General features: G+C 41.3%; 1 protein-coding gene, 2 long non-coding RNA genes and 1 pseudogene across 5 annotated transcripts; 1 reads left to right on the top strand and 3 right to left on the bottom strand.

Annotated features, from left to right (window-relative positions):
* Positions 1-21,014: 21,014 nt before the first annotated feature.
* Positions 21,015-114,818, bottom strand: LOC128096175 (uncharacterized). The gene is made up of 7 exons (XR_008213555.1): positions 114,707-114,818; positions 111,377-111,486; positions 68,943-69,094; positions 57,830-57,952; positions 49,477-49,629; positions 34,019-34,091; positions 21,015-26,443 (listed from the first exon to the last, which is right to left on the bottom strand). It is a non-coding gene; the product is annotated as an uncharacterized LOC128096175 (long non-coding RNA).
* Hmgn3 (high mobility group nucleosomal binding domain 3) lies at positions 114,735-153,873 on the top strand. 2 transcript variants are annotated; one of them, XM_052715363.1, is made up of 6 exons: positions 114,735-114,987; positions 143,145-143,195; positions 148,646-148,675; positions 151,529-151,579; positions 152,718-152,831; positions 152,953-153,873. In XM_052715363.1, the coding sequence occupies exons 1-6, from the start codon at positions 114,808-114,810 to the stop codon at positions 153,085-153,087; spliced, it is 561 nt and encodes a 186-aa protein (XP_052571323.1). In that variant the 5' UTR covers positions 114,735-114,807; the 3' UTR covers positions 153,088-153,873. The 2 variants fall into 2 exon arrangements, with proteins under 2 accessions (XP_052571323.1, XP_052571334.1); XM_052715374.1 differs by having other exon boundaries at positions 114,740-114,987; positions 153,388-153,873.
* Positions 153,874-172,059: 18,186 nt separating this feature from the next.
* On the bottom strand, positions 172,060-246,762 carry LOC128096150 (uncharacterized). 2 transcript variants are annotated; one of them, XR_008213544.1, is made up of 3 exons: positions 246,674-246,762; positions 195,034-195,188; positions 172,060-172,711 (listed from the first exon to the last, which is right to left on the bottom strand). It is a non-coding gene; the product is annotated as an uncharacterized LOC128096150 (long non-coding RNA). The 2 variants fall into 2 exon arrangements; XR_008213545.1 differs by lacking the exon at positions 172,060-172,711 and adding an exon at positions 175,746-176,014.
* Positions 228,167-228,703, bottom strand: LOC128096144 (placenta-specific gene 8 protein-like; annotated as a pseudogene).
* Positions 246,763-252,342: the final 5,580 nt, after the last annotated feature.

The following is a 252,342-nucleotide window of genomic DNA, read 5'->3' as shown; positions in this document are numbered from 1 at the left end:
GAGATCCTTGATCCATCTGGAGTTGAGTTTTATGTAGGGTGATGAGTATGAATCTAATTTCAGCGTTCTGTATACAGCTCTCCAGTTTGAATAGCACCATTTGTTGAAGATGCTGTATTTTATCCAGTGTGTGTTTTTGGTCTCTTTGTTTAAAATCAGATGTCTGGGGTATATGAATTATGTCTGAGTCTTCAATTCTATTCCACTAATCAATGTGTCTGTTTTTATGCCAATACTATGCTATTTTTATTACTATAGCTCTGTAACACAACTTGAAATCTCAGATTGTGCTACTGCCAAGAGTTCTTTTTTCATTCAGGTTTGTTGTAGCTATCCTGGGATTTTTTTGTGTTTTGATATGAAATTGAAGGTTAGAAAAAATTTTTTCAATTTTTGTGAAGAATTGTCTAGGAATTTTTGTGAGAATTGCATTGAATCTCTAGATTGATTTGGTAAAATGATCATTTTCACTGTATTATCCCACCAATCCATGAGCATGGGCTATCTTTTCACCTTCAATATCTTCTTCAATTTCTTTTTTGAATGTCTTGAAGTTTTATTACACAAGTATTTCACTTGCTTCACTAGAGTTACCTCAAGATATTTTTATTATTTTTGAGGCTGTTGTGAAAGGTATTATTTCCCCAATTTCTTTTTCCATATGTTTGTCATTTGTAAATAAGAAAGTTACGCATTTTTGTGTGTTAAATTTGTGTTCTGGGAGACTGGCCCCCAGCTCCCATCCTGCCCCGGACATCCCAACTGGACAAGAGGTGAGTGCCTGGGCTCAGCCTAGATCCCATCCCTGGGCACCAGCCATTCTGAGGAAGACCTGCCCAACTTGGCTCCAGGTTCTGGCCATTGGGCAGGATCTCCTCCACCCCCACCAGGAAGGCTCCCCTTCTCCAAGACCCCCGGCAGACCCTGCAATCTCCACGCCCTGTCCCCACGCCCATCCGCCCAAGACCCCAGCCACGTCCTGAGACTTAGAGACCAGCCCCCAGCTCCCATCCTGCCCCGGACCTCCCATCTGGACAAGAGCTCCCATCCCACCCCGGAGCTCCCATCTGGACAAGAGAGAGAGGCTTCCTGAATCTGTCAGCTCTGTCTGGACCAAGTGCACTAAGACCAAGAACGAATCCACAAGGAGATGGGCAGATGTCAAGGCAGAAGTACATACAACAAAATGAAGAGCAATACAGCATCACCAGAACCTAGCCCTCCTCCAACATCTAGACCTGAACATCAAAAATTGGAAGAAGCAGAAGAAACCAGCCTTATGAATAACATCATAAAGAAAGTAGAGGCTTATATAGAAGGAATCACAAATGAAATTGAGGAAAAGACAAACAAAAAATGGGAAGAATGCTATAAAAAACTAGAGGAAAGGACAAATAAAGCAGAAGAAAACAATAAATCCCTGGAAGAAAACAATAAAGCCCTGAAAGAAAATCATGAAAAAGCAATGAAACAGATGAAGGAAACAGTCCAAGACCTGAAAAGGGAACTAGAAAAAATGAAGAAGACACAAACAGAGGGAATGCTGGAAATAGAAAATCTGAGTAAATGAACAGGAACTTCAGATGCAATTATAACCAACAGAATGCAAGAGATGGAAGAAAGGATCTCTGGCGTTGAAGATACGGTAGAAGAAATAAATTCATCAGTCAAAGAAAACACTAATGCCAACAAAGTCATGACCCAAAATGTCCAAGAAATTTGGGACACCATGAAAAGACCAAACCTACGAATAATAAGGATAGAGGAAGGAGAAGAATACCAACTCAAAGGCACAGAAAATATATTCAACAAGATCATAGAAGAAAACTTTCCCAACTTAAAGAAGGAAATGCCTATGAAGATACAAGAAGCCTATAGAACACCAAACAGACTAGACCCCCCAAAAAAAGTCCCCTCGCCACATAATAATTAAACAACTAAACGTACAGAATAAAGAAAGAATATTAAGAGCAGCAAAGGAAAAAGGCCAAGTGACTTATAAAGGCAAACCCATCAGAATAACACTCAATTTCTCAATGGAGACTTTGAAAGCCATAAGGACCTGGACAGATGTAATGCAGACACTAAGAGACCATGGATGCCAGTCTAGACTAATATACCCAGCAAAACTTTCAATCATCATAGACGGAGTCAACAAGACATTCCATGACAAAGCCAGATTTAAACAATACTTATCCACAAACCCAGCCCTATAGAAAGCACTAGAAGGAAAATTCCAACCTAAGGAAGTCAGATACACCCTCAAAAACACAGGCAATAGATAATGCCATAGCAGTAAACCCCAAAGAAGAGAAGTAAACACATACTACCACCAAAAAAATAACAGGAATGAACAATCACTGGTCATTAATATCCCTTAATATCAATGGACTTAATTCACCTATAAAAAGACACAGGCTTATAGAATGGATATGAAAGCAGGACCCATCTTTTTGCTGCATACAAGAAACACACCTCAAATTCAAAGATAGACACTACCCAAGAATAAAAGGCTGGGAAAAGACTTTCCAATCAAACAGTCTTAAGAAGCAAGCAGGTATAGCCATCCTAATATCCAGCAAAATAGACTTCAAACTAAAAATCAATCAAAAGAGACCAAGAAAGGCATTACATACTCATCACAGGAATGATCCACCAAGATGAAGTTTTTTTTTTTTTTTTTTTTTTTTTTTTTTTGAGACAGGGTTTCTCTGTGCAGCTTTGCGCCTTTTCCTGGAACTCACTTGGTAGCCCAGGCTGGCCTCGAACTCACAGAGATCTGCCTGGCTCTGCCTCCCGAGTGCTGGGATTAAAGGCATGCGCCACCACCGCCCAGCAAGATGAAGTTTTAATTCTGAACATTTATGCCCCAAACACAAGGGCACCCACATATGTAAAAGAAACATTACTAAAGCTTAAACCACATATAAAACCCCACACATTAATAGTGGGAGACTTCAACACCCCACTTTCACCACTGGACAGATCTCCCAAATTGAAACTTAACAGAGAAATAAAGGACTTAACTGATGTTATGACTCAAATGAACTTAATCGATATATACAGAACATTCCATCCTAACAAAAAAGAATATACCTTCTTCTCAGTACCCCATGGAACCTTCTCTAAAATCAACCACATACTTGGCCACAAAGCAAATCTCAACAGATACAAAACAATTGAAATAATCTCATGCATTCTATCAGACCACCATGGTTTAAAGTTAGATTTCAACAACAATAAAGACTATAGAAAACCTACAATCTCATGGAAACTGAATAATGCTCAACTGAATCACCAATGGGTTAAGGAAGAAATAAAGAAATTAAAGACTTCCTAGAGATCAACGAAAATGAAGACACCATATACCCAAACTTATGGGACACTATGAAAGCAGTGCTAAGAGGGAAATTCATAGCACTAAATGCCCACATAATGAAGTTGGAGAAATCTCACACTAGTGACTTAACAGCATACCTGAAAGCTCTAGAACAAGAAGAAGCAAAGTCTCCCAGGAAGAATAGACGCCAGGAAATTATCAAAGTGAGAGCTGAAATCAATAAAATAGAAACAAAGAGAACAACACAAAAAATTAATGAAACAAAGAGTTGATTCTTTGAGAAAATCAACAAGATAGACAAGCCCTTATCCAAACTAACTAAAAGACAGAGAGAGCATCCAAATCAACAAAATCAGAAATGAAAAGGGGGACATAACAACAGACAATGAGGAAATCCAGAGAATCATCAGGTCATACCTCAAAAACCTCTACTCCACAAAACTGGAAAATCTAAAAGAAATGGATAATTTTCTGGATAGGTACCACATACCTAAGTTAAATCAAGACCAGATAAACTATTTAAATAGTCCAATAACCCCTAAGGAAATAGAAACAGTCATTAAAAGTCTCGCAACCAAAAAAGAAGCCCAGGACCAGATGGTGTCAGCTCAGAATTCTACCAGATCTTCAAAGAAGAGTTAATATCAATACTCTTTAAATTGTTCCACACAATAGAAACAGAAGGAACATTACCAAACTCCTTCTACGAGGCTACAATTACCCTGATTCCTAAACCAAACAAAGATACAACAAAGAAAGAGAACTACAGACTGATCTCCTTCATGAACATTGATGCAAAAATACTCAATAAAATACTGGCAAACAGACTCCAAGAACACATCAAAACAGTTATCCACCATGATCAAGTAGGCTTCATTCCAGGGATGCAAGGGTGGTTCAACATACGAAAGTCTGTCAATGTAATACACCATATAAACAAACTCAAAGAAAAAAAACCACATGATCATCTCACTAGATGCAGAAAAGGCATTTGACAAAATCCAACACCCCTTCATGATAAAGGTCTTGGAACGATCAGGAATACAGGGAACATACTTAAACATAATAAATGCAATTTACAGCAAGCCAACAGCCAACATCAAATTAAATGGAGAGAAACTCACAGTGATTCCACTAAAATCAGGAACGAGGCAAGGCTGTCTGCTCTCCCCATACTTATTCAATATAGTACTTGAAGTTCTAGCCAGAGCAATAAGACAACATAAGGAGGTTAAGAGGATACAAATTGGAAAGGAAGAAGTCAAGCTTTCCCTATTTGCAGATGACATGATAGTATACTTGAGTGACCCCAAAGATTCAACCAAGGAACTGATACAGCTTATAAACACCTTCAGCAACATAGCAGGATACAAGATCAACTCAAAAAAATCAGTAGCCCTCCTATATACAATTGACAAACAGGCTGAGAAGGATATCAGAGATACATCACCCTTTACAATAGCCATAAATGATATAAAATACCTTGGGGTAACACTAACCAAGTAAGTGAAGGACCTATATGACAAGAACGTTAAGTCCCTGAAAAAAAGAAATTGAAGAAGATGTCAGAAAATCGAAAGATCTCCCATGCTCATGGATAGGCAGGGTTAACATAGTAAAAATGGCAATCTTACCAAAAGCAATCTATAGATTCAATGCAATCCTCATCAAAATACCAACACAATTCTTCACAGACCTGGAAAGAATAATACTCAACTTCATATGGAAAAACAAAAAACCCAGGATAGCCAAAGAATCCTGTACAATAAAACAACCTCTGGAGGCATCACGAGCCCTGACCTCAAGCTCTACTATAGAGCTACCGTAATAAAAACAGCTTGGTACTGGCATAAAAACCGACATGTGGACCAATGGAATCAAACTGAAGACCCTGACATTAATCTGCACACCTATGAACATATAATTTTTGACAAAGAAGCCAAAACTGTACAATGGAAAAAAGAAAGCATCTTCAACAAATGGTGCTGGCATAACTGAATATCAATGTGTAGAAGGCTGCAAATAGATCCATATCTGTCACCGTGCACAAAACTTAAGTCCAAGTGGATCAAAGACCTCAACATAAATCCAGCTACTCTGAACCTGCTAGAAGAGAAAGTAGGAAGTAGTCTTGAATGCTTTGGCATAGGAGATTACTTCCTAAATATAACACCAGTAGCACAGACACTGAGAGAAACAATCAATCAGTGGGACCTCTTGAAACTGAGAAGCTTTTGTAGAGCAAAGGATATGGTCAACAAGGCAAAGTGACAGCCTATGGAATGGGAAAAGGTCTTCACCAACCCCACATCTGACAGAGGACTGATATCCAGGATATATAAAGAATTCAAGAAATTAGACATCAAAATGCCCAACAGTCCAATTAAGAAATGGGCTATAGAACTAAACAGAGAATTCTCAACAGAGGAAACTCAAATGGTTGAAAGACATATAAGGAATTGCTCAACATCCCTAATTATCAGGGAAATGCAAATCAAAACAACTCTGAGATACCACCTTATGCCTGTCAGAATGGCTAAGATCAAAAACACTGAAGACACCTTATGCTGGAGAGGATGTGGAGCTAGGGGAACTCTCCTCCACTGCTGATGGGAATGCAAGCTTGTACAACCACTTTGGAAATCAATATGGTGCTTTCTTAGAAAATTGGGAATCAATCTCCCCCAAGATCCAGCTATACCACTCTTGGGCATATACTCAAGGAATGCTCAATCATACCACAAGAGCACTTGCTCAGCTATGTTCATATCAGCATTGTTTGTAATAGCCAGAACCTGGAAACAACCTAGATGCCCTTCAACTGAAGAATGGATAAATAAAATGTGGTACATATACACAATGGAATACTACTCAGCAGAGAAAAACAATGACATCCTGAGGTTTGCAGGCAAATGGATGGATCTAGAAAAAATCATCCTGAGTGAGGTAATCCAGACTCAGAAAGAGAAACATGGTATGTACTCACTCATAGGAGGATACTAGATGTAAAACAAAGATGACTAGACTGCTACTCATAACTCCAGGGAGGCTACTTAGAAAACGGGACCCCAAAAAAGACACAGGGATTGCCAAATGACAGAGAAATGGATGAGATCTACATGAACAACATGGACGTGAGTAGGGGTAATGAAGGGCAAGTGTCAAGGGAAAGAGAGCTTAGGGGGAGTGGGAGATCCCAGCTGGATCAAGAACAGAGAGGGAGAACAAGGAATATGAGACCATGATAAATGAAGACCACATGAGAATAGGAAGAAGCAAAGTGCTAGAGAGGCCCACAGAAATCCACAAAGATACCCCCGCAATAGACTACTGGCAATGGTCGAGAGACAGCCTGAACTGACCTACTCTGGTGATAGGATGGCCAAACACCCTAATTGTCGTGCTAGAAACCCCATCCAATGACTAAGGAAACCGGATGCAGAGATCCACAGCCAGGCCCCAAGTGGCGCTCCAGGAGTCCAATTAGCGAGAAAGAGGAGGGTTTATATGAGTGAGAATTGTTGAGACCAAGGTTGGATAAAGCACAGGGACAAACAGCCAAACAAATGGAAACACATGAACTATGAACCAATAGCTGAGGAGCCCTCAACTGGGTCAAGCCCTCTGGATAAGTGAGACAGTTGATTAGCTTGATCTGTTTGGGAGGCATTCAGGCAGTGGGACCAGGACCTGTCCTCAGTGCATGAGCTGACTGTTTGGAACCTGGGGCTTATACAGGGACACTTGGCTCAGCTTGGGAGGAGGGGACTGGACCTGCCTGGACTGAATCTACCAGGTTGAACTCAATCCTCAAGGGAGTCTTTGCCCTGGAGGAGATGGGAATGGGGGGTGGGCTGGGGGGAATGTGGAGGGGCGTGGGAGGGGGGAGAACAAGGGAATCCATGGCTGATGTGTAAAATTAAATTAAATTATAAAATAAAAGAAAAGAAAAAAAAAGAAAAAAATTTATGTTCTGATACTTTGCTGAGAATGTTTATCCTCTGATGGGGTCCTTAAGGTCTTTTATGTATAAAATCATATCATTTTCAAATAAAGATACTTTGACTACTTTCTTTCCCATTTGTATCCCCTTGATTTCCTTCAGCTGTCTTACTTCTCTAGCTGAGACTTAAATTACTTTATTAAATAGGTATGGAGAGAGTGGACATGCTTGTCTTGTTCCTGATTTTAGTGGAAGTGTTTTGAATTTCTCTCCATTTTAGGTTGATGTTGGCTGTGAGCTTACTGTAAATTTCCTTTATTATATTGGGGTATATCCCTTGTATCCTTCATCTTTCCAGAGATTTTATCATGAAGGGATTTTGGGTTTCTTCAAAGGTCTTTTATGTATCTAATGTAATGTTCATGTACTTTTTGTCTTTCAGTCTATTTATGTGGTACATTACATTTGTTGACTTATGTATGTTGAAGCGTCCCTGAATCTCTGGGATGAAGTCAATTTGATCATGATGAATAATCTTTTTCTCATGTGTTCTTAGAATTGTTGAGTATTTTTAATTTATAAGCAATTATTGAGAATTTTAAAATCTATATTCATAAGGAATAATGGTCTATATTTTTTTGGTTGGATCTTTATGTGGTTTTAGATGAGGGTAGTAGGAGTTTCATAAAAAGTGTTAGAAAGTGTTCCTTCATTTTGTATTTTGAAGAATAATTTGAGGTGCATTGACATTAATTCTTCTTTGAAGGTCTGGTAAATTATGCATTGAATCCATCTGGCCCTGAACGTTTTTGGAGATTTTAAATTACTGCTTTTATTTGACCAGGGGTTACAGGTATGTTTAAATTGTTTATTTCTTCTCGATTTAACTTTGGTAAGTTATATAAGTCATCTGTTTCATTTAGATTTTTCCAGTTTGGTGGAGTACTGACTTTTAAAGTGTATCCTTATCATTCTCTAGATTTTCTTGGTGTCTGTTGTGATGTACTCCTTTTCATTCATCTTTAATTTTATTAGTTTGGATCTCTCCGTGTCTTTTTATTAATTTGGCTAAGGGTGTACCAGCCTTTCTCAGACCAACAGCCCCCAAATCATGACATGGAGACTTATTATTAATTATAAATGCTTGGCCTTATCTTAAGATTGCCGCACTAGCTCTTATAACTTAATTTAACCTGTTTCTCTTCATCTACATTTTGCCTCCAGGCTTTTTATCTTTCCTATTTCCTCTTTATCTGTCTGTCTGGCCCCCTGGCTGGCTGGCCCCTGGAGGGCTGTCCTGAGCATCTTTCTCTCTTTCTCCCTCTCTCTCTTTCTCTCTCTCTCTTTTCTCTCTCTCTCTTTCTCTCTCTCTCTTTCTCTCTCTCTTCTCTCTCTCTCTCTTTCTTCTCTCTTTCTCTCTCTCTCTCTCTTTCTCCCTCTCTTTCTCTCTCTTTCTCTCTCTCTTTCTCTCTCTCTCTTTCTCTCTTTCTTTCTCTCTTTCTCTCTCTCTTTCTCTCTCTCTTTCTCTCTCTCTTTCTCTCTCTCGCCCTCCCTCCCTCCCCCCCCCTCTCTCTCCTAGATTCCTCCTCCTACTTATTCTCTCTGCCTGCCAGCCCTGCCTATTAAGTTCTCATTAATAAAATCAAACCTGAGGCCAATTATTGGGTTGAATGCTGGAAGATCAGAGAGACAGAACAAGCCACAGCTAATCTCACCTGGCCAACTTCTCAGCTGATCTTGTTTCCTCAGACTGGAAGCCTCTGTGTCCTCATATCCGAATGGCTCTCAGCTGAACTGTGCTCCAAAGCCTGAAAGCTTAACCAGCCAAATGCTTTTAGTTTCTGGTCCTCATGCTTTATATACCTTTCTGCTTTCTACCACCACTCCCTGGGATTAAAGGCTGCTTTCTGGGATTAAAGGCATGAGTCACCATGCTTGGCTGTATCCTTGAACACGTGGATTTCTGCCTCTGGAATGCTAGGATTAAAGGTGTGAGTGCCACCATTTTCTAGCCTTTGTATCTAGTGGCTGTTCTGTCTCTGACCCCAGATAAGTTTATTGGGGTGCACAATATTTTGGGGAACACAATACCACCACATTACTTAACTCCTTTTTACTATTAATTGAAGGCTTTGGTTTTGTAAAGTTCTGTTTTCTTGTATGTCTCTGTGTTAGAAAACCAAATGACTTCCACCCTGTGGAAAAGAAGACACCAGAGATTGTGTCTGATGATATCATTCACCAATTCTGTATTCAAAGTATAATCTTATTCTGTCTTTTCTTAGGAGGTCTATGCAGCTCCTATTTCCTTAAATCTTGTTAAAGTCAAGTTATACATTTTGCTGGTTCCATCACTAATTATTGAGGAGAATAAAATCGTCAACATGTGTTTATTCTCTGTTTGTAAGAGCCGTTTTACCTTCTAAACAGTGCCAATCAAGGAAGTGGTCTGCAAATGTTTTCAGCCATCTTTAACAGAGTCATTTTACCAACTACAAATAAACTCACTTTACCAAACCCACATTTTCTTCTTTTCATTTACTCGTTTCAAGTATATTGCTGGAAAAGGACAATATAAAGTGGTGTGGAATGTTCAGGGCATGGGAGAGTGAGACTAAAATATGATACCTTTAGAGTATTTATGATTAATGAAGAAAATAAGGATATCCATAGGAAAGCACCATCTGAAAAATGACACCCAAACAGAGTGCTGGTGTGCTCATTGGTTTTATGTCAAATTGACACAAGCCAGAGTCATTTGCAATGAGGGACCCTCCACTGAAAAAATGCATCCGTGAGATTTGTCTGTAGGCATGTCTGTAGTGCATTTTCTTGAGGACTGGCATGGGAGGGCCCAGCTCACTGTGGGCAGTGCCACTCCTTGCTAGGTAATCCTGGATAACATAAGAAAACAGGATGAGCAAGCCATAAGAAACAACCCAGGAAGCAGCGTCCCTCCCTGGTCTCTGCTTCACTCCCTGCCTCTAGGTTCCTGCCTCTAGGTTCCTGCCCTGATTTCCTTCAATGACAGACTGTGATGTGGAAGTATAAAATGAAACATTTTCCTCCCCAAGTTGCTTTTGGTCATAATGTTTTATCACAGCAATGGAAACCCTAACTAAGACAGCTGGGGAGCATATGGGAAGGCTTGGCATGTGCCTCAAATGATGAGAGGACTGTGTGAGGAGGAAGGAGAAGGACGGATGGAAGGAATGGAAGCAGGAAAGGTGAGGCAAAACAAGACAGCGTGAGGATTTTACCAGTGTCTCAGTGACACTCAAATATTCAGCTCTGCTCTCTGTCCTGCCACGTGAACTCAGGGACCTGAGCAGATCCATTTCACTGTTTTCCTGAATGTTTAAAAATAGCTCATGGCAGAAAATCTCCAGCTATTATGTACCCTCATTGGAGACATGGATAAGCATTATATTCAGCCTTACCTATTGCAATGCATCTACTCCGATCTTAATGTCTATAGCCTTGAAAGACTCAAATGTTGGAACCCTAAGTCCCTGTGTGCTAGGATTAGAAGGCGAGCCCTTGAGCACTGGGTAAGTCGTGTGGTGGAGCCTTCTTGAATGGGATTTGTGTCCTTATAAAAGAAGCCCCCAAGAGTTTCTTCGGCCTCTCTACCATGTAAGGCACAGCTAGAAGGCACCGCTGATGAACTAGAAGCCCCAACCCTGTGAAAAGAGGTTCACAAGTCTGTGAACACAGCCTCAAGAACAACAACAACAAAAATCCTTTTGTTTACAAGGCACCTGGTCTCGGGCATTTTGTTACAGTAAGACTGAATGGATTATAAAAGAATCCATAAATTTTTGAGTCAAGAACTAAGAAAAGCTATAGTTACAAAACCCAATAGATATAGGTATGTGAGTATAGGGTACATTTTAATGGTAATGTGCCCTGTGCTGTTCATGCCCACTAATATGCTGGCTCAGGAAGGAGGGCTGCCTGCAGGCAGTTCAGACCCAAATACGTCTGTCTGTCTAAAAGTATCTTCCGAGGCTCTTTGTCTGGGAATGGGCCAGTCTCCCCAACTTTGTGGGAGGAGATGAGACAGCCAAACAGCCCAAGATAAAAAACATTGTGCCCTTGAAAACAGCTAGGGGATAAGCCATTTTCAATGGTTGTCACTGCTGCTTACCCCACAATACAAAAATACCTACAGTGGGTAAAAGAAGCCAGGAGTTCAGGCAGCCACCAGCAGCTCCGACATGGAGAGGAAGCTCAGGCAAAAACTATCAACATCACTAAGTCCTTGTAAAGTAAGTGATTCTTCAAAGGAAGGAAAAAAAAAAAAGAAACCAGAAAGAGAAAAGCAGAAGCTACCACTGACAGCCTCGCTCCCCGGCTGGTTCCTCCTGATGGAGCTGATGCAGTGATGCTTTCTCCATCTGCTGCCTTTTTTTATTTTTCCTTTTAACGTGGAAGCCTCCCCCAAGGGGACACTGCTCTGCACAGGACTCTCTCTAGGGGTGACGGCTGAATGTCAACAGTCTCAGTTTCTGCTGGGTGTTTATGTTACCTTTCTGCTCTTGTTTGTTTGACTTGGGAGCCACACCAGAGAGGACACTGCTCTGCCCAAGACTCAACTCTACTCTCACTCTCTCTCTTTCTCTCTCCTTTTACTTGGACTTGTTATATATTTAACAAACTAACTCACTGAAAACTAAAAGTATGGGACCTGAAGAAATAGCTCAGCAGTTAAGAGCACTTCCTATTCTTTTAAAGGTCATGAGTTTGGGTTCTGGTACCCATGTAGTGCAGATCACAATCATCTATACTCTAGCCCCAGGGGTTCTGACACCCTCCTCCAGTCTCTAAAGTAACCCGCACATATGTAGGATTACACACACACACACACACACACACACACACACACACACACACACACACACACACACTCACGCATGCACACAAGTAAGCCTTTTTTTTTTTAAAGCAAAACCAAAAATACAGGTATTGTATGTTGCTACATAGACTGTACATAACATTCCTTTTCTAAGGAGGTGGCTTTGAAAGTTGTCCAAAAAAACAAAACAAAACAAAAACAAAAAAAGAAGAAAGTTGTATCCATTATTGAGGCAAGCCCAAACCTAAAAGTCCCCCTCAAACAATGCTCCTATGCAAGTTTTGTACAAAATCTGTTGAGGCAGTACTTTTTCAAATACTCTGTGTCAACGGTTCATTTTCTTTACCTGATCATCCTCTACTCTCTCATATTCTAAAGGGCTCTTCCTTCTGTTACACACAGAGCAGAGGGACATTTAGAAAGAGTAAGCAAAGAGCCAAAAGTCCTGGAGTTGGGATTTGAACACTGAGCTTCCAATGAAAAGCGCTAGACCATCATGCTATAAAGCAGCAAGGCATTGGATACCAGTTCCTTTTGGGCTTGCCAGCTCAGTGGCAGGTCACTGTGATCACGTGCTCTCTTACATATTCAGGATTGTGGGCCACATTCCGACAGACTAAAAATAGAGCCTAGAGCCCTGTGTTTTTCATTTATTCCCTAGCCCTGGTCCAGAGGCTTTAACCCTCAGAATCTCCTACTAACTCCCGAGAAAGGCACAGCTAAAAACTGCGCTGTGAGAATGTGCGTAACTAGAACATGCCTGTAATACAAACTGCACATAGTCAGCGTCAGAAACAGCACCCCAAGTTACAGTGACCGTGTCAGAGCCTCCACGAAGACCCCTCCACAAAATGCTCCTTCTTTGCCTTTAGGGAGAACCTGGTGGTGTATCCACATAGTTCGTTTGCTTTCCACAAATAACAGACCTGTTCTGTGTACCAAGTCCTACTCTGTATCAGAGGTCACCGTGAAAGCTGAAATGTAAGAGCTACACAGGCCCCATGTACTTCCTATTTCTTTTTCTTGTGACTGCTCTCCCTCTCTCCCACCCTCCGTCTCTCCGTCCCTCCCTTCCCTCCTCTCCGCCTTCCTTTTCTGTTTTTTTTTTAATGTCCATTAGGCAAATACTTGAACCAAAATAGATGAACCAAAAATTGTTAAAGGCACAAATGAAGTGTGGGATAAGGATACCGTCAATCAAATGAAGCAAACACAACCAAGTGCAGGAGGAGGGTGCTGCTGAGCTGCACACGGTTGTGAGAAACAGACTAAGGGCCCGGCCTTATTTTGAGGGCAGCAGGAAACCTGTCAAAATTTTGTGTAGGTCGTACTATTATCAGAGCTGGCTTGGAGGATGGAAAGGAAAAAAAAAGAACATTTAAGAGATGTGGATGTAAACAGAGGAAACTCACCCGAATCAGATCAGAGTCATTTAGTTGGCACAAACAAACAAATAACAACAACCCCAAACCCAGGAAACTAGCATGTGCGGGCACACAGCCCTCTTCTTTAGGGAAAGGGGTGGGAGAGGAAAGGAGGGTGGGGCCATTGAAAGAAAAGGGAATGAATAAATTCGTGACTGTGTTGTAAAAGCCATAGGACCTTGGGGCTGTTTCTGCCAGGGTGTGCCCCTACCAACACACACGTGCACGCACACATGCACACACGCACACACACACGCACACACGCACTCACACGTGCTGCTGGTGTGTGCAACTGCTCACATTGGCTTCTCTGCGAGGGCTGTGGTTCCAGAAATCTAGAAAATAATAGAAGATTCCTGCTCATGTATTTAAGATAATATAAGACGGGGTGGGGGTGGGGAGGCCTTGCTATCCTAACAGACAGTGCTGTGTTGAGAAATGGAGAACTAGGAACAACACATTGAGGCAGGCATGGGAGGCTCCCCGGGGCTCAAGCACCAGAAGATCCCATGCCTGTGGCTGCAGCTTCCCTCCTGGCTTATTTCAGAAAGGAAAGACATCGGCCTGGTGTCCATTGAAATCCTTACTGTTTGGAGCAGGTGTGAATAACTGGAAGTTCTCTATAAGAAACCCTGGGGTCCTCTTCCTGCTTTCAGGCTCCAATGGTGGCATTTGGCCAAGCAATGTGTGTCCCACCTTGTGGTCACTCAAAGAGAGAAAGGGGAGGGACGTGCTCTCTGCTCCAGTCAGAGGCCGTTCCCACAACAGTAAACAGAGGCTTCTCCTCAAAACAGTGAAATAAACCTGAAGGATGAAAAGAAGCTTAAGCAAGTGAACTCGGGGGATGTGGGGGGTGGGGGGATGTGCCACCAGTTTTCTAGCATTCAAGTACAAAACAGGAGTGGTGTCTCGTTTCTCTGAAGACACAAGGCTTGTGTTCTGGATAGAGTTGCCAAGTGGGCAGGCAGAGGCATAAAAATAACGAGGTAGAGATTTCAGACCAACCTTAGAAACCTGCACAGCGTGTGTGTAACTGAGCGCCCCGATCGGCTCTACTCCTTTAGGCAATTCCAGAGAGGAGGCCAATGTCCAGGGTGGAAGTTCCCTGCAGCAACTGACTTAACAGTCAGCTTTTGCCTTGAGAGAGCTCCATCACTTTGCAGACCTGCCCCATCCCTCAGCTCACTAACTGATTACATGAACCATGTCAGGTGCTGTTCTGTTAGGGAGGAGGGAGAAGAAGGTGGGAGAAAGCAACCTCCATGGACTTAATCAACAAACTAGATGCTATCACGGTAAATATAGGGACAAAACGACAAGGACCGTTGGCATCATCTCAGGGACCCAGCTGGAATCCTTCACGTGTCATTCCCAGGAGTGTGGCAAATTCAGAAGAAACTGCAGTAGCCCGGTGTGGGATTGGTGCTCAGATGATGGCCTGTGCTTTGTGGTTTTGACACTCCCCGAGGGATATGTGAGTTTAATACAACTGACCTATGGATGCAGCATCATTTGTACTGAATAACCTCGTTTTTCTGAGAGCATGGAATTTTGGTATGTCTAGGCTGAAGGAACTTGAGTGGCAAGCCTCTGATTCAGACTTGGGCTCTGAGGTTCTAATGACTTCCCTGGTAGAAGACTCCTCACCTGTTACTGCTTATTGCTGGAAGAATCGAGTCCTGGGTCTGCTAGAAAGGCTCTTGGATGTCCGTGCCTCTTTCCACACTCTGTCCCCTGTGCCGTTTTCCCCATGCTGATTTTGCTTTTGTGTTTTTAGCTATACGTCACAACCATGAGTCCAACTCTGCGCTGATGTCTGTGAATTCTGCCAGCTGGGCAGTCATGAAATGCGGAGCTGATCCTTTGGACGTACCCCTTTCCCACTGTGCTCTGAACTTACAATCAAGCAGCTGATACGTACCCCTTTAATGATGTTGTCAGGAGCTTATTTAACAGGCTTCCTGAACGAAGGATACCAAGGTGACTTCTCCAGCAGAGACAAAGGGACTGCAGAGACGCCTCAGTGGTTAACAGCATGTACGGCTCATGCAGAGAACCTGAATTCAGTTCCCAGCACCCACGTCACTGTCCCTCACAACCACCTCCAACTCCAGCTTCAAGGCCTTTGTGGACACCTGCAGCCATGTGCACACATATACATCTAATTTTTTTTAAGTCTTTAAAGACAGGGTAATAAAGTTTTATTCAGACCTTACAACTCTCCTTGAGTTTAATATTTGAGGCTTTCATTATCGCTGTATTGCATTTGTTATTACTGTACACTTTGAAGTATCTTGTAGTGAAGATTTTTTTTTATATTCTGAAGATGGCAAAGACTGTGCATCTCAACAATTCAAAAATATTTGTATGTTTGAGTGATAAGGTATCCAGCTATTTGCCGTGACTTCTTTCAGCCTTAACCATGCCCTTGACAGAAGGTTTGGAGACCTCTTTGAGATGAAGGAAGTTGTGAGGTTTGTCAGGTCCCTCCCATGGCTTGTGAGACTCATCTGAGAAGATGGAGTCTTAACTGAGAAAATGTCTCCATGAGGTGGACCTATAGGCAAGTTTGTGAGGTGTTGTCTTGATTAATGATTGATGCAGGAGATCCTGGCTCACTTGACAGTGCCATCCCTGGGCAGGTCGTTCTGGGTCGTATAAGAAAGCAGGCCATAAGGAGCCAGCCAGGAAAGCAGCACCCCTCCATGGCCTCTGCTTCAGCTCCCACTTCCAGGTTCCTTCCCTGTTTGAGTTCCTGCCCCGACTTTCCTCAGTGACGGACTGTTACCTGGAAGTCTAAAAGGAAATAAACCCTTTCCACATGAAGTTGATTTTGGTCATGATCTTTATCAAACTAACTAAGACAAAATTGGTGCCAGGACATGGTACAGTATGGCTGTGACAGACTTAACCATGGGTTTCTAAGAGACTGTGGAAGGACTTTGGGATTTTGGGGAGCCATAAGGTGCTCAGAGCTTAATGACCTGTGGTGGAAACTTGGAGCTGTTATTGAGAGCAGTGCGGAGAACGGAGCCCTGGATTTGAAAGTTTTAGGGGGAAGCACACTCTCCTGGGGCTGTTTGTGTGATAGTTGGTGTTAGAAATCTGTGGTTTCTGGTGAGCTAGAGCTGAAGAATTGGCTGCGATTAACAAGAAGGCAGCACCACCGAGAAAAAAAAAAAAAAAAACCCTTTGCTTTATCGGGGCAATTGATGCTGGTTAGTGAGAGCTGAGAAATTAGCAGTGATGCTGAAAAGACCAGTATCACTGAAGCGAAATCTTCTGGGAAGTCTTTCCTCAGGGTCAGCACACAAAAGCTGTGGTCCAGAGTGGGCCAAGGCTGGACCTTGTCCTTGCAGGTGAACTTGGTAATGTGTAAGAGTTTGCAAGGTGTTGCTGGTTTTGAAGGCATGAAGGGTGAGAGACCAGGAGAGTCCACTGATGATGATACAATGTCTGTTGTAGTAGAAGCCTCAGGACTACAAGCCTCAGAGGTCATGGAGTGAAGTTGAGGCTTGGCACCATGTAGCAGCATCAGAGTCCCTAGAGAGACTGCAGGAAGCCATTAGTGAAGGTGCAGCCCAGTTGCAGCAGAGACCCTAGAGTTTTGGAGATGCTGGTACCATGGGTCCTGAGTTGTGTGAGAGGAGGGAATGTGAGCTGAGCACAAGCATGCTTGTGTTAATTCTCTCTCGACTTTGTGGGTGGACTAGCTGCTCCAAGTCCCTGCTGCCATGATTTTCCCACAATGATGGACACTACTTTGTCACCTAAAGTCAACCTTCTCTCTCCAAAGTTGCTTTTGTTAGTATACTTCATCACACCAATCACAAAGAAGCTAAGACAACAACATCTCCCTGGGAAAAATCACACAACACGAACATTGCGGTTGCAGCATTATTCTGTAACATTCCAGTTCACCAGAGTATCACTGGTATTTCATACTGGTTTTTTTTGTTTTTGTTTTTGTTTTTTGTTTTGCCTTCACTCTAAATAAACTTTCATCTGTTAATATATACATGCGTTTGTTTAGTTTTGAGGTGGGGGTCTCACTAGGTAACCCTGGCTGGCCTGGAACTTACTCTGTAGACCAGGATTGCCTCAAACTCACAGAGATCCACCTGTCTCTGCTAGGATTAAAGGTGTGTACCATCATGCTACTCTGCCTTCCTATTTTTAACAATGAGGGCATATAAAATAAAACTATAGTCTTCTTTTAGCATATGTATTCATATGTACATATAAAGATATGGAGAGGAGCTATTTGTCTTATTTTAATTTCATTTAACATAAAGATGTATCTTTCTTTCATACATCTTGCTGGTTCCTCTAAACTTCCAAATGCAAATGTGAAGCTCCTTTTGGAGGTTCTGGGGGGCGGTGTGGGGGAAAGATAAGCAAAAATGATCACTGCATTTGTTACCTCCAGATTGCTAAGCACTCTTAATGGATCTTAGGGGAAAAAAGAATTATTTTATAACTTATTAATATATGTGTGCATGTGTGTTGGGGCAGTTGTTCACAAAGGCCAGAAAATGGAATCAGACCAGCTGGAGCTGGAGTTACAGGAGGTTGAGCAATATGCAATTATTTGTCTTGTATTTTGGAGGAGAGCTTGTGGCATGACTCTGATCACTGTACCCCTAAAATGTTCCTGATACAACTGACCCCTGCATCTTTGTTAGGATTGCAAGGCAAGGCAAGGTGAAGGGGTAGGGGGCATCTCCCACCACAAATGAGGAATGGACCACTTCTGCAGGTCCAGTGGACTCAATGCAGTTTGACCTGCCAAGGACATCAGGAATGGACCAAACGTTCTCAGATGCTGGGGTCCTGATGCATCCCTGTTTAGTGTCCTGGACTTGCTAGAGCAGATTTTCTGGGGCTCGGCATTTGGCTTTCTCTGAATAATGAGGGACCTTTTAATGCAGTCCCAAGCTTGACTCTTCTGTGGGTTTGCCTTCTCACTGCAGGAGGTTAGCTTTTATTAACCATTGCCAAGAATGCTCCCAAGCTCTCATAATTTTGGTTTAAAATGCTTATTAACCACACATAACCTGCCATTAACTGGCTTTGATGGACAGAATAGCCTGCAGTAACAGTCATCCCATGCCACAGTCTTTTGGGACCCCGAGCCCCATGTTTATCCAGCTTCCTGTGGCCTCACCCATAGCCGGTTACAGAGGTACCAGGGCTGTCCAACAGCTTCAAGTGCTCTCAGTGGCTGAACTGTCTCTCTAGCTGATTAATGACTGTTGTTGGCAGTGGCTGTGACAGCTATCGATGGCTTGTTCACCTCACCATCACAGAGCCCCTTTTCCTCCTTTGTTAACAGAACCTTGATTTGGGGCAGGGGCCACATACATGGCTCTAGGATATAAATCGTGACTGGACTGGGGAAATCGTGAGAACCCTGTTGTCTTTCAAGTGGTTGATCCAGGGGTAGCCATGTGACCTGCTTCTGGCTAAAAACTCAAGGATCTTTGCTGGGAACGTCAAGAAAAGAGTTTATTTCCCTTTGAGAAACATGTCTGTGCGGAAAAGCCCTTCCTCCTTTTCTGTTTTAAGCACAGTTGGGAAAGGACTTCATTTCTGGAGGTAGAGTAGCTACCATGCGACCAGGGAGTTATGAATGTAAAGATAAAAGCGAATGTCTAGTGGGAAGAGCTTGGGCCTTTAAGGACTTAGTTGAATCACCAGACCCAGGACATTGACTGTGCAGCCCTGGTTTCTCTACAGGAGTCTGCACCTTTACCTGCAAGAAGGATGTTTGGAAACAAGTGTGTTACAGGCAAACTCATACCCTTCCCCAAATTCCTAGTGGAAACCCCCAGCCTTCTGTACTTCAGACTGTGACTATATTTGAAGGTAGATATGTAAAGAAACAATTGGCAGCCTAAGGCAGTGGCTCAGTCAGCAAAGGGTTTGCCTTGTAAGGACGAGGACCTGAGATTGAACCCCAGAACCCACGCGAGAAAAGCTGGGTGTGGTGTGTGCTTGCAATCCCAGAGCCAGCTTAGCGTGCATGGTGAGTCCTAGGCCTAAGGGAGATCCTGTCTCAAAAACCAAAAGTGGATGGTGTGTAAGGAATGGTGTCTGAAGTTGTCTTCTGGCTTCCACACACATGGGAAAACATGTGTACATACATACACACAAATTTGCATACACACCCACATGAACATGCACACAGACGCGCGCGCGCGCACACACACACACACACACACACACACACACACACGCGCGCGCACACACACACACACACACACACACACACACATGCATAGGCAAGCACACATACAAAATGAAATGAGTGGGTTTAAAAGAGGTCACTGAGGTGAGCCCGAATCTAGTATCGCCAAGGTCTACATAGATATGAAAAGGACGGTCATTTGAGGACAGACCAGGATGGAAACAACCGACAAGGTGTCGGAAGAGAGAAGGGACAAACCCTAATGACTCCTTGATCTCAGACTTCGGCCTCCAGGATCAGGAGGAAGTACACATGTTTTTAAAGCCACTCTGTCTGTAGTATTTTGCTGGGGCAGCCCCAGCGACTGACACACAGAGAAACGGAGGATGCCGGCGCAGACGCAGGAGGATGAGGATGCGGAGTCAGAGCGCCCTCCTTTATTTACGGAAGAGTGTTAAGTGTATTTGCATGCTGAGGTAAAAAACAGAGCAGCTTTTTGGTACTCAACCCGGGGTGGTTTTCACGTTTTCTCACCATGTCTGCTTCTTGGCCTGGCAGGACACGAACCATGCCGGTTTGACGGCTGCAACATGGCGAGGGGTTTCATCTGAGGAGGCGCTGGTGTGACACTAGAGGCGGCTTTGGTTGGTAGACGGGCCCCACCCCTGAACTGGCAAAGAGGGCCTAGGTGTAAAATAAATCTATTTCCTCAAAAGTTAGGTTAATTAAACATCTTGACCATTTTTGAAATTCAGTGAGTTGTATTCATGGTTCCAATTCACTTAGGCTGAGTAAGCAAAATAATTCTTGCTTTGTACTTCATAAACATTATTTCAACTTATTTTCCTTGAATTAAGTAGATTCCACACAGTAGCATATGGCTAATTTTCATAACTGGGTCACATTAGAATTCCTTAACAAAGCTCAATACGTGTCTACACACCAGAAAAGCAAATAATCCCTTTCACGCTAAGAATTAGAATACATTTAGCAATTAGGATTTAGAGGTTCAGTGCTTTTCCACCGTGGCGCCTGTGAAGTCTAAGTTTCATATGATAACACTTTGCTTCAGTTTGGCTTTGGTTTCTGTTCGTTTTGCCTTTCAGTGAACAAAGTGTCGTGATTTGAACACACTCGTCACAAGAACCTGCTCTTTCAATGACCTTCGTGTATTCTGTTCATTTGTAAACAGGGAAATTACATCTGTTCATTTACTACATAATAAAATATTTATCCCACATTGGCAGCTACTGCTCTGGGCACTTTCAGAACCGAATAAAACCAGTGTAAACTTACACAACACCAAGACCATTTCAGTTAGGCAAACCCTCCGTACCTACCAAGCCCAAGAATTAATAAAAATTAGGAAATTTTAAGCTTTCACCTTTATATATCATTTATTAAGGAAATGCAGAGAAAAGGAAAAATTAGTTGAAATGGTAAATATTTTATTAGAATTATTGTTGGTATAAATATAGTGTCACAAAATATTTTAAATGTAACTAAAAAACCTGTAGTCCATGAAGCTTTTTTTGGCTTTACAAGGAAGGTTTTCTGAGAAGGGAGCCCACAAATAAATGACTTTCAAGATTGAATTTTACAGTATCTGTTTGGAGTTCACATCCATACCTTCAGTAGTTTACCCATATTCTGATTTAAACGTGGTCTGACTGGGGGGCACGAGCTAGGAAGAATATTTTTCCAAAAGGTCTCTCATCTGAGGTAAGCTCCAACAAAACTGAATTTCTTTGCTATTGTCACAATTTACAGCTTTATTCTCAGCTCCACCCCACCCCGCTTCACCTGCCCTTTTCACTGCCTGACAGACTCTACAAACAGCATCTGACAGTTGGAGCCTTAAAACTCTAGTCTCGGGGTTGAGTTATAATGGAGGATGTGGGGCTGACAGAGCGGATGTCCCCTGCAAGAGAAAAGACCCAACCACAGTGGTCTCTGTTTCAGTCTTGTGACTCCAGGTGAGCCACTCACCTTTGAGGATCTGGGTGGCTCCACAATTTCTGCCAACGGGATAGTTCTGATGATCAAAGGACGCTGCACAGCAACTGCTCCTTCTCACATTTGTCAATGCTTAACGGATTTGTGATACTCTTTTCAAAAGCTGTCCTTTCCCTGGGCTGTGATACTCTGAGTCACAAGGACTGCGACTGATTTAGTCTGAATTATTATCTACTAGCTCACAACTGTCATATCATTGTATACTACTTCCTGGATGAGAAAATAAACAAATGAAGCAAAAGTAAATAGTATGTGTCATGGCAATGTTTTGACATTAACTACATAAAAGGCAGGTGTTGTTTTTCATTCGCTCATTAAACAATTCTGGAAGGCCTTGTTAAGCAGAGCCTGAAGGTCTTTTGCCCATAGCTGCATTTTTTTTTTTTTAAACATGAGAAGTTCATGACCAAGCACTCACAGGAGAAGTCACGGCACCTGCGCTGTCAGGCACAGTGAACAGGAAAAGATATGGTCAGCACGAAAGAACTTCGCTTTGCCTTTAGGAGCACTTTGCTGGTTAGAAGTACAAGAGACACTCAAAACTGGACACTTCATGAATACGTCGGGCTCAAATGTGCTTTCTCTCTTCTGCCTGGCTTTTCTTTCTCACTTTCCAATGAATCCACCCACGTGCTTTAATTCTTTAAGGGATGGCATTAAGACAGGAACGTTAAATAAGTGCCAGCTTAGTGTGTGGTTGGCATCACTTCTTCCAAATGCAGGAGGAGTTTAACCTTTGGAATTCCTTCGAGAATAGGAGAAAAATTGGTTCTTCTGATATAAAATAATGACTATAAACTGAATCCAATGAGTTCAGTGACTCGTTTAACCTCCCAGTATGTTAATAGCTTGCTAAATTCTGGATCAGGCTCTAAAGGGCATACCAGATAGGTTTGCTAGCATTGTTGCTCTCAGAGAGCATAACTTTACTCTCAGAGAGTAAAACAAGGTAAGACACACAAAGAAATACTTGGTAATAATTGTGGAAAACATATATCCTAAGGAAGGAGTTAATTTATGCATTGTCAAATATGCAGAGGCAAATTGCCATTATTCTAAGTGGATCATCATGACGGCCTCCAGAGGTGTTAAAATTGCCCTGAAACAATTAAGAAAATGTTTCCAATGGAAAAATCAGTCATTTCCTAGTTCTTACCCAAGCTCCTACCACTTAGATCCCACAAATGACCTCAGAGGCTTTTGTACATTGACGATGACTCATCTTATCTTCTGTGAAGTATTCTCTGGAACCACTGTTTATCACTAAACACAGTCCACATCCCCACAGCCTCTGTTCCAATCCAACATTAATGTTGCGTGGGCATGGAAATGCTCTCATTTACCTGTCTTCACCAATCTTATTCTGGCACTTGGAACGCCGTTTGTAGTTGAGTTGTTGGTTCCTCTTGTCACATGAGAAGGGCTTAAGCACAATAACCAAGTAGTTTTCATTTTAGCCTGAAGGATCATAGATCTGCTCCCCTGGGACTTATGCAGTAGTTCCAACCACGAGCTAAGCGCAATCCCTATTGTCAGACTCGCTTTACTATTCTTTCAAATGAAACTTTAATCAACTTGGCATTTACAGTAAGGGGTGTCTTGCTGACAGCACTGTATGGCAGACCGCAATCTCTATTCAGTATGTGAATGTCAGATACATATGTATATTGTATAGAGAAAGGCAGAATGAAGGAGGGAGGTTTGGGGAGGGGGGCTAATCAAGACTCTGCTCTTAAAGTCCTTTAGGGCCCAAGATAACTGAAGCTCTCTCACAAGTTAGAACTTTTTCCTTTATACTGTTCTTAGGTTTGGGGGAAAGAAAACAGGGTTCTTCAGGAAACAAAAGTTGAGAGACAGCTGGTCAACCAGGAAAAAAATAGTTTAGAACTTTAGTTTGTTGAGATGTAATATGAATGATTTTGAGAGCTTTATTAGGCAGCTTCCCAGAACTTTTAGGATGACAAGACTACTTTTTTTCCACTAAGAAATGTTTAGCAGTTATGATGTGCAAAATGGGGGCTTTGCTGTATTGCCACAAAGAAAAAAACTGCTTTCCCCTCTCTTCTGTCTCCTCACTGGAGCTTTCCAAATTTCATCAGAACTTCCCTTTGAAAAATCCCCAGTTCAAAAGTAATCAGGTGCTATCCAAGTAGATTCCCATTTCACAAACTGTATCAACATGGTTTCTGCTATATGGCTCTCAGTTTTGGCTATTATATACTTATAAGACATGATTTCTTATGCATCAAATTCCTCGTAGTTCATGGAAATCATTGAAACCACATGACTTTGTTTACATGGGATACCTTGAGTAGTCGCACATAGAAATAGAAGGGAGAACGACGGTTTCCAGGGCCTGTCTGTCCATGGAAGGAGGCGGACAATGAGAAGGAGGGACCACTTCTTAAAAGAAAGGGACATTTAGATTTGTAAGATCAGAACATTACAGAGATTGGCTGTGTAAAATGTGAACACACTTAACACTACTGACCTGTATACTTAGCCACAATTGTGCTTTCCAAGATTGACTTTTCAATATAGTTTTATGTTAAAGTTTACTAAATACAAAAAAAATTAACTGTTTAATATTCAATGGTGTTTAATTTCTTTATAGGGAGTGAAAACTGTGCTGGTAAAGGAACATATTCACCACCTGAGCAGAGCCCACTGAAGCTGTTAAAGTCTCTCAAGTTACTGGCAGTGGAGGGGAACCGTAATCAGAATATATCATATGAAAAAAAAACCTCTATTTTCAATAAATGAAAAAAGTTATTGTCCGTTCAAATATTTAGTGCAGACCTGGAGAGATGGCTTGGACATTGAAGGCTTTGGCTCACAACCAAAAAGACAAGGATTTAGTGCTGGGAAAGCAAGATTGTGTGGACTATAAAGTAAAAGATGCATAGTTTTAAAAAATATTTATTTCTATTATAAAACTAATAAATAATAAACATAGATAAGAAAATAATAAGCAATAAACTGTGTGTCTGTGAGCATGTGCTCATGTGTGCATGCCAGTGCAGGTGTCTACACAGTCCAGAAAAGGGCCTTGGGTCCCCTGGAGCTGGAGTTACCACAGTTCTGAACCAACATATGTGGGGACTTGGACCTGAACATGGGTCCTCCAAAAGAGCTATATGAGCTCCTAGTTTCTCAGCTCTCTCTCCAGCCACAGGCTACTTTTAAATGCTCAGTTATGTTATTTGCCACAAATATGTATTCGAATTCTTACTGATTATATATTAAATGTATATTCCTAAATTAACCTTCCAGTTTAGAAATTAATCACTGACTTTTAACTTTTGGTCCTCCAAACATCTACATCATTGCTATTATAATTTCCTGCATAAAGGACTTCTGGCTAGATTACTACAACACGTTTGTTGTTGTTTGGGAAGAAGGCGTGCCCTGTCATGGGGAGGCTCCATTTCTTTGTTTTCTTCCCTTAACTGAGCCCTGGCATGGCTTTTGACATTTTGCCCTGCAGCTGTGATATAATTCCCTCAGGAACTTGAGGGCATGTGTAAACAGAAAACTACACCAGTCTTGATAATCACGAGTAGTAGCACTAGAAGATGAGGCACACCCTGCCGCACACACTCCTTTCACATCCCCTGGTACGCAACTCTGGGCAGGGACTCCAGGGAAACAGGTAGGAGATTTTCAATTAAGAGATGGCAAAAGGAATATTAACAGTCCTGCCCCATGACCAATTCCATGCTATACGGACGAAGACTGTCCACACTGTACAGAGAGAAGGGTAACCGGCTGGACAAGGTGGTAATTGAAGAGGGAGTTGCAGGAACTCTAGGTGAGAACCACATGCATAGCTAACACTTGTCTTCCTTATGGTCCCACAATGGCACTTGAGAAGCTATTTGTGTGACTAAGAGCAACAATGTAAGAACAAGAGAGCACATGGAGATGGCGTGCCTGAAAGATGAGATCAGGACAATGGAAAGGCCCACTGTAAGGAACAGAAACCATCCCTGGAGAGTTACAGACAACAGTAGCAGCAACACCACCAAATGTCCACAGCACTGCCAAGGATCGGCTGTCAACATCCAGCAGGGGCCTGACTCGCCTTTTTATGTGAATCTGGAGAGAGTAGAGGAGGCGTCAGTGTCTGCTTGAGTGTTGGAAGGGTAGAGAAAATACTGGGGGGACTTTATGGGATGATGTGGTTGGAAGTCCCAAAGAACTCTGGAAAAGGTGCCCAGCCCTTTTTACAGTGCAGGGCAAACAAGTGTGAATATTGCAAGAGTTTTGCCATCCTCCTGAAGGTACCAGCATACCAGGACTAGTGTCTTCTCTGCTTTCTGCTTCCTAGAGTGTTTACGTAACAAAACCCAGAAACAAAAGGATATATTTATATACAGCTAGATATAGACCTTTAATTTGGGGTCAAAGGAAATCAGAAAAGCTAAGGAAATTACCAGACAATTACATAAACAGTCTTTAGAGTAAAGGCAGATGGAGAGCTCGAAGGCAGCCATTCCCACATCTGGGAAGCACAGGGGCCATGGCTCTAAACAGCTTCCACGTGGACCCTGTCGGTCACAGATTCAAACTCCCATGTTTATTCTTTTCCAGCGGTGTTGCTACGAAGAGTGCATAATTGAGTAATTTCCTCCAGATAGCCAGATGTAACAGTATCATTTGGTAAGCTGAGCTGTAAGATGAAAAGGGGAGGCAATTTTTAAGGCTTGCCCTATAAGACAAACACAAAGAAAAATTCTAAGTGTAGTGACCACACTATTTTCACCCGTTTGAATTGCGTGGTGCCTAGAGAAATTTTAAAAGATGTCCTATTTAAGTGTAGGAAACATTGCTAAATGTGTCATCTGAATGGATAATAACCCAGTCTGGATTCTTTTTGCCACAAACCCGTTTCCACATTAGTAGTGAGATAAGGCTAAATGTCACTGTCGTTTCCTTCTGCTTATGCAGTTAGAGTTTACTGTGCTTCACTGCTTCCTGCCAAGGCATCTTTTATATTAGTTCCCACACTGAATGATGTGAAAAGTCTGCCTCCATGGAGGGTTCCAGAACACACTGTCCTTCTTCCCACTGCAATTTTCACTGTTTTCTGGCATAATTCCCCACTCCCCGGCAGCGGCAAGCAATCTTTTCTATGCCCCCAAACCACCCACATACTATGAAATCTGCTAACCTCTGTGTTTTCTATTTTTAAACTAGTTTCCTCACTGGCTAGATTGCCACAGCAGAATCTGGGGGACACCCGAAAATTGCTGCTTTGTCTTTTCCCTTGACCCCAGGATGAAGACTTTCAGACAGGAACTGTCTGTATGGATTTCTTCTGTCAGGAGTATGGGGCTGATGTCTGATTTGAACCCAAGCAGTTGGTCTTCATGCCTTGTGTCTCTCATGGGGTGTGACCCAGTACTGGACTATACTCAGGACTCCAAGGAGGAGCCCTACATCTTACGCAACTGAACCCTGTGTAGAGCCAGCATTAACTAACATGGCCATGGACTGACTACCCAAGGTACACAGATCGACTTCCGTAGCAAAGATGGAGATAAATGGATACAAGTTCCTTGAAGATGATAGCAGAAAGCAGACCTAGAGAAGGTCAAGGCACTGGATGTCGGACGCATTGGCACAGGACAGGATTACAGCTGAGTCCCTGATGTTGATACCACAACAGATGTGGACTCCAGAGCCAGGCAGTCCCCGTTAGCAGGCTCCAGGTTTCCTTGTCATGCTAGTTGAGTAAATCTTTTCCCAAGACTTGGGCTTGCTCAAGAGGAAAGAGAAATCTTATCATGTGGCAGCTAAGATTCCTTCAGAAGGAATCCATTATTTGTATCTAGGAAAGAAATCAACTGTACCCAACACAATAATGAAAAACTTCAGGGATGTGAGATTCATACTTTGTTTTCAACTGTCATTTGAAATTATTTTCTCTCAGTGGTACAGACCTTGCCTTGTCTGTGAGTTACCCCGTATCCCAGCACAGCACTGGAAGAGAGAGAGATTGGAGTCCACATTTCTCTACTGTCTTCGATCCCTAATAATGTAGAAGCAGTGTTGTTAGGTGTCCTGTGTAATTTTCTGTGATCCGACATACAGCCCTGCCTGCTAAGGCTTTTTACCACACCGATACTCTTCTCTGCCTTCTTGTGGGGAGTTCTTTTCCTTGAAGACTTTTATATCTCGATTTTTTTTTTCTGAGATTTCCTCCTTTTTATTGTCCTGTCTTCTTTTATGCCAATATTATCTGTAAAACCCTTTCCCACTTGATTTCACAATTTATTTTTCCTTTCCATTGCTCTGTAAAATGTGCATTTTATAATGTGACCGCATTATAAAAATCCCCAGGCTCTTCCAGACTAAAAGAATGCATGTAGTTTTATTACTGAGGGTTTTTTTTCCAAGTTGATTTCTATTGTAAGTCTGGATGATATATGGGTACCATTTAAGTAGCCTTGGTTTTATCAGTGAAGAGTAACAAGTCAACAAGAATACTGCTTTTCTAACTGTTCTTATAATTTCTGCTACAAATACTTAAAGAGTTTTATCTCTTTTGTCAGATATTTTAAAAGGTTAGTATATTTAATTTAGTTTAATGCTAAGTATTACCACTTTTATGATTCAAGAAAAATTTAACAATAAAAGTTAATTTAAAAGTTAAAAGTTGGCACTGATGGTGCACGCCTTTAATCTTAGTACTCAGGAGACAAAGGCAGGCAGATCTCTGAGTCTGAAGCCAGCCTGGTCTACAGAGCGAGTTCTAGGACAACCAGGGCTACACAGAGAAACCCCATCTTGAAAAAGCAAAAACAAACAAAAGTCAAACAATAGGAACATTTTGAACTTTTTGTAAAAATTACCCTATATTTTTCTAAAATACATCAACTTAGATTGCCATTCTCAGTTTATAAATGTACTAAATGCAATCTTACCTTAAGAAGTGAGAAATTACCGAAGATTATGGTAAGCTGTATGCAACACAAAATTTACCCTTTTAACCCTTTTAAGTGTATAATTCCAAGCTCTTGTATAATGATTGTTGTTGTCCATTTCTATAAATTTGTCATCATCCCAAACAGAAACTCCATGCTCGTTAAACAATAACCTCCCCCGCTTTCAGCCTTTGGCAATGTCTGTTCCTCTGTGTCTGGCACCTATTCCAGCCACAGCACATACACGGGATCATACAGTATTTGTCTTTGTGAAATGTTTTCAAGGATCATCCATGCTGTGGCATCTGTCAGCATCTCCTTCCTTACCATGGCTAAAAAAAAATCTCCATTGTCTGTATACACGTTTCCTTCACACACTCCCTTGGCCTTGGATAGTTCCCCCACCGTATAGTCATTGTGAACCATGCTGCTACGAACAGACCCTCTACCTTCAGATCCATTGGGCAAACACCAAGAAGTGGATCATATGACAATTCTGTGCTTACTGTTTGAAAAAGAATTATGCTTCCAGTTTTTAAGTTTTTTTTTTAATGCTTCCCTTCATGTTCATTTCAATTTTGTTCTCGTTTGAGTGCTTCCAAGTCCATATTGTCTTACACTGCCTTGTCTACGCAACATCAGTTCCTGTTCTCCATTTACCGACTGCTCCTTCTTCTCAGGATATTTTCTTAAATACGAAGGGGACATGTGGTAGACCCTTGTTTATTTTGCCTGCAGAGAGTCCTTTCCCATGATGCATAGACCATCCTTCCAAAACTGTCATCTTCTTCTGAGGGCTAGCTGGACTGGAAGAGCATAGTGTACGCCTGTATTTTTTGGCCATTTAGAATTTTTGGTTTTTTGTTTGTTTGTTTGTTTTTTGTTTTTCGAGACAGGGTTTCTCTGTGTAGTTTTGGTGCCTGTCCTGGATCTTACTCTGAGTTCAAGACCAGGCTGGCCTTGAACTCATAGAGATCAGCCTGGCTCTGTCTCCCGAGTGCTGGGATTAAAGGCATGCGCCACCGCCACCTGGCTTTTCTGGTCATTTAGATACTCCTTGGAACTTGAATTTTCAGAAAAATGAAACTAGAATAAAAAATGCTCAAAGCCACATCACAATAGCTGAAGTTTTCTGAAAGTATTCCCAGAAACTAGTGTTTTCCAGACTGATATATGTCTCCTGATTTTCATTCATACCAAGACCTATTTTAAATACTATTCTTTATTTTAAATCTATATTATACAATTCCAACAAGGGTTTGTGTGTGTAAATTAGCTACAGTTGATGTCTGTTGTTTGAATCTGACTTAGTAGGATACCTATTTACATTATACAATCAATCCATAAACAAATTTTATAGTTCTCCCTAAAATTTATTTATTACTTTTTAACTTTAGTTTTGCTGCTTTTTTTTTTGCTTTTAAACATTTTTTTTTTTTTTTTTTTTTTTTTTTTGTTTTTCGAGACAGGGTTTCTCTGTGTAGCTTTGCGCCTTTCCTGGAACTCACTTGGTAGTCCAGGCTGGCCTCGAACTCACAGAGATCCGCCTGGCTCTGCCTCCCGAGTGCTGGGATTAAAGGCGTGCGCCACCACCGCCCGGCGCTTTTAAACATTTTTTAATTTGTGCAATTAAATCTTTATCAAATCCTTCAAAGCTAAAAAAATTGTTTCCCCCAGTTGTTATAATTTTTCTTCACTTTCTGTTTGGATGATAACTAAATTGTTCCAATTTATGCCCAACTTTTTATCAGTCCCAAATCTACGTTTCCCTTATGTTTGTTAGTAACAAGTGACTTCCCATTGTCTACCGTGTTTTTAAAGTCCCCACTCTCCCAGATCTCTTACTATGCTTGATTTTACAGTATAACCCATACTTTTCACCTACTGAGAAAATCTATCCCAAAGCTCCCAGGAGACCAATGCTGCATTTTAGAAAGTGGTCGAAGCATTTGAATAGTTCCTTTTATTTCTACTCCCAGGGGTTTTTTTTGTTGTTTTTTTTTTTTTTTTTTTTTTTTTTCTTGATTGTGGAGCAAGGACAAGAACTGTACTGGGGATTGGGGAGGTAATGAACTGCTGGAAAGCATGCCTATGTCGGGGTGATGGCTACATGGGAGAATGTGGAGTTACTCAGGGTAGATGGCAGAAAAGCACCCGTGGCCCACCCCGAATTCGTTCATGCTATAGGCACTATTAGCTTGAGTGCTTAGCACAGAGATGCAAAACTAATCATGATAAGGTAGAAGCTTCTCTTCACAAACAATTGTGTACGGGAAGAAACCTCCAGCAGGTCATGGCAGGGCCTCCGATTCAAAGCCAGCCCCAATGAGTTCCTTCTGCTGTCTCTGAAATACTGCCTTGGAATTTTAGGGTTCTCTGGGACAAGATCGGAAAACAACAGATTTAAAAGAAAAAGGGTATACTACATCATCATAATCTATGCCCAGGGAAAGCTAACTGACAGTAGCTTAAATAACACACCTCTCTCTGAGGGAGTTTTAGTTGGAATGATGATCAGAGGAACTGAGACCCTTCAGAGGGATTTCGTAAATCAGGGCGTGTGGAGGAAGAAACTGGTCGGAGAGGGAGGTGTTGGCGGACACAAAGCCAACTCGATTGCTCTAAAATCACGCTGTATGTCTTGTCACCTGCTGCCTGGATGAACTGATGGCCACCAACAATTTATTGCGAGGCATCTTCCCAAGACACTTGATACTTTTCAGGAGGCCACAGCACACCGGTCCCACAAATCAATCCTGCTCACACCAACTGGGGCACTTGAAAACTTTAATAATAAAGACACATTTGAAACGATTCCCGAAAGACTGGGAGAAAAGAGTACAATTTAAATACAAAGACAGACTTCAGGTTTTCTCCAAGTCAATCAAACGGGGCTCACATATTCAAAGGGAAAGTGGAGATTATTTAGTGCCTGAGAGCCTGACAGGGCGCTTTGTTTGTACTCTCAGCCAGAGAACTGAATGTTCCATAATGTCACTGAAGAATAAAATGTCATCTGGTGGAATTAATGGCTGATAAATTTAGAGCGAGTGGAAGAAACTATTACTTTGTGCTACATTTAGCCAACCTGCGAAACCCGCTGCCACGGCAGGTTAGGAAGCTGAACGCACTGCGGTTGGGTTTAAATGGAATGAATAACTTTATGACTAATAAATGCCAGTTCCAACTCTTCACGCTAAGATAAAAGGGTAATCAAAGCGTGTATTTTAGAGCCCGGGCCAGTTGCTGCAGGAATCGGAATCAGGGACCTCTCCCTTGTAAACACTGGTGTATAATTAGCCATACGGAACCCAGGACATATTTTTCACCACTCTGCCAACTAGGCACTGCCCCCTCCAGAAGCCGAGTGCGGACTGGCTGTCTGGAGGGAGAGCTCCTTTGCAGTGAAGCATGGGGGATGGTCACAGAGGTGTGTGGTAAGCCTCCACCCCTCAAGCTACTCAGAACCATCAAGGAAGCCAGCAGAAGCCAGGCTGTTTCTCTGGCCTCGCTCTCCCTACACCGGGCTCTCGTCCTGCTCGCTGGAATCAACAGACTCTCACTTTCTCCCTGAGTGAACAACCCCTTCCTGCCCCACTTCCTGCCGCTTCATTCCAGGCCTCTGACCTCAGCAAATGAAGATTCTCAGAGGGGCTGCTTCAAGTTGCCCGGCATTCTCCCACCCCAACAAAAGAGACGAGGCATAATATATGAAGAATCCCTCAACATTTGCCTTTAGTCAGATGTTCAAAAATCAAAAGCATTGAGGATACAAGTGCAAAATTGTGTGCATAACCCAAGTACAGAACATTTCACTGCCAGAAACAGAACCAGACAGCCTTTTTTTTTTTCATTTATGTGTGCATGTGTGTGTGTGCATTCCTCTCTCTCTCTCTCTCTCTCTCTCTCTCTCTCTCTCTCTCTCTCTGTGTGTGTGTGTGCATGTGTGTCTGTGTGTGTGTGTGTGTGTGTGAAGGCATCAGATCCCACAGAGCTCGAGTTACAGGTAGTTGTAAGCTGCCTACATGCATTCTGGGAAACAAACAGTACACCACTGAGCCATCTCCCTGTCTAGCCCTGAAAACATCCCTTAGTTCTGCTGATCAGAACTAAATCACAAGTGCACTGCACAATGTAAACATGTACTTTGGGCTACATATTAAATTCAAAAATGGAAAGATTAACAGAGGCGGAGCGTGGCGGCACACACCTGTAATACCAGTGTCAGGGAAGCTGAGACCAGAAGATCTCAGGCCTGGGTCACACAGTGAGACCGTCTCAACAACAATGGACAGTGACCTGAAACCTAACCTTGTAAGTTCTATTCTTCTCCTGCGAAATTAGAAAACCATTATTTTCTTCTGCACGTGTTTCCGAGCCCGTATTTCACTGTGAAATAGATGGTGCAGAATTCAGCCTTGAATCCCTTCAGTGCAGTCAATATTTAGCTTTATTCCATTTCATAATGGACAACAGATGCTCCCAAATATAAATACTTTAATCCAACTTTAGTCCAGTTCTATATTTAGAAGAACTAGTCACAAGACAGTGGAGAAATTTAATTTCCCAGTAGGCCACATTTTGTTCTCAGTATCATATCATACTGTTACATGGTTGTTTTGTTCCTGATAACATGTCCAGCCTATCAACACTGAGAAAGACAAACTGAATGATAATTTATTTCCAAAACAGAGTTTGAGGTTAGAGAACCACGGTGTTTGAATGACTGTGGCCCCATGGCCTCATGTGTTTGAATACTTGGTCCTTGGTTGGTGGAACTGTTTGGGAAGGATTGGGAAGTGTGGCCTTGTTAGAGGAGGTGTGTTCCTGGAGGTGGACTCAGAGGTATAAAAAGACTTGTGCCATTCCCAATGTCAATCACGCTCCTGGCTGTGTCTCAGGATGTAAGCTCACAGCCACATCATAGGCCGTGCCTGCCTGCCTGCTTCTGTGTTCCCTGTCACGATAGTCATGGACTCTAACCCTCTGAAATGTAAGCCCCAGATTAAATGCCTTCTTTCCTAAGTTGCCTTGGTCCTGGTGTTTTATCACAGCTATAGTAATGTAACCAAAACAAGAACCTTGTTTGGACTTGAATAACTGTTTTTGCCTCGGTGTTTGGGGACATTTTGTGACAAAGCCGGGGAGAGACACAGTTTAGGACTGAAGTTGACATAAAAGGCAAAGAACAGGGACAGAGATGCTCTGTGGCTTTGATGAGGTAATTGAAGTGTGAGGTCAAACCAAGCTAAAATAAAAGAAAATCACTGCATTTCTAGAGTTTCTAATTGTGTATTTGTTATTTATGGCAAACTTACCTGGGTATTTTATGAAGTGTCATAAACTCGGCTATTTTCCAGAAGTGTGCTAGACGATGAATGCACAGAATTCCTGTCAGAAACAAGGAAGACAGTACACTGGACTGAAGAGATTGCTCAGTGACTACAACCACTTCCTGATCTCGTAAATGACCCAAGTTTTGTTCCAAACATCAATATTAGGTGGGTCACTACTCCCTGAACTCCAGCTCCAGGGATCCAAAACCATTTTCAGGTCTCTGCAGGCATCTGCACACATGTGACTTTTGCACACATGCGCACACCCCTGCACACATACACTCCTACAAATAAAAGATATAAATCTTGAAAAGAAAATAAAGGTACCAGAGAACAAGTGATTTCAAAACACTTTTTTAAAATGTAGCTGAGCTGGACATCAAGAAGTGAGACTGGGGTTGGGGGGGGCACAATAAGAAAATGTGAGTTCTTGAAAATCAGCTGAACCCTAGAGCTGGCATTATCCTTAAGGTGCTTCCAATGGTTATGCCAGGTTTGAGTTTTAGTTGGCTGTAGATGAATTTCTAAACAGTCTTATTAAGCAAGAAACAGAGCCAAATACGGAGGCGCAAGCCGTAGAGATCAGAGCAATAGCCACCAACTAACCTTAGCTCACCACCTCGCCATAGCTTCCCAAGAGAGCCTCTTCCTGTCTAACCTGTGCCTTTATTACCTTGCTGTTCTGCCTTCTCATTGGCTCTTAACCCAGCCACATCACTTCCTCATCACTGACTGTCTATACAGACCTCAAGGTCTCTATGGTTGGTACTGGGATTAAAGGCATTTGACACCATGCTTGGCTGTGTCCTTGAACACACAGACTCTGCCTGCCATGTGATCTGATTAAAGGTGTGTGTTACCACTGCCTGACTTCTGTCTGTGGCTATGACCTCTGATCTCCAGGCAAACTTTATTTATTAACATACAAATAAAATATCACATTTCAGCACAAATAAAATCACCACAGTTGGCCTTGTGTGACCAACAGAAGCCAAAGCCAGGGATCACAGTAGAAAAGAAGGTAGGATCTGGAACATGGTGAAACAAGGTTCACTTGAAGCATGCTATCCTCAAGGGGAGAATCCATAGCAAATGTAACCCAGAAAATCAAGGTGCCCATCTCATCCTTCTCTATGGATGCAACAGAAGTCAAGAAAAATTCCCTTCAAGCTCTGTTAGCACAAACCATATGCCCATGGGTTTCCCACAGAAATGCATATTGCCTGGAAAGCCCAAATTAGAAATGGAAGTTTTGTTTTAGTTTGTTTCTTTTTATAGACTTGGGATTGTACCCAAGTCCTCGAACAAGCTTAGTGCCCTGCCACTAAGCTCCTAGAAACCAGGCCCCAGTTAGCAATAACCTCGGTCCTGTGGTTAATGAAGAGATGCACTTTAAATGCAGGCTTCAACTTTTTTCTCATAAATTTGTGAAATGATAGTTTAAAAAACTGATTAGCATATATGGAAACAAGCAATCAGGAATGCAAGTCAGCATGGATCTCTGTAGAAGTTGCCATACATTAACAACGACATGACCCTGTTAACCCTTTGGCAGATAGCCCAAAGACCTGCAGAGAAACTTAAAACTGAAAATGCTTACATGAGAAAATAAGCAAAACTCCAAGCCCATGCACTTATCTGAAAACACCAGAAAGAGAAGAGCAACACAGATCTTGAAGATACAGGAGTAAGATGATAATAAACACAAGAGCAAAAAAGAATGACGTAAAATAACAAGAACAAACAAACAAAAAACTCCACATACTTTTGGATCAGCAAAACCAACAGTGGTTCTGTGAGACCAGTGACCTTGGATTGGGGGTGAGGGGGTGAGTCTGGCTAAGAAAAGAAAGAGAATGCAAAAATAGATACACTCAGAATGGAAAAAGGTACAGCTGATAAGTAGGCAGAGATCACAAACGACAAAGGGATATATAAGTAACTTCAAAATAACTCACTTGGTAAGTTCTCTGGAATGAACAAAATACATGAAAAGTTTCCCAAATGGACTCAAAATTGGTCTTGAGACAGCAAGCACAGCACCTCATAATTCCCCTTTCAGGGACAATGGAACCAGACGGCTTCTCAGGAGAGTGCAAGACGTAGGTAAAGAAAGAGAACTCCAAACCTGAAATTTCAGTAGCAGAAGAGAGAGCCCCATCGGATCTGTTGTTTATCTAATCTCATTTGTTATCAGAGTCAAGAAGAGGGAAAGATAAGGGCAAAGCCCAGAAAATCATTAATATAAAAGCAAAAATGAATAGATGAATGAATGAATAAAGGCTGTTTAAATGCTAATTAGGAGTCTGGGCATTTGGCTCAGTTAGTAAAGTGCTTACGGACCAATCATAAGGACCGTAGTTTGCTTCCCAACACCTGTATAAAAGAGTGGGCATATAGGCACTTGCCTGAAATGTCAGTGGTGGAATGTACTATGAGTCATCCTGGGGCTTGCTGGTAAACCAGGCCAGCTACATCGGTGAGCTCCAAGTTCACGAGTAACTAAGGAAGACACCCAAAGTCAACCTCTGTCCTCCATATACATGTGTACCCTGTGTGCCTACATGTCAATCACAAACATGTACACAGCCATACCAAAACAATAGTTAATTGAGCTCCTCATATATAGAAAAGGCAAGAGACCACCACAAAGTGGGGCCTATTCTAAAAATAGAAGTTAATTTAACATTAGAAATCTGGAGCTTATTGACGTATGAAAGAAGGACACATAATTTCAGTATGTTACAGAAAAAAATAGTTGATAACATTTAGTAATCATTTTAGAGACACATTCTCAGGGAACAAGTTATTAACAAGAATTTCTTTGACCAAAATAGGTGTGAAAAGAATTTAGAGCCAACTAGTAAGGCATCGTAATAATCCCCAACATAGCTATTTATGTTCAACTCTGGAGTGATTATAGGGTAATTAGAAAGGGGGAGCTGTAGGACTGGAGAGTAAATTATTTCTATTATTATTCAGGGATAATAGTGGAAGCACTGAAGGAATTATTCCCAAGGTAGAAAAACACTGGAATTAGGCTAGGAATATTTTAGCTAAGTCACCAGCTACAAGATTAATAAGTGATAACCAGTAACATTGTCATAAAATATCAAGAAGTAACTAGAAAATTAAAACATTTAAAATATGCTATTTATCTAAATAAAAATGAAAAAAAAGTTCCCAAGAAGAGGCCTTTTGGGTTTAAGTTTATTTTGAACCTATTCCTTAAAATAAAACAAACAGAAGCCTCAGCCGTCATTTGAGTGGAATTTCAGAAGGGAATAAAAGTAAAAACAGGTCTTTTAAAAGCAAACTTTCAATTGATTATTGCTTTTGACCCATCTGGACCCCACTTCTAAATGATGAGGTCCACAATCCCTAGATCTAAGCTAATTAATGAGCATCTCCAACCTATACACACATACACATACACACACATACACACACGCACACACAATTACCAATGACTGACAGGATCTCCTGAATCACGAACACACATCCACCAGTGTCACATTCACAGGACACATTCAGAGTCCTCTATCTCCCCCGCCCTCTCCCTGTGTCCTGAAGACTTCGCCACTCCTCACCCCAGTTCCATTCTGTCCTTGGGCTTCTTCCTGGGAGAAGACAGAAGTAAGTATATGGGTTCAATTTATCATTTAAATTTTTTTAAATTTGTTTATTTATCATTAGTGGTGTGTGTGTGTGTGTGTGTGTGTGTGTGTGTGTGTGTGTGTGTGTGTGTGTGTGTGTTGCCCATGGAACATACGTGAAGGGCAGAGGACAACTTTAGGGAGTCCACTGTCCCCTTCCACCTGAGTTCTAGGGCTAGAAATCACGAGGTTTAGGATTTCTCAGCAAGCACCTTTACCCACTGAGCCTGCTCAGCAGCCCTCAGGTAGCCAGTTTTTTTTTTTTTTTTTTTTTTTTTTTGGTTTTTCGAGACAGGGTTTCTCTGTGTAGCTTTGCGCCTGTCCTGGAACTCACGTGGTAGCCCAGGCTGGCCTCGAACTCACAGAGATTCGCCTGGCTCTGCCTCCCGAGTGCTGGGATTAAAGGCGTGCGCCACCACCGCCCCGGCAGTAACCAGGTTTTATCAAAGGTCTGCTGTGACTTTCCAGAAACATACGTCTGAAGGAAATCAGGCACTCACAGGGAAATCAGGTTAATCAGGTTTTTGTTTGGTAACCATAGACATAGAGTATGCCCTTTTGACAGCAGGGCAGGTGGTTCTGAGGAACTCCAACCAGTAGACTGCAATCACATTAATTGGCTGAGCTTGGACAAGTTTACTTAACCTGCACTGAGGTATTACCAGTGAGTGAGTCACAGTCAAGGATAACAAATGGTTCCAGGCAGACATTGGTTCCAGGCAGACATGAAAATATTGTAGTGTGTGGGGAGAGCTGATTCAATGTGACCTCTCTCAGAAGTAGGGTAAGAGAGTCCAAAGTGCCCTGATGGTAGGATATTGGTGCCCTTGCACATGAATAAACTAAGTGTGACCACAGGGATGGACCCCTTTCTGTCCTGTGACTGAGAGTGAAAGCAGTGGCCTGCCCTTTAGACCACCTGTTCACAAGTGCTGTGCACTGTTGGCTACTGCTGGGCTTTACAGGTCTCCGATATTACAAATGGACCTCAAGGCGGGTCTTCACAACTGACCTAGGTGTAGAAATACTTTTTCATGATGACCTTAAAAGATAACAGTAAAATTTAAAGAAAGTCAACAGTGTAAAGAACATTACTAATTTAGGCTGTGAATCCGTGTATCTATAACAGAACAAAATTGCAATTCTAATTTCTTTCAAAACTCATAACTCAGCACAAAATCAAATTTCCTTTCATCTTCAGAACTTCTGCCCTGTTTCCAAATCCCTGGAGCTCAAGGTAAACCCTCAAAGATTTCCCTCCTTTTAACTCTTACCTTCTCAGAACCATGAATTGGGAACCTTTGCTCAAAGCCCATCTGTCAGGGTGGGGCTTGTAATCAACATTGTACATTTTCAGTCTCAAACGATTGATCTAATGACTGCGAGCCTAGGAAGTCAGCCGGGGGCTTTGTTTCTAAATCCATCACAAGGGAACCTTGTCTTCTTGGAAATGCACTAGTTCTGCTCTTCTCCCCTTTGTCAGCGAACAGTGTCTACAATCAATAAGCGTTAATCTGATCTTTATCATTCTCTTTGCAAGTAAAGGAATGTATACAGGGAGAAAAAAATAAAGAAATCAGTATGGATTATTCCAGATTATTTTATTATTATAGGGGGAGCGTGTATGCCAGGAAAAGAGAATTTTGGGTGGGGAGGGACCAGATGAACCCATCCAAAGCGCTCTGGATACAGGATTAGAAAAGGCTGGCTTAAAGGGTAGCGGCACCAGGGCAGTGTTGGAGAATACCGTCAAGTGCTGTCATTTTGCTCCTTAGCGAAAAAGATTCAAATGTAATAGCCAAAGGCTCACACTTGGCATGGAGGTGTCCAAACCAGCCAGCCAGGGAGCCTCCAATCTCTAGGCCAGAGTCTTGCTGATGGAGCGACACCGTTTGCTTTTCCCATCTTTTGATGGGAAAATGGGATTTCCAAACACAACAAAGTTAAGCGAGCAAAAACAAACAAACAAAAATTCTTATTCTTTTCACTTAGAAAATTATTTTTTGGTATGTAAGAGTCAATTGTGTCTAGAAGATCGGTATAGGTTTTTTTTTTTCCGCTCTCTCATGTTTTCTGACCACATACCTGTCAACTTTAGACAACCAGTACTGATGTGGAAGCATTCTGAGGCAAGGTGCTCGTGACTTTTCAAAGGTGCTCGTGACTTTTCGCTGGAACAATTAGCTTTGCTACAGTAACACAGTAATGAAGAATTCTGCATGTTTATAGTGAATGTCTCCAAATGCCAACCGAAAACGGGATCATTGCCATTTTCTATTAGATGCAGTGTGCAAAATGATCAGATTTTAGGAAGAGAGTACGTCTTAAGCAAATGAAAGAAATAACAAGTACACGTTTGAAAGAGTGTGGCAGGGGGCTCCCCAACTCCCATATGGCAGCTCACGACTGTCTGTAACTTCAGTTCCAGGAAATCCAGCACCCTCAAAGGCACACATGCAGGCAAAGTACCAATGCACATAAAATAAAAATTAAAAAGAGTATGACGAAACATTTTCAACTTCATAGTTAAATGTCCATTTTTAAGAAGCCAATAATTAATGGAAAACATAAAATAAAATACTCGTTTGTTCAAATCATGTTCTGCTGCATTTAGCTAAAAAATAAAATAAAAACGTAACATTGTTTTCTTTACCCCAGAGTAGCTTATTTCCTAAGGAAGAATATTACTGAAAATGCCCAGGATTAAAGCTGTATCAAACGTCATGTTTAGTCCTGTATGGCCTTCAGGGGAGAGCAATCAGGAAAGGTTTCAGAGGGGATCTGAAGCAAATGCAGGTCAGATTGTGCAAACTGCCAGCACGGACTCCACAGTATAAACACAGAAGTGTGGTGTTCCCTTCTTCTTCTGAACACTGAAAAATATCTTGTATTAAGCTTCTTTCAAACAATTATTCCCAGGAAATAAGCTCCCCACTCTCTAGTTTCTCCAGCTGAGATAATGCATTTCTTTTTTTTTTTTTTTTTATTTACTGTTTTGTCAGCTTTTCTGTTGAGAGTGTTTTGTGATTTGTGACTGTTTTTTTTTCTACATCACCAATTTGGCTAGAAGCCTCTTTACAATGTCTGTGTCTACATTTCCCTCTAAAGAATCACTTTATATTGTTACATATAATTCACATTCCCTTCCATTCTCCCCCCTTCCCTGTCTCTTTAATTTTATTCCCTTTTTGGGGTAATATTTCAGTACTTCAGTATCAGGAATTGGGATCCTCACTGGCCCCTGCCAATAAACGGGCTCAGAGGGTGAAGGCACTTACCACGCAAGCTTGAGAACTTGAGTTTCATCCCCAGGACCCACATAAAGGTGGATGGAGAAGACTGACTACACAAAGTTGTCCTCTCAAACTGTTTGGAAATCCCGCTTTCCTCAAAAGATGGATGAAAGCAAGTGATGTCACACCACCACTCCACCAGCAAAATACTGGACTATGGATTTGAGGCTCCCCGGCTGGCTGGTTTTGACACCTCCATGCTAAGTGTGAGCCTTTGGCTATTATGCTTGAAGAGCAAAATTACAGCACTTGATGACACTGTCCAGCGCTGTCCTGGTGCCACCACCATTTAAGCCTTTGCTAATCCTCTATGCAGAGCACTTTGGATGGGTTCGTCTGGTCTCTCCCCACCCAAAATTATTTTCTCCATCAAGTGCTGCTGCAGGGAAGGTCCAGTAGGCATGCACACACGTGTGCATGATCGCAAATCATGCCCGCAGGGCTGGGGATGGATTCCATCTGTTGTTACTAAGCAGCTTCGAGATGGAGGGACGTTAACATTAAAAGGATTAAAGCTTGCGTTGACAGGGGCTGACATGCAAGAATTAGATTTAAGGTTAACAGCTGGAATGCTCAAGAAAATAAATAGTAAGAGAGAGAAATTGAACCCTGTCTCGAAAAACCAAAAAAAAAAAAAAAAAAAAAGAGAGAAATTGGAGTGCCTGAGTATAAGATGCATGTTGGGATTATCTCCAACATACTTTAGAAATGTTCCATTCAGTATTTCTAAAAGGTAGAATTAGCATCAGCTCCCATCAATGATTACAGAATATAGGGGAAATGCCTTAGGTGGAGTTAATCATCGTTTAAGCTAAGTATTATGACACACTGGAAACTTTTTTTTTGAGAAATGATTGATCCTAGCACTAGAAAAGCATGCCAATATTAAAAATCAAGAAGACTTGTTAAGACTCAGGAGGCAGATTTATTTTTTTCTGAGCATGTTAGCAAGAAAAATAATTTACAAGTCTGAACAGCACAGGTTAAGTTTGATTGAAAGTTCCTCTACGGCTGGGTGGCAGTGGCGCATGCCTTTAATCCCAGCACTCAGGAGGCAGAGCCAGGAGGATCTCTGTGAGTTCGAGGCCAGCCTGGTCTACAGAGTGAGATCCAGGACAGGCACCAAAACTACAGAGAGAAACCCTGTCTCAAAAACAAACAAATAAACAAACAAACAAACAAAAATTCTACGACAGGCATGAGGTGCATCCCAACGTACACTTGGCAAGGTGCAGGTGGTTGACATAACCAAGGATGTAAATATCCACGAGTTCCATTCCACCTAAAAACCATGGACCACCTATCTCAGTATCACCAGGCTGAGGGTAGACCTCATATAAAATGAAAATTTGGTCCCTACTCCAGTGCTGCTAAGCCAGAAAGTGAGAGTGATGTTTAATAGTAAGCACTCCAACTGACACTCATGCTCGCCGGAGTTGAGAGGCACACACCTATTTCACAGTCATTCTCCACTGTCTCTAGAGCAGACTCCACTTATCTCTATTAGTGATTTACTTCCGAGCATTGTCCACACCGGGCTGGGGGGACGCTCATTACTGAAGTTCAAGGTTCTTACTGACGTCACCAGTAAATTCATCTCTGCTCTGAGAAATCAAAGGATGAGCCTGGGACGCACAAGGACAGAAGAGAATAGAAGCTTTCCTTTCTCTTAGGTAGTTCTGAGACCATAGGAAGGGCAGTTAAACATCGGCTTGGTAACATAATACTTTTAAGCGCGTTTATTCTCATTTTCTCCATTGCCTGCTGTTAAGCATAAAGATTGTTAGCTTCTTGGATAATCCTTTGATTCACATAAGCTATGTGCATGAAAAATAAAATCGTGCTTTTTAGACTTTAAAGTCTCTAATATTCAACTCAAGCCCTGCTAGTTTATAAATTCCTCTATCTCTAGGCTTTGTAGTCTGTAGTTTATATCTTATAGTATTAGTGGTCATTTACAGTTCTTTAGTAAATTGTATTTTGCTGATTCTAAGATGCACTTTTTTCATACTCACTTGGCAGAAATCAGGATTGTCATATTAATTCTTACTAATAGTAACTCTATGCAATTATAAAGGAGATTGAATAATCTGGCTAAAGTAAGCAGTGTAATATATATAATATATATATGTATATAATATATATATTATATATATATATAATCTCCAACTGACACTCACGCCTACCAAAGTTAGGAGGCACACGCCTATTTTACAATCATTTTCCATGTCCTCTAGAGCAGAATCCACTCATCTCTACTGGTGGATGTATATATGTATATATGTATATGTGTGTATGTTCAGGAAGTTTTATATATATATATATATATATATATATATATATATATATTTCACATAAAGTATTTTATTTTAAGAGGCCTAAAAAAAAGTCTTTCAACAAATTTTTGTATTTAAATCCTCCAGGGCCAATACGGAAGACACAATATCTTATTTCATGTGAAACAGGGTACACAGTTTCATGTGTGTCTTTATTTTTTCTCTTCACCCTTGAAATTATGACTCTGTAAATTATATTTCTTCAGAAATTAAAGCGTGCCTGGAAATTTGTTCTAAATCATGTACGTAGGCAACTTCTCTTTGGGCTAAAGAATGTTGTCCATGTTAGAAGTGTTGGAAAAAGATGCACATGTCCCCAAAACTAGAAAGAAAGGTCACCCTTGGTAATTCAACCAGTTAACATTAGCATGTGATGGGTGAAGGCAGCTACAGGTAAGAAATTTCCTACTCTGAGATACAATGTAATTTATTATCTGGGAAACAGCAACAGACAGTTTAAGAAAACAATGAGATTAATTGTCTTTTTTGCCATAATCAAAGTATGGTGTCCCCTGACCCCCAGGCTCATGTATCTGAACATCCAGCCCCCAGCTGATTGTGCTGTTTGAAGAGGTTTAGGAGGCGTGGCCTTGCTGGAGGGAGTATATCACTGTACATGGAATTTGAGAGTTTAAGGACTCAGCTACCTTTAGGTGGCTCTCTCTGCATCAGGCTTGCCCCTTAAGGTGTGAGCTCTCGGCTTCCTGCTCCTGCTGCCTCTGCCCTGGAATCATGGACACTAACCCTCTAGAACCGTCAGCCAAAATAAACTCTTTCTTCTAGAAGTTGCCTTAGTCACGGTGCTTTATCACAACAGAAAAATAACTAGTACACCAAAGTTCCACAACTGGGTAATTTCTTCAGAGGCAAAAAAGGGAAGGAAAGCTCTGGGACCCTTTCTTCCAGACCAGACACTGACTCTGAGGTCTCAAGTGTAGTCTAGTGCCACAGCCAAAGACAGACCTCACACAGCGGTGATCCCAGACGATTACGGAGGAGCTGAAACATCCCCACCTCTTTGTGATACTGTGGTCGTCTCACTCACAGCGCAAGGCATCACTCCTGTGTTTGTGGTAAAGAAACATTCTCTGCCATCGTTAGGAAAGAAATATTTCACCTGCTAATATGTAAAGCGCCCGATGTCTGATGATGGTGATAAACAACTATCAACTAGCATAAGTACTAACTATACTTTTTGTTGTTATTTTAGAATGTATTCCCTGTACTTATAAACGGAAAGAAAAGGTAGACTGTAAAGTAGCCTCGGGGGGCACCTGGGAGGTGCGGTAGAAGTAGAAGGCCTTGTCATAACAGGTGATGACAACCCTGTGAGTGTCAGTGATGAAGGTGGACAATGGTGACATTGAGGGTCCCGAGCCTGTGTAGGGCTAGTATAATATGCGTGTTTGTATCTCTGTTTTTAACTAAATAAGTAATAAATAATTAAAAGTATTAAAATTAGAAATATGAAAAACTTCTAGAATAAAGAAATAGCTATACAATATGTTTGTACTTTAAGCTCAGGATTAAAGGGCTTAAAGTTAAAAGAAATTTAAAAGCTTATAAAGTAAAAGAGTTACAAAGCTGGAATGTGTGTTATTTTGGCAAACTGTGGTGTGTTGTTGGGGCTCACTGGAAACCTGGCTCTGCCAGCAGAGTTGCCCCTCCCCATCTCAGACCCAATGTTTGTTTCAAAGTGTCCTCTGAGGTCCCTTGTCTAGGCATAGGCTGAGCCCCTAATTCTCTGTCGGGAAGGGAAAAGAACAGCAAAACAGCCCAAGAGTAAAGCCAGGTAGAAGGAGAACCATTTTGCAACAGATGTTACTACTGTTTGTCCCATGACATCAAACAAGCTCCAGCAGGAAGAGAAGCTAGGGCCCTGGGAAGCTCATCACTGATGACAGCAGAGAGGACCTGCCCCAAAGGGGAACTTGGGGTGACTACTTCAGTTCCTCCGAGATTGCTACTGGATGCTGTGAGTGTCAGATTGGGTGATGTTATCTCTACCTGTTGTCTGTTCCTTGTTTTACTTGGAAGCCTCCCCCAAGAGGACACTGTGTCTGGGACTCTCTCCATCTAGAACTCCAGCTACTGCTCTACGGACGCTTTCCCGGAGCTTCTGATGAACATTTATTAGCCCTTGATTTTTTGATGTTACCTTTCTGCTCTTATTTGTTCTTTTCCTTGGAGACCTCACCAAAGAGACTTCCGTTGTAGAATACTATTTTAATTATGTAACTATATTTGTTTATGCTGCAGAATACTACTTTAACTGTGTAAAGGTGTGTTACTTTTGTTTATGCTGCATTTGTTTAACGATGTAAGGATGCGTGTTTTATTATGTAAATTATTACATAAAATTAGGTTGCATCTGTTTCACTTTGCCTGACTAAGGCACCTGATTATCTAATAAAGAGCTGAACAGCCAATAGCTGGGCAGGAGAAAGGATAGGCGGGGCTGCCAGGCAGAGAGAATAAATAGGAGAAATCTAGGCTCGAGAACAATGAGAGAAGGAAGAGAGAACAAGGGAGATGCCTGAGGCAAGAAGCCAGGCAGACAGACGCCAGACAGACAGACAGACATAGGGAAGCAGTGAAAGTAAGAAATACAGAAAGAAGAAAGGTAATAAGCCCCAAGGCAAAAGGTAGACAAAGAGAAACAGGCTAATTTAAGTTAAAAGAGCTAACCAGAAACTAGCCTAAGCTAGGCCGAGCATTCATAACTAATAATAAGTCTCAGTGTTGTGATTTGGGAGCTGGTTGGTGGCCCAAAAGAAAAAGCCTGGTACAGACTTCTGTGACTGTCTCTACAAAGCTTCCCCAGCTGATTTCTGCTAGATGTGGTGAACACACTATTTGATGATGCTTTGTTACCTGTCTGTCTGTCTGTCTATGCATCTGCCTACTATCTACCTATCACTTGTTATTAATTCTTTGGCTTTGGCTTGCTATAACTTAATAAACTCGGTCATTCAAAACCAATTATATATGTATCATAGATCATTCTCCAGAACGTATAGAACATAAGCTAGGGCCAATTTATTATTGGAAGAAAAACTTTAAATAAATGTAATGTAGGTCAGGTATAAGGTGTTTACAATGTCCCCAGAAGTGGACAGTCACGTACTAGATCTTCATTTTCACTCACCTCTTTACCCACTGACTCAGGCATAGCAGTATCCACTCCTACAAGCTCACTCACGGTGAGTGCCTACATTCGGGTACCATTTAACTTTTTGTACTTTCTTTTCATCATACCTTTTCTATGTTTAGATATGTTTATATGCAGCAACGTTCACCTCTGCTGTTTCCTTCAGTATTTAGTACAGCCATATGTTTTACATGTCTGCAGCCTCAGGACAGGAGGCTATATCATGAGCCTCGGGGTCTCGAAGACTGACCCTCTAGGTTTGCATCTGCATCATCTACAGTGTTCATACAGTGGCAAAACCACCCACCAGCACATTTCTTAGAAGCCTTGTCACTAAGCAAAACATGGCTGTTTACTAGCCCTGAAGATACTATCTTTCACGGGCAAGAAGAATTCCCAAGCCTTTACCATAATTTACAAATCCCATTGTGTCATGCCTCTCACCAAGAAAAATAATTCCCATATTTTTAAATCAGTAGGCATGCTATAAACCATGAGGTTTCAGGGGAAAAAAATACTTCACAGACAACGTAAGTAGGATGGGTCTCATCTTAGAAACACTGAGATGTGATACAGACCATTTGATGATGAGAGAGAGGAGAGCAGAGATTGCCTTTCTCAGTGTCTGCTTTTATCTTTCTCCTGAGTCCAACGATTTAGTTTAGTACAACAGTATGTACAAGCATTTAAACACCAAACTGTCTAGGCTACCCGCACGAGTTACAGTCACAGATTCTTATAAGCGTGTGTGTGTGAACCCAGTGCCATTTGCCCTTCCTTCTTCACGCCCCTGGGAGTATGGAGCCAGCGGCTGGAAATTCAGCACCTTGAGCTTGGAAGCAGCTTTTTAAAGATAGAAGCGACTTGCTCAAGACGGCAGAACTGTCAGGTTGAAAGAAGGCAGACTTCTAACTGCCCCATGAGACATACCAGCACTGCCTGCACGTTCAGGCTTCTTCTAAGAGAAATGTAGGTATCTGCTTGTTTGAGCCATGGATATATACACCCCAACCTATCTTAAATGGAATACGCAGTGATTCTGTTTTCATAGTAGGAATATCTACAGACGTAGGTATTATAATCACTAGAAAGAAATAGCTCTCATAACAAGAAAGAATTTTTTCCTCTGACCTGTGCATTGTGTCTGATTAGTAACTTTCAGTCACTTACAGGCTCGGTTCATGGCCACCCCCCAAAAAAATGGATTAGGGAATTCTACAAAATCAATGGGCATCTGTACACTCCTGCTTAATTAATTAGCTGGGTCCTTCTCTCTGACTTTTGTGTTTTATCAAATTCTTTCAACAACTTCTGCAGCTGTTCTTCTTGCATTCAGATATGGAATTCAACATATGTTTAATAAATAAATTTCACACACGATGAACAGAACACATATAAGTTTTTATAATCTGAAGTCCAAAGTCTAGGAAGCATTATGATAAAAGGCCATCTAATGTCTGAAAGCAAGCCTGAACTGTAACTATTTTCTTCAGTCAGTTTTCCTGTGTAATGAAACATGTTAAACTCAAGTGCTTTTAAAAGCAAATGATAGCTGGGTGGTGGTGGTGCATGCCTTTAATCCCAGCACTTGGGAGGCAGAGCCAGGTGGATCTCTGTGAGTTTGAGGCAAGCCTGGGCTACAGAATGAGTTCCAGGAAAGGCACAAAGCTACACAGAGAAACCCTGTTTCAAAAACAAACAAAGAAAAAGAAAAAAAAGCAAATCATTCTTCCACATTCACACATTGGTGGGTTATCTGGATTTCTGCTGATTTGGCTTTAAGGTGCAGGTTGGTCCAAGTCCATACCACATGTTTCTCATTCTTATATCATATTATATCACACTATGCAGAGCACATCCTTCTCACAATAAAGTCCACACCAAGCCTTTGTCTGCATCAAATCTATTAATACCTCATTTACTAAAGTGAATACCACAGGTAAGCATGACGTCAAAAGGAAGAAAAGAATACTTTCATCCTATGGATAGTGTAGGTACTCAATATTAATATAAGAAAGCGAAGAATTGAACATGATTATTCATTGTACCACAGTTCTCAATAAAAAATCTATTAGACAAATTGGTAAATGTGGCGGTGAGTGTAGCTGACTGTGTATCGAAGCATTTCAAATGACCAGACAAAACAAATGCCAGACAATACTGAGTATACCCAATTCGAAGAACTGAAGTGTGGAGGGATTGGGGCACAGGAATGTTTGAATATTCATTAACCAGTGTGTGCAGGAGAGTAGAGGGAAGAGCCAGAGACCAGTGAAGGAGCTACATGAAAAAACTCCACTTCCATCTCAAGAGAGGAACTGAGCAACGATCGTCTGTTCAGATGAGTCTGTAGCGGCATCATCTTAACCCCTCCTTACCAAAATTCTATCATTACTGACATAGAGAGATCTCTTACTGTTCTTCCAGAGGTTCAATTCCCAGCTGACACATGGTAGCTTACAACCATACGTGACTTCAGTTTCAAGGGAGCAGTGTCCTTTTCTGGCCTTTGTGGGCATGGGGAACACATATGGTGCACAGGTATACATGCAGACAAAACACCCATACACATAATTTTGTTTAATTAATAAAAACTTATCATTACTTGTTGAGAAATATTTTCCCTTTAGACTCACACCTATGATTTTTAATGAGGCTCAATTTTGTTTCATTTGTGGAAATGTATTTTGACAAAGTACATCATCACTGCTTTGAAATAGCGTAACAATGAACTGAACAGAAAACCGAGTCTTCCTAAGGGGTTCAGTAACATCCAGAGGATGACTAAGGAAGACTAGATGTCTAAGAATAGCTCCAGCTCATGGAGTGGAATTCTGTAGATGGGGAATACCATTGACAAGGCTTCAAACTTAAACTCTCTTGGTTGTTTTGGGAAATAGCTTTCCAAAAATGAACAACATAGCATTTGGATAAGACGTAACTTAGAAAATAATTATTTGAGGGCAGGTCCTTAGTTGACTGACCTAGGAAGGTCACTACGTACCAGCTTTGAGGACCGAGCTCAGGTGCATGTCTGCCCTTGAAGAAGCACAGCATGTAGCATGTCTGCATCAGCAGAAGAGGCTTCATGTGAATAGTCTCAGGGTGACATGCAGAGCATGTGAGTTCTAATTCAGGAAAGAATCAGCAGGCGTGGCTGGAGGGAGAACAAGAAATGAAGAAAGACCTTATTCTAACGTAAGTATCACCTGAAGATGTCCAGAGCCATTTGGAATTTCAGGTCGAAGAAATAACAACAAATAATGCTGAAGATGTAAACAAAAGAGAATCTTGTAACATTGCTGGTGGGAATGTAAATTAACTGAGCCAGTATGGAAGTTTTTCTAAAAACTAGAAACGGATCTACCATATGAGTGGCTCATTCCTGGGACTCCATTCCCAAAGGACTCCCCGCGAACATCTCAGAGATCCTTGAACATCAGTATTTACTGAAGCACTATTCCCAATGGCTAAGTTTTGAAACCAATACAGGTGTCCAGCAACACACAAATAGATAAAGATGTGTTGTGCATATATGAATTCTTCTAGCCATGAAGAACTAAGTTGGTCAGCTGCAAGAAAATGGATGCAATTGGAGATAATCATATTTAGTGAATTAAGCCGGTCTCAGAATGACAAATGTTGTGTTTCCTCATGTGTGCTCCCCAGATTTAACAGATGCAGAAAATCATGCATGTATGTATGACATGAATGTAGAAGTAAAACTGTCTAAGAGAACAAAAGGGAGGAAGGAGAGGGGGTGGAGCAAGAAAAAAGGGATGGGAACACAGGGGAGATGCTCAATATTCAAAATACACTTCTACGGACACTTTAGCACTTTAAAAAGAAGTTTTTAATTCATCTCTTCCTGGCAGTTGAAAGGACAAGTCCCTGGAAGGTGGTCACGTGAGTTTAGTCATTGGGCACAGTTAGTGGAGGACATAAGCCATGCATTGGCTGACTCAGGGCTTCACCATGTGAGTAAGCTCAGGGATGTTACTGCTCTTTGCCATGCACTTGCCCCAGACAGATCTAATGCTGATGAACTTCATGCCAGGGATCTGCTTCCCCACACAAAACTAACTTGGAGTTTGGAAGATGAACGCATTGCAATCATTTTCCTTCTAAGCAAGGGACCTGCATTTTAGAACTTCTGTTAATTCATCATGGGCGATGCTGTTAAAATTATTCTCTAAACCCATGTTTTCTCTAAAAGAATGTATTGTTTCTTAAATTTCTCCTTATCATGACTCAACAAGGAAGTAACCATAATTTTTATTTTCATATATGCTAAAAATATCTTACGTGGGTCATTAATGATTAATAAAACTTCTTTGTGCCAAGGACATTATAATTAACTTGGGCTTAAGATGAGTGGCCATCACAAGCTCAAATGTAGACTTTATCCATCACATACATAAAACAGTATTTGTAACAAAATGTTTTATTGTGCCAGGGTAAGATGGAATGCTAGCATATGTACAAATAAAGAATCTTGAAGTCTGCAATATGCATTATAGAAAATTGAAATAGATTAATTCTATTTAATTTATTCTATTTATTTGCATTCTATATTGATCCTTTTTAGAATTAAGAATACAGTTCTTTAAGGATACATCTTTGTATCTTTTGATTGACTACATTAAAAACTGATGCTGATCAGATGGTATGAAAACAATGAAGTGAGGAAAAACACCAAGAACATCAGTGTTCTCTTTCATTTTCTATTGGACATCATGCTACCTCTTCCAGGAAGCCCTCTAAGAATTTTCTAAATAGAATTAACTTTGTTCTCCCTTATAAATCCCATAAAATTGGATTGTATACTAACTCTGACCTTTCTAGTATTAATTATATATGTAAAATTAATATGTATCATGCAATATATATATTCCACTAGACTGTAAATTTGGGGAAACAAGTATTTATTAAACAATAATGTCAATGAGTATTATAAGTGACATTAAAACACTTGTATAATTTACATGTGACCTCCACATACATTTTCTGCTTTGTTTCTCTCCCCCCCCCCCCCCCCCCCCCCGTCTCTCTCTCCCTGTCTCTCTCTCATAAAGGCCTTAGAAGTGGTACTGGAGTGATGGCTCAGAGTTGAGTGCTTGCTGCCCTTCTGGAGCACCTAATTTGGTTTCCCAGAACCCATGTTAGCCAGCTCACAACTTCCCATAACTCCAGCTCCAGGGGATCTGACCCCCTCTTCAAGCCTCCAAGGGTACCTTTACTCATGTACACAACATCCTCCCACATACTCTTAATGAAAAATAAAAATTAAATCTTTAATAAAAAAGAGCCCCAGAAGAGTTTTGTATTCTTTTCAGCACTACATATTACATTTTCTGAAAATTTTAGGGGGCTTAATTAAAATAACTGTGTGTAGATGTGGGGTAGAATCAAAATACTTTCAAAATATTTATCTTAATATTTAACATAAACATTTATCACCTAAATACCCATGCGTATCTGTCACGGGTATTTAGGTGCCTGCAGAGACCAGCAGACTGCATCAGATCCCACAGAGCTGGAACTATAGGAGCTGTGAACTGACCAACATGGGGGCTAGACACTGAACTTGGGTCCTCTGGAGGAGCAACAAATGCTCCTAAGCCCTTAGGCCATCTCTATAGCCTCCAAATGCTCCTTTTCTATTGTTTGCTGGAGTCCTGCTCAGTACTGTACAAGTTCCATATACAATGTGTTCATTAGAAGTAAAGACAAGACCTAAGCCAGCCTTCCTCTGTTGAGGACCCAGGACCATGCCAGGTCCCGCAAGTACAATGCCAGCTTCCCACTGTTGCACGAATCCTAAATGGTCTTATAATAAAAACCTGGAGCCAGATATCAGGGTGAAAGCTGCACAATCAGAGAAGCAGAGCAAGCCACTGCCACCACCTCTTACCTCACCAACTCCTCAGCCTGAAAGGGCTGGAGTTCCTGTCTTCTCCCGCCTTATTTACATTCCTTTCTCTGCCCAGCCATATCACGTCTTATCTCAACCTTCCTAGTGCTGGGATTAAAGGTGTGTGATCCCAAGTGCTGGAACTGAAGGTGTGTGCCACCACTGCCTGGCTCTGTTTCTCTTTTAGACTAGATTAATCTCATGTAGCCCAGTATGGCCTTGAACTCACAGAAATCCAGATGGATCTCTGCCTCTGCCTCCCCAGTGCTAGGATTAAAGGTGTGTGCCACCACTGCCTGGTCTCTATGGTTAATCTAGTGGCTGTCTTTGCCCTCTGATCTCCAGGCAAACTTTATTTGTTAAAATTATAAACAAAATATCACCACATGCCATAGCCCTGTTCTAACATTTTTCTATTGAAAGATAAACTGAAACTGTCAACTCACACAGATATCCTTCTGTCATTACAACTCAAAGGATAAGTACACCATGCTGCTGTGGATATTGCTCTGTATAAATAAAATGTTGATTGGCCAGTAGCCAGGCAAGAAGTATAGGCGGGACAAGCAGAGAAGAGAATTGTGGGAACAGGCTGAGGAGGAGATGCCAGCCTGCCATCCATGGTACAGCATGTAAAGGCAACAGGTAAAGCCATGGAACACGTGGCCACATATAGATTCACAGAAATGGGCTGAGTTTAAGTGTAAGAGCTAGTCAGTGGTAGGCCTGAGCTACTGGCTGAGCAGTTTAATTAATATAAGCTTCTGAGTGATTATTTTATAAGTGGTTGCGGGGTCCGTGGGTCTGGGCAGAACTACAGAAAACTTCAGCTACACCACACAATGGAAGTTTCCTCAACCACAACGTGCCTAGACCGCCTGGCCTTTGTGCCATCTATTTTCACACAGAATTTGAAAATCACGACTGAAAAATAGCTCACCTCTTACTTGTTCTTTAAGACAACTCTAAGCGGATGCTACTCCATGTCAAAAGCTGTCTCTCATTTTCTACACGCAAACTGCCCACAGTTCTTTGGAACATGCGGCTTATTCAAAATGAGATGGGATGGCAGATGGTTAATCTCTGATGCAAAATTTCCTTATTAAAGACAAAATTTTAGAATAGCAGTAAGAAGCTAAATATTATTATTCAAATGGGATGTGAGATTTGTAGAAAGGAATAAAATTAGAGGACCAGAAAAGGCAGCGATAAATTGAGAAGCAACTGATGGAGTTTTCTACTTACAATACGCTCAGAAAGCAGCCAAGTCAGGAGTCTTGGAGTTTCAACTATAACTCAGGTTGTGTGTGTGTGTGTGTGTGTGTGTGTGTATGTGTGTGCGTGTGCGTGTGTGTGTGTGTGTGTGTGCGTGTGCGTTTCCATGAGTATTGCGAATGCATCAGGTGATAGCAAAACCTGCCAACTCTAGTGGCTGTTTCTCCACAAACCAGATCCTAGGTTAGCAAATCAGGAAGTGACAGGACGGCTATGGTTAGATTTGAGTCTTGGAAGGACTCCCCCTGCCAGCACTGCAGAGAAACTTCTGGAAGGGAAAGACACTAGTGAAACCTCCTACAGCCACGGTAATATTCTAGGAAAGCAAAGCCAGGAGACAATGAATGGAGAACGTCTGGAGAGGTAAATTCAATCGGCATTACGACATCTGGGCTGAGGTAGGTAGAAAGATGGGCGTGAAATTAGGATGACAAATCGCTACTGTGGCAGTCTTAGTGCTTCCCGCTGTTTTCAGGTACATCGTGATCTTCCGAGGCGCTCAGACGTGAAGCTTAGTGGATAGGAGTGTCCAGCTTTCCCAACTAAGAGTAAAGGAAATAGCTAATATTCAAACAGTATGACTGAGGACCATCACTTTCTCCCCGTGATGTACTTCTAGGCAGCTGTCGTTCCTATCAGCCTTCAGTAAAAAGGAATAAACATCTTATTCATTTATATGGAACTCCCACCCCATATCTGCCACACCTGGCACTCTAGAAAGCAGCCAGTTCTGCACCCCAGGTAGTCCTCCAACAGAGGGGCCCACTGACCTGAAAGTCCTCATGCAGAAGGTTCAGGGCCCCGGTGGGCCCTTGCATGGCCATTTTCACTTACATTCACAATTCTGTATTTTTCTGATTTTAAGAAAGGAACCCAGCATTTTATATGTCAGGTCCAACACCTGAATTGTCCTCTCCCTCCGTGGCTGTGTAAGTCACTTCTTCCTACACGGGGAGAAGAAAGACGCTGTCTCCTGCCTCTCTGGTCTAGTTCACACTGTGCCACACCGGTAAGCCGGGTTTTTTCAGTCGTAACTCTCCAGTGACAGAGTGTCATTTAGGTATGGACAAAGGCAGAAATCATGCTGTGTCCATCTAAGGAAGATGCTTAGATCATTGTACACAAGTCATGACCAGATGCAGTCATTTCCAAGTCAGCCCAGACTCTGGGATGAGTGCCAGGCACCAGACTCAGTCTTCCCCTGCCAGGTTTCCTCTAAGAGTCATCTGTGGTTCTTAACACTGGTTGACCTTAGACCAGAACACTTCAGTAATCAAAAACACTGTAGTGGTACTGAAACTTGAAGCATCGGGGTCTCCTTATTCCTTGTTGTTCAAATCTAAGATGGTCTTTTAATTAAAAAAAAAAAACAAAAACAAAAACAGAAATACCCAGAGCCAGATATCAGAGTGAAAGATGAAAGATCAGAGAAGCAGAACAGCCAGCCACTAGTTCTTACCTCTATGAAATCCTCAGCCTAAAGAGAGGGAGTTCCTGTTTCCTCAGGCCTTATATACCTTTCTCTGATCTGCCATATTACTTCCTGGGATTAAAGGCATGTGTGCTTCCCAGGCAAAGGCATGAGATCTCAAGTGCTGGGATTAAAGATGTGTGCTACCACTGCCTGACCTCTACATCTAATCTAGTGGCTGACTCTGTCCTCTGATCCTCAGGCAAACTTTATTAGGGTACACAATATATCATCACCTTCCTCCCCAGCTTCTTTGGCCCCCATGAAGTCCCATTAACTTCTTTCCTAAGAAGACATCAAGTGTATTAGCCTGGAAGGGAAGACAGGCGTGCACCATCTGCCCAGAACGCAAGCTCCATTGGTTTTTTAGACACTATTTCTGCATAAAAATCAACCATTGTTTATCTTACATCAATACAAATGAAATGAGTCATTGCAGCTTTTTTCCCTTAGTACAAAGAGAGACGATTTCAATCATATGTCTCCCTAGATATGAATATGCATTTGGTTTTGGTTTTTTTGTCTGCTGTTTTTTTGTTTGTTTTGTTTTTTCTGAGACAGAGTTTCTCTGTGTAGCCCTGGCTGCCCTGGAACTCACTCTGTAGATCAAGCTGGCCTTGAACTCAAAGAGGCCTCTTGCTTTTCGAGTGCTGGGATTAAAGGTATGTCCACCACCACCCACACATGTTTGTAAGCTTCAAATAGCATGATCTCATTTTTATACTCTCTCTCTCTCTCTCTCTCTCTCTCTCTCTCTCTCTCTCTCTCTCTCTCTTTCTCTCTCCTCCACACACACACACACACACACACACACACACACACCTTCGACTCTTAAAATTACACTTCATTGAAATACCCTCAAACAAGCCCAATGTGGTGGTATTGTGTTCCCCAAAATATTGTGCACCTTAATAAACTTATCTGGGGTCAGAGAACAAAAAAGCCACAAGATACTTAGGCTAGAAAATGTTAGCACACGCCTTTAATCCTAGCATTCCAGAGACAGAAATCCCTCTGGATCTCTGTGAGTTCAAGGCCACATTGGAAACAGCCAGGCGTGGTGACTCACGCCTTTAATCCCAGAAAGCAGCCTTTAATCCCAGGGAGTGGTGGTAGAAAGCAGAAAGGTTTATAAAGCATGAGGACCAGAAACTAGAGGCATTTGGCTGGTTAAGCATTTGGCTGGTTAAGCTTTCAGGCTTCTAGCAGCAGTTCAGCTGAGATTCATTCTGGATGAGGACTCAGAGGCTTCCAGTCTGAGGAAACAGGACCAGCTGAGGAATTGGCAAGGTGAGATAGCTGTGGCTTGTTCTGTCTCTCTGACCATCCAGCATTTCACCCCAACAACTGGCCCTGGGTTTGATTTTATTAATAAGACTCTCTAAGATTCATGCTACACATGGGCATAAACAAACCTAATTAGAAGCATTACTTGAGACACACTAGAGTCCTCTGTGCTTCCGGAACTTGAGAGATTGCTTTAGAGACTCGACCTTCCAAAAATGCTACCTTGATGTCTCCAAACTCAGAGTAGAAGTCTCTGGCTGTGGATATGCCGAACCAATTGGCCTTAGCCTAAGGTACCTGAGCAATTAGAAACGTCACAGTGACAGTGACACTCAGTGCCTCGGGGTCTCCTCCAGCACTGCCATGGCTGCTCTAAGGATAGCATACAGCCCTTTGGCTGCTGTGCCCGTGCACACGTGAACGGCAGAGATCAACGTCGGATGTCTTCTTTAATTGCTTTCCATTATATTTTTTGAGACAAGATCTCTCACGAGGCTGGAACTCATCGGACCGAGGTAGGCTAGCGATCCAGTGAGCTCCAGAGATCCACCTCCCTCCCTCTCTCTCTGTCTCTGTCTCTGTCTCTCTCTCTCTCTCTCTCTCTCTCTCTCTCTCTCTCTCTCTCTCTCTCTCTCTCTCCCCTCCCCCCAACTCCTTCCAGGCCCAGCTTTTCCATGGGAGCTGGGGATCTAAACCCAGGTCCTCTCGCTTGCACAGCAAACACTTTGCCGACTGAGCCGTCTCTCCAGTCTCTGTATTTGACATTTGAGAAAACATATCCAGGGGCCTTCATCTTTGCTTCACCTTGAAAAAGCGAAGTTGGGTTGGCTTACGCACCATTTTAAAAACTCATATATAAGTGAATTCTGTCTATTTTTACGTGTGTGCCCTTCGATGAGTTTTGGGGTGGTTTTTTGTTTTTGTTTGTTTGTTTGTTGCACCAAATGTGTGCAAGAGCTGGTGGAGGCCTGAAGAGGAACTGATGTTACAGATGATTGTGAGCTACCATGTGGGTGCTGGGCAGTAAATGCTCTTAAGAGCTGAGCTATCTTTCCAGTCTCTTGATAAGTAAATTCTTAAATAAGTTAAAGTTCTGAAAGAACAAGCAGAAAAATTCTCTAAGAACTTTGTCTTCAATAATTAAGAGAAAAATTACTCTATAAACCGTTAAAACATGTCATAAAATCACTTGAAAAAGTCTAAAATGTGTTTTAACTTTTACCATATCCCAGCACTACTCTAAGATCTTGATATGTACTGGTTTATTTAGCCTACAGAATCCTATGCAGTCAATACTACTCTTCTGAATTTAGGAATTGGTAAACTGAGGCACGATGCAGTTAGGTAAACTTTCCAATGGCCATATACGGCAGAGCCTAAGTTTGATCTGATATTAGAGATCACACTTACCTGCTTAACTCGATTGTGCAGCCTGAAAAGTCACCTCCCCACACTACAGGCTCCTCCTGCCCTTCTCAACCTCCAGCATCTCTGAGAGCAGAACTTGTATTCCAGTCATGGACACTGGAAGCCCTGCTTTGGAGAAAGCACAGTCGAAACAAGAATGCTCTGTTTTCGCAACATTGATCTTAAATGTGTCACCTAGAAATGAAGATTCACCACACAGTTGAAAACAGCCAACAGCAGAGCGAGTCCAAACCTAACAGAGGTTAATTCTCCAGGAAACAGAGAAAATACAGGGATTAGTGTGCCTAATTCATATTGTCAAAGACTCAAGGGGTGGTGTTCATACTGACACACAACTTTGAGTTCTTGATTTATGCTATTATACTCCAAGTTTTTAGAGCCCATTCACGTAGATAAGGGAGAAAAATGCTGTTACTAATTTGTCCTCCATCTCCCCTCCTCCTCCTCTTCCTCCTGCTCCTCCCTCTCTTTCTCCTGCTCCTCCTTCTTCTTTTACACTTTCCTGGCAGCTGGGGTAGTGGCAGAGTTCGTCATGGGGGTGAGAGGAGGGGGTCTAACATCACCAGGTGTAGTCTTATTTACTAGGAAGCGTCACCTGAAGGCGCGGAAGAATGGATCAGGCAACAGGTCTGCAGCGCAGATGAATTAGGAAGAAGGGCTTTCCTCCCCTAGGAAGCAGCTGAGTGCTCCTGCATCCTGGGTAGCCATAGTCCTGAAATGTGGCTGCCTTTTTTTTTTCTAAAGGATACCTGTGGTACTCTCCCCCGTGAACTAGTGGTTTACTTTTCTTTGGAATTCATCTAGAGGGTCTTGGCCTCAGGTTAGTGCTGCTGCTTTTCTGATTTGATTGTCAGTATTCCTGTCCTAATGAAATTACCAGCCTCCTTATTGCTGCCTTGCTTCATCCAGTTCTTGGTATTAGTTCCCTCTGTTTCTAGAGTTTCAGTAGATCTTGTCATCTTGGTGGTTTTATCATGCACATATTTTATGTGTTCCCTAGCTCTTGTCAATCTAAGATCATTGATTTTTGTCTTCTGGGTGAGCCCTGACATTCTGGTTAGCTGTTGGTGACTTTTCTTGCTTGACAGTACCCATGTAGCTTACACACACACACACACACACACACACACACACACACACTGCAGACATAAGAGAATTGTGTATTTGCACAGACACTGAGTTTAGTCCCCCAGCTTATTTATTCTCCTTGAAGTTATTTAAACTAGTCATTTACTGAGGTAGTTTTAATCTCTTGCTTCAAGCCACAGTATTATTAGCCTGCTCTGAAAATGTTACATTGACCTTTTTCATATAACTTAAATCCTATTTACATTTCTGAATAATCAATTAAGGTTAGATTTTCTGGTAAAAGTTAAACCAATTGCAGCAATTCAATATCTCCCCCCCACCCCAGAGATGGTCATTGCCATCAGCTCTTATTGAATGCTTCCAGAGCTCTATTTACTATGCAGAATAAAAGCATATTAAAACATACATACCATCATACTATTTATTTCCTCTTTTAGAAAAGGGGGGACTGGGAGTAGAGCCCACTGACAGAGTGCTTGTCTAGCATACACAAGGTCTTGGGTTTGATCTCCAGCACCACATAATCATCATAATAATATAATACTAAATAATAATAATAAGGCAGTAGAAATTTACCTCTGATTAGAAAATAGCTTCATTCTTTCTCTTTGTTACCCAGTGTGGACTACAATGTCTGTGTGTTAGTTTTGCAATTGTGACATTGCTCAAGCAGTGCCCTTGTGAATCTCTATCTGTTAATGTTTCACTAACCAAGAAGTTGCTGGCTGTAGAGTATGTACAACGAGAACACCCCACAAAGCACGTTTACACCTCCATCAAGTTTCTCTACCTTGGGGCGGTTTAAATTTACAGTTGTAAATTCTCTCAAGAGATGGATATCATAAATTTTATATGGTATAGAATATGCAAAGTATTACATATGTTTGGGGAGAATCTATGTAATGTTATACTTAAAAAACAGAATAATGTTTATCTCCAGGGAGGAGAAGGAAAGCTGAATAAAAGAGGAGTACATGGGAGACGTTAGTAATATTTAATTTCTAAATGGAATTAGTAGGTTCAGGGGTTCTTTTACACATCTTATGGTCAAAATAAAATCAGATGTAAGCAGGTAAAAGATGAAATTTGATCTACTTAATTCCAAGTGTGGGAGCCAGAGATACCTATTTTCAGGTAAACGAGAGCATAGCTGTGCAGGAGCAGCGTCAGCCTGGGAGGGAGGCCAGTGAGGATGAAGCACTCCAGGGAAGATAAAAGCTGGACCCAAGAGCCTGTTACAGACACGTTCACAAATCATGGCAAAAGCCAGGAACTGTGATCTCCAAAGCGAGTACCAGGAAAGGCGCAAAGCTACACAGAGAAACCCTGTCTCGAAAAAAAAACCAAAAAAAAAAAAAAAAAAAAAAAGCCAGGAACTGGTTCCTACTTCCCACGCAATGACACTTTCCAGAAACATCGCCCGAAACGTTGTATTTACTTAAGTCTATTGTTCTGTGTGTACTCAAATTTAAATGAAATTAATAAGCCATTAACATCTCAGCCTATCGTGTCTAACGTGCTAAACCCTAAGAGCAAAGGTGTCTTTAATGAGACTGGGTATTTTAGCTTTCATTTTGTGGTGCTTTGGGTCATCAAAGAACTCTGAGTAAGTGAATGTTTCTGCAAAATCACAACCTACAAGCAAATAACTACAGGTACCTATTGACTACATTTTTCTTCCTCTGGACCAATCCATCCTAGCAGAAGGTCTTTTTCTTAGCAGAATTTCCCAGTGGAGCTTAATCTGTCAGATTAAAAGAGAAGCCAAACGGAACAGTAGTAACACAGATTTCCAGTAGCCCAAGGGCTCTTGCCAGACTGAAAAGGCTGACCTCATTCCTGGATCAGGCTCTAACTTAAATTTCTTAGTCATAGGACATTTCAGAGAGTTTTACATAAAATATGAGACCCACATTCTACCCACACTTGGTCTCGATAGAGACTCGTGTTGTGACATTTACTTTTTTCTATTACACGCACTGGAAATGAATAATTTCCAAATGGAAATTTGTAACTTGCCAAACTTTATCAACAAAAAAAGAAGAAAGAAAAAGGAAAAGAAAAGGAAAAAAATAAAGAAAGGAAGGGAGAAGGGAGGGAGGGAGAAAGGAAGGAAGGAAGGAAGGAAGGAAGGAAGGAAGGAAGGAAGGAAGAAAGGAAGGAAGGATAAGCACAGCTGGGTTCTGGTTGGATTCGATGGTAAAGGAATTGACTCCGAACATAACCTCAGGAGTCTCAGAAGCCAGCTGGCATCCCATGGGGGCGACCCTTCCAGAGCCAGCAAATCACCAAAAGACATGTACATTCACGCTTACCGCCTTTAGAATATATTAAGAGTGTGATTTTAAGATTAAAATGCAAGTCCACAAATATGTAGCTAAGAACACAAGCTTCTAAGATGAGCCAAAACAAAAAAATTAGTGATGTTTGTCTCCTGGCCATTCCTTCTGACAGGAGATTAGAGCTGCCCGGAGATTTCTTTGACTCGTGACTCACTTAATTCATTTAGACATTACCAGCAGAGCAAGCTATGACAACACAGATCCATCTCAACAGGCTCACTCCTGACTGTTCTAATAAGGAGGAAAAAAAAATAATTGAATTGCCGATTTTGATTTTTTTTTTACATGCACTCAAGCATTTGAGTATTTGGCTTAATATATCAAATAAATCTAAAACTCTTTATTACATTATATTCTTGCCCTTAGTAATGGGAAATAACTCACAGAATTAACTCCAGGTATCCTTTTAATTTGAAATATATTTTGTATGTTTTTTAAAATTTGATTTTTAAATTAAAACCTTACCACCTGATTGGGAGTACATACTAATCTAAGTACACAGCTTCAATATGGATAAACGAATCTCCTGGTGTTAAACATAGCTCGAGTTAACATATTTCTCAAGAGGCATCTGCTGCAGCAGGGAGGAGCCTACCTCTGTTAGAGAGGGCCCTATGCAGAGACGAAGCAGCAAGCTCCTGTCCGTAGACGTGTTTACTCAGCCCTATACTGTTGTCTAAAACATCCAATGAATAAGAACAAAGAATGGCATAACACACACACACACACACACACACGAAAATGTCATCATTGAAACCCATTACTTTGTATACTAACTTAATTTGTTTTAGTCAACCAACAGATCCTGTAATGGTGGCTCTAGCATGTGACTCCAGCCCTGGGGAAGTCAGGGGGTGCCAATTAGGAGTTCAAGGTCACGTTCAGCCATAGATTTCAAGGCTAAAGCTAGCCTGGATATTCAAAATAAATTAATCAATCAAGAGAGTCCACAGGGTTGCAACTCTCTTGAAAATTTGCAAGAATTACTGATAGGAAACCTCATTTCTAACCCATAGGATAGAGAATCTCAACCTGTGGGTTCTGACTCCACTAAGGTCAAATGACCGTCCACAGTGGTCCCCTAAGACCCTCAGAAAACACATTACAATTCATGACAGTAGCAAAACTATAGTTATGACATAGCAACAAAAATAATTTATGGTTGGGGGGGGTCACTCCAACAAGAGGAACTGTATTAAAGGATCAGGGCCTTAGGAACTGAGAACCACTGCCCTAGGAGATGAGTAGCATTCATCTGCTCCTAAAGCTTATAGTGATGTGGGTGGTGTTCCCACACTGCCTTCATTTGGATTCCCTGCCTGCCCCTTTTAACAGGTTTGGGACTTCTGGGGCAGAGAATAACACACACCACTTAGAACAAAACTACTGTACACTGCTGTGGGATAGTCTGTATGTCAAATGTGTTGCTGATTGGTCAATGAATAAATCACTGATTGGTCAGTGGCCAGGCAGGAAGTATAGGCGGGACTAACAGAGAGGAGAATTGAGAGAACAGGAAGCTGGGTGAGGGAGACACTGTCAGCCGCCATGATGAGAAACAGCATGTGAAGATGCCAGTAAGCCACGAGCCATGTGGCAAGGTATAGATTAATAGAAATGGATTAATTTAAGCTGTAAGAACAGTTAGCAAGAAGCCTGCCACGATACAGTTTGTAACCAATATAAGTCTCTGTGTTTACTTGGTCGGGTCTGAGTGGCTGTGGGACTGGCAGGTCAGAGAGTTTGTCCTGACTGTGGGCCAGGCAGGAAAACTCAAGCAACAGTACACTCACGCCACTGTTGTCCCTACAGTAATCTTCACTTGGATTAGTAGCAGATGGCAGTCTGTGTGTGTCTCCTTAAGTGACCGTCAACACAGTCACACCAGTGCATAGCAAGTCTGCCTAACCCTGGTCTCTGGATGAGGGTGAGAGGACAGTGTCATCGCTAAAGCTGCATCTTGGACTTAGAATTTTAGATATCATCTCCTTGAAACCTCACAATGAGGCCAGAAATTAGGGGCTTACAGGCAAGGAAGGCAGAGTTAGTGGAAGTAAAACAAGTTAGTTGATGCTAGACAGCTACTACATGACAGGTCCACTGGACAAAGATGAGTATTAGTGACTAAAAAATCCATATGCTATCAATTTCTCATTTCCTTGGAGAAATATGTCCTCTCTACAAAAGGAAAAGAGTGTTATTAATCATTAGACTCTCAGAGCTATGCACTAAATTAATGATCCATTTTTATAATGTTTGTGATTCTGTGGGGGAATAGTGGCTCATATTCACACAGTATTTCAAGCTTTAAAATATAGATAATTTTTAAGTAGAACCTTGTTATTATTTTCCCAGTGAGCCATAGTATTGTTCAGCAGCAAATATAACAGAGACTCAAATTAACATGACCCAACCACATACATAGTTTCCTCTTCAGATAATTGTCTGGGAATAAGTAGTCCATGACTGCTATAGTGACTCCCTGTGGGAAGGTCCCAGGCCCTGATCCAATTCCACCACCCTGTCATGAAATTTCCATTTCATGGTACAAGACAGCCTCCTATGATGTCTCCAACCCAGGCACAAGATGGCAGTAGAGAAAGAAAACATCCTTCCAAGGCTATGGTCCTGAAGTTTCACACATTATTTTCACTGTCGTCTCATTAACAAGCTTAATGAAAGAGCCACATAGAGGCATAAAGGAACCTGGGGAATGACTCTGTTAGCTAAGGTGCCTTGTATCATTGAAGGAGGACAAGCCGAAACTATGAGGCAACTAACCATCAGACACACCAGTTCACCAGTGTGCATGCATACTTCCTTAGCTTATGATTTTTGTTTGCCACACTGTCTTAGTTAGGGTTTACTATTGCCGTAAAGAGACACCATGACCATGGCAACTCTTACAAAAAAAAAAAAAAAAAACCATTCAATTGAGTGTGGCTCATTTGCAGTTTCAGAGGTTAGTCCATTATGATCATGAAGGGAAGCATGGCAATGTGCAGGCAGATGTGGTGCTGGAGTTGAGCGTGCTACATCTTGCAGGCAACAGGAAGTCGGTCGACTGACAGTCACACTGAGTGAAGCTTGAGAAAAGAGACCTCAAAGCCTGCCCCCACAGTGACACACTTCCTCCAATAAGACCACACCTACTCCAACAAGGCCACACCTCCTAATAGTGACACTCCCTTTGGGGACCATTTTCTTTCAAACTGTCATACACACCTTCCATTTTCATTAGACTGCAAAGGTCCCCAGACTTCTAAAAAGTTCTATTTTCTGTCATTAAGATATAAAATAAAATATGATTTGGTGAATCACCTGGTTTAGGGCCATTCAAAGACATCTCTTTTTTGTGTCATAAAAAAATCTGTTAGGAAATATACTCAATGGATGAGGTATATGAACCTATTATATAGCAGTGAGTTACAAAAATCTAATTGATCAGGTAGGATGGATGCAGTTCACACCTTGGTTGAAAAACACAATGTTCACAAACAAGCACACCAACTTCTAGATTCTCTCTTGTGTTGCATGGATCTACATTTCTACTGTGGTGTGAATGGTGCCTTGTCTGCATCAGTTTAGTTGAAAAGATTTGAAATTAATTGGTCGTCGTTGCTCTTCAATTTTGCTTTTTTTTTTTTTTTCAGTTTCTCTACAGATCAGTTTGAAAAACGAACATTAATTGTTGATGCTGTCTGTTGCAACTGTGTCTATCTAGTGGACGCCCGTTGTTCTATCAAAGCCCGAGACTCACTGGCATTGCTGATTAGTGCTTGTTAAATGCATCTGTATACCTGAGGCTAGCCAAAAAGTAAATATAGGCTGCTTTGCTCTTTGTCAGTCAAGGTAGCACACAGTTGAATAGGAAAAAAGAAAACACACTAGGAGGGTCATCCTACCACCAGGAAGGCGCACTAGAAATTTGCATTTTAATGACTCAGAGTGACACTTGCGACAGATCAGTGATTTCCCTGGGAGAATAATGCTTCATTCCGTAATTTCAACTGAAACTGTAGGAAAGGTGTCTTCCAGGCATTATAAGGACTATAGAAACAGCCAAGATATAAAACTGAAAACTCAAAAGATTTGCCTTTAAAAAGAGAGTATCCAAAGGGTCTCTACTCACAGAGAGCCACCCAGGCCAGTATCTTCCCACACATAGCCCCCTAGGCACTCAGAGAGCCATAAATTGTGTAGTTTATTGCAGTTCAAGAATTTTGGGGGGAGGGATCTCACAATTCTTAAAGGAGAGAACTTATATTTTCTCTCCCAATTCTGTATATATTCTATATTGTTCTCCCCGTGAGTCTTGGTTTTAATAGAACTGGGCATCCCCTAGATAGACACAATTGCAACAGTCTTCCTCAGCCACTGACAATCCTTTTGCAAACTGGTCTATAGAGTTAATGTCATCCTTGACAAAATCTTCAGCTCTTTGTTAAATCAACGGGCTAGTTCTGAAACTGATGTGGTCTTGTAAAGGAACCAGAACAGCCAACACAGACTGGAAAGACACTGGTATGAATCAGGGATGGGGGCAAACTCATATTTGAGCAGGTCGATATCTAAGCTGAGGCAACACACCTTCCAGAACTCTAATTGCCAGTCTGAAGATGTATATAGACTCCTGTGAGTATTCACTCTAAACAGCCTCAGCTGCCACCGGTGCTGCTGGGGGACCAGAACCTTCAATGTTGAGAACCTGACTCCATTCCAGACTTACTCCAGTTCACGCCAAAGAGACTAGACTCCCAAACCATATGGATGACTTCTTCTCTGGACACACAGTGTGAGACTCATGACTTGTACCCTGGGCCCTAGTGATTTTCTCCTATTTATCATGGCCTAGAGTATCATGTTTTTATTTTGTTTATTTTTGCATATCTTGCTTTTGTGTTTACTGTAATAGACTGACTAATTTTGGAACTATCTTGGCTGCATTTGTTATTTTATTAGAGAAAAAAATACCCTGCTCTGCTTGAAGTTATAACCTTGAGGGCAAATTGTCATCGGGTATCAAGTATCCAGAACTGACCACATTGTTAGTCCATCATGGCAGACATAATACTGAAGCATAACTTAGGGAAGGCAGGATTCAAGAGACTAAACCATGACTTCTCAATCTTCTTGGTGCCATGACCTTTTAATACAGTTCCTCATATTGTGGTGACTCCAATTATAAAGTTACTTTTGTTGCTACTTCATAACTGTAACTTTGCTACTGTCATTAATCGTAATGTAAATATTTTCGGAACTAGAGATTTGTCAAAGGGGTTGCAACCACAGCTTGAGAGCTGCTAGTCTAAGCAATAGGAGAGCTAAGGTCATTCGTTCTTTTACTTGTCCCAAAGATAAAACTTCAGGTATGTAGAAGAGTTCCCATAAGCAATCACTCCACAAATCACTGCATCTAAGTAGTAAATAGCTGAGCATTAATTATAAGAACCTGTGATTCGGATGTTACATATGACCGTGCACACGATAAGGAACATCACCAGAACATGACCTATCTCAAACAAAATTTTCTTGGAAAGTAATAGTACACATCCAGAAACAAATATATGAGTAAGCTCTGCCTCACAGACAGTTTTGAAACTCTTATCAGGCAAAGTCTCCTTATGATGAAATGCCAGTAAAAACAGCAACAGATAAAAGTGATGGATAGGTGTTTCCGTTAAATTTAAATCTTCACATTTTAGTCGCAAATATATTATTGCTTGCATTTGAGGTGTCACCCAGTGTCTAGGATTCAGAAAAATAAATGGTTCATTCAATTTAGAAACTATCACTGCAAACAGCTTGTGCCAAACACTGTAATAAATGGTAGAGATATATCAGGGAGCAGAGAGAGCATCCCATAACTTCATGCAGTTTATTGTTAGCAGAATTTTGTCTTCATCATAAAGCATGGCATCCATGATCTTACCTTAAAATGTCTCAAAACAAGTTGGACTGGTTGCCAATCTTCTCTTTTCTCTCTCTTCCAACAAACCTATATGATATCAGTATGTTCATTTGCATGTCTTTATTTAAAAACTTCCAGGTTGATAAGTAAAATAAAGGTTGTCTATTTTAAAGTTTATGCAAACAATTATTGTTATTACAGCATAAGTCATTTTCATACTAAAAATTATGTTTATCTACAATTGAAATTTAAATGCACATCTTGGGTGCTGTTGTTTTGGGTTAAATCTGTCAACTTCAATATCTATGTGTGGTGTATATATTCATAAATATATATATGTATGTATATATCTAAGTCATGTCTTAAGTAATTTAATTTCTTAAAGAAACGTGTATTATGATCTGTGTATAAATTATTATTTTAAGTGATTAAACATAATGATTAGTGATTTAAAGTTATTTAATATAAGCCAATTAAGTGTTAAGGCAACTACTCAAAATGAGGACGTCCAGTTAAAGTAGCTGAATCTTTAAACCATCATGAGCAACAACAGTGGGCTTCCTGACCAGTTTACTCTGAGACCACTGACAGTTCAAAAGAATAAACAGGTAATCACGAGTCACTTCAGAGGAGATCGTACGAGAGTGGGATGCCCCCCTCAAAAAAAAAAAAAAAACAACAATAAAACAACATAGGATTAAAACAGAAGAAGAAGGTAGGAAATCAAACAAAAATATTCCTGTTTTTTGTTTTGTTTTGAAACATGGTCTCACTATAAAATCCTACCTTGCCTGGAGCTCACACAGTAGACCAAGCTGGCTTCAAACTCACATAGATCCTCCTGCTTCTGCCTCTGCCTCTGCCTCTGCCTCTGCCTCTGCCTCTGCCTCTGCCTCTGCCTCTGCCTCTGCCTCTGCCTCTGCCTCTGCCTCTGCCTCTGCCTCTGCCTCTGCCTCTGCCTCTGCCTCTGCCTCTGCCTCTGCCTCTGCCTCTGCCTCTGCCTCCCAAATGCTGGGACTAAATATGTGCCACTATACATGGCCTATATTCTTTCTTTCACTCTAATAAAAATTAATGCCTTTTATGCAATTTAACTCAGTGTGGGGCTTGGCTGTCAGCATGACCTTGGTTCTGGAAGCACACCATGCAGAATGATGTGAAGTCTTTCCTGGGTCTGGTCAAGAGCCCAAGATTTGGTTGACTCTTCAAGGACAAAGGTCAGAACTCTGAAGACTGGAAAGAGCTTGGCCCAGGGACCAGCACACACAGGGGAAAGGTGAGTATTTCCATCTCAAGGCATTTTCTCTCTCCAATATAAGAACTCACAGGATGAATTTACCAAGTCCTGGTGCTTCCTTTTTTATTGGCAATTATATCATTAACACTGTTCTTATTACATAGATTTTTAAATTATATTTTAGAATTACTTCCCCATTTTATTAGCATTAATTGATTGTACAAAATACTAGATTTCATTATGATACTTCATACATACATATATATTTTAGAATTATTTTGTCTTACTTGTTTTTATTTACTTGAATTTTATTTGTTTACTTATTTGCTTATTTTGGTGTTTTGAGATGGTTCCTTTCCTGGTCACAAGCTTTTGACCTCTTGTCTTTGCATCTGTCTCTCAAGTCCTGAGCTTGCCAGTATTTACTGCCATACCCAACAAGTCGCCTCTTCCTGAAGTTGGAAATAGGAAAAATTTGAAAGTCTGGAGGCTTCTTTTGGTACTTCATGTGCCCACCTTCTGGCTACTGCTTTGTCAATCCAGGTGGTTGACTGTGGGCATCTGAAATTTGTCACACTATCATAAGCTGCTCCAAGAGAAAGGTGAGAAACCAGACACGAAATCCCAGCACTTGGGAGGTTGAGGCAGGAGCATCACAACTTCCATATCTGTTAGGGTTAGACAGAAAGAAACAACTTAGGCTGTGAATTTAAAAGGATGGCCACTATAAAGGCCATAGAATGTGTTAAAAGGCTGTAGAAGGTTAATAGCTGGAGACAAGGCCATTGAAGAGCACTTGCTTATCCTGTGCTGGGTTTGATCTTTGCATTATCAAAAAGAAGAAAAAGCCAGCTCCAAGTCCAGGCATGTGAAATTGTGAGACTAGGAAGAGGGTGTGGGCATTAACTTAGCAAACATAACACGCAGTAGGAAATCCCTGAGAGAGAAATGAATTATTAAACTGAGAACAGAAGGAAGGAAAGCTCTACAGGCTAGAGACCGAGCAGGCAAGTGCTGGCCCACAGGCTCAAAATCGGATTTTATTAGGATGGCCAACCACGTTTTCTTCCTTCGTTCCCATCTGTGGTTAGGATACTTTCACTTTTCTCGTGTTTATCTTTGGTCTAGGTGATTTTCAGCATTCCAAAACGCAACAACCACAATCACATTGAGTCTTTGATCGTTATGTACGGTCCTTATTTATTCTTCAATGCTTTTATCTTGAAACCAGTCTCCGATGTTAATGTCCCTCTTGCTTTTTCATGTACATTTGTTTGATATTTTGGCTATCCTTTAATACTATCAATGTCAGTTGGATTTTATTAGTTGGAGATAGGGTCTTGCTATGTAGCCCAGGCTACCTTGTTAGTATCCTCAGTACTAGGATTATAAGGGCACACCTCCATGCCTGGTTTATCCTTTTGTTTTTAAATCTGTTTTCACCAGTTTGTTCTAAGTTGTTTGTGATTTGGTGTAGCACAAATCTTAAAAGGTCTTATTAATAAAAACAAACTCAGAGCCAGGTATTGGGTGAACAATGAAAGATCAGAGAAGCAGAACAAGCCACAGCTACCTCACCTTGCCAGTTCCTCAGCTGATCCTGTTTCCTCAGACTGGAAGCCTCTGTGTCCTCATCCAAATGGGTCTCAGCTGAACTATGCTGCTCAAAAGCCTAAGAGTTTAACCAGGCTCTGGTTCCTCGTCCTTATGCCTTAAATACCTTTCTGCCATCACTTCCTGGGATTAAAGGCTCTTGTTACCACACCTAGCTGTTTCCATTGTGGCTTTGAACTCACAGAGATCCAGAGAGATCTCTGCCTCTGGAATCCTAGGATTAAAGGTGTGAGTGCCACTATTTTCTGGCCTCTATGTCTGTCTAGTGGCTGTTCTGTTCTCTGACCCCAGACAAGTTTATTAGGGTGCGCGATATATTGGGGAACACATTATCACCACAATTTGGCTTCATCTTTTAATTAGTTTTGCAGTCTGTGACTATTAACGGAAGAAATTAGTCCCTTTTTTTTGTTTTGTTTTATCGTGGCTTTTGGCAGGGTGCCTTGAACTCCATATGTCATGAGAATGACCTTGAACTTCTAATCTTCCAAGTGCTAAGAGTGTAGGTGTGTTCTGCCTCACTTGGCATAATATTTCCATCCCCCCTTTCTCCTCCTCCTTTTTCTTCTTTTATTTGTCATTTTGGAAGCCAACTGACACACTTCATTTTACCCTCCCTTATTGCCTGTCTATCCTTTCTTGTTTCTGTTTTATTTTTCCGGTTTAATGAACTTACTATCCATGTGATTTGTTAACGGAGGTAGTCTACTCTATTTTTCCATTCTATCCACACATCAACCAACTCCATTGGTTCTTCTTTTTATCATGTACTATCAATCTTACAAGCATATTAATTGCTTTTTTTTCTTCCTGGAGATTAACAAATCTCCAGATTTTTTTTTTTTATTCCAGGGTTTCTGGAATTTACCTAGGCAGCCTGAGGTATCTTTTACTTGCCAGTCTGACAGCTGTCAATGATTTCTTTCCAACTGCTGTGTAGCAAAAACAGGCAATAGCCTAAGAGAAGCTTTCTCCTTCAGAGTACAGGGAATGAAGAATTTCCAATGGTAGGTGACAAGTAGTTTCTAAGAACAAAAATGCTAAGAGTAAGTGATGTGAACCTTGATGGCACAAGTCCCAAAACATTGGGGACAGTCAGCCCAGCATGACAGTAAAAACTATAAAGCAAACTATGATCAGAAATGAAAGGAGAGCATCCAGGCCTGGTGATAGGCACCTGTAACCCCAATGTTTGAGATGTGAAGGGAGGAAGATCTCAAGTTCGAGGCCAGCCTGGGTTGTATACAAGACCCTATTCAGAGACGGAGATACACAGGTGTGTGCTCGAACACACACACACTTACATGGGGTAGGGAACTTGAATTAAAATAGATATGATCAGAAAGAGACTTAAGTAGAATTCTTCTAGTGTAGACTACATCCAGCAGACAAATCAGTACTAAGTTCTTTCATTAGATATATTCTGACCCTTACGTCCCTTCTAGTAAATAATAAGTGAATTCCTGACACATATACAAAATCAATCATGCATTTGGCCAAAAAGCAAAGTTCAATGCACTATAAGCTGGAAGGAAGAAAACATAGAGTTCTTTGTTTTTTGTTTTTTGGTTTGGTTTGGTTTTGGTTTTGAGACAGGTTTCTCTGTGTATCTTTGGTGCCTATCCTGGAACTCACAGAGACCCACCTGGCTCTGCTGAAAACATAGTTGTTGTTTTTTTCAGGTTGTCTACTTTAATCATACTTTGGGGGGAAAAAGTATAACTTATAAGTTTTAACATTTGGAAATTTATTATATAAATCAAAAGGCATAAAAGGTAACATTACATCCTGGAGAACATAGACTATAACAACATGAGCTACACTCAAAGTGAACTCACCTCTTAAAATAAACTAGATGGCATTAATTGCAGTAAAAGATGGAAATTAGTGCATTAAAAATGAAAAGCCAAAACAAGGCAGAAAGAACAAATAAATCCAAAGGCCAGTTTTCTTTTTCTTTTTTCTTTCTTTTTTTTTCCAGACCAATAAAGCCGATAAACTCCCTATGAACCTAATTAAAGAGAGAATGCACACAAGAGAGGCAACTTTTAAAAAATGTGCAGGATTTAGAATGAAGAAACAAGCCCACAGATACCAACGAGTTCCCCAAACCTAGCAGGTATTGAGGCTTCCGGTTCAATGGCTGCAAACTTGAAAACTCGGAGGAAGTGAACAACTTCCTACCAAAATCTAAATGACTTAAATGACCAATCACCAAAGACATCTGCGTGATGATTAAGAAAAAGGAATGAATCGTGGAAAAAGGAATGAAGACCAGATGGGGTTAATCTTTAAAGAACAGAGAATTCCAGTGTGATTTAAATATTACCAGGCCACAGGGAAAGTATCGCCTCAACTCATTGTAGGAAGACAGATTAATTTTAGTTCCAGGGTGTGATGTGGACTTAAAAGAATATGCAAGATCCTTCCCACTTAAGAATGCAGATATAAATTTTTTAACTAATATGTTAAAAATAAAGTGTTAACTATCTTTGTCTCATGTTAGGCTCATGCCCTAGGATTACTGAGGACTGCATTTAGAAATACCTGGTATTTGAATTATATAAGTGGCCAAGCCTTGATGGAGGGAGAGAAGCTGATTGTGAGCAATAAACTCGCAACAGTAGCTTGGAAGTGTCCTGTCGCACGCATCAAAGCTTGGAACTACTCATAGACTTTGAGTCCTCCCCAGGAGCTTGGCTATGAACCATAGCAGCCTCCAACTCTTGGGCAGCTGGGGAAATAAGTCTCCTACTGATGGAGAAATCTTAGAAGGGTACCACAGCATCCATCATGCTCCGGTGACTAGCGTTTCTGAGGGATAAAGTATGAATGAGAATTTATTCTTGATTGCAAGTGTGCTTTGCTAGCAGAGGACGTCTATCATTATAATTCTATGCATCAACAAACTTGAAAAAATATATTAAGACTTTATAATTAGGGCTGAGGAAATAACTCAGTGGTAGAGTGCTTGCCTAGCATGTATAAAACTCTGGGTTTAATTCTTAGCTCCACATACAAAACTTGTTATTTCTACTGGATGCTAAAACAGGCATGTGTTAAATTTGTCAATCTATCAGTTGTTTCCTATGCATCTGTAGCATTATGCACTGCAGATATATGTGTGTAACATGCATTCTGTGTTTTTTTTTAAAAAAAAAAAGAAAAGGAAAGGAAGGAAGGGAGGGAGGGAGGGAACGAGGGAGGAAGGGAGGGAGGAAATAACCATGATATCTTGGCTCTGAGAAATACATTTAGGTTTGCCCCAATTTGTTCAGGAGGCACCCAAACCTAGAGGTTTCTTTTTGCATAAGCATGTGCTATAAAGTTTCTCATTTAATTAAGTGGTCTCTCCCTACACAAGTCTCTTGCTTTCCTCTTAACACACCACCAATATCCCCGGGACACATTTATGTCTGGAAGGATAAACATAAACATGAATAAGGAAAACAACAAAATATATCAAAGTGTGATCATTTGTCGACAAAGTGTACATCTTGACAGAAGGGTGGTAAAAAAAAAAGGCAGATCAACACTGGCTGGAAAGGGGGCTGGATCAGGTCTGTTCATACTTTGGTTAATGTATCTTAATAATGCCAAGTAGCCCCCAACACACACAAACACACACACACACACACACACACACACACACACACACACACACACTCCTCCCTTCTTCATAGTAAGAGAAATTTAAAGGAAGATGTAATAAATGCTAAAGCTTAAATGAATATTTTCAAAAATATAGCAATATTAAATCTTAAATACTAAAATATCTCTTCTCTCTAAGTCTCTTGCAGATGCAGAACACATCAGAGATGAACCTGAACTCTTGCCTTCTCAGACAGAGTGAGAATCCCCATCTCTGGGGAACTGAGTTCTAAGTGTCTGATGTTAGTGATTGCTAGACCTGCCGTGTCTAGGATCCACCACCAGTTCTCAGAACTCATCCACCCTAGCCAAACACATTTGGCACACGTTTGTAGATCAGAGGACAGTGTGGGGAAGCTGGTTCTCTTTTTCTACTTATCCTTCAAGCAGTCTCTCATTATTTCTGCTGCTGTACAGCATACTGGAGCTTCCTGCCCATTCTGTCTACACCTCCCATCTCATGACTGGAATCCTGAGACTACAGACTCCAGTTACCACATCTAAGCGCTTTGTGTGGGTTCCAGTATCCAACTCAGGTCAGGTTCTCAGGTTGGCCTGACAAGTGCTTTTACCAATGGAACCATCTTGCCTACCTATAATTTCTTTTCAAGACTTTCGAATCTTGCTAAAAATTAGCCAGTTCTTTTATATACATGCATACATACATATATTCATACATACACACACACACACACATACATACATACATACATACATACATATATACTAAATATATATATATTTAAATATGGAAATTTTTTAGTAAATTGCTGGTGGCCTCTTCTTGGTATTGACATGTGAAACAGTATAAAACAGACAAAAACTGTAGTAGGTCTTTACACACTTTTGTTTCTTTGTACCTGTCTTTAGGGGAGAAGGAAAGGGCGGAGTATGAAAGAGGATGCTCTAAGGCGATGGAAACACCAGTTGAGGCAGACATCTGGTTCACACTGAGCACTAGTCCAGATGAACTCTTTGGATCCTTTTCCCAGCCTCATGCTGCCAAGAGATACCTTATCACGTGCTCTTCCACTGACAGCCAGAATATTCCCAAAGAAATGTAAATGATTCTGACATACAACAGATCTCAAATGCTTCATAAGAAACAGATATTTGTTGGACCGTCAGATAATTAATTACATATTTTCCATCTATTTTGTGGGATTTTTCCCAAGCTTTTCTTTTCATCTTAATTTCCCAGGACTCCTTAGGTGGAAAACTGCAATTACAGTTGACCACAAGAGGCTGCTGGAAGGTAGGTATACACATTTTATGTTTCCATGATGTTTTTCCTCTCTTTGTTAACCCAGAGGGATACATCTCTATTGAACTGCCCTAATAACCCAGGTCACGTGGTTAGGTGGTAATGTTAAAAAATAAAACTAAACTAAAAGTATACATCATTGAATCATTGTTACAAGCATGGTTGTCTTTTATGCGCATCTTACTCATTTAAACACAAACAACTGGAGGCCAGCAAGACGGCTCTAAACCTTCGGATTCCACTGAGTTTGGGCTGTGCATGCACCCACCTTCTATCTCTAGAAACGTGTTGGCAACCTGGGATCCTACATGCATCAGACTGAACATACCACTGCTTTACACAATGAAATATATTTCTCCTTCCCTTAACAACCATCAAGCATAAGACAGTTTCCATGCACACATACTCAGTTTTATCCATGAACGGGTAGGGGGACCCGTCTGGCCTGAACTAATTCCTGGTACATGTGCAGTAAGACAAACTGTGTCCTCTGAGTGAACTTTTAGAGAAAAGCCCCTATTTATCATCTGGTGCCTATGCATAAGGTTATCATCAAATGCATTATGGGAAAGGACATGTGCCGTGAGCAAAGACTTATATAATCCAAGCCTGCCAATCAAATTAGAGAACCACCTTCACTAAGTACCTTAACAAGCAAACTCCTCCAAATAACTGGGGCCTGTGGTGGATTGAATGGGAATGGACCCCAGAGGCTTATGTATTTGAATGTTTGGTCACCAGGGAGTGGAACTGTTTGAAGTTTAAAAAGATTACAAGGATTAGAAGACGTGGCCTTGTTGGAGTAGGTATGGCCCCGCTGGAGGAAGTGTGTCACTGAACATGAACGTGGGCTTTGAGATCTCAAAAGCCCATGCCAGGATCCAGCGACGCTCGCTCTCTCTGTCTCTGTCTCTCTCTCTCTTTCTGTCTCTCTCCCCCTCTATCTATCTCTCTCTCTTTCTCTCTCTGTCTCTCTCTCCGTCTCTCTCTCTTTCTCTCTCTGTCTCTCCCCCGGTCTGTCTCTCCCCCATCTCTCTCTCCCCCTCTCTCTGTCTTTCTTTGTCTCTCTCTCTCTCTCTGCCTGTGGATCAGAATACAGCTCTCAGCTACTGCTCCAGTGCCATATACGTCCCCGTCATGATGACGATGGACTAAGCCCCTGAAGCTGTGAGCCAGCCCCCAGTGAAATGCTTTATTTCATCAGAGCTGCCTTGGTCCCAGTGTACTAGATCAGTGCCAGAGCCTTTGAGCTCTCCTCTCTCATGCATGTGGCTTGTTGTCATTCTGGACAGTGCATTCTGATCTCTACTAACCACTTGGGGCAAAGTTTCCTTGCTGCTTTGTAGTCTGTGTGCACATTTATTATAATTCTTTGAATAAGAGGCCAAGAACCTAGAGAGAGTGGAAGGGCCTGGAACTCCACCCCTGGTAACAGTGCCAAGAGACTGCCAGGGTAGATGATAACTGAATTCAAGTACAGGTAAGGAAGGACTGAGGGCACAAAGTGTGGGTGACTGGAGCCATAGGATCCATTAAATACCTCTGAGTAAGGAGCATCCTTTGAGCAGATACTTGTATACTTGTGCCACGATTTAAGTACTAGATAAGGTGTTATCATAATTCTTAATTTATATGTAGCAAGTAAATAGGAGTTTCCATGCTTCCGTCATGAGAAATATACCTGTTTAAGATACATTCATGAGGATCTGCCACGGAACTGATCTGCTGCTGATCTCCACACCTTTGAATGGCTCTGAGGTGCCTGGTGTCTTCCAGGAATGATAACAACCATTCTTATCTCAAAATCAGAGCAGTCTTTCAAAATCCAGAAACCTAGACAATGCTGTGCAGTCCGCTGCTCACCATAGGTCTCCCCTCTGGTTAGTCAAAGGGCAACAAATAGTATAAGGAATTTGCAAATATGGCTTTATCCAGGTATGACGGCACACACCTAAAATCCTAGCACATGGGAGATTGAGGCAGGAGGATTTTCACAGGGAGTTCCAGGCCAACAAGGTTTACATTGTGTTAAAAAAAAAAAAAACTTTAAAAAATAATTACTATCATTTCCTCAAGAACAATTATATGCCATGCTGTAGCAGCAGTCTCTAAAATGGTTTGGTAGCTCACAGATGAAGAAACTGGAATTAAGAAATCCATTAATGTGGGCTGGAGAGATGGCTCAGAGGTTAAGAGCACTGACTGCTCTTCCAGAGGTCCTGAGTTCAATTCCCAGCAACCACAAGGTGGCTCACAACCATCTGTAATGAGATATGGTGCCCTCTTCTGGTCTGCAGACATACATTCAGGGAGGACATTGTATACACACACACACACACACACACACACACACACACACACACACACACACAAAATCCATTAATGTATCCCCTCTCCCTCTTCCCCTCCCCAACCTATGCCATTTCCTAGCCTACCAACTATGAACCCCAAGGCATGCATTCTTCCTCCCTGGCCCTACTGGAGCTCAGGAACACCTAGGAACACTTAGGAACACCTGCCTGCCTAGCTGACCCAGCAACCTTTACTGATGGTTACAATAACAAATTGGTCACAAGGAGTCCGCCATTTAAGTATAGGCCACTCACTCACAAAATGATGTAATGTTCAAAATACCCTTAGGTGTTTAGAAAATATTTTATATCATTGACTATGGTGAAAAGTAATTTTCATTATGGAAGCAATCATTTCATCATTGCAATTAGCCAAATTATTACCTATTTGGCTAATTATCTTTTAATTATATAATTTAAAGAATTAAACATCACATGATTCTAGCCAATGCCATATTCTTATTTCATAATTTCCCAGTGAAAAGTGTAATTTGCCATACAGTACAATATAATTTCCTACAGAAATTAAGTCTCATTTTATTCTTAATTATAGGACAAATCTTCTCATAACTGCCATGACCTGTGCAGAACCAATGAGAATCTGGTCTTTCAGGAAAATGCAATAGCAGGAGATTAAACAAAGGCCCTCACTAGGTTTTTCCAGTCATACCAAGTGCTGGCTTCCCATCCAAAGACCCCAGGGATCTGCACCCAGCATTGGTCTCCAGGGGCTTCCCAGTAGACTATTCCTAAGGGTAAAACAAAGAGCAAACAAACAGGAACAACCTGATGCCCCAGGGAGCATGTCTGGGGATTCTGATTTAATTGCTCAGGGTGGGGCCCATTGTGTCTTGAATCTCTCTTCAGGTAATACTCATACACAGCCAGGGCTGAAGATCAGCAAAAGGAAAATTTTTGTCTGTTGACATTACTTCCCTTTTATTTAGGAGGCTTGTCAAGGAGACTTTCTGAGAAGAGGAGGAAGATGATGATGATGATGGCGAGGAGGAGGAGGAGGAGGAGGAGGAGGAGGAGGAGGAGGAGGAGCCAGCTGCCTTTCTGTTGAGCATGTACTGAGCACCAAAGGCAAGAGGACCCAGACAGCCATCCTGACTACAGGCTCGTATGCTGGAGAGTCAGCATGCAGTGTGGAAGGGTGAGCTGATGGCGTGAGACTCTGTTTCTACGCAGACCCTCTCCACTGCTGCACCACACCAGCATCACTTGTTAGAGCCATTCAAACTGTTAGGAATTCAAGTTGATAATTTACCTCTCTTTTATCATCTTTAAACATATGCTTTACTGAAAAACAAAATCCAAAAGCAAGCTTGCAGTCATTTTTAGTGTCAGAATACATCCCTTAACCTGACTGAGATCTACATATAGCAAGAACTCCTTTGATCTTTATTAACCCATTTGTATCCAATCAGCACTCCTTCTTACTTGTAAGCATATATAATCACCCTTATTTGCAAAATAAAAAAAATAGAGAAAAGTAAGCAAAAGCTCATTCTGTATATCTTTTGAACCATGTTAACTTCAAAAGCCACCAAAATCATATGTATGGCACCTTGTAAGATACTTAGGAATAAATTGTTGTGTGTAATTATGTGTATATGTGTGCATCTATGTTCATGTGTGTGTGCACATGAGTGTTGTATGTGTGATCACATGTTTGTGTGTATGTGAATATAAGATGCATGCGAACGTGTGTGTACATGTTCATGTGTGTGTGGACATGAGCTCATGTATGTGTATGTTATGCTTACATGTTCATGTGTATGTACATATAATTGTATGTTTGTGTACATATATTCAGGTACGTGTTTGTGTAAATGTGTACATAAGTGTGTATATGTCTATTGTGTATACATGTTCATATGTGTGTGTACATTACTGTGTATGTATGTACACACATTCATGTGTTCTTGTAGATGAATATGAAAGTGTGTAGGCCAGAGGTCAACATCCAATGTCCTCTCCAATCATTCTTCACCTTATTGTTTGAAACAGGGACTCTCAATAAACCTGGAGCTTGGCAATTTGGCTAGACTGACACACCAGTGCTATCACTACAGGTACACATCACCCCATCCAGTCACACATCACATACACACCACACACACACACACACACACACACACACACACACACACTCAAAATAAAATGAAGTATTAAAACCATCACATGACTCAACCATTATACACCTGAGTATACAACCAAAGGACTCTACATCAACATACCACAGAGATACTTGCACAGCCATGTTTATTTATTTCACTGTTCATAAGAGCTAAGAAGTAGAACCTGCTTAGATACCCATCAGCCAGCGACTGGAAAAAGGAAATGTGAGACACATATGCTGGACCTTTGTTCAACTTACATAAAAAAGAACAAAATTATGTTTCTTTCAGAAAAGTGGATGAAAGTGGAGATCAACACATACAGTGAAGGAAGCCAGACTCAGAAAGATAAATATTGCATATTTTCTTATATGTGGAAACATGTGTCATTCACATATACACATGAATTACAAGAAAGTAGACAGAGAGCCAGGAGTCAGGGAGAGTTCTCAATGGAGGAGAGGGAGAACAAGAGAAGGTACTAAGGGACAGTCAGGCAGAACATCACATATTTTCTCTCCTGTTGGAATCTAGATTCAGGGAGGAAAGAGAAGAGAAGGAGGAGGGAAGTGTATGTTTATGCCATGAAAGCAGAATGTGACTTTTAGGGACCAGTAAGGGAGGATGGGCAGGAGAGAATGGGGAGGTAAATATGGCTAAGGTACAATAGTACACACGTGTGTACAAAAGCTGTAACGAAGCCCATTGTGCTGATCTAGTTTCACTTCTGTTGTGATAAGACACCCTGACCAAAAGCAACTTAGGGAGGAAAGGCTTATTCTGCATACAATTCCAGGTAATGGTCTATCGTCGGAGCAAAGTCACAGAGGCAGGAGTTTGAGACAGCTGGTCATATCACATCCACAGTCCAGGGCAGAGAGGAGTGTATCCATGCTGCCAGCTTGCTTCTGCTCAGCTAGCTTTCTTCACTCTTCAACAGTCCAGGGCCCAGCCAATGAGATGGTGCTGCCCACATCCAGAGCGGGTCCTCCCCCCTCAATTAACAATCAAGACAATCCCCTACAGACATGCCCACATGTCAGCCTGATTTAGGGAATTCCTCAATTAATATCCTTTTCCCAAATGACTCAAGGTTTGTCAAGTTGACAGTTAAAAACTAATCAGCACATATGCTAACTAAACACAGTAACAGATACTATCAATTCCATATTCAAGAAAAACAAGTTTTGGCAGTTTTACATGTGTCAGCTTCTAGGTAGGCACTTTCAGAGGAAAGAGTCTATACTTACAAGGAAAACGTTGCTGGCATTTTCAATAGCTGTCATTTCAAGGCTGGTTTTGGTTGCTTGGTTTGAATTGGTTTGGTTCCTTTGAAACAAGGTCTCACTATATGGCCTGGGCTAGCCTTAACTTGTAATTCCTGTCTCAGTGTCCCAAGTGCTGGGAGTGCAGGCACCACTCCACCCAGCTTCAAAGTTAGTCTGTTTCAGAGAAGGACTTTTGGAAGAAAGCACCATGAACCAGTTTAAAGCGAAAGCATGTGGCTCCTCACTCCCCCAAGCTCTCTCCTCAGTGACATAGAATAAAAAACAGCTTAGTATAATCTGACTTATCATTCCAAGTCCTCCACCCATGGGTGTGCCCATTTGCCATTTTTTTTAAATGTGTGATGTATGGAGGATGACCCTGAACTATGGATGCTCAGGAATGTGCCAACCTCTGCATACATTGACAAGTCTTTCCTGCCTGAATGAGATTCTATAATAAAACCTCTTTGCTTCCTTGCTTAGGGAGAGGTGCTGCTTGGAGAATGAGCCCAGCATTCTTCTTATGCAGGTAAGAAAGTTTTTTTTCCACCTTTTACCCCATGGTCACATGTATTGGCTTTACATTCAAAAAGCGGCAAATCCAGAGCATTTAGTTCCATGCCCTTTCTATTGATTCAAAATATCCTATCTTTTCCAACATAAACACCTTAGTATTATCAATTTCTTTCCTAAAGAATTGCTTTAAAGGCATCCCACAAATTTTGATGTGCTGTGTTTTCATTTCAACTGGTTAAAAATATTTTCTTATGTCCCTTTTGGCTTTTCAACCTATGGATTATTGAGAAGTGTTGATGTTGGCCATAAGTTTACAGATTTTTTTCATAAATCTTTCTGTCATTGATTTCTAATTTAATTCCATTGTGGTCAGAAGACACACTTTGTGTTACCTGAGTATATTATAAATATATATTATATTATATTACATTATATTATATATTATATACAAATAAAATTAATTATTGAGGCATTTTACAAGGTGACAGTATATGGTATATCTTGATGAATGTTCTGTGTGACTCTTGGTGAGGATGTGCATTCTGCTTTTCTTGGATGTTTTGATGTATATGTGCACCAACTTTCTCCATTTACGGCTATGTTTTGAGGCCCAACGATTTTCATGTCATCTCCTTTAAACAGTTTTTCTTTGGTGAAGAAAATGCTTGTTTTGTGAAGTTTTCATGCTGCCAAGGCACACATTTTTCCAGTTTCCAAATAGTATATCAGAGTGGGGATTGGCACCAGAGAACTGGATATCTAGCCCCACACAAAGGAAGCGAAAGATTCTGTACTCCTCTTAATCTGGAAAAAATACTATGAATTCAGGGTTCTTTTAAATATTTGTTAATGTGCCTTTCCTGCAACTTTTGTTAGTCTATTAGAAAATCAAGCTTTCAGTAGTAGCTGGAATATCACCTGTCAGGGGAGGTTCCTTAGCTACAATGCAATTGTGTATTGTGTAGTCGCTAAGATTGCTGCACTCCCCCAAGAAGGATCCCAGGTTGTCGTGTAGTTCCTTCTGCCATATAATGTAATATCCATTCCCCTGTTCTCCATGTAGCAGAGATTAAATAGAAGATTCCAGGCGCAGGCTATCCAGCTCCAGAACACCTCCCTTGTCTGTCCACCATCCCATGTACCTAGTCTCATACAATGCTTAGATAGTCTCATTACTCTCCAGGGCTGACCTTTGGCACCTCTGGCTGAGCTGCGGCTGAGTGGGAAGACTGGAGTGTTCACCATGTCAATCCTGCTGTTCTCCTTTCCTCCCATCCTCAAAACTCAGGTCATTGGTGCTCCACCATTTGCTCCAAATGCCTCTCCCTGTCTCCTCCTCAATGATCTCTGCTCAGCTCTCTTTGAATTGACCCTTCAACTGTGACCTAACATCTCATTGAAGCTTTTAGTCACTTTCCCCTTGGTTCCTGGCACTGAGGCCACTGGTCAATCAGTGTGGAATTCCACACCCAAATTCAGAGCTGGCTGAGGTTCTCACCTCTGGCCCAGCATTAAAGCCTACAGAAAATGAATTGAACTTGTTTGGGCTAAAACACAGAACTAGAACCACCAAGCAGGAACTCCTGGAGGATGGACCTAGGCTTCCTAATCCAATGAATCGTCCAAATAAGCATAACTGTTTAAAGAGAAAGAGAAGCCTCTGGAGTGAGTGAGGCTATGTTTCTGTTACCCAGTGAAAATAAGGCAGGCTTTGTGATCCTGCCTCCTGATTGGCCAAAATTGCAGGGATTTTGACACACAGCCTGAGACCTAAGTAGCCTTTCAACAGGAGATCACTGCTGCTGTGGCTTCACACACAGGCTGCTGCTCCAGGCTCCTCTCTTTGACTAAACTTCAGATGTGTGTTTATCGCCCTCTGAACCTTTACAAACCTCATCCTATTTTGATCTCTGACTTTATGGTGCCCTAGGTGCTTAGTCTGTCTTATTCACTTTATTAATATCTGTAAGGGAAAGTGCCTTTCACTGCAGTGGGACAGCAGACAGTGTAGATCAGGACCTGGAAACTGAACAGATAGTTACTGGAAAGAGGAGCCTACCATGGTAGCGAGGGGACAATCTAGCTCACTTGCCTTTGATATCTGCTAGTATCTAAAACTCTGGGGTGATTTCCTCAGTTTGTTGTTTTAGTTACTGTCTCTGCTCATTCATTATTTATTTCCAAGTCCAGGAACAATGATTGACAATCCTTTGTTGGATAAGTCAAAGACGGTTAGACTGGGTAGAGTAATCGCTAAGTGAAAGGTAAGGCAGACAGAGGCATGAGAGTGAGGATCCAGGACAATGCCAGGCAAGATGTACCGGCCTGCTATAGGGCTTCAGGTTGCTATAGTGTTGGGAGAAGGAAGACAAACACTGAGAAACTGACATCCACACCAGAGCAGTGGCCAACTCCATCTTCTGTCTGAGGTGAGGTGAGAGCAGGGAGGCTCTCATGAGATTGACTTCCAGGGAAACAAAGCTCCTGAACTCTTCCTGTTCCTTCTTTCTCCTGACTCTTCCCTCAGTATTTAAAGGAGTGTTTCTCAAAATTCTATTAATCATACCTTTTCTTTACCATCAAGAGAATTAAAGAGCTTTTAGAGGAAATTTCTTTCAGTCTCCACTTCTTGCCCAAGCAGAGACGTATGAGAAAGTCTATTTAAAGATCTTAGGAATAGCTGCGGTGTCTAAGGTACTTGGGGAGCAGACCAAGTAGAGCCTGCCAGCTCCCTAGGGTAAAACGATATATATAGTTATTTACTGTGTATTTGCTAAATGAATTTATTTTGAGTGAGCTGGACTACAAATACAAAGAATTTCACAGGTAAAGTAACTGGTCAGGAGTCACATTTTCTCGCAACTGATGGACTCCATTTCTTTTATCTTGCAGCAGAATCTCACTCTGTAGCCTAAGCTACCCTCGAACTTCCTTTAAGGCCAGGCTAGCCTCAGACTTCCAGGAATCCTCCCACTTAAGCTTCTCCTTTGATGGGATTACAGGCACGAACCACCAAGCCTTGCTTGACAAACACCCTTCTTAGGTCTATCCCTGCAGTTCCTAACTCAGTTCCGGGGAGGGGCCAATACAAATGTAATGAATGGATGAATAAATAAATGAAATGAATTTTACCTTTTTTTTGTTTCTTTTCTGAACGTGGGAGAACTGGCAGCCTCAATGTCACCGAAAGTCTCAGTTAGGGTCTAATCCTGTTAAAGCATTGACAGGAACAACGTGTTCCGATAGCTCACAGGGTCCCAAACTACGTATTTTGAAGTTTTGAGCAGTCATTTGTTTACTCATTGCGGTGCTGGGGATTGAAACCACAGACCTGTGCATATGCGGGAAGCATTCCACCGCTGAGATATGACCTCGAATGCTGGCTCTTGAGAGAGTTCTTAAAAACTATTTGGCTAATGGGTAAGGAAATCACTTGTTACCTGGGATGGTTAGTATTGTCAACTTAACACCTAGGAGACAAACCTCTGGGATACACCTGTGAGGGATTAACTTGACTAGGCTAGCTTCTGGGCATGCTTGTGAAGCATTACCTTGAGTAGATTCATTGAAGTCGGAAGACCTGCCCACCATGGGTAACACAATTCCCTGGACTCACATCCAGACCTATAGTAAAAGGACAAAGTGAGTTGAGCACAAATATTTATCAATCTCCGGTTGCCTGAAGATGCACTATGACCAGCTACCTCAAGTTCCTGCCCAGTGACTTCTGAGAAACAACAGACTCTAACCTAAAATTATAGACAAAAGAGGCCCTTTCTGATTTTTTAGAGTATTTTGTCATCGCGGCAGGAATGTAACTAAGACACTATGCAAACATGAAGGACTAAGTTCAGATCCCACTTGAAGCCTGAATCTGCTATACCAGTGCTGTGCCCATGAGATAGGCTTGGCACACTGTAGATGTCACACAACTGTCAATGTTGTGTATTCAGCCTAGATGATGACTCACTTGTTCCTGCAATAATCCCTGACTTGTTAAGCATCTGAAGCCCACATATTGAAAAACACTGCCAGATCCTGTTGGAACCAGGACACCAGGACATGATGTGCCTTTAGAAAGAATGATGGAGAGTAGCCTTTTGCTGAGGGAGCTTGACTGAGTTTGGGACATGGAAAACTCCAGCACAGTTGCCTCTCTTCAGAGGCTCTGGCTGGCAGCTGAAACAGCCTCAGGAAGGGTCTACCACCAGGACCCAAGAAGAGCTACCACTGGCTGGACTAGTCCTGGAAGCTAGGTACCACTGCTGGTAAGAGCATCATTGCACTGTTCACCACAGGTCTGCTGTAGGGTCCCTACTGATGGCACATATCAATGGGGGTGGTCTACAGAGGAGAGCAGGGAGATTCCAGGACTGAGCTATCACACATGGCCTCCTGTAACATGAATCTTAACAGGTCTTATTAAATAAAAACCCAGAGCCAGATATAGGGACAAAAACCTGAGAGATCAGAGAAATAGGAAAAGCCATAAGCTAACCTCACCTCACTGACATCTCAGTCTCTAAAGAGAGCTACTTCCTGTATACCCACGCCCATATGTCTTTCTGTTCTGCTATCTCATTTGCTCTCCTGTCCAGCTACATCACTTCCTCTTCCTGCCCAGCACTGTCATTTCCTGTCTGTCTGTACAGACCTGCAGACCTCCATGGTTAACTAGTGTTGGAATTTTAGATATGTGCCACCACGCCTGGCTCTATTCCCAGTGTGGCCTTGAACTCACAGAGATCCAGAGAGATCCCTGCCTCCTGAGTGACAGTATTAAAGGCGTGTGCTACCATTGCCTGACTTCTATGTTAATATAGTGGCCCTCTGATCCTCAGATAAATTTTATTAGGGGGCACTATATTGGGGGACACAATACATCACCACAGCCTCTTGCTTATAAAGGAGAGTGGCAGCCCCAACTTTCTATGAATCATCCAATAGAGTGAATAGAGTGCTAAAAAAAAAGAAAGAAAGAAACCCTAAATTAATAAGTGAAAACAAAACAAGAAACTATGCTCTGCACCTGAGACCTGTGGAGGAATGTCAACAGTCGTTTTTTCACCAAAGAAATTGAGGCCAGAAACTGGATAATGATTAAGCCCATCTGAAAGGCTTCAACTTCTAGAACCTGGTCTTCTATAGGATCTACAGCTTCTGTCTGGAGTGACTACAGAAGTTATTTTTCAAATGCTTAGTAAGGCAATTGAGATGATAATGATGACCATGTTCATTGTGTGCATTTGCATGCATCAACAGTATTTCTTGTGTTACAATAGTACCATAGTAATAAAATAATGAGACCATACAGGTAATGACAAACATAAAATTTTCTCCAAAACAAGAAACAGAATCCCGCAGTTCAAATCCCAATTATAGTAGCAATTGCATTTCTCTGAGGTACAATTTTACCATCATCAATATGGTAATAGAAACTATGGCTCTCAAGGCCACTCTTAGCTCTTACACTTTTTCTGTCTCCAGTAATGGAGATTGAACCATATGACCAGGCAACTCCATGACAAGGTCATCGGTGTAAAAGCATGGGCCTGCCCTCCCCAGCTCACCCTTTGTGCTTTTGAAGCCTCTTATTTCACCTTGCTGCATCCCCACTCCTCCATTCAAGAAGTGTCAATGAATAGGGCCTACCCCCAAGGCTTCTCCTGAGTCCCCATGTAGTGGTATTTGCTCCACTCATGACTTTGGGCTATGGAGCCCCAAGGAGGTGATGCTTCTTGCCATTGTACATGACCTCTTAAACAGAAAGAGAGAAGGGTCATGAACCCCTTCTCACTGCTGCCTGCTTCCTGGTCTGAGAACCACCAGGTGGATTTGTTCCTGGTCAGAACAGAGGATGACTTCAGCTGTTTACTTGGTTCTGTATTTGTGAGTGTATTTCCTCAATTTATATCTTAAAAAATCCCTGTTACCCATTAAATAGACTCATGTGGACTGATCTTAGCAAGTGGTGCCAAAATGTAGCTGGAAGTTTCTCCAGTCCTGCCCAGACAAATGTCTCCCACCCGCGTCCTGCAGCTGCTTGGTCCCAAGTAAACACACAGAGGCTTATATTATTTACAAACTGTATGGCCTATGAGTCAGGCTTCTTGTTAGCTAGCTCTTATATCTTAACCCAACCCACTTTTATTAATTTATATGTTGCCACGTGGCTGTGGCGTTAGCAGTCGGCTGGCATCTTGTTGCTCCTTGGGCAGAGGGCTGGCGTCTCCTCTGACTCCGTCCTTCTTCCTCTCCACTTCAGTTTGAATGTACTGCCTAACCTTATCCTGCCCTGTCATAGACCAAATGCAGCTTTATTTATTATCCAATGGGAGCCACACATACTCAAAGCATACAGAAAGACATCCCCCAGCATCCCCACAATTTTGGTAGTTTCCTCAGAATATCAAATTCTGTATAAAACTCCATTTCCATACCTTCAAAAGGCTGTAGTCTCCAACAGACTGTCACTTCCTGCCTTCCCTTAGCAAGTTACTTTAGATGGTAGCTGGGATTATACACTTTCACAGTGTATCCTTACAATCCTTAAGACTTTCCCAGCAAAACTACTGACCCCTATGCAACCATTGTCTTCTGATGGAGTAGCACGCCTTGTTTTTCATCATGTGGCCGCCCATGTTGAGCCAATAATATGCTCATCTTTCCAAGTTTTTCTCATGAATTTTAAAGAAGAAAACAAAAATGTATCTTTATTTTTGAATCTTCCAATCTTTTCATTTCTGTTCTTCTAGATGAAAAAAGAACAGAAAGATATTGTTTGTTCCCCCCAAAATAGTCCTACTACAAAGTTGATCTTAGGAATGATATTGAATTTTTTCCTGAGGGATTGTCAGTTGGAAGTAGATTAAAAGTGTTAGTTATGATGAGTATATTTAAGTCAGACTTTTTCATAGGCTAGAAAATAATTTCAATAATGAGTACAGCTGTTGAAGAGAGACTGAAGGTTAAACGTCTGGAACTCTGCAAGCCAGCAGCTCGGATGTAGTGGTGTCCTGCAATGAGGCTTGCAAGAGCAGGTGGGTACCGTGGCTTGGTGTGGCTTGTCCCTACAGGTTCATGAGCTAGAGGTTTGCTTCCCTGTTTCACAAGCTCTTCAAGCATAAGAGGATTTGAATTCAAATGAGCTTTCACTGTGAGGCTCCTTCGTTCCATTCCAGAGCCATATAAAGGTGGTATTAGCATTCTCTAAGCATTTGGTGAACTTTTAAAATCGAATAGCTTGATTTTAAAGTGTAACACACAATATACTTTCTGATGTAAACGTTTAAGCCTCTAGGAAATAAGAGAGTATGTAAACGAATTCTTAAACCAAATACAAAGTAGGCATTTAGGCTATATGATTTGATATTAATATTTTTTGTCAACATGAATGCATGCTTTTGATATTTAAAGTTAATGTAGTATTTGTTCGTATGCTGCTTAAGAAATTGAAATGGATTGAAGTGGAGCTCCAGATATGAATTTGTATAAGGAAATGTTATTCGGCAACTCAGAGACCTAGTTAAAGTGCCTGGAGCTGCCACATGTAGGTGGCGAAGAACTCTTGATAGTTTCTCCCTCAAAAACCTTTCAGTGAAAATTCAGCCTTATAGATATTTGTACCCTCTAAATAATAGAGGACTTTAAACAAGTTTCACTTAATTGATGCCATTTGGGGTTCCTGTTACATAAAAGTAAATGCATGTCCTAAATAATAAAATGGTAGCCTGAGCTTACTAATATATAAATAGTATAAATTTTAAAGTAAAAACAAAATACACAAAAGTACATAAATATTAATTAAATCAAAGAAAAATATGAAGAGTTGATGTTCCCTTTCCATCTCCTCTATGAGTCTATAGGGCCAGTGTGATCAGACCCTGGAGTGGGCCCCTCTCTAGGCTGCAGGTACAGCAACTCCACAAAGCAGAGAGCAGAGACGGGGCCAAGCTCTCTCATGCCTCTGAGAAGGGCACTAATTCCACTCACGAGGGATCCACTCACAAGGGATCCACTCACGAGGGATCCACCTCCTAACATGCACTCCACCCCCTAACACCAAGGCATTTGTGGAAAAAACGAGCATTCTGTTCATGGCAAAGTTCTGGTAATCACCTGAAGCCTTCATGGAATTGCTGATAGTGAATTTTTCTGACTTAAAGAAACAGGACTTTCATACAGTTCAACCAGACACAACAGTGGGAATATAAATACAGGGTAAATGGTTTAAACTCAGTGTTCAGAGATACCTTTTCACTTGGAAGAAAATCATCATAGGTTTCAGGTAGATGAAGTGTGATGTTGGGGTGATGTGGACCTCCACTAAGTGAACCCAAGTAGAAGGTCCTGAGGTCACTGCGGATGTGCCTTCAGAAGGGATTGTTTGATCCCCATTCCTCTCTGACTTTCTGTCTAGCAAAGAAAGAAGCTCTTCCCACATAGGCCCCTGCCACTCTGATTTCATAAGCCATGAGGGCCTCACCAGAGCTCATCTGATACTGGTGCCATGCTTGACAGCTTCTGCAACTGTGGGTGAAGTATCCATTCTTCTTGATAAAGTAAGGCTGCCATTTCATCTTCATCATAGCAGCAGACACAGACTAGGGCCATGGGGATAGAACCCTGAAGAAGTATTCAAGTAGATCACAGACAGCGGGGGGCTTGTGGTTCTTCAAAACCTCGAAAATCTATAAGCAAGAGAAAAATGAAAGGTCCTCCCAAGGCTGTAACATCAAAGCAAGGTGGTGATAGTGAGTTCACCATGTGATACGAAAGTTACATGTCACTACTGTTACTCCTGTGAATCTCAAACTAAAAATAACCTCTATAACAGGTTTTGTGGAAGTTAAATAAATCACAGAAACAATGAACCCTGCACCTAATAACTACCTAGTGTCAGTTCACATCACACTCTTCGTCGACTTCCCAGTGTTTGACCCATGAACCCTCATTTGAAGGGGAGAAAATGTTTGCAGAGCCAAGCATGATGACTGCTTGCCGGCCTTTGTCAAAGCTCCCGTCAAAGCTGATGCATGAATCACTGGATTTTCCCATCAATGTGTGCATTTGTTTGGTATTTTTGCTTGTTTTACAGATTTGTTTTGGTTTTCTGAGACAGCCTCTCATACAGCTCTCAGGTGCACCTCAAACCTTTACTCCATTTGTAGCTGAGGATGAACTTGAACTCCCGATTCGCCTGCTTCTGCCTCCCAAAAGGATTAGATGTAAGCACGATCACATCTTTTTCACTAGTTGTTTTAATTGAAACAAGGTTCCCCGTGCAGCCCATTCACCAAGGAGCCCAGATCACCCTTGAGCTCTCATTCCCCTGCCTCAGCCTGAGTGCAAGGATTACAAACATGAACTACCCTGCCCGGCTAATATTTTCTTTGTAATACCAGAACCTGTTTCTATTTTCTTTTCCTTCTTCCTCAAGTTTCATGACTTCCCCTAGGACTTCTCCTGAGATGATCTCAAGAACATCAGCAACGACTTTGGAGCGCTGCACACCACTGGGAGTTTTGTGGTGCTCTCCTCTCCTCCACAGATCGTTTCTTTCCCGGCTCTCCCCTACCTGCATTCCCTTCTCTGGTTTCTGTAACTATTACTGCTCCCCCGGATGCTGACCTATTTTCATTGTGTCCTCATGATTCTCTTCAAAGCCACGACTTTAACAAAGTATGTACATTTCCGGGCTAGGCGACCACTTAGACTATTTGCTTCATCATGCAGCCTGCCACTTCAACTCCCTCAAGATTGGCTTTACTTGAATGCCTCAAAGACATTTCAAGTTAAATCTCCAAGCCTCCCAGCTCTTCCATGCTCCCACACCTTTGCCTCATCACACTGGACGGCTGGGGTTTGAAAATAGTTGTCACTGAAGAAAATGACTCTTTTCTACTTCACTTGGAGTTCCTAAGTCCCACCCAAACAGTGGCATACAGCATCTACTGAATATGATAGAGCAGGTTTACGTCTTTTGACCCCTGACCCCACTGGATTGGACTCAACTCATCTAAGTTATGTTTTGGTTGCTGGGATGCATTGTTTTAGCTCCCATTTGTTGCTAGGTGATTTCCTCAGGACTCACTGGTCCTGGTTGCTGAGTTTCTTATACTCTGTGATTTCCATTAGTAACCAAGCCAGCCCTTTTTTTTTTTTTTTAATCAGCCTCTGGAGGAGAACAGAACCCAGTCACAGCCGCTCCTGTCTGTGGACGGTAGCAGCGAGGGAAGGAGTTTGGTGAGAGCTGTAAGTTCTCCGACCCTTTCTGTTCAAAGTCTCGTCCCAGGAACTCTCATGACTCAGCCCTCTTGTTTAAATGCTTCTGACATTGGCAACAGGCCTGCAAGCTTGTAAGATGAAGAGGTTTATTAATCTCCAAATGAAAATAAGAAGGTTGAAGCTTTATTTCTAGCAACTGTAGGACATAGTCTTTTTGTTTTTCTTTTACAATTGAAACAGGTATGTTACAGCTGACCTTCCTTTTAATAGGAGATCTTCATTAAAATTAGGTTAGGGAGGTTGTCTAGGCTATCTGCCTTATACAAACATGTTCTAGTATACGTCCACTGTCCATTGTCTAAAAGCATTCTGATAAATGAATTTTGATGTTATCGTGATTAACTAAATGTCCTAGTTAAGCAATCCAAACATATTGCTTAAAATTTTCTCAGCACTATCCTTAATACTGGAAGGAAATCCAAGGAAGAGTTCTACAGCATGGGGACAGGAGCTATGGGGAGAGGAGAAAACCCCAGGTGAGTGAAATCCTGAGTGACTGTGTGCTGTTGACATGGATACCACCATGGGAGTGGTAGAGCTTTCCCCAGGTAGGGCTCAGGAGTATGGCAAAGCTTCCTTGGGTTCAAATGTTGACGATATGTGCAGAAAATGTCCACCACAGCTTCTTCTGAATATTTACATGTAAGAGATAAAACAGGAGGCATTTGTCACAGTAATCCCCAACTCTAAAGGCAAACTCCCTGCATTTGAGTCAGCCTCACCACTTAACGCTTCGATTCCTCAGGGAACTCACTGAACTCTGTGCCCTGGTTTTCTCATACATTAAAAAAAAGTGTAAAGATAAGTAATTAATCTCAAGGGACTAGAGTTATCTGATGTGTTTATTTCCTCTCTTTCTCTCTCTCTCTCTCTCTCTCTCTCTCTCTCTCTCTCTCTCTCTCTCTTTCATTGAAGGAATAAAGCCTAGAAATTTCTATTGTGTTTCTAAACCATGCACTTTTCTGAACTCCAACACCTTATATAAACATTGGAATACTCATCTCTACTCCCGTGTCTAACAGGGCCTATATTAGTCCTACTTCTACTATAGCAAATTAAAACTTGTCATTTAAAATAACTTCAAATGGTTATTTTGTAGTTCTATAAATTGGACCTTTGACACAGGCCTCAGAGGAATAAAATCAAAGTGATGATAGAATGGATTCAGTTTCTTGAGGCTCAAGACAAAAATCTGTTTGGCTGCTTTCTCTAGTCTCTGGCAGCCATTTCGTGGGTCTCGAGCCCCTCTTCATCTCCTGCTGCATCTTTCTCTGACTCTCTTCTACCTCCTCCTTCACTTTTTCAAAAGAATTTAAGCACTAACTCACATGCCATAAAATTAGCCAATTAACAGTTGTCCAAACATCATTATAACCCAACTCTAGAATAATTCTATCATCTCAAAAGGACAGCCTATAACCTCCATTCCTACTCTCCGTGTTTGCATCCCCTAGTCCTTGGCAACCATGGATCTACTTTTTGTCCATTATAGATTTGGTCATTTGGGACAGTTCACACATGAGCAAGCATAAGCTGTGTTTATAACTGGTTTCTTTTAGTTAGCAAAATGCTTTCCAAGTCCATCAACTTAGTATGAATCAATATCCCATATTACTTGTTACTTTTTATTGCAGAATAATATTTCCTTTTATGGATACACTATATTTGCTCATTTGGGTTGATGGGCACATAGATTGTTTCCATGTTTGGGCTACTATGAGCATTCATATGTAAGTTTTATGAGAATAAATTTTCAACTATCTTGTGTATCCACTTAGTAGACCCATATGATAACACCATCCTTAACTGTCTTTATGAACTATCAGACTACTTTTTAAAATTTACACTCCCACCAGTAAAGTATGAGGACTACAATTCCTTTCTTTCTTTCTTTCTTTCTTTTTTTTTTTTTTTTTTTTTTTTGGTTTTTTAGAGACAGGGTTTCTCTGTGTAGCTTTGCACCTGTCCTGGAACTCGCTTTGTAGACCAGGTTGGCCTCAAACTCACAGAGATCAGCCTGCCTCTGCCTCCCGAGTGCTGGGATTAAAAGTGTGCGCCACCACCGCCCGGCGAGGACTACAATTTCTTTATTAGTTTTTTGTTCTGTTTGATATTATCATGTCACTTTTTGAGACAGAGGGTCACCACGCATCCCAGCTTGGCTGGTCCTCCTCCTCTCCCTGCCAAGAGTTGAGTTTATACACTGCCTTACTTGTTACTTATTTCTTTTAATTTTTTTCTGGGTATGTGTTCATATCCATATATGCATGTATGTGCATAGGTATATGTGCACATGTGTGCATGGCAGACCAAAGATCGCCATCAGGTGTCTTCCTTGTTCATTCTCTACCTTATTTTTTGAGTCAGGGTCTCTCCCTGAGCCTGTGAATCATCACTTCAGCTGGACTGGCTAGCCAGTGGGCCCCAGGGATTCTGCACTTCCCCCAGAGCTGATTACCATGTGCCCTATCACATTCAGCTTTAAATGGGTCTGGGATCAAATTCTGGTCCTCATGCTGGGGCACTTTGCTGACACAGCCATCTTCCCAGCCCTTGAGAAATAATTATACAGCCATCCTAGTGACTATGAACAGGTATCCCTTTATGGTTTTGATTGGCATGTTCCTAATACAGCATTGAGCATCTTTTCACACACTATTGGCCATTTATATAACTTTTTTTTTTTTATAAATGCTCCAAACCTTTGCTTCTTTCAAATACTTTCTTGCCTCTTTATACTTGAGTTTTATGTAATCGGACAGATGCTTATATTAATTATAAATGCTCAGCTGATAGCTCAGGCTTATTACTAACTAGCTCTTACACTTAAGTAAACCTATAATTCTTAGCTGTGTTTAGATACGTGGCTTGGTACTTTTTCTCAGTACAACATTCTCATCTTGCTTCCTCTGCATCTGGTTGGCAACTTCTGACTTGTCCTTCTCCTTTCCAGCATTCTCAGTTCGGCTTTCTTATCTAACTTCCAGCCAAGCTACCGGCCTGTCAGCTTTTTATTAACAATGAGCATAATCTACAGCAGTTTTATAATTACTTTTATAGCCTGGATTCTGGGGCCTTCTCAGATAGATGAGGTGAAAATATTTTCTCTCAGACTACAAATTTCTCTTTTCACTTTTTAAATGGTGTCTTTTGACTTGCAAATGCTTTATTTCAATGAAGTTCAATTTATCTATGTACTTGTGCTTTGGGCTTCATATCTAAGATGACTCAAAGGATATGAAGATCCCCATCAGTTTTCTTCTAAGAATTTTATAATTTTGACTCCTACATTTAAGCATCTCATCCATGCTGAGTTAGGTTTCACATCTAGTGTGAGAGAGGGCTTCAGATTCTTTCTCATGTGGGTTTCAAGTGACTGCAGTAGCATTCATTGATGTAACTGTTTCTTCCTCATTGATTGGCGTTTCACTCTTCTCCAGAGTAGCTGACCTCATATTTATGGTCTTTGTCTAATGTTGTTCTACATAACACCCTCTGGGTGACTGTTTGGTTGTTGCTTTTAAGAGACCACAAGAGTTACTGTTCCTCTAAGGCAGAGCTTGAAATCAGGAAGTTTGATCCCTCAAACTCACTCTCTTTTTCAGGGTTGTTTTGACTACTCTGAGGCTTCTGGTAATTCCACATGGATTTTAAAAATCCTGTCCATTTGCAGACAAAAGAAAACGGCATTTGAGATTTTGTTTGTATCTGTAATGACTTTTGGTGACATATGTTGCTAACTTAACAACATCAAGCTCTCAATCTGAGAACACTACCAACCTTCCTGGATATTCAGATCTTTCCCTTCTTTCATCAATGCCTTCCACTTTTCAGCATATAGGTCTTGCACATCCCTGAGTAATTTGTTCCTAAGTGTTTTATTCTCATTATTCTATTGTGAGGTTGTTTTCTTAATATTGTGTTCAGATCCTGCATAGCTAGGATATGTCAATGTCTTAGTTTTCATTTTGGCCTTGCAATCATGCTAAATTTGGTAGATTGAATAGTTCTTGTGGGTTCTTTAGGGTCTTTTGTATATAAGGCAATGCCATCTCCAGTTGGAGAGTGTTCACTTTTGCATTTCTTGTTGGACAGAAATGGTGATGGCTGACACACTTGGTTTTCTTAGGAGAAAGCTTTCAGGTGATCACCATGCACATAATGCTAGCTGGGAGTTTTTCATATATGCCCTTCCTCAGTTTGAGGAGGCTTTCTTCTATCCCTACTTTCCTGAGTAGTTTGTCATAAAATCCTGCTGCATGTGGTGGAATGATACTTATTCATCTGTTGAGATGATCATACATTGCTTTTTCTTGTGTTCTCTAAAATGCCCTATAAAGACTCATTTTTGTCTGTTGAACCTACCTTGGATTCCTGAAATAAACCTCTCTTGTTATTGCATATAATCAATGACATATGCAGATGGGTACTGGTGAGCAAAATCTATTGAAGATTCATAGAGGTATTGATGACTACTTTTTTATGATGTTCCACATGGATTTTGTTGGGATAATAGAGGCTTTACAGAATAAGTTAAGAAATACTTGGTTCTGATTTTTGGAAGAGTTTTTGAAAGCTTGGCACAAATTGCTCATTGGTTGTTTGGTAAAATTCACCAGAGAAGCCATCTGATCCTGGACTTTTCTTTGTTAGGAAATTTTTAGTTACTGAGTCAACTTTATTTGTTATAGCCAAGTCAGGTTTTTCTATTCCTTTTTGAAATAGAAGGTTCTTTGTATCTTTCTAAGAATCTGTGAATTCTATCTAAACAATCTAACTTACTGGCAAACCATTATTTGTTATTTCATTAGAATTCTTTTGATTTCTGTAAAGTTGATAGTAACACATACCTACAACACACACATAGTTCTTTCCCAATTTTACTAATTTAAGTTTTCTCTTTATTATAGCTCTTCTAACATTTTATCAATTTTATTGCTATTTTCAGAAAACCAACTTTTTGTTTTATTGATTTTTCTGAATTATTCTTTTGTTCTAGATTTTATTATATCTTCTCTAACTGCTTTTCAGTTATAGAATTATTTATTTTTGTTTGTTTTGGGTTCAGTTTGCTTTTAATTTGTCTTGTTTCTGAAGGTGGAAGTTTTGGTTAATCATTGGAGCAATTCCTTCTTTAAAATGTAGCTGTGTGTATAGTATAAACTGTCCTATGATGGTTCCTTTCACTAGCTACCATGTATGTTTAGCACACTGTGTTTTCACCTTCGTTCACCCTAAAGCATTTTTTAATTTCCTTTGTGGCTTTTCTTTGACTCATTGGTTCTTTAGATGTTTGTTGCTTAATTTCTGCAATGTGTAAATTTTCTAAATTTCCTTCTGTTTCTGATTTTCAGTTTCATTTCATTGTGGTCAAAAGGACATACTTCGTATGGTTTCAATCCTTTGAAAGTTATGGTCTAACATATGGTCTATCTTTGTGAACTTTCACCAAGTGCTTGAGAAGAATATTTACACTGCTATTGTTGGGAGGAGTGTTCTACAGGTCTCTGTGGCGTCTGGTTTGTATATAGTGTTTTCCAAGTTCACCTTCCTGCTAACATTTGTCTACTGACCATACAGACTTTAGTGCTCAAATCCCTATGTATTGTTGAGTTGTCCAAGCTTTTTGGCTGTTATTGTTGTTGTTGAATGTTGTCAGCTTTTGCTTCAGATATACTGAGCCTCTGTTTGTATCTATGTGTATAGGCATCTGTTCTATATTTGTAGTAGCTTCCTTTGTGTTGAGTAAATATTTGCAGTAGACAATTTTAGTTATCTTTTAGCACTTATTATCTATTTTATATTTCTGAACCCTTGTCATTACCATTAATATAGTTTTTCTTTTCTTTCTTTTCTTTTTCTTTTTTTAAATTTTTTGAGAAAGAGTCTCACTATGTAGCCAAGTTGGCCTGGAACTTACAATCCTCCTGCCTCAGCCACCAGAGTGATGGAATCACAGGTGTGTTCTATCACATCCAGCTACAATTGGTAAGGTCAACTGATTAACAACCTTAATTCTATCTATAAGGTCAACTGATTAACAACCTTAATTCTATCTATAAGGTCAACTAATTAACAACCTTAATTCTATCTATAACCTTAATTCTTCTTTGGAATTATTCATGCAAAATAAATTTATCTATGGACTCTAAAGTCTGGATATGGGTATCATAAAGTTACCACAGATAACTAAAAGCAATTATGTCTAAGACCCTTTTATTAGGTGTGTGCAGTTAAACACATGAATAGACCCCTCAAAATAAACCAATGAATCTTAAGGTTCTGGTGTTTTCCCTGTGTTCCCCATCTGACTGGAAGAGTCATCAATGTGTAACAAGACCTAGCAGTCAGGAACAACACCTTCCTCTCTCACCTTCCAAACTATTACCAACTCCTAGTGATTTACTCTCCCAAATTATCCACCATCCACTCTCTGTTCTGCATGTCTGCTTCTAATACACTAACCTGTATCTTCATTATCACTTCATAAAAAGTCTTATGAACACCTTTTCCATAATTTACCATCCACAAAATATTAATATTATAAACATACTATGTAGCTATAATTTATGCATAAAGGAGTAAATATAAGACTTACTCTTTCATTCACCACAGGATTAAGAATGGCTAGGTACAATCTCAAAAGATAAGTCAAGGGCCTGCATGATGATTAGCTCAGTGGGTAAAGGTGTTTGCAAGGCAAGCCTGATGACCTGAGTTCAATACCCAGAGCCCACATCAAGGTGGAAAAAGAGAACTAACTTCACAGAGTTGTTCTCTGGCCTGCACATGCATACCATGGCACCTGTGATCCCCAACATCATCAATACATACAATAATAAGTAAATAAGTTTTTAATGTAAATTAAAAACTACTGTTGGAGATGTAGCTCAATGTTGGTTTACAGCCAGCATGTGAGAGGTTCTGGATTCAATCTTTGGCATCACATTAATAATAATAATAATAATAATAATAATAACTACCATCATTTAACTTAACTTTAAAGCTATTGTATTTTGGCTGAGGATGGTGTCACACACCTGCAATCCCAGCACTTTCGAGGTAGAAACAGGGGGATCAGAAAATTAAGGTCATCTTCAGTTGCATGGAGAGTTTGAAGCCAGCCTTAGCTACATACAACCCTTTCTCAAGAAACCAAAACCAAAAACTAAAATAGAAGTTATGTACTAACTTTGAAAACAATTTATATGCTTATAAAAACTGTAATATATCAAATTAAACATGTAAACAATTCATACTAATATATTACTTTTAAAAGTCACCCATGATCATTTGAGTCATTCAAATTTTATTTTCCAACAAAAGTAGAAGTATTTAAAATAATTAACTTCTTGAAAATTATTAGAATTACTTTCAGTGAGTTTAACTTGATTTTTGCTTGATATGAGAAAATCTTCTAATGTATTTAGTGGCTAGAAACCGATTCAGATATTCTTGACATTTTAAACATTTGTCAAAACGATGAATCAACTTTAACAAATTAAATATTATATATAAAACATATCATTTTCATTCTCAAAGCCCAGTGTAAAAGTATGGCGATTGTGCTGGCTCGTGTCTTGTCAGCTTGACACACACACTAGTCTTTTGGGAAGAAGGAACCTCAATTAAGAAAATGCTCCCACCAGATTGGCCTGTGAGCTACCCTGTGGGGCAGTTTCTTGATCAATGGTCAATAACCAATGTGGGTGGGCCCAGATCACTGAAGGGTGTGCCACCTCTGGGCAGGTGGTCCTGGGCAGTATAAGAAAGCAGGCTGAGAAAGTCAGGAGGAAGAAGCCAGTAAGCAACGTCCCTCCATGGCCTCTGCTTCAGTTCCCACCTCCAGGTCACAGCCCTGCTTGAGTTCCTGCCCCAACTTCCCTTGGTGACAGGGAGTATATTATCCGAGAGTTGTGAGATGAAATAAATCCTTTCTTCCCCAAGTTGCTTTAGTCATGGAATTGTATCACAGCGATAGAAGCCCTTAAGACAGGAGTCATACGAAAGCATGAGGATCACAAATAACCCCTCACAGCCCTGTAGCAGCCATAGCCAAGGCCAGGCCCACAGCACGATTTCACAGAAAGGTTAGGTCAGAGTTCAAGTACTTGTCTTGCATGCGTGCGTCCCTGAGTTTAGTCCCCGGGACTTGAGGGAAGAGAGTTAAATACTAAGGAGTGACTGACATCTTACCGACTAGGATGGAGAGCATTGGAAGACACGGAATCCTGTGATAACTAAGTATGTTGTTGTTTGGTTGGTTGGTGTTTTTGCCTTTTGGGGAGTGGCATCATTCTTGCCAAGAATTGATGGTTTATAGTCATCTTAATCTTGTGTTTTCCTAAAATGATCATCCCCTAACTCTCCACACTTTCTTGGCCCTCTGATCCACTCAGAATGCTCTCCAGGATTTCTCAGAACAAACTGAATCACTCGCCTCTTCAGGGCTTTGAACTGTTCTCCAAAGAAAACGGAAGTCACGGCCCTGTTAAATCATGCTCAACCTGGTCCTCATTTTGGTGTCATCACCTGACACATCTTCCGGTCCTCTTTCCAGCTCAGATGCACACACCTCCCTTACACAGAGCTGTGCTGAGCCCCGGGGATGTTACACATGCTGTTCTGCTGGAATGCGCCTCTGCTTTCCTTGCTTACTTTAAAGCACTTTCTTTAGACTTTTGCTTAATTAAATTTGCCTTTGAGAAGTTAATATAAACAGAACCTCCCTTCAGTGTCACTCATCACCACTGGAATTTAATATTTATTTGTGCTGTTTAATCATTCATCCATTCATTCTCAGACAGAGTCTCATGATACAGCCCGGGCTGGTCTTGAATCTGCAATGCTCCTGCCCCTGCCTTCTGAGTTCTTGAGATCACAGCACCCAGCTGTATTACAGAAAGCTGTAAGCTTAATTCTTTTTCTCACCAATATTTCTTCATTGTCTGTCAAAAATTGGCACATACGAGTTGTCTACTGAATTTGCTGAATGAAGGCAACATGGACTCATTGCATTTTTAAAGTGTTTGCTAATTAAAAGAAGTACAAAGCCAATGGCAGCCTTACCATACCAACCAGAATAATAAACTGTAATAATCAGTGATACAACTAGACATTGCATTTTCCTTAAGCTGTAATCCATTAATCTTAAAGGTCAATTTAACAAATTGCATCTGACTGAGAGCTACCACACTGTCACCTCAGAATGCTATCATATGTAGGTGATGACAAAGCTGTTCTATATATAATTTCTCTTTGATATTTCCTATCACATCCTGGGAACTTGCAACCCCTTAGGGACACCATTGTGAATCATACTTTTCATGGTACAATTCAGCGGTCTCAGACAACACAGGATTACTTGTCGGGTGAGGGGGGTCTGTAAAAAGTGCTGCACCAGCATTTTGCTTCACAGCCTTCTGCTGTGCTAGAGGTTGTAGATAATACCCCAGCACACACCATTCAGGCAGGAGCAGATCCCACAAGAACAGGGTGTGAAAACAGCCACTAACCTCTATCCATGGCAAATACCCACCATGCTTTTACAGTTCAACTGTTTCATGCTGCCCGCTCTGAGGGCTGCATCAAGTAGTGAAGACTGTTACAGGTTTCAGCCAAAAATTTGGGGCTCAACGCTGCTTCCATCATTAACCAATTGCATGACTTCAGAAAATGCAGCTGCCACCCATCTTTAGGCTAGAACAGGTGAATGGGATTTGAAGAGTTTCACCCTTGGTTAGGAGATGAGTATGCAACATAGGGATACAAGAGAATGCAGAAATACATATGGCCAGCCAGGCAGTGGTGGTGCACACCTTTAATCCCAGCACTTGGGAGGCAGAGGCGGGTGGATCTCTGTGTTCCAGGCCAGTCTGGTCTACAAAGCAAGTTCTAGGACAGTCAGGGCTACACGGAGAAACCCTCTCAAGAAAACCAAAAAACGGAAGAAAGAAAGAAAGAAAATTAAATATATATATATTAAATATATTATATATATTATATACATAATATATATAATATATTATATATATAGCAAAAATGCGGTGGCACATTGGCTTAGGGGTAGGAGCTTACAACCACAAAAGGAAATTGTCTTTCAGTTCTGCTGGTCAGAAGTTCAGTATGGTTCTACTTGGGCTAAAATTAAGCTATTGGATTGACTGATGCCCTGTCTGGAGATTCCAGAGAAATCTGTTTCCCTGCCTCTTTTGGTTTCTAAAGGTTACCCATGTTCGTCTGCTTCATCCTTGTAGTTGAAGACGTGAGCTCTTATCTGCCGCTTCTGCCATCACGCCTGTCACTTGCTGCCAGGCTTCCCTGCCATAATGGACTTTATCCCCCCGGGAACCATAAGGCAAGATATATTCTTTCTTGCTTTTGGTCATGGTATTTTGTCATAGCAACAGAAAAGTAACTAATATATACAGTAATTGTCTGCTGGATCTCAGGGGTCATGTTGACCAAGCAGTGCTGTTCATAATAGTGAAGAGCTGGAAACACCCCAAAAGTCTGTCGTTGGATGGGTGGATAAATAATATGTGACATTTATATAACAGAATATTAGTCAACCTCATATAAGAAGTAAATCCTATGATGCACAAAAACATGGACAGGGATGTTCTGCTAAGTAAAATAAGATGGGGGAAAAAGACAAATAAATACTATATGGCTCCATTTACATAGGTGACCTAGAGAAGTGTAATTTGTAGAGATAACAGGTGGTAACCAAGTGGACAGAATGATGATTACAAGGAACTGGGAAGTGACAGAATGGTGATTACAAGGAACTGGAAAGTGGGGTGGGGACAGGAGTTGTTTGGTGCCTTGAGTTTCCATTTTGCAAGATGAAAATATTCTGGAGATTTCTTTCATGAAAACATAAAGCAGGGATATTTGGTGAATACTAATCACAATTACCAGCCTTCTCCTCTGAATACAAATATTTCTTTCTCTTTTCTTCTAGTACATAAGTACTTCCACTGACTCCTCTTACTCAGAAAGAAAACTCACAAGTCCCACATGTAGGAGAATGTACAGGAAGCTTCTACAACAGGCCTATGCTTGCCTTCTTCCATTGACCCACAGTCAAACTTCTGACTGGCTAGGAGTTATAGAATGCCTACTTTGGAGGTGAGGAATGGCTCTTAAACATTCCACATGGGCTCCTAGGAAGGGCTCATTGTCCACTGACCTCCAGAATTCCAGGATTCTCCCTTCAGCAAGTTTTACTGCGTCCTTGCCTAAGATGGTCATTGAGACTTGAGATATGCCGGCCTTAATGGTTGGGCAGCTTCCTGACCTACTTCCTGCCTGTATGTGTTAGGATGCTGAGTGTCAGTTTAAGTCTCAGAGAACCACGGTCACATGTAGTCTAGATTGGAGTCTTCTAACGATGAAACTGTCCTACAAACTTGCCTTGGCTCTCTACCTACTTTCTAGATATATTTTTGTATTCTCCTGCCCCGATGTCTGTCTTTAGTCTGTTATGCTCCACCCACCTAAACTCTCTTTCCTATTATTAGCAACGGTACTTTCCTGAACCATTTTAAGTCATTTTGAGTCATCTGGTCCAACTGAATGGCATGATAAGACGCCACAGCCCATGCCATCACTGATCTAATTTTTGCGGAGTTTTATCAGCTTTTGTCACTCAAGCAGTAATTTTATCTTCCATCACTTGGAGTGAGAGGCAGTTGCCTTTTCCAAGTGCCTGAATTTGCAGACTCTCTAGTCTCTTGCATGCATCCTTACAGACTAATTCTTCTCTGAACATACATATCTTTTTTCTTACAATAGCTTATCAAGTGCAACTTGTAGCAACCAATAAACAATTAACAATCTTATTTTGATCTTTACTCCAAAGTCAGTTATGACATTTTTGACTTTCCAATTTGCTGAAGACAAAAAGTGTTACCAAATGTGTCAACACTAGGAAATGTGGATCTCTATGCCTCTAGCCCTCAGTGACAGTTTTCTGATTCCCTCTGAAGAGCCATTAAACCAAAGCAACATACTTTAAAGTTTACTTTTAAAGACAGACCCCACTCTTAGGCTGTAAGTTCTATGTCACTTCAGGGTAGGGTATAATTCAGTAGTGATAAATTTTCTAAAATTCCAGCAGCTTAAATAAGATATGTGTTTTCTTAGCTGTGCCCATTGGAGTGTGGTGCTATCTAGTTTTATGTCAACTTGACACAAGCTGGAGTCATTTTGGAAGAGAGAACCTCAGCTGAGAAAATGCCCCAATCAGATTGGCCTATGGGCAAGCCTATGGTACATTTTCTTAATTTGTGATAGATGTATGAGGGCCTAGCCCATTGTGGGTAGTACCACCCCTCAGCAGGTGGTCCTAGGGTATATAAGAAAGATGGCTGAGCAAGCCTTGGGAACCAAACCAGTAAGCAGAACTCCTCCATGGCCTCTGCACCAGTTTCTCCCTGGAGTTCCTCCTGTCTTGACTTTCCTGGATGATGGACTACAAGCTGTAAATGAAATAAACCCTTTCCTCCCTAAGGGTTTATTCTCCCCATGCCCCTTGCTTTCTGTCACGCTGTTTTATAAAAGCAATAGAAACCCTAACTCAAACAACTGGTTTTAAAGACTTTGTTGACCACAGACACTCAAGGGCACACAAAGATACTACATCTCTCTACATCCTCTCCCACAGTCACAGCTTCAATGGGAAGGAGTGCAACCCATAAAGCTGTAAATAATCGATACGAAGTTCTCTAAGCTGTAACTTCTCTGTAAAGACACACTCTACCCAGCGTAAGGAGAGAGAGGTGATGTTTAGTGGTTTGTAAAATAGCTGGAAGAACTAAAGAAACAGACTCTAGGTTAGAAGGAAGCAGAACCAAAGCAACAGATTCTAAGTAGCTGGAAAGTCTCCCAAAGTCACACCTCAGACCTGGTCATCAAAGGAAGCCACGCCTCTTCTGCCATCAAAACACTCTACAAATCAAAACAGTCTCAATCTAGAAGACACGATCTCCGATCTCCAGTGTGGAATAGGCCTGCTGTGCCAGCAGAGTGGATGCTGGAGAGCCACGAGGCTAGTGTCGAGGATCTTTACTGACACAGAAAAGCAAGAAGCAGTCCACGTACAGATGGAGCAAGCGCAGTTGCCTATAACCTCCGTTTTCTAATTCTCATGTGAACCTGTCTGATTATCCAAATGCAAATCACACACGAACCCGAGTCACAATAGGGACCCCAACATCTGTGGTCGAACAAAGATGATGTAGAACAACTGTCCAACACTTCTATCATTTAAAACAGAGCAATGGCCATGATGTGGGGCATCTATAAAATACCTGTTTGTCATTTTACCCTCATCTACTCCGATTTTAAAAGAGTCCTGTTCAATGTATAAAAATAGGCTCTGCCGGGCGGTGGCGGCGCACGCCTTTAATCCCAGCACTCGGGAGGCAGAGGCAGGTGGATCTTTGTGAGTTCGAGGCCAGCCTGGTCTACAGAGCTAGTCCAGGACAGACTCCAAAGCTACAGAGAAACCCTGTCTCGAAAAACCACAAAAAAAAAATAAAAAATAAAAAAAAAATAGGCTCTGGGAAATTCAGGAAAAATTCAAAGTTTCTGCTGTTTTTTATAATCTAAGAAGAAATCTAATACACTTTTCTTCAAACAAAAATACATAAAGTACTACATTTCAGGCAGATGTATATGACCATAATCCAGCAGATGATCCCTTTGTTTTTCCTATGCAAGATAGTGTCATCTAGGGATTGTTTTCAGATGCACTTCCCAGACACCATCTACATGCAGCAACTTTGATCAAAATAGATGTTTAGTTTTCGCATACAGGAAGTGGTGTGTTGCTGGGTAATCCAGAGCCAGGACAGAAACCCAGAAGCCTAGCTTTCAGAACCTGCATCCTTAATTTGTAGCCTTCATCTTTCTGGACATCAGAGGACTCTCGCTCCTTTCAGACACTGTTAGCAATGTCCAGGACAGAAAAGGCCACAGAACTAAGGTTAAAGACTAGCTAATTGCAGGTGGTGTTTACACTAAGGCCCTGTGGCTTTTTGCATGCGTTTCATTACCACAAGCCTTGTCGCTTAGCAACCTGTATTTGCAGTGGGGCTAGGGAACAAAAGTCTTTGTTTTGTTTTGGCTAGAACTATCCCCAAATCTAAATTCTGTTAGAAAAGAAGTTTATGTTGGTACTCCCTTGTGATAAAAAAATTCTTCATTTTGCAAAATAAATAGTTTTAAAGCACCATGGAGAATACCCAACTCAACTCTTGCCCTGGTCTCTCCTGAATCTTCTACAGCTTCCCCCAATCCTCTATGCGCAACACCAGCTCATATACAGGACAGGCACAGGCTGCCTGAGACCCAGGAAGGCCTTTAATTCTACACAAGTTCAGACCTGCTTATAAAAGAAAGACTTTTCACCCAAAGAAAGACACTGCAGAATGCCTTTTTAAAAAAAAAGTTTATAGTAAGAGTTGGTACCCACCCTCCTTATTCTATGTTTGTGTGTGTGTGTGAAATGCATATTGTTCAAACATCCATCTCTGCTTAAGAAAGTTAATCCTTTAGCCTAATTTTTTGCCCATCTCAATTGTATCAACATAATTTCAGTTGGCTTTTATTTTAACATCTCCGTCCACACCCAGCCCAATACGCCGTGGCAATTTGTTTTCGGTCAGGAAACTGGACCAATTATTAAGACAGTGCAAACACAATGTTCTCAATTGTCACTTGGAAGCTCCACTTAGCTGCTAAGAGCTGCCTCTGTTTTGTTCCTGCTGCAAGGTCCACTTAGGTTCCAAGATGTTAACTAATGTGATCTTGGCTCAGTGAGTTGGGACTTGAACTCATAACTGTGACTGCAACTCATAAGACTTTTGATAAGTACTTGCTAAAGTTGCAAGATTGTTCTTGTTAAGTAAAGAGGTAAATTACTGAGATAAAGCAGACTATTAAAACCCCTTTTCAAAATTGTGTGTGTGTGTGTGTGCATGTGTGTGTGTGCATGTATGTGTGTGTGTGTGTGTGCGTGTGTGTGTGTGTGTGTGTGTGTGCGTGCGCGCACATGTGAGTCAGAGCACAAGTGTGGTGGTCAGAATACAACTTTCAGGAGTCCATTCTCCCTTTGTACTGTGGGTTCTGGAGATCAAACCCAGGTTGTCAGGTCCTGCAGTCATCTTGGTATTCTCAAACACTGGTTTTGTGGGTCTGCTCTGAAAGGCATGTTTACTGTGGGTGCTGACAGGGGTGGGTTGTCGGATGTGTCTGGGAACACCTAAGGATTCTGGGATCTGTATTTTTCTTCTTTCTTTCTTCCTTCCTTCCTTCCTTCCTTCCTTCCTTCCTTCCTTCATTTATTTCTCTCTTTCTTTCTTTGCTTCAGTTTCTTGAGGGTAGAAATAGGAGTAGGAATAACCACAGAAAACCAGAAATTTTTAGCAGAAGTCACATGACCTCATGTTTATAAAATAAAAATTTATCCAGACCCAAAGTCTATATTTCATTCTACGGTTCATCGTCTCTGCTAGTTAAAGAATTAAAAGGCAAGATAAGTCTCAAGTGTGAAAGATAGCCGTGGGGGGGGGGGGGGGGGCGGACACATACCTCAGACCCAACAAACAGAATAAGGAAAGGCTTTTATTAGGGGTGAGGATGTGCACACACACAGTTCAGGTTGTGAAGACACACAGAGAAAAGACCCTCTTCAAAGCAGAGGGGGGACTTGGGAGGCTGAAGCCCTGCTCCCCTTAAGGGCGAGGGGGCCGTGTTTAAGGGTTTTTGAGAGGGTCTTCCTTCCCCAGTTTAGAGTTGGTTACTTTGAACAAAGACAGGATAGCTGAGTGGCCCACAGTTGTGTAACATGTCCTCATCGGGCCTTGAGTTTTTGAGCCAGTTCATCAGCAGGGGGCCCTACTTGATATGGATTCACAACACGCCCCCACAGTGGGGCATGGTCGGGCATGCCCGGGGGAACCTAGTCCTAGTAAATTCCGCCTAGTCAGTTCCGGGTCAAAATGTCTCACGTGACCAGGACCCCATGGTTTTGCGTGGTTGCGATCTACATGCATGCGTGGAATAGCCACATGGGCCTGTGTACGCAGGCACGGCCCAGCCTTTTTAAGCCGGTGCCCTGATTCCTGGTCCCCTTCACTCACGTGTCTTTCCGCAGGCCTGTGCACATCTGTCCCTCTCCTTTATCTTAATAAAACTCTTGTTAGTGGATTCTGTCGTGTTTCATGACTTTTTCTTGAAGGGTAAGAGCGCCGCAAAAACCAACACTACTAACAGGAGAAAATGCCAGGCTCGCTATCACGTGGGGAGGTTGAGGAAGAAGCCAGCCATCGTGCAAGTTCACTGTCTCCGTTATCTAGTCAAGGACCCCCTCCCTATCAAGGAACCTATCTAGCTCCTAGTCAGTCACATGGCAAGTAATAGACTGTAGTGTTATTTGCTCTGCCCATGACCTTGGGCTAAAGGGCCCGAAACTCACTTTTCTTTGAAACACCACCCAAATACCACTACAATAGGCTAGTTTTTCTGGATGGTGTTTTAAGTTTGTCTTTTAAATTTAATGAAGTTTTAAAATTTAATTTAAATCTTTATAGTAAGGATTTAATTATAAAATAAACGAAAACTAAAAGGCAAAAAAAAAAAAACAACCCAAAAAACCCTTAAAAAGGAACCTTGAAGATTTTCAGGCTACCTTTCACTGCTGGTTAAAAATGTATGTATGTATTGTCTTGTGGTGAGAATTCATTCTAACCTGCAAACTCACGCTGTTGTCTGAATGAACTTTTACCTAGCGCTTCACAATTAGAATAGCTACCAACCAAGCCATCCTGAACATCATCTCCAGCTACTTTATGAAACTTAGAGAATAACTTCTTTAATTCTCATGCCCTTAGGCTTAGGTTTTCATTCATTTTTTTAAAGCTAACTTAGGCTTCTTTGCTTACACTAAGAAAAGGGAAATGGTAGGTTTGGTTTGAAAGGCAAGTTTACTGCGGGCAATGACAGGGATGGGCTATTGAATGTCTCTTGCCAACTCCCAGGGATTCTGGTGTTTGAAGAAATTCGGGAGATATCTGAAATGCTAAGATCTACCAGCTTATAGGACAGGGTGTGGTCCTGTTGGAGAGCGGACGGGCAATGACAGCAGCCTCAAAGAATGTGTAACTCCGCCAGAGGGCTTGGCAGTAGCTCTTAACCAGTCTTTGGTACCTTGTGTTATTTCCCCTAGGGCAATGGGAATCATCTTTACTTGGCTATGCTCTCATCTCACACCTTGGAGGCTTCCCTCCGCTCAGTTTCTCCTTTTTGAACCAACTGGCTCTTCACATGGGACATGTAGAAAGAGGTGACTAAAAGATTGTGGCCCATTCCCTGGACCTGGCTACTAAGTGTGTCTAATTTATCCTTACATAGTCATTTTGGAGCTACAAAGAGCGAATTAATTACACTCTTGTGAGTTCAAGTGTGGTGATATTGTGTCCCCCAATATATTGTGCACCCTAATAAACTTATCTTGGGTCAGAGAACAGAACAGCCAGTAGATTAGACATAGAGGCCAGAAAATAGTGGCACACACACCTTTAATCCTATCACTTGGGAGGCAGAGATCCATCCGGAACTCTGTGAGTTCAAAGCCACACTGGAAACAGCCAGGCATGGTAACACTTGCCTTTAATCCCAGGAAGTGATGGCAAGAAGCAGAAAGGTATGTAAGGCGTGAGGACCAGGAACTAGAGTCCTGTTAAGCTTTTAGGTTTTTGAGCAGCAGTTCAACTGAGATCCATTTGGATGAGGACACAGGGGCTTCCAGTTTGAGGAAACAAGATCAGCTGAGGAGTTGGTGAGGTGAGGCTGTGACTTGTTGTTTCTCTGATCATTCAGCATTCACCCCAATACCTGGCTCCGGGTTTGTTTTTATTAATAAGACCATCTAACAATTCGTGCTACATTCAAGCACCATCAGAACCAAGGAAAGGTAAATGTACAGAGGCTGAATCTAAAAGGACTTGGAGATGGGAGAGATGTATAAAACACACTTGAGGCAAGTTATCTGCACACAGGTTAAATTGGACTGAAGTTGGAAAAAAAGAAAAGATGGTTCCCTGTCAGAGGGTCACAGAGTACCCTAGCCTCTGTTGCTGCTAACAGCTACAGGTGTTTGTACAATTGTTACCATAGTAACACTATGAAAAGGTATGGCTTACAGGAGTTTTGGGTTAGGTACCCTTTGAGCTGCCTTGAATGCTTCATGGGAAGATAGAAGTGCTTTTAATCTGGGTGTGTACAGGTTTTAATTCCTCTTCAGGTATCTTGAAGCCAAGGAATTGGAAGAGTGTGAAAAAAAAATCAATACCCAGCCAAGCTGGAAAAATGGAACACAAGGCGAGGTCTACAGAGACAGCTTCACTCACAGGACTGTGTTCCCACTTTGCAAAGATACTGAAAAGTCGGGAGGATTTGATGTACACTCACTTACTACTTATGATATCCTAAACCGTGCCCCAGAACAGCTATCCTCAGAGTGTCCACATTGTACTAGTTCTAAGAACTTACCTAGAGATGACTTAGTGTATACCAGACGGGACACCATTTCATAGAGACACATTCACAGATGTCTGTATTGAGGGTCCTGGAACGAGGAACAACTGTTCCAGCACTCGGTATGTATGTCTTGAGAATGCAGACCTAGTCTAGAATTCTCAAATTCTAGAGCTAGATCATAGGAAGATTCTCTAAAAAGCAGATGCCCGGGCCCAGTTGTAAGACTCTGAGTTAGTATGTTGGAGTTGGAGTCGAGGAATCTTTACTGTTAGCAAGTTACTCATTTGATTTAGGATCAGTGGGTCCTAGAATACCCTGGTGGCTTTAGTCTCTTCCAAAGTTAGCATGCCAACAAATTAGAGGCTTTACCAGTAAGACACAAACAAAATAGAATATTCTTGTCATGTCATATCCATATTTATGAATGAGTTCCTCTATGAGAAAGAGCATACATTTGTCTTCTTGTTATTGCTCCCTCATTATCTATTCCTTTAGAGTGTTCCTTTCTCATCTTCTGCTCACTTTTTGATGCTTTTGTTATTGTTGTTACACTTGGATTCACTTTGGCGTTCTTTGACCTATTAACTGAAGACCCTTGATGTGATCTGGAATTAGAGCTGTTGGAAGAAGCAACAACACTACAAACTGCAGATCTGACTTCTCCAGCAAAAGCTGAAGGGAAACTGCCGGAGCCTACCTTACATAAGAGAGGGGCAGATGGGGAGGGGCAGGTGGGAAGGGGCAGGTGGAGAGGGGATTTGCAAAACAATCTTTTATCTTCTTCTTTTTTTTCCCCAAGACAAGGTTTCTCTGTGTAGCTTTGGAGCCTGTCCTGGATCTTGCTCTGTAGACCAGGCTGGCCTCGAACTCAGAGATCTGACTGCCTCTGCCTTCTGAAGACTGGGATTAAAGGCATGTGCCACCACTGCCTGGCCACAAAATAATCTTTTCCTTTCAAACTTCCTTTGAAAGTTTCCTTCTGTGATTTGAAGATTGTGCAAATTTCTTCCATAGGCAAATTACTGGAGCCTCGAAGGCCTACAAGTTTCATTAGAAGTGTGCAGTACTGTTAAACATTGGTTACCAATAATGAAAATACATTTCATGTTACAGCACACACCTACACCCAGTGCATATGCACGTGTATGTGCACACACACACAGCCTGTGTATCTTTGTTTGCAAATATATGGGAAATGGAATTAATCTTATTTCATTTTTAATTATTTAAAATATTATTGTGTCTTCTAATACATGGTACTGTTTCATAAGGACATTTCCATACAAGAATATATTGTTCATTGAGCAATCCCCTCCATGCTCCTCACCTGACCATTTCTCACTCCTCCTCCATCCTGCTGGTCCTCTCTGCTTCTCTAGACAGTTTCTCTTCTACGGTTGTGTCATACACACACAATTCTACATATCTGTATGAAACCTAGGAGTGAAACATATGAGAGTTATCTTTCTGAGATTGGCTTAATTCACTTAATATGAATGTCCCCATCTGCATTCCCCAGGGGAAATAATCATCTTAGAAGCATTACTTGACTCGACCAGGAGCATTGATTTTCTGGTAGGGCCTTTCCTTTCTCTTTCCTTTCTCACCCTCTTGCCCCGTTTCCTTCTCTCTCCTTTTCCTTGATGACAGTCATGATGCAACCGTGGTTTTGTTATTTGAAAAAGGCTGAGGTGGGGAATTTACCGTTTCAACAAGTTTGAGTAGGAAAGAGGAAGAGGGGTGTAGGAATACAATGGAAGTTTGTTTCCTAATTTTTCCTTCTTTCTTCTCCAAACAGCAACTCCCTGATTCATTCATCGTCTGTCTGAGCTCATGAAGTATCTGTATCCTGTTGAGAAGCTTTTACTGTCTTAGAGGCTGATCATTCAGAAAGCATTACAAATTAAAAAGCTCTTTGGAATACACCCAACAACAGAGGAGTGCCTGCCTCATCCCTGCTGTCCCACAGTTGGCAAGTTCAGGCCGCTTTATCTCTTAACCCGAAATTCTAGCTGCCTATCCAATCATTCGCTTTGCCTCCTCCTCTGACCTTCAGCACTGACTTCCCCAGTCTTGAAGGGTAATAAAGGCATAAGTTGTGGTGGTCGGGAGGGTACATAGCTCCCTTGTCCTGCCTTAGGCAGGTACAACGAACTTCAAAGGAAAGACAGTCACTGCTGTTTTCAACTGAAGTTGTGATTTTCAGTATTTGTAAATGAACTAAGAGACACAAACACTCAAGGTTTTTCATAATCACCTTTAAAAAATTATTTATTCCTTTTATGTTACGTGTGAGTGTTCTGCCTGTGGGTGTGTATCCTTGATGCCCCTGAAGTCAAAGAAAGGGATCATATCCCCTGGATCTGGAGTTACAGAAGGTTATGGACCATTCACCCTGTGGGTGCTGGGAATCAAACCTGAGCCTTCTGTGAGAGCAGCCAGTGCTCTTAACCGCTGAGCCACCTCTCCAGCCCAACAATCAGCTTTCTTTTTCCAGCTAGCAAGCTCCAATCTCATTGTGACTGTTTTATTGTGTGCACTAAATAGAGATCGTAATTTTGTTTGCTACTCTTATCTAAGTATTTGGTCTTAAAAAAAAATCAATGGAAAAAAAAAAAAAAACCAAAGAACAAAAAACAAAAAGACAACTTTGTGAGTCACTTTTCATTACCAGAGGGGAAAAGTCACCTTATCCCTGACACTGACATCCTTAAATCTCCATAAAGAAAAACAACAGGGCTGGGGTTGCAGCTCTGTGGTAACATCCTTGCCTACTGTCAAGACCCTAGGCTGGATCACCATTATGACATAAGAAAAACAAAAAACACAATTCAACCCAGATTACATTCTTACACTACCCAGCATCTTCCCATATCTTACTAAAAATATCTTCCCTGGCTTTTTTTTTCTTTTTCTTCTTCAACCATCAAGCACCTGGCAAATTAACTCTGTTCCAAGACATATTCATTATAAATATTTCTTTAACGGTAAAATTATGAAACTCTAGGTTTTCGTTCGGCTCTAAAGCAATGAATTGGTCTTATCTTGGTTTTTTTGAATACGCCATCCATTGAATTTCTGAGAGTAAGGCATCCATCAAAGACAACTGGGACCATGTCCAAAGGGCACTCTCTCTGACTGAAGATGGGAAACTATGGGCACTAAGACAATAAAAGCAGTAGGATATTGCAGCACACCTCAGTGACAGAAAAAAACTGAGCTACGCCGCAGGTTTGTAAAGATGCACCAAAAAAGGAAGCCATCCATTACCTCCCAAGCTTGCAAGGATTCCAGCTCATTTATTCTGAAAATTAATAAGGAAAAGATGAAGTAGGTATCAACGTGAATTGCCTGATGACTTTGATACTTCCATGCAGCCTCTGTGTGAGCTTACGTAGTGTAAGGCTTCCATGTAACGTCCTATGATGAGACTTTTGCCTTGTGAACAATTCTGAGGCTAACTTTGTTCGGTTTCGTTCGCTTTCCCTGTAATTTTGTATAAATTAAATTACTCATTGTCCTGCCTTGTATTGGTTTGCATTTTGCATTTTGCTTTTGCTACTTATCTAAGCAGGGATAGCTCATTTCTCTTATAGCAGAGTAATATTCCATTGTACAGATTTATCACAACTTGCTCACCCACTCACTAGCATTTTTCCTGCAGCTGTTAAGATGATTGAATTCCTTATCATAGTAATGTGCTGATTACACTGACTGATTTTCAAATGTTGAACAAATTCTGTGTTCTGGGCCAACTTCCCTGGTCATGTATTATCTTAACGTTGAATTTGATTTGCTAAAATTTTGTCCCTCTCTTTGTACCTATGGGTTTTTTGTTTTGTTTGTTTGTTTGTTTGAGGCAGGGTTTCTCTGTGTAGCTTTGGAGCCTTTCCTGGAACTCACTCTGTAGCCCAGGCTGGCCTCGAACTCACTGAGATCCGCCTGGCTCTGCCTCCTGAGTGCTGGGATTAAAGGCATGTGCCACCACCGCCTAGCTTTGTGCCTATGTTTATAAAGAGTGTTGACCTAAAATTCTCCCCCAAAGCCACCACCGAGGTCTTTCATCAGGATAAAAGTGGTCTTATAAAATAAATTCAGAAGTGTATTTTGCAATTCTTTGTAGAACTTCGAGAAACATTACACTACACATGAAAGGTAACATGGCAGGTATAGTTTAAATGTACATACTTAAAATACAAATGTGCTCCTACCTTTCTCAATTTCTCCCTAATTCTCACAACAAACACACTATATCCATTTTCACAGAGCTGACTAATTGGCCGAATTCGTATGTGACTTGTAATCACAGATTAAAATATAATAATAATAATAATAATAATAAACCACAATTAGAACGAGGCATTTTTTGTATTTGCTAGAGGTGGGACTAAGATCTGCACCATGAACACCCATTACAAGCTTTTATGAGTAACAAGTGTACAAGGTACCCCGCGTCCCCATTGACATTATAAAGTTAACATGTCAATACTTAACTCTTCTTTTCTATGAAGGTGCACACTGCTCCCATCCAAAGAAGGCGCGTGAAACAATGGAACTCCAGGATAGTGGCCTGAAGGCTACTAGTTGAACTGGGCATGCTCAGTCACCAGGCAGATTTTTTTTTTTTTTTTGAAGTAGAAACTACAACTGCACGTACCGGGTGAGCAGGGGTGGGCGTGCCCTCGTGGAATTTAGAACGTTCCCTCAGCCAATGGGGCCTCGCGGCCGGCTGGCGGGGCTCGCCATTGGGGGACCGGGATGCGAGCGAGTGGAGCGCCGGGGGAGGAAGCGGAGGTGCAGGTCGGAGAGGCCGGGCTAGCCGAGCCCATTGCGGGAGCAGCTGCAGCGGCTAGGCAGCATCCAGCGGCGTGCCAGGCGGCCCAGCCCATTGCTTTTACTTTTTCCTGCACCAGCGTAGTCATTATGCCGAAGAGAAAGGTAAGTCCTGCTGCAAACATTGCTCGCAGGCCCTCGAGTGTGCTCGGAGCAAGCCCCCGGCGCTGCGATGGACGCAACGATGCCCCTAGTAACTCGTAGGCGCTGGACACCGCTGCTGCCGGCTCCTTTTGCAGCTGCCTGTTGCAGACCTCTCTGGCCCCGCACCGAGCTCCGAGTGTTACTTTCCCTCCAGGGACGTGTCCTCCTCTCTCCATCAACTCCTGGCTCCAGTGGTTGCCACCTCTTGCCAGCGGCAGCCAGGGCGGGTGTCCATCCCCCTCGCAGGAGTTTCCTCTTGGCAAACTCCAGGTTGTTCTCAGGGTGGAGGGAAAGCAGCTGGAAGAGTCTCCCAGGCCAGGGAAATCGAAAACCGTGGAAAGAGTGAGAGGAGCCAGGCGGGGTCGGGAGGGTCCCCCGGGCAGTGCCCAGGGCGGGAGCGATGCGGGCGGAAGGCCGGGAGAGGGAAAGCCATGTTTCCCTACGCCAGCCCTGCTGCGCCGCCGCCGCCGTGGACCCGTATGTACCCACTCCGGTGTCGGTGTCAATCAACCGGCCGCGAGGGCGGGCGGGGCAGTGCGCAGCGCCCGGTAGGCGGCGAGGAAGGGGGACTAGTGCCAAACACACCGACCCTGGCCAAGGTCAGGGGCCACCAAGCCCTGGCCGCTGCCCCATCCACCACCCCATGCTTGGACGGACAGGGAACCCGGGTCCTTTTAGTCTCTCTTCTGCCCCTTGTGGGTCGTGTCCCCTTCCGCGCAGGGACATCACGAGCCACATGTGGGGGTCACAGAGCTTCTCAGGGTGGGGCTTCGACTTGTCATTGGACTGGTACAGGAAGGGTAGATTTTTTTTTTTTTTTTACCCCTTCCCGAGAGAAGCGATGAGTGAGGACTGATTCCTCAGAAAAAAAAAAAAAAAACAACCTTCTAACCACCTGCCCCAAAGGATCCAAGTCAACCAGCCAGCGTGGCCGTTAAAGTTGGAGCTTGATTTAGATAATGCCCCCCTTTTCCCCAAGACTGTGCACTGATTTGCGTGTGTGTGTGTGTGTGTGTGTGTGTGTGTGTGTGTATGTGTGCTTGCATTATTTGAAACTATCAAAGCTTTAAAATTTTAGAAGCTTTTGCTTTCTTATACAGCGTCACTAGAATTTGATTGTAAACACGTCCTCTCCTTCCACATTTATTTTTTATTACATTTGTTTATTGTGTGCGTGCAGGGGAGGCACTGGTACCCACACGGCAGCAGTAGTAGGTTCTCTCCTGCCATGTGGGTTGTGGGAATCCACAGCAAGCGTCTATACTCCTTGATCCATCTATCTCCATTCTTTAAGAGAAAATCAATCCTATTAATTAGAAGGGTTTTTTTTCCTAGAATTTAACGAGAACCGACTCTGTGGCTCATGCTGGGTGGAGTCCGGTGTGTATTATCTCATTTAATCCCCAGAACCACAGAACTATTTTAGACTCATTGAGCAGGGTCTTCAGCCGGATTGCCCAACATGTCATTATCCGTTGGTTTCTAGTGGAGCTGCCATGGATCCGAAGGCCTTACTTGACTCCATTGTTAACTCTTCATTCAGAGGTGGGTAGGGACGAGGAGAAATTAGGCGATCCCGAGCCTTGCAGTTGAAGAAGCCGGTGGCATAGTAAAGAGCAGGAGCACTTGAGGCTCACTGCCCAAGCTTCTTTTGATGGCAGCATTGTTTTCCCAGTGCTGTTGGGCTAGAATGATGTCACCGTTTGCAGCCTTTTATCTGAGGTTAGTGACGAGCTGGGAATTCTAGCCGAGTCAGAGGAACTAATTATCGAGAAAATGAGTTACAGAGGGAGTGGAGGCTAACTCTTTTCCCGGGAATTGCTAACATGTTTGGATAAGCCGCAGGTCACATGCACCCTCTATGGATAACGGCGCCTGGGTTGGTGGAACTTTTCCTTGATCAAGGGCCACTGATGGCGAAACCATCGCCCTTATTTTCTATCCATCTCTAAAGGAGGAGGGAAGAAAAGAATGGAGGAGAAACTGGCTTTATGTTTTCCTTCTCTGAAAGGCTGGGACCCTCTGTGGAGTTAGCTAACACTCAGCCCTTCAACTAGGGACAAACTGAGTCCTTGATTAACAGAAGTCTTTTTACTGCTTGATATCTGGAGGCCAAACACCTGTTTTGCTACCCGGGCAGGAACAGCCACAGATCACATGGCTGTGATGGCCATCCCACCTGGTAGTCAAGCCTTAGCGCTACCTGGTGGAGTCTTGGAGTTCCTTGGAACTGACATTAGAAACCACTGTCCCCAGGAGAAGCCCACACAGCTATGCAGGAAAGGAACTGGAGACAATCCATGCATAAGCCTTAGAGGTCTATAAAGCCAGGTAATTGCCAAAGGATTTGCATACTCTACTAATGTATTTCCTTGACTAAAGGACTACCTGTTCTGAGCCGGGTGGTGGTGGCACATGCCTTTAATCCCAGTGCTCGGGAGTCAGAGGCAGGTGGATCTCTGTGAGTTCGAGGCCAGCCTGGTCTACAGAGCGAGATCCAGGACAGGCACCAAAACTACACAGAGAAACATGGTCTCGAAAATACAAAACAAAAACAAACAAGCAAACAAAGAACTACTGTTCTGCTTTGTAAATTAAATTGTATGTGCACACATGTATACACACACACACACACACACACACACACACACACACGGGGCATGGGTGGAAGTCAGAGCTCAAAGTTGGCTATCTACCTCTCTTGCTCTCCACCTTATTTTTTGAGACAGGGTCTTTCACTGAGCCTAGAACTCATTGGTTTGGCTAAACTGGCTCTCTCTACCTCTCCAGCACTAGTATTACGGACCCGCAGGCATCTGGCTTTTTTATGAGTACTGAGAATGAAACCCAGGTCCTCATGCTTGAGGGGCAAGCACTTTTCCCACTGAGCCATCCCCCCAACCTGGTAATCAGCTTTTAAAGTCCCACATCATATTTTCCTTCCCGTCTCTGCTCCATGTTTCACTGTCTCATCAAAATGTTATTTAATGGACTTCCAAATTCTGCAGATCACGAAGTCATAATAAAGTCAGTGAAAACACCTGAAGACCTAGCACTGTTTAAATATTATAGGGACACGCAGTTTGTTCTCTGGAAGCTTATATTTAATTCAATGAAATGATAAGATTATCAGACAAGAAAAGAATTGACTGACATTTGGGCTTATATAGGTTACAGAATGTGCTGTTCAGATTCAGAGACCATGGGATAGATAAGAACACAGGTTGAATTGGGGCTGGTTGGTCTTGAAAGTGTGGGTAGGACTCAAGGTAAAATTCAGCATCATTTTCTGTTAGCAGGCATTTGGATACCTCTCATTATACCCTAACATATTTAGGCCTCAGCTATACAACTTCAAGGCCACAATATCATCCATATTATTATAAACTATTCTTAAGACACTTCTTTGTAAGTTTTACACACACACACACACACACACACACACACACACACGTTTGCTTAGTAGTGGCATTAAACCAATTTTTAAATGACTGCTGTTTGTTTTCAGCAATGCAAAGCAAAACTTAACATTGTAATGTCTTTCTAAGATTTAAATAAAGGTGAGTTTTCTGTATTAAATAATGTTGAGTTTTCTGTATTATACAATGGGTGGTGAGTGAGCAAAATCTCACAGACTGGGGTGGTGGTGGGACAATGACTGACTGAGTTCTAGACTGTTCCTCTCTACCAGCCACAAACGCCAGCCAGCATCAGTCATGTTGTGATCCCATGTTCTCCATAGAAGCATGACCAGCAAGGCCTGGATTCAGTTCTGGCCTGGCCAACAAACACATTTTCATGTCCTTTTTGCTTTCAATTTCTTATCCTTAGAATTACTATGTCTGGCATATTATGCCAGGAATTGTCTAGTACAGCAATGTCTACAGAGTAGACATGGTGTGCATAGTGATCTCTTTCCACTTAGAGACTCAAGGAAAAAAAAAAGTCTGGCTCTTCCTGACTTTATTTATCAGCTGTAGGAGTTCCCTGGTGGCATTTTTCAGGTTACTTATGTATGCTATCATATCCCCTGCAAATAATAATACTTTGACTTCTTTCTTTTCAACTTGTATCCCCTTGATCTCCTTCAGTTGTCTTATTGCTCTAGCTAGAACTTCAAGTGCTATATTGAATAGATACAGAGAGAGTGAACAACTTTGTCTTGTTCCTGATTTGGGTGGAATTGCTTTGAGTTCCTCTCCCCATTTGTTTTTGATGTTAACTGTAGGCTTGCTGTAGAATGCCTTTATTATGTTTAGGTGTGTCTCTTGTGTCTCTAATCTCTCCAGGACTTTTTTTTTTTTTTTTTTTTTTTTTTTGGTTTTTCGAGACAGGGTTTCTCTGTGTAGCTTTGCGCCTTTCCTAGATCTCGCGCTGTAGACCAGGCTGGCCTTGAACTCACAGAGATCCGCCTGCCTCTGCCTCCCGAGTGCTGGGATTAAAGGCGTGCGCCACCACCGCCCGGCTCTCTCCAGGACTTTTATCATGAAGGGGTGATGCATTTTGTCAAAGGCCTTTTCTGCATCTAATGAGATGATCATGTGGTTTGTGTCTTCAATTTTTTTTAATATGGTGGATTACATTTACTGATCTTTGAACGTTATTCCTGCATCTCTGAGAGAAACCCTACTTGATCATGGTGAATGGTCTTTTTGATGTGTTCTTGGATTTGGTTTGCAAGTATTTTATTGAGTATTTTTGCATGTGTTTTCATAAGGGAAACTGGTCTGTAATTCTCTTTCTTTGTTGAGTCTTTATGTGATTTGGACATCAGGGTAACTGTGGCCTCATAAAATGAATTAGGTAATGTTCCTTCTTTTCCTATTTTGTGGGATAATTTGAAGAGTATTGTCGTTAATTCTTCTTTAAAAGTCTGGTAGAACTTTGTTCTAAAATCATCTGGTCCTGGGCTTTTTTTGGTTGGGAGACTTTTAATGACAGCTTCTGTTTCACTAGGGGTTATAGTTCTATTTAAATTATCTGATCTTGACTTAACTTTGGTAAGTGGCATTGAGAAATTGAGAAAATTATGCATTTCTTTTAAGTTTTCAAATTTTGTGGATGGAGTACAGGTTTTTAAAGTGTGTCCTTATGATTCTCTAGGTTTCCTGGGTATCTGTTATGTCCCCTTTTTTGTTCTGATTTTATTAGTTTGGATATTCTTTCTCTGTCTTTTGGTTAGTTTGGAATAAGGGTTTGTTGATTTTTCTCAAAAAACCAACTTTTTATTTCATTGATTCTTTGTACTGTTCTCTTTTTTTCTGTTTTATTGGTTTTAGCTCTCAGTTTCATTATTACTTGCCCTCTGCTCCTCTTAGGTGAACTTGCTTCATTTTGTTCTAGAACTCACAGGTGTGTGGTTAACTTGCTAGTATGAGATCTCTCCAATTTTTTTATGTAGGCACTTAGTGCTATGAACTTTCCTCTTAGCACGGCTTTCATTGTGTCCCCTGAGTTTGGGCATGCTGTGTATTCATTTTCATTGAATTCTAGAAAGTCTTCAATTTGTTTATTTCTGTCTTGACCCATTTTTCATTCAGTAGAGAATTGTTCAGTTTCCATGAGTTTGTAAGCTTTCTTTCTTTTTTGGGGGTTGGGGGATGGGGGGAGGTTCGAGAGTAGTTTTGGAGCCTGTTCTGGAACTCACTCGGTAGAACAGTCTAGCCTCAAACTCACAGAAATCTGCCTGCCTCTGCCTCTGCCTTCCGAGTGCAGGAACCAAAGGTGTGTGCCACCACTGCCCAGTGATATCCAGCTTTAATTCATGGTGGTCTGATAGAATACAAGGAGTTATTTCAATTTTCTTGGATCTGTTGAGACTTTCTTTGTGTCCAAGTATGTGGTCAGTTTTGAAGAAAGTGCTGAGAAGAAGGTATATTCTTTTGTGTTTGGGTGAAATGGTCTATAAATATATGTTAGGTCCATTGGTTTATAGAGTCTGCTAGCTCCAGTATTTCTCTGTTTAGTTTTTGTCCAGATGACCTGTCCATTGGTGATAGTGGGGTATTGAAGTCTCTCACTATCAATGTGTGAGGGTCAATATGTTATTTTAGCTGTAGTGATGTTTCTTTTACAAAAGTGAGTACCCTTATAATTGGAGCATAGATGTTAAGAACTGTAATGTCGTATTAGTTGATTTTTTTTCCTTCGATGAGTATGAAGTGTCCTTCCTCATCTCTTTTGATTAGTTCTGGTCTATTTTGTTAGACATTGAAATGGCTACACCAACTTGCTTCTTAGGTTCATTTACTTGGAATGTCTTTTTCCAACCCTTTATTCTAAGGTAATGTTGAAGTATGTTTCTTGTATGCAGCAGAAGGATGGATCCTGTTTTTGTATCCATTCTGTTAGCTGTGTCTTTTTATTGGAGAATTGAGACCATTGATACTGAGAGATATCAATGATCAATGATTATTAATTCCTGTTCTTTTGTTGGTAGTGTTCGTGGTGTTGGTGTGTGTGTGTGTGTGTGTGTGTGTGTGTGTGTGTGTGTGTGTGTGTGTGCTACCCTTCTTTTGGTTTTGCTAGTGTAAGATTCTTTATTTCCTGTGTTCTCCTGGTTGTAGTTAACCTCCTTGGATTGGAGTTTTCCTTCTAGGACCTTCTGTAGGACTGTATTTATAGATATATATTGTTTAGGTTTTACTTTGTCATGGAATATCTTGTTTTCTCCTTCTATGGTGATTGAAAGTTTTTCGGTGTATAGTAGTCTGGACTGGCATCTGTGGTCTCTTAGTCTATAACACATCTATTCAGGCTCTTCTGGCTTTTAGAGTCTCCATTGAGAAGTCGGGTGTAATTCTAATAGGTCTGCCTTTATGTGTTACTTGCTCTTTTTCCCTTGCAGCTTTTAATATTCTTTCTTTGTTCTGTATCTTAGTGTTTTGGTTATTATGTGGCAGGGGATTTTCTTTTCTGGTCCAACCTGTTTGGTATTCTGTATGCTTATTGTACCTTTATAGGCTCCTTCTTTAGGTTAGGAAAATTTTCTTATGATTTTGTTGAAAATATTTTCTAGGCCTTTGAACTGGGATTCTTCTCTTCCTCTATTTCTGTTATTCTTAGTTTTGGTCTTTTCATATTGTCCTAGATTTCCTGGATGTTTTGTGTCAGGAATTCTTTTAGATTTAACCTTTCCTTTGATCGATGTATCTATCCATTTCTTCTATTGTATCTTCAGTGCCTGAGATTCTCTCTTCCATGTCTTTGTATTCTCACTGAAAAGTGAGAAGGAACACTTGCCTCTGTGTTCCTTTTCACTTACCCAGATTTTCCACTTCCAGAATTTCCTCAGTTTGTGTTTTGTTTATTGCTTCTATTTCCATTTTCAGGTCTTCAACAGTTTTATTCATTTCTTTCAACTGGGTTTTTTTTATTTTTTTTAAGGTATTTATTCATTTTTCTCAACTTGTTTGTTTATATTTTCCTGTATTTCTTTAAGGAATTTATTCATTTCCTCTTTGAGGACTCCTATCCTCTTCATATAGTTGGTTTTAAGGTCTTTTTCTTGTGCTTCAGCTATGTTAGACTATTTTGAGCCTACTGTGACAGGATAGCTGAGCTCTAGTGGAGACATTGACTTGGCTGTTATTGATTGTGTTCTTATGCTGGCATCTAGGCATCTGGGTTTGAGGTGATTATAGTTCTAGGTGCTGATTTCCAGGTTTGTCTTGGTTGGATGGGTGTTTTTCTCCTTGGTTTCTGTTTCCTCTCTTAATTTTCAGAGTGTAATAGTTGTGTGTTGCCAGTTTTACTGGACTGCTAGGCTGGTGTGTTCACAGGGAATGCCTGCTGGTTTGGGAGGCTGGGATGCAAGGATGAACGAGGTAAGAAAGGTCAGGAGGGGACAGAGTGTGGGATCCACATGAAGTGTGGACATGGGGGAAGGGAGGCTCCAGCTGATACTTCGTTGCAGTGCTATGGACAGCCCTAAAGATTGGGGTTGGGGAAACATAGAGAGTTGAGAAGGTCTGTCCATCTGTCAGTCTGTGGGCAGCCTACCTTGTCTTGTGGAAGGCATGGCTTGTGGTTGAGCAGGGGTTGTCTACCCAAGTTGGGGGCTGGCAGGCATCCAGGGGTGGTGGGGAGGTCAACAGGGGATGGTCTGTGTGATCCTCAGGAGGTGTAGGGTGGCTGCAGCCTAGTATTACAGTACTAGGGACTACCCTGAGGATTGGGTCTGGGGGAGCAGAGAACTATTTTGAGATTTTTAAATTGAGGTTTTGGGTTTTTTGGGATGTGTGTGTGGTTTTTTTTTTTTTTCCTTTAATGGGAGGGCCCAATAGCATTGGTCTTGGAATGAGAGGGGTGTGATTAACAGTACTCAAAGTTTCAAAGTGTGTCTTTCAAAAGACTGTCACTTGATATAACACCAAAGATGGAGACTATAGATGGAAATGTTGATAAATTTGCCTACATAAAGATAAATATTTCCTTGTGGGAAAATTACTAAAAATTTAAAATTTGTGGAAAAAAACAGGAAAAATATTTGTACCAAGTAGCACAGAAAGAGGTTTGCTATCTTTAAAAGAGAATGTCTCGAATGTCTTTATAGAGATGATAGGTATTACTATTGGAAAAAGCAGGCTTAAATAAAAGTATTCACTTTGGGGGATGCTCAGCAGTTAAGATAACTGCTCTTGCAGAGAACCTGAGTTTTGTTCCTAGCACCAATGTCTGATAGCTCACTACTCCCTATAACTCGAGCTCCAGGGGATCTGATGCCCTTTTCTAGCTTCTGTAGGCATCTGCACTTAACATGCACACACACACAGAGAGAGAGAGAGTCTGAAAAATAAGTAAGTCTTTAAAAATATTTACATTTACTAAAAATCAGAGATATGTGTATGTTGCAATTGATAAGATGTGGTTTTCTTTAATGTGACTAAAGCATTACAGATTCCTACTGCTGAATCATTACAGATTTCTTATACAAAGATTTATTGAAAATGGTTCCCTTACCATTCATCTGGAGTGCACAATTTGGCGATTTTTCAGTAAATTACAGAGCTGTGAAATCATTCCCATTATCCAGTTTTGAAGCTCAAAAAGATAACCTACAAAAAGCATGCTAACTGCCACCATCACTAGGCTGCTGTTTTATTCTGTCTGTAGTTACCTTTTCTGGAAATTTCATATGAAAGCAGCTTACAGTGTATAGTGTTTTGTTTCTGATTTGTTTCATATTTTTGAGGTTCCTATATGTGGTAGTAGTATGTGTCACGACTTCATTGTTTTATTGTCTATTTGTGCTTCATTGTATGGATGTATTGCCTCTTTACCCACCTCTTCAAAAGTTGAAAAGCATTAGGAATGTCTCAACTTTTGTCCACTATAGATAATTCTGCATATATTTGTATATAAGTCATTGCATGGATGCATAATTTTTAATCATAATTTTTACCTTTGTAATATTTCAAGGAGTAGAAATGAAGGGTTCCTTCACGCACATACTTTGTGCTTTGGGGGTGTTCACTTATGAGGAGTCTAATGAGCTTTAATTTACATTTCTGTAGCCAGAGATGATGAGCATCTTTTCGTGTGTGTGTGTGTGTGTGTGTGTGTGTGTGTGTGTGTGTGTGTGTGTGTGTTTTCCTGGAGTGTTGCAGATCAAAACCAGGGCCTTGTATATGTTAGCCTTCTGCTCTGAGCAACAATGCCTGTTCGGGTGTTTTTGGCCATTTTTAAATTGGGTTGTGTCTTAGTTCGATTTTTATTACTATGATAAAACACCATGACCAAAAGCACTTTTTGGAGAGGGTTATTTGGTTTACAGGTCACAGTCCTTCAATCAGGGGAAGCCAAGACAGGAACTCAAGGCAGGGACTGAAGCAGAAACCACTGAGGAATTTCTGGCTTGCTTTCCGCAGCTTGTCAGCTTGCTTATTTATAATCCCAAGACTACCTGCCTGGGGGTTGCCCCACCCACATCAGTCATTAATCAGAACAGTGCCCTGCAGACTTGCCTACGGGACAGTCTAGGGAAGCATCTTCTAACTTAAGGGTTCCTCTTCCCATATGGCCCTAGCTTGCATCAAGTTCACACACACACACACACACACACACACACACACACACACACGCACGCACGCACGCACGCACACACGCACGCACGCACGCACACACACACGCACGCACACAAGCTCGGGTTGTTTGTCTTCTTACTGACTTGTAAGAATTTTTGTGTATTCAAGTTCAGTTTTTGTTATGTCTTTGCTTTTGTCTTTCCAGACAGGGTTTCTCTGTGTAGCCCCTGGCTGTTCTGGAACTCTTTCCACAGACCAGGGTGGCTTCAAACTCACAGAGGTCTGTGTGCCTCTGCCTCCTGAGTGCTGGGATTGAAGGCGTGCACCACCACCATATAAGACTTTCTATATATTCAAAATGTAAGGTCTTTATCAGGTATGTGCCTCTTAGACATTTGCTGCCGCCTCAGGTTGTAAGGTTTGGCAGCTGACGCCTTCACCCTTGAGCTGGCTCGCTAGCCCTGCCTGCCTCTTACTTTTTAAAGGTTGTTGTCCAGCACCCTCTATCTAAATCAACACGGTTATTTGATTGATTATGTTTTTAAATTAACTTTGTTAATTTAAAAAAAAAAATCTCTTATTCTCCCAGAGTACCTGACAGAGGTACTGTACATGTTTCTTGAACAAGTGGATCAATTAGTTGTTTTTAAAGGAGGAAAATAGTTACATTTAGTTACTTCAGACTTTGGAGGGGAAGATATCTAATGGGATGCTTGTATTCATTGTTTACTGGCCCTATGACTTGGTGCATTTTACCTTGCCCCTCCTTAGCGTCTTTATTTTTATCACGTTCTAGGACTCAGTTTACTCGTGTGGAAAGCCAGGATAATAATATGTTCTACCTCATTGGGAATTAATTGAGATGGGGAGTACTTAGCATGGTATTGGCGTGAGTAGAGCAGTCATCACTGAGCTGGTGCGAGTACTTAGCACAGTACTGACATGGGGGGGCAGTCATCACTGAGATGGAGAGAGTACTTAGTACAGTGTCAGAATGGGGGGGCAGTCATCACTGAGATGGAGAGAGTACTTAGTACAGTGTTAAAATGGGGGGGACAGTGATCACTGAGATGGTAAGAGTACTTAGTACAGTGTCAGAATGGGGGGGCAGTCATCACTGAGATGGTAAGAGTACTTAGCACAGTGCTGGCATAGGCAGATGAGTCAATCATGGGCATCATTACAATGATGAAATCCTTAATCATTAAGAGAACCATAATGAAATAATGGACTTGTCCTCAGCCCCAGGCTTCCATCTGGGGAGGGGGGAGGACAAACGACAGCCACAGTAGATGGGGGCAAGCAGTCCTCACCACAGACAGCTAATGAACTGCACTTAGTGGTGGATATGCAACAACCAAGTAATCACAAATGTATTGTTCTAAGAGCAAAAGCTTTAATCTTGGATGTTCTTCTACGGTTCCTTTTTCTCACAGAAGGAACTTTTCAAAATATCTCTGTGTAATACTAAAATTCCCTTAGTAAATCAGCTAAATAACCCTTTCCCCTCTATCTTTCTCCCCTAAAATGCTGTGTTTGTTGACACCAAAGTTAAATATATTCTACTTTCCTGTAGGGTGCAATTTGGCAATGGTGACTGAAATAAATGCCATTGAGAGTGTCTGCTTTCACAGTACCTAGTATGTTGAAATATGATGTTGGTCTCCTGAGTAATTTAAAAATCAGTGTTGGAGATAAACCAAATCAAAATGTTGAATTCTTTTTTTTTTTTTCACCAGCTACTTATTTATTGCACATTTCACTGTCTTGGAAGAATTCAGTCAAATCCCTCTGTAGTTGCTAGTGAAGGTGTTTATTGAGTCCTGTCCTTTTACATCTTACAGGCATGCTCAGGAGCAGACCTGTAGGTGTGCCCAAGGGAAGTGCATGCTTGGCCACGTGTACAGCAAGCAATGCTTACATTCAGAAGTGGGGAAACAGAGAAAATGGCTTCTACCTTCAAAATGGGTTCCAATATTTAATATTTTAGGAGGAATTGATATCAGTAATTAACATGGGCATATATATTATGGTTCATATTTAAATAACTAACATTATTGAATGTTCTATGCCTAGTTGTTCCAGATTTGAGTTATGTGTTTTACGTTCTTCGGGCTCTTTAGTTGTGAAGGGGTGTTTTTAGAAGTAACTACATAGAAGAGGTGCTGAACTGCAGTTTCATAAACAACACACATTTACCATGACTGTGACATTCTGGGGATTTTCTGTGAGTCAGGCCCTTTTCTTTCCCATTGCTTCTGTAAACTTAATCCCCTCAACCACTCCGTCAGGTCCTTTCATCTCCATTTTACACCCGAAGCACCAGAGGTTGACATTTCCCCAAGGTCCTTGTGAGCTGCGACTTCATTCCTAGAGGTCTGGCTCCAGAGCCTGTGACTGCAACCACAGAAAGGGAATATTGGAATTCAGTGAGATGAGGGTGTCTCCTCTGGGTCACACAGCTAGACAGTGAGAGGACCACCCTTTTAACCCAGAATTTTCCTTTTAAACATTACACCATCAGATTTCTCACATCCATTTATTCCTAATAACTTTAGGGGTTTTTTTAAATGAAAATTTAAACTAAGGTGCCTAAAAATGAAATAAGAATTAAGTTCCATAAATAAGTTATTTTTTTTTGTTTGAAATACTATATTTATTAAAATCCAGACTGTTGCCATTACTTCTAGGCACGAGTCATAGAAAGTTACCAGCCAAGTTGTGATTATTTCTGTCTGAGCTAAAGGCTTGCTCTAGAGTCCAGGCCTGAGCTTGGGAGAGAGAGCACATCATCACCAAACAGAGATATTTCAGTAACTAATGGCCCATAAGTAGAGTTATATACAAGATACACACACACACACACACACACACACACACACACACACACACACACACACACACACACAGAGTTTCCCCGCCAGAGTATCAATTTCTTGGAATATGGAAAATCTAAGTCTTTTATTTTCTCATATTCCACAGTAAGCTATTCGATTTTGTATGTCCAAGATACATTGCTTGTTCCTTAATTTGTTATATGTAGCAATAGAGGTGTTTCTCTATGGCTAGAAACATGAAAATACACTTGATTACTTTCTATTAGAGTCAGAGATTGCAGTGTGACTACTAAACCACCATTACTTAGACATTGGATTTAGAAAATGGGAAGGTATTTTTGCTTTTAGAATGTACCAAATAAGAATGAAATAGGTTAATCTCTATGAAAATCCATTAGACCTAGAACTGGGTGGATTTTTATTCTAATTTTCTGGATTACCATTGTATTAATAACAAACATAAATTTAAAAATAGACAAAGTAATACTGCTTTCAAATTATGTTATTATTTAAACCTCCCCCCCACACACACACACACAAAGAAATTCAAACTTTTTACTGGACTGTTTGCTTTTTATATATATATTTTTTTTTTCCATTTTGAGGTGTAAGTTATACTTTTAAAAAAAACACCTCATTACTAATGTTATTATGGGGACATGCCACAACCTGTGTGTGGACCTCAGAGAACAATTTTATGAAGTTGGTTCTCTCTAGCTTTACGTGGCCTCTGGGGATCAAATTCACATTCTCGGGCTAGCCAATTAAGCACCTTTACCCATGGAGCCATCTTGCAGGACCCAGCCCCTCGCTGCTGCTGCTACTGCTGCCGCTGCCGATGATGATGGTGGTGGTGGTGGTGCTGGTGGTGATGATGATGATGGTGATGATGATGCTACCTCTACTTCTGCTTTTACTGCTTCTTCTTCCTCCTCTCTTCTCTTTCTCCTCCTTCTTTTTCTTTGAATTCTTCTTGTTAGGCACAGTTATTTAAATTCTGTGGGGAGCCATGAATACTAGACCTCATTTCTCATTTATGTACTAAATATGAGATAAATTTACTAAGGACTTGAGATGATCAAAGTGTTTTAGAGACGGCCTCTGAATGAGCATGGCAACACTCACCTGTAACGTCAGCACTCTTCTGGAGGTACATGCACTCTGGAGGCACATGCACTCTGGAGGCACATGCACTCTGGAGGCACATGCATCCTGGAGGCACATGCATTTGGAGGCACATGCACTCTGGAGGCACATACATTCTGGAGGTACATGCACTCTGGAGGCACATGCACTCTGGAGGCACATGCACTCTGGAGGCACATGCACTCTGGAGGCACATGCACTCTGGAGGCACATCCATCCTGGAGGCACATGCACTCTGGAGGCACATGCATCCTGGAGACACATGCATTCTGGAGGCACATGCACTCTGGAAGCACATCCACGAAGATATCAAGCTGAAGACCTGCTGGGGCTTCCTTGAGACAGTAGCTCAGAAAACAACAGCCCGCCACAACACCACTCCTTCCTTCTCCAGTTCTGTGTGTATACTCACTATGTAGAATTTTTTTTTTTTTTTTTTTGGTTTTTCGAGACAGGGTTTCTCTGTGTAGCTTTGCGCCTTTCCTGGAACTCGCTTTGGAGACCAGGCTGGCCTCGAACTCACAGAGATCCGCCTGGCTCTGCCTCCCGAGTGCTGGGATTAAAGGCATGCGCCACCACCGCCCGGCCTATGTAGAATTTTTAAACTACATGTTGCTGTCTGTTTTTGCTTTATTACCTCCCAATGACACATTTATTTTTATAATTCTCCTCTAGCAATCATGTATAGATTTCATCATAGCAAGCTGATTGGTTTTTAAAAAAAAGTCATTGGAAGATCATAATTGTTTACTCTTTTCTAGAAGTTGGTTCCTAGCTGGGCAAAGGAGAAAATAGAGTTGACTGTCTAGTAACATCTCTGAGAGCCCTGGAGTAAGAGTTCAAAGGTTGCCACTCCCCCTGGACAAGGCTGCGGGACCGCTTTGAACCTCCGGGCAGCTTGAAAATGGAAATAGTGAGCCTGCCCCTGCTTGGTTGACAATATTGAGAGGATCAAATGCACCAACAGTGCAAAAGCACGTCCAAACTGTGAAGTGCTACAAGATGACAGAACAGGGCTAGGGGTGGGACTCAGTCGGTGGACTGCCTACCTGGTATGCATTAGCCCTGTATTCGATCCCCAGTATTGCATACACTCCACATAGTGGTACCTGTCTGGAATCCCGTAATCCCAGCACTCTGAAAGTGGAGGCAGAAGGGTTAAAAGTTCAATGTCGTCCTCAGCTACAAAAGAGTTCAAGGCCAGCTTGGGATACAGGAAAGCCTGCTTAAAAAAGGGGGGGGGGGAGGGGAGATGATTTACTACATTTTCTTTAGCTATTGTAATGAGGTTTTTAAAAAAGAAAAACTTGTTTTCTGTGTATATGATCATTAAATCTGAGCATTTGGAAGGTGGACTCAGGGACATCAGTGTAGTTCAGGGCCAAGCTTGCAATATCGTAAGTTCTAGGCCAGCCTGAGGGTCTCAAACAAAAACAAAACTATACACCTCAACATATATGCTTTAATGGGGCACTGTTCGTTGTTATTTCAAGAAGCTTGTGCGTGGAGGGCAGATGGAAACGTCCGTGGTGTATCATGTGTTCCTTGGTTAGGCTACATTTGAATTGTCTCCCTAACTCAGAGCTCTTTGCTGTCTGCATCCCAGATTGGCAGCCATTTTGGAAACGAGGAAGGCTGATGCAGCTGCTTTGAGCAATATGCTGTTGAGAATGTGAGCTGGGCGGTGGTGGTGCACTCTTTAATCCCAGCACTCGGGAGGCAGAGGCAGGCAGATAGCAATGAGTTCCAGGACAGCCAGGACTGTTACACAGAGAAACCCTGTCCTGAAACACCCCCACCCCCACCCCCCTCCAAAAAACAAGAAAACGAGCTCTAAGTCAGTCCGCCTGCATCTTGGTCCCAGCTTTTTTACTTGCCAGCAAGATTCCCAAAGAGAATCATCTTCAACAAGTTACTACTTCTCCTCTCTGGCCTCAAATTTTCATCTATAAAATGGCTATAATACCATTAATTAATACCAGCCTCATTAGATTGTGGTGAGAACTGAGCCATTTGGTCATGGCTTTGGACTTTACTGTTATCATTCCTATTTATGTTACTGTCATACTTTCTTCAACCTTTCCCATGGCCTTAGTACCCCTATAATGTGTAGGACTTCTCGACAGTATAATCAGTAAGTGAGCAGCTAAGTCAGGTGAAATACTCGTGTCTCTCTTCGATGTACTCGGACAGCATAAATGTGAGCGAGACTGGAACACAGACTTCTGATTTCAGCGAGAGCTTTCTCCATCATCCCATTTGCACAAAACTTGAATGCATCAGAAAAGGTAACCTTGGACAAAGACCCCACAAGTGAAAAAGGTATCAGATATCCTAAGTTACTTCTTTTGTATTGGGTTATATATGTTTAAAAGGTATAGAATATCCCAAATTATTTCTTTTGTATTGGGTTATATATATTTAAACTAAAAAACTTCACTATGCACACATGAAGTTTTTTTGTTTATTTTATCATTTATGTTTGATTATTTATAAAATGTTTTTAACCTTTAAATATAGCTTAGAAGATGGGTGTTTGAGTTCATCCAGGCTTCTGAACAGATAAACAGAATTCTTTCTCGGTTACTTTGATCTTAACAAAGCATTTGGGGAAGACATGCTAGTCTGCAGTGGCCTTAATCACTGGGTCGTTGAAGCATAAGCAGAGGAAGAGGGGACAGAACTTGATGTGGGTTTGATCATTAATGATATGAATGGGACCCCTCAGTTCTGAGTGGAGAGTATGTAACAGTGATTTTACAAAGCAGTCCAGGGCAGGGCTGGGAAGACAGCTCAGTTATAAACTGCTTGCCAATAAGACAGATCCCCAGGACCCATGAAAAGCCAGGCACAGCATTGTGTGTCTGCAATCCTAGTGTTCCTGTGGGGAGATGGAGGCAGAAATGGGAGAATCCCTAAAAGCCAGGCCCAGGCAGCTCAAGGGGCCCTGTCTCAAACCAGGGAGCAGGCGAGGACCAACCCCTGAGGTTGTGCCTTTGGCTTCCATGTGTGCACCATGGCATATGTGCCCACACCCCTACACATAATGCAGGCGTGCATGCGCACACCTGTGCCTTCATGCAAACACACACACACACACACACAGTGAAAAATAAAAAGCAGTACAGCTTGAGTGTGTCTCAAACTTGGAGCTACAGAACAAACAAAAACAAGCACAATGACATTAAACATAAAAGTCTTGTGGCTTTGAACAAAACTTAAGTGTAATTTATGTTTCAGGAAATTTATTTCAGTTTCAGGAATTTCCTTGTTGTTTAAGAAATTTTGTACCAGTTTCATAGCTGGTACCCTCATTTGTAGGGGAAAATGATCAATCTGGTGTCAATCAGTTAGTCTACTATGTGTAAATTTTTGCTGAGGAGGAAGGGGAAGAGGTAGGCGCACTTCAGCCTTTCTCTCCATCAGTTATTTCAATTTTAAGGCTCCAGAATGGCTTTCCACTGCAGTCAAGCTCACTGTTTGCCTGATTTTCCTCCAGCTCTGAATTAAAAACAAAAATGCAAATTAATCTATAAAGAAAATTGGAATAATTAAATATTCTTTAAAGTACGGACCGGTAAAATGGAGAGGAGTCACCCAATACACTCTGTAGGCGAGGAGAAGTGATTAGTGGCCTGTTCCCACCCTGTCTCCAGCCAGCTTTAACACATTGGCACAGACAGCCCAGGGCTTGATTAAAAAGGAAAAGACCAGAGTTGAGGAAAGGGGTTGACGCAGGAAGTGCTTGCTGCTCAAACATGAGGACCTGGGTTCTGATCCTTCGCAGTTGTGTAAAACGCCGTGAGGAATCACGGACTTGTAATCCCATTGCTGGGAGAAGCTGGGGGTGGCGGGGACAGCTGTCTAGCCATTTGTTGAGCTCCAGGTTCAATGAGAAAACTGGTCTCAAAAAATGAGGTGAGAACAATACAGAAAGACATCAATCTCCAGCTCTGTGGGTGCCTGTATGTGCGCATGTGCGTGCACACACTCACACACTCTCCAGGTCCAGCAATCCCTGATGAGAATTCTTAGCCTTCCTCCTCTGTGTGGCTCATGATCCTGCACCAGGAAACACAGGCCTGATTCTCTGTGGCTTCTTGCCACACCCTCAGGAGCTTTCTCTGAATCACGGATCCTCCATCTGATGTCATCTACAACAGTTCCCAAACAAATGACAAACGGGGAAAGGATTTCCTCACCTCCTCAGACCTCCTGACTTTGGTGGGCAAAGGTGGTTCACCAACAGGGTGGTCGCCACCATTTATCCTCAGTGACACTCAGCACTGCCTGTTGGATGGGTGGTCTGTGGACTAGAAAGCGCTACGTTTCTTTTCTTGGTTTTTCTGCTGGAAGGACTTACCTGGGGTGTACTTGAATGACCGCAGGTCAGAACCCAGTCTTCTTCTGAGAACCCTTGGTCAGTGGCTAAAAGTGGCCATGCTCCTCATACCCCAGCTGGAGAGGAATCCTAAATCCAGTTCCTTCCTTTTCTGCAAGTAAAGAAATGATATATATTGAACAGAAAAGCAGACAGGATATGAACCAGACTGACAGCATGTAGAAGAAATACAAAAAAAAAAAAAAAAAAATGCTAGCTGTCGCAGGGGATTGTGTTAGGGAAGAGGCGGGGCATTGTTAAATGGAACTTAATACAGCAAATTGGTTTTCATTTTTCTTCCAAATATGAGTAGCATTTTGGACTTAGAAACATTTTAAAAGAGGAATCCTGGAAATGGTAGAACATACTTATCCACTGCCCAGATTTCACAGATTAGAATATTTTGCCTATTTGCTTCAGGCCCCCCTTCTTAAAAAAGTAAGTCCATATGGAGAAATTTTCCTTTGAAAATCCCTTTGTCCCTCTGGCTCTGTGGACCTCCCTAGAGGTAACTACTACCATGATTTTGTGGTGCATCTTCCAGTACATGTGTTAAGATTTTACAATTCATTCATATCTACATTCCGAGTATTAATCTGTACATGTTCTAAAATTTTCAAAGTGGGTATATTCTGCTTAACTACATCGTGGTTAGTGAGTGATAAATTGAGCGTTTTCTAACCACGTGGTATATGTTTTCTGTTTATCGTGTGATTTTGATTTTTTTTTTCTTTTCTCTTCTGCCTTACCAGTCAGATTTGTCTCATTCATCTTCCTGATTTGGGTGTTCATAGACTGAGATTTTTTTTTTTTTAATAACAATCACTGCATCTTATTATAAGAGAGTCAGACCTATTTTGGTGTCTGCTGTCTTCCAAATCAAAGCCAGGCCCCCAACTGATTAAATTCTTGTCCGCCCCCCATTCCCATCTCCTGAGGTTGTTACTGCCCAGAGACACCCCCAACTCTTCCTCACCCCCCACCTCTGTCCTGTGTGGTGGTTATAGGCCTAAGAAGGTTACTGAACATGTGAAAAGCAAAAGGACCTGAATTTCCAGTTTGGGTTAGGGTTAATCAGCTTACACTTAAAAACTGAAAAGAGCCGGGCGGTGGTGGCGCACGCCTTTAATCCCAGCACTCGGGAGGCAGAGCCAGGAGGATCTCTGTGAGTTCGAGGCCAGCCTGGTCTACAGAGTGAGATCCAGGAAAGGCGCAAAGCTACACAGAGAAACCCTGTCTCGAAAAACCAAAAAAAAAAAAAAAAAAAAAACTGAAAAGATACCATTATTGGAAAATTTTAAATGTTTTTGGAATAATATGGGTAAAAGTATAATTATTAAGAATTTTAAATAAACATCAGGTATTTGCAATGAAAATTTAGTGTTTTTTAGAGCTGGTCTGTTAAGTGTAAAATATACACCAGATTTAAAGGATTTCATGCAAAAATGTGCAATATCATATTAATAATATTGGCTACACAGTAAAATGGCATAATTTTACTATGGCGTTCAGCTGACTAAAACACCATGCATAGTCCTACCTGATTGTTTTTGTTTTGTTAATGTGGCCCTCAGAAGATCTAAAATTACATATGCTGTATGTAACGTGATATAGGTTGGCACTGGTCCCAGATTTCTGTTAAGACATTTAAACATAAAACAAATAGTGTGTATTATCTATGCACAATAATTACATTTACCAGGATACTTCTTTTCATTTTTTTTCTTACTGGCTTGCCTTCCATGTAGATTCCTTTTTCTTGTTTCTGAACTTGACCCTTCAGTAAGAGCCGTGCTGAAAGAAAGTCTTTGTTGGTGGTGAACTCTGTAATCTGAACCAGCTCTGGAATGGCAGCAAGGTGTGGAATTCTAGGTTGACACTATGCCTAGACTCTGTGGACAGTGTTGACTGATCTTTATAATTGCTAGCGAGGAGTAATTCTTTGCAGGTAGCCTGCCTTTTCACTCTGATAACTTTTAGGTTTTTCTCCAGTGTTTCTTGTTTTACTGGACTTTGGTTATAGTGTGCCTTGTATCCAGTATGCTTTGCTCTCTTCTCGGTACCACGTTTTTTCTGCTTCTGAGCTGTCTCTTAGAGAGATTTCAAGTTTCTCCAGTAGCTACGTGTATCTGCATCTCTCTCTCTCTCTCTCTCTCTCTCTCTCTCTCTCTCTCTCTCTCTCTCTCTCCTACTGTCCATCTCTTTATTGTTCTCTGTTGCATTCTGGGCTATCATTGGCAATCAATCATTTCTCTTGTTGACCTTCACTTAGAATTTATTTTTGGTTTGAATTTTTTTTTTAAATTTCAGAATCTGTGAGCTGCTTTTCTTTTTCAAAATTTGTCATTGAAAGAAAATAAGATTTGTTTTTCCCTCTTGCCTATTTGGTTCAGTACTTCTTATAGTTCTACAAATCAAAGATAGTTTCATACAGAGTATTTGCATTCACAGTATCTATGTATCTTTAATTTAAATAAAAATAGTAAGCCAATGTGGTCATCATCCATCTTATGAAGTACAACATTTGTCAATGAATTTGTTTTTCCCACTTTTTACCCAAAAGTAACCTGGTTTGCGTTTGCGGTTTTTCTTTGGTGTTCTTACGGGTTAAGCACTTACACGTAATTTTAAACTTTGTTTTGAATCATGTGATAACCCTTTTTTAGTTCACCACTGTTGTGAGATTTATGCATGATGACATGCCTACCCATAGTTTGTTTTCACTGTTACCTGGTGATTTATTGTGTACTCCTGTGTATTTCAGTACCTTCCTGATGCAGGTTGGCTCTGGTTTTTAATTAATCACAGCAATGTATGTGTTTATTTGTTTATTCCTCAATTGTTGGTGCTGAAAACGAAACCTGTTCAGGGACATGGAGTTATGTGTGTAGCCCATGATATTTGTTACATCTTTTATTTTCATGCTTTCTGTATTCTTGAATTTTTCAGTGTTTTTCTTTTTGGAGGGGGTGGTACGCAAGTCTATATAAGTGTTAACTACATATAAATTGCTTATTATTTAGATGTTTATTATTTATAAGCCTTTAAATCTGACTGAGCAAGCAAGCATTCCCCCTGCCCCAGCCATACCCCATTTGTTTTCCTTCTTGAGAAATGATAGAGGTTCCTGGAGACAGATCCCAGGGCTAGCCTGGTGCAAAAGCATAGAGGCACTGTCTTTACCTAAGCAGTTACTAAAACACACAAGAAACTAACACCCTTTGCAGAGAAGAAGAAAAAACAAAAATTGATTGCCCATGTTGGCCTTAGCACTGAGTGTTGTGGGGGAAAGATGGTTCACCCCTGATATGTGACCATATAGTACACCAGTGCTGTCCTGACAAATTGTAACCCTGGGCTCTAACAGTAGCAAAAGGGTACAGTCATTTATCTTGGCACATAGCACATCAGCTATTGAAGAAGCTTGTCTTCAGTTAAGAAGTCAGCCCTCCCACTGTAGGACATGAGAGCCTCCTGTGACATTTGCTCTTTAGATCCCTTAGAACTTCTTAGGGTATGAGACAAATGTATAAGCCTGAGCCTGGGATTAGCACAGCTCTGAGGCACATGGTGGTGCCCATCAGATTCCTACTGAGCTTATCCTGCAGAGGTTGGTACTGCTCAGCTCCAGGCATACAGCAAAGTATCTGGCTTATCCCCGACCAACGGTACCTGCTCTTTTAAGATTGCTTTACATGAGCTGTGCTCCCTTAAAATAATTCTCCCGTGCCTTCAGGCTGAGTCTGTGTCCTGATCCAGTCACTGGGAATTCAGTGATCCTCCTGCCTCTGACTGAACACAAGATCAACTTGCATTGGTGCCTTGACATGTCAGACCCTCTTGTGCCCACCTCCTAGCCATCCAACACATCTCCAACCTTTCTTGGTAATTCTTGGCAGCTGGGAGTTGAAGGAGCCTCGTGGATATGCATGAGACTTTTGTTTGTCCATGGTTCTCATGCTCTTGGGTGTTCTTGGTTTGCACCAGATTTATCTAAGTGTGGTGTACACCAAGCAGTGAAGCAAGAACCTCTTTGCTTGGCATTCCTTGCAGCCTATGAAACGCTTCTCACTCTGCACCCCAGACCGCTAGAAGTCACCTGAATATGCTTCTAGTCCTCTGTCTCCTCTCTTTGTCCTTATTTCACACAATCCCCAGGTGCAATCTGCTTCAATTCCTTCATGGTATGCCTTCCTCCTCCTTGATCTAACCTGGCAGCCAACTTACAGTGCTGAAGCATGCAGTAAGACATCTGGTAATGATGGTCCTCCCAGAACAGCACACCTGGTCATTGTAAGCAAGAGGATGGTGGCCAGTTGCAGAGAATCTACACATAAGGAAGCGTGCAACTTTAAGGCTCCACTGGATGTACCTTTACATTTTGTAATTCAACAGATTCTCTAAGATCACCTGCACTTTCTGTTGTATAACATCTTCGTAGCAGTCAAGTTCCTGAGTTGCTTTTCTCACCTCTGGCTAAGGAAGAATAAGCATGACCCTTTAAGTCAGATGTCATTGTTAAATCATTCATTGGTGTGGAGATTGAGCCCCTGACTGAGTCGCCAGATTTCAAGGCAGAGTTTTGAGCCCACAGCTTGTATTCAGGCCACTGAGGCATGTTGACCCCAGAGAAAACATCAGGTGCTCCTAACTGGAACTATGTCTGAAATATGTTGATAATAGAAACCTCTGTGGAGAGACTGCCGAAGCAGCCAGCCTTGTCTGGAGCTGTACTTTGTCACATCTGTAATCATACAGTTTACTCATCGGAAAGCATTAACATTTTCATTCTTCATGCCTTTTTAATGCAGCGTCTTTTGTTGCATCTAATATAAACATCATTAGATCTGTGTTTGAAGATTGATGTCTTGATAATATTGCCTGCTACAAATCTGTAACATATAACATTGAAAGTAATGTTATTAACATTGAGTTTATATTAATATTAATATTTTCATATATATCATTGGTCAGAGTTTCTGCTGCTGTGATAAACACCACGACCAAAAGTAAGTTGGGGGGAGGAAAGGGTTTATTTCACCTTACAACTCTAAGACTGCCTCACCACTGAGAGAAGTCAGGGCCAGGGCGGGAACCTGAAGGCAGGAACTGAAGGTAGAAACCATGGAAGAAGGCTGCTTTCTGGCTTCCTCCACAGGGCTTGCTCAACCTGCTTTCTTATACAACTCAGGACCAGTTGTCCCAGGTTGGCACTGCCCGAGGTGAGGTGGGCCTTCCCACATCAATCATTAATCTCATTAATTGAGAAAATACTCCACAGGCTTGCACATGGGACAGTCTGGTGGGAGCATTTTCTCAACTGAGGTTTCCTCTTTTTAAAAAACTCTTACCTGCGACAAGTTGGAATACTAACCAGGATATGTTTATATATAGTATACATTTATATAATACCTGCATAATGCCTTCTTAGCTATTTACAAGTTACCAGTAGAGAGATCCCTGGTTGATAGCTGCTGAGTGGCCTGACAATCAGGAAATTTGGATGGGTGGAAGTGTTGAGTTTGTCACCTGGGGAGCCAGGAAAACCAGGGACCCCTGTAGAAACTGTCATCTGTGCTCAGACTTGCTGAGATGTTGCTATCTAGAACTCAGCTAACAGATACAACCCAAGGGCGGTGAAGCTGGCCTTCCTGTGCAAGAGTAGAGGACACAAAAGAGAACGTTATGTTTCCCTCCAGGACAGGGGAGGTTCTGTTTGGAGGAGAGAACAATTAGTCAATTGTAGGAAAAGGGCTCCAACCTTGTAGGCAAGGGAGCCACTGGAAAATGGGAACTGGTAAACCACATGTAATATAGATCAGGGAACAGAGAATTCCTGTGACCTTTGCCTTGATTGTTTGGTTTTTCCCAAGACTACTATGCAGTTCCCAATTTTACTATTTTATTACCTAATTTTTAAAAAACATATCATTAATTTATGTAGATCTTTATTCTTTTATTTTATGCCCATTTTAATCTGACTGTATTAATAGTTATAGTTTATTTTTGAGATTTCTTTTATTATTTATTTATATGTCTTGAATGCATATTTATTTACATGCGTGCATATGCCTGTGGAGGCCAGAAGAGGGTACTGGATCCCCTGGAACAGGAGTCACAGGTGGTTCTGAGCCACCCACCATGGGTGCTGGAAACTGGACTTGGGTCCCTTGTAATAGCAGCAAGTGCTCTTAACCACCAAGTCATCTCCCTAGCCCCAGTTACATAGTTTAAAGAGCTCTCGGTTAGTTATTGAACATGCATATTATTTCCAACTATGCCTTATTAGGTATAATAGAAATACAACAATTTTTTTTTTTTTTTTTACAAAGAATTACTGGGTCATCACCTTGTTATCTCTCTGAGTTTTTTCCAGGTTGTTCTTTGAGAAGCTAATATTAATTTACAGTGTTATCAGCCCCCCCTAAGCCGCAATTTTATGGTCTTGTTTTGTTCTCATTTTATCAGACGAGGCATGAATATAACTGTTTTATTGTGCTAAGCCAAACATGGTGATAAATGTCGGTTTGCTATTTTTGTGAGTTTTTTTTTAATTTTTATTTCATTTATTATTCGTGTGTGTGTAGGCAAATATGCACATGTGCTTGCATGAAGAGGGGAGGGTGACTTTCAGGACTTGGCTCTCCTTTCGCTATAGGTTCAGGGAATCTCAGTCAGGTCGTCGGGTTTGAATGACAAGTGTTTTTCAACCACTGAACCCTCTCACTCACCCTAATTGTGCGTTTTCTGATGGTGCTCCAGTCATCTTGGCCACCTATTGGTGCCGTAGTTTTTACCTTCCAGCTTTGCATAGTTGTAAAATATATTTGTTGAATTTTCTCATGAGCCTTTTTGTTTTTGAAGATTTATATTATTTTTATCTATGTCTCCCTGTGTGCATGTCTCTTTGTGATTTTTGTGACCATGAATGTCGATGCCCACGGAGGCCAGAAAAGGGCTTCAGATCCCCTGGTGCTGGAATTAAAGCCAGTTGGGAGCCACTGATGTGGGTGCCCAGGTTTGAACTGTCTCAGGAGTGTGTGGTGCCGCCTCGGGACATGGATCAAACTCCGGGAGCACCAGGACACCTGACTGTCATGCGGAGGGTGGGAGTGTAGTAAAGATGCTGGGACTGAGGATGGAAAATAACATAAACTTATCAAAACATATCAAGGAAGAGTCTAGAAGTCAAAGTGAAGCAAATACAGGATGAGAATATGCTTCTGTGGTTGGCCGGGCCTTTGTGGAGCACCCAGCCTCTCTTTTTTATTATTATTATTTTCTTTGATAATTTCTTATAGAAGTACTGTATTTACATAATTTCTATCCCTTCCTCCCCCCTCCAGCTTCTCCTGTGTCCTCCCTATCCCTTCTCAAATTTATGACCTCAGTGTACACACACACACACACACACACACACACACACACACACTCACTCACACACATACACCCTGTTAAGTCCAGTTAGTGTTGTTCATATGTGTAATGTGTTTAGGTATTTGATAACCTACCAAGGAGTTGCATCCTGGGAAGAATGAATCGACAACTCTTGGCAGTCATTAATTGCCTGTAGCTCTCCATCTAGGGATGTGCAGGGCCTGGTGTGATCTCCTCCATCACTGTTGACATGTTGACTAGGGTTGTCATTGTGTGGCTTTCCTTAGGCCACTGTGTTGTTGAGATCTCATAGGCGCAGCTTCCTTGTCCTGTAGAGATGCACTGTTGTGTAACAGATACCCTGGTTCTCAGGTTTTTACAGTCTTCTTGCCTTCTCCTCCACAGTCTTCCCTGAGGTTTAGGTGTAGAGGTTGTAGCTGTATCAATTGAGCCGGGCACCCCACAGTCAATTATTCTCTGCATTTTGACCAGTTGTGGCTTTTTATAATGGTCTCCATCTGCTGCAAAAACCTCTGCTTTGATGAGGGTTGAGAACAACACTTACCTGGGTAAAGAATAAGTATTTAGAATACAGTTAGAAGTAATGCTGATTTATGAAAGTGGCAGTAGGTTCTCCTATACAGTCCATAACTTTGCTAACCATGAGCTGTTAGCTAGGTTTCCAGTACCAAGCATGATTTCCCTCCTGTTGAATCGGCTTAAGTCCAATTAGGCAGCCGTTGGTTGCTACCAAGATATGTATGTCTGCCACTAGTGCACCTTTACAGAGATATCTTGCCAAGCTGGTCATTGCCATGTTGTGGTTCCTCGGTGTCATAGCTGGGTAGGACTATAATTGTTTTTCTCCCTTGGCAGCTTACTTAGCACCACCAGACACTGTAAGAGCCTTCCTTCAGGGAGGAGGCTTCCAGGTCAGTTCCAGAAGGATTCCTTCCAGTCCTGTGCCTGAGCTATGTTATATCTTTAGCAGTAAGATCTTGCCTTCACGTTCTTGAATGTAATCAAGGGCATTAGCAATAGCCTATATTGTTTGGGGAGTCTCTTGGACTCTCCTAATAATTCAAAGAGAGTTTTCTCATGCCTAGAATTGACTTTTGTTCAATAATCTGTGGCTCTTGATTGAAGTATGATTGCCTCAAGTGATGTCACTTAAATGTGTGAGAGTGTGTATACATACACTTTTAAAATAGGTGCATTTTTTAAGTACACATAAAATAATGTTTCCCTGTAACTTTTTAAAAACATCCTTGATGTTACTTATCTTCCTCCAACTTTCCCTTTATATTGCCCTCTGTTAATTTCCACCCCTCATATCCGCCCCCCCAGCCCCTCATGGCACCTTCATCCTACTGTCTCCCTTTCTAAATCAGCAGAGTAACTTGAACAAGGAGGTAGACAAGATGGCGGATTCCAGGTACTTCCCGCCACTGATTGCTGAGTCCCAGATTCGTCAAGACAAATGATAAGTGCTTAAGGTGCACGTACATTGCAAAGAAGGGTGCATAGCAGTTCTTTCCCCGTTCCCCATTGGGTAGCGGGGAGAGAAAGATGGCTCCATGGTTACAAGCACTTGCTATTCCTTTAGAGGACCAGAGTTCGTGCGTGCGTGCGTGCGTGCGTGCGTGCGTGCGTGCGTGCGTGCGTAAAATATATACCTTGGGGCTAGGTAAGTGGATATAGTGTTTGCCATGAAAGTATGAAGACTTGAATTTGGATCACCAGCACCTACATAAAAGCCAAGCACTGCTGCATGTATGTATTCCCTGCTCTGGGGGCAGAGATAGACCATTCCAGAAGCTTGCTGGGTAGTCAGCCTGGCCAACCAACTTTCTCTGAGGTCAATGAGGGACCCTGGCTCAAAAACTAATGTGGAAGCGGAGCAGTGGTGGCGCACGCCTTTAATCCCAGCACTTGGGAGGCAGAGGCAGGCGGATCTCTGAGTTCAAGGCCAGCCTGGGCTGTAGAGTGAGTTCCAGGAAAGGCACAAAGCTACACAGAGAAAACCTGACTCCAAAAATAAATAAATGAGTGAATGAATGAATGAATGAATGAATGAATGAATAAATAAATAAATAAATAAATAAATAAATAAAATAATGTGGAAAGCAATAGAGGAAGACATCCATTGTTGACATCTGGCTTCCATATATGCACACAAAGGTGAGTACACACACACTATACGCACTCTTAAAACATATACTTAATAAATGCATTTTTCCCTGAAAATAATATATGGTTGTATCTGGTGCTAGGAGTCATATTACCCATGCACATTTTAATCTTTTTTTATTTCAAATTTAAATATAGTTCACTGCAATGTTTTCTTTCTAGTCTCCAGAGAACACAGAGGGCAAAGATGGAACCAAACTCACTAAACAGGAGGTAAGCGTATCTTTGGCATACCTATATAGGTCTTACTACTAAAATGTGTCATGTTGTCTGCATGTGAAGGAACACTATTGCAAACAAGTCTGCTGAGGCTGAAAGCCAAAGATCACATGTAGTTTCGTTTGGCTCAGGCATATTTCATTGAGTACAGTGATGAGGTATTTCCCATGTTGCTTGTGTTTCTGCCTGTTGGTCCTGCTGTCTGTCAAAGTGGGTACTGAGAATTCCTTCTGGGCAGAGAGTAAGATGATAGGTCATTCATCAAGGAAAACAGAGCCGGCTTTTCATAACAAGAAAATGAAAGGTTGTTGATTTCATAAATTTTCTGCTCCAATGAGTGAATTATGAATTCCTTTTTTTGATACTGATTATTTACCTAAGAGGATTCATCTCTAAAGACACAACTATGCAAAGATTCATAATATATCAAAATATTAAAGCTTTTTTTTTAGAAATTAGGAAACTTCTTAAGTTATTCAGATAACTAATTAGTCCATGACTCAAAGATGCCTTGTGTTAAAATACAGAAATCTGGAAAGGGGTTAAGAACTTGGAAGACATGCTTATGTCTGACCATTGAGGGAGATACTGAAGGAGATGTCTTAAAAAGTCAGAAGTGAGATGTATCTGTGATGACAGCTATTCCCTTTTGGATAGAGCTTTCCAGTGTGTGGAGAACTTCAGCTCTTACACTTGAACTTATAAACTAAAAGGGGTCACAAGAGAGCAAAAACAATATCCAGTTACAGAGCCTTTGATGGGGTGATTCATATTATGGTTAATAATTCAGAGGAATTCGCCATGATATCCAAACCCCCACATAAGCTTTGTACATTGAAATTCATTCTGCCAAGGAGAAAAATCTTTAACAGAAGCTGTAAAGACGTAATGTAAAAACAAAAACGCCTGCCCTTATCATCCATGTACCAACAATGAGCTGTTGGAGATAATCATGAAATCAGAAACCAAGTCATCACACACATGCTGGAGTTAACAACAACAACAAAAGATAAACACTTAGAGAACGGCAAATTTTTATAACAGTTGGTGAAGTGTAACCTCGATGTTTTTGAATTTAGGTACCCCCCACACACAGAGCATTTGGGTTTCTCTTTGTAAGTTAACATTTAACTGGATCAATCAGAAAACCTTACAACCATTGCTCAGAGGGGAAACACTTGATTGCAGAAATCCTTCCTAGTCCCTCTATGCAGAAGCAACTCCTGCTGACTGGGATACACCTAAAAGATAAGCCTGAGTTTTATGTTAGCCCAAGGATTTTCATGCTTTGTGCTTTTCTGGTTTGTTATTTTCTACTTTATATTATATATATATATTATTCCTAACAAAAGTATTTTATAGACAATGCTTTTTTTTTAAACCTGTCATTCAAGCCAAGACCAGATTAAAACTTATCACGTGTCTTCAGGACATCAGCCCAGTCGCTTGAAAGTAAAGGTCATCTGTTAGCCTGAGTGTTGACTAATGCTAAAAACTGCCAGAAGTACACTGATTGATCCCCCCCACCCCCAAAGTGAATTGAAATTCAGTTCAAACTGAATTTTCCAGTGATGTCATTTCGTATGCCACCCAGGATGAACAGATACTGGGTACAAAGGGGGCTCTCCTTTTGAAGATTCCCCACTGTGGCTGTGGTATTTGGAGGGCATTGTACAGGGACCTGAGCTTCAGGAGACTGGACAGTAAATGACCTAACAGTGTGTCATGACCATTACTCTCTGCCATTTGCAAAGCCTTTTCTTTCCCATTCTTGAGCTGTTCAATAACCCTAAGAAGCATTCCCCACCCCACCCCCACCCCTCTCCCTCCTTGCAGTGGTGAAGATGGGACCCAGCACCTTGTATATACCTGCTCAGCTTTACCACCACACCCCTGCCCCACGTGCATTCCTTATCAAAAATGTATGAGCACCTACAAATTCTCCCAGCACTGTTCCAGGCCCTGTGGGTCCCACAGTGAAAAACAAGCAAAACTTTGCGTTCCTAAAGCCTCCATTTTAGTGCGGAAGAGAGAGTAAAGTAATAGGACATTTGCTATAAATTAAAAAATATATATATAAAGAGCCAGGAGAAGAGAAAGCGGCTGTCAGAGCAGTGAGTGCTGTTCTGATAGCAGACAGGCGGATGCCGTGATCCCTATTTTATCTCAAGGAGAAGAGTTCTTAGAGAAATAATATGATTTTCTCCAAATGTCACAACTTACATTTAGCAGAATCAGGAAAAACACCTGAGGCCCTGATCCCTGATCCTTATTCACCACCCACCTTTTGTGCGGTGCTTCAGTTGAGTGACCCAGTTCCTGTTCTTCACCTTCTCCATCACCCAGCCAAGGCTGTCCTTCTGTCTTTCTCTGTCTTCCAGTTTTGAAAAGAAGGCCGCTTATATTGAACTTCTCATTTGCTTTTGAGAATCAAAAGCAACTTGACTTTTAAGTCTTGCTTTAAAAGAACATGCTGAAGCTCAGAAGCAAAGGGGCATCTTATAAAAATAAGTAATAGTCAGCAAATAGTCTCTCCTCTCTCTCTCTCTCTCTCTCTCTCTCTCTCTCTCTCTCTCTCTCTCTCTCTCTCTCTGTCTCTCGATGTGTGTGTGCTGCATTTGCAGCCCGGATGTTGAAATAGACCCCATGTCTTTCAGATGGAAGTGATCAGTCTATCAGTTAGGCTTACTGGATAACTCTGATGTCTCCAGCATCTATAAACCACAGTGATTTGGCATCCTAAAACTCTTCCTTCCTTGTCTGAGAGCGACTTACTTTTCCTGTGATTTCTCACTTAATCAACAAATTAAGAGAAATTCCTTAACAGCTCCCCTACCCAGTTCTACCAAGTAAGGCTGAGCCTTAAATGAATATTTCAAATGCTTTAAATGTTTTAAAGAGGAATAAATAGCAGTCTAGTCTGTTTCGTATCCAATAAATTTAGTCCAATCATTTATAGATGTTAAGGCTGTGGAAGCTGATGGAACTTTCCAGGAAGGCATCCACGCTTGCATGCATAAGCGGTACTGCTGACTGAGTGAAAGGTTCATCTCAGCCTTTACTACAGTGAAAAAAAAAAAATCCCTTATGGTGATTACTGGAAAGGAAGTTATAAAACGTCTTTTTTTATGACACAGAAGAGCTGGTAAATTTTAGGTAGGAAGTCATAAAATTATTTTATGGTAAAACATCTACTTTTTAGAGTCTGGCTGGGTTAGATAGCCTATAGAGACTGATGTAGTATCAGTTTCTCAAGCCTTTCTTTTGGAACGCTTAGTCTGAACCTAAAGTAAGTCTGTGGATCAGTCAGCAGGAGGCCCTCCTTGTAGAGGAAGCTCTGATGAGACCATCCCTCCAGAAAGCCTGTTCTGGGTGTTCAAACGTTGGCATAGAGAGGCAGGGTTTTGCAGTTGGGAAATACTTCACGTGATTGTTACCTCTCCTTAATAAGATTGTGCCAACGGTAACTGGTTGGGGAATGGACAGTTATGTATAATGGCTAATACGTTTGGCTCCTTTCCATAAGTGAATTATATATGGCTTTCTGGTGCTTGCTTCTTCCATTGCCTCAACACTTCCTGGGGTCCCTGTTAGGCATCGACAATACTGAAATAGAAAAAGATGGTGCTTTGGGGGTAGGAGACACAGGCAGGAGATGAATGAAGTAGCTGGTGAAGAAAAGCCAACAGGATGCTTGTGGGTTGACAGCCAAGCAGGAAGGGATTTGAGTAAGGCTCATTTGCTTCCCTTGAGTAAGGAGGCTGCCACTCTTCCCAATGGAGAAGGTTATTCTGTCTGCTGGACTTGTTTGATGGTGGGAATATGTGTTGAGACCACAGAGAAGCTTCCAAGCTGAGCTATACAGTAGCCTGGGGATGCCCTTCTGTTCTTCCACATTCAGAAACCGTGTGGAAGCATATACATGTTTTGCACAGCTTAATTGGGAATGCTGTCTTTTCTTCAGCAATACTCAGTGTAGTTGGCCATCCTGAGGAAGGCATGGCAAGATTTGGATCCTGACTCCTAGGGACTTGTGGGTGTGATGTCACAAATGCACCCAAGAGAATCCTGGCCAGGCCTCTTGGTGTTTCCAGTGGAGAATCCCTCTTGCATCCTTCTTTACTGACTAGGTTGTGCCTCAGGCCGTGTGCTGACAATTATGACCTATGCTGGGTAGTAACTGTGTCCCAGTCAGCAACTTAACCGGTTTCCCATTCTGTGTATATCCTGTTAGCTAGACTTAAGTCCAGCTCTGATCGTTTTTTGAGACCCCAGGGTTAAAACTATTCATGGAGGCCCTGGCCCTTCATTTCCTGCTGTGGTTTAAAGAAAGATGAGTTTAGCTCCGCTTGTGACTTCCAGCAAGAAAGTTTTTAGATGTGGTTATGTCAAGAACGATTTCTTCCAGGATGACCTGACCCACTGACCTAGACTGACTTCAGCGAGCATTCACGAATTTCTACAGTTCTTCTCCATCATGACACAAGTTCCCACTGACCATTTCTGCTGACCCACTTAAGAAAAATTATTTGGAAGCATTTAAACCATCACAATGAGTCAGAGTCTTATAAACCAGTGTGAGTCAGGGGAAAGCTTGAATTCATTTATTCAGCAAATATTCTGGATGTGTGAGGTGGTAGCTACTGTTCTACTGGAAATAGAAAAGGAAAGTAAAATGAACAGGAAGCATGGAGTAAAAGCTGCAGAGCCAGCCAATTTTAGTTTTAGAAAGTTAAATCCCTTTACCAGGGAGAAGTCGGTTCTCCTGGGTAGTAAAGAGTATCAGTTTTGTGTGCTGGATGCTTGTGTTGTTTTGTGTTTCCTTTAGGGTGTCGTTGGCTATTAACTAAAAAAATAAACTAAATTCAATCAATATCTATCTAATCAATTTTCTAAACTTTTGGAATTAAGAGATTAGTGAAACCTGTTTTTGGTAGATGATTGTGTTGACTCTGTTCTGCGTTTAAAAATACATATATTTTTTTCTTGCCTGAGTAAGATTTGCAGTCATTGTTTTTTTTTCCCTGTGTAGCAGAGATGGGAAAGTCCTCTGTTGGTTTCTGTGTAACTACTTAAGTTCTTACTAGCTTAAAGATTTTGATTCTATTTTAAAGAGACCATTTCTTACGGTCCCTCGGTGTTCTGATGTCAGGTTTATCACAAAAGAAGCGTTTGTGGGTTAGAGTGGAGCCAGGATTCCTCTCTTTCCCCTTCTCCCAGCACTCTTGACTGGGAGAAGCCACTTGATGGAAGGTAAGCCTGTATCTTGTAGCAGTGCTTTCTCTGGAGCACCCAGTAGGCTTGCCATGTTTCATTATGCTAACCCATAGAGGCTGATGGGTGGCATTTTATTCTTTCAACAAAGTAGAATATACCAAGAATGGATTTTTAAAACCAGCCTGGATGTTTGTAATTGCCAAAAATTTTTTCCCATTCTTTTGTAGCCCACAAGACGGTCAGCCAGATTGTCAGCGGTAAGTACCTTGGGGCCCCTCAATGCAGCTTCTCAGGAATGAGTACTCCCTTTGTCCGAAGCAAAAGGATGATTAGCTGGCATTTTCCTTGAGTTTATTTTCCTTTTGGAAAGTACTTTGGGGTTTCAGTTTCTAGCAAAACCTGACCTATGTTGCCAGGCAGTTCACCTGATTATCTGTGTCAGTAAGAACCAGTGGCCAGGTCCGTTATCAAGTATACAAAGCCCGTGCAAATTGGAACTGCTACATCCCCAAGACAAACAAGTACATTAGGCAAATCTTGGTCTCCAAATTCTACACCTGTTAATATTGAAATGGATCCAGAATGTAGATTCTCTGACTACAACCCATACTCTTGAGCATTATATTCCTGGATCAGAATGTTCCTAAAGTAATTCATAGACTTTAGCTGCATGTTCATCCTGGGACATCTTTGAAAGAGTGGCACTTCTACTTTGTCTCTTGGAGTCCCCTTCAGCAGGCCATGCCCAAGGAGAGGATGTATAGAGCTAGGATGGATAAGTGATACTGAGCCTGTGCTCCAGCTCCTAGCCAGCCTGGCCATGTTTCTCTCTGACTCTTGTGCTCTTCCCTGGTAGTCTGCTTGTCCATTCTTCCTCATTCTACCAACAGACAGACCAGCTGACTCTGGTAGAGGATTTTGCCCCAAATTCCTATAGTCTGAGCTACCTTCTAAAAAATGGGGAAAGGTTCATTGATAGCGGACCATCCCCACACTGAATGTCACAGGCACAGCTGGAACTTACGTGGAAGTGGATGTTAACACCACTTATGAGTTCACAGACAGCATTATTATTCACCAGAAAGACTGAAGAGCTGTTGCAAATCTCAGGCCAGTTAAGGGAATAACCCTTGAAAGTCAAAAGAAAACCGAAAGTCAAAAGAAGGCTGTTCCTGAATCAGCACTATAAGAAGCCCCTTTCCCCGAGATCATGTCTTCATCTGAAGCCAGCAGAGTTCCATGCTATAAACCTCCTCTGAGGACTGGGGAGATGGCTCACTCACTGGATAGGATAAGGTGTTTGCCAGGCAAGCATGAGCAACTGTGTTCGGATTCCCAGCACCCGCATGAGGAGCCATGTGTAGCAGTGCGTACCTGTACATCCCAGCACTGGAAAGCAGAGGAAGGAGGGTCCCTGAAGCATGCTTTCCAGCCTGTCTGGCCCATCAGTGAACACCAGTTCAGTGAGAGACACTAACTCAAAACATAAGGTGGAGAGTGATTGAGGAACACACTGATATGGACTGTGAGCTCCAGCAGGACACCCCCACCACACACACACACACACACACACACACACACACACACACACATACACACACACACACACACGCACACGCACACGCACACACACACACACACACACACACGCAAAATCTTAGATTCTTAGTACTATCAAAACACTGAATGTTGAACCAAGATAAAAGGTCTATCTCACAGAAAATGATAAAAGTAGAAACAATTTGCTAAAAATCAAGAAGACATATATACTAATCTGTCAAAACTTACAACAGCAGATTTTGAAAGTGAAGACTTAGGAGCCATGAAAGCTGTGTTTGGGAAGCAGACTGAAGGTTTTGAGGGATAAGAACACTAAAAAAAATTCTTACTTTTTAAGTTCCGCTCTTTTTGTTTGTTTGTTTTAATTTGATTTTAAGGTCATTTCTTTTTCTTCTCCTTTAAAAAAAAATATTGTTATTTCATTTACTTTCTTGTGTGTTGTGGGGTCAGAGGGTAACTTGCAGGAGTCAGTTCTCTCTTCTCAGCCTGTATACCCCAGGGTTCGAACATGGGTTATCAGGTTTGGTAGCAAGCTCATTTAGCCACCGAGCCATCTCACTGGCCCTCCTGTTTGGATTTTTGAGACTGTGTCTCACTCTGTAGCTGAGACCGGCCTCGAACTTGCCACCATCTCCTGCCTCAGTGTCCTGAGTGCTAGGGTTCCCAGAGTGGGTCACCATGTTTAGCTTTTGGTTTTTTTTTTTTTTTTCTAACAGCTGGTCTTTTGGAAAATGAAATGTCTCCAATTAAATTTTATACATAAAGGCCATGTTCAGTATGAACTCCAGATCTTTTACAGATACTGGAGGGAAACGCACATTTTTCTTCACAGGGGACACCCTGGACAGTGTTTTCTATTTTTAAAGCATTCTTTTAGTGCTTGGAGAGATGTACGCATTTTAAACTTTTATTAGAGAAATATTTGACCTAAAATACCCACAGGGAAAAAAATCTTAACTTTTAATAGCCAGACAGGTCACCATAGTTATATGCTTACTACAAAGCTCCAGAGACAAAGGAACCCAGTGTCTTGGTGTTAGCGTCTTACCTTAAGCTGACATCAGAGAGGATGAAACAGGAAGAGGTTTGGCTACAGAACCTGAAATCTGTGTCAGGGGGAGGGAGCTGGATGTAGCTTTGAAGAACTTCACAGGCCTCAGCCTCGATGACCGATGGACAGTGGACTTTGCCTGTGATGTCCTGTAATTTCTAGTCTGTTGGGAAGGGCTGCTGAGAGTGAATTCGTCAAGCCATTTAGCCAAGGGTTGGAGTCTCTCCTCTTGCTGTGGTGTTGTGAAAAAAGGAAGTACAGAGATAGCAGAAAGAGAAACTTAACCCTGCCCCCAGAGAGCTCTACTGGACCAGAGCCTAATGAGTTAGCTTCTCCTTCTTATCGGCCCATCACTAGCAAACCCAGGATGAATATAGTGCCCGGTACTGAAAGGACCCGTTTGAAATGCACAGAGCCACAGTCAGAACCAATGATCGTCTTCTGTTTGGTGCTAATGGTGTCAGTTTCAGTATTTGTTTAATTTAAATTATTTCTGCAGAAGCCTGTTCCGCCAAAACCCGAGCCTAAACCAAGAAAAACATCTGCTAAGGTAAGAGGCATTCCCCTCTTCCCTCCCTTGGCTTTCTGAACAATGAATAAATTATAATTCCATGCCTGAAAAAAAATCATCCGAGGAGAGATCCTGTTGAATGAGTCAGGCTAAAATGGACAGACCAGCAAGTCGTCCCCACCATATGGGCTCTCTTTTAAGGATGTGAAGTGTCGTTTTCTGCACTAGCAGGAATGTGTTTTGCATTTGGCCAGCGAGGTGCAGGAAGCGCAGCAAGTTGCTCTGAGCAGCCTGTGCGTGCGAGGAGGGGCCTGCCAGCTGGCTCAGAACACGCACTCCCGTCACATGGTGGTCTGGTGGGGTTAGTCCTGGCCCTGGACCCCTCTGCTGCCACCAGCACCAGAGGTCACAGAGGGGCTCATAGCCTCATAGAACTACTAGTCGGTGGTCATTCCCGTGACTCGCAATAAAGCTATGATCATTTACTCTAGCAAGCAGTGAACACTAGCCTGACACTGTGTGAGACCCGTTCTGGGTGCTCTCCTTAGTCACCTTCAGCTCAGTCTACTCCACTGAAGCAGACATGAATATCCTGTTTGGCAGATGAGGAAAAGTGAGGTACATTAATGCCGATGAACTTAGCCACAAGCGGCTCTCCTGTGCTGCACCCCCTCAAAAAGCACCCACACTGTCTGAAATGGTGTGTGTGGTAGTGAATGCAGATTTCCAAAGCAGAGCTCAGCACTGTGGCTCAGTCATAAAATTAGCCACAGTTCTTCACCTGGGCCATTATTTTCAGTGCCTTTCTAGTTGTGTGGCTCCACGTGGCTCCACATGACTTGTCACATTGGGAAGCCACAGGAAAAGCCACAGCCCCTGGTAGGTGGGTGTTCCCCCCAGGCGTTTCCCCTTTCCTGTGGCTGTCCCCTCCACAGCAAAACCACTTATAGTAGAAATGTCCCAGGAGCGGTACCCGGGCCGGCCACCATTTTCCCACAGAACAGAAGAGCCGGTGGGTTCGCCGCCGCCAGCCTAGTACAGTTTTATGGAGTTACAGTGCAGTTCAGGTCCCCACTTTCCCCTAAGGCCGTCATTGCGTCTGGCTGGGTTCCAGCGGGTGCTTCTAACATCACTCTGCACCTAATGTGTTCTGTTTCCCTGTGCTTCGATCCCTTAGAAGGAACCCGGAACAAAGATTAGCAGAGGTGCCAAGGGGAAGAAGGAGGAGAAGCAGGAAGCTGGAACGGAAGGTACAGCACCATCTGCAAATGGTGACACTAAGGCTGAAGAGGTACTTTCCACGACCACCTCCCGCTGACCGAACCAGTGCCTTAAAAGAAGTTGCTCGACCCTTCAGCTCTGGATAAGCACATTCATGATGTCTCTCTTTATTGCCTGTAATGTTATTGCAGATCCACATCTCTCGTTCCACTGTTCATGTGTCAGCCTGCAGAAGTCCCCCACCCAGCACACTGTCAGTAAAGGGGCAGATTGAAACAGTGAGAGTTAAGGGTACAGTAGACACTCTGCATGTTTGCAGTGACTAGAATCAGGTAGTAGCTTGCTGTTTTCTTTATTATGCACACTGGAGCCCCGCAGGTAAGGCTTCTGTGGTTGTTTCAGTAGCAGAAAGCAATCAAGGCCGCCTAGGGCTGGCGCGATGCATTCCTGCCTTGTCTGTTTTCCACCCAGAGTTGACGTGCACTTCGAAGTAGATCTGGAAGGAAAACAACGGCCGAATGCTCAGAAGTGTGTTTCTTGGTGGGTGGACTTTCCTCTGATTTTACTTATTTTGGTGGTAACTGTGTATTGTTTTCTTTCTTTCTCCCTTTCTCCTTTATTCACAGGCACAGAGAACTGAATCTATAGATACCGAGGGAGAATGAATTGTTGTGGAAAACTGGGTTGATTTCACGGACCTCTTGGGACAACTTTTAAAAGCTATTTTTACCGAGTATTTTGTAAATGCTGATTTTTTAGGACTCTATTAGTTGGCATAAAATATATATAAAGATGGACATTTTATCCTCTGATGGTGATGTTTTTTGGAAATTTCCATCATCCTCAAGTAAAATAAATAACCAATTTTAATATCGGAAGCTGCGTGTAAAATGGATTCAGCATTCCATGCCCTGGCTTTAAAAATTTAGTCCTGTGCATACTGTGGTGTTTTTACTGTGCATATTTGAATTTTTCATGCAGTTTTTCTAGAGCAATAATCAGTGGTGCTTTTGTGCCTAGGTTTTATGTGATTTTAATGAAATGTGGATAGTTGTGGCCACCTGCTGACTATTTGTGGTTTAAAATAAAAAGGTTTTCTTGTCTGCAAAATACCTACCTGTTTGTGTCTTTACTAAATTTAGGAAGTGATTCGTTTGGTTAATGCAAATGTGGTAAAGACTTTCCACAGTTGATACCATGATGTTATCACTAAGAAGTCAGACTGTCTCACAATTTTTTGGACTTTTAACATTATTATTTTAAAATGCTAGGGTAGAGGAATGACATGTACCTCACTTTGTAACAGGCATGGCCAGTAATGGTTGTCATGTATGATAAAGTTTAATATAATGCTAATGTTTATAAAGTCCTTAAAAACAAGATAGATTTCTGCTAAACCATAACTAGAAAAAAAAAGATAAATAAAATAAGCTGGTTAGGGTAGCACTTGGGAGGGAGAAACAGGTGGATCTCTGTGAGTTTGAGGCCAACCTACATAGCTAGTCCCAGACCAGTCAGAGCTACATAGTGAAACCTTGTCTTAAAAAATAAATTTAAAAAAAAGGAAAGAAAGAAAGCAAAAAGAAAAAGAAGAAGAAGAAAATAAATCTGGGCTCATCTTTTAATGTCTCCCACTTTCAGAATAGCACCACGTCAGATTTGTATAGGGGTGCTCTCCCATTTGTGAGGACCTCAGGGCAGTGAATGCTCTTGGCCCCATACAGCTGCGATGCAGCCTTGTCAGCTCGAGAGGAACACCGGCCAGCATGTTATTAGAGTTCCTTTGTAGGTGAGGAAATGGGAGTGCACGACATAATGGAACGGGAGAATCCAGGCTTGACTTACTGATTTTTAAATAACGTCTTTCTGTCCGTGAAAGGGCACAGCAGTGTCAGGGACAAAGGAGCTATTCTAAATATAACTTATTGTTTATGGTCCCCAAATGTGAGCCCCGCCCCCGGGAAGCTGAATACTCAGGATTCTGCTTAGATGGAAACGTTTTGTAAGATGGAAAATAGTGGCCATGTTGCTCAGGGACTTGTGGAAAGAGACTCGTGGTCCTCAAGACCTTACATGTCCACAAAACAAGGCCCCTGCTCCCACATGCACACTGGGCTAAGCACTTGGACTTATGTCATTGTCCAAAATCTATCATTAGTTGATGACAAGTACCAACCACATTCTGTTATGAATCTAGTATTCCTTGACTTCTTACTGTGAAATGTGCCTGAATTCGGGAGTTTGGGTTGTACTGAAAACGGCTTTCCCCTTAGGGGAAAAACGTCTGCGGACCCCGTGGGTACTTTACCAAAAATGTGTTCAACATTCTGTTAATGCACAGCTGAAGCACTTTGCTGGCTAGTACCCAGTTCAGGACTGGACTAGAATGCCCATAAATCTACTTTTTAAGAATTATAGGGTGATACAGGTGATTTTTAAAATAATAGGCGTTATAGTAATACATAGAGAAGTGGATGTGTGTTGCTCTTCCCTCATTTCTGTCTCAGAGGCCCAATCACTGTGCATTTGTAATGCGTATGTGTTGTGTTTAAAAGAGGGAATCTTACTAGGTTTCAATTTCTTCAGCTAGTAAAGCAGAACTGAAGCTAGATCTCTCCGGCTCTATTCTACGGCTGTAAGCATGCTTGTACGCAATAATACCCTAGACACAGAATGTCTGAATCAAAGAAAATATACATTCGACATCTGTGACTGTTGCCAGAGAGTGACAATAATTTCCACTCCTGCCAATGGTACATGAATGGTCTTACTCTCAGCTCTGCCAGCATCTCACTTTGTCCAATCTAGTCAACGAAAATTATCCTCCAGTGTTTTAATTTTATCTTCTTGATGTTTAATATCCATTTAAATCACTTCTGAAAATTCTGTTTTTGTCTCTTTCTGTTAAGACGTTGCTATATTCTAAGTCATCACTCATAAAAATCATCGATGGTATGTGTCTAAGTGTGTGGGTATGCTCACCCCTCATTCACAACTTCTGTGAATACTGTGGAGTTAACAGCTACCAGATGAACCTCAGAGCCACAGAGGGGTTCCCTAGCACCCGAAGACTCATGTACACTGTGCCACAGTAAGGACACACTGCCTGAGGCCACATGCCGGGTGTAGGGATACCCCCTCGTTGCCCACTACTACCTCTTAGGCTAGTTGATACACTTTAAAAAAGAGTTCCCTTTCTCCAGGATGCTTGTGTGTTAATCTGCTTGAAATGGCCTCAGCTTTGTGAATCTTGAATGACTGAGTCAAGTAGTGCCTGGTGTAGGTGAGTTGCATTATGTATACTGATCATGAGTGCACACTTAGAATTGCATTGTGTATACAATCATGACTGCACACTTAGAATTCTCCCTTAATGTTGCCCTGCGGATTTTAATGGAGTGACAGCGGGCTTTAGAGGCACAGAGCCCTGAAATTACCTATTACTTGTTCTGTGATGAGGCAACTTATATATCAGGGCCTAACAATAGATAAACACTCTTAGTGTATTAACATAAATAATACATTTGTAACATGATTTATTTTTTCCAAGTTTTGCAAGATTTTGCTCTCCTGTCTGCCGGTGGAAGTGCTCTTCTTTAGTTTGTTAGCTGGACAGGGATAGGGAAGCCATCTCGGCTAAGCTACTCACATGGTAATGTCTTTGAATGTTTTTCTCTTACGCATGAATTCCAAACTTGTGTTATTTTCTGTTAGTTTATTTAGAACACTGACTTTTAAATCTCATAATAATTATAGTGATTAAGATAATAGGCTGAATTTATTTAATGTCCTGTAATAAACACGGCATATAAATTATTAATTTGGGAGATAATTTATGAATTCTTTAATATCATGTCCTATCTTCTAGTAAAAAAATAAGCCCAGTTTTCCAGCACTAAATGGAGGGCCTGGCTCACTTTGAGCTGTATAATGCATCTCGTGGGAGAGGAGGAAGTTTAAAAATGATCTTTATACATCACATTTTCTGACCTTTAAATGGGCAAGATTTCTTGGCTATGAAACCAAAAGCACAAGAAATCAAATAAAAGAAATGGATGACATCTAAATTTAAAACTTTTAGGACAATGAATACAACCCACAGAATGGGAGAAAAACATTTCAAATTATCAATCTCATATGGGTCTGGGTTCCAAGACACATAATAATCTTAGATTCCAAGGTACATTAAAAAAAACCCACTTTAAAAAGTGGGAAGATGATTTGAATAGACATTTCTTAGCACATACTAATGGCCATAGGCCTGTGAAAGGATGGTCAGTGCCTAGTTAGGTTTTCTGTTGCTGTGATGAAAGGCCATGCCCAAAGCAACTTGGGGAGAAAGGGGTTTATTTGGGTTATGATTCCAACTCATTGTTCATCACTGAAGGAAGTCAGGACAGGAATCAAATGGCAGGAACCCAGAGTCCGAAGCAGAAGCACAGGCCATGGAGGAGTGCTGCTTACTGGCTTGTTCCTCACGGCTTGTTCAGCATCCTTTCATTTAGAGCCTATGACCACCCAGCTCAGGGCTAACCCCACCCACAATGGGATGAGCCCTCCCTCATCAATCACTAATTAAGGAAATGCCCTACAGGCTTGCCTACAGGCTGATCTCCTGGAGGCATTTTCTCAGTTGAGGCTTCCTCCTTTCAGATGACTCCAGCTTGTGTCAAGTTGACATAAAACTACCCAGGACAGTCAGCCTCGCTACTCACTACTCTGAACCACAATGCAATCAGGAAATGTAAAAATGGTGTAGGGCGAAAGGTTTGGTCACTCCTCAGAAAGTTCAACATGGAGTTTTCACCCATCAGTTCCACTCCTAGGTCTAAATAGAAGACTGAAAACATGTTCGGATAAAAACTTGTGTCTGAGTTTTCATAGAAGAATATTTTCTAATAGCTCCCAGTGGAACAATCCACGTGTCTGTCTATTTGTGAAGAGATAAAAAATAAAGACTATGAAATATAATAGTATCCAGCTGTAGAGAGGAATATACTGCCACACAACGAACCCTGGAAACATGCCATGTTGAAGACACACATGAAAGACTACATATTGTTCACATTTATGTGAAATACCGAGGATAGAGGAATCCCTAGGAACAGGTTAGACCGGCTGCCAGAAGCTGGGGAAGAACAGGGTGGGCAGTGACTACTAATGAATACAGGGATCTATGGGAAACGATGACATTTGAAACTCATGTTAACACAGTCTCTCAATCTACCAGTAGCCACTGGCTTACAGTTTACAGAGAAATATAATTTACAAGGCTATTGAACCACATGATTTAGAATCAGAAGATAGGAGTTTAAACCCTTTTTAGATGTATTTATTTAATTTTTATGTGTATGAGTGTTTTGCCTACATGAAGGCATGTGTACCACATCTGTGCCTTCTGTCTATTGACATCAGAAGAGGATGTCAGATCCCCTGGAACCGGAGTTATAGATGGTTGTGAGCTGCCATATGGTTGCTGGGAACTGAACCTGGGTCTCTTGCAAGAGCAAGTGCTCTTAGCCTCTGAGCCATTTCTCCAGCCTCTAAGATCTGGGTTTTCAATCCCAAAGCTACTCCTCAGTAATTGTTTGAGCCCAGACAGGTGATTTAACATCTACCTATCAATTTACTCATCTCGACAACAGAGATTGAATATCTGCTTGACAAAGCTGTTGAGATTGAATGAAAGTCACTGTGAAATCAGCTAGCAAAAGTGCCTACAATACAATCGATCATAAACATTAGTTGAACTAGAATTGGACAAATACACACAGCCTTTGTAGGCAGGCTCAGGTAAAAAGAAGCCTCAGGCTTCACCTGAAAGGCAGTATGCTACAGTGGCAGGCCATGAACTCTGAAGTCGTGGCTGCTACCAGTTCAGTCTGTTTTTATTACTCACTGCCTGTGTGTCAATGTACACTTCAATCAGTCCTTCTCTACCTTAGTGTTTCCATCGGTAAATGGGAATAAAAGTTTTTTTTTTCTCTATAGGGTGCTATAAATCAGTGACTAGGCCATATTGATCCTGTTAATTGAAATGAGAAGTAGGTGAACCATTAGTTCCTTTATGGTAGGAAGGCAGAGTTGCCCCCATTCTCTTTGTTTCTCTTGAGCTTAAAATGTTGTAGAGCAAATGCGTGCTGAACTGGATGTCTCCTTCAATGGACAGGGAAGAGACACTCTTGTAACCACTGCTATATCCATCACATTTGGTTACTGTTTATATCGGCTTTTAAAATGTTGATGCCGTAACCTTAACGTCTTTCTGTTGGTTGTGGTCCAATTCTTGTGACAATATTTATTTAGCCTGCGTACTTGCAGAATCGCTTTAGATCTAGCCTCAACTTTTTTCTATAAATCTATACTGTGATTTGTGATACCTTTCATTTTAGGTCATAAAGTACTTTACTAGTAAACAGAGAATGTTCCCTTAGAGATACTATACCTGGACCTAGATTAATGACTCTCATGAGTTCCTTGAAGCCCGGCCATAAACTTGGAAGTTGGGAAGAATCCCTAAGATCATCTGCTCCCTTTCTGATGTGCCTTAACACCCCCTCCCTTAAAATAAGGCTAAGCAAGAGCTTCTCAGATTGACAAAAGGATTTGTTAACCAAGAGTCAGCTGTGGTGGTCTATGACTAGAATCCCACTTGGAAGGTAGAGGAAGAGGGTTAGGAGTTCAAGGCCAGCCTGGGTGGCATGAGATCCTGTTTCATGCATGCATACACATACACAGTTATAACCAGAACAATTATGACAGTTACAAACTACTTTTATCTTTTAAATAAAAAAGTACTTTTAAAAGATAAATTTCAATCTTAACATTTTAAAAGATTTGCTTTATTTATGTGTATGTATGTGTGTCTCTTTGTATGTGCACTTGAGTATATATATATGAGTATATATGCCCACGAAGGTCAGAAAAAGGCATCAGATCCTCTAGAACTGGAGTTACACACAGTGTGGGTACTGGGAACTGAAGCCTGGTCCTCTGTAAGAGCAGCGTGCACACTTAATCACTGGGCCATCTCTCCAGCTCCACAAAGTGCTTTTGAACTGCTGAGTCACTTTCAGTTATTAATCCCAGTTCTGTTAGGATTCGGGCATATGAACTAAGTCAATTCTGCCTTTTTGAATATCTGACGATGCTGCCATCATATCCAAAACACTGCCACTCACCCACCCACCCTCAGGGATTACAGTAGTAGCACACAGGTCTCTTTTGAAATGTGCTGTATTTAAACAAGCCTTTCAAATCCAGATATTTGAGAAATGAGAAAAGGTTTTCAAAAACAACCACATTCAGGGTAAACACAGGAAATGCTTATTTTCTTATTTTGAGCCTGCAAAACTGGCTTTAAGTGCCAATACTCACCCTTACCCTCCGGTTTCCTCCCTACTTCACAGTTTTATCATATCTTCTGTGAGTCCATCCCCAACTCTAGCTGAAATGTATTTTACTGGGCAGAGCACTCCAGGATTACATCAGAGTCATGTTGTTAATAAAAATATAGTGTCTAAGTGTCAGGCAAGATAACGGGGATACATACAATAGTGGGGTCAGCCTCTCTGCTCTTATGTGGCTTAGATTCTAGTGGAGAAGCCAACATCCATTATACAGTAACACAAATGATGCACATTGTAGGAGCCATTACAGAATGCTAACCTCTTCTACACTAAACTCTGTCAGTCCACTAATGGATTTTATTCTGAAGACTATAGCTCATGACCCTAACAGATGTTAGCCATAAACAAACCCGCAGAAACTAAGTTAACTTTCTGGATAACATTTTTAAAGTATTATTCATCTGGTTGCCATAAAGTACCTGCCAAAAAAATGACAATTTGGGTTTGGCATGATAAAGGTTTAGTTGCACTTCTAGGAAATAAGTAGCCATATCTCTCATGGCGTGTCCGCTGATGACCCTGAGAATTTGAAGAACCTAATAGGTAAAATAGTCTTTTGGTAAGTGGAGAGTAGCAGAAAGGTGGCTTTATAAAAGTATAGAAGTCACAGAATTTGGATTGTCTATGGAGATGATGCAATGTATTTTTGTTTTTAGAGATGAGGCCCCTTTAGATTCCAAAAGGATCATTTCCTTTTCCTGAGACATCTGTGAGCTCTTCTAGAGTAGGAAATAAGTCAGAATAAGGTGATTTTAAAACAATCTTTCAGCCGGGCATGGTGGCACACTCTGTATTCCCACATATGAAAGATAGAGGCAGGAAGACAAGGAGTCCAAGAACACAGTTAGCGACAGAGAGAATTCCAAGCCAGCCTAGACTACAAGAGACTCTGCCTCGATGATGATGATGATGATGATGGTGGTGGTGGTGGTGGTCGTTAAAAAATAAATTACTCTTTCACCCGCCAGGCGGTGGTGGCACACGCCTTTAATCCCAGAACTCGAGAGGCAGAGGCAGGTGGATCTCTGAGTTCGAGGCCAGCCTGGGCTACAGAATGAATTCTAGGAAAGGAACAAAGCTACACAGAGAAACTGTCTCAAAAAAAAAAAAAAAAACACAAAATAAATAAATAAATAATTTAAAAAATTACTCTTTCACTCTACTGGAATTTAGTGTAAGAAACTGGAAATGAGTGATAGTCTTAAACACTGGTTTACTCTTTTGGCATGTTGGCACATGCCTATAACCCCAGCTATTTGGAAGACTGAGGCAGAAAAATCACAACACCATATCACCCCAGATGACTTACAGAGACTCTGTCCCAAAAGAAAATCACATTTTAAGTCCTAGGTTCAATCCCATTGCAGAAAAACAAGCAAGCAAACAAAGAATCAAAATAGTTTGACCATCAGTCAATAAAGCCACGGCTTTATTGAGTCCTATGCTCCAGAGAAACCACAACTCTAAGAGATGTAATTATTTGGCTTTGTTCTTAGGATTCAAGACAAGTCCTTGGTCATAGACCTTCCTGGAATTTTTTTTTTAATAGTAAAGCTTAATATTAACTGATTAAAACTGAGATGGTACAAAATTCCCTGTCAGTCAACTAGTGCCTAATGTGAGCCCTGTGCTGGACAAGGGCAAGCCTTCTTGATCATTTCCATCATGATGAGCTACATTTCCTTCTGAGTCTCCTTCTCACACTCCTGTGGACAGGATGCTCTGCTTCACTGGTTAGAAGAACAGAGCCAAGGACTGCAGGCTGAAATCTCAGAAACTGTGAGTGAGAATCTTTCCTCCTGTAAGATGTTGAAGTCGGGTACATTGTCATGGCATGAGAAAGTGATTGCAGACTCCATGACTCAGCCTCTTGGCCATCACCTCACCCTTGAGGTGGTCCCTGGAGCTCTTTGACTGAATCCAAACTGCAGACATACTGAAGACCGTTGAACCAGGAGGCCCCCAATGGCTCGGGTGACAGAAAAGCTGCTCCCAACAATCTGAGTGTACAACTTGATCAGAAAGACAGTGACTAAATACCATGACTAAATGGGGGTGGGGATGACAATGTTGAGAGGCAGTGGAAGTGAAGACGGACAGTATTCATCACCATCCAGGCACACACCAAACTCGGGAACGGTTATACAAGTGTATGGGGGACTGTGTGAGACGCACACAGTCCATTTGGGCTTGGTTGAAGAAGAAATAAGAATTCCAGTTTCTTCCACATGAGAGAGATAGGAAGAACACATTTTCTGTGAAAAGGAGTCTAGCAACTAACCAGGTCCCTCGATTAGTTCATATTTCCTTTTTATTTAGCATATAGACTATTCAGACTATTGCATATTAGGAGATTATTGTTAGCTGTCCAATTAAGGGCATCATGGTTATTAATATGAAATACATACCAGAGTTTTCAAAGGATTAATTGTCATAATAACTGTTATTTATTTTCAAATAGTTTAGCAAAAGTGTATAGACACATATATAGATAAAGAAGTTTGGCATAATGTTATTGGATCTAGAGGTGGGTATATAGGTATTTCTTGCACTATTTTTACATGTACATTTTCATAGTAAAAATGAAGCTGGAAAAATATACTTTGATCTTCTTATAGAAGAAAGGAGACAATTGATAACACCAGTCATAAACAGTAACAGCATGCTTCCTCTGTACCAACTGTGTGCTAATGATTTGAGCCTGACTCGGATTGGTAGAGTGCTTGTCTAGCGTGCATGAAGCCCTGAGTTTGATCCTCAGCACTGCAGGGCACAGTAGTGCACTACACACCTATATTGCCAGCAATCAAGGTAGAGACAGGAAGATCAGACATTTAAAGTCATTCTCAGCTCTACAGAGAATGTGAAGCCTGGGCTATGTGAGACCTTATCTTTAAAAAAAGGGGGAGGGGGAGAATGGGAGAGAGAGGGTGGGGAAAATAAATTTAGCCTCAAAGAGCTGTCTAGTTTTTGTCTGTATCTGACAGTTTGTCCTACCACAGTTACACATGGGCAGCCCCTGAGGTCATGTATTATCTCCTTAGCCTCAGAGATGAGGAGGCGTTCGCCAACCAAGCCAGTGTGCCTCAATAAAAAAATGTGAACCCTGAAGATCAGGTGAGCATCCCAGGTTGCCACACCCACACATATTACCACACATTGATATTCAGAGAGTAGAAATCTTGAGGACAAGAGAAACGTCAAGATTGGAATCTCCTCAGTTCTACCCTGTGTCTCCACCTTTCGGGAGTTCTTATTGTAGTGGTATCATTTCACATGATAAACAGTGGCCTTGAAGGAAATACAATGAATGGCTTTAACTGCGTTCTGGTCACTTCTAGCAAATGACCAAAATTGGAAGTGGTTTGGAAAACCTTTAGTTTGCAGAAGCTGTCAAAGACTGCCCCCAGGACAGTCTTGGGGACTGTGCCTTTGAGCCCTTGCACTCTGACCAACTCCAGGTATTCTCTTTGATGCCTTTGTATAAATATATACACCACGAGCATTAATGGTCATGCGAAATCTTCCTAGTTTACCTGCTTTGCAAATCCGAAGAGACCTGGAAACAGAGAACTAAATGTGTTGCCCAGTATTATTCAGTGAATAAATGGTGAAACTAGAATTTAAATTCCACAGGCTGAGGTCTTTATCAAAATCTGTGTAGTTGATAAAAAAAGGAAATGTATTTTGGAAATGATAAGTGAATAGAATTTTTTAGTAGGCAGAGCCAGGGAGTGCTGGGGGTTCGCTCCTGCCCCTTCTGCCCTGTCCTGTAACTGGCGTTCTGTGTAATAATGCACTTAGAGAATGAGACACTGAGCACAGCAATACCTTGCTCTCTGGAAGAGAGATGCAGTGGTTTTAGCAGTACACACATTGTTTTCCAAGCCCATTAAGTGGGTTGATTAATTTTACAAAGAAACCCAAGAGCGGGAAGCGAATGGGCCTCTTCGTTAACTCTTCCCTTTCCCGACAGGCCAGACCTCCACATTGTCTGGACGTGCTCGTTCCTAGCAAGCTCGCTGTAAAATTCCAGTGGCCTGGGAAAATGCTTAAACGGGGAGAGCAGCCTTGCACCTCTCCACTAATTGATAGTTGACAATAGTCCAAATCCAAATGGCATGGGCTTCAGGATTTCAAAACGGCGTGGTAAAATTGTCATGCCTGAAAGAAATTATATGAGGTAAGACCCATCCAATTATCACAGTTTCTATTTTTTTCCCTTTGTGAAATACCAAGGGCTTCAGCCAGAGAGTCCTCAGTTTAACAGACAGCGAGTTCCAAGGCTTTGCAAGCAGTTTGATCATCTTTTTAAACCGACTAGCTGAATCGAGATTGCATTTTGACAAAATCCACACAAAAGCATACAGACGCAGGGTATCGCACGGGTGCAAGCAGGGACTGTGAATGGCCCAGCGCAGCAGCCACCGGGACTGGGCATCGCTCTCTGAACGTATGCACCAGTGTGTTAACAAGACCCTTACCCAGGTTAAGGATGCCACTCTTCTTTTACCATGACCAAAAACCTAAAGGTAAGCAATTCACCAGAGGAAATAAATTTGCCAATGCCAGAAGTACATGAAAACAAGAGGAATTCAAACCCCCAAACCCGTGATACCACTTTATTCTGCCAAATTGAGCCTAATGACTAAATCCTTAAATACTTTTAGTCTATGCCCTGTGAGATTCTTTAAGTAGCTCATATCTCACCTACAACAATATAAAAAAAAAAAAAAAAAGATGTAACTCCAACCCCTGTGTTGTGAAATGTGCTTTGGTATGATCCCTACTTGGGTGTTTTCAATCATTAAAGCAATTGATTGTAAAACACAGTTACATATTATTCCAAAAACCTGTTGTGCCGGGGGGTGGGGGGGGGGAATGAAACTACAAATGAAAACAATCAAGGAAAGAAAACAGCTAATAATGCTTCCATATTTCTCCATCTGTAAAACTGAATAAACTGTACAAGACCCATGGAAAGGGAGTAAAGTCAGGCGGCCCCGGCATTCTGTGTCCCCGACAAGCGAGTCCCACAAGGTTGGAGACAAGAGTTGGCCAAATGTATTTCCAGCAAGTCCTAGCTAAGTGTGGCATCCTTCCGTTTATTTTCGTTCTATGAGTTTTTTATTTCTGCATACTTTGAAGTTTGCCTCAAGGGAAAAAGTTGAATTGGGGCTCTGTGACTAGAATCTTTGGCCTGGAAGGTTGGCGCCTTCAGCTGTTTCTCATGCCAAGCTTTTGAGATTCCATTCCCATTCCAAAAGCTGACAGGAGCTTCCTTGCAAGTTCCTTTGAGAGAAATGAAAGAGACAAAAGTCCAACAGATCTCTGCCTTTATTGGCCCTTAACTAGCCTAATTAGCTTGGTGAATTAGCAGCGCTGAAGGCAGAATGCGGATCGCACAGAGGTGCAGGCGCACGGCGGGGGCCTCACGCACCAGGCAGGATCCGTACTGGTCACGCATCCAGCCGCTGGAACAGTCACAGGAAGAGACTGCAGACAAGCTGCTGTCGTCCTCGCCTAGTTCTACAGGAAATGGAGAGTTTTTGAACTTTGAGACAGGCGAAATGATATTTATTCCCAGAAAAGACTTCATGATGCCAAAACTAGTGGGCAAAGGACTTTACGTCATAAACACCTTTAGATCCAAAGGAAAAAAAAGATTGAAGGTGGTTCTGAGTAGCTCTTTCCCAAAGACAGGTGAGAAAAAAAAAAAGATTGCAAATTGCAAATGGCAATAATGCAGGAGAACTCCAGAGCAACCTGAGGAATCTCCAGCTCTTCGGACAAGAGGTACAGCTGTTGGCAGTGTGATTTTTCAGAAAGGGTGCACAGTACATGTTAACGTTCCCAACTAAACAGAGCTTAAAGCCAAAACAAACAAACAAACAAACAAAAAAGAATCAGAATATTCAATATGTGTATCCTTTTTTAAAGCTAGGCTCTAGACTCAAATACTATAAATGGGATATATTTTGGAATCTATCTATCTATCAGGCCTACCCTCTAATGTGGTGAATATATGTTCACCTCATCTTTACCATCCACGTCCAAAACTCATAGAATGCACTGACTTCCGTGCATGATTTTAAAACCTCAGTGCCCTGTATTAAATGTGAATGAACATTAAGAGGAAAATAATGTATCATAACCTGTATACATACACATGTTTGTGCATGACTTCTCCAGAGGATACACGGGATGGAGCAGGTAGGTGCACAGAATAGATTAGGATTTAAGAAAAAAGAATATTCTACAAGTTGTTAATGTTTTTCCATTCTTTTTGAAGTTCGGAAACAGCAGTGCAAATGGCCGCCGTTGTGCCCAAAACCCAAGCGCTACAAACAGCAGAGCTGTCGGCAGTGTGATTTTTCAGAAAGGGTGCACGGTGCCTGTTAAAGTTCCGAACTAAACAGAGCTTAAAACCGAAGGGAAAAAAAACTCAGAATATTCAATATGTGCATCCTTTTTTTAAAGCCAGGCTCTAGACTCGGATACTATAAATGGGATGTATTTTTAAATCTACATGAATGTTCAGTGGGATATGAAGTCATGAGAACTGCAGGGCAGTCACACATTCACGTGGGGAGGTTTGCACATTGCTGGGTGGGATGCCTGGTGCGTGCCTAGGAAATGCCAGCGCCTCCTCCCAGAATCCCCCTCCCTCACTTCTATGCCACATCGTTGCGGCAGCTACCAGTGACTGCTTAGAGAACTGTAGCACCCTTTGAAGACAGGAGACTCCACTCAGAATTATCACTATAGAATCTAGGTTCCCTCCCATCCTGAACTCAGAGAGGAATTCGAGGTCAGCCCCAAGGTGCTGGATATAGTACAACAGTGAACTCGAAGTAACAAACTTCCTTCTCCGCACTTTTTACTTTTGATTGAATTTTACTTGTTTTAAAGTGAAATGTTAAAAGTGCATGCAGAAATACATACTTATGCATATATCATGCATGCGCACACTAAAACAAATGCCATTGCTTAAAAAGAAATAAGCTTTCTGTGGCTATGTGATAAACAAGAAGGAGTGGGATTTAGAAATAAACTAATGATGTTGAAGGGAGTTCACGAACATAAGAAAGTGAAATGCTCGTGAGAAATTCTGGAGGAGAAGGAAGGAATTCTTCGATAGAAGCGATGGCAATGGACACACAGCAGACCCTGCCGCATGGGACGCACAGGCTGTGTCCACGGATGCCACCAAAAGGTTTTGGAACTGCCAGCCACATACCCGCTTTATTGTCTAACCTGAGAGTGGGGGGCTCTCACTGACTGGTATGAGTAACTATAGTTGTAAAGAGATATGCGTAAGTCTACAAATCCAATGTGCAATTATAACTGTGGAAATAACTTTGCAAATAACTATGAAGAGACAACCTGTTTCTGAAGCCAAGGAATAAATTCTTGGTTCTTATTGCTTCCACATGGATACCCCATGGGCGGTACAGGCTAAGACTAGAGTCTCCTCCCAATATTTTCTTCTCATAAAGGAAACAGATTTGATTCTGTTGTTGAATGAAAAGTTACCAAGAAGCAAATCTTTCTTTGCCCTCAGACAACAGGGCCCTGTTTATAGAAAACCTTAAAGTATAAACACACAAGAAGAAAAGCTTTTAACAATTCCTTTTTAAAAGTGCAGTAAGATCTCAGCATCTGATATACTAAAAATCAACAGCATTTCAATATGCTAGCAATGGACATTCCAAATTTCCTAAAACTCTACTTTGGTAGTAATGTAACTTGGCAAATTTACTCACAAAACAACTGAATTTTATGCTGAAAAAAAATACTAGTGTCATGTAAATGATCTCTCCATAAAGTCTTTTTAATGTATGTACGTGTGTGAGTGTACGCATGTTCATAATTATATGAATGCCTGTGTAAGCCAGAAGAGGGCTTTGGATCTCCTGGAGCTGGGGTTAGAGGCCTTTGTGAGCTGCCTGGCATGGGTGCTGAGAACTGAACTCAGGCCCTCTACAAGAGCAGTATGCTCCCTTACCAGCTGAGCCATATCTCCTTGAGAGACTTGGGGTTTTTTTTTGGGGGGGGGGGGTAATTTTGGTTTTTGGTAAAATAATGAAGAACATCTTTTCCTCAGAAGAGAGGTTTTACTCAGCACATATGCCCATGTGTGTTGTAATCTCCCATGTCAAACACTTTTGACCTTAAGAATTTTCAGGAAGAGATCAGCCAGTTCGGGTATTTCCAGACCTTTCCAGACAGAAATCAAATGGTCCATTGTTATGCCTAACCCCACCACACACACACACACACACACACACACACACACACACACACACACACACACACACACGACTTTGACAGTCACATTTGGTTACTGTTTAACTAGCAGAGCATCAAACACAGAGGAGTCTGCTTTCAGCAAAACAGGTGACGTGAGAGGTACCGGAGCATCAAAGACAGTTAGAAGCAGTCAGAGTTCTTATTTCTTGGACTGGGGACTTCTCCGTTCCTGAGACCTAGTCAGTACCTCCAACCACGGTGGAGAAACTGCTGCCTTTGGGAACTCAAACCAACAGAACACTCAGAACTCTCCCTACCCCAAGCACCTCTCAGCATCTCTGCAGACACAGATAAAAGCACATTCCTAAAGAGCTGTAAATGATTACTGTAGAAAATCCCAGAGTCTCGTTCCTACCTCAGCCCTTTTTGGCTTTTTAAGCCCCTTCCCCCATTACAATTTAAGTCACATAAACATAAAACATTTTCAGTAACAACTATAAAATATTTAATATTTGGGTGACTAAAACAGGTGGTCAACAGGAAAGAAATCTTTTCCCCAATGACCATACCATCTTGATTGTTCTGGATGTTGGCAGAGCTCAGAAACTCGGGTGAGTATCTGGCTGGGAAGACAGGGTGCTATAAATTTAAAAAGCTCTCCCCACCCCTTTTAAGGCACAGTAGAACTTATGAGATGATTCTGTAGGAGTTAGGTCTGTAGCTATTTTCACTTAACCCTCATTTTGTTATTTTTAATCTACTGATTTTCAAAAATATTTAAAGACTTGCTAAAACAGAATAGTCTTTTGTTATTTTAGGAACACTGAGCCAAGAACTCTAGTTTAAGGGAACTGACTGCTTACGAAGAATAGTCAATGAAAAATGCAGCTTCTTCAAAGGGAGTAAGACTCAGTTTATTCTAAACCAAACATGAGTGACCACGGCCCAGGAACATGGATTCAGGTGACTCAGAATGGGAGCGTCACTATGGAGGGAGTCATAAACATCAACTGAATACGTCCATCAGTGGGGACATTGGCCTAGGGGGGTGACAGCAAAGCATGGACATCTCTTTTATAGCTTTCCGAGGGTCTGCATTCATGCCATCACTCAGCAATCACAGAGTTCCAATCAGTCGCTGGCTCTGCAGAGTCTTCAGCGCAGATGAGCCTTTTTTTAGGGACCTTCTTTCACTATAGTAATGATAATAGGCATAAGAATAGCTGCGACTGTACTAGATCTTGACAGGAACTCATCTTATTGCTAAAAAGCCTCACAGAGAAAACAAAAGACACTTGCTATGGCAACAGGTGGCAGCTCCCTGTATTTCTAGTGTGATGGCACAGTACTGCGCATTCTGATCTGTAGTCCTCTAGTCCTCGTTAAGTGTTCAGGGGAAAAACTACCATCTCTCTTATTTTGTAGATGAAAACAAGGATTTAGGAATAATACTTGCCAAGAGATACTCATAAAAGATGCAGCTAACATCTCAACAGTATCAACCTGTAGAAAAGCAGACCATGGCCTCTGTTCTGTGTGGTACCTAGTGATTCTTTGATGAGAAAGAATACAGCACAAGGGATGCAGGGGCGTCTATATAAAAATCAATTATCACAGTTATCTGTCCAAAAGCTATTTCTACTGTCTTGTGTGAAAAGGTACCACCCTCATCATCTTTGATAACAAACATCTGCCTTCCCCGGAAAAGCCCCCCAAATCTCATTAATGCTATTTTGTGGCTGGAAATTCTTGATGTGTGGCAAGTTAGGAATCACTTCAGATTCAAAATGTTGGCTCAGGAGGAGGGACAGTAAAAGGAAACAGTTCCATGTCTGCAGTGCAAGGCAGGCATGCTGAAAAGGCAGTTTGTTTTTAAAAGGCAGACTGAATGGATTTCAAGATGAAGTAACGACTGTTAAATTAGGCTTTTCATAGCTTGAATAAAGGAAGTTTAATAGTGACCAAATACAATCTCGTTCAAATTTTCTTCTTTTATTTTGGCATTTGTTTCAGAATAGCCAGTTATTTATCTTTTAGTTGGCTCCTAAAATTAAATAAATTGATTTTCAAAGAGAAGGTTTTATTAATTTTTTTTAAATTAAAATAACAATTACATTGTTTTCCCCTTTCCTTTCCTCCCCAACCCCTCCCATGCATACACACACACTCTTATTCTCTCTCAAATTCATGGCCTAAGAGAGAAGGTTTTAATAAGATGATTTCTGTTTCTAACATCTCCACCCACAGTGTGTGTCCTCACAGACTCCAAGACCTAAAGAGTCATTTGGGGTTGCATGTCTTTAGGACCAGGTGAAATGGCAGTCATCCAAGTAATGGGGTCAGCAGAGAGCCAAATAGCTTTTCCTGAATTAGTAGGTGAAAAAAGGGAATGTGGGCACATTAACTTCATGACACAGAGTCCACATTTTGCTGCTGAGTAGACACACGAGTCCCTGGCCCCAGATTTTAACAGTGGAACTCTTTAGGAGTTCCTCCGGAAATTCCCCCAGATTCCTGGCCCTCGTGGGCACAACAGTGAAGCTCATGTGCTCTTAGCGTCTTCCAAACTCTACGCTTTGGGCATGTTGTGTCATCCCCACAAAACCTGGTAGGACACCGATCTCCTGAGAATTCATTGTAAGGAAAAAGGAGTGATTTTAATCTGGCCAGGATATAATACAAGGAATGAGCATTTGTAAAAACTGTTAGAAAGACAATAGAAACAGCTTTTGGAAAGAAGCTGTGAAATTTCTTCTTATACTGATGTGCATGCATAACTTGTGCTACATCCTTCCTCGCCAAAGAATCAGTAGGTACCAAATGAGACCCAGCGCTGCCTCTCTGAGAAAGCTGCCATTTTCAAGGTTTTTTTTTTTTTTTTTTAGTTTTTCAAGACAGGGTTTCTCTGTGTAGCTTTGTGCCTTTCCTAGATCTCGCTCTGTAGACCAGGCTGGCCTCGAACTCACAAAGATCCGCCTGCCTCTGCCTCCCAAGTGCAGGGATTAAAGCTTGGCACCACCACTGCCTGGCACCACTTTCAAGGTTAACTGTCGATGCAAAAACACAACTTCCACCTCAAGGGGAGTAATGAAGAGTTTATTATGCACCAAACATAAGTGGTCATGGCCCAGGAGCATGGCTTCAGGCTACTGCAAATACCATGTTCCAACATGGTAACAGTGTCACAACATATTTTTATAGTTACTCAATAAAACAAAGTCGTAAATCAATGCACTTCTCAAACAGGGGTGACAATGTCACACAGTTGGGAAGGCAAATCCGGAGAGTCCTTGCTACAGGTCTCGGATGGCATCTGACGACATTTTTAGCCTTTGAGTTGGTGGAAGCTAATGATCTGTTAACAACATCCCAAAAGTTTGCATGTTATAGCCCCAAAATGTTAGGTCAGCTATAGAGGTGGACAGTGAAAGGCTGCCAAGGGGACTATGAACAATTCATAATTCAGCTGTGGATTTGTCCCAGTGCATCTGTCCGTAATCAAGTTCTAATCAGTTCATCAGCTTGCAGACTCTTATCACAGATGAAGCTTTTTTTTTTTTTTCTGGGAATTTCATTTCATAGTCATCCAAGCTATTAAATAAAAATTTAAAAAAAAAAAAAAACACCAACAGAAAACACAGCACAAGGCAGGAATCCAGGTTCAAGAATCGGCTGCAGATGCTGCTGCTGCCACTGCCTTCGGCACTCCGGAAGCTAGCAAAGGATGCCGGAAGCCAACTGCAGTATAAGCCTCACCCCGTTGTAGCCTCTGGTTTGCCAGCAGAAAAACAGCCCAGTGAAGCAAGACGATGGCTTCTTCCTATCTGCTTTCCAGATTTCAAACAAATCCATCAAAATGACAGAATCAAAATCTAGCCAATTCCAGCTGCCTTTGGGAAAGGCGTGTTTGTGTTTCCCAGGCACTGCTGGAGAGCGGGAGAATGCAACTAAGCTGCGAAAGCCACATGACTTAGAGAGTACAGTTTTGGCCTGCAAGTGTCCCCCAACATTTGATAGCTGAGGAAACTAAGGCCTGAAGTAAACAGTCAAGGTCACAGCCTGCCATCTGCTCCTGAGCCTGGGCTCTTTACCAGGACGGTCAGATGCCTCACAGGAGTCCAGGGACGAGATGGAAACACCAGTAGGTTTGTTTGCCAAGTGAGAGAATTTCCTGTGCCGATGATGTTGATGATTTTGATGATGATGATGATGATGATGATTTCTCAACAAGGCTTGGAATGTAGGTCGATGGTAGAGTGCTTGCCTAACTTGCACAAGTTCCCTAGGGCTGAGAGAGAAAGAAATTAAGAAAGAAGCTAAGCCTTGATATTTGATGGGACTTCTGTGACTTTTGTAACACTAAGCAAAAAATCCTAAGGGAACTAGAAACGCTCTTGAACTTCACCTTTTGTAAGTCCATTAGTTCAGACATTCGTAGATGTTATTGAGGTAGAAAATTCAGGGATCAAACCCCAAACGAATCTTCATTAATGGCTAAAAAATTCAACCCCCAAATCTCAGAATGCATTGCTAAAATGTCACAAGAAGCCTCTTTCAGAGACAGTGTTACCAAACCTCCAGAAACAATGAGAAAACATTTTTTTTTCCTACCTGTTGGTCCAAAGCTTGTTAGTAGCAGAGTCACCTGCTACAAGCTCATTTTCTCACTTCCTGGATGTCCCTTGGTGCAGCTCTGGTCATTTGGGTTTTGTCAATGGCATTTGTAGGCAGTCATGTGCACACACTACCCACAGGCTGAGCCTCTCTTGTGGTGACTGGACTATTTATGGGCAATTGCGGAGTGACTATGCGGCAGAAGCCTTGGCTTCTCCTGAACAGCTGACAACCACACTGGGCTATTATATGAAAGCAATTTGATTTCACCAACCTAAGGCTCTGTGGCCAGGGGCTATTTGGTCACAGCAGTTAGTTGACTGGGCCTTAGGCTACAGATTTTCTCTAAGGTAAAGAGCTGGCCTATGAGCAGAGGCAGGCCAAGAGGGTTTATATGGGAGTGTGGAAAGGGCGTTACTCCCAGAAGCCTCTATTTCACGGCTCCTTACCCACCTTTGCACCATCAGCAGTCCAGTTCTCAGAAGTTCATTTGACTTGCTGTTCCCTGTGCTTGGCTTCTGCCTCTCAGGTCAAGGCAGAAGCTCTGAACATTACGTTAGAGAGAGGGAAGAAATGAAGGAGTAGAAGGAAAGAGCCTTGCCCACGATCCCTCACCTTTAAACTCTTTAGAAAGTCCCAACCACCAGGGCCCGAGAAATAGCTCAGTGAATACAAGTGCTCATCATGAAAGTATGACACCTCAAGTTCAATGCCCAGATCCCCCTTAAAAAGCAAGATGTAATGGCACACACTTTTTCATCAAGACAGAAGGCTAAGAGAGATTGTCCTGGAAGCTGATAGCCAGCCAGCCTGGAGGACATAACACAGCAGAGAAACCACAAGAGCCACCCTGCCTCTCTTGCGGAAGGTGGATACAAACTTCTGAAAGTTGTTCTCTGACTTGCACACACACAACTCCGTGGACTCCCCGCACACAAAATGCATTACCAAATAGAGAAATATTAAAGGAAATTTCCCCGTCTGGGAGAAGTTCCCCTTGTATATGCTGAAGTCACACTGTTGGGATCTGGTCTCCAGCCCCTGGGGTGGGAACCAGCCCCAAGGGAAGAGGCGACCAGAAAGAAATAAAAACTTTGTCTTCTAGGATCATTGGTGATCAAGGGACAGAGCTAGGAGATGATGGTCTCCCTTTCTGCACCATGAACACATGACCTAGCTAAGCCAGATGTCAGCTTCTTAAGAAGAAAATGCTGGGGTTGGAGAGATGGCTCAGTGGTTAAGAGCACTGTCTGCTCTTCCAGATTTGGTTCCCAGTGCCCATATTACCTGGCTCCCAACCTTGTTCCAAAGTCTCTGCCTCCCTTTTCTGGACCCGGTAGACATTGCATGCATATGGTGCACATACAGACAAACAGACCCACATAAGCAAAATTAATTTCATTTTTTTTAAATTTTTTTTAAAGATTTATTTGTTTATTATGTATACAGTACTCTGCCTGCATATATCCCTGCAGACCAGAAGAGGGCACCAGATCTCATTACAGATGGTTGTGAGCCACCATGTGGTTGCTGGGAACCGAACTCAGGACCTCTGGAAGAGCAGCCAGTGCTCTTAACCTCTGAGCCATCTCTCCAGCCCCTAATTTCATTTTTTTAATTTGTTTTATGTGTATGGGCATTTTGCCTTCATGTCTGTGTACCACAAGAGTGCGCGGCGCCTTCAGAGGCTAAAAGAGGCTTTCAGATCCCCTGGGACTGGATTAACAGATGACTGTGAGATGGGAATCAAACCTGGGTCCTCTGGAAGAGTGGCCAATGCTCACTGAGCCATCTCTCTAGACCCAAAGAGAAGTCAATTTCAAAATTATAAAAAGAAGGAAATGCTGCTAGAGCTCCTTCAAAACTCCATTCCTGTGTTATAGTGGGCATGCTCATTCTAGATCCCTCAGCTTTTCTTAAACTGAACTTCCCCAAGAACATCTTGTTCCCATGCTTTGGAAATTAGTCTTTGTTACGTTATGTAATTGGAAACAATAAAGCTAAGTGCCAGTTTTATTCTTGTGTAAGTTGAAAACTGGACACCCAACCCCACATCTAATCTAGGGCCCCTCAATGACCTCAACAGTAATGACAGGAAACTTTGTATCTATTTTATTACATCACAAGACCTTGTAGAAATGGGGCTTTTAACTTGAAGCTATATGAACTAAATTGACAAGTCTATTTTTTATAGAAATTATATCTGTTCTGTGCAATAATTGATTATCTCAAAGGATAATTGATGTTATTTCATGGTATTTGGAAATTCTGAGTAATAGTCATTTAACATCTTTGATTACATTAAGTGAGATAGATTAATCACCCTGTAAGACTTTCAAAAAGAGGGAAACTTTAAGAAATAGGCTCATTGGAGGCTAGAGAGATGACTCAGCAGTTAAGAGCACTGGCTATTCTTCCAGAGGACCCAGGTTCAATTCCCAGCACCCACATGGTGGCTTATAACCTTCTGTAACTCCAGTTCCAGGGGATCTGATACCCTCTAACAGATGTACATGCAGGCAAAACATCATTCAATGCTTATAAAGTAAAATAAATAAATTTTTAAAGTAAGAAATGGGCTCATTGTTAAAAAGTTATTAATGACAGCTTAACAATCTAGTCAATTAAGAAAGCAAGGCTCCATCCAAGGCCTGGTGAACCCTGAGGACTAGGCCCTCAAGTAGCCTTACTAGCAATAAAGAAAATGGTCATTTATAGTCACCCACATGATCTTAAGCATCCACAGAAAAGTACGACCAAAGATTACAATGACTAGCATATTTCTTTAGCAGTCCAAAGGATTGCACCCCTAGACATTAGGTTTAAAACTATGTGACATGTTATTTACACAACCATTTCTCATTAATTTACACCTTGATAGGAAATTTACTTCCCAGATATAGGACATTATGACCTTGGCTCAGTTTGACTCTCCACCACGTATCTGCAGGCACAAGAGAGTCACTATTGTCTTGACCTAAAAAAAAAAAAAAAATCAAATGGTGATTAACTCTTCCCTGACTCTCTAGAAGCCATCTGGGAGGGACCTCACACTGAGATTCTAGACACTACAACAACTATCAAAGTGCCTGAAAGCAGACCCTAGGTTCACCATTCTTGAGTCCAGTCTTGGAAGACAAAGGAAAAAGCAAGGAGGAGTCCAACAGACAGGTTCTCTTGTGAGCCCATCGAAGGATTCCAGTAGACTTTGACCTGACATTTAAAAATAATCTGTTGTGGCTTCTTTTGGTTCCCTGCCTAGGACTTGCAATATTAATAATTCCTGCCTTTTTACTTCTTTCTCATATCTCTCTTTAGGCACCAGGCATCAGCCAAGGATTTTCATGTCTCCCTACACTTTGCTATTATACAAATGGAACTGCTGACACACTTTCAGGGTCTCCTAGATAGCCCCACTGGAGGGGTTCCTCAACTGCTACACCTGTTGACCCCACTCAGCTCAAAGAAGCCAGGTAGACTGATGCACTGATTCTCTAAATAGCAGTTAGAGTCACCTCTGCAAGCGGTGAAGAAGTGCCAAGAAGAGGAGGCAGACACTATTTAGACAGACTTAGGGAAGGGATCCCCAAGAGCAACAGTTTCAGAAATATCCTTGGTTATCGAACCAGGGATGCCAGAAGGGTGTTGTGGCTTCTTATCTCCTCCTAAATGACCGTCCTACCTAGAAGCTATACATGAGGCTAGGAACTTAAAACTGTAGTCTAGACATTAATTTGTTCTGGTGAATAGCTTTGGAACTGAGTCTCTAGATTGTCATGATGGAAATAGATTGGGTGTATTCCCCAATTTCAGCCCATCTCCTAAATGATTTTACAGTTAACTCCTCAAAAGATGGAATGTTACAGTAGCCATGATTAGGCTCTGTGAGGCCCATTTTAAAACAAAAAACTGGGGGCTGGAGAGATGGCTCAGAGGTTAAGAGCACTGACTGCTCTTCCAGAGGTCCTGAGTTCAATTCCCAGCAACCACATGGTGGCTCACAACCACCTGTAATGAGACCTGGTGCCCTCTTCTGGCCTGCAGTCATATATGCTGTATACATAATAAATAAATAAATCTTTAAAAAAAAAAAAAAAACAAAAAAAAAAACAAAAAAAAAACTGGGTTCTTCTTGTTGTTTTGTTTGTGTGCATGTGTGTATATTTTGTGTGTTTGTTTGTTTTTGTTTTTGTTTTGGCCTGTGGGGAGACATAACATTCCAAACTACCCTAAAACATAAGTGTTAATCCATTTGGGCTGGTTATTCACCTGGCCAAGGTACCACCTCTCAGGAAGATGAGCCCACCTTAAAACATTCTAGAGAGAAAGGTGGAATAATTTGAGATAATGTACTTTTCCTCACAGGAATCCCTATCCCTGGCTCAATCTTACACAGCTTCGTAAGTTTGCACGCTTTAATAAATTACTCAGAAAAGTTAAGTTCTCCTTTTCTTCTTCCTCTCTCTGTCCTAAGCATTCTTTTCTCAACACTTGGGACTTCCTTAATCTTCCTCTAAATGGCCTCTCCCTGTCTTGTCCACCCTGTGGCTGACCTCCATGGCTCAACTTAACTAAATCCGCATGGCTTTCTCTGTCTCCCTCCTTGAGGCAGCTGGTGAGATTTATAGTTTGCCTGCTTCAAAGTTTTTTCTTTTAAACTCCAATAAAATTGTCCTTGAACTAAAATTAATTAATTAATTAATTTTAAAAAATCTAACCAACTGTGGTTGGTATGTAAAATGAGTATAAAAATTTTTTTAATTAAAAAAAATCTAACCAAAATTAGAAACAATTGAAACATCTTTCAAATACTCAGTAGATAAATAAAATATAGTATACCTGTGCAATGGATTGTTATTCAGCCATACAAAAGAGCCAAAAGGGCTGGAGAGATGGCTCAGCAGTTGAGAGTACTTGTTGCTCTAGCAGAGAACCTGGGTTTGGTTGCCAACACACACACACACACAGTGGCTCATAACTGCTGTGGATATCACTCTGTATGCTGTGAATGTGTGTTGCTCTAATTTGGTTGATAAATAAAATGCTAATTGGCCAGTAGCCAGGCAGGAAGTATAGTATAGGTGGGTTAAGCAGAAAGGAGAATTCTGGGAAGAGGAGGGAGAGAGAGGAGTCGCCAGCTAGACACAGAGGAAGCAAGATATGAGGGCCGAACTGAGAAAAGGTACCAAGCCACATGGCTAAACATAAATAAGAATCATGGGTTAAAAGAGCTAGTCACTAGTTAGCCTGAGCTAATGGCCGAGCAGTTTTAATTAATATAAGCCTCTGTGTGTTTACTTGGGTCTGAGCAGCTGTGAGCCAGGCAAGACCAGGAAAACTTCAGCTACACATAACCATCAGGAGCTCTAATTTCAGGGGATCCAACATCCTCTTCAGGCCTCCTTGGACACCAGGTGTGCCCTGGTGTATATACATACATACAGACAAAACACTCATACATATAAAATAAGTAGATAGATGATAGACAGACAGATAGATAGATAGATAGATACATAGATACATAGATAAAAGAAAGAAAGAACATTTTAAAGAAAGAATATTTTAAAGGAGCCAAGAACTGATACATATTATAATAGGTATTAACTTTAAAAGTTATTCTTAGTGAAAGAAGCCAGTCATTTAAAAAAAGGCTGGGGGAGGGGGAGGGTAATACTGAATGTAAAGCTCAGTTGGTAGTCGCCTGTCATGCATGAGGCCCTGAATTCACTAACAGTGGTTGTTGTATAACTCTGTACACATGCTAAACCTCAGTGAATTGTACGCTTCAGCGGGTAAATTTTGCAGTATATAAATTATATGTCAATAGAGCTGTCAGAAATGCCCAGAATCATTAGCCAAATGCCACATTTCTCTTTAACTTTACCCCAAATTTGCTTGAATTAATGGGCTGTGATGGCTAGGGAGTAAAATTAGAATCTCGGGACCCGACAAAGGCACACAGCAACTGTAGATTCCCCCCCCCCCCCCCAGGGAAGAACGGGAACTCAGCTCTTTCCCATTCACCTTGCCTTCTCCCACACCTGTGCCCTCCTTGCAGCTGAAGCAGTGGGATTAGAATGCGGCTCTGGGGGAGTGGTTTCTCTGAGGCTTCACACACCTGCCCTGCCCTAGGAGACTAAACCTGAAAGCCCCTGGAGCTCATAGGCGCTAGTCCTTCTCCCTGGAGTCCTCACTCCCCTCTGCAGCCAATCTCACCCGACACGACATCTGTACATTTGATGTCTTTTCCTTTGCTCCCTCCGAGGTGCTTGAAAATGTATACGAAAGTCATCAAGAGGCACAAAAGCACTCTCCTGATTTCTAGTTGTAAGTCAACTGTGAAATTTTCAGAAAATATATGAAAGTGGAAAGAAGAAAATATGACCCACAACCATCACCTAATAATAATCTATTAACATTCAGTGTACATCTTTCTAAGGTTTTCTACGTATGTACATGCATATTTCCTTCTAAGGTTACATCATTAGTTTTAGCTAATTGAGAGCATGCTATAAATTAGGTTTTCTTTATAAGGGTCATGTGACTAGTCTTCTTGTTGGCAGTGGCTTCTAAAAAGCCTAGAGTCAAAAGCACAAAGGCTCACAGCATTCACGCTGTGAAAAAAACTCAGTTTAATTTTATCTTTTTCAGATTTATTCTGTCCTACTTTCTGTATTCTCTTATTTCTATATTTAATCTAATTTTGTTATATGTATTTCTATAAAACATTCCAAGGGCTTTCTAAAATAAACAACTGTTCCATCTTAGCTGCTTAGTTTGGATCTTGAATACCCTGAGGTCTAAGTGCCCGTGTCTTAAAGGCTTGGCCCCCAACTCGTGTCGCTATGGACAGAGGTGAGGCCCCACGAAAGGACATTCTGTCACTGGGCATGCACCCTTGACAAGATAATGGAGCTCCAGCTTTCTTTGTTTCCAAGCTGCCACAAAGCAAACAGCCTTCCTCTGCCACATGGTTGCTTCATGATGTGCAGGACAACCATGGGCCCATAGCATGGAGACCAGCCAACCATGGGCTGGGCCAAAACAAGCCTTTCCTCCCTCAGTCGTGATTGCCTTGGCTATTTTATCATAGCGATAGTAAGCTGACTTCTACAATAACCATTTTAAGTGCACAGCCCTACAGCGGAGTAGATCCCAAGGACATCTTTAAAAAGCAAAACTCATTAATGACAATGTTACAGGACCTTCTCCACTTCCATCCCTCTACAGCTTCTTTGCCTCACTCATCATCACTGGATTTAGTGTCCACTTGGACAATCCAGGGAGATCTCTTCCTCTCACCATCCTACAAGTGGCAGGGTCCTTTTTCAGGGGACCCCACACAGCCCACTACACTTTCTTTCCAGGCTCTTCTTCTCTAGCAAATGTGATAACAGGCATTGTTAGCCCCTCTTTGCAAGCAAAGGGATAGAAATTTAGAAAGAATACAGACTTAGTTAAGACTGGTAATTCCTCTGAGATTCCCTGATGCTTGTATGCGGGATGAAGAGAATCCACCTGTGCCCGGTTAGCCCTCCAGGCCTGAAACCACACAGACAAGGACACTCATTTATCACGGATCTCCACTTGAAGGCAGGCTTCTGCGCTGTGGCGGCTCTCGGTGTAATAGGAGCTAATGGAATCAGCTGAACGGATTTGTTCTTTCACATCAATTCCAAATAGTTACGAGCTGAACCTAAGTTTAGATGTTCACAGAATGTTCCCGGAGTGCCTCCCTCCATTTTTGTTCTTCCCCCAAAGGCACATCCCTTCCAGTTTAGTCCCCTTCGTCCTTTTGACACGTGCTGCATATCTGTTGTGATGTAAGGCTCCACGTTCCTTGAAGTCCTCTTTCCCTGCCGTGAACATTTTTTATTTTACAGTAAGGTACATATGAATTTCTCTCTCTCTCTTCTTTTTATATCTCCCTCTTCTATCTCTCCATCCAGCTAACTCCCCCTCCTGCACACTTACCTGCCACATGCACAAAGACATTAAGACATTATGCATTTTCTATATACTAGATTATTTTTAAACATAGTTTGTTGAATATTAATTTCTATTTTGCTCTTTTCTTTTGTTTAAATTTAGGTGGTTTTTTTTTAAAAAAAAAAGCATTCAGATGTTATATAAGCACAACTGGTAACTTATAAAAAATTTATATGAATAAAGCTATTTTTACAATTCAGCTTTAACTGTGGTTTCAACAGGGGCCAGTCAAGCCTATCCTAGTAGCTGTAAAATAAGAAATGTGTGCACTGCTTTCAAAGACAGCTTTTCCTGCCAAGAGTGGATTTTTGATAGATCTCACATATTCAAAAGGGTTGACAGGGTTCGAGGAGTTATTGCGGTATATAAAGTGCTTGCCTTGAAAACACAAGGACCTGAATTTGATCCCTGGTATCCATGTAGCAATCAGGAGACAGGGCTGAAGAAGCAGAGACAGGCAAATCTCTGGGACTCACTGTCAGACTCATCAAAGCGGCCATCCCCCATCTAATGAGTCCCTGTCTCAAAACCCAAGGTTGATGACTCCCGGGGAACAACACTCAAGATTGTGTTCTGGCTTACACACAGGTGCACGCACACACAAGGTCACAACACACCCAAGGTTGGCGATTTGGACAAGGTTGGTGGTTTGGAATCCTAGCACCTTTTAGGTAAAAGCATAGAGTTATAGATAGTTTGGTTTAAATAAATAATATATTTAGTGAACTCATAAAAATAACATGTAGTATTGCTGGTTGAGGAAATTTAGCTGGAATGCAAAATTTGAAACAACATTCATTTGGTCACATTGGAAAGCATCAGTCAGAAATTCACATATAGATGCTTTTAAATGGAAATGGTACTTATCGGGGGACATGGCCTCTCCTCATGTAATGTTTTTAGATAAACAAGTAGGGAAATTTGCACTAATTCTGTAGGGGCATGATTAAAAATAATTAACTGAAAAAAACATATTCTATTTAAAAAAATCTTAAAAAAGAAGAAAAAAAAAGACAATGGGTTTTGCACTTTCCAAAAGTGGTGAATGTGTAGTACATATTTGGGATCTGAAGCCTTCCATGATGTAAGTTTCCTTCCTTTTGTGCATCTGCCAATTTACATTTTAAAATCCTCTTACCAAAGACTGTCTCCAGGGAAGAGAAGGTATGTGTTCTATGACTCAGTCTTGGCAACTATTAAAAGGCATGCTGTTACGGTTAAAGACAACCAGAATGTAACACTTGTACTGTCAAACTACAATAATACTGGGGAGGACGGATGAACAGATAGATAGATGGACGCCTTATAGTGAAATGGGGGAGGGAAGAAGAGGCAGAATGGCGAACACCAAGCCTTTTGCTATGACTGCAAAATGATGGCCGAATTCAGGCCAACTGTACGATTTTATCCAGCTGTCATTACCTAAGAGATGGAAATTGCCTAGATGTGTGCTCAGCTTGCCTGGGCTCTAAATCTTTTCTTTCAGAATCCACATTAAGGCAAGAGGCACTATTTGGGACATGCAACTTTTATGCAAGAGGACAGGAATTAGGGGCGAGGGGTAGGATAGAGTCAAACTTCCACCCACTGAAGTTTCTGCTGGGGCAGAGCATTCTTCCCTCAGCTCACATTCCATTTCCAAATTTAGTTCAAAGTCACTAGGGCAAGGAAGTACATTGCACCTCAGGGAAATGTGGCAAAGATAGAGAGGAGTGAAAAATTGTCAGCAAATATAATAGTCTAGCAGATTGAAAGGAGAGAAAATGGTGGACTAATACGATGGGATGTACGTTCTTTTAAAGAAAGTATGATTATTAAGTAAGTAGATACTTCAGTACAGAGCTCCCCTAGCCAGGGGTAAGTGGACCCAACTTTGAAAGCATCTGAAACATGCAACTTTTACAAACTTCTTTAAGAAAATAGAATCAACAGATAGAAAATTAGGAGCCTTAAAGCTTAAGCTAAATCAGTGTTATGTTCAATCTTTCCTCCAGTTTACATAGTGTTTGAAAAATAATAATTCCATTAATCAATAAAATTATGACAAAAATATTTATCCCATTCCAAAACTTACAACTGTTCTTTGAAAATAAAACACTTTAATTTTTAATAAGGATCATTTATTAGGGCCACGCAAATCATAACCGAGAGGAAGGTGGAAATTTCTTAAGGTCCTTCTCTGAAGAAATCTGTTTATTTGCTTTTAGTCTCACTCGAAGAATCCAAATGGACTGTCATGTCACATATTTGATGACTGACTTCCTTCATGGTGCTGTTATAATCAGTGCATTTAATTTTGGAAACAAAATGTGGAACCTCCCATCAGAACATGGCTCACTGTGGGTGTGTTGATACCAGGGAGGGGGAATTAACACTAATTCAGTTCATGCAAAAAGTAATTGATGTCTCAAATTCTCTATACTCTTGGATATTCTTGCTGAGCATAATGAATGAAATTATGGATGCTGTGGGTTATAAGGTAGGTGAATAAGCAATAAGAGTTGTTGTATATGTTTAGAATGTGTTGGAGTGGTAGTGGGCCCAGATCCAGTCAGTAGATGTAACATATGAAAACCATTGAAAGGTGGAGACAGAAAGAGCCTGTGCTCCAAGTAAATATCATTTTACTCTTTACTTGTGGTAGGCAGGATGATGATATAAATAATAATAATAATAATAATAATAATAATAATAATAATAATAATAATAATAAAGTCTGTGCCCTAATCTCCAGAAACTTACATGGCAAGAATACTTAATAGATAATGATTATTCTGGAATTTCTTCCTCCCATTATGAGTCTCTAAAAACCTTTTCCTGGATGGTCAAATGAAGAGATGGCGTGGTAGATGTTCAACAGGAGCGCCAATGCTGTAGCCCCCAGGAACCTGCCTGGCATATTAATTGGTTTCATCTGTGAGAGTCTTACTGGGCTCCTCACCTGCTGGAATATATGATGATAAACTGTGTTGCTTTAAATCTGTGATCCTGTTAGTACAGTGAGAGAAAGGTACTGTCCATTAAATTGAAGGAGTGAGTCACCCAGTGATATAGCCAGATGCTGTCATAGCTCTCTGGTGCGGATCTTTCCGAAGACCCACATTCCCTCGACCTTAGCACAAGCCCTCAGGTTTGACTCTAACCCATCTGTGGGACTTTCCAAGGACACACATCCCCACTCTGCTGTGACCCACTAAGGCATGTTTTCAACCCCCAAATCTCTTTTAGTTTATTTCTTCCTGTTTCCTTAATTTCTGTTTGTGAAGTGACATTTTAGGTCTTCACAGATTGATTATTCTACATGAGGTAAAAATGGCAAAATACATTTCAGTACCCGCCCCCCTCCCGCAAGGGTCACATTCTCAGGTGTAATCAATCTGCTTGCACCAGATCAGGAAAACGATTTTGGAACTATGTCCCTTTTCCACTGCTACAGTGTTTGATGATTTGGTTTGTTTATATTGACAAAGTAGCAAGCATTGACTGTTAAGTTCTTCTGTGGTTTTTGAAATATAGACACTGTTTTAAAACGTTAAACTATACTCCAATTAAATCCACTTAAACTTTGTTGAAACTCATGGATACTTTTGTTCTTGGCTGGACTGACCGATGTGCAAACAAACAAACAAAAAAATCTGTCTTGGGGATTCTCTGGAAGGAACCATACACAGAAACTTTCATTAAAAACAAAGGCAAAAGTGAGTCATCTGGGAGAAGCTACAAACAGATATCAAATATATCCAAAGGAAAGGCATGGACTGGTTCCAAATTGTTGCTTAAAAATCGTAGAGATAGAAATGATCATTGAGTGAAGGTGAGAAACAGTCACACCGTGATGAGTTTTGCACATAAACTAAACTGGAAAATGGATTTCAGCAGTGGTGGAAGTGTGAAAAGTAAATGGATTAAATCTATAGAAGACAGAGAGAAGCCTAGAAAAAGGCACTATGAAAGAATAAACCCATTTGTCAGATAATGGGTGATAATAATGGGCTTTGCACTAATTGACACTATAAGGTTATTATCTAATATTTTAATATGTTCTAATTCATCTTCTTCTCTCAACATCAGAGGATCTAATAGTGTGCAGCATCCTCCTCAAAGAGGTTAATCTCTGGATTTCAGCCATGCATCATCGAACAAACAGGATATTACATTAATGGAGCATCATTTTGCCTGCAATATCGACTATTTATAATATACGGTCATAAAAGGAAGCACCAATTTATTGACAAGCACCAGAGAATGGCAAAAGAGGTTATTTGTATTCCTAAACTACTTCTTCATGCCTAATTTCTTTCCACTATAATCCAAGTAGAAGCTATAAGCATATATCATGTGTTTCCTTTGAGAGCCACAAGTGTAACAGAACACTGGACTCCATGCCAGAACACCTGGGTTCTAGTCCCATTCCTCTGCCTTTGGCAACGGGAAGGCAAGGAGACCTCCCAGAGCCTGTTGCCTGCTTGACAAACAGAGATAATGTTACCTATTTTTGTCTGAGTCACAAAATGAGGCAACCTGATACCCTGCAACCTGAGAGTAGCTTTCTCTACATTGGTCTTTTTAAAAAGTGGTATAGTGATCACTAAAATACTAGTTCATATATATAGTGTTCAGTTCAAATATATAGTGTTATAACTTTAGGTGGAATTGTATTAAACCATACCCTAGTAATTGGTTCTTGATCAGGTTCCAGTTATGATTTTAGGCTTGTGTGCTTATAGTGCTGTCTGTTGCACATGACTTCTTGGAAAATAAACGTGGTTTCGCTACTATTTTGCCTAGGGCTACCTTGGTGAACTTTGCCATAGTTTCTGAGTTCTCTCCTTAAATCATGCCTGCATTAAGGTGTCAGAACAAAACATCTGCTTTGCTGATTTACTTTCTTTCTTTTTTTCTTTTTTTGTTCTGTTTTGTTTTGGTTTTGAGACAGGGTTTCCCTGTGTAGTTTTGGTGCTTGTCCTGGATCTTGCTCTGTAGACCAGGCTGGCCTGGAACTCACAGAGATCCACCTGGCTCTGCCTCCCAAGTGCTGGGATTAAAGGCGTGCGCCACCACTACCCCGTGATGACTTACTTTCTAGTATTAACAGTCACTCCAGTATTGTCAATTTACTCCAGTAAACTAGCAAAATGGACAGTTTGAGTTCGTTTTGCCTTTTCTAAACTAACTAGCTTTTTTGTCTGAATTAATCAAATCAACCAGTAGGCTTAGGCTTCCTATAGATGCAGCTTAAATGTCACTTTCTATCTTCAAGTTGCTACTTTGGGACTTGGTGACATGTAAGTGAAAACACTTTGGTATTTAGAGTGCTACCCAATACCATTTATTAAAGGATTATCTTCATATGGCAGATTTATTTTAACAGCTTTTATTTATGGAAAATTTTAACATAAGCATATTGAATAGTATGAAGACTTCCTATGCTATCACCCCAGCTTCCATAGTTAATAGTTCATAACCAATCCTGCCTCGTCTGTCTCTACCCATTCCTCCTTACCCCGTACTTTTTGGAACAAATATCCCATAACTTATAATTTAATCCCTGAATATTTTACTCTGTATCTCTGAAAAGTAAAATTTTAAACTAAGTATAATAAACTATCATGCCCAGAATAAAATAAGCATTTTCTTTTTTAAAATATATTTATTATTAGTTCTCTGATAATTTCACAAATTCATACAATGTATTTTGATTGTATTCACCCTCCATCCCTCCCTCTAATGCCTCCCTTCAGCACTCCTTCCCATCTTTGTGTCCTCCTTTTTGTAGATTGAAAGTAGATACTTTGCACACAATATATATATATATATATACAATATATATATATACAAAAACAAACAAGAGAAAAAAACACAAGAAACATAAACAGACGCTGAGACACACGCATTTGCACATACAGAAGACCCATAACAACAAAATCAGAAACTGTAATATATATGCAAAAGATCTGTGAGGGAAAAAAAAAAAAAAAAACAACCTGAAAAGCACTGTGAGACAAAAAAAACCTGCCCAAAACACTATTGAGTTCATTTAGTGTTGGTCATCTACTGCTGGGAACGTTGCCTATCCTTAAATGTGGTTTGTTTACCCAGTCAGACTCCGTTGGAGAAAACTAAATTTTCGTTTGCAAGTGGTGATCAACTGGAGATAGCTTCTAGTTAGGGATGGGAATTGTGTCTAATCCTCCTCTTAGCACCAGGATCTCATCTGGCTTAGACCTGTGTGAAAGGTTTTTTGCACCCCGATAAGCCTCTCCGTCAATGCAGCAGTCCAAATCGGACCAAATCAGACCGAATTAGAAAAAGCCCTGGTTTAATGGGCAAAGCATTCCCGGGTGAGTCTCCACCCCGCAGAGAGGAGACCAGAATGAGAGACTTGAAAACTACGTGTCTGTTTTCTGGGATGCAGCTTATATACCCTATGGGAGTGGTCTTGCCAGGGCTTTGAAGGGGCAGATTTGAGGAAAGAGATGGGGGAGGGGAGTAGAGGTAGCTTTTCCACCAGAACATTCCAGACTCTTTGGTATATGGATGCCAGGGTGCCAGGGGTTGAGGTGGAGCTCCCACCCAAACACTGTGCAGGCCCTGTGGATCCTGCCACAGTCTCTGTGAGTTCGTATGTGTGTCAGTCCTGTTGGATCTGGAAGACATTGTTTCCTTGTTATCCTCTATTCTACTTCCGCAGAGTCTTCTGACCCCAGAGGGAAGGGAATTGATGGAGACAGCCCATTTAGGACTGAGCGTTCCAAGGTCTCTCATTCTCTGCACGCTGTACGGCTGTGGGTCTCTGTGTTTGTTCCCATCCAGTACAGGAAGAAGCTTCTCTGCTGACGGCTGACTGAGACACGGCTCTAGGAGTCTATCAGAATGGCATTGGGAGTCATTTTGTTGCTGTGCTCCTTTAACAGAAGAGCAGGGTTTGGTTTTCTCCCAGGTCCATTGCCTATCCAGTCTTAGGTTCTTGGCTACCCAGACAGCGTCTAGGACAGGCTCCATCTCCTGGACTGAGACTTAATTCCGATCACATAATGGTTCGCTACTTCTGTAACTTTTGTGCTGCTCTTGCACCAGTGTATCTGGCAGGTAGGTCTGGTTTTTTCCTTTGTTTTGTTTTATTTTTGTTAATGTTATTGTTGTTTTGTTTTATTTTGGGGTGGGGTCAGCAGAGCATGAAGGTCAGCTGGGTGCTTTCTCTGCCTCTCTGAGCTAGCAGGCTTTCACCCCAACATCTGGCTTCTTAGTCTTTATTGGTAAAATCGGAAGATTGAGATTTAGTTAAAAAAAAATAAATCAATAACATTTCAGAGTTTGATAAAAACAGCACAGGTCACTATTGTAGATCGCAGAGTTTGTAGCTGGGTTGGTGTTTACCTTTCTTTGGCAGTGTGTAGAGTGCCTTCTGGTACCACAAACACCATCAGCAGAGTTGAAGGCTCTAGGTAGGCCCTGGTTCACCTTCTCTGTGTTCAGCCATGTAGGTGTGGTGTTCAGCGAAAGGCCTTACTATCAGTTTGTGGAGATCAACCAATAGCCACGGTGATTGTCTGAGTTGTTTAGGGGTTCCCATGGGGCCCTTGTGGCCAACAACAGGATTATATGTAATTCATTCCCAGCATTGGAGGCTTCATTTAGTGGAGAGATGTCTAGTTTGGGCTTTGTCTTCCCTGTTATTTGATGATTTCATTCAGATTTCTTTCATGTATGCATATATTTTAAGAACTTTCTACTGTATTAGCTTTCCATATGACCCCTCAAAAGGTCCATAGTTTTAACTGTCCCTCCCTGTATTCCCTCCCCTTCCCCATTTGATCCTCCTATTCCAGCCCGCCTGCACCCATCCATAACTTTCTATTCTATTTCCCCTTCCTAGAGATATCCCTCAATCCTAGTCCCTTACTATATACCTAACCTCTGCAGTTATATGGACTGTAGACTGCTCATTGAAGACTGACCAGTTAACATGAACATATAAGCAAATAAATACCACTTTTGTCTTTTGGGGTCTAGCTACCTCATTCAGGATGATTTTTTTCCTAGCTCCATCTATTTACCTGTGAATTTCATGATTCATTTTTTTTAACAGCTTACTAATATTCTGTATATGTACCACATCTTCTTTATCCATTCACTCATTGACAGACATCTAGTCTGTTTCTAATTGTGACCATTATGAATTGGGAAGTAATGAACATGGTTGAGCGAGTGTCTCTATGGTAGGATGAAGCATCCTTTGGGTATATTCCCAACAGTGGTATAGCTGAATCTTGAGGTAGTTTGAGTCCCATCTTTCTGATGAACACCACACTGATTTCCATAGGGGCTGTACAAGTTTGCAATCCCACAAGCAATGGATGAATGCTCCTCTTACATCACATCCTCACTAGCATGAACTGATATTTGTTTTATTGGTCTTGGCCATCCTGATGGATATGGATGAAATCTCAAAGTAGTTTTGATTTGCATTTCCCTAATGACTAAGGATGTTGAACATTTATGTGCTTCTCAGCCATTTGAGTTTCCTCTTTTGTGAATTGTGTTGTTTAGATCTGTACCCCATTTTTAACTGGGTTATTTGTTTTCTCAATGTCCAGGGTTTTTTAGCTGTTTATATATTTTAGATATTAGTCATCTATTAGATATATAGTTAGATAAAATATTTTCCCATTCTGTAGGCTGCTGCTTTGTCTGAATGATGTCCTTTGCTTTACAGAAGCTTTTCAGTTTCATGAGGTTCCATGTACAAATTGCTGGTCTTATTGCCTGTTCAGAAAGTCTTCTGTACCAATACATTCAAGGATATTCCCCTATCTCTTCTATCAGATTCAGTATCTGCATTCTGTTGAGACCCTTGACCCATCTGAAGTTGAGTTTTGTGCAGGGTGATAAGTATGGATCTATTTGTATTCTTCTACATGTAGCCATCCAGTTTGTCCAGCACCATTTGTTGATAATGCTGCCTTTTTTCCAGTGTGTTTCTGGCTTCTATATAAAAAGAAACATCAGATATCCACATGTGTGTGGACTTATGTCTGGGTCTTCAATTTTATTTCATTGATCAATAAGTCCATTTTCATGCAAATACCATGCTGTTTTTAATTACTATAACTCTTTTTTTTGTTTTGTTTTGTTTTGGTTTGGTTTGGTTTTGGTTTTTCGAGACAGGGTTTCTTTGTGTAGTTTTGGTGCCTCTCCTAGAGCTCGCTCTGCAGACAAGGCTGGCCTCGAACTCACAGTGATCCTCCTGGCTCTGTCTCCCAAGTGCTGGGATTAAAGGCATGTACCACCACTGCCCAGCTACTTACTATAACTCTTTAGTACAGTTTGAAACCAGGGTGGTGATACCTCCAGCAGTTCTTTTATTATTCAGAATTCTTTTAGCTATCCTGTTTTGTTTTGTTTGTGTGTGTGTGTGTGTGTGTGTGTGTGTGTGTGTGTGTGTGTGTTTCCATATGAAGCTGAAAATTGTCCTTTTAAGATCAATATTTTCTTAATATCATTAAACTGTTAGTGTTTGTTAAAATTTCCTGGTGTTTCATAATTTTATTTTATTTTTTGTAGTTTGTCTCATTCAGTATCCAGTAAGATCTCCACATTGTGATTGGTTCATGTGCTTCCTATTTTCCCTTTTAATCTTCAATTTTTCTCTTTCTTTCCTTTTATTTTTTGAAGAAGCTGCCCCCTAACTATGACAGGGGAGAAAAGAAAACAACACACAATTAGATAGTATTAAAAACATGTAGCTCTCGAGAGCAGCTAGTGAGTAAAGCATTTTCAACAGAGGTTGAAACTGTAATTATCCCATGGAATAAACATACCTATGGTGGGAATGAAAAGCCAGAGCTCATCCATGGAGCTAGCTCTCAGTTTGGCACTCCAACTGACTGACTGCCTTCCTGTGACTTCTGATGGCGGTCATGAGCACCTGATTTGATGTTTTGGTATCCATGACTTGCTTTTTTTTTTTTTTTTTTACTTTTGCTTGGTACATACTTAGTAATCTCATTCATTTGAAACACAAAATATCACTACCAGAACCTTCACTGGGCCGTACAAAACACAGCCGTTCTCCTTGATTACACTCTATTGTATTCAATGAGTTAGGGACTCTCTCTCTACTTGGAGCTCAGGATTGGGGGATCTGGCTACTCTGCCTAGAGAACTGTCTCTACCTCCCAAGCACTGAGATTACAAGCAGGTGCCTGGTTTTCTTGTGAGTGTCAGGGATCCAAACTTCAGTTCTCATGGTTAGTAAGTTGCTTTTCCCACTGACCCATTTTCCTAGCCCTGATGTTGGCAAAAAAAAAAAAAAAAAAAAAGTACTGTTTGGTTTGTTTGTTTACTTACAGAGTCTTGACTAGCATCCCTCCAGGATGGAAGTCATGAAATTGCTACACTGTGGTTACTCATTACCTGGGAAAAGTGGGTTTATCAGGCTTCTCCCTTATAAAGAAGCTCCTGAGGCCCCATCTCCCCAGTGACCTTTTGAACAATTTTGGGGGTTTCTTTTGCATGAGAGATTTGCTTCTCCTCCATTTATTTGTTCCTTTATTTGGGGGGAATTAAAATCAGGCTATAAGTATGCTAGGCTCTTTCTTCTGTTTGTTTTGAGGCAGGATCTCTCTAAGTTACTCTAACAGGCCCCTGTTGTCCAGGCACACTTTGAGTTTGTAGTTCTACTGCCTTGAGCTCATGAGTAGCTGGGATTATGGGACATCATCGCCAGGTTCAGCTCTCTATTTACTGATTGATTTAACCTTTAATTTGTACTGGTCTGGATTCATGGGCATTTATTCCATAATTTGGTGTTCAATCCTATGTGGCTTTATTGCTCACATTGTCTCATCTCTTCATGCTCTTGACTTTGTGTTCCTTTGCTCACTTCTGTGAACATGTATGTTCAGGACATCTTTCTGCTACCCAAATATTTGGGGCTCAACTTGTAGAGTCCCTGGCCAAGCTTGAAAGCCATCCAGTTTTCCAAGGAGCCTTTGTTCCTTTAACTGGAAAATGATGTGAGAACTGAGGACCTCAGACATTGGAGTAAGAAAGTTTAAATTATTTTTGTCATTTTTATCTATTTCAGAAGCTTAAATTATTTTGTATAATTAAAACTTTTTGTTTTAAAAGCTCCAATTTTCAAAAAGCTACCTCTCTTGTAAAATCTCAGCCTATGTTGAATATTCAGCCTCTATTCCAAAGCAAGTGATTCACATGCACATCACGTTTCTACACACCTTAGTTTTAGATCCAGCATCTGAAAGCATCTACATTGTGCCAATCCAGTCAGCTATTTGGCAAATGATGTCTGTGACCTTTGACTTTTTTTACAAAAAAAAAAAATTGTGACTAGAGTAAACATGTTTATGCCTTGTAATCATAAAGTGCCTAGAGAAAGTGGATTAAATGGCACATATAATAAGGAATCATTATGTTTAATTTGTGAAATCATACAGTAAAATGCATAAAGGCAAATCCTTCTAAAGTGGATTTTATGAATAGGTAGGCAAATCCAGTAACCACTCTTTTCATTACAACACTTATGAAATCTAAAGAAAATAAACAGTGGAAACTTCCATGCTAGAAGAATAAAAGAAAATGTTTTCAAGGATTGTCAGGTCATTTCTATATAAAATATACTAATTTCAGTCTTTCATTTATTAGTAAAGGGGTCTTCATACAATTTATTTATTTTTTTGTTTATTTTTATTTATTTTAAATTTTATTTATTATTTATTTAAATTTATTTATTATTTTATTTCTTTTAAATTTTATTTATTTTAAAGATTTATTTGTTATATATACAGTGTTCTGTCTGCATGTATCCCTGCAGACCAGAAGAGAGCACAAGATCTCATTACAGATGGTTGTGAGCCACCATGTGGTTGCTGGGATTTGAACTCAGGACCTCTGGAAGAACAGCCAGTGCTTCTAACCTCTGAGCCATTTCTCCAGCCCCATACAATTTATGTTTAAAGATGGATTTTATTTTTTTTAATGGATTGCTGTGGGATAATGTCCTTGTACACTGTAAAGATTTGTTACTCAAATTGGCTTAATAAAGCATTGATTGGCCAGTAGCCAGGCAGGAAGTATAGGCAGGGCAAGCAGACTAGGAGAATGCTGGGAAGAGGAAGGGCGGAGTCAGGAGTTGCCAGGGAGACACAGAGGAAGCAAGATGAGAATGTCATTTTAAGAAAAGTTACGAAGCCATGTGGCTAAACATAGATAAGAATTATGGGTTAATGTAAGTGAAAGCGCTAGCCAATAATAAGCCTGAGCCATTGGCCAAACAATTACAATTAATATTAAGCCTCTGAGTCAATTATTTTGGAAGCAGCTGCTGGGTATTTGGGAATAGGCAGGCAGGAGAGAAACTTACTTCCGCCTACAATGAATCCTATATTGTTTGTATTTAAGATACACAACATGATGTTATAAAACACATATGTAGCAAAATAGTTACTACTGTGAAAAATTAACATATCCACCATCTCAAATAGTTGTACAATCACTATCCCACACACCTGTGGCAAGAGCAGCTACTGTTGTAGAATATTTAACTATGTAAAGACGTGCTACATTTGTTTGTGCTATGTAATATTACTTTAACTGTGTAAGGATGTATTGCTTTTGTTTATCCTGCATTTATTTAACAATGTAAGGATGTGTGTTTAATTATGTAAAGATGTGTTGCACTTGTTTCACTTTGTCTGCCTAAGGCACCTGATTCGTCTATTAAAGAGCTGAACAGCCAACAGCTAGGCAGGAAAGGGATAGGCAGGGCTGGCAGGCAAAGAGAGTAAATAGGAGGAGAACTCTAGGCTTGAGAGAAGTAGGAGAGGAGAAAGATGAGAAAGAGGAGGACATGCCTGGGGCCAGAAGCCAGGCAGCTGACAGACAGACAGACATAGAGACAGTAGGAGAGTAAAATATACAGAAAAAAGGGTAAAATGTCCCGAGGCAAAACATAGATAAAGAGAAACAGATTAAAGTAAGAGCTAAGACATGGCCAAGCATTCATAACTAATAAGAAGTCTCTGTGTCATGATTTAGGAGCTGGTTGGTGGCCTAAACAACAAAACAAAACAAAACAAAACAAAGCCTGGTACAAGCCATGTCTACTCACTTAGCAAAAAATAAATCTTCATACTAGACACAACTATCACTAACTATAGTCCTCACACTGTTGCTTATTAGAACTCTGAACTCATTCTATGTAAGAAGGGTTTTTGTGAAAGTTATTCATTCATTCTAGCATCAGGAAAACCTAGACAAACAACAAATATTTGACATCTGACAATCCATAAATCTGTGTGTTATTTTCTCCTCTGTAAAATCAGTTGGGAAATTGACTCCTATATGTAAAACAATTAATATATATATATGTAATATGTCTGTAACTTTTATGTATGTCAACATATTTGTAAAATGGACAATGATCTCTATAAAATACATGCAGCTTAACCCCTCCAAAGTTCAATAATAGGCACTCCTTTCTTATATTTAATATTTTACATTTTTCTACTTACTTAATTTTTTCTTTAATGATAAACATTTTGCTAATTCATACTGACTTCACTATTAAAAAATAAGTTCAAATAAGTGAAATTTGTTAATGTGGTTTTTTTCAATTCAATACTTTAAGGGGAACATTTTGTCATATACCAATGAGTTTTCCCTTTACATTTCTTAATGTGTGGCTTTCATGCATTCTCCCCAAGACAGTGGGGTTATAATAAATCTAGACTACAAAAACAAATAAAACTTCAGTATTCAAATTTCAGTACTCAAAGCAGGTATAGTAAGTCTGCTTCCTACTCTCATATCCTGAAATTCAGACCTATCAAAAGACTCAACAATTTGCTGAATATTTTTTTAGCCCGTGTTGACTTTATTCATGGAAACTGCCAAGTTTCAGGCAAGGAGAGACTTGAGGATAAGATCTGAGGAAAGACCTTGCGGCTTGGAAAGAACAGAGAGAATAGAGAGACGTCAGCCCACCTGAGCCCAGGCAAGCTTCTGAGCAGAGAAGAGGAATGGAGGGAGAAGATGAGTCCGCTCTCAACCCTCTCTCCCAGGTCGAAGCCCTGCCGAACGTGTAGTGCAGCAGCTGCACTGTGGAACACTCAAAGCTGATGGATGGACTCTTCTTCCCTCTGGAACAACAGGGGGAGACATGAGGTGAGAAGACAGTTACCTAGAACAATACATCTGTGCTCCTGCCTCTTTAGCGTGTGTAGCTCTTGGTGGTTAAAGAAAGAACCTTGAAAGGACCACCGGGCTACCAGAGTCCGGAGACGAGGCACACACAGGCAAGTGGACAAGTGGTGGGTACAAAGGACTCACCAGCACTCACAAGCCCAAGGACCACCCAGGCATCCGACTTCCAAGCCCTCTGTGGGCCCCTCAGGACCACCCTACAATTGAAAGTCAGAAAGCCGCTCTTTTTACCACGTTGCTCATCCACCCACACGAAGTCCTGACAGCATCTTGGAACTAGGTAAGAGGAACAGAAAATCCTAAATAATTATCATTTCCCAAAAGGAACTAAGGCTCTGAAAAGTGATTATGTAAAACATACACACATATAACACACAGTTGTTGTGAATCCTGACATTTATAACACACTGTCCAGTAGGTGAGACAGAGAAGTATCAGTTAAGAGAAATGAGGTTATTCAATTTGCAACCCTCAAAACACACCTGGAATCCCAGCACTAGGGAAGTGGAGACAGGAAGACTGGAAACCCAAGTCTTCCTCAGCCAATCTGAAGCTCATGACCCTGTCTCAAAATAAAATAAAATAAAATAAAATAAACAAAAAAATACAACTCACTCTGAAAGGCTTTGAAGGTGACAGACAGGTGCCTTCCTTTTTAGGGTGCTGTGGCAGTCACGTGGCTGTGGATGTGAGGCAGAATGGGAAAGTGAGAGGGAGTGCTCAGCTGCAGCTGGTGACCATGGCAGCTACATACCCTGCCTTGAGCTTGCCAGGATCAAGACCAGACAAGCACCAGGCCCATGAGCTCCAAACAAGGAGGGTGAGGACACTGGCGGGAAGCCAAAGCCCAGGCCAGTTATGAGGTGGCCAAGAGAAGACACCAGAAGCCCACAGTGAAAATTCAGATAAGAAGCCAACTGTGACAAAAGACCACGTCAGACCACAACCTCTCCACTTGGGGAAGCGATGTGGGAGAATGTTCTCCAAGTATGACTCAGCCTAGCACTGGCTAATATTTTCCCTAATTAAATGTGTGACTGAATATCTAACCCCGAGCCTCTTGGGATGCAACAGAGAGCACTACAAGTCCTTAGGGGTAGCCTGGAGTGAAAAATGAAGATTCACTCATGGGGTGCTTGCCCTGGACTCAGGTAGTGGGAGGAGAAAGCTGATCCTTGCAAACTGTCTAAACTGCAGCTAACGGTGATCGGGAGAGCTTATGCGAATTCTCTCCTCAAAACTCAAATTGAGGAGCTTTTTTCAGAATGTGGCAAAAAGAAAACTAAAAGTTGGGGATTCTGATGGATGAAATGTTCATTCATTTATATTTATGAAAGTCAGCACCAGGTTCTTTGGTCCTGGCTAACAATTCAGTAGTAATATGGATATGGGAAGGACATTTAAATTGCATGATAAAGGGAAAAGTTGTGGAGCAATGGAAGAATAAAGATGGGTGATTTAGGGAAAGAGAAAATGATGTGAACGTGTCCCTGAGAGGCTACTGAAGACAGATAAATGGTGAACCACAATGTGCACTCTAGGCCAAGGGAGCAACATAGACAAAAACACCCACCCACCAAAACAAAAAACAACAACAACAACAAAACAAAGAACCTTGCTCCACATGGAACTCAGCACAGTTCAGTGTAGCATGAATCTTAACAGGTCTTATTAATAAAATCAAACCTGAGGCCAGTTATTGGGGTGAATGCTGGAAGATCAGAGAAGCAGAACAAGCCACAGCCACCTTACCTTGCCAATTCCTCAGCTGAACCTGTTTCCTCAGACTGGAAGCCTCTGAGTCCTCATCCAGAATGAATCTCAGCTGAACTGCTGCTAAAAGCCTAAAAGCTTAACCAGCTCTAGTTCCTGGTCCTCATGCCTTAAATACCTTTCTGCCATCATTTCCTGGGATTAAAGGCTCTTGTTTCTATGCCTGGCTGTTTCCAGTGTGGCCTTGAACTCACAGAGATCCAGGCAGATCTCTGCCTCTGGAATGCTAGGATTAAAGGCATGAGTGCGCCGGGCGGTGGTGGCGCACGCCTTTAATCCCAGCACTCGGGAGGCAGAGCCAGGCGGATCTCTGTGAGTTCGAGGCCAGCCTGGGCTACCAAGTGAGTTCCAGGAAAGGCGCAAAGCTACACAGAGAAACCCTGTCTCGAAAAACCAAAAAAAAAAAAAAAAAGGCATGAGTGCCACCATTTTCTGGCCTCTATGTTTGTCTAGTGGCTATTCTGTTCTCTGACCTCAGATAAATTTATTAGGGTGCACGATATTTTGGGGAACACAATATCACCACAGTTCAGCATGACCTAAGGACAAGTGTCAGGATGGTAATGGACAGGAGAGGAGAGCAGAGGCCACAGGAAGCAGACAGGGGGTCAGGAGGAACAGAATGAGTGTGAGAGTGCTGGGCAGGTGGAAGACACAGGCTTGAGAGTTGAGTGGTCTTGAAGGGAGGGGAGAAGCAATCCAGAACCTGCCCTGCTGCTGTTCCAGCAGCTGGAGGTCCTGTTTGCCTGGCCACACTACCAGACACACCAGCAGGAGTAAGATTCAGGAACACAGAATCATCTAGGCATGCTGAATTGGTTGTTCCCACAAGCGCTCTAAAAGGAACCCTGAGATGTAAACAGCAAGCTGTCTGAATCTGGGGATGCAAAAGGAGATCTGCTCGGGGATGCAAATTTGAATGTTGTCAACATAACCAAGATGCCTGATTATTAAAAAAAAAAAAAAAAAAAAATGGGGGGGGTGGCGCTCATGGTCCTTTGTCTTAGTGTAACTGTGTAAAACGGCCTTTGTTTTCAAATTTCCCTCTGTATTCATATGAGGTATGAATCAAGACTAGCAGTTCCCAGGCTGGCAAGATTACTTAGCCAGTTAAGATGCTGTCCACCAAGCCTGATGCCGAGTTGGATGCCCCGAACATACGTGGTGGGAGGAGAGAACTGCTTCCTGCACATTGTCCCCTGAACCCCCACCACATGTGTGTCATGGCTCAAACATCCCCACCCCCACATACGTTCACAAAACAAATAAATAAAATTAAAAATTTTAAAGTAGGCCGGGCAGTGGTGGCGCATGCCTTTAATCCCAGCACTCGGGAGGCAGAGCCAGGCGGATCTCTGTGAGTTCGAGGCCAGCCTGGGCTACCAAGTGAGTTCCAGGAGAGGCGCAAAGCTACACAGAGAAACCCTGTCTCGAAAAACCAAAAAAAAAAAAAAAAAAAAAAAAAATTTAAAGTAATTTTATTCATGGATTAGTTACATGGCAATTTAAAAAGAAATCAGTTTTTATTTTTACTAATTTGAAAAGTGAGATTGATTTTTGAATGACATACTTTATAATTAAAGCATAAAATGTATGTTTCACTCTAACTTTACATACATTGTCTTTTGATGCCTACAATTGAATTGCTTTAATTTCGCTAACTTATTCTTATTATAGCCTGGTGTTTTCATTTTTGTTTTGTTTTGTTTTTGTAGTTACAGATTAAATTTTAATCATTTCTTACTAGATTCAATTTATTTGTAAGATTATGTTACTCATCCTCAGACATGAACACTTTAAAATTCTGACATTATTATATTGCTAATACATTCGGAAAATAATGTGAAGCAGCCTTGATTCGTGTGGCTGGGGCCATGCTTACAGCTACGTGGAGTAACCTATGACATGAGCCCAGCGAAGTGCTCTGTACTGACAGTGTCTTGAAAGGCCTTAGGGACAGCAGGGTCATAATGATTACACACATACTTCAGCCATTTATAATGTGGATAGGATTTGACAATGGGAGCCTATGGGATTTGAGAGAAAGGAAGTATTTTTCTAGGTTGTAAGTGCTAGAAAAAACAATTGAGAGAAAAAAATGTCAGTCCTCAGACCTCAGATTTTCATTATTTAATGGAAAACAATTCTACAGCTATCAAAACAATTGTAGTTATCAAAAAGTTATCTTTTATATGACCACTCAGATTGATCTGTGCTCTGTGGCTGTGTTAAGAGATTGTATGTATCAGGCTGTTAAATTTTATTGATTTTTAGTTCCCAAGTATTTGAAGTTCTAATTTTGAATATTTAAAAAAACTAACATCATAAAAATGTATTTCTAAGTAATATATGTATATAAATGTATGGTTATGAAAATAAGTGATATCCTGTAATTGAATAAAAAATGTTACAGCTTTTAAAGCTGTGACTTAAACTGAGGGGAAATGTAAACCAGTTGTCCCATGACAAGCTATTAATTTAGTTTCCTTCAGGTTTCTTTCAAACTCCCAAGATAGATTTCCTGAGAACCTAGAACACTGTGGCTCTCAACTGCATCCATCTATGAGTTATTATGAACCAATATTGCTATTCTCCACTCAAACGCAATGACCACGCTTTCTAACTTTTTAACTCCCATCCACCTCTAATTCTTCTCAAGTATTCTGCAATAAAGGCCACATGGAGGGACAATTTAGTCCTGGAGTTTGGTGGGGGAAGGGGAAGAGGCCATAAAAAGGAAATTATGGTGTAATTTTAAGAGGAATATTTATAGCTATGGGTACTAATTTGTTCTTTCAAACTGGCATGGTATTTAGAATTAGTCTAAAATAGATCAAGGTGACTGGATTCATAGTGGGTGATTATTTGTTCAGCTATTACAAATCTGCAGAGAGTTAGCTTAAACTAGACACACAACTCGGAATTCTGGCATTTCTGGGTTCAAATCCCACACCTACTAAATGTCCTGGAAAGATTGCCTACACTTTCTAATCATTTTCTCAACTATAAAACCAAAATAATACCATTGCCTGTCTGTCGATGTAACCAACCGTCTTAATAAATAAGAAACACAGAACCAATGCAAAGAAGAAAGCCAAGAGATCAGAGCTAAGAGCCTTACCCGTCTGCTGCAGCTAGCCTCTTCAGCCAAGACAGACCTACTGCCTGTTTGTACAGACCTCCAGATCTTCTATGGTTGGTATTGAAATTAAAGGCGTGTGTCTCCCATGCTGGCTGTATCCTTGACCACACAGAGATCTACCTAGCTCTGCCTACCAAGTGCTGGGATTAAAGGCGTGTGCCGGGGGGGGGGGGGGGGGGGGGGGGGGGGGGGGGGGGGGGGCTGCTATGGCTTGCTATCTGACCCCCCAGGCAACTTTATTTATTAACATACAAATAAAATCACATTTCAGTACAAATAAAATATCACCATACCTGTCTCTGCTAAGAAATGTTGGCACCTTGAAAACAATTTGAATTCTGCCTAGCAGAGAGCAGGCACTAATTGCTAGCCACTGAGATTCTTCTGTCCTTATGAAGTGATAGCTGCAGGTATGTTGTTTCTGGAATTTTCTTCCTTAAATACCTTTCCTTCCTCCCCTCTCTATTCTGTTCCCTTATATTATCATTCATTTTCACAGCCACTTTTCCCCCATAACTATTTGGCTTTTGTTTTTGTATTTTAATTTTTTTGATAAACTGCATTCATTCATTTTCACAACCCCCTTTGACCCTACAATGCCGCCCGTGACTATTACCACCCTGTCTCAAATTCATAACCCCTTCTTTATAGTTATTTTTATTATATACACACACCACCATTACCACCACCACCAACAACAACAAAAAAAACAACAACCTACTGAGTCTAAATAGTGCTGCGTGTATTTAGTGGTGACCATTTGGGGACTGGGAAACCTATCTGGCAGCTCTTCCCTGGTGAAAACTGATCCCTCCCCTCTCTTAGCAGCCACTGATTTGTGGCTCTTCATTCTTGGGTGAGGTCTTGTTAAATCCCTCTACTTTGGTATGTAGACTGATGTTGTGTAGGTCTTGGGCAAGCAACTCTTGAGTTCATGTGTGCATCATCTCTGTCATGTCTAGAAGACACGATCTTGCAGCATTCCTTCTCATCCTCTGGCTCTTACAATCTTTCCATCCCTTTTCTAGATATTCCCTGAGCCTCTCCAGCTATTCTTCCTTACCTAACACAGTGACTTCACAGAGGCATTCACTAGCTGCTGGACGAACAAACATACAGTCTTAACTTGTCTGTAGTGCCCTCTGAGCCAGCTTTGACTCTATTCTGTCTTCTAAGAGAAGGCGGGCCCTTGTCCTTGCTCTCATAAAGAACCTATCTCTACTCTTAACATAAGGAGATGGATTTTCCTTCAGTTTTCTCTCAATTCATGATTTCCTTTGTTGCAGAGGAATTATTAGGTACCAGGATGTGCAGGCTTCAAGACAATAGTGTCTCTCACTTTCATCCAAAGATGTTTGCCACACTCTAGGTCTGTGAATGATGGACTGCTTGAATGAGTAAATAAATAGGTGACTCATGCCAACTCCTGTAAAGAGACTGGATATTCTCCTCCCACTACGCAGGTTCCAGGAATTAACAACAGCCCATGGGGTAGCTGACCCTGGAAAGTGTGGCAGAAAGCTGTAGCAGCCAAGAATTCTACCTGCTTTTAATTAGTGGAAGAATGAATCCTGCAGCTGGGATTCATTGTAGTCTTTTGTTTGTGAATGAAGAAACTAAACCCTAGGAAAGGCTCCGTTAGTTGAGATCTCCTACTACATTAAAGAACCATGGGGAATATAGCTTAGGTCCTGGTTTGTAGGTTATGCTCATTGAAGTGCAAAAAGATTATCTATCTAAGGCTTACACGTCCCGTTGAAAGCATAGCAGTAACAAGCAGGTAGAGACAATATGATAAATAAGATTGTGCTGTTTTTTCTTATTCATTATTTTTAATGAAAGCTTTGTTTGGTTATAATAACCTCCCATATGAATACTTTAACGACCAACATTGTTAAAGTCATATGTAGCATTTATAAATAAGTATTGTGGTAGCTACAGTAGACTGTATTTTAGAATCTAAGAACCGGCTGGTTTCTCGGTCCCAAATCTTTTTCATCTGGGGAACTGCAGTTGGTTTTCCATCTACTAGGTCTCCTTGTGGAAGTTCATAGACAATGTCCAACCTGCTCCAGGCAAAATGGCCTCATGCACACTGCTGAAAATCTGTATCCAGAGTAGAGTAAGGCTGACAGAAAATAACCAAAGCAAATTCATCCCAATGAGGCTTGCCTAGGACACTGTTAACAGATTCCTCCTGCCTTCCTCCCTAAAATGCCTTGAGATCTGTCCTTCCTGAGTTCACTCTTTGTTAGTTTTCTCTTTGATTCTATGAGCTCATCTATATCCTCCCAAATGATTTCTGTTTAATTAGCTGGAGTTTTTCATGGCTTGGAATCAAACTCTAGCAGTCATCAGACTTGCAAGTTTCATTTTAGTTCATTTTTGTGGGCTTAAACCCTAGTTCTGCACACAGCATCACAAGAAATAAAAGTAGGAGAATGTTGTATATGTGTGTATGTTACCTACTAAGTCCACAACTGTACAAGAAAAATATTTATATTATAATGTATACGAAAACAAAACAAAACAAACAACAACCTTAAGCTTGGTTTTATTATGGAAAGCTATTTGTCTTAAGATGGTCTGGGATTTAAATTATTCAGTGAAAGTCTTTTTGTATGTTTACAGATGACATAACTGTTTTATGAAAACAAATCCAATATTACCAGGGCTGCGTTTGTAAATTTAGGTGCTTTGTGAACTTATCTCATATATATTTCCCTTAAAATTTAACATGGAATTAACCTGTTTATTTATGTAGGTAATAGTAAACCAAATAAAGAAGACCTAATTAATAAATTAGAGAAAACAGCATGCAATTATATCTTAATTTATTCACATTTATCACATTAAGCCACAGATATATTCTGTTTCATGAATACATAGACATATCTTGTGTAAATCAGATGATAATGATTTTACTAGAAATTGTAGCTGTTCTTTAATTTTAAACTGCACTTATCAGGTTAAAAGAGAAAATTCATGAAAGGTGTTCACTTAAAAATGTATGAAACATCTTTAAGAATTAACTCACCATAAAATACATTTATTTATATTCTTTCTGAAAACATAATCGTTTTTGAAAGAATATAAAACAAAGGTTCTCATTAGGCATTCCGGAGTTCTCCCCCACCTCCTTACTCGCCTTTCCTTTTGTCTATAAATTTTCAGGAGTGCAATCTACGAAATTCTTTCTTAGGTAAATGCATATTCTGAAGGCAGGGTGTCAGCTACATCAAGCAGTGAAGCTCATTCTGTTGTAAAATTTAGAACGGTGGCAAAAGATCACCTAAAAAGACTGTTTTGAAAGTCTTTACAGTGCCGTTAACATACACACATCTTTGAACAGCTTTCCAATAGTTAACATGTCTGCTTTCTTCTTTGTTTGGTGTTCTTTTGAATGAAGATGTCTCCCAGCATGGAGAGAGGAAGTAGGCACGCAGTCCCAACCCCCGCTGAGGAGCTCTTTGCTATAGGGAGCTGCTGGGGGAAGGAGAGTCAGTTTTCTCTTCAGGGTGTGATCTCTGGTAAGCCACGTGCTCCAGGGACTGGCCCCACACCGAAGAGTTTTGGAGCAACACAGATTGAACTCATGGACTTTAAACACAAAAGAAGACACAGAGTTGGGTGGGTAAGGAGATGGAGTGGATTTGGGGGTGAATATGATCAACATACATTGTGTGAAATTCTCAAAGAATCAATAAAATGCTATTTTTAATTGTACACAAAGGCAACATCAATCATTACTTTGTCCTCACCACATTTCTTTCACTTGCACTAAATGTTTATGAAGAAGGATAAAAGAAACACATGGCTTCCCTTCTCTGAGGATGTTTTCCATTGCTCTTCACACCCTGACATACAGATTGAAGGACACATCTCTGGTGAGGCTGGCCCTGAGGTTTTACATGTACAGTTATTTAGTAAAGTGGTATTTTATAAGTTGGTAAGACCGTTAAGAGGACACTTTTGATTTCCTTCCATTATAGGCTTCTTGATTTACATACACATTTGTGCTGTGGGATATCTTTCTGTATGCTATGAATATGTGTGGCTCCCATTGGATAATACATAAACTGGTTTTGGCCTATGGCAAGAAAGCTTACAGAGCTGTATCTCCAAGCAGAGATACAGAGAGAAGAAGGGCGGAATCAGGAGAGACGCCAGCTGCTGCCAAAGGAACAACAAGAGGTGGATGGCTCAGTGGTTAAGAGCCTGCCATGGCCATACAGTTAATAAGTAATGTAAGTCTCTGTGTGTTTAATTGGTTGAGTCTGAGCGGCTGTGGGACTGGTGGGTGAGAGAGATTTGTCCTGACTGTGGGCCAGGCAGGATCAAGAACACTCTAGCTACAAAAAATAAACAAATACATAAAAGGAAGAAGAAACTATGTATCCCTCTCTCCTCTCCTTTTAAGAGGTCGCGTATGACAGCAAGAAGCACCGCCTCATATGTGTATGTACGCATGCGTTTTCTATGTGGAGATATAGATATAGATATGTGTGTGTGCATGTGTGTTCTATGTGTGTGCACATATATACATATACATGTGCATGTGTGTTCCTTTAGTCACTGTCTAGTGTTCCTCCTCTGTGTCTGATTTCAGCTGATAGGAAACTTCAAAAAACTAACAAAAATAGTTTTCTGTTCTCTTAAGATACCTTTAAATGTAAAGACCACACTGAGACGTGAAAAAATACATAAAAAACTATTCATTTATAGTCATCATATGTGGAGAGAGAAATTAGGAGAAAGAGACAATGACAAAGAGGGGAGAAACAGAAAGGGGGTTTTCACATTTTTAACTCAATGCACTCACTCATGTGGTTTGAGTTCCCCAACAAGCTCACGACAGTTTTACAATCAAGAAGTCAATTTTAAAATGTCTTTTAAAATATCGTGAACTTCTGCAAAGCTTTACGAAAACAGAAAAAAAAAATGGCCATTTTGCATCCATTCATATAGTTTTGAACATTTGATTTTAAGGAAGGTTTTATTAAGGCATTCTCTTCCTGCCCACCCTACAGATGGGCAGTTGGTAGTGCTGCTGCCAAGGGTGACGGGCTTAAGTGCTTTGCATGTGCTACTTTTCACACTCTCAGAAATCCTTGTCCATAGAGGCAAAGCTAGGTTTAATGGAGTGTGATGTTGCTATGCTTCAGAAGAGGAAAAGCACCAGGGCCCTTCAAAGCTGGAGAAGAGATCCAGGTAGAGGCCCACACCTCTGTGCAAGTGAGTGCTGTGGGCAGTTGACAGTCCCAGGTGTTCCCCAGGTACCACCCGCCTTAATTTGGGGACAGGGTCTTTCACTGGTCTGGAGCTCACCTTGTTGGCCAATGAGCCCCGGGAGTCACCTGGCTCTGCCTCACTAGCACTTGCGAGCCCACACCGCAGTAACAAGCTTTTTTTTTTTTCTTTTTCATATAGGTTCTGGAGCCAAACTCCGGTCTTCATGCTTACCCTGCAAACACTTTAGAGACTGAACCACCGCCTCATCCCCACCATGTTCAGTTCTTTACTGACTGAATCTGTTGTCACTGCAAGTCTGTAAGTTCCCTGGGGGCAGGAGCAGGGTCTTACCTTCTTTACTCCTTGGGCCTCTGTGCCCCAGGTCCTACCACATGGTTCTACAGAACTTAGGGTTCTGTGCTGCTCACATTCCTGCCCTGTGACTAAAAGTTTTATTTCTCCAGGACCTAGAATTTTCCTTTAGTGGAAGGCAGCTGCCCTCCTTGGGCCTCTACACCCCAAGTCCTACCCCCATGATTCCACAGAACTAGCTTCTAAAAGTTCTTCCATTTGTGACTCTCTTTACCTGAGAAATTTCTAGGTGACCCTGGGTATACTAACGTAAAAAAAAAGGGGGATATAAATTAGTGCTCAGAGAATCCTTGTTCAGTCTGGGAGAGGTTGAGGAAGGCTTTCTTTAAAGCTGCCTGGGATTCAAACCTACGAAGGTGAACATGCTGGTCAACTGCTCTATCCCTGGCCTCTCTCTATGCTATTTCTATTTTTTGTTGGTTTCTTGCACAATGCTAGGGATGAAACCCAGAGCCTTACGCAATCTAGGCAAGAGCGCTGCCACTGAACACCACCCCTAGCAGAGAAACCTTGTATTTCTTGTTTGTCTAAAGATGTTTGTCTGGACTGAAGCGTCAACCTTTGAAACTCAAAAGCAGGCAATTTGTCCTCCACAGCCCACTGTCTCAATCCCTCTACCAATGCAATGGCCCAAATGTAAGAGCTCAGCATTGCGCATGTCAGGGAAGTGGCCAGTGGAATGCTGTCTCAACGGTCAGTCTCCCGCTCATGGCCAGAGGGCAACATCTGTTTCCATGACTTCTAAGAGGGTGCTGAGCTGCACTGCTCACATTCCTGGCCTGTGACTAAAAGTTTTATTCCTCCAGGACCTAGGAATTTCCTTTAGTGGAAGGTAGCTGCCCTCCTGGGCCTCTTCCCTTAGGCTGAAGCTTCTAAAGGTTCTTCCACTTGTGACTCTTTTTACCTGAGAAATTTCTAGGTGACCCTGGATATACTAATATAGAAAACAGGGGTATAAATCAAACCTTTACTGATAATAAAAAAAAAAATTTAAATTCAGGACGCATGCAATTTTACCATTTACTAAAGATGAAAGAAAATTTGCATACTAATGAGACAGATGTGCTTTTTATCTTCACATAAAGAATTAAATTTCAGCTGAAATGTTTGATGGTTCAGGACATTGAACATCTTTAACATTTTCCAGGGTTAGTGGATATTTTGATATTATAAACATCAGTGCTGAGAACATTATACCACAGAAATACCTACAAAATGGCACAAGTCTGTTTGGGCTTATTTCAGAAATTTTTGGAAATTCATTACTATTTTCATCCCAAATGCATTTGATCATTTTTAAAAATGAAACTGAAATCAGCAACTCACATAAAAAAAATTTCAAATCAGACATTCTAACACAATATAACTCAAAATAATCCTATTTGATGAAAGCTAGGCAAATATTAAAGGTCTGTTTTGACAATTAAACCACTATGTTTCTATAAGAGCATAAAACTTTCGAGAAGCATAGTGAAGACATTCTAATCCATAACAAACAAATAGCTCAAATCTGCATCAGTGTGCTTCAGGCGGCATCAATTGGGCTGTGTGGTGCGAGAGCTGTGCATGGCAACATGCACATCCACATGCTGGCAACATGCTATGTGGTCAGACCCACAGTGATCTAGCAGGATGAAACACCAGCACTGGCACTCTCAGAAACCCCTCAGATCCCTACGTGCTTGATTTTGAATTAAACTTTTATTCTTACATATTCAGAAACCTCTCACTAGCGTCAATTTTTTGAGATCACCGCATTTAGTGACATGATTCTGTATGGCATCACAACCCACATTTTAGGAAGCTGGACTTTAGGCATCTCACGTCTAGAGTAAAGACTGACTCCATGCCCTAATATAAACCCAGGCTCTGGGTGAAGTCTGTAACTCTATCACAGACCCTCTTCTTGATCCTAGAATAATCTCCAGTGAAGTTTTTGTACACAAATCTTCACCAAATGTTACTCCCAAAAGACCTTTCCTACAATAGGTACCCTTAGACTCTGTCTATAATTTTACACACACACACACACACACACACACACACACACACACACACACACACACACTTCCACTTATCTCCCAGATCCAGGGATCCAGAAATCTTAAAATAGTGGGAGAATTTTAGATTGTTTAGAGGTTTTCTTCAAGAAGTCATATGTGAAAAAAATGTAGATCATGTCTGTTAATTTTAGAATTAGACAAGTTGAGGGAGTAGATGTTGGTGAAGGAGAAAGGACAAGACGGTGAGGACCAAAACTCTCAAGCTCCTGCAGAGAGATCTGCAGATAAGAAAGGTGTCTGTGCTGCCTAATTTTTGTCAACGTGACACAAATCAGGCTTGTGTGCAAAGAGGGGGCAAACCTGAAGAACTGTCTCCGTCAGACTGGCCTGTGGGCTTGTCTGTGAGGCATTTCCTTGACTGATGGTGGTCCTGCATTGAGCAAGCCAGTAAGCAGCAGCAGCAACATCGCCCCGCCCCCACGCCCTACACACACACACACACACACACACACACACACACACACACACACACACACACCCCGGCGTGTCACAGCAGCAGAAAAGCACACTAGGACACTATAGGAATCATAGTGATAATGTTTAAGCAGAAGTTAGGAATTTTACAGGATTTTCCAAGACACCACCGTGAGCAACAGAGTTGATGTTTGTTGTGCTAACTGTGAAATCCCACGATTCTAAGACCTTTCGTATCAACTGTTTTTTTGTTTGTTTGTTTTTGGTTTTTTTTTTGGTTTTTTCGAGATAGGGTTTCTCTGTGTAGTTTTGGTGCCTGTCCTGGATCTCACTCTGTAGTCCTGGCTGGCCTCGAACTCACAGAGATCCGCCTGCCTCTGCCTCCCGAGTGCTGGGATTAAAGGTGTGCGCCACCAACGTACAAAGTTGAAAGGTACATCAAGCAGACAGAAAGGCAAAGGTGAGGACATCATTTGCTGCTCTTCTCGGTGCAGAAGGATCATAATGGTACTTTTTATTAAGGGTTAGCAAATCTTAGAAGTCAATAGTCAAAGGCTGTGACCAGTGCAGGATAATCCCAAATTCTTCAGTTCTTCTGGTTTCACTTAGAACACACAATTATATTTCTAGCACTCATTTTAATCTTTGTTTTGAAGTTTAGTAATCATCACCAAATATCTTGAGGTCTCATATACCACATTGTGCTTTCCTGTTCCTTGTGCTTATATTGATTCTTTTACCTATCTTTTATTTAACTTTGCGCTTGGGATTTATTCCATTTAGTTAGGACAGTGTCTAGAGTAGATCAATTGATTTGCCTTTGTCTGCCCTCAAACTTGTACTACACTTAACCTATGTTCATGATTGTGCAGAAGGCTTCCTCTTCTTGCTGAGTAACCACAAAGCAGAGATGGACAGTGTCCGGCTAATGCAGAGTAATAACCCTCTTGAGCATTGCTTTGTTATGTGTGAATTATGCTCCCAAGAAAACATCTGTAATTTTTCCCCTTGGTTGTGTATGCACCACTGAGTTAGAAACCAGAGCTAAGATGCCTCCTCTTGACATGTTATTTATTAATTTTGTCTTTTTATGAGCATAATAGAATGGATTTTATTCAGAATATAGACAGTAAGGCAAAGTAATAGCAGCTCCGGTTTATAAGTATTTCTTGTGTTCAAGGCCCCACTCGAGCGTTTTATGTGGGTCTAAATCCTCCAGGCCTCATACCCTACAAGGCAATTATTAAAGGCATTCTGTAGATACAAAAACCCAGGCTGAGATTCAAGGAATGTGTTTAAATCTCATGGTTGGAAAGTTATAGGTAAGTTCCAATCATGCTTAGCACTTGGTCAAAACTCATGACATTTTTACTTCAGATCTCGTCTGACTTCAAACACAGTCTCTCTGCCCTCAACTTTCCCTGATTCCGTAACCCAGTTCCATTGTGTTTCCTCCTGGCACATAAGCAAGCTTTACCTTCCTTCCCATCCACAATCCTGTCCATTCTTGCGGCCCCTTCTCAAGGCTCTGCACTGAATTTCACTCCTCAGAGGAGGAGCTGCCAAAACCCACAGGAAGGACCAGGCACCTCAGGTTTCCTCTCTAGCCTTTATTCCATTCAGTTTCTTTCTCAGCACATGTTCAAGTTCTCAGGGTCTCCCCAGGCAGGCCCAGGCCTAAAAATAGACCACCATGTGTGGAAGCACCTAGTGGAGTTTGCTGGGCTGTAAGAACCCGAGCAAGAACAAGGAATGGGGAAGATAGCCTGAGATATTAGAAAAGCAAGTGTGTAGACACCCTATACCCCTCTGCTGCTAGGATGCCCGGCTTGCCCAGGATTAGTTCTCAGAACTCTTAAATACATCAACTCAGAAGGATCTTGTGCACTTCCTACTCAGACAAAACTTACTGTTCCAAAGGCCTCAAACAGCACAGTGTTTGAGGAAGAAATGTAATTTTAGTTGTCATCCAGGAAGGAGGCACATCCATAAAACTCATGCTCAATAACCATGTTTTATAATGTGTTTAAATGAATATAGATATTAATATCACACTCATCTATTTATTTGATAATCTACTTGTGATGAATGTCTACTATAATGGTTTACTTTATAATTATTTGTCATTAAAATGTTTAGAAATATAATTCAGCTCATTGCAAATTACTGAAGGAAAAATCTTCTCTTACAATATTTTGAGAACCATGTCAACAAGAGTACATAAATATATAAGTCCATACTCCATCCAGATTACTATTATTATGCAATAACTTTTCCCCACAATCAAAAGAGCTCGATTATCTTCCTAATTGTGGTGATGATACCTGTGATTCCAAAAATAGCTCAATTGGCAAAGTGCTTGCTTTGCATGCGGGAAGCTCTAGACTGAGTCTCCAGTACCACATCAACCCAGCATGGTAGCAGAGCCCGTAATCCTAACATTCACCTGCTCCACAAAGATAGAGGCAGGAGGGTCAGAAGTTCAAGACTGCTCTGTGAGTTCTAGGCCAACCTTACATACACTAGACTCTGTTTGTGTAACGACGAAAGTAAGACTCATACAAATCCCTCCACACTCAGAAAACCAAATTGTGGCAATTCTTTTGTGCACACATTCCTCTGCTTAAGCCAATCAACTCGCTCCTTCCTAGCCACGGGGCTCACAGTACAGTCAGCTAAGGCCATGGAGAGTGTGAAAAAACTTATAGTGCCTTACCTCAGTCTATCCCCAATATGTCACACACACACACACACACACACACACATATATATATTACACATATAATTTATAAAACTTTATATATAGTCATCTAAATTGTACTTTTTTGAAGTTTTACTATTTTATGTTTTAGTTTTAAAAACTAATACAGTATTTTGTAAAGGATAGGAAATAAAAATTCAACTAGTTTTTCAAATAAATAGTTAATTTGCTACTTACTAATGTGTGAATAAAGTGCTTATTGCCTGAGTCGCTGTCCCCTTCACATGAAATATGACCTTCAATCTACAGCAGGTTTGCCGAGCTTACTGCAGTCTTGTTCAGGCTCCTAATCAATCAGTCTATCCCTGAGGTAATACCCCACCATTAGTTATGCTGACTTGGTACCATATTTTAGCATTCTGACAGGAACTCTCATTATTTTTCATGTTCACATATTTCTTAGCTTCTTTTGGACATTTGCTGTTCCATGCAAAATGTAGGATAATCCACTTTTCTACCACAGAGATTTTACTTAGAAGTCATTAAATATATAGAACAATTTGGGCAGATTGATGTATTTCTAACAGTAAGTCTTTGCATTTGGAAATGGGAGTTGTTTTTTTTTTTCTATTTTCTTAGCCCTGGTGCAACCCTTCAATAAGATCTTATGATTCTCTTCTCTTCCCTTGGGCCCTGTACTGTTCTTATTAAATTTATTCATTTATGATTTTACTTTGTAATATTGCTTGTACTTTATTTTGTATTATTTTAAGTGGGCTGCATTTCTACTCATATCTGGTTATCTCCAGTATGGAGCCTGCTGTTCCATTTTAGATAAGTATCCCATACATTTAAATAAACATCACATTACATACTCAGGCATATTATCAAACGCCCAAAGAAGAACTCTTAAATGGAGTCTGCAGCCGTGTTTGTTCTTGGTTTTGCATAAGTGATTTTTATCATGTTTAGGTGATTTCCTTCTATTCACATTATTTATAGAGTTATAATAAAAATTTCTATTTAATGCAAGCAAAGGCCTTTTAGCATCCACTGTGATGGTTTTAAGTAGCAAAAGTATGTTATTGAAAGGCCTCTGATATGAACTGTATTTAAATCTTGGTGATGAAGGTCATTACTGATACCCTGTTGGGTTTTGCTTTCTAAATGTTTATTAAGAGTTTTACATTCTATATTGATAAGTGAAATTGAGCTATTACTTTCTTTCCCCATGATTGTCTAACTTTAGTGTTAACATTTTGATGACTTTGTAACATATTGGTGAATTGGCCATCATTTCTATGACTTCAGATAGTTTAAATAATATTTGATTTATTTATTTTTCAACAACCTTGCATGTAGTGGAGGCATTTATATTATTTAAACAATAAAAGATAAAGTCAGATTTTAATTGCAACTTACAATACATATACTCTGGATATATTATAACCAGTATAGAAACAAAAATGGATATGCGAACTGAGGTAAACAAAAATTAAAAGCAAATTAATTTCCCATCTCCTACCTAGAAATGCTGGCTCATGGTGTATACACCTCCCTCCATTCCACTTAGGAAACTTCTTTCTCCCTTCTCCCATCTGTCATTAGTGCTTTTTCATTTTCAAAAATAACTTGGTCAAAGTGCCTGTGAGATTCCTCATTCACAAACATCAGCAAATTTTTCTTCTTTGTTCATGTCCTCCTGCATTGACATGGTTCTTTCTTGATGATGCATTCTCTGAAACACTTAAAAGGAGAGAGTCTTCAATTTCCTCATTTTCATGCCCTCAGTCTTAGCTACAAGTGGTAGGAGGGCTACTCAGTTTTGGAAGCTGATGCCATGATTATAACACTTTTCTCCCAGCCAACGGGGCATCACTGTACTCACTAAGGAGGCCACACTGGCCCACAGCCTTCTCTTTGCCTGACTCCAGCATCTTGAGAATATGCAGCGCCCACACACTGCCCACTCTGAGTCCTTGCTCTACAGAGCCTTCCTGTAGGCATGGCACCTCAAGAACCATGTCAGAATACACCCCATCACAACGACTGCCACTTAATAATTTTATGCTGAGTGCTATTTTGAGAACTTTGTGAGTTTGAATTCATTTGGACATCTATCACAAAGCTCTTTGATGTAGGTTAAATTTTCCTCTGAAGAGCCTGAGGTCCAGTGGGAAAACATGATAACTAGTCTAACGTATCACAACGAGTAAGGAGCAAAACTGTTAATGAAATGCAGACAGCACGTTCTCAAGCACTACGTTAGAGCCTGTGTACAAATAGCCTCCTGTGTTCGCCCATTATTTCTACACTCGTAGACTTGCCCTGTAACCCCACCAAAACATTCAGTTTCTTACAGAGTATTTGGTTTACCAGCTTCCCCTGCTAGCTCCACATCCGTCTGTTTGGAGTATCAGTCACTTCAACTAAACTTTTCCAAACTCCCTTAATAATCTAGAGACTGCATCTTCACACAGTAACTTTCCAAGCCCAACTATTTACACAGCGATGTTTTTCCCATACTCCTTTCGCGGCAGGAGTCACTGCTACAGAAAATGATGAAAGCATGTTGACTTACTACTGTAAACACGGGACCTAGAGGCCCAGTGGCCCAGCACCAATGCCCAGCCCCCCTTGCCTCCTGTCTCTTTTCCATTCTTTTTAGTAATGTTTCCTCAACAACAACTTTATACTTTTACTTTCTTCAGTTTTCTTTTACCTTCTCATCAGAAGACTTATTTTCTGACCTCACAGCAATATAGTAGCTGTCACAGATAAACAAGTTCAGTTTCCTCCTTTTCTACCTCTGAATTTTCCTGGTTTTGTCCCTCCCTAACCTTTTCTACATGGCTCACAGGAAAGGTGATCACTTTTCTCTAAGGTTTTTTAAACTAATGACCATGATTCTATCTTCCAGCTCTTTAAAATTATGTTCCATAAGATACTGAGTATTAAATCTGTATTTTGTTCAAAATCAAGTATGCTGTGCTGTTGTAACACACACACACACACACACACACACACACACACACACAAATCCACATAATTCCAATGGCTTAATATAAAATACTTTGTGCATGTATAGAGTAGATGTATGTATGTGCAGGCACACAGGCCAGAGGATAGCCTTAGGGCTATTTATCAAGAACCATCCACTTTGTTTATGTGATCTGAGGCTGACCAATTAGGCAGATTAGCCAGCAAGTCCAAGGGGTCTACCTGTCTCTGCTTTCCCTGTCTGCCTGGCTTCTTACATTAGCACTAAGGCTTGAACTAAGGTCCTCATGTTTGTGTGGCAATAACTTTAGTCACTAAACCAACTATCTCCCCAGTTCTCCAAGCAACTTCAAACTACACACACACACACACACACACACACACACACACACACACACACACGCATCAACTTCATTTCAGACTTGGCTAGCTCTGCCAATTGGCTTTATCCATCAAGGTCCTCATTGCTGTGACAAAACGCCAGACAAAAGCCACTTAAGGAAGGAAGGGCTTCTTTTATCTCAGTCTGATGGTGTCATGACGCAGAAGGACTGGCTGCAGGAGCATGAGGCTGCTGGTTGTACAGCATCTTCAGTCAGGAAGCAAAAGGGATGAGTGCTGGTCCTCAGCTTGAACGTCCCCCCGCCCACACACATCTTATTCAGTCTGAGACTCCAGTCCATGAAACGCCACCATCCACATTCGGGGTGAGTCTTTCCTCTTTTGTTAAACTGAAAATATCCTGACTGAAAATGCTCAGAGATGTCTTCTGGGTGATTCTCAACCCACTGACGTTTACAGTCAAGATTTACTGCAAGAGACACGTCTTTGTCGTGGTGACTCGTGAACTCAGCCAGTTGTGATCCTGTGGCTGCCTCATCAGCATGACCCCACCCAACGACAGGGAAAGAAAAGGTCTGGGAAACTGCAAAGGAGCTCTTCACAGCCTCAGGCCAGACGTAACACACAGACATCTGTTCACAATTTAGTAGTCCAAACTAGTCATGCGACCTGGCCTAACAGCAGAGTAGCTAGAAGTGGACTTTACCCTGTCTGTGGAAAGGAACAATGTGTGGCAGACTTGAGGGTCAGGTAGACCTTTTACCTTCTCGATCCTTTCTTTTCTTCCCAGTAGCTTTCTATAACTTTTACAGACAGGCAGAAGGCTCTCAGTCCTCAATTTGTTAATACCCATTTTGACATATATTACAGTGTATTATAATTACATAATTACTTGATTTTTTTTATCTGAACTATGTAATCTTTGAAAGAATAATTTTATCTTACCCATACATTTCACACTTTCTACAACAGTGCCTGGTACACAGAAGGCTTCCAGTGAATGTTTATTGAATAAACAGCTGCACAAAAACAATAAAAGCCATATATAATTACTTACATTTAAAATCTAGTTGGTAGCAAAAGTAGCAGTGAAGAATTACAAGTACCATTATAATATAATACTTACAAAACATTAAAGAAACCGTGCACGGAAAACAATCCAATTCAGCCAGTTAATATATAACTCAGGTTTTATGAGACACTGTCTTAATAGCCAGGGGACTGTGGCGTGTTACCTGTGACAGGTAAGAATGGTCACAGACTCAGCAATGGAAAAGTGCATTTTGCTATGTATGCCCAGGGTTTATAAATGACCACGTTTCCTCTATTATATAATATTAACAATGAAAAAGAGGTGACCTTAATAACATTAGTAAAACTACCTAAATGTTTAAGAAAAAAAGTCCTTCCAAGTACCCTAAGAAGTTTATAATAATTAATCAAGTTTCTTTAAATTTAAATTTTAAATAGATGACAAGGCTTAGGCTATGAATAAAGCAAAATATTAAGACATAACTTCAGCCACTAATTGTGAGGGTTTCTATAATGTTCTTCTGTCTGATTGTGGCATTCTGTCATTTGTGCTACATTCCTACACAAACTATATTATATTCTGTGTCTTTTCTTTAGTCTAAAAAAATTAATCACATAGTCAAGGGGAACTTGCCCAAGACAACAGAGTTTCATTCACTCACACCACACAGAACATTAATAGTGAGTGCTAACCTGACTTTTGTTAGAAAATGCTCCTTAAAAACTAGGATCATGAGCCGGGCAGTGGTGGCGCACACCTTTGATCCCAGTACTCAGGAGGCAGAGTCAAGCGGATCTCTGTGAGTCTGAGGCCAGCCTGGTCTACAGAGCAAGATCCAGGACAGGCACCAAACTACACAGAGAAACCCTGTCTCAAACAAACAAACAAACAAAAAACTAGGATCATTAAAATAGAATAGATTTCACGATTGGACTAGGGGCAGGTAGGGATGGGAACAGGGGGAATCAGGGGTGAGATGGAGGGAAAGAATACTGGGAGAGATGACTGGAATTGGGGGCACTTTAGGGGGCAATGTGGAAACCTAGTGCAATGGAAACCTCATGAAATCTACAGGGTAGTCTTAGCAAAGATTCCTAGCAATGGAGGATACAGAGCCTGAACTGGCCATCATCTGTAACTTGGCAAGGCTTCCGGGGGAGGAATTAGGACAGCAACCCAGACACAAAACCGTCGATTCTGTCCGGCCTGCAAGATGTGCTGGGATAAATATGGCACAGACTGGTGTAAGAGACCAACCAATCACTGGTCCAACTTGAGGTCCATGCCAGGAGAGGGAGCCCACCCTGACACTGCCTGGTGGGCCAGGAACCAGAGGCTGGACAGTCCAGAGACCACGGATAGAACCAAGTATGACTAGCAAAGGAAAAAAAAGTAAATGAAATGATTCCCAGTGATGTTCTGTTATACTCATAGACTGGAGCCCAGCCCAGATGTTAGCACAGGGGTGTCAGCCAATGGAGCAGGAGCCGGAACAGGAAACCCTGCCAAAGAGCAGGAGGAAGGATTCTGAGAGCCACAGGGCTGGAGGACGCCACAAGAACAAAGCCCACAGAATCAACTAAGTAGGGTTTACAGGGGCTCCCAGAGACTGAAGCGACAATCAGAGAGCCTGTTTGGGTCTGATCTAGGCATTCTGCACATGTGTTATGGTTGCATAGCTGGAGTTCCTGTGGGACTCCTAACAGTGGGAGCAGGGGCTGTCTCTGACTCTTCGGCCTGCTCTTGGGACCCTTTCCGTCCTACTGGGTTGCCTCGTCCAGCCTGGATATGAAGGTTTGTGCCTGGTCTTATTGTAACCTGTTATGTCATGTTTGGTTAATATCACTGGGAGGCCTGCCCTTTTCTGAAAGGAAATGGAGGAGGAGTGGGTCTGGGAAAGAGGGGATTTTTTTGTGTGGAGGGGAAGAGAGTGGTGGGAGGGGAAACCGGCCAGGATGTAATCTATGAGAGATAAATAAATAAGTAATACTAGGATCTTTTTCTATATGAAGGGCGCCACCTGTCCCCAAGATGGAGGTCGTTGGTTAATATAATGGTGGGACCTTCAAGGATCCCGGCTAACACTGAGGCTGAGTGGAGGAGAAGCTAGGAAGCCAACAGAAAGGCAGTCGCCCATGCAGGCCCCGGCTAAGCTGTGACCTGGGATGAATCAGGCACCGGAAGGAATCAGGAGGGAACACAGGAGCAGAGAGAGTCCAAAGGCTAGAGCCGGGAGTGAGAGGCAAGTCGGGGACCACCTAAAAGGCAGGGTCACTGAGGGGATGGTCAAGTGGCGTCTAGGAAATGAAACAAGAGGGAAGGAGTGAGGACAAGACAAAAACAGTGCGGAGGAAGTGGGCGGGACAAGAATCAAAAGTCAGAGCCGGAGGGATCACATCAAGAGCGAGAGTAGCGCTCAGAACTCCCCCAGAATCTCGCTCTGCTTCTCCTCCTATGTAGTTCTAGTTCGTCCTAATTTCTCTATTTTAGGCCTTGAAAGCTCGGGAAAAAAGCGTTTGAGGCTTCAACTATTACAAACATCTTAGCATTCTGAAATCTAGAGATGAAAACACACACGTGAGAGGTTGGTTTCTTTTATTTCTTTTAACAAAGAAGTAGTCTTGAAAATTCACAGAAGTCTTTCCTCTTTACGTGTCATTTCGAATTCTATAGTGCCGGAATATATCTCGTATGCATATGCATGACTATCTCTATTCCCCCTGGAAGTCAGTGGTCAAACACTCGTCAGTCATTCTGTATACTTTAATCTGTGTAAAGGATTAATCCATTGCCTATTTACTACTAGACATGACTAGAAAGTGTTCATCTTTTTTTTTTTTTTCCATTTTGTTTTGTTAAAAGAGTATGGAGGCCCGTGAACTGGCTCAGTGTATAACAGTGTTTGCCAGCAAGTCTGAAGACCTGAGTTCAATCCCCAGGACCCGCAGTGTAGAGGGAGACAACAGAGTCCAGCAAGTCACCTCTGGTCTCCACTCACTGGGCTCTGGCACACATGTCCCCGACTAATAAAAGTAATCATTAGAAAAGATTATGGTGATGTAAGAGAAAGAACATAGAAGTCCACACAACTACAGGCCTACCTTGCAGTTTCTGTCACCTTGTGTGACAGCTACTGCTAAACGCCAATTTGACAGGATCTAGATTGCCTAGGAGATAGGCCAGAGAATGCCTATGGGGATGATTATCTTGATTGACTTAATTAAGCTGCCAAGACCTACCCACTGTGGGTGGCACCATTCCGACCAGATTCCGTACTATGTAAGTGGAGAGTGAGGGCTGAGCAGCAGCGTGCTTGTACCACTCTCTCTTCTTGTCTGTGGAGGTGATGTGACCAGCGGCCTCACAGTCCTGCTGTCTTCATTTCCTGCCCTGACAGGCTGCACTCCTCAGATGCTTCTGTCAGGGCATCTTGTCACAGCCATAGAAAAAGAAACTAAGACACCCTGGAAGTGAAGAGTTCAGATTTGCTTCCCAGAGGGAAAGTTGGGCTAGAAATTCTTCCATAGCTTTCAAGGAAAGTATGTCACAGGCGAGAACCATACATGTCTGGGGGTCAATTCTTCAATCAAGGGAAGCCGCACAGGCAGCTGCCTCCACTGAGTATATTCGTTACTGTTCCCCTGGCTGTGGCAAAACGTGATTAAAGAAGTGAGGATTTCTTTAATTCACATCACAGTTTATGAAGGGCTACAGTCTGGGCCAGTGACGTGGTTTCGTGGTTAAAAAATGCCTGCCATACGGGCCTGATAACCAAATTTAATCACTGAATCTCACAGTGAAAGGAACAAATCAACTCCTGAAAGTTGTCCTCTGACCTCCACACGTGCACCATGTTATCTGCAAGCCCCACCCCCGCAGTAAAAATTACAATACAATTACAATGTTTAAAAAGAGAGCTACAGCCCATGGCAGGAATGGCACAGAGACCAACAGCAAGGCTGCTCATGTTTCCTCCAAGGCCCAAAACCAGAGAGTGGACAGGAAGTGAGTCTGGCCCTCCCCAGTGACCTCCTTCCTCCAGCAAGGTTCCATGCCCTAAAGGTTTCATATCGTTCCAAAATAGCACCACTGTTAGGGTACCATGTGTTAAAACACATGACACAGCAATCCCAAGATAGCTCTGAACAAGGCCCAACACAAGATCATAAACTTGGGGTTGGAAACATGGCTCAGAGGTTAAGAGCACTGCTGCTCCTGCAGATGGACCCAGGTTCAGTTCCCAGTACCTACATGGTGGCTCATAACCTTATGCAGCTCCAGTTCCAAAGAATACAATGTCCTCCTCTATTCTCTGGACACCAGGCATACATGTAGCACACATACGTATATGTAGGCAAGACATTCATACACATAAAATACAAATAAAAAATAGTTTTTAAAATATTATTACTAAGCCCAGCGGTGGTGCACACCTTTAATCCCAGCACTCAGGAGGCAAGGCCAGGTGGATCTCTGTGAGTTCGAGGCCAGCCTGGTCTACAGAGCGAGATCCAGGACAGGCACCAAAACTACCCAGAGAAACCCTGTCTCAAAAAAACAAACAAACAAAACTTATAACTTTACTTGAACTATTATGATTACTTTTACAATCTTTTTTTAGTGATCCTTATGAGTGTTTTGAATGTGAACTATAGATGACAATGTTGTTTCACAGTGTCAAAGGGTTGGACAGTCCTGGATAGGGAGCATTCACATTCAAACCATATCAGGCATCTATTTGGTAGCAGGCATGTTCTTGAGCTCAGGTTTTAATCTTTAAAATAGGATCCTGATAGTGAGCATATAATCATTTAGCACACAGCACATCAGCAGCAGACTGACTAGAATAAAAACAGAAGTTCAGAGAAGTTTAAAAATTCAGCAGAGGAAAAACTCAGGAGGCTATTAAATAAATGTAGACGAGTTATGGAACACAAGGTTAATATGCAAGAGACAACTGTTTTGGGCATAATGAAATGAAAAGATAGAATTTAAAATTAAAAACATAATACCATTTGCTTTGGCACTGCTCTCGAATGGTCCCAATTCTTTGGAAGCCAGCTTGGATGTTTCTCACAACACTAAACACACTCTTCCCATACAAGCAGGCATGCTCCTTGACATCTACTCCAAGACATCGAAAACCATTTCCCCCCAAATCCACACAGATGTTTAAAGCGGTTTTGTTTGTAATTGCCAAGGTTTGGAAGTAACCAAGATGTCCTTCAATAGGTGAATGAATAAACTCTGGTATATCATGAGATTGATAGGGAGAAAAAAAAAAGCTACTGGGTCATGAGGGGACAGAGGGCTTTAGATACACACTAATAAGTGGGGAGGGGATATTCTAAAGAACTGCACGTAGCCCGGCGGTGGTGGCGCACGCCTTTAATCCCAGCACTCGGGAGGCAGAGCCAGGCAGATCTCTGTGAGTTCGAGGCCAGCCGAGCTACCAAGTGAGTTCCAGGAAAGGTGCAAAGCTACACAGAGAAACCCTGTCTCGAAAAAAAAAAAAAAAAAAAAAAGAACTGCACGGCTAGGTTGCATCCCTGTGACATTATGATAAAGCAAAGTTTTGACATCAGTGGTTGCCTGGGATTAGTGAGGTAGGTCGCATGGGCAGAGCCAGGTGAAATTTTAGGATGCTGAAACTACTCCGGTAGTGCTGTGTTGATGCCATGAGAGATGTGTCCAAGTCTGCAGAATGGACAGCACAGAGACTGACTCCAGATGCAAACTATGAGCTTTGAGTGATAAGGATGTGCCAGGGGTAAGTTCACCAAAGGTGCCACTCTGGCAGAGGGTTGATATTGGGGGACGTGTACACGTGTGAGGATGGTGGCATTCTTTGCCCTTCCTGTTAGTGCTGTGACTCTAATAGGAAATTATTGCTGGGAAGACTCTAAAAAGGAAAGTTTGTCTTTAAGTGTGCCAATGGTATTGCTGCTAACGAACGTTGCAGTAAGAAGCGTGTGGGCTATTGAAGGTGAAGGGACCTGCCAAGAAAGCTTGGCTACCTTAGAAGAATCCCTAAAACCCACGTAAAGGAGAGCATCAACTCCACAAAGTTGTCCTCTGATCACGTGTGTACTGTGTCACCTACCCTCCCCACACACACACTCAAAATTTTAAAAGAAAGACATTAAAGTTCTCACTCTGCAGTAGGATTCACATATTGAGTAACTTGGACGTGTACTTTGGACTTCAGTTTCCTCTACACTGAAGAAACCCAAAATATCTTTGAATCTAACAGATCTGGGTGCATCAGTGCAGACTGTCCAGAAGTAAGAACTTCCAAATGAGGGTGCAGTTGACAAACACCCCCGACCACCTCCTCCACAGAGAGGCGCACAGGAGTCACCAGCTACTCTTCAGACTGCGGTGAGGTCTCTCTGAGAGACGCTAGGAGGTACAGCTTAGAGCAGCAGAGCTTTTGTTGCCTCATTAGGAAAGTGGGAATGTCAACTTCTGCCTCAAGGTTGTTGTGAGAAGTAAAGTGTTCCACTGGGGCTCGCCCCCAGTAATCACTTGAATGTGTTACAAGCGATCCGAGTCTCTGTTATCACCGTGAGAAGGCCTGCAGAAGCCCTGAGTGCAGTCACCAGACTCCACGATACTGCTGCGGCACAGTACCTAGGAGCTACAATGTATCTTCTGTTGTGTTAGCCTCCTTTTAATCAGAAATAAAAGTACTGAAAAGCTCTTGATTATACTTATTTATTTATTTTGTGGCCACACATGCGTGTACGCATGAGTGCCAGGGCTTGTGTAAGAATGGGGTCAGAAGATAACTCGTGCAGCTCCCTCCTTTAGTTAAGTGGGTCCTGGGGATCAAATTCAGGTTGTCAGGGTGCTGGCAAGTGCCCTTTCCTGCTGAGCCATCTTATTGGCCCATTTCCCCGCCCCCCCCGCCCCCCCCCCCCCCCCCCCCCCCCCCCCCCCCCCCCCCCCCCCCCCCCCCCCCCCCCCCCCCCCCGCTTGTTTGTTTTTGGTTTTTTTTGAGACAGGGTTTCTCTGTGTAGTTTTGGTGCCTGTCCTGGATCTCGCTCTGTAGACCAGCCTGGCCTCGAACACACAGAGATCCGCCTGGCTCTGCCTCCTGAGTGTTGGGATCAAAGGCGTGCGCCACCGCCACCTGGCTTTATTGGCCCATTTTTAAAACAATTTCTCTGTTGCGAAAACTTGCAAAAAAATTTTAAGAACACTAAAGACATCACCACTACCTAGTCTCTTTTTACTGTGTACTAGAACACCAGAAATCATTCATCCTCATTAAGCATAACATAGCAGCTGTTGGCTAGCCTAACCACATCCTTCCCTCTCCCTCCCCTACTCTCCCCACCTCTCTCCTCATGGCCATAGATCCATCTAGCTTCCATATATAAGTGAGAACATATGATTTTTCTTTTTTCTGTGCCTAGATTACTTCACTTAACACCGTGACTTCCACTGTGCCGTCTACATTGCTGCAGAGAACAGGATTTTATTCTCGTATGGTTGAATAGTCATCCACAGTGTACATATACTCTATTTTCTTTGTCCACTCATCCGTTGAAGGGCACTAAAATTCTCCATTTCTTAGCCATTCTGAATAGCGCTGCAGCCCAGCACGGTGGTATATATCTTTAATCCCAGCATTTGAGAGGTAGAGGCAGGCAGAGCTGTGAGTTCCAGGCCAGCCAGAGCTATGGAAAGAGACCCTGCCTTAAATCTAGAAGTAAATAATAAACAAATAATAACTGAATAGTGCTGCAATAAACTTGAGAGTCCAGATATACATTTGACAGAGTTACTTTATTTCTTGTGAGTGTCTATCCAGTAGTACAACTGAGAGACTAACTACAGTTCTAGCTGTAATTTCTTGAGGCACCTCTGTACCTTGTTAAGAATAGCTGTGATACATAATCAACAATGGTGTATAAGTATTTCCTTTTCTCCACATCCTCAAAGGTACTCACTTTCTTTAAGGTTTTGTTGTTGTGTTCTGTTTTGTTTTGTTTGTTTAACAATAGCCGTTCTGAGGGGAGGTGAGACACAGCATTGTGGTTTTAATAAGTATTTCCCTTGGACTCACAGCCTGAGCAACCTTTTCAAGTTCTGATGGCTAACTGTACGTCTTCTCTTGACAAATGTCTCTTTAGGTCTGTGTGGTGGTTTGAATAAGAATTTCCCCATAGGCTCACATATTTGAATGCTCAGTCATTAGGGAGTGGCACTATTTGAAAAAGGATTAGAATGTGTGGCCTTGTTGGAGGATGTATGTCACTGCGGGTGGCCTTTGAGGTTTCAAGAGTCCTTGCCAGGTCCAGTCTCTCCCTGTCTGCCTGTGGATCAGGATGTAGCTCTCAGCTACCACTCCAGCTCCTGCCCGCCTGCTGCCATGCTTCCCACCATGATGATAACGGACGAAACCTCTGAAACTGTAAGGGAGCCTCCAATTAAATGTTTTCTTTCATAAGAGTTGCCTTGGCCATGGTGTCTCTTCACAGCAGTAGACATGTGACTAGGACAGTCTGCTCGCCATTTTGAAGACTGATTTGGGGGGCACTATTGTGTTGTTTTCAATGCTCACAGATTCTGGATATTAGCTCTTCTCAGATGAACAGTTGGCAAATATTTTCACTCATCTGGTAGGTGGCTCTTCATTCTCTTCGTTGTCTCCCCATGCTTCCTAGGGAACTTTTTTTCAGTTTGACTTCATCCTAATTGTCTGTTTTTGCTTTTGTTCACAGCACTTTTTGAGGTTTTATCAAAATTTTTAAAAAAATACCATTTCAGTGTCCTGCAGCTTTTTTCCTATGTTCTCTTCTAGCTGTTTCATAATTTGGATCATATGTTTAAGTCTCATCTATTCTTAGTCAGTCTTTGCCGGGAGAGATAGGGGTCTGACTTCATTCTGACGGAAATCCAAGTTTTTTCAGTGCTGTTTGCTGAAGGGGCTGCTCTTTCCTTCAGCACGTGTTCTTGGTATCTTCCTCAAAAATCGCCTGGCTTTGAGAGGGTTTTCTCTAGGATCCAAACTCTGCTCCATTGCTCCATACGGCTGTTTTTATGCTAATACCCTGCTGCCTTTGTTACTAGAGTTCCACTATGTATGTGTATGTATGTATATTTCCATGTATAGATTTACATCTATATAATCTGTATCTATAAATACTTTTGCCCACTGCTGAGGAATGAATGCCCAGCCTGAGCAGGCTATCAATGATGTCAACAGAGTTATATCAATAGTCGTCAGGTTTCATGTCTCTCCCACTTGGTTCTTTTAGCTAAAGATTGCTCTAGCTATTTGGCTATTTTGATTTTGGGGTTTTACTTGTAATTCCCTTTGGATTTTGGTTTTCCATATGGATTTAGATGTTTTAGTTTTAGGAAATGTGCAAACTGTCATTGGACATTTGACGTGGCAGTTTCCCTTTTTATTGCTTGAGAAGCCTCCACCAGTTTCAGTTTCTCAGTTTGAGCACTGAGGCAAAACACTGGCTGTCCCAACCATGTAAGTTTGGGCACCTCAAACAAAACAACTGTCTTAAAAATGAGGTTTAAATATATATATAATTGATTAGTTGCCTTTTTAAAAATAAAAGCTTTAAGATCTCTCATGACTGGAGAATTTTGCTTTATAGGGTCCATATTTCTAAGTGTTTTTGCCAAGTCCTGATCAGGATTCTTGATTCTGAAGATAAGACTGGCCAGTTTTTTGAGCATCAACATGTGCTTGTTGAAAAGGTTGGAATCTCTGGACCTGCAAGGCCCCAGCCAGTACTCTCCCCTCTTTTAGACATTGCTGAGCTGTGAGTATCACAGAGCCTGAGAACCTCATCTTCCTTCTGTATAATTTGGACCACATGAAACTTGTCCTACAAAAGGGCTGGAAACAGAAAAGTTCAGTTCCAAGTGACCCCCAAAGGCATTATTATATTATTATTATTACTATTATTTATAGCAAGTTAAATAGAAACAATATGCAAATGATTCGTCAGTAATGTATTAAGAAGCAATTTGAGCTCTGTTTTTATGATCTGAACTAGGTCAACACACCCAAAACAAGAATGGAAAATGCAGCATGAAACATGTTACTGATAAGGACATCCATATGCAAACTGAGTAATTGCTGAATCAGATGACCCACTGCTTGGGATGGTGTGGTCACAGAGGGAAAGTTCAGATCACATCGCACATGCATAGCCAGAGGCATTTCATGCTTTGGTGAACAAGAAAGGTGAGATACTTTACTAATTCCAGCAAACATCCAAAAGATCATACTCCTACTTGGATTATTTCTGATGATGATGGTACTTTTTATAAAGATCAAGTATGAATATCCTTTAAAAAAGGAAAAATGTAAGTTGTTTGTAAGGGCATAGCATTTAGAAACAACATATGTTTCCTGTAGTCAAGAATAGGTTCCTTACATCAGCCGAAGACATTCACAGAGGGATGAGTTGGAGGAAACAGTATCATCGGCGGGCGGGGGAAGCTGTCCTCTCTCTTCTTTCTGCTCTTGTCTTCTTTGCCTGCCTGAATGTACTTTTCATATTGAATTTATTCTAGCTATAGAACGTTAAACATATTGTCTCGACATAATGTCTTCTGATGTCCTTCTCTTTCCTGCAGCGTGTTTTTTGTTAAGACAAGGTCTCAGGGTCTAAGACTGTCTTAGACTTTGCTATGTACCCCAGACAGTACACAAATTCACAGCTCTCCTGTCTCACAGTCATGAGTGCTAGATTTACAGTCTGTACCTCATTAGTTGTTATTATAAATGTTACTAATGTAGAGGGCTATGCCATACCATGAAATGTATGCATATAGTCATTCATTCATGGATTGGGTACCTTTCCTGTCCCCAGGTCAGGCCCTCAGTGATAGTACCTACTTTCTTTTCACAATTACAGCTTAGCTTCATGGCAGCAAACAGACCCAATGTGTCTCCATGTTTAACTGTGCTTCCTGTCTTCTTTTCAGTATACAAAACAACTATACTTTCTGCTGGAAAGCCTTCAGTGGTTCCCATGCTAGTGAACAAGCTCCAAACTAGTCACTTTGTTTGATACAGCCCTGAATGATTGTTCCTCTACTTCTCTAACCCTGGCCAGTATCATCCTGTGACTTCACTCAGAGTCTCCCATGTTCCTAGTTTTTCTCTCATACTAGAGCTTTGCAGGTGTCTCTTTTCTGGAACACTCATATACATCATTCTTTAGGTAGCATCTTACATATAACATCCCAACAGACTTACCCTGAAACTCATACATAGTAAAACTCTCTTCACACACTTTCTCTATTTTCTTTACCTTGTTATAATGTTCAATCTTACATTTGGCTTATTGATTTCCATATGTTTTTCACAGTAAATGATACATGAATTCTATGAGGACAGTAACAATAAGCAATATATCCCTTGTGTTAACTAGATTCCCATGTTTGGTTGACTAAATATTAAATGAACAATGCAATCAGGAAATAATAGCAAGGTAGAATTTACATAGGCACATGACAGTCTCTAGAGCTCTAGATTTTAGGAAAGGCTGATGAGACAGGAATGGAATTAGGGTAAGGTCTGCCAGCCGATGTGACATATTCTAGCTTGCCAGGCAGTTTCCAAGAAGGCTCTTCACTGAGTCTCATGAAATGAAGGAAAAAGTAAAGATTGTCTGACCACTATCCTGCATGCCCTGATGTTCCTGGAGGTAGTTTGCAGCTTCACGTAGGCAGGCCTTATTTTATACTTGGGGAAAATTCACATTTTTCTGTGACTGATCCAACTATTACAGTTAAGACATAGAACCAAGATAGCCTTCTGATTCTCTCCTACTCATTTCCATCGATAGCAAACTAAGACCCTCAAACCATAGAGAGTTCTTGAACATTTGCCCATGGGCTTTCCCACACTTCGTATGCCTTAGTATTTCAACCTAAATGATCTTCAGGTATCTATAAGAAGGCATCTTGTATGTTTTCTAATCTCCTTGGGGTTTCTTAATCCAATTAAATTGAAATCAAGATTGATCACCACACTTTATTTAAATTGAGAGATTTCTAAGTTCACTGGGTTTATACTTATTTATTGTTTTCTGTTGTGATCATGGCGCTAAGGATTTAACCAGGCAAGAGGAGATGTGTTTTGTCGCTGTTTGGTGCATGTTACTTTGGTTTGGTTTTAGTGTTGTTGCTCTTTTGTTTTTTTGATGCTGTTGTTTTCTTTTTACTCCTGAATTGTGCCTGTATTTTTTTTTTTTAAACAACTGCAACTGTTGAGATGTTAAACTTCCATCAGTGACATTTTCTGTTTTCAAATCTCATTGTTATTGTCAAGGACTGCACACACTGATCTTAGTTAGGCCCAATTCTGAGTTTTCCGTCCCTCCTCCAGCATTTGATGAATGTTACAGAAGTAGGAGTGTCTGCACTCACCTGAATGTCCTTCGGCTTCTCCTGGAGCAATACGTACCAACTATATACACACACACACACACACACACACACACACACACACACACACACACACACAACACAATACATGCCTTACATGCCAGCAGGATTCTTTTGTTTTGTTTGTTGTGGTTAGAAGATTTCCACTAATCACGTTTTAATTCTAATTTCTGAAAGTAAGTAGATAACTGTACTTTAAAAGAAAAATCAGTTGAATTAACACTGGTACTTGCCTCACAGAAGGCTGGATTAGACCACATGAAAATTTACTTAACAATCTTTTCATGACTTCCCATCTAATTATCAAGCTAATGTAGTAAACTTTTTTTTTCCCCTCTTAGTAAAATCTTTTATTTGGTTTATGTTTTAAGTGTAAAAAAATGTATAAGCTGGAATATTTGATGATATGGGAACAAGGAGAAGCCAAGTCAAAAAGCAACACCCATTTAAAATAAATCAAAAAGTCGAATTTCTAAAACGTCATCATCTTGTAATTATCTGGTCATCCATCGCATCTCAGTTGAGAAAGATTTCGAAAGACCGGGGCTGAAGAGACGTGTTCTGGATTCTGGGGCTTCAGCAAGAGCTCTCCCCATCCAGCTCCTTAGAGAGCATTCATGGCTCTCCTCCAGTTAATGTCTCTCTTGATTTGGCACAAGAGAGCTAACGGGACAGAAGAGGGTGGCCATATAGTCATCCCAAACAGATCCGGGAATGCCATATGGGGTTCTGCAGAGAGTCCTCATCGCCACAGTTGTCCCACACAAACAGCATTCATTCATGTCAGCTGCCACTTGACACCCAAGGCATGTAAAGCAAAACGTCCCACACAGGCAGACTCCTCAGTCGCTGAAGCAATCACACAGGCTGGTCTGCCAGTTGGAATTTTGGGGAGCACGAACAAATCCAGGTTGCGTCACGAAGACTGTTGGTGCCTGAGCCATCTTTGATGCGTGGTCTCAAAAGCCCTGGAAGTTTAAAAGGTTTGGAGCAGGAAGCGTCTTGTGGTCTGGAGTTGAATCTTACTAATGTTATGAACTTCTAATGCTAAAGGAATTGTACACGTGAATTTATTACATTATCTTTGAAGAACTTCTTAACGAAAATTGGGTTGCATTACGGTCTATTTATATCTCATTTTAGCTGCCATTGGAAGTCCCCACAACAGGTCTCTCCAAGGATTTGAGGTTTGGCATCCACCTTAGTCAGTGTTGATTCGCCGTGTTTTTAGTTTCCATGGAGGAGATTTGGGGTTTATTCTCTTCTCAAACCTAATAATTATGTAAGGTTAATGCTGCTCTGTATATATCATGTGATTAGTAGGAAAAGAAATCATCCATTTAGCAAATGTTGATTAAAGGTCTGCTGAGTGCTGCCTATTATGCAAGGGGGAAGAACCAGAATTAAATAAGAAGGGAAAAAAGATATGGCAACATCATTTTCAAGAACTGTAAGAGAAGAATTTAGGAAGTATAGGCTTGGCCCAAGTCTCCAGAGGCAGGGAGGCATTCTGCAGGGGACCTTTAAGCTACAGTTGGAACTGGAAGGAAGAATTTACTTACTGAAGTAACACTGGAGGGTAAGGCTGGTCAAGGAATTGGCATCCCAAGCAGAAGAAACAGTCCAAGGGCAGGGGTCTGAAATAATGCACTGCGCATTGCTCAGCTCTAAGGGTGAGAGAGGATGTTTAGCCAGGTATCAAACATCTCCTGCGATGTTACCAAGACCCAGCCGTGAGATGACAGCCTGCTAAATGTTTACAGGTTATCCAGAAAACTGATATTCAAACAAGTGGTTTCCAGAATGTTGTCTACCTCAAGAGGAAATAGAAGGCGCTGTGAGAGAATGTCGCTAAGTCTAGAACAACTTTGAAACACTCACCAACGTTTCTCTCCCTCATGGTTTCCCACCTTAGCCTTCCTCCAAAACCACCTGCTCTACCATTCTCTGTCCCCAGCTTCAAAGCAGCTAGTCTCCTTGCTAAAGGTTGACAGCAGGAAGAAGGGTCTCTAAAGAAGGGGGCAGGCTTAACTCCAAAGGGAGGAAGCATGATGATGATGGAAGTTCTGCATTGTCACTGTGTTAATCCCTCCTCCTTCTCTCTTGAAAACCTTGACTAGTTTGCTAACCTTGTGGTTTGGCCTTTTCTAGAGTTTCATACAACAGAATAGCACAATACACAGCTCTTGCTCTTTCACTAAATACGATGCTTTATGGCATCTGGTGTTATGTGCATAGGTAATTCCTTCCTTTGTTGTTGGATAGTAGTCCATAATGTGGACATACCATAACTTGCTAATTTATTCACAGGTTGATGGTGTTTTGAATGTTTCCAACCTGAGTCTATTCTGAGAAAACTTGCGTAAACATTCTTGTATAAGTCATCATGAACATGCATATTGAGTGCTGTTTTGGGGGGTTTTTTGTTTGTTTGGTTTGGTTTGGGGATTTTTAAGATAGGATTTCTCTGTGTGTAGCCCTGGCCGTCTTGGAACTGGCTTTGCAGACCAGGTTGGCTTTGAACTCAGAGATCCACCTGCCTCTGCCTCCCAAGTGCTGGGATTAAAGGCATGCACCACCACCGCCTGGTGCTGTTTTTCTTCTTATTTTGGCATATGCTCCCTTCTCTTGGTTAAATAACTATGGAATCATATGGAAATTGTGTGTTTAATGTTTATAAAAAATTGAAAATTCTTTTCCAAATTCTACATTGCCTAAATTCTCTCCAGCAGTCTCTGAGTTCAGAGGAGCATCCTCACCAGCATTTGGCAATCTCAAAGCTGAGCCAGCCTAGCAGGTGTGTGTGAATTAAACTCACATTTCCTTGATAACTAATGATGTGAGACATTTTTATAAGCTTATTTGCCTACTGCATTTCCTCCTTAGTGAAGCATTTGTTTAAACCCTTGGCTTGAATTCTAATTATATTTTTTGTCTTATTATTACTGAGTGGAAAGAAATCTGCATATATTCTAGATCTAAGTCCTGTATGATAATGTGTTTTGCAAATATTTTCTTCCAGTTTATGTGTTGTCTTTTTATTTGCTTAACTGACTTTCAAAGAACAGTTTTGATTTGGATAGAATCCAAATTAGCTTTTTATTTTCTTTATAATTGTAGCTTCTAAGGTCACTGACATTTTCTTTGGTGGTTCTTTTGTTTTTGTTTTTTGTTTTCGTTTGGAAGGCCCATCATCTTAAATCTTATACCTAGATATGTGGTCAAATTTGAATTAATTTTTATATGTAGTGTGCAATAATGAAAATATATCCTCATGGATACTTAGAGTTCCAGTGTGCTTTAATGGCTATCCCCTTTGAATTTCCTCCCCCTTCTCCCTATTGAATCACTTTGACTCTTCTGTTCAAAATTAAGTGACCACATAGTTGTCTATTTCTTCACCCCCTGTGCTTCATTCATCTCTACAGTTGATTATTTGAAATATAAATGTATAAATCTTCTCTTCTGCTCTTTTATTTCAAGATAGTTTTAGGCATTTCACACTCCTTTAATTTCTAAATAATTTTTTATCAATTTCCACAAGAGAGATTTGCTGGATTTTGATTAATTTAAAGATAATGTATACCTTAACAATATCTACTGCAAAAAATTTACAAATTTTAATTATTCACTGTTAATATACAGTGATTAGATAACATTTTATGCTGATACTTTAGCCTATAACCTTGCTAAATTCATGGATTAATCTCTGTAGTTTATGTATAGATTCCATTGGGTTTGTTAAACATGCTACTGTATAATCTGTAAACAACATAAGACAACATTTTCCCATATAATCTATAGTCTTCTATTCATTTTCTTGCATTGTGGTGTGAATTAGAACCTCTGATATGTTCAAGAGGCGTGTCGGAAGTAGATACCCTCCCCTTAGTCTACAGGAAAAGCATGAAGGCTGTGAATGCAGAGAATTGCACTTGGTGTAGTTTTATAGTTATTTAACAGATTAGGAGATTTTCTTCTTCTTTTTTTTTTTCTTTTTTCTTTTTTGAGACAGGGTTTCTCTGTGTAGCCCTCACTGTCCTGGAACTAGCTCTGTAGGCCAGGCTGGCCTTGAACTCACGGAGATCTGCCTGTCTCTGCCTCCTGAGTGCTGGGATTAAAGGCGTGCACCACTATGCCTGGTGAGGAGATTTTCTTTAATTGCTAGCTTTCTGGGAACTTTCTACAGTGGTTTGGTCTCTAACTTTGTCAAATGCTTCTTTGTCTATTGAAAAGCTTGAATCCATTTTCTAATTTTGGTTTTTAACATCACATCTGGGTTACACTGATTTATCTGAACCGGTGTTGCATTCCCAAGACAAACTCCATTTGATCCTGTTACATTATTTTGTTTTAATATACGTATGGCTATCTGGGATTTATTAGTATTATGATGAGGATTTTTGCACCTATATTCTTGTGGAATACTGGCTTGCAAGAGTCCCTTTTGTTTGGTTAAAGAGCAATGCTAGCCTTCTTACATTAATAATAAACAGGCACAATGATGCCAGTTGACATGCCAACATGGACAGGGGAAATTTCACGTGGCTCCACCCCTAGATGAAGAGAGCTGCGGGTGGGTAACAGCTCCTGAGAGAGGGAACTTTAGTTTCCTCAAGACACAAGCTCCCATGTAGGATGTCTGATCCCAAATGGTTAGCCCTGGACACATGTACATACAAGCAACACTAAATGGATTCAGAATATATATATGTGTTTATATATACATATATGTGTGTGTGTGTGTATATATATATATGCACAGTGCACACATACAATATAACACATATGGATGTATGTGTATTTATGTATAGAGATAGACAAATTAAAGAAGAAACCATGAATGGAAGGGGAAAGGAAAGCAGGGAGTGATGTAGATATAGTACTCAAGTTCAGAGGTCTCAAAAAGAAAGTATAAACATAAATAAACAAAAAAAGTGGCTGGGCATGGTGGTGCACACTCACACTTGGGAGGCAGAGGTAGGCGGATCTCTTTGAATTTGAGTCCAGCCTGGTCTTCACAGTGAGTTCAAGGCTACCCAAGCCTACACAATAAGACCTTGTCTCAAAAAAATTTAAAAGTTTATAATTTTTCATGGCTTCCTCTTTAGGGTGTTTGTGTTTTTAAACCAATATTCAGGTCATTTATGTTCCAGGTAGTTGAGGATTTTTGCAGATACTTTCTGATATGTTGGTCAACTTCACTGTGGTCAGAGATCACACTGTGAATGATGTCAGCTCTTTGAAACTTGAAGAGCTTGTTTTGTTTTAAGCTTTATAATACAGCCCACCTTGAAATGTTTCTCTGTACACTTGAAAAGGATATGTTCTGCTATTTGGGAATAGAGTGTTCTTTATAACACTATCAAGTTGATAGATAGCACTGCTCAGTTCTTTCATATTCTTACTGATGCAATTTAATTATTCTATCAATTACTGAGAAAAGAATGTCAACACATCTAAATATAATTATAGTTAGACTTATTTTTACCTTTCACTACTATTGTTTTAGGGTTTATGCATTTGGAGATTATTAAGTACACAATTATGCCATGCCTCCCTAGTAAACTGGCCCCCTATCATTATATAATGAATCCTTTTCATATTCTGAAGTCTATCTGATATTAACATGTCTAAAGTAGCTTTCTTTTAGTGAGTGTTTTCATTCTTTTATTTTTTTGGTTGTGAGCCTAGCCTTTAACGGCTGAGCCATCTCTCCAGCCCTCATTCTTTTATTTTTAATTGGTCCATATCTTTATATTTAGAGTTCATCTGTTGTAAACAGGGTTTAGTCAGGGATTACTTTTCTTTCCTATCTTTTTACATTAAAAAGATATTTATTTTGGTGTGTGTGTGTGTGTGTGTGTGTGTGTCTGTGTCTGTGTGTATGTACACAGGCATGTGGGTGCCTGCAGAGGCCAGAAGAGGGCATCAAGTCCCCTGGAGCTGGACTTAGAGGTAGTTCTGAGCCTCCTGACATAGCCGCCTGGAACTGAATTAGGGTCCTCTAAAAGAGCAGCAAGCATTCTTTTTTTTTTTAATTAAGAAATTTTTTTTCATTCATTTTACACACCAATCAAAGATCCCCCTCTTCCCTTCTCCCACCCTCCAAACTCCCCCAATCCACCTCCTACTCCTCACCCCCCCATCCCCCCACCCCCCACCCCCCCCACCCCACTCCCCCCCTCACCCCCTCCCACCCCCGCGACAAGAAGGCAAGGCTTCCCATGGGAAGGCACATCCAGTAGAGGCAAGTCCAAGCCCTTCCTCCTACCTCAAGGCTGCACATGGTGGTGTCCCATCATAGGTAGTAGGCTCCAAAAAGCCCCCTCAAGCACCAGGGATGGATTCTGATTCTACCGCCAGGGGCCCCCCCAAGCAGATCAAGCTACACAACTGTCTCACCATGCAGAGGGCCTAGTCCAGTCCCATGCAGGCTCCACAGCCATTGATCCAACTTTCATGAGTTCCCACTAGTTTGGTTTAGTCGTCTCTGCAGGTTTCCCCATCAGGATCCTGCTTAGTCACCAGGGAGTGGAACTGTTTGAAAGGATTAGAAGGAGTAGGAGGGTGTCACTGGGGCTTTGAGGTTTCAAAAGTCCAAGCCAGACCACTAGGTCTCTCTCTCTCTCTCTCTCTCTCTCTCTCTCTCTCTCTCTCTCTCTCTCTCTCTCTCTCTCTCTGCCTGTGAATCAGGATGTAGCTTTTAGCTATCTATCTAGCACCCTGCTTGTCTGCCTGCTGCCATGCTCCCTGCTATGATAATGGACTCATCCTCTGAACTGTAAACAAGCTCCCAGTTAAAAGCTTTCCTTTATTTAAAAAAAAATATGTGAAGTTATCCTCTCTGAGGAGTGGATGGGGGTGGGGGGAAGCTGGGGGGTGGAAATGGGAAGAGGGGAGGGAGTGGGAACTGTGGTTGGTATGTAAAAATGAAAAAAAAAACTGTTAAATTAAGAAAGAGAGAGAAAATGTGGCTACCAGAACCTTGTTTGCTTATACTTCTATTGGGCAGTATTGACTTACACAGTTTTTATTTAATTTCATTGGGAAGATGATATATTTGCAACCAACCAGTTGGTTGACTGTGTTCTATTTTTCTTATTTGTTTTTCCCCCTCTTGTTTTGTTCTCTATCTGTCTTTGAATTGATTTGTATTTTATTTTCCTCTAATACTGGCTTTTTATTTTTAAATGTTGAAATTTAAAATTTCTAATCCTTTCTTATCTTCACACATGCTACTTAGGTGATCCATTACACTTTCACATGTTCAACAAACCCACAGGACATTGCTTCTATTTTTGCCCTAAGAAGCCCATGTTTCTTAAAATAACTTAGACGAGGGCACCGCATGCTGCTGTTGCGTTGATGCTGGGGCTTGTATCCAGGGCCCTGTGCACGAGAAGCATGTGCTGCTGAGCAACGCCGGCAGTCCTGAAATACCTCTCGTATTTACTTTCATTTTAACTATTTCTGGAGCTCCCCATTTCCCTGCAGTGACCACGGTTTCTCTGAGTTTCATTTTCCTTCTCATGAAGAACTTCCCTCGCCGGCTTTCATCTTGCCAGCCCACTGGCAATACTGACACTCAGTTTTGTTTAACTAGGGGAAAACCTTAATTTCACCTTCTTTTTGAAAGGTATTTCCCCCACCCCCAGGTATAAAAACCTAGATTAAAAGTTCTGGCTTTGTTTTTCTTCAGCATTTTAAAGGTGTCAATGCATTGAATTCTTGCTGACATGGTTTCCAGCATAAAGCTAGCTGAATTATCATTTCTTTGCGTATATCCATGATATGCGCCTTCCCTCTTGATGCCGTCAAAATTATTCTCATTTTATGACATTGAATAGGATATATTCTGGGATCCTTTTCTGTATACTTTGACCTTTTTGTTTAATATAATCCAGGCTTTTCCTGTGTTTATCTTGTACAATCTCTTCCAGAGCGACTCTGTGTCGTCGCCTTTTTCTTTCCTTGCTGAAACTCCAGGGGCTTACGTGGCTGCCCATTTCAGGGCTGCCTCACACTGTTGAATGTGCTAGTGCTCTGACCAATGTTGTCTTCTGTTGGGCTTTGGTCGAGATATGTTTTCTCCACCTATTTGAAAGTTCTCGAATTATGTTCTGTAATCCATTTTATGAGGGGTGCATTGAAGTAATTTCTTATTTCTGCTGCTTTGGGTGTTGAGTCTTTCTGGGAACACTCTCATAACCACACCCAGAAGTGCTGTTCTAAATACAGTCACTTCGCTCGTTAGTCAAATGCCTTTTTTTTTTTCTTTCAACTACCTCTGTTTATTTCATTTTGAATGGATTCTAGTACTGTCATTCAGTGAGTCAATCCTTTGTATCCCCAATGAGAAATGATCTATTCATCTCATTTACTTTCTTTTCATTTCAGATCATGTATACTTTTCATAAGTAGAAGTTTAGTTTCTCTTTTGTAAACTACCTTCCATTATTCTCATCATATCTGTGTTCCTTTCAGACCTCTGCAACACCTATGTATAGTTCTGTCATCTGTGAGTGACTGTATGCATTTGTTGATTTTTCTCTTGGTTATGGGGTATATTTTCTTGCTTCTTTCCAAGCTTGGAAATATTTGGTTGAGTGGTGATATTACTAATTTTACAATTTAGGCTGCTGATTTTTGCTGTATGCATGTACTAGGCTTTGTTTCTTGGAATCACTTTGGTCCCTCTGAACTCCATTAGGCAGATATAGGATAATATTCAGTCTAGGCTAATTTGTCCCCATTACCAAGGCAATGTCCTTCTGAGACCCCACTTAACACCATTCATGACAAGGTTAGTATAGTCTGACTACTGGGACACCAACAGCTGCTTGTCTATGTGAGCTGGAGGGTTGCCTGGCCTCTTCCTTCCAAGAGGTGGTTTCTTTGATGTTATGTAGTCCTTCTCTGTAGTCACAAATCAGTACTCAGCCACAAGACTTGTGAGGGGACTCTGGGAAGATTTCTGGAGTGCTCTCTCTCTCTCTCTAAAGCTCTCGCCCCTTCAGTCTCACAGAGTAACCTCTTTCATCTCTCTAGACCCAAGCTCTGTCTCTTCCGCTAAGGAAGACGGCCAGGCAGTGTTTTGACTTCCTCTCACCTTTCTTTCTAGGCAGTAAGAATACCACTTAGGGATCAGTGACCTGTAATGCCTGTTGTTTGAGTGCTAAAAAACACTTTCACCTAGTTTCTAATAACTTAAGGCATGAGGCTCAACGCACTCACTTATAGTCTATAGCCTGCAGACACAGATGTAGCCATTCAAAGGCTGTAAGGCAGAGTAAAATAGAAAAGTTTATCATTAAATAATTCTAATGGGCAAATAAAGTATTTCAAGACAGTAATATAGATACCCAAATCAGGTTAAGATGCCAATAGTCCCAGAAAAGACAGCAGAAGCACGAATTGTTGGCAGTAGACACTGCCTGGATAAAATTCATGGATATGACAAATATTTACAGCAAGAGAATCTAGTAAGTGAAGGAATCTGGGAAAATCAGATGAGATAATAAATACAAAACCATTTTTAAACATCAATTCAAGTACTTGTTGAACACTTGCTGTGTGCCTAGGATGGTAGGACAGCAGATTACAAGTATAGATGACATGGTTTCTGTTCTAAGAGAATTACCAAACTTAAAAATACAATCATGAACTAGGTTAGGGATTTCTGTCATGAAGGTATAAATAAGATGCTATCTTGCCGGGCGGTGGTGGCGCACGCCTTTAATCCCAGCACTCGGGAGGCAGAGCCACGCGGATCTCTGAGAGTTCGAGGCCAGCCTGGGCTACCAAGTGAGTTCCAGGAGAGGCGCAAAGCTACACAGAGAAACCCTGTCTCGAAAAACCAAAAAAAAAAAAAAAAAAAGATGCTATCTTATACAAACAATGACTAAGTTACAGATGAGGGTGGCAAGGGGACCTTTGAAAGAGGAAGTCATATTCCCGATAATGCCTGAAAGACAAGCACTTAAGAGGAAAGATGTTACAAGAAAGGAAAAACAAAAGATGATCATTTCCAGTGCAAAGACAGTTTTGCTGTGAATGGAGTACAGAATATACTGTATGATCAAGATGTATACATTTAAAAGTGTAACATTACAAATTCAGAATATTATTATGTCTCCAGAGATGGTTTCTGTAGACACATACATCACAAGAAATGGGGAAATAAGTTTTGGTGATGCCACAGTACTTGATGCAGACTCTGTGTCATCTGTTACGTAGTGCAGAAGAAATCAATATTTATGCCTGCTTCCAACCCAGGATGCAAAAACACAATTACTTTAAAATGTCTACACTCATGTACCAAGATAATGTTCAAACAAGCCATGCACTTTAAAAGAAATAGAAATAAATATTTGAAATGGCTATAAGAAATGAAAAAAAAATGTTATATAGCCTTCATTATTTTAAAGTTCCTTTATGTGAGTGAATTCCATTGGCAATCATCATCACATATCAAAACATTGTTCTTTGGCTATCTGCCTCCATATCCCTTAGTAGCACAGATACTCCTTGTTGATATTGCAGTTTTAAGTAATCTGATGTTGATTTTGACTCAATAAACCTGTGTTCCATTTTGAATTTCTATCCTTAAGTGTGCTTGATACCCTTTAGAAAAGCTCCCCTGTTTAATACCCTCGGGGAAAATAAAACTTTCATCTGCTGCTTTGTGGAACAGGGAGCTAGTCATTGGGTGGTACAGAGTAGCAGTGGTGTGTGTTGAGGGTGGGGGTATAACTGCTTCTCAGATGAACAAGTTTATTAGTGCACAGCCAAGTTTATTAGTGCACAGCATACACTTCCCCAGCAGAGGTGCCAGACACCAATTTCTGAGCCTTGTTGGAGGTTGTGGGGAGGATAGGTATGGGACACAGTAAATCGGACTTCATTTCTGTTTCCTGACAAGCACTTCCGCTTATCTGGGTCTAGTGACTCAATTTCCATTCATCTTTCTTCATTCAGACATCACCCTGGTGGTAATATTTTGCTTTTGTTCTCTTGACTCTAACGTCCTTGATGGTTTATACCTTTTTTTTTTTAATCCATTTACTATCACTCTAATAAGCCTCCAAGAGGGAGCTGAAAAATGCATGTATTCAATACTTCCTCTAACTGGAAGTCCTTCAGCTCATGGTTTTTTAATATCTATGCCTGTGCATCTTATAATATGCATGACATATTTGCACAGTGATATGCATGCACGATTTATGAATTAATACCTACACACTGTTAGTTTGAGCTAGTCCTTTTTCTTCTAACAGGTGATAGTATATGATTATAAAGGGTTGAAAACTATTCTGCCTGACCTCTAGGGTTATTATGCCGTCTTCTAGGGTTCAGAATTTCACTTTTCTCTCATTTTGTGTTCATACTCCCTCAAAACGAGCTTGTTTAATTAAAATGTTAATCACCTCACTTTTAACCCTGACATATTCTTTTAGCTTCAAATATCAAATTTCCACTTGATGTTATCATCAGGATCTATCTCATTGTTATCTCCCAAACTCAACTCGACTCTTTTGCCCTTCACAGACCACCCCCAAATTGTACTTCACCCAGTCCCCAGTTATTCAGCCCAAAACTTGTATTGAATTAAATTATATCATGATTCCAAAGCCTGGAAACACAGCATCAAAGAAACCTGAAAAGATGGATGGCATTCAAACAATATTCAAGGGTAAAGAGACTAGGAAATAAATCATTATTTTTATTTCTATTAACCAGGCTAAGTGATGTCAAGAGAAAGCTAGATAGTAGGAATGAATAACCACAGAGTGGTATGTGTGTGTGTGTGTGTGTGTGTGTGTGTGTGTGTGTGTGTGTGTGTGTGTGTGTGTGTGCGGCTTTCTATTATGACTCTCACACTTCACTGTCTCTGTTTGATCTTAATGTCTCTCATTGTCGCCGTCTCGGTGAGATTGGGGGATGAGATACATTATTAGCTGCCATTTGGTGAGTTTGAGGAGGGTGTGGAGAGAAATGCACTTGTTCAGTTCTCCATTTTTACCTGGAATTTGAAGAGTGTTCTTGGGGCGCCTCTATACAATGGTATTCAAAAAGAACCCTGAAAAAAGTGAGGAAATAAGCCATATAAATATCTGAAAGAAGAACAGTCCAGATGGAGGGAGCTATACGTGGAAAGGAACCTAAATTAGGAGTGTTCTTAATGTGCTCAGGGACAGTGAGCCAGCCCAATGTTACTGAAATGAGGTTGAGAAGTGGAGGAGAAGGAAAGCATTTGAGAAAAGGAAGTTGAAGTGTTGACAAGGAGCAGATCATTTATTAGAGTCCACAGTGAAGATTTTTACTCAGTGAAAAGGAAAGCCCTTGAAAAAAATTTAAATAGACATTATTAAAATTGTACTTTAAATAAATCCCTCTGCTATGATATCCCATAACAAGATAAAGGCAGAAGCAGGGACGCTAATTAGGAGGGTCAAGGCAAGAGCTCAGGATGCCTTGAGCTAGAAGGCTAGCAACAGATTCGTTGAGAAGTGATACGCTCGTATGCTTTGAAGTTAGAGCCACTGGGATTTTACAAGTAGATGGGCCAGGAGAAGAAGCAAGGTTACTCCAAGGTTTTGGCTTCAGCAAAATGGAACTGTAGTGTTGAGATTATAAATACTGCAGATGAAACAGATTCCTTTAGGGCAGGGAAGCATAGGAGCTCAGCTGGATACTAAATTTGAAATAACTACTAAAGCTCGACATGGATATTGCAGGTGGTTGTTGAATATAAGAGTCTGTGGTTTGAAGGAGGAGTCAGATGGAAGGGAACAGTGAAAGGAGTGAATGCCCTATTGCAGTGCCACAGATAGTAACAAGAATCAGGAAGATAGGTCTTGTCAAGTATAATAATGCTCTCAGACAAAGAAGAGGCATCAGAGTGAGTGTGTCTCAGGTCTAGATCAAGTAAGTCATCCTTTGCAATCAGCATCTTGAAGGCTCAAGTTCCATTAGTTGGGAAGATGTGATCAGGGACATAAAAACCACCTTTGGGTGGAACAGGAAACAAAGGTCACTGTTGGCTGAGAAAAATAAAGAGAAGAGAAGTGAGGGGGTTGAAAGAAAAGACAAGATAAAGGAAGTTATCAAGGAAAATAAGACGGTGAATTCTTCAGGAAATTCTGGTAGCATTGTACAGCTAGGCTAAACCACTGAAGACTTAGATCGTAGAGAACCATCATACAGCTTGGGCAAACATCTGTATTTCATTGCTCAGGCACAGTTGAGGAGTCAGTAGAGATTTAGGTTTGACCAGATTCTGGATTTTTCCATGCAAGTTAGATGGAGAGTCACATGGGAATGTAAGGAAGGTATGGTGATAATTGTGGAGTGATGGGATATCTCAGTAAAAATACCTAATCACTTGGTTGCTCTAGTCAAAAACCTAAGAATCAGCCTGGGTTCCTCTCTTCAGTTCCCAAATCCAACACCAGGTCCTACTGCCTCCATCGGGCTATGTCTAGGTTTTACTATCTTTATTCTGTCTCCATTCCCATCACCTTAGCCTGGTTGTTTGGCGGCTCATGAAGCCAATATCTTTACCATCTACTCACCACTCCCCCTACCCTCCTGACACACTAATCCATCCTCCACACAACAGCTTGGGGGAGTTCCTGACATCTCAGTACATAGTCCCACTGGACAGTTGTTTCAACCCACATCACAGACGCATAGGCTCTGCTTATTTCTCCAACTTCTCATACTGCTTTTCCCATTGCTGCTCCATCACAGACACATTGGTCTCTTCTCTGATTTTCCCTTATCTCAGATGATGAAATACTTTCTCCCTACTTGTGCTGATCTTCCACGGGTCCTTCAATTGGCTGCTCTTACTAATAACTCATGTGTTAATTTGATTAGCATGCAACTGCCCCAGGAAAGACATCCCAGGGCATTGGATTTGAAGTACATCTAGAGTCGGGTGGTGGTGGCAAATGCCTTTAATCCCAGCACTTGGGAGGTAGAGGCACGTGGATCTCTGAGTTCAAAGCCAGCCTGGTCTACAGAGCAAGTTTGAGGACAGCCAGGGCTATACAAAGAAATCCTGTTTCTAAAACCTAAAAATTAATTAATTAATTAATGTACATCTAGGCAGTACATCATATCATCATATTTCTTTTAATGCTCTTAAACAATCTGACTCTATTTTTATGTGTCAAGATATCTGCACACATCCATTAGAAGGAGAATGCTGTTTCCAAGTGTGCTCTGTCCTCAGAGTGATAGTTCTCACATTTACTCATCTCAGGAAGTCTATACTTTTAAAAGTCACTCAGGACCCAAACTCTTTTGTGTGTGTGTGTGTGTGTGTGTGTGTGTGTGTGTGTGTGTGTGTGTGTGTATGTGTGTGTTATGTCTACCATTAATTGCGGTTAGAAATTGAGACAGATTTTGAAAGTATTTCTGTATTTGCTCACTTAAAAGTAACAAAAAACCCAATGTCCTATTAACATAAACAACATTTTGGGAAGAATAGTCGGCTTTTTAAAACAGAAAAATATAGACTGGAATTACTGTTCATTTTGCACATCCTGCCTGGTTCCTCTTATCTGTATTCACAGTCAATCTGTAGTGATATGTTGCTTCTTCTTGTGTGGTTGTTTCCTCCAGATTGAAACATTCCCTCCCAGAGGAAAGACACAGATTCATGAAATTCAAAAAACACTTTTTAAGATTCAAGAAATTCATGAAACTTCTGAGACTCCCAAGGCACCTTTCTGAGGCTGTGCAAGCAGTAAAAAGTCACTGGAGGAGAGGATGCTGTTGTTTAGTGCTGTAGCTGACTGCATGTTGTGCAAGGGGACTCTGGTAATGCAGGTTTTCAGAGTTGTAAACCATGCCAACTGGAACTCCTCGGTGATACAGCAGTCTGTGTCATCAAGGATCCTGTAAGACACTCTAACATAGCCAGGCATCTTAGGCTTTAATCCCAGCAAATCAGGGAGCAGAGGCTCTTTGTGAGTTGCAGACCAGCTTGGTCTACACAGCAAGTTCCAAGGCAGCTGGTTACATGGTAAGACTCTGTTTCAAAAAATAAAAAATAAAAAAAAAAAAAAACAAGAAAAGAAACCCCAATGAAACTTGTTGGTTCACCAAGCTGGTGCCATTGCCTTCTTTATCTGTGATAGATACACTCTCTCTCCTGCAAGAAATGTCACCTAAAACTTGTGTTACAAAATATAAAGGAAATTTGCTACGCATAGTTACATATGCTTGCAATCCACTATTTGAGATGTTGGAGCAGGAGAATTATGAGTTTGAGGCCAGTCTGGGCTACGTAGGGGGAGGCCATAGCTCAAAATAACAAGTTGTTTTAAAAAAAACAACTGACAATATATGAAGAAATTTGTCTTAGTACTAGATGTTTAATAAGTGCTTTAAATAACTGCATATATATTCATATATTATGCTAATGCTCAAGAGAACTAAGTCCTTAAAGGTTACATGCAATACAGAATCTGAACCACAACAATTAATTTTTATGGATAAATTCATTAGTTGATTTTCATGTTTGAATGGGTCTTTTATCTAGCATGATTTTGTAACTTCCTACATTGGCCATTTGGAAAATATTTATTCACTAGTTCACAAAAAAAATTAAATGTTGACATATTTATTTTTTTAAAAAAATTACGCATTCAGGAAAGTCTTTAAATATTGGATGCTGTCATGCTCATGGGATGTATAAAAATCTACAAAGTTCTATTTTTTACTTGACAGCTTTAAACTTGACTCAATTAAAAAAATTTTTTTCAGAAAGCATTTGCAAAATACCAAAGTCCTTTGCCTTAAATCTGTCTGCCAGTTGTTTTCTCACATTGTACTAATGTTCCATGAAAACAAATGGTTGCCTCGGTTTTTAGTAACGGCAATTTTTTTTAGTGGCAGATGTGTTTTTCTTAAGATGACTATCATACCAAGCATAATTTCTGTTTTATCATTAAAATTAAAAAAAGACATACATTTAGGTATTTAGATTTAATAAAATGAGTCTCTGTTCATTCCAAAGCAAGATTTGTGGTTTATTTATTTATTTTGTTTTGTTTTGTTTTTTGAGAAATTCTCACTATTTAGCTCAGGCTGGGCTTGAACTCATGGTATTTCTTGCTTTAGCCTCCTAAGTGCTGGGTTTAGAGGCATGTGCTAACATGCCTGGAAATACTCTGCAGACATTTTATTTCATGTGTGTGTGTGTATATATACATGCTCTAGATAGATAGATAGATAGATAGATAGATAGATAGATAGATAGCATAGATATGCTATCTATCTATGCTATCTATCACATACATACATACATACATACATACATACATAGTGTTTGAGACAGGGTTTTACCATGTAGCCTTCCTGGCCTGAAACTCATAAGACCAGGCTGGCCTCAAACTCATAGATATCCACGTGCCTCTGCCCCCTGAGTGCTGAGATTAAAGGTGTGTACCACCACAGCCTGCTCAACATATTCCTACTAAATGAAACTAATGTTTTAATTACATTTTGCTTCTGTCATTACTATTTTGCTGGGCATGCAGGCCAGTGAAGGACACGTCCACTGGTACAGTTTGGAAGCACTGTCTGGATTCACGATTGATTAAAAGTGCAGGTGGTTTCACCATTATTCCTGCTGCATCATCAGTACAGAGAGCAACAAGGTGGGGAAAGAAAAAGTATTTTAGAATGATTATGAATACAATTATTATCTTACAGTTGCCCTGAGGTGGTCTCAGAATCGTAGTTCTTCCTAGAGCACACTAGACAGTATGACACACATTAGGAAGTCTTTATAATTTCTGTAATATAAATAAGGAACTGAGTTACTTTACTACTTAAGTGTATTATGATTGGACAACTTCTTGTTTGAAAAGGAATCACCTCTTAGAATTTATTATTTTGCTAGAAGCATTTTGGAAGAGAAAAATAGTTTAATAAACAAAACACATCACTATCTGTGTTTACAGGAGCTGTGTAGATACTTCACAGATCACATTACACACACCTTTTAGTCTTGAGAGATTTATGAGCACTACATAAAGGGCATGAACTAACAGAACATGTATATTAAATTACTAATAATGCTAGCTTCTATAGGGACAACCACATATAAAGTAAGGTACCTTATCCTTTTTGGGAGGCAAGTTAAAACCCTGTTAAACAACTTAAAGAAGAGTTGAATAAATTGGAAGTTGCCTTTAGATGGAGTGACTTAACAATGTAAGGATGTCAGCTACCGGCCTAAGTGCCACTTATAATAGACTAATAAATGAATGTAACAAACCAGGAGTGGACAAGGGAATAACAGCTATGACCATAGAGGATGTGCCTGGAGTCAATAAAACAGAAAACCTTAGACATATAGGAATAAAGGTAACGTGTAATAATACATTACAAGGATATAACTTCAATAAGTAAAGAAGGAAACTAGAAGTGAGTAACTCTTTTACTCAATTTTGCCCTCCACTCAGCGGATGAGAAACTACCCAGTTCAGTATCACCACATGTGGATAAGGAAACAGAGCCTCCTCTCAACGGCTTGCTACGATTTTGTAGAACAATCTGGCAAAATAATTGCCCAAATTAGGAATGACTACCTGATCACACTGTGACAAGAAAGGGAAGGAAAATGGAGCACATAAAATAATGTAGTTTTCACACCACAGTTTGTGAGAACAGGGAATTTGAAACATCCTCCCATCCCCTAACTAAAGAAACATATAGAAAGGAAGACATGCTGTGTATCATTGAAGGCTACAAAACTGTGGGAAATAACCGAGACCTTATAGACACAATGCTTTATGGAAATGACAAAAAGGACAGTAAATTACATTCAAGTTACTTGAAACTATATTCACAAAAAGGGTACTGTGGTGATATTTGGTGCTCTAACAAATAAGGCTTGCCTAGAGATTGGAGGGCAGAGCTAGCCACTAGTTAACCATAGAGGCAAGGCAGTAATAGCACACACCTTTAATCCCAGCACTTGGGAGGAGGAAGCAGGAAGACCAGGAGTTCAAGGCTACCCTGGGCTACAAGAGATGGATCCAGTCTAAAAGAAACAGAGCCTGGAAGTGGAGACTCACACCTTTAATCCCAGCACTAGGGAGGATCATGCCTTTGATCCCAGCACATGGGAAGCTCACACCTTTAATCCCAGCACTAGGGAGGTGGAGACAGTAACATAAGGCAGGAGGAGACAGGAGCTCAGCCCCCCTTCGGTCGGAGGATTCCTAGAGGTAAGCCGTCTCTCTAGTGGCTGGCTCCTTTATTTTCTGATTTCTCAGCATTCACCCTGATATCTGACTCTGGGTTTTTATTATTAAGATTAATTAGAATTTGCACTACAGAATACCACATTATTTTCAAAAGTCCACACAAATTCATGGGTATCTACACAAGTACTACAGAAGTTACCTGCTTAGGTACAAGCATATTAACAAGAATACATCAACTTAAAATACTGTAGAATAGTAATGCATTCACATAGTTTGCATATTTTAATAAAAATAATTAGAAAAAACTTCTACATCTTCTATGCTAGTTAAGGGAATTAACCAGAGAGCTTTTGAAAGAAGATCCCAGTAATTGAGCCTTTGTAGTTCTGTGACTGCAAGCATCTCTTGTTGACCAAACAAAACTGATTTGTGCCCCTTTTTCTTTGGAGAAGTCATTAACAAAGGAGATTCCATGTCTTTTGATAGCCTACTTTAGTCTTTAACAAACAACTGTACCAGCAAATTCTTTCTCATATCTACACTATACTTCCATAATAATTTTCACGTTACTTTTCAAAGAACAGGAAGAAAAATAGCTACATGAGTTACAATTCTGTTGCTGCGATGAAACACCCTGACCAAGGCAATGTAAAGAAGGAAGAGTTTATTGACTTAGCCTACCGTAAGTAAGGGTTAGCTCCACAATGGCAGAGACGGCATGGCAGCAAGCGGCAGGCATGGCCACTGGAGCAGGAAGCTGAGAGCTCCCGTCCACAACTGCAAGGGTGAAGTAGAGAGACAGCCATTAGATACAGCACAACTTTTCAAATTTTCAAAGCCTGCCTCCTGTGACATACTTCTTCCAACTAGGCCACACCTCCTAAACTTCCCCATACAGTGCCACCAAATGTTCAAATAATGAGCCTGCAGAGGACATTCTCAAACCACCACACTGATCGATCTTTTTCTTTCTTTCTTTCTTTTTTGAGACAGGGTTTCTCTGTGTAGCTTTGTGCCTTTCCTGGAACTCGCTTTGGAGACCAGGCTGGCCTCGAACTCACAGAGATCCGCCTGCCTCTGCCTCCTGAGTGCTGGGATTAAAGGTGTGCGCCACCACCGCCCAGCCCCTGATCGATCTTTTTCTGATAATGATTTAAGTATTAAGAGACAGCTATTGTCTCCAGACTAATGAATTCCCACTCTCAGCCCATCTTTTCTTGCAGGTCTTATCTACTCAACACATTAATCATATTGTTAATCTGCTCTGAATGTATCCACTTCATGACACCTTTAGCAAGATGAGGAGACATAAACTGGTTGTAATGATAACTCAACGATGGCCTACAGTATGTCTAATTTAGAGAGCAATTATTTCCAACTGAGGTTCCTACTAGTCCTCAAAGATAAAGCTTATTGACTATGCAATCTTGCCAACCTTTTTCTTTATAAGTCTTAGCAACAATGGCTTATACGTATAAAAGTTACTATTAAAGAGCATTGCCTTATTTAACCTTTCAGCATCTCCATAATGACAGGATGTCATGGTTTCCTCTGTACAGGTAAGTAATATAAACCTAAGGAGATTAAGGTAATTTGCCTGTGGTCTCTTAGCTACTAGGTGCTGGAGGTAGAGTGTCTTAATCTAAGCATATGGGAAGCACACAAACAGCCTGAATGGAAGAAAATACAGAGTAAGAGAAAGAGTGCAATTTGCAGCCAGAGAACATGCATTTAGACTCTAGCTTTGCCACTGGCAGTCACATGACCATATAGCAATAATAGGATTGATATTAACATTATGATGAAAGTGTAATGAAGTCTATGAACTCTGATTTCTGTAGTCTCCTTGTTCTGATGACATACAGATCTGATTTTTAAAATGTGTCCCAAAATAATTTCCGCTTGCCTTTTCTGCTCCCACACCACTAATTTTATTCTTTTTTAAGTATATTTCTTCTTATTTGCTTGGTTTTTCTTCCTTTTTCTCCTATGGCAAAATTTCTCAGCTACTCTAATGTTTTAGAAATTTGTTAACAAAATTATGAAAGTCAGGAAACATTCACTCTGTGTTGTGTGACAAAACCTTTCCTGGGGAGACACAACACACACATCTATTCACCCTAGATCGGGGACTCACAACAGACCAAAGCATGGATACCACCAAAGTTCAACTTGGAGGACCAATTAGTTTTATTGAGATTTATTTACAGGAATGTGGATGAGGGGTTGTTTACAGTAGTATAAATGACTCAGAGACAGCTGCATCACCAAAGCCCATCCTAGCATGCATGACAGCTCACAAAGCTGAGAGCCTAGGGCACACTGCACAGCCTGCAGGCAGCTCAACAGGTTGGATACTGTCCTTTCCAGGTGCCTCAGTAGCTCTAACCCTCTTCCAAGTAGCTTGGCTGGTTTCTGCTTCTTCCAGACTGTTGGTCTGGTCTCAAAGTCTTCTTTGCAGCTTGACTAGGTTGAGAGTCTTCTTTGCAGCTTGGCTATGCTCCCCTGAGGGGGACTCTCAGCTTTTATTGCTTACTCTGGCATGGAGGGGTCTAGTGAATCTGGTCAACTTCAGGGACTTCCTGAAACTATTTTGAGTCATTTACTTTCTGTCTTAAAGAATTTACCTGCAGAATGGAATGTTTTAATATCAGAGGAAACTGTTACACTGCACACTGACATTTTCATCCTTCCTTAGACTGTATCATTAGGCTGCTTTCAAAATACTTACAACCTATGTATAAATCAAAATAGAAAAACATCAAATATTCGTATTCCCTTTTACTTGCGGGTATTTTGTTATTATTGTTGTTGCTGGTTGGTTGGTTACTGTTCAGAAACAAGGTTTTACTCCCTAGGCCAGGCTGGCCATGAACTTACTATGTAGCCACAACTTGTCTAGAACTCAAAATCCTCCTGATTCTTCCTCTGGAGTGCTGAGATTGGATGTGTGCCCAAAGGGCCGTTTGTGTTTTTGAGTGGTGAAAGGGAGCAGATAATTACTGCGCTGAGTTAAAATATTTTTATCACAATGCCATTTTTGTAAACCCTTTGACTATTTAGAATTAGTATTGCAGGGCAAATTTTAGAAGGTGTCAATGGTGCACTGTTGCAATACCTTCACCAATTACATGTAATCATGGTGCTTGTACCCCCAGATTTTTCCCACCTACAGTGCCACAGAGTTTTCTGGATGGTTGATAAATAATATATTGATTTTTTGCAATGTAGGGGATATCTGTAAATGGTCTGCCTCATGCTCCTCTTCTAGAAAATGCTAGTTTTCTGCCCATATAACTAGTATTGACCTTCCTCTATGTTTCCTTACAGGTTTCCCATGACTTAAATGTATCTTTCCCTAACTTATAATTTGGTTATTCATTCAACACTTTCTTCAATTACAAAAGCCAACTTAATTCTCCTTTTTCCTGAGTGTGGTAGAATTGATATCTCTCTATTACCACCTAACCTGTCAAAACTGAAGTTTACACAGGTAAGGTACCTGTCAGGTGGACAATTAATAGGTCAAGTTGGAAAGCCTAAAGCAGAAGTGAATGGCTGAGCTAAAAAACCAACCAACCAAACATACATACATACAAAAACCATGGGGTATGGAGAGATGGCTCAGTATTTAAGGGTGCATATTACTCTTACATAGGACCCAAGTTTGGTTACCAGCACCCAAGCTGGGCAACTCACAATTACCTATGACTCCAGTTTCAGGGATTCACCTGCCCTCATGTGACATACCCCCCCACACACACACAGAGGACACACATAATTATAAATAAAGCACACCTTTTAAAAAATGTATTATGATGGCTGAACAGGTGGCTCAGAAGTTAAGAGCACGTACTGCTCTTGCAGAAGATTCAAGTTCAAGTTCAATTCTCAGTTCTCACATCATTGGTTGACTTACAATTAATTACTCTTAACTCCAGCTCCCAGGGGAATCCAGTACCTCTGACCTGGGTAGCTGCACTCCCATGTAATACCCACACACAAGCACAGACACAGAGAGAGAGAGAGACACACACACACAGGTACATAGACACACACACCAATTAAAAATAATAAAAATGAGCCGGGCGGTGGTGGCGCACGCCTTTAATCCCAGCACTCGGGAGGCAGAGCCAGGCGGATCTCTGTGAGTTCGAGGCCAGCCTGAGCTACCAAGTGAGTTCCAGGAAAGGCGCAAAGCTACACAGAGAAACCCTGTCTCAAAAAACCAAAAAAAAAAAAATAACAATAATAATAATAATAATAATAAAAATGAATCTTTTTAAAAAGATACCTTGTTAGAATTTTCAAGGATTTTACCTAGTGGGCATGACAGAGCTCATAACGGAGGCATCAGCCACGAAGACATGAGAGAAAGAGCAAATGAGCTGATGGCTGCCTCCGAGTTGAGGATTCTGTGCCATGTAGACGTCCAGATGCCACCAGTTATGCTGTAGTTATTTAGTGGTGTTCCGGGTCTTTCACCCTTTCAAAGTGCTGCCCTTGCTCTAACATCCAAAAGTATGAGCTGAGGACTCAGAACGATATTCAGAAAAGTTAAGACACTATCTTCCCAACTCCGGGTACTTTTCACTTCACAGTTAGTACATCTAATGTTGAATTGTGTTTTACAGCGATGTTTACTTACAAACTCATCCGCTATCTAGGGAAGCGGGGATCCATCATCACTCTGTCCATGTGCAAACCTGCATGTACAAAGCATCTGTTTGGCAGTTATCTGATGTTAAATTCTGAAGTTAAATTGGGATCTTGCTTATGAAATGAAAGCCTTTCATTAAAACACTCGATATCTATCCATCAAAACATCAAAGCACTGACTATCCATTCAGCTGGCTCTTTAGAAAAGCAATTTTTTAAAAAATTTATTTAATGTGCATTGGTGTTTTGCCTGCCTGTATGTTTGTGTGAGGGTGTTGGATCCTCTGGAACTGTAGTTACAGACAGTTACAGACAGCTGCCATGTGGTTGCTGGGAATTGAACTCAGGACCTCTGGAAGAGCAGCCATGTTCTTAACCACCGAGCCACCTCTCCAGCCCCCTAGAAAAGCACAATTTTTAATTTGTGAAAAGAAGAAGGAGGAGAAGGAGGAGGAGGAGGAGGAGGAGAAGGAAGAGGAGGAGGAGGAGGAGGAGAAGAAGGAAGAAGAAGAAGAAGAAGAAGAAGAAGAAGAAGAAGAAGAAGAAGAAGAAGAAGAAGGAAGAAGAAGAAGAAGAAGAAGAAGAAGAAGAAGAAGAAGAAGAAGAAGAAGAAGAAGAAGAAGAAGAAGAAGAAGAAGAAGAAGAAGAAGAAGAAGAAGAAGAAGAAGAAGAAGAAGAAGAAGAAGAAGAAGAAGAAGAAGAAGTAGTAGTAGTACCAGTAGTTTGGCTTTAGCCAAAAGGATATGCACAGGGGGAAAAAAAGAAAAGCAAGCCGGGCGGTGGTGGCGCACGCCTTTAATCCCCAGCACTCGGGAGGCAGAGCCAGGCGGATCTCCGTTTGAGGCCAGCCTGGGCTACCAAGTGAGTTCCAGGACAGGCACAAAGCTACACAGAGAAACCCTGTCTCGAAAAACCAAAAAAAAAAAAAAGAAAAGCAAAAACACTGCTATTTTTCCGATGCATAGACATTCTGTCAGGCCAAAGGGAGCTTAGGAGATCAAGGTTTGAGCATGGATTATGACATGCCACAGGTTACAGTGGTGTCACAACTGACAATAGCCTAACGCTATTCTGAAAAATTCTTAAATATCACACATATATATTTATTTTTAGGTTATGATTTACTACTGAAAGAAAAAAGTATGTAACTATGTTGATGCAATTATTGGCAGTTAAAATAAAGCATCTTTATTTACCTCATTCCTCCTTCCCATCTCCTAAAACTACTGTAAGATAGATGAGATCATCACAGTTGCTAGCAACAAGCACTGGGCCGAGGCCCCTGGGTCTAACTGAAGAGAGGGAGGAGGGATTGTATGAGCATGGAGGTCAAGATCACGATGGTAAACCCACAGAGACAGCTGACCTGAGCAGTTGGAGCTCACTGACTCTGGACTGACAGCTGGGGAACCTGCATGGGACCAAACTAGGCCATCTGAATGTGGGTGACAGTTGTGTGGCTTGGGCAGTTTGTGGGGCCACTGGCAGTGGGACCAGATTTATCCCTAGTACATGAACTGGATTTTCGGAGCCCATTCCCTATGGAGGGATGCCTTGCTCAGACCTTGATGCATCGGGGAGGGGCTTGGTCCTTTGCCTCAGCTTGATCTGCCAGACTTTGTTGATTTCCCATGGGGGAGGCCTTATCCTCTCTGAGGAGTGGATGGGGGTGGGGGTGGGGGGGAAGGTGG

The sequence above is a fragment of the Peromyscus californicus genome, unplaced genomic scaffold (assembly GCF_007827085.1).
Source record: "Peromyscus californicus insignis strain IS unplaced genomic scaffold, ASM782708v3 Scaffold_11__1_contigs__length_118956290, whole genome shotgun sequence".
Classification (NCBI taxonomy): Eukaryota; Metazoa; Chordata; class Mammalia; order Rodentia; family Cricetidae; genus Peromyscus; species Peromyscus californicus.
This window is presented reverse-complemented; position numbering and strand designations above follow the sequence as displayed.

Excerpts from the sequence above, each read along its gene's own strand:
- Hmgn3 (XM_052715363.1), top strand. The coding sequence starts at position 114,808 with ATGCGAGCGAGTGGAGCGCCGGGGGAGGAAGCGGAGGTGCAGGTCGGA. Across the intron at positions 114,988-143,144 it reads TCATTATGCCGAAGAGAAAG|TCTCCAGAGAACACAGAGGG; the intron begins GTAAGTCCTGCT and ends TTTTCTTTCTAG. Across the intron at positions 143,196-148,645 it reads CCAAACTCACTAAACAGGAG|CCCACAAGACGGTCAGCCAG; the intron begins GTAAGCGTATCT and ends ATTCTTTTGTAG.